Source organism: Perna viridis, chromosome 5, assembly GCF_037379345.1.
Source record: "Perna viridis isolate PV_CMFRI_1.1 ecotype Kerala chromosome 5, ASM3737934v1, whole genome shotgun sequence".
NCBI lineage: Eukaryota > Metazoa > Mollusca > Bivalvia > Mytilida > Mytilidae > Perna > Perna viridis.
In genome coordinates this window covers 46,389,596-46,609,803 of record NC_142449.1, presented here as the reverse complement: position 1 = coordinate 46,609,803, position 220,208 = coordinate 46,389,596, and the positions used below count along the sequence as shown (strand labels likewise).

The 220,208-nt window shown below is 33.6% G+C and overlaps 10 protein-coding genes, 1 long non-coding RNA gene, 1 other non-coding gene and 1 pseudogene across 20 annotated transcripts; 5 read left to right on the top strand and 8 right to left on the bottom strand.

The window, feature by feature from the left end:
• The first annotated feature begins 9,848 nt into the window (after nucleotides 1-9,848).
• LOC148617966 (TAR DNA-binding protein 43-like) lies at nucleotides 9,849-17,828 on the top strand. The gene is made up of 4 exons (XM_088585661.1): nucleotides 9,849-10,195; nucleotides 13,152-13,315; nucleotides 14,156-14,299; nucleotides 15,358-17,828. Exons 1-4 carry the CDS (start codon nucleotides 9,958-9,960, stop codon nucleotides 16,111-16,113), a joined length of 1,302 nt encoding a protein of 433 aa, XP_088441787.1. The 5' UTR covers nucleotides 9,849-9,957; the 3' UTR covers nucleotides 16,114-17,828.
• A 10,251-nt stretch (nucleotides 17,829-28,079) lies between these two features.
• LOC148617965 (uncharacterized) lies at nucleotides 28,080-29,562 on the bottom strand. Its single transcript, XR_015922576.1, has 3 exons — nucleotides 29,410-29,562; nucleotides 28,915-29,040; nucleotides 28,080-28,266 (listed from the first exon to the last, which is right to left on the bottom strand). It is a non-coding gene; the product is annotated as an uncharacterized LOC148617965 (long non-coding RNA).
• Nucleotides 29,563-30,711: 1,149 nt separating this feature from the next.
• Nucleotides 30,712-30,784, bottom strand: Trnaf-aaa (transfer RNA phenylalanine (anticodon AAA)). The gene has a single exon. It is a non-coding gene; the product is annotated as a tRNA-Phe (tRNA).
• A 1,142-nt stretch (nucleotides 30,785-31,926) lies between these two features.
• LOC148617963 (uncharacterized) lies at nucleotides 31,927-59,433 on the bottom strand. 3 transcript variants are annotated; one of them, XM_088585658.1, is made up of 23 exons: nucleotides 59,287-59,433; nucleotides 52,195-52,287; nucleotides 51,632-51,724; nucleotides 49,159-49,254; nucleotides 48,708-48,749; nucleotides 48,106-48,228; nucleotides 47,514-47,606; nucleotides 46,847-47,002; nucleotides 46,391-46,546; nucleotides 46,002-46,145; nucleotides 45,600-45,752; nucleotides 44,962-45,039; nucleotides 44,045-44,086; nucleotides 43,616-43,738; nucleotides 43,222-43,314; nucleotides 42,820-42,975; nucleotides 42,529-42,585; nucleotides 41,604-41,663; nucleotides 38,686-38,782; nucleotides 37,555-38,341; nucleotides 36,719-36,763; nucleotides 35,260-35,298; nucleotides 31,927-34,917 (listed from the first exon to the last, which is right to left on the bottom strand). In XM_088585658.1, the coding sequence occupies exons 2-23, from the start codon at nucleotides 52,268-52,270 to the stop codon at nucleotides 34,726-34,728; spliced, it is 2,901 nt and encodes a 966-aa protein (XP_088441784.1). In that variant the 5' UTR covers nucleotides 52,271-52,287; nucleotides 59,287-59,433; the 3' UTR covers nucleotides 31,927-34,725. The 3 variants fall into 3 exon arrangements, with proteins under 3 accessions (XP_088441784.1, XP_088441785.1, XP_088441786.1); XM_088585659.1 differs by having other exon boundaries at nucleotides 43,222-43,311; XM_088585660.1 differs by lacking the exon at nucleotides 51,632-51,724.
• Nucleotides 59,434-62,987: 3,554 nt separating this feature from the next.
• Nucleotides 62,988-80,304, top strand: LOC148617962 (protein arginine N-methyltransferase 7-like). The gene is made up of 14 exons (XM_088585653.1): nucleotides 62,988-63,193; nucleotides 64,511-64,547; nucleotides 65,312-65,461; nucleotides 65,930-66,038; nucleotides 66,959-67,071; nucleotides 68,705-68,937; nucleotides 69,276-69,459; nucleotides 70,328-70,452; nucleotides 71,665-71,791; nucleotides 74,223-74,306; nucleotides 74,717-74,854; nucleotides 76,109-76,345; nucleotides 76,894-77,051; nucleotides 80,022-80,304. Exons 1-14 carry the CDS (start codon nucleotides 63,033-63,035, stop codon nucleotides 80,287-80,289), a joined length of 2,124 nt encoding a protein of 707 aa, XP_088441779.1. The 5' UTR covers nucleotides 62,988-63,032; the 3' UTR covers nucleotides 80,290-80,304.
• Nucleotides 80,305-85,403: 5,099 nt separating this feature from the next.
• On the bottom strand, nucleotides 85,404-133,449 carry LOC148617961 (breast cancer anti-estrogen resistance protein 1-like). 5 transcript variants are annotated; one of them, XM_088585650.1, is made up of 3 exons: nucleotides 133,101-133,449; nucleotides 106,617-106,877; nucleotides 85,404-90,830 (listed from the first exon to the last, which is right to left on the bottom strand). In XM_088585650.1, exons 1-3 carry the CDS (start codon nucleotides 133,116-133,118, stop codon nucleotides 88,299-88,301), a joined length of 2,811 nt encoding a protein of 936 aa, XP_088441776.1. In that variant the 5' UTR covers nucleotides 133,119-133,449; the 3' UTR covers nucleotides 85,404-88,298. The 5 variants fall into 5 exon arrangements, with proteins under 5 accessions (XP_088441776.1, XP_088441773.1, XP_088441775.1 ...); XM_088585647.1 differs by lacking the exon at nucleotides 133,101-133,449 and adding an exon at nucleotides 123,631-123,775; XM_088585649.1 differs by lacking the exon at nucleotides 133,101-133,449 and adding an exon at nucleotides 118,739-119,163.
• A 131-nt stretch (nucleotides 133,450-133,580) lies between these two features.
• LOC148617960 (N-acetylgalactosamine-6-sulfatase-like) lies at nucleotides 133,581-147,390 on the top strand. Of its 3 annotated transcripts, none has more exons than XM_088585655.1 (14): nucleotides 133,581-133,730; nucleotides 136,119-136,242; nucleotides 136,495-136,569; nucleotides 137,183-137,285; nucleotides 137,865-138,008; nucleotides 138,659-138,725; nucleotides 139,077-139,204; nucleotides 140,040-140,176; nucleotides 140,853-140,956; nucleotides 142,570-142,706; nucleotides 143,878-143,980; nucleotides 144,449-144,570; nucleotides 146,020-146,137; nucleotides 146,927-147,390. In XM_088585655.1, exons 1-14 carry the CDS (start codon nucleotides 133,614-133,616, stop codon nucleotides 147,008-147,010), a joined length of 1,563 nt encoding a protein of 520 aa, XP_088441781.1. In that variant the 5' UTR covers nucleotides 133,581-133,613; the 3' UTR covers nucleotides 147,011-147,390. The 3 variants fall into 3 exon arrangements, with proteins under 3 accessions (XP_088441781.1, XP_088441782.1, XP_088441780.1); XM_088585656.1 differs by lacking the exon at nucleotides 140,853-140,956 and adding an exon at nucleotides 140,426-140,529 and having other exon boundaries at nucleotides 143,896-143,980; XM_088585654.1 differs by lacking the exon at nucleotides 140,853-140,956 and adding an exon at nucleotides 140,426-140,529.
• Nucleotides 147,391-151,041: 3,651 nt separating this feature from the next.
• LOC148617959 (uncharacterized) lies at nucleotides 151,042-155,515 on the top strand. The gene has a single exon (XM_088585645.1). The coding sequence runs from the start codon at nucleotides 151,132-151,134 to the stop codon at nucleotides 152,428-152,430; it is 1,299 nt and encodes a 432-aa protein (XP_088441771.1). The 5' UTR covers nucleotides 151,042-151,131; the 3' UTR covers nucleotides 152,431-155,515.
• Nucleotides 155,516-157,471: 1,956 nt separating this feature from the next.
• On the bottom strand, nucleotides 157,472-163,180 carry LOC148617958 (peptide methionine sulfoxide reductase-like). The gene is made up of 5 exons (XM_088585646.1): nucleotides 163,074-163,180; nucleotides 160,101-160,267; nucleotides 159,524-159,775; nucleotides 158,273-158,417; nucleotides 157,472-157,748 (listed from the first exon to the last, which is right to left on the bottom strand). Exons 3-5 carry the CDS (start codon nucleotides 159,580-159,582, stop codon nucleotides 157,677-157,679), a joined length of 276 nt encoding a protein of 91 aa, XP_088441772.1. The 5' UTR covers nucleotides 159,583-159,775; nucleotides 160,101-160,267; nucleotides 163,074-163,180; the 3' UTR covers nucleotides 157,472-157,676.
• A 175-nt stretch (nucleotides 163,181-163,355) lies between these two features.
• On the top strand, nucleotides 163,356-179,613 carry LOC148617957 (CCR4-NOT transcription complex subunit 10-like). The gene is made up of 17 exons (XM_088585644.1): nucleotides 163,356-163,419; nucleotides 163,835-164,145; nucleotides 165,916-166,066; nucleotides 166,529-166,590; nucleotides 168,001-168,138; nucleotides 168,720-168,803; nucleotides 169,478-169,739; nucleotides 170,508-170,710; nucleotides 171,211-171,326; nucleotides 172,208-172,336; nucleotides 172,892-172,969; nucleotides 174,970-175,083; nucleotides 176,330-176,460; nucleotides 176,803-176,865; nucleotides 177,467-177,588; nucleotides 178,129-178,201; nucleotides 179,279-179,613. The coding sequence occupies exons 2-17, from the start codon at nucleotides 163,867-163,869 to the stop codon at nucleotides 179,395-179,397; spliced, it is 2,124 nt and encodes a 707-aa protein (XP_088441770.1). The 5' UTR covers nucleotides 163,356-163,419; nucleotides 163,835-163,866; the 3' UTR covers nucleotides 179,398-179,613.
• Nucleotides 179,614-188,404: 8,791 nt separating this feature from the next.
• Nucleotides 188,405-189,241, bottom strand: LOC148617956 (uncharacterized; annotated as a pseudogene).
• Nucleotides 189,242-195,583: 6,342 nt separating this feature from the next.
• LOC148617955 (E3 ubiquitin-protein ligase TRIM71-like) lies at nucleotides 195,584-205,597 on the bottom strand. Its single transcript, XM_088585643.1, has one exon. The coding sequence runs from the start codon at nucleotides 205,137-205,139 to the stop codon at nucleotides 202,821-202,823; it is 2,319 nt and encodes a 772-aa protein (XP_088441769.1). The 5' UTR covers nucleotides 205,140-205,597; the 3' UTR covers nucleotides 195,584-202,820.
• An 8,611-nt stretch (nucleotides 205,598-214,208) lies between these two features.
• Nucleotides 214,209-219,736, bottom strand: LOC148617954 (glucose-fructose oxidoreductase domain-containing protein 1-like). Its single transcript, XM_088585642.1, has 2 exons — nucleotides 219,310-219,736; nucleotides 214,209-217,431 (listed from the first exon to the last, which is right to left on the bottom strand). Exons 1-2 carry the CDS (start codon nucleotides 219,569-219,571, stop codon nucleotides 216,497-216,499), a joined length of 1,197 nt encoding a protein of 398 aa, XP_088441768.1. The 5' UTR covers nucleotides 219,572-219,736; the 3' UTR covers nucleotides 214,209-216,496.
• Nucleotides 219,737-220,208: the final 472 nt, after the last annotated feature.

The following is a 220,208-nucleotide window of genomic DNA, read 5'->3' as shown; positions in this document are numbered from 1 at the left end:
ATCTATGCAGAAACATAGAACTAATAACGATGAAGATAAAACACTAGACTACGGGCTTCTGGACAGGCACGTAAAGTATGTGGCGGGGTTAAACATATTCGTGAGCACTCAACCCCTACTTTACCTGGGATTGCTATGGGAAAATACAACAATAAAACGAACTATAAAAATCTGTCGAATTCGGATTTGATTCTTGAGATCGAGGAGGGTTATGTATTACTACAAGATTGAAGTTCTTACTACAGATGTTTTATGGTCATCATCATAAACTCGTGGATCTTTAAGGTTTATCCATCTGCACCATGAGAACCGGTTTGTGTCATAGGTTTCCTTTCTTCTTTCGTCTATCCTGGACATACTCCCAGTTTTCAGTGGAGTTTGTTTCTTTGTATGTATTATTTTGGTTATTTTATATTCTTTGTTGTTGTCTGTTTTCCGTGTCTGGTCTTTGTCCCTGGATAACCTTCTTTTGATTTCCGCTATAATCTTGGTTTCCTTGACCACTCCTTAACAAATCAGACAAAAGACAAGTTGTACCTACCTCGCTGCTTTTTTGGGTTTTTTTTTTTTGTTAGCTAGATTAAACCCATAAGCAACTGTTATACACACCTAGTTTACTCACACAAAAGTATCAATAAAAACACGCCCAACGGGATTAAGTGAGAACATATACAGCATCTAAGAAAAACAAGGTCTTCGTGCAAATGCCACGACCAAGACTATTGGTAAGAAGTAGGATGAAATGTAATGAAGTAACTGTTATTCAATATACATGTATTAACAAGAGAATCAATATTAAAATCGATAAAAAACAATTCAAAGATTTAATAAAGATACGATGAAGATAACACTTACGACTAACTTACGACAAGTACAACCAAACTTTTGCATCAAAGCTTTATATTTACGAAAGAAATTAGTTAAAGTCTTAAGGAATTAATGATGACGAAAACCTTTACTTAAAAATTTACCGGTAGTGCAGAGATTTCGTTCATTAAAGATCGAACTAGTTGAGACATATATACACCGTATGTAGAAGCCAAAGGAACGTCCCCTTCAAGGAAAGGCAAATTAACAATTGGAAACGAGAAATAGTTCCTCTTGTCGTAAATTTTAGTTGCTTAGCATAGTTGCTTCCCTGCTTCCACTATTTCCAAGTTATCCACTACTTTTACAACATTATACTTTGTAAAGAATGTATTATTTCGCTCCAATGACTATGGTGTTTGACACGTGTCGCGGAACTGCATTGTTGTTGGTAGATTATTACCGATTTATATTCACATGCAATATGGCGGTGCTGCTGGCGGACATGCTTACCTTCCTGGGGCACATGATGTCAATCCCGGTTTTTTTTTGGGGGGGAGTACATATTGCTAGTGCTTTAGTTTTGTTGTGTGTGACGTCTTGTTTTCCTTATCTTCACGTTTTTATGTGTAAACTTTTTTATTTGGATCGTTATATTGTGTATGTAGATCGTCTCTGTTTCATGTGTTCAAGTGAAGGTCGTGTTTTTTGTTTTTTGGGTTTCTTTTTTTCTTTGTGGGGGGGGGGGGGATTTTCACTTTATTTGAGTCATCCCACTACTGACGCTTCGGTATTTTTTATCGATATTTAAGGTTTCACTCTTTTTATGACATTTTTGGAAATAAAGCTTCATTGAGACACTCAAACAAGCAAATGCCACAACTTTTCCCGTTAAAAAGTATATATTTTTTTCAAATCCTTACATTATGGATGAAAATGATTGATACTGTCTTATATTTTGTCATAAAAATCTGTAGCTATGGGGAAATAATATCAGTTTAAATGACAAATATTGGATGTTTTCTCAAAATTAGTTGTCAAAAGACAGGTTTTCTAATAAAATATACGGCACTTTAAAACTGCAAGGAAATCAGGCATGGTTTTGTGTAAAAAAAAAGATATATACCTGTTCTGCTCATTTGTTCGTGATTTTAATCCTTAAAGTTCGTGCGAATTTTTTTCATTTTTTGAAAAAAAAAACAGCCAGCTGGTCCAGAGGAGAGAACTCACAGTGGCAAGGACCTAAATATTTCCGGATGGTTTTAAATATGCATTTCACACCTCTTTATCTTCATAAGTATTGCATCTATTAATGTACGAATGCTCAATATTTCCACCAAGTTTCACCTTTTACATTTTTACTGAATTACACCGGGTAAGTTTTGTATACAAAACAGTGCAACCCAATAAAAATAAGCATGTATGCTAGACAATATGATTTGTAGACAATAATTTTCATTGTAAATGCCATAAAGGCATTATGTTTAGTTTTTACATGCTATAAACGATATTTTTTGTTCATAAAAATGCATATGAAGTGGTACCTTTCTTTCAATAAAATGGTCTTGAAAATTCAAGTGTTCATTATTTTGGCTCATTCGAAAGGTAAGATGCTATAAAAATGTTTTATAACGTACAAAAGCTTGTTTGAATTACATTTCTTTCGAGAGAAAAAGATTACAGGTGAAATGGAAAAAATCTGAAATTCCCAAATTCCCTTTTTTTTAAATGAGCTTATTATTGTCACCTTAAAACTGAAAATTGAGCGCGTAGAATAAGCTGATATGTTGGACACATCAATAACTTAAACAACAGTGCCCTAAATGTCTTTTTTTTTTAATACTGTTTATAAATTGCTAAAACTGGCATTTTGGTTCACGTTGTTGTGAATTTTCCAGTGGTAGGGGTGGTAATTTTTCGCCTAAAATGAGTTGAAATAGTTCAAAAGTTTATTACTTGGGCTGATTTGAAAGCTAAGGCACTATATAAAGGTACTGTATCAAATAAATGCCTTTTTTGAACTACAGTACTGTAACAAAATGACCAATAGAGATGAAAAGAAGGAACTCTGAAATACTGAAATACTTTTTTACAATTATATAATAATCGTAACCCCAAAAAGAAAAAACTAAGCGCCGACATTGAGCAGATATACTGGATAAATCGTTAGTACTTTGATTTTAAAAGCCAAAAATGTCGGTACGTTGTGAATGAGCACTTTATTTCAAACTAAAACCTGTTTTCTTTGGGTATGGGGTAATATTTTGAATTTTCTAGGAAAATTCATTGAAGAAAATAAGCTTTCCATGGTTTCATGAATGTAACAAAATTTGAGATGTTTTCGTCGTCCAATAATCTGTAGAGTCGAATTCATAGGACTTTTATGGAAAAATTGAAAATCCCATCAAGTTTCTAGAAATTTTGATAATTCTGACTGTGAATATCGCCAAAATTCAAAAGAACCTGAGAAGTATCAATTATGATAATACTAAACAGAAAATACTAAATAAGGCATTCTTTCTAATTGAAACATGAATACTCTGGGGGTTTTGAATTGAACAAATATGCCAATTTAAGCGATTATTCGGAGGGGTAGGGGTACATATATTGCATATAACTTTATAAGCGTAGGCGTTACCGCAAGTTGTTTTTGGTTTCATTGGGAAGCTTGGACACTAGACTGCCTGATGAACTCATATATCTAATATTACTTCTGTCAGCCAAAGAAAGTTGAAGAATCATTGAAAAATCAAGAAACAAAAACATGGGTTTCTTCCTAAACGGTGTATTAAAAGTGGCAAAAAAAAAACCCCAACTTTTTATTTATTGACGATAAAGTGATTCGCAAATGGTATGTACCTGAAAACCAGTTGGAAGTTAATGAGTGGAGGTGTCCTCAGCTCACGTACTAAAATCGTTGTAGACTAGTTCTCAGTTGGTTGAGTCCCCGTGCAGGTCCCGGTGTTAAAAGAATAGGCCTGCAGCAGCGCTAAGCTTGTCGTAAAAGGCGACTAAATAGTGCTCATAGCCGGGAGCTAGGGCGCTTTGCCCACAGAGCAACTGGGATGTGTGCCCCAGGTGGTGGAATGGGGTACCCCTGGCGTGTTACATGCTGGGGTTGTCAGGCTATAATATGGAAAACCTGACCGCAAACCATAGTGGTGCACCGTGTTGGGAAAGATGCCACGTTCCTCGCACGTTAAAGAATCCTACTGTGGTATTCTCCCGGAGTAGGAATCATAGGGCTCCGCCACAGGAGGCTAAATTGCCCGACCCTACCCACCTCTCCCTATTTCCAGTGGCAATCAAAATTTGTCGACCCCATTGTCCTTGTGTCCCATCCCTTTTTCATTTTATCATCATTTCATGTTCATTTTATCATCAATTTCATGTTCATCGTCTGAATATAGCTGAAATATTGCTGCTTGGACGTTAAACCTCAACAAACAAACAAATAAACTCAGTTGGTTGAGTATATTTATATTGGTTTCAGTCTTGCATTAATATTCCCATAGACTTCAATAGTGTCTGTGAAGTGCATATTTTAGGATTTTTTTTGAAAAATGTGTAAATTTATTCAATAAAACTTTAACTAATGTAGCATTTCTATGGACATGCGAAAAATTAATTTCCCGCAAAAAGAATAGGGTGAGTTCACGAAGATCAGAGTGAAAGGTAGTCTTGAACTTTAAATAGCCATTTTCTCTACTTTCACTTTCGTTTTGCACTCATCAAACCAACTTTTTCAGAGAAACATTTTTATCTTATAATGTTAAATATTCTTCACAAAAAGTTTGTCATCTTACAGTTTATAAGGCACTGTTCATATATTTTGATAAAACATTAGTTTGTAAAGATGTACACCCGCTCAGAAATATGCAATGCAAAAATTGTACCTATTTCCCGCTCGCTCCTCACACACAATACCGACAGAAGAAATATGGTTATCTCTCTTTGAACACTAATATAACGAGAATATGAACGGTGACAACCCTACTGGGATGAAAATGTCAGCCCAAGGCCATCCATTGGTCTTCAATGAACGACGAGAAAATCCTCGTACAACAGAACAGGCCCCAGCCAAGACATCATTATACACAGATACAGTGAAGAGTTGCCTTATATACTCAAGTAACATAAAAAAGTAACCTTATGGTGAAAACGAAACAAGAGATACAGAAGCCAGAAATTTCTGACCTGGGGCCAACGCAAACATGTGGCGGGGTTAAAATACCTTGGCGTGATCATAATCCTCCCCTTTAAAATCTGGCCACTGCGAAATAATATTACACAATTAAACACACCTACAAATCAGTTCAAAAAGGTATGAGTCCTTTGTTATAACAAAATAAAGAAATGTAAATTACACTATGGTACACACTAAGGACTACTAGCAGTTAATTGACATGCAAGCACCAGAGCAGTTTAAACCTACAAAAGGTTATGACCCAATAGTACAGTTTAATTTCATGAATATAAGCAGGAGGTCCTGATTCTGGGAGAAAAATTGTATTGAGGCTCTAGAAATAGCTATCTACAAGTTTTAATAAAAATTTACCTACGCGAACCAGAAAACTAAATATAAAAATAAAGACTTTAAGTTCTTAGAACGATCGAGCAGTTCCTCGAAATACATGTACTTTTCGCAAAGTAAAAGGGAAAAATGAATGACAATGATCGATTCACGATGTTATTCTTTCCTTGAACAAAATCTACTTAAACTATGATAAAATTATTGATAAAATAAAAAAAAATGATTTAGAGGAATCATCCTTGATATGGGTGATACTGAGATACTTAGAACACTTAAAAACGCCCTGCTGTTATATCTGGGTCATGCTCCCAGGTTCCTATATACTCCACTGATACGTCTGGTTCATGCTCTCAGATTTCTATATACTCCACTGATACATCTGGTTCATGCTGTCAGGTTCCTACATATCCCACTGATACATCTGGTTTATTCTCTCAGATTCCTATATATCCCACTGATACACCTGGGTCAAGCTTTTTTAACGTTAGGACACATCTGGATCATGCTCCCAGATTCTTATATCCTACTGTTACACCTGATTCCTGCTCCCGTATTTCTATACGCTACTGTTACATACGGTTCACGCTACCACAGGGCCGGATTCAGAAAAGAATAAGTACCAGGCGAGGTTCGTCAGAAAAAGGGGGTGCTAAGACATTATTTGCCATTTTTTTGTCAATTTTACACATAAAAATGATATTTTCCGATAAAAAGTGGGTGCCAACCCCCTGCATCCCCATTGGATCCACCACTGTCCCATATTCCTTCCCGCTACTGTTACATCTGATTCATGTTTCCATATTTCTCTCACTCTACTACTCCCTTTACAAAACAAGCATTGACACTCCTGTTTCTGAACCTACCTCATCATTGTCCAGACTTGTTGCCATCATTTTGGATATTGGTTTCCACACTCTTCAAACCATTTTGTGTAAAAGGTCAAGATGAAGAAAAACGATAATTTCTTCCGATACCGTTTGTCAACAAAGGTATAGATGCAATTAATTTGGCTAACATCTTCGATTCACAAAAACTTAACCAACCCCCCCCTTTTTGTCAAGGACAAATCAATACCAATTATTTCACATTCCTATACTTCACCTATTGCATCCAAAATTTTAACTATAAAAGGCTATTGCAGAACCTCGAGATTGAGGACTTCAAGGCTAAACCACCTGACTGTTCTTGCAAAAAAACTCTTCATTCAAATATGGTCCTTCCGGTCACGTCGTTACGGGAGATTTAAGAATCCTCGAAAACGAATCTCTGCGGAAGGTTTCTAAAGGTTTCTAAACACCTTTCTAAAAGTCACACGTACCGTGAAACACGCTCCATAAATTGGAATTATAACTTTAAAGTTTTTATGGATGCCGTGGAGAACTACGCAAGAAAATGGATCAAATGAGAACAAGAAGACATTGATTCTCTGAGAGGGTAAAGACCGTGAGGTCTTTAATTTTGAAAATAATGAAAGTTTTAAGTATATTAGTGAGTGTCAATGCTACATCAGTTTCCAAATACCCCGATGTGGCAAAAACATTGTCTACTATACATGACAAATATGTAGTCGTACTAGCACACAAAGCCCAAAACAACATTGTTTTTTTTGTCTGCAAAACGTATTACATCCAATGTTTATTGTCAGAGGTTGGCGTAGAAAATAATAGCAGTGATACGACCTAAACTGCCTCTACACTTTCCAAAGAAGGGATAGTTGAAACCCATAAATCCTGAACAATTCGAAAGATCTTCTGGAATTAATTCAAAATTATTATCAGAAAACAATAGCATTCAAACCTGTGATTTTTCAACTCTTCATACTTCTATTCCCCATACTCAGTTAAAATCCCGACTCAAAAACATTATACAAAGTTGTTACATGTACTCCAAAAAAAAAAAAAAAAACAAATATGTAGTACATCGACTTTGAAACGGTTTTTGGTAGTATACATAGAGAGTCTCTTTAGAGCGTCCTTAAACATTATATGATTGACAGAGAATTGAATCAGTTGGGGTGAAAAGGAAAGAAAGGCAAAAGACAGAGCTGGATGGAGGACCCTGGTAGACGCCTTATTTGTTGCATAACACTAATACATGTAGGATATGATGATGACGATATTATGGCCCTTCATGGGTAGGGGTGGAAATTTTTCACCTAACTTTACTTACAAAAGTTAAAATATTTATTATTTAGGCTCATTTTGAAGCTAAGACCCTATATTATTGTACCTTATCACACAAATGTTTGTTTAAACTACGATTTTCTGGAGAAAAAAAAGACAATATCGTGTGATCTAGAAGATAATTTAGAAATTCTCTCTTATCATACGGTGTCGGTATGCCGTGAATGAGAATTCTGTTTGACACTGATACCAGTTTTCTAGGGGTAGGGGTAATATTTTTTACATTTTTTTTTTGGAAATCCTTTTTTGAAAATTAGTTTTTCGTGGTTTATTTATGTAGAAAATCAAATTATCTATCGAATTATACCAAATTTGAGACGTTTTAGTTGAATAATAAATTGTAGATTCGAATTTATGTGACTTTTGACCGAAAAATCGAAAAACCCATTTTTTGATAATTCTGACTACGAAAATCGCCAAAATTCAGCAAAAGATCTAAAACCCCAGAAGTACAAATTGAGATAATACTAAACAGAAAATACCAAATAAGCCATTTTTTACTGAAGCATTGATACTCTAGGGGTTTTGACATTTGAAAAATATGTCAATTTAAGAGATTTTTCGGCGGGGTAGGGGTAATTTTTGTCATTTTACCGCAAAACCTTAAGTGTTACCGCAACTTTCTTAGTACCAGTGTAAAGCTGAGACATAGGGCTACACGATGATACCTAGATGTGTTTAGTTTGTTCACACATGATATCCCAGGCAGGCTTAGGTTAGACGCTAAAACAACTGAGTCACAAAAATCTTGGCTTTTTGGCCCAGTGGGGCACAAATATAGGCTTATACAGAAAAAGAACCCGAAAATATTCTTTGGCGACAAAATGATTCAGTAATGGGAGTATAAAGGTACCTAAAATCACCATGAAGTTGAGGAGTAGGCTGGGATGCACGGTGGACCCTCCCAGCCCATGGACTATTATGTCCGGGCCATGTCCGTAAAGTTTGGAAATAAAAAAATGACGAAAAATAGATATAGAAATAAAACAATGAAACGTCTTATTGACGGTCCCAATGTATTTTTTATTGACTTTTTTTGTAAAAACTGTTATCAAAGTAAAAAAATTACCGACATACTCTGATAGGACACCCTTCCGGTCAAGGTTGTGGTTTTCACCAATGAATTTGTAAAATATATTTTTACCACCAGATAGAAAATAGAATGGTTTTTTTCTGAATATGTAAATGGTAATTGGCGCCGGCTTTCAAATTTGTAAATTGAGATTTAAGTAGAAATTTTGCCGACGCCATACTCTGAGAAGACACACTTCCGGTCAAGATTGTGTTTTTCACCAGAGAGTGTATATTAGAGGAAGAAGTCACTCAAGTTGTTATAATCTACCAAACAGAACACTACCGTTGATATTTGGCTGTTTATTAGCCAATTTTCTCATTTTTTTCTGTTGAAAATAGGGTAACTTTGCTAAGGGTGTTTGTAAAACCACTGGATGGATTATGACGAGTGGTGTCCAAACTAAAAGATAAAAGATTGTAGAATGGCAACATTCTACTTTTTATTTATTTAAAATAAGAGGAATATAAATATTTTCAATTTCAAAATTAGGTCTTTTTAGACAAATAAGCAAAAAAAAATCCCTTGTTTAAAGATTCATTAAGTAAGATTTGTCATTAAAAGTTTATGAAAACTATTGCATTTATTAAAATGAAATTAAAATCAAATGAAAGAGAAAAATCTGCTGAATTGCAATGACTATTTTCTTATAAGTGTGTATTGAATGATAATTAAATGATGACTAAATAAATGTACCTATGTCTTGAGAAAAAAATACAAAAAATTTCATTTTTTTCTAAACTATACCCAGTAAGCTGTTAATCATTGTGTCTTTCTGTTTGTCTATATGACTTTACTACAGTGATTTACTACCAATTAAAAGATAGAACATTCTAATACTGAGGTATGTTCTGTTCCCAAAACACTAATTGTAATAAAAAATAATGATTACTTATTATTTTTCAGTAATTGTCACACGGAAAATTGATGAAATGGGCCAACTTCTAACTATTAATTAAGTATTTAAAACTCATTATCATGTGATAAAAATAAATCATTTTAAAGGAATTTTCAAAGTTGAAATTTTGTACCCCACTCGAGTGAATTTCAAACCATTCCAGTCTCTTTTTTAGTACCTTGATAATATTATTTTCTATACTCGTATAATAGTTTTCACAAAAGAAGACAGACATTATCTGTTCCTTTCAGAATCTGTTTAGATTTTGATTCTAGATATTATATACTTTAAAGATATGACCTTTGAAAATGTCAAAAACCTTCCGCGTTTTAGACCCTCCCGATATGATCAAATACCGAAAAGTTTCCGCAATGTAATTAATCTTTGTTATGACGTTACCATCCCCATAATAAAATACCACCGAGCGTTGTTATTTTTTTTCTTGAAAAGAAAGTAAAGAACTATGACGCAGTATCTTCAAGTAAGCGAGGATGAAAACGACGAACCTATTGAAATTCCTAGTGAAGAGGATGGAACACTATTGCTATCAACGTTGTCAGCCCAGTTTCCTGGTGCATGTGGCCTGAAATATAGGAACCCATCATCAGGAAATTTTCGTGGAGTTCGCCTGCACGAAGGATTGCTTTATCCTCCAGATAAATGTTGGGATAGTCATGTTTACATTGTTGTTTTTCCAAAAGGTAATTCTACTATCAATATGTTCTAGACCTCACCTGCTCACTTCATATCGATATGTTTTGTCCAAATAATTATGCCGTCTTGGGGGCTAATTTTTTTCTTGCGTGATTGCCTCCCTTTGCATCAACAGATTTTTAAAAATGCTTCAGTAAACGTCATGATTATCTGGACTACAATATGGTTGTTTTTTAAAAATAAGAAGTTTTCACAATTATAGTAAGCACTGCACAGCAAATCAGTGTGAGCCCTACAGTTATTATGAATCTCGGTCAGTTTGTTCTGATTCATGTTCCCCCTATTACTTTTTCGCTGTTGAGTCTGTTCTCCCTATATAGTTAGTCTATTATTTAAGTACCGTTTATAAGAATGGCAAATTAAAAGGTTTATACACGAATATTTTTATGTTACATGTGATTCTATGTAAAATGATATAGGAGAGTTCGCCAATCTCATTAGTGATGTCATATTCACTAATTTACATATCATTAAGTGTCAGATTGGTTGGCAAATAAACAACTAAATAAACAATTGACAATTTCATGATTAGAATCCCAATTTTCAAAACTTAATAATTTTGTTATTTTATATCCAATTTTGGTTCTGTAAAATGTTCCATTTAGATAAAATAATTCATATTACATGTATGTATAATGTGAATTTATAACTGTTTTACTTGAAAAAATAAATTTGTAGTGATATTTATATGTAAACCTCTATTTTTGTATAAAATTATAATTAAAATCTTATGTGCATATAGTCTAATTACTGAATGTTTATATAAAAATTCCGTGGATAAAAAGAATTTTATTTGCAATGTTGGGAACCAAAAGAATTTTTCAGTTATCTTTAAAAATGAAAAAGTTCTGATGATTTAAAGTTGATCCCCTATGCCACTCAATGGATTTTTTGCCAACCAAAACCAAATCACAGGTAAGTGATGACATCATGAAGAACTCTCCTATTAATTTATGCGGTTGTGGTAACTCCATGTGTATGAAAATGAAAATCTGTTGAATACTGTATGCAAGTCCTTATCACTTTTACATATATGTTTAACATTATAACTTTATAACAAGTTATAATTTCACTCATATATGAGTGTATGACACTTTTATGAATTTTTTTTCTCAAAAATTGAAAGTGTGTGTCTAAAAATAAGTTTTGAGAAAAGACCATAGAGACCAATTAAAAGTTAACTGTCCTAAAGTTAAGTTAATTACCAATTATTAAAGACAACTGTCAGTTTTTGTGTCATATAATTTTGTTTAATTTCGCAGGTGCGGTAATGGAATTAAAATTGAATACCCATTGCAGAATATCTTCAAGATAATTAATTTTTTATGCAGCAACTGATGTTTTGTCAAATTTGTGTAATTATTAACCTTTTTTAATATTATACATGTATATTGGGCATACAGACTCTAGAGGCAAACAAACCCAATACCATTTGTTACATTATCTTAATTTCCCTTTATGTAATGCCAGTGAAAAACAGTCATGTCCTGGATGTAACACACAGTGACTCTCCTTATGGAAAAAAAATTAACATTTCCTACAGCCAAACAAATAAAAATGTGTGATAAGAGATCACATCTCAGTAAAAATAAGTTAATCGTTTCTGATAGTCTTGAGGTCTTTTCTATTTTATTTTTTTTTCTAATTAAAAGAAATGAATATGGTTTAAAAATTTTTCCTGGTAGATACATGTATATATAATGTATGTACATTGTACATATCTTTCTCTCCTGTTCAGTTTTCTGGTTGTTTAAGAACCAACCCGCCCCAGAAGAAATATACAATGTGGCTTTGATCATATTATCCAAATTGAAGCATAGCTAAGGTACTTGTATTCAGTAACAAATGTACAGCATATTGAAATTTGCAATATATATAAAGAGAATAGGTATCGTGTTTATGTCAAAGAGACAACAACCCCACCAGGATAAAAAATGTCAGCTCACAGCCACTTGTTGGTCTTAAATGAACGACGAGGAAACCTACAGAGCAGGTTACAGTTGGCCTAAAACATTAATATACACAGGTAAAGGACGGCTGAGTAACTTCAGGCACATTTATGCATCAACAGAAAAACTGATAGGATATGATCTTCCTGGAATTTCCTTCTTCCTTATTAGAAGTGTGGTAATTGCTGTTACCACAGTCCTTTTGTCACTTGTGATGTTATGTACTTTCAATGCATAGATCTAGGTGCAGTGAGTTTTTGGTACTTTGAAGAGGAATGGCCATTTAACCAGGATATGGTAAGTGAGATCTTGGGAAGTTAAACTTGAAGCACAATTTATGCACATGATGTAGTATTAATAGGATTTTAGGCCTTGCCTATGAGGGACTGAGCTACTTTTTGTATTTGTACTCAAATGTCAAGTGACAATGTTATTGGTAATTTCTTAACTGCTGAGACTTCCTTGAGCAACCACACTCTTGCTGCATTCAAAGTTCATGCCTTAACTTCCATTGTTACAGTGTATTCATCTGCACCATGAAAACTGATTTGTTCAATGTGTCATAGTTTTCCTTTCCTCTTTTGTCTATCCTGGATTTGACTTTTTTTGAGCAACTTGGTGGGTGTTTCTATAAAAGCAGAGGACACTTACCCTCCCGGTGCACCTGTTCCAAGCACCCAGTTTTTAGTGGAGTCCAAGTTGCTCATTTACTTTCATTACTTTGTATGTATTATTTTAGTTAGTTAGTTGATGTTCTTTGTTGTGTTTGTCTGCTTTCCATGTCTGGTCTTTGTCCCTGGATTACATTCTTTTGATTTCTGCTAGAATCTTTGTTCCCTTGATTACTCTTAAATTACATATGTCATTTCTGGCAGGATGATTTTGAGTTATTTTTCATTCCCCTACACATACATGTCATCTACATGTATCTGATGTCGCTGATGCTCTGTCCTTTTTAAGGTATTGTTGCTATAATTATAATTCTGCTTTTCAGATAACAAAAGAAAAGGAGAAGAACAGACAGAAAATCCATCTGCAAAGACAAAGAAACTGGAAAAGAAATGTAGTGATTTAATAGTTTTGGGATTACCATACAAAAGTACAGAAGATGACATAAAAGCTTATTTCTCCAAATTTGGGGATTTAGTACTTGCCCAGGTTAGCTTTTATTTTATTTTATTTACTAGTATTTATTATTATTATTATTTTCAATCTTTTACTTGAAATCTGTACTTAAGTTAGTAAAAAACATCAAGTACTGGTACCTTATCCTGGCCTTGTTAACATTATATTTAAATTATCCTTATAAATTTTGTTGTTAGTTTAGTTAGTACATTTCAGATAAATAGACTACCGATATATAAATCTTAAAATTTGTCTTTCAATCTATATATGACATGATAATTTTTTTCAAAGGACAATATTAGACAAATAGATCTTTTGTCAATAGCAAATTAAGGAGTACTACCCTCCTCCTTAAAGGTAATTGAAATCCAATCCAGTATGATTTTTCTTTTGGTGTGTCATGTTACGTTTTGTAGCAACACATTATGAATAATTGTTAGTTTTTATTGAAATACATGTACAAAAGTTTATTTTGGTTTTGTGTAACATGTGTTGAAAAAAAAAAATAAGTAAAAAAAAAATTGTATTATGATACAATAAATATTTTTAATCTATGAAAGATGATGCTTAACTTTAAGGACACGATTACATCTGTTGGAAAAACCTTTGAAATCCTAAGTGCTTTAAAGATATGTTCATCTGGTACTATTTAATGAGATAGACCTATTGAATCATTGAAATATTTGTATCATATTCAGTTTCAGCAAAGCATCTCAAGCTGTCATTTAAAACAGAATGAAATCAGTCTAAGTTACCAGCAGTACTTTAATGCTTACATGAGATTGTTGTAAAATGCTGAATACAAACATTCCAATGATTTGTACGAGTTGTATCAGTTACTCTAGGTCTACCTCCTTAATGTAATTTTAACAGGTCAAAGTTGATCCCTGGACTCAGAAGTCAAAAGGTTTTGGTTTCATTAGATTTAATGATATTGAAGCACAACAAAAATGCCTAGCACAACAGAGACACATGATAGATGGTAGATGGTGTGAAGTCAATATACCAAATTCAAATGTAAGATGTACATTTTTATAGGTAGTCTGTTCTTTGTTTCCTATGATCTTTTTGGTTGATATCTCTCTTTAAATGACAATATACCTGAAAATATTTTGTCAAAGCATTGGGAGTGATTGTGACATATTTTGCTCAACTTCTTCAGGTTTTAGAATGAAAATGATGTCACACTCAAAACAGTGTGTAGTCCCAAATATTAATATACATTAAAATGTACAAAAATACCTCTAGAAATTGAATTACCAGTGTGTTTAAGAATACTTTTATTCCGAAAGCTATACAGCTTATATGTACAAACAGATTCAATAGCATACACCTTTCTAATAAAAAAAAGATTAACAGAATAATAATAATAATACCGGTAATTATAGACTAGATAATTACATTGGATATTTCCACTTGTGCTATCACACTTGTTGAGATATGCCACATGATATTGATTAGTTTTCCCAAAATTACAGACTTGACAAAAGATATTTTGTTGGTGATTAAAGGATAAAAAAGGCTCTTAGAATATAAGATTTTCTTCTTATTTAAGTAGGAATTCTTTGTCTAAAATTTTAGGATAAAAAATTACAGATTTTTGTATGAACAAAAAACATTGTTTTTTTTATCAACCTTACCCATGTAATTGCTTTTTTTCCCTCATTTTCCAACTTTTTTTTTACCATGAGCATAATCATATTCATCAAGCCCGAATAAATTTCATTGGCAAATCCATTTTTTTTTCATGAAGGCTAGTTGCCTTCTCATTTTCTTTACACAGTTTGAAATATTAACAGTATTTCTTTCTAATGAGCCATAAATAAAAAAAAAAGAAATGAAAAGAAATAAGATGTTGTTACTTGGAGCTAACATGACTGGTGGCTTTATTACACCACAATTATGTTTTTTTTCACTACACATCCTATCAATTGTAAGTACCCTTAGTTACACAAAATACTTCTAATAAAAGTTAAAGTATTTCAGAATCACACATAGATAGTGAGCCAATCTTGTTTTTAAAAGCTGAAACATCTTGTCAATTAGATTTTGACTTTGAATGACTTTTTTTTCAGGAGCAAGGTCAGCAGTTGCAGTCAAGAAAGATTTTTGTGGCTAGAATATCAGAGGGCATCACTACTGATGACTTAGACCAGTACTTTTCAAAGTTTGGCCCAGTCGTCGATACCTTCATTCCAAAGCCTTTCCGTGCTTTTGGTTTTGTAACCTTTGGGGAACCTGATATTGCCACCTCTCTGTGTGGAGAAGATCATATAATTAAGGGCTGCAGTGTCCATGTCAGTATTGCTGATCCCAAAACGCCATCAAAGGACAGAGATCGTGACCGTGAGGATTACAGAAGAGACAGGGGAGATCACAGGGATAGGGGGAGGGATTATAGGCGGGATGATAGGGACCGTGACAGGGAAAGATATGATAGAAGGGATAGAGATGGACGGAGCAGCAGGAAGGGTAGAGACGAACACCGGGATCAACCTATGACTGGAATCAACGAGTCCATGCAAGTGAATGGAATGAATTTCCTGAACTCAGCTATGCTTGCTGCAGCACAGGCTGTTCTACAGGGCCAGGCCCAGAGTGGTTGGGGTGGTATGCCATCACAGAACAGTGGAGGCAGTGCAGATCTTGGCCCAGGTTATGGTGGAACACTAGGATCCAAGTCTGATAGCAACAGATCTTATAGTGGATGGGGTTCATATGATTCTGGTAGTACTAGCCAGGGTGGTTATAGTGGGGGTAGCACAAGTCAGGGGGGCTATAGTGGTTGGGGAGGTGGGAGTAGCAGTAGTCGCAGCAGTGGATGGAATTAAGTCTTTCACATTCTTTACATAATCATTTTCATTCAAAATTATCTTCATCAAGGAACATTTTTATTTTTCTCTCTAATTCAATACTTAAAAAAGGGAAATTTCAGTTTTCTTTCTTTTCCCACCTTCCCATTTTACTACATATTTTCATTTAAGGCATTGTAAATATATACATATATAACATTCAGGTTAACTGTGAAATTATAATTGTTTCTTGGATACCTATTTGGGGTTTTGTGGGTCTGTTTCACTAAAAAATGTTTAAATGAAAATTCCATTAACCAGTAGTAGTTTAAAAGCTACAACAAGTACAGCTAGTCTTGTCTTCACTTCATGTTGAAATTTTATTTGATCAGCATAGCTATTTGGAAGTGTTTTAATGATAAAAAGGATGAAAACAGATGTTTAAAACATTACTAGATTACTTGTATCTTAGGGTTCAGTTTACTCATGTTTCACTGTACAAATGCATGTAGCCAGGATAATTTTAGACTGCAGCCCTGGTCTGTTGAAAAGATTTGTTGGTTGGCCAAAAAATTTCAGTTACTAGTGTACATTGTTTCATAAGAAATATTTTTATATAGGAAAACCATGTTCAGGTTAGAAGTCTCCTTTTTTCATTTGGAGGGTGTTTTTTTTGTGAAAAAGTTAACAATTTTGAATCGTATAAAGTAAAATCAGATTTTTTTTATTACATTTCATAGCAATTAAGTTCATGTCAGAAATGTTTATTTTCTATTTAGACATGTTCTCTTCATAGTGGTCAGTTTGATTTTTTTCGTAATGAATTGACGTTTGTTTTTCTCAATTCCAATTTTATCCAATGCTTTGTTTTTTCTCTCATATTCTACTTGTGACCAGCGTAATTTATATATGAACACATTTCGTTAAATAATCGGATGTGCCAGGAAAAGGATAATATGTTTATAACAGTTTACAACAATTTGTCCAGAAAACAGAGTATTAGGAGAAATTGAGATACACAGGTCTGGATGCCTCTGTTCGAATAATTGCAAGTGAAGGTGAACGATTACAATTCGTAGGAAAGTGGAGTTGATTAGAAATTGTATTCAAAAAGAGGAGTTGAAATGTACTTGAAAGTGAAGTTGAAATGATAAAGGAACATGGAAATTGTAGTTGAACGGTTTTATGCATACAGGTAAAAATAGCAGCAATTCGGGAAAGAGGAGTTGAAAGGTTTAACAAAATCAGGAAAAAGTAGTTGTAAGGTCAAACAGTGATGAAATTGGGTGACGGGTTCCTATACTTTTTTGTAGGAATGATCTGAAACAATACGAGATTCAATGGTGGGCAAGGAAGTTGCATGTGTCTAGATTGACTAGAATTTTCGAAAAGTAACAATATTTGTGAAGTCGTGGAAAAGTTGAATCAGTACCGTGCGAAGAAATAGAAATGCTTAAGAGTTCTAATACCAATGGATGCCATTTAGAAAAATAGTCGAGCTGATAATGGGCGTTAAGGATAGTTGAGTTACTAGGATGCTCAGTGGCTGACAGTAAATTTTGTTACGAAAGGTCACATTGCTAATGCAATCATTCAATGGAGACTACTGACTATGAACTAGATAACCTTTTGAAACATTTGATTAGAATGAAGTTGAAACTTGAAGCAAATTATGAACAAGTCGAGAAACTGTTGTGTACGTGGTGTATTGTTATTGTCTTGTGTTAGTGACTATTAAAATCATAGATGTTTCATCGATGTGTGAGCGTTTCTGTATACGTGTAGTCCAAGCGAGTCTGGATATATATAATGTATTTATTGTGGCTGTATGTAGGTACATGTACATGTAGCGTCGAGTGGACTTGAAATATTTGGTAATAGCATAGATTTGCTGAGGGGGCTCGAGGATTTTTTTTTTACCTCAATAATGTAGTATTATAATGGTATGCTGTTGTCGTTAATAGATAGTACTGAACATCAGTATATTAAGTGTACCACAATGTGCTATATTACTAGGATTTGGGGTGTGATTTGAACTGTTTATGAAGGGACGTGAAGCAAGTTTTTCTCGATGTCCGGATAATAACCAGTATAACAGTGTGTGGATATTTTTTTTTTGAAACCATACCACAAGAGAGGGCTCGGATTGATTATGGGGTTTGTGACAAAAATGAGAGGAATGATTATGAAGGGCTAGAAACAAGTACTTTTATTATGTTCTGACAATAACCTGAGTACAAGTATTGTACTACAAAGTGTCGTACCACAATAGGATGGTTGAGATTGATTTTTTGGGGCTTTTTACTTGAACAGTATACCAATTTGGTGGGTAAAAAGGGACAGAATGTCAGGATAATGCCTTGAGTAGAATGTTAAATTTTAACACTTTAATTCTGGTTAAATTCTTATGTGTCCAACCTATGATTGAAATTCTGAGCTGTATCTAACAAACTTGAATGACGTGCCTATTACTTCCCAAAATAGTGAGGGTCGTATCAAGCTGCGCCCTGCGAAGCATTTTATTTCTGTAATAATTATTTCAAAAGTCCAGAACGGGTTATCGAGACCATACAATAGATGGTTGAAACTTGGCGCCATTCGTATGGGAAATGGAATATCGACAGTTGTATCAAATGTAGTATGAGAGAGAACTGTCAAATATGACGTTTGTTCATTATGCTCGAGGTCTAATATTGGTTTCGATTTATCGCTTGTAGATTAGAGTGACAGATGCATGGTCGATAACTTAAACTCAATATACCTTGAATATAAAAGTGAATCAATCTTAAATGTTAAAAGGAGAGGAAGCTCTCGGTGAGGAAACGTGCATCTTACTCAAGAAATGTGCTTTCTGCATTACTTATTGTGATGGTTCATCTTCGTGTGTCAAGCTGTCTTGATCTGTGCGGAATGAATCTTGTTGGATGAATCATATAAGTGAAAGGGGTAACATTGTTGACCGGTTTATATTAATCTACGTAAATTTATGATCGTAGATGAAAAGGCGAATTCCCAGGGTGTGAAAACAGGCGCGTAGCTGAGGCTAAATTGAAGTGTAGGAAAAATTACGGCAGGGGGTCTTGGGGCCGCTTAAGGCCCCCAGCAGGTCCAGAGGGGGGCTTAGAAGCTCCGCGGAGATAGCGTTTTAGAGCATCATTTATGCGTCTCCTGGATGTATTTTATCTCGGAAAAAATGGCAAAATTAAGTGCAGGCAAAAGCATTTTTGCCTAACGGCTGCTACGCGCATGGAAAATGAAGAGAATGGCGATGGTTTTAGCAAGTTATTTGTTTTTTTTTTCATTTCAGGGACCGATTTAATGACCAGATAGGGATGCTTCATATCTCCGAAACAATAGTGGTCGACATCTGATACATAAAATATAATTTTTCCACGATCACACGAAAACACCCGAAGGACGATAGCATTCCCTAATCGGACAGTCACCCTAATAGTTTCATTTTAGAAAAAAAATAACACATACATGCTTGTTTGAGCATGAAGACACTCGCACCATACTAGCTTCAAATCGGGACAATTTTGTATTCTTCTCAAACGGGCTAATGTGTTACTTTGCCGGATTTTAAACAGCAAAGAATCATGTCGATCACAAAAAGCACTTGACAACCATGCAAGTTGTCAAATTTTACATTTTATTTTTCTTGTATCCATCACCCGAGGAGGGATTCAAAAGATGTCTACCTAAACACTGACTGTGATACTGCAAAAAAAAAATATTCGGATAAACGACCCTCTGCATAATTGTCACATTAGCAATAACAAATTACTTTTATGTTAAGCTTTCCCTACACTTCCGGCATGTCTTGAGGGGTTTTTTTTATATGACCGTTCTGTGGGCGTCTGTAAACATTTTGTATCCGGACAATAATTTGAATTTAAGTGAAGGTTCTACGAAGTTAATTACAATATGCCATACTACAAAAAGAAGGCTGCATTTGGCTTAAGATGTCGGGGCTTTAAATGATTAGGATTTTCGACTGAAAGGGACGAGTAGCAAGCATTTTCTGAAGAGTGGAGTTCATGGAGCAGATAACAAACCCCACCCATCCTAGGCTTATATAGGTTATTAAATAATTACATCAGAAAATACAAATGTTAATATAAATAGCATCAAATTAAAGCTAAGATATACCTCTTAAATATCAGATATAAAAAAATGTTGCTAACCCTTTTATACGACCGCAAAACAAATTTATATCGTATAATATTATTACCCTGCCGTCGTCGTTGGCGTCCGTTAACTTTAGTTAATTTACGAAAACTTTGGTAAAACTTCCCCATTTTGTTTTGTTTCAAGAGGCATGGCGGGGGGCTCTTTAGTTTTTGGAGGTTTTTGCGCCACCCCTTTTGGAAATAAGGGACTAAAAGGGGGAAATAGGTGTTATTACAATTGATAGAAAACAGCTTATTGTTGATCAGATTTTTATACAACCACTAAAACCTTGCGGTCGTATATTGGTATGGCGCTGTCGTCGTCGTCCGCAGACACTTTGTTTTGCGAGAATTTAAGTATTTATAAGTATTGATTTTGGGGGTTATGACCTAACCGTTTTAGAATAAAGGGCCTTAACAAACATTTCATTGAATTCAACTCTATGACTCAATATAGTTAAACTATAGAAATGGTCATGATACTGAGCTACAATATTCTATACCATGGTGGTCAGACTTGGATTGATTTTTGGGTTATAGACGAACTTATAAGAAAATAGGGGTTAGAAACCTGCATTTTTCTTATGTCCTGACAATAATTTTACTACAAGTGAATGAATCCGTCCGTTCGAAATTGTATTACAAGGTGCTATGACTGGGAGTAATTTCTGGACGATAATTTGGATTAAGGGGAATGGATCGTTTTGAAATTGTACAAGGTGCGATATCCCCACAGGAATTTATTTTGCAGGTATTGTCTGGAATTATTTAGAAATAAGTAAAAAAGTGACCTCTTTCGGTTCTGGGCAAATTTTTATTCTGTGTCAAATGTCTAATAACTATCAAAATCAAGTTGGAATGGTGTGTCCATTCTTGCTCACACTGTTCGGAGTTCGAATACTGCGGTCGTATCAAACTGCGCACTGCGAAGCATTTTATTATGATTCAGATGCCATTCTGTCATTTACGATTCTATATTTAGATTTTTTCCACAGGGAAGGCGTATATTTAACTGCTTGAGAGTTAAATGAGTACAAAATTGGGCTACGCCAAAAGATCTACTTAGCTATTGCCGTCTTGGCGTCCGTCGTCGTTAACATTTTCAAAACTATTCTCCTCCGACACTACCCGACCAATTGGAACCAAACTTGGTACGAATGTTCTTTTGGGTAATCTGCATAGAACTAACGTGAGGATTTTTTTATCTGTCGCAAAACATGGCTGCCGTTACTAAAAATAGAACATGGTCACAGACAGTAGTTGTTTTAGCATCTATTACCAAAACCGTTAGGGTTAGCCAAAATCTGAAATGGATAGAAGTGTTCAGCATGATGAGACCTATCTGTCGTGAAAGTTTTCGTTTTAATCTGTGAAGGCATGTTGGAGTAATTGCCATTTTTCGACGTTTTTTCTTTTGCTATTTTTTATGTTATTTCTTTCAAAAATCTTCTCTTACACAACTTGACCAATTGGAACCAAACTTGGTATGAATGTTCCTTGGGGTATCGTGCATAGAATTGGTGTGAGGATTTTTGATCCGTCAAAAACATGGCTGACGTTACTAAAAATAGAACATAGTAGTCAGACAGTAGTTTTTTAGCATGTATCGCCAAAACCGTTAGGTGCAGCCAAATTTTGATATAGGATTAATGTGTTCAGCACAATGAGATCTATCCGCTTTAAAATTTTCGTTTTAATCTGTTGGTCATGTTGGATTTGTTGCCCTTTTTCAACGTTTTTTTTTTGTTGCTATTTTTTTATGTTATTTCCTTCAAAAATCTTCTCTTCTTACACTGACATATATCTGCAAAACCGTTAGGTTAAGCGAAATTCTTTCAATTGCTGAAACAATACTTATAAGGCCCACAAAGTCTCCAAGGGATCAAAGTTTTCTAACGACTCCATGTAAGAGTTATTACCCCTGAAAGGTGAAAAAATGATGTTTTTTAATTGTTTTCAGCCAATATCTTGAAAACAAAAATGGATTAAATGAAACTTTCAGTTGATGAAATGATTCTTACGATAAGGCCTAAAGATGTTTGTGGGTATCACAGTTTTCGGACAACTTTTTGTTAGAGTTATCTCCCTTGAAAGGCAAAATATGTTATTAGCAGTTTTCACCCAATGTCTTGAAATAAATAAAACGAAATTTTCCATTGATGAAATGATCCTTATAATAAGTCCTACCAAAGTCTTGAGCCAAATTTCCGGACAACTCTTTGTTAGAGTTATTGCCCTTGAAAGGTAAAAATTTAACCAGGTGAGCGATTCAGGCTCCTGGGGCATCTTGTTTATCTTTTGTCCTATTTCGAAATTTTTTTATTCGATTCCTGATGAAAATCAATGCATGCGGTTTTTTTTTCAACCAGATTTCAGATATCTCTAACCGTTTTCCAGTTATAAAGAGTCAAAGGGGGACACCCCAGAATCGGTATATTTTATTTTAGGTCCGAATTTGAATTTCTTTTTTTATTGGATTCCGCATGAAAATCCCTGTCTGCAGTTTTCAATCTCTTACGGTTTTTGAGGTTACGGGTTAAAAGGGGTTGAAAAAGCCACACACACCAAAAACCACATGTTTTCATAACACCACGTTTCAAAAGAGTATCATTACTGTCCTTATCCGTGAAATCTGGACGCTGACATTCTAAGGGAATGTTCGGGTGTACCTAGTTTAACACGTCGTTTTTTATGAGTTACTGAATCGATCCCGTTGCTACATATACAGTCAAATAAGCATTCCTATGCGACTTCAAAGGCGTATTAATTATATAGAAAAGTGATGAATAAATAGCAGAAACTTACCATTTTCAGACAACATGTTCGGGTATGTTTTGTTTTTGTTCAACCGTGTTAGCGATATGTACCGTGTTAACGATATCGCTTTAATCCGGGTGCACTAGAGAGATTGGTGAAAAAAGCACGCGACTTTTTCACCATCGGGAGGTGATTAAATTTCTGCGAGAGTTACCTGCCATTTTTTTTTTACATTTCCGCTCCCGAGACTGACGGAGAATCCATCTCACCCACGGGTTGAGACAGAACACAGGCAAATTGGCATTATTGATTAAAGAGTTTATGAACGATCAAATTCTATCAATAACGAATACATGTGTTTGAAAATTCTTCGGCTATTGTATCGAGAATAGCCGGTGATAGATTATTTCTTGCAGTTTTTTTTACACGTCACTGGCGAGATATATGTTTAAAAATGCAGGCCATTTTCATAGACCTGTAATTAATTATAGGTCTCTGCCATTTCAATTCAAATATTTAATCGGAAAACTTACTCGAAGTGAAGAAAAAGAATCAAACTCCCGCTTTTTTTTTCATGCAAGATTGGGAAATTTCCAAAACCGTTGGGTGAGATGTAATAGTTCGTCAAGTCGGCGGACCCTCGTTATATTAGAGAACGATTAAATCTTACCATCGGGTCTCTACGATTTCCATATCTTGCAGTCGTTCATGTATTACTCCAGTTTACTTCAGTTTGTGTTTAGATATACTAGAGTTTTGCACAATATTCATTTTGGGGGAAGATAATCGTAAACTTGTTGGGTTTCCTTCATTGAACTGAGCCGAAGACTAAAGTCGTGATTTTCAAAACGAATTTTTACTCAACTAGTATTTAGATAAAAGTAAATCAAATATTTCATGTGGCATCAGGATACCCCCCCCCCCCCTTTTACCATACGCGAATCAAGTGTCGAAGTTTTCAAGGGCCTATTTCACAACATGATAATTATTGTCCTCTCCTCAAACCCTGACATGAGAGTCCTGAATTGACAAACGCAATATTCAAGTATACCTCTCCATAGGCGGATGTAAGAGGACTGGATTTGATGCCCTGTAATAGATGAATATAATATTGGGCCATCCGTGCGAGACCCGACAGGGTAGTCAAGGACAAACAAACCCTCGCTCACTCGCTGCCCCTGGCTTGATTTATCATATGGAAGTCACGAGAGGTTACTGGGACCGCTACTTTAGCGATACTTAAGAACCGACCATTGGGCCGGGGTACACATATAAGGGGCGGCTTTGAACTTTTTGAAAAAGAATAAATGTTCCAAAATTTGGAGAGAAAAAATACTCATTAGTATTCGTTTGCTGCTGAAATATATACATAAAAAAATTCTTATCCGACATCAAATCCCTCCCCGCCAAGGATATAGTCTGTTTCCAAAATACTTTATGATAGACATTTTGTTAGATATGCAATTACCGACTCTCTCGATCACATAACATTTACTTCTCTAATGTGCATGTTTATTTCTGATTTCATTAATATTTCGTGTCTAGTCAACGCATAAAAGAATGCAAATTATTTAAATTTATTTAAATAAGTGTTTCGTTAAATGATTTATATACATCGTAGCAGTAAGCACATCGTATTCTTTATTAACAACATTAATCGATTAGCTGGCTTAGTCATGTGGATACATCGTCCTATTAGTCTAGTGGTTATGACCTAAGAATCTCATTCTTGTATCGTGGGTTCGAATCCCACATAGGAACTTCTATACATGTCCAATGACGCCATCCAGTTTTTCCCACTTTTCGATAGTTGCTTAGGTTTTATTATTTGATAAAGTAATCCTGTTTTTCCAGAAGTTGTCGATGTGTAAAATCGGAACATTCATTCACAAAACAAATTAGAAGGAAGGATTATTATGATTCATATAATTCCAATCCCTAACTATCTGAAACATATTAATAGTTTTTTTTTCTTGTAGACTATCATTCAGTGAAATTAACACCTAAAATTGACATTGCAAAAGGCGGCATTCAACGGACAACGTGACAAGGTTGTCATTTTTCTCGTATGCATATTTGAAAGAAGGGAATGAACCATAAGACATTAGCCCCTTTTTTGGATGCTTTGTTTTCGTGTATTATATTAAATCTTAAAATGTTAGGATGTCAATTCAGTCTTATGACTTTATCCCTCTCCCGCTAACATGTACAGCGATTTTGGAAAAGGATCCAGAAAAAAAGAGGAGTTCCAAACTACTTTTTGCTCATTTTGTTCGACATTCCCCAACCAAAAATGGGGTACGCCACTGACCTCTACCCTCTGAGAATATTCGTAAGTTTAAACCGTATAAGATTGAAAGCACACATTTCAGTTGACAAAAACTGGACTGCACCAGTAGATATGGCTTTGGAAGCAAAGCTGGTGGTAGTATCCAATGTGTGAGTCGAACTCGCGAACTTCTTTGTTCTACCAATTGAGGGTTGGCAATGGGAGTCCGATCCAGAAATTTGTTTATAAAAAGGAGGGTTCAAGGCTACCATTTTCTCTGTTTTACGCAAAATTAACAGAATTTTACTATAAAAGGGGGGGGGGGGTTATACACTGCTGTTATGTACAATATATTGTGTTAGTATACTAGTAGTTATAAACATGTGTTGTGTACTTGGTTAACAGATTAATCACAAATTCTGGTTACCAGGTCAACATTTGTTTCATAAATACTTTACATAAATTAACACAGTGCTATACTTGAAACATGCAATTGTAATTTCCCCTGACTAGAAAAAGTTTGATCAGAGCCAGTCACCGCTGCCTCAACAAGAGGCCATATGGTCGAAGTACAAACGAAGTCGTCAAGCTAAATAAAAGCTCAATAGAGCTTGTGTTTGTATATTTGTTCTTAACCATGCCTACTCTAAATAAAACTTATCTATTTATTTATTTTATCTTTTTATTTATAATACGAAGTTTCATGTCTGAAATCAATAATCCCACAATACATATCTAAAGCTTATGTCAAAATACCAAGTAGCTAAATATGATGTACATATTTTATAATTGCAGAGCAAACTATACACCCTATTGATGAAGTCAATGTTTTGGATCAGGAAATCCCAAAAATCATTGAGATTGAAATGCAAAATAGGGGTGCGTACCACGGCATTATCTGGTGAACAAAATCCCAAAAGTCATTGAGATTGAAAAGCAAAGTAGGGGTGCGAACAACGGCATTATCTGATGAAGAAAATCCCAAAAGTCATTGAGATTGAAAAGCAAAGTAGGGGTGCGAACAACTGCATATCTGATGAAGAATCTATTATCCATCTACTCATTCAGCGGTTCAGAAGAGTTACAAATTAGATTGAGATGGCACCCTTTATCAACGATTAAGTGATTTTCGTCCATTTGCAAAATCTCGACGCAGTATCGGTGTTGGAACACTGGATAATTAATCAGGACACATTTACCGACCGTGGCCCTGTGCTCCAATCTGGATTCGAAACTGATACCATAAGCAAGAAATTAAGGCAATGGTTTCCCGTCGTATATCACGTAATCATTTGATTTTTTAAGGGGGGTGGGGTGGAGGTGGGGGTGGGGCTAGCATCATAAACAGGACGATGATGAATGTTTTAGAAAAATCCTGGATGAACAAAAAAAAAAAAAACAGCAACAACAGGAAAACTCAGTACTCGCCAGGGTAAACACGTGCCTTCCAAAGCGGTGCTTATCGCAAATACAGTTGATAAACAAGTTTAAAATAGATCTGAAGTTAGTGAACAAAATTGTTGCATTTGAATTAAAGGGAAAAGTATGAATTATTGGGTTGCATCATTAATCAGTTTAAAGGCAAAAGTTCAATTTCCAATAGTTGAATATATACCCCATGTTGATAAGACGCGTGTGTAATTCATTTTTGTCCGGCCATTATTACATCAATCTTTGTCATTTTAGACTATTTTAACATCATTCTAGATAAACGTATTCGAACGCAATATTTTCATGGGTGAACGTATCTAGTGTGATAGTTGATACATGTATGTCAGTTATTTATGAATAATTTCTGTTTTTAGAGGAAATTCGACTTTTTTGGATGAAGTGGTGTTGCTTTTATACATGTAGTGGTTGAATTAAAATTGCGTGCTCGTATGATACAGTTGATGATATCGTCAATATAAAATATACTTTATGTTCGATGACAAATATGGAAAAATTTTAAACCAGAGAATCTTTTTTTAGTCCATATTACTTGAACGAAACATATATAATTCAAGATCAAAATAATTTTCGAATAATTTCACGAATAACCTAAATGTGTAATGCATGTGTAGGTCACTATTTTGTTTTGTTTTGTTTTTCGGGTTTTTTTTGCGAATTACAAGATATTAAACTCACTTACATGCACGTGTCGATGCTCGTGGAGATTTCTATGAAAATGCTTATATATCTAAGACCTTATATATAAGTCTATAGACTATACAAGTCTGAAGAATTGTACAACGATAAAAATGTTATAAGAGAATATAAACGAGCAAAATTTTCAGTCAAATTATCACCTTATTCATATTTGTGAAAAATTCAGATGAAAAAGGGAAATTTGTTACTTTTAAATAGATTTTTCGTCAATCTACAAGGATTACTTCAATATTTGAATCATTTACGAATGAAATAAGCTATATAAGAGGGAATGGTGTAAGGTTTTATTGAAAAACAGTCACCATTTTTCCTTAGGAATCATTTCTGTACTCCACGTGTCCATTTTCGTGAACTTGTTTATCAACCGTAATTGCGATAAGCACCGATTTGGAAAGAACGAGTTTATCTGGGTGGTACTAGAGTACTTGATTAGTCTTTAAAAAAAACAGCTAGCCGACAGTACAAATGAATTTCACTGTGTTCTGACTATTTTTATAGTGAAAGCATAATGTTTACCAAAGAAGACCATGAACATGATCGAAGTCGTAGACTTGAGACGAAGAAGAAATTACGGACTTTCACAGCGCTAATAAACCAATCCAACCATATTTCAACCCAATATATAGAACACTAGAGTAGTACAATTTGAAAAAAAAGTGTATATGACAGGTTGCTTTATTGTAATGTACGCTTGAAGAAATTGTCCATCTTCTTTATTCAATCGTTAGGTTTAATCGTCGATAACATCATCCTTCAAACATAAACACATGCCATCCAAACAGTGTTGGTGTTTGTGGTGGTCAGAACAAGACCCCGCGGCCGTGCAGTCAGAAACAGTGTTGCAAGCTTTAATAAAAACAAAATTAAGTCAGCCTGTAAACCCCATCGGATTGTCGGGGAGCTATATTTCTGTAGCTAGACTCTTACAGGATATGTTTTTTTTCTCATTTGCAATATTATGGGTAGCAGTGGCGGAGCAGAATATGCTTACCCTTTCGGAGCACCTTTATTGGAGTTCACATTACAAGTCCTTCTGCTTGATATTTTAACATATTCTTCCTGAGATGAATTGCCCTATTTTTTTATGCTTCGGTCTTTTATTATTTTTTTTTGCCGTTATTAACAAAGATGGTTTTACGGTGAAACGATCTATGGTTATGTTTTTTTTTTTTGCATCAGGCTAAATTTAAGAAGTAGACTAGTCTAACTATTTTCATTTGTAACTTTTTGCTGACCTCAGTCTTTTCGCCTTTTACGTTGCACATTCTCTTTCGATTCCAAAATCACGACACGTCTTTTTCAGGGTGAACATAACAGAAATATGTAGACACAAACACGTTTTATAATAAATGACTGATGATTCGACTCGGGTAATGTGTACAATATAACTTATGATAAAACAGTTACGTGATTAGATTTATTGTAAATGAAAAGAAAGAAAAGAAGAACTCTTCTATAAATCAAAGGGTAAATTTTGTTTTAACTTATACTTACGTAAATGATTGACACATGTGCATAAGTCATGTTTGCAGACCACATGAGAGGAAGTTGTATTTAAACATTGGGTATTTCCGCAGTCGGAGTAATGGTCGCAATCTTCCGATAACACAAGAACTGCACCTGTATTAAGAGGGTTTTTTTGATTCGTTGATTAACAAAAAATATATGAAAGTAGAAGAAATCTTGTACCTTGGACACATTTCAATATCATTGTTAGGGTGAGTCATGTACAAAGTCGACCATCAATCATATAAGTAGAAACACTGCCATATACACATGTACCTTTTTCAGAAACCCACAGGTGACTACGCTTCGTACCTTCCACAGAGGTACAAAGCGAAGTCAACTGTGCACATGCACATACAAGAGTTTGTATATAGATTTCCTATTGCCATGATTTATTGTACGATGAAAATGAATTGTTTCCAGCTCGGGATTATAATGTCTAAGTATAAGAGAATATTTGAACAAGATACACAGTATACATACCGACAAAAACAAAAGCAGCCAAAACCAAAAGTTTATACATCTTTGTATCACAAATTCCAGATAAGAAACTGAAATCCCTGACCGTATTTTGATTTCACGCAAAGATAAAACTTTGTCACGATTTGTGCATTATTATGTCAGTTAAATATACTTTCTTTAGACCACGTTTCTATGGTGGCACATTTTGGCCTACTCCTACTACATAAAAGGTTGGAATCCCTTTCCTCCATAGACCCGTTTGTGCTAATGTTGGGGTAGTCGGTGAGCATGCGTAGAGCATGCTCAATATACACTTCCGCGAAGAAAATTCTTATGTTCTACCCAAGCTCTACCTCGCGGAAGTGTATATTGAGCATGCTCACCAACTTACCACAAAAGGGTCTATACCCCAATGATGCCCGGGCAAGGTTGGCATTAAGGTTGTAATTAGCTTTCCAGACAGTCTCAAATTATCGACTTAAATGTTGGAATTTCCGACTTATTATCAAACCTTAACTTGGATTTTTCGACTCTATTATCGGAATTGTCGAATAAATCAGAAGTATTTCATTCTTTACTTTGATTACTGCGATAACCTTGGTTCCCTTGATTACTCTTGGATGATGCGGAGCAAAATGATTTTTAAGTTGTGATGCATTTTTGCGCTCTGTGATTAAAACACAGTTTCTGACCGTAAAAGAATGTTCATAATGTGCTGTTTGGTGAAAATGTAACCATTTTGTTAAAAGTACCAAACATTTCAACAGTATATATAGCTCATTAAGACCTAAATCTAGTGTAGTCGGATTACAATGTGCGGTAAAGTGTTTTCAGTTCGACCCCGAAGCAGGCTTATTTTTTATTTTGTGTTTTTTGGTAAAAAAAAAATGTCATTTATTAATTTCGGTAACTGTTTTCTCCTATTTCGTCAAAGGTCAGTTCGCATTTTCTTTGATTTCATGTTATGACACCTATTGTCATGGATTCCTCAGTCATTTTAGTTACTTTATGTTCTTTGTTGTGTATGTCTGGTCTTTGTCCCTGGATTGCATTTTTTTGATTACCGCTATAACCTTGGTCCCCTTGATTACTCGGTCAAATATAATCGATTGATGAAATATAGTACATTTTTTAACATGTGAGTGCAGTCATAAGAAAGTTGGCCCCATGTCGTTTGAAAGAGACCATAGGTTGAAATCGGACCCTACCTTTACTGATTTCTAGATCCAACCCTTTACGTCTGGTCCCAGTGGTAATTCAAGTCAGTCAGTCAAAAAAAAAACAAAAACAAAACAAACACTGGACTGCGTCGGTAGATTGAGGTTTCCAATGTGGGAGTCGAACCCACGACCTTAAGTTCTTTAGACTTATGTTCTACCAACTGAACTAACAGGACAAAGAATCTACCTGACTAAGCCAGTCCTGATACGTGATTTAATAATCTATATATATCCAGGAACTAGAAGTTGCAGAGTTTTATTATAAATCATTGTAAAACTTTTAATACCACACTGAGAAAAATGGCAGGTTATCTGCCATTTTGCATTATTAGGCGGGGTCCAAGCTCAATTGACTGGTAATGAAGAAAATTTTAAAGTTTTTTTTTAAAAGGCATGTACATGTATATCATGTAGGATTAAGAAATCACATGAATGATGTCAATGAAATGCACAAAAAGAATTGTTTTCTCGACAGAAAGTTTACTATTAAGTTATGTCAAATGCTTGTATTTTTTTGAACAAGGGCAAATTAAAAGCAACCATTGGTGCAATTAGATAAAAATGTTCTGTATATCATTGTGAGTGTACCCGGTACATTTGTACATAGTTTGGCAACTTCAAACTAAGCCACTTGTTTATGTGTATAATTACTACTAATCTATGAGAAGCCGTTTGATTCTTGTAAATAAATTGGTAACATGGTAGAAGAATGAATATCATCTGAATTTCTCTGTCCTTTGAGAGCCTGTTTATCTACAGTAAAACAAAACTTTTTTTTAAAGCAATATAGTTTTATTGTATAATCAATAACCTGCCTGAATTTTGTAAATATTGTAAATAACTACTTACAATATTTACAAAATTCAGGCAGGTTATTGATTATACAATAAAACTATATTGCTTTAAAAAAAAGTTTTGTTTTACAAAGATATGTATAAAAGAATTAGGTACTTTTTCTATTGATAAAAACTAAACCAACATGCTACTTTGGCACTTATAAACAATAGTAAACTTTACTTAAGAATAGTTACAAACAAAAAATCTTACATGTGTTACAAACCACAAAAGGTGGGAAATCTGGGGATAAAGCAAAACATGACAAAGAATAACAAAACATCAAACAATAAGAACAACCATCATACAACAAATATTCATTTCTTTCTTTATTACATTTTTGTTCTTTCTTTACTAAGCATACATCATATAACTTAAATATTTATAAAAAATCACAATAATAAAAAAAAATACCATTCATCAACATCATACAACAAGCATTCTTTTATTATTTTTTTGGGGTACTTTTAGTTTTTTTTAGTAATTTTTTTTTTTTTTTTGAATTTACATTTTAATTTTTTTTCTTACATTTTTTTTTTTTCAATTTTTTATTATTTTTTTTTATCATGCATACACCATATAACATAAAATGTGTCAAATATTAAAAACGCCAAGTATCAAAAACAAATAACAACAACCACCCTTCAACTCAATAAAGCAAGCTTTCAATTATATATTTTTTTTGTAGTTTTATGTTTTTTTTGTTTTTTTTTTTAAATTTTTTTTCTCCATCTTTCTTTTTTAAATTTTTTTCTTATGTTTTTATTTTTTAATATTTTTTTTAATTTTTAAATCATGCATACATCATACAACTTATATAACATAACAAATAATAAATATCATAAACAAAAACGGCAAGGTGGTAAAAACATACAATTAAAACAATCATTCGTCAACTAACATCCTTTTATTTTTTTTATGTAGTTTTATTATGTTTTATGTTTTTTTTTTTTTTCAATTTATACTTTTAATTTTTTTCTTACATTTTTTTTTCATATTCATATTTTAAAATTTTTTCTTACATTTTTTTTTCTTTTTTTTCTTTCTTTTTTTTTTTTTTTTTTATCATGCATACAACACATTACATAAACATATAAAAATTGATAATTAATAAAAAAAAAAACAATCATTCCACAACATCATACAACAAGCATTCAATTATAATTTTTTTGGCAGTTTTATTTTTATAAATATTTTTTTGGTACTTTTTCTCTTTACAGTTTTTATGTTTTTTCTTACAGGTTTTTTATTTTTAATTTTTTTTGTTTTTTTTTTTTATCATTCACAAACATCTAAACTTAATTTATCTAATACTAAAAAGTAACAAACAACATATAATTAAGAGAGCACATACAATAATACATTAATCCATATTTTTTTTTTATATACATTTTATATTTACATTTCTTCTTTAGCACATAGTGTTTTGACAACCCTTTCTGCTATGTGGAGCACAAATGAACAAAAACTTAACAAATAACATATTGAAATCACAACAACTCATCATAATTATTTCATTCTATCACTTAGTACCATTTGCCCTACAATACTTAATAATTTCCAACCCCAATTCTTAAAAACAAATACCAATAAGATTACCTTACAAATTTTAACAGAATAAAAAACAGCAAATTTCATTACAGGTACAGTCCTCTGTTATGACTATTGAACTTCCTAACTATCACCTATAAAGCAGAAATGATTTACATTATATCATCAATTGTATCCGGCATAATGAAAGTATGAAGTAACTTAATAGCCAGTTATACACTAAAAAATAGAATCAAAATAAGGGGCGAATGACCTACATTGACCCATATGCGTTACGGCTTACCATAATTACATCCAAATCCATACCTCCCACAGAATCCTTGGCTTATTCTTTGGGCATCACAGCAATGTAGCTAGCTATTGCATGCAGCATATAAATGAATAATTGAAAACTTTCACAAACTGACACTGATGCTTTAACTAATTTTTTTTTATAGTTCTAAAGACAAACTGATCACCTAATTATTGAAAATTTAAAGAATTATGTTAAGCTGTAACTATTTTGTTCCTATTTACCAAATTCTTAACAAAAAATATTAAGGTAGGAGGCACCTTGAATGGGTTAATAATTGAACTGAAAGTTATTATGGATTGCATTCCAACACAAGGCAAGTAACATGTTTGTCTACCCAGAGAACAGCCTAGGTTTATTACTTTTATTATCCAATTTTTACATTTCGAAAGAATGACCAGAAACTTTTTTTAACCTTAATAAAGTAATTCTTTTTTAACTGATTTATCATTTTCCGAAAAAAAAAAAAAAGAAAAGAAAGAAAAAGAAAAAAAAAAGGGACAACTTACCAAAAACATTCTTTTCTTCTAAAATGTTCTTTTTTTTCCTAAATAACATAACTTTTCTGCTCACATACTGACTTTTTTAATTCACAAAATACCTCACAAAAATTTATTTCAACTTATTTGAACTATAGGTTTTGGTAAAATTAAAATTGCAAAGATGGCAAATACAAGCATCAACAATAATTATCAATTATAGAGGAAAAATAGAAGGGACAAAATAAATCTATTGACCTCTAAGATAGGTCACCATATGTTTCTTTCAGTTTGAGCACATTTTCTCTAAGTTGTTTTTTGATATTTTTAGCACATAGAGTTTTGATAACTATTTTGTTATGTTGGAACATTTTTTTTAATTATCATATGTTTATTATGAATATAAAGATTTGTATTAGGTAAGTTATGACATTAGCTGTAGAGTGATCAAGTCACTGCCTTTTTGTCACTTTTTTTCTAGAAGATTTATTGACTGAGTATTTTTTTGTGTAAATGAAAAGAAAACTTTTAGGAATACAATATAGTTTGTAAAATAGTTAACTTCATGGAATATAAATAGTCCCCTTTGATTGAATGACCATCACCTGATGAAATGTTTTAGGTAGTTAATTGGACAATTAGATGACTAATTAAAAAGAAAAGTTTTTTTTTGGATAAAATGGAAAATCTTTTACAAAGGAAGTGAAGGTTTTAAGTTTATGTGTTAAAATAAAAACAAAATTGTCAAAAAAGACAAATGGTACATGTTCTAGTAACAAAATGTGGATTATGTGTTGTTTTGGAAGGTAAATAAAAAAATATAAATTTAAAATCAATATTTAGGAAGAGAAAAGAAAGTATCAAGCTTTCATGAGATTGATGTAAGTAGAAGAAACATTTAAACAAAAATATATATAAAAAAAAACATAATGTGCATTTATTTTCTGATCACTTTGCCTCTTTACAGCCATGGGGCTCTGGTTTTGTTTGGCTGGCTTTTCTTTTGCCTCTTGTTGCCAGCAGATTCAACCTGTTTAGGAACTATTTTTGATTTATCCATCAGCTGAGACCCTTTGACAATATCAGGAAACCTGGACTTTGTCTGTTGCTCTTCAGGTTTTCTGTTAGACAGGACAAGTGGTGGCTGGCGTGGCTAAAGTGTAACAATAATCTTGATGTGCTCTTAATAAAGTAGTTTTAAAAATAATGGATTTAAATTTAATTGTCACCGTCACATTGGTGAGGACTTGTTAAAACATCAATGTTCAAGGTTCAGTTCTTATTAAACAAGACTAAATTAAAAAAAAATTATGACAGGTGCATTGAAATTCCTTCAATATGCAACAATTGTTTTAATAAGGTTTTCAAAATAAATACTAGGACTTTTTTAAAATTCTGATCCACTTCAACCATAGGGTTGTCAATTAAACCCAAGAACCATTTTAAACCACCATGAAATATAACAAAGGCTTATAGATTAAATATGATTTCTTACCCGATTCTGAGTCCTCTGTTGTGGCTCAGGTCTTTGTTGCTAAAATATAAAAGAAAAGTAAAAAAAAAATCAAAAAAAATTCAAAAGCTCATAAGGATTTTGAAGTGATCTTAATAATGTCCTGTATAACAAGCAGATAGTAAATTATGACAGGTTAAAGTACAGTTGTACTTACAAGAAATGCATCCAGATGAACAATCATCAAAATTGACATGTAAAAAAACACCAACTATAAGATACTTTTTTTGAAACCAACTTTATAATGAGTTTTAAAATAGTTTAAATTTCTCTGAAGACCTTACTTGATATATCTCTGGTAAAGAGTTGAGCTTATGAGGAAAAACCTAAAAAGGATAATTTCCCTTTGGAGTTCTCGACAATAATCTACAAATAATATCAAGCCTTCCATTAATATTTCAACAAAATCCCTTGAGAAGTTTAGGTAGAGTTGCACAAGAAATGCAGCCAGATGAACAGACTATTTTTCTGAGAGGGAAGGATAGGGTGTATGAAAAAAGAGGCTCCCAGGAGCCTGAATCACTCACCTGGTTGAATTTTGCCTTTCAAAGGCAACAAATTTAACAAGAAGTTGTCCAACAATTTTGTCTCAAGAAGACTTAATTAGGACTTATCATAAGGATCATTTTAACAATTGACAGTTTCTTTAAATAATTCATAGTTTTCAAGACATTGACTGAAAACTGTAAAAAAGTAATTTTTCCCCTTTTAAGGGCAATAACTCTTACAAGAAATCATCAGACAACTTTTTGTCCCTGAAGACTTTTGTAGTCCTAATAATAATAATCATTTCAGCTATAGAAAGAATTTGGCAAGACCTAATGGTTTTGGAGATACAGGTATATGTGAAAAACTACTGTTTGAGTGCTATGTTCTATTTTTCGTAACAGCAGCCATGTTTTTTGACAGATCAAAAATCCCCACAGTTCTATGCAGGATACCCCAAGAAACATTAAATACCAAGTTTGGTTTAAAATGGTCAAGTAGTGTCAGAGGAGAAGATTTTTTTGAAGAAATTACATTAAAAATGGCGAAAAAATTGTTGAAAAAGGGCAATAACTCCAACATGGCTTAACAGATTTAAATGAATATTTGACCACAAACAGATCTCATCATGCTGAACACTTGTATCCCAAGTCAGAATTTAGTTAAACCTAACGATTTTGGAGATATATGCAAAAAAATACTGTCTGACCCTATGTTCTATTTTTAGTAACAGCGACCATGTTTTTCAACAATTCAAAAATCCCCACATCAGCTCTATGCAGGATACCCCAAGGAACATTCATATTAAGTTTGGTTCTAATTAGTCAAGTAGTTTCAGAGGAGAAGTTTTGTATAATTGTTGATGGACACCAAGTGATTGCAATAACTCACATAGCCTTTGTCGAGGTAAACTAAAAATGACCATGATTTCATGAAATAAATTATGATTTCTTACCCTGTTAGGATTTCTTACAGGTTGCCTAGGCCCAGACTGGCGTTCCTAAAATATACAGTAATAAAAGAATACAATTAAGATTTTCATATGGTAATATTACATAAATATAACTATTAAGGTGTGTAAAAAGTGACTCAACTAGAATATGAAGTTGCACATGTCTTGCTAGGTATACTCCCATTCATACAACAATCCTACTACTGTTGATATTGAACAGCAACCATAATTCCTTACATCATAGTTACCCCCCTTTCCACCCCAGTGAATAAATATAAAGTGAAATACATGCTAAATGCAAGTTGAGAACCGATTTTGCTAGTATAATTTATTTCCCCTTCGTTAAATTTGCTTGTGGAATTCTATATGTAGTTGAAGTTCAGAAATATCTCAAGAAACTTAGATTTAGCGAGTTCAAATTTTCTGTACTTGCTTAATGCAGCTAGAGGTCAACATCTACATAAAGCCATGTATCAAATTTGAAATCAATTCATCCAACAAAGTTTTTTTTAGACAAAAATCGATCCATAAGTTGGGATTGGAGATAATTGCAACAAAATTTGGACAGATGGATATAGTGATTCTAATACTGTTGAGTGGGTGTATAATAATCTTATCTATATTCCCAGTAAAACAGAAGGATACATAAAATATCTGAAATATTATAACTTACTTGAATAGATATCACACTGGGCAGGGCCTTTAACTACTTTCAACTAAAATGTACATTTTTCAAAACTTTTAATTCTGTCCCTATTTTATTTACCTTAGATTTTATCAAGATTAAAAGAACTTATAAACAATCATGAAATACAATTTGAAAGATTTTATTCTCTTACCCTGTTCAGCAATCTCTCTGGTTGATGGTTTCCATAAACCTTATTGGCATTGTGGCCTTTATGTCTGGCCTTTTCATGGGTGGCCTTGGCATCAGCTAATATCAGCTCATAGTTCTGGATACTTGGTGTGCTGTTTGACATCTTGAGTGTGTTCTTGTATCCAGTATTGAAACTGGTGAAATTCTTTTCTGCCACAGATGTTGTGTTCACTCCTTTTCTTGGGGCCTTTGGTCCAGAATTCTTTATTGGTGGCAAAATAATTTGATTATTAAGCTGAGCTAAATCCAAACCTGGAACTTGGGGTAACTCATCCTGGGATGTGAATGGTTTGCCAGTTGGTTGCCATATCTTAGGTTCTGTTGCTTCTGTATGGCCAGGTTTTTGCTTCTTTTCATTAGCCTGATCTGGTGTTTCCAGCTTAGAAATGATGAGAAATAGCTCACTTTCAATCATTGCCACATGTTTCCTGAGCATTTTTTCTTTCTGATCAAGTTTCTGGAACTCATCAACTAGCTGCTGAACTTCTTTGATCTTTCTTTTGTTTTTACCGATGCATTCTTTCTTTGCTATGTTCAGCTGCTGTTGCAAATAGACCTTTTCATCCTGTAGTGTTTTGTGATCAGTCTTAACTCGCTCCAGTATATCCTGACTTTTGACCTTTTGAGAGTTAAGGTGTTCCACATCTCGCTCCATACTGGCAAGCATGATATGAGCTTCTTCAATATCTTTCTGAAGTTTTTGCACGTCTGAATAATTTTTGGAGGCATTCTTGAGACTGTTTACAACTCTTAAAAAAGAAAAGAAACAGCATGAACTGATAACAATATCCCTGTAAACCAATGTCTTTTTATTTGAATGTTTATTATATTTGTAGAATTTCGAAGGTAGTAATTTGAACTCTTTCGCATTAACAATAAATACAGGCAAAAATGAGATGGAAGACACAAGACTATTTTCACAATTAGATACTACAAAGAAGCCAACAAAGCCATCAGATAGTACTAAATTTGTTAAAAATTTGGGTAAATAGCATCCCATCTCCAGGCACAAGGATTATTTCATAACTCCATATTCTGACTATTAGTACAAATATAAATTAGGTTATTGGAAAAAGCAAAGACTTTGACTTACTCTTGATCTTTTCTCCTTAAAAGTTCAAAGGCATCAATTGCATGTCTGTTAGCATTACTCTCATTTCCAGAGAGAGGGTAACTAGTACCAGTAACATCTGAAATAAAATCTCAATCTTCAAGTTATGATTGAAACTGTGGATTTTTTCTTAAATGTTCTAAACACATTGTTTTGTTTTGTTTTTAAACTTTTGAGAATTTTCTTCAGAGGTGTAATTCATCCTGAAAACCAAACTAGCCTAGTCTGTAAACAATAATTTATCTTCCATATTAAAATATCTTTTTAATCTTCAGTCTTTTTTTCTAGAAGTAAAACCAATTAATACAAATGAATCTATATGAAACTTGTTGGACTATAAGCCATTTCTGGTAGAATGTTCTCTGGTCCAGAAAGACTGCTTAAACATCTGAACAAAATATACTTTTGAATTTAGTAGTACTACCGTATAGTACAGAGTAGCAAAACCTTATTTGATCAAATGTCAAGAAAGTTTGTTATGGGCAAGACTGAAAAGACTGAAAAGCTGAAACCATAAAACTAAAGATTAACTCAAGTAAATGATTTACACATAACATCACAAACACGAAGATGAGTGGATCGAGATTTCTCCCATTTGAGACCAGTGACTTGACGCACCTGAATTAGTAACCACTGGGCAGTTATTAAATTCCTCTTGCCATTTTGCATTTTCCAAGGTTTCTACAGATTTTACTGGAAAATACTATTCTCCTTAAGCCTATTCTTGCTGTAATTATTTCTCCATTCTCTATGGTAAAATAATGATTTTAACATGTCATCTAAAGCTTGCATGTTGAAAATTACAATTTTACCATCTAAGTGTAGAAATAATTTAAACCACTTACTGAAGGAGAATCCATATAACCTAATTTTTTATAGCCCATACAATGATGTTTTTCAGGGGATAGAATTGGTCTAGTTTTAATCAAATGAAAATTACCAAAGGAATTTCCTAAATAGGTAGTTAACTGGACAAAGAGATACACATTTTCTATCACACATATATTCAAATACCAATAAAATGAAAAAAAAAAAAAAAACGAAAACAACAAAAATTAACAAAAAAACAACAATGAATAACTTTAAAATCTCCATCTCATTTGATCATCATGTGATTAGCATTTAATGAAGAGAAGACCAACTATCTCATGAACATCATAATGGTATGGGCTGTAATAGATTCTTAACAAAAATTTCAAAAAGCTTTCAGACTAAAAATTACTTCTTTTTTTCATATACCAGTATATTTTAATATACTGACCGTATGTTATATCAAAGAGAAATCTAGATCCAGGGTCATATAAAACTACTGAAAAAAATTAACATTAGAAGGAAGTGAAGCAATTTTTCCTCTCCTACATTGAAGCATGTATGAATGGTAGGGAACAAATACATGAATACCAAATTTTCTTCATATTTTCGATTTCAGAACATTCTTTTGAAACATGCAAAACTTGAAATGACTTTTGATTTCTTAAAAAGAGTTCTTTCTAAATACATGAAATAGTACAATCCTAAGTTGGATGAATATGAGAATAACTGTGATGCTCCAATTACAAAATATTGAGGAAGATTATGAAAAAGGCAAGATACTAGCTAACATACATGCAAATTATTCAGCAAAATTGATACACAGATGAAAATACATCTGTAGACTACTTCGTAAATTAATTACTGTGAAAATACTTATATTTTCGTTATTTAGGGGAAAAGCACGTTTGTCAATTCTTGAATTTGTAGTTTTGATGATTTAAAGTAAATAATCCTTTTTGTTGGGAATCAAAATTTGTGGTTTACTTTACCCAGGAAATCCATGAAAATTGGAACACAACGAACAATAGTATTTCCACAGTAGATGTAACTAGGAAGATGAGCTTAATAGTGTGAATAATCATATCAAACAGTAGCTAAATGATATGGTATCACAGCAAAAATAAATAAAGTGCTGAGAACAGAAGTGCAAAGGTTAGAATGATATATATTAACAAACAAGCAAGCCAACACCATACAAAAGTTTATACCTCATTTGTAATCTCGTCCATGATAAAAATCTGTTATAAATGTTTGTATAATTATGTTAAATAATTGAATACAATAAGTAAAAAAACTTTGTGGGGATATTATAAAAGAGTTCATGTGACCAGTGTTTTAGGATTTTTGATAGTTCCATTTTTCCATGGTAAATGAAAATTGACTTGCAAACAATCAATATTTGCTTTCCAAACTTATCAAACCCTTTGAGTTTAAGTTTCCTACTAACCAATTGAAAAGTGGAACACAATGAACAACTTTCCCTACCCAATTTTTTTTATTTGAGTGATGTAAAATAGGAATCCTAAAACATTGAGGTATGACAAACATTTGAAAAAAAATCAGCACTAAAACTGGATGGTTTAATATAGTTATTTGTTATAAAGTCATGAAGTTGCACATGTTGTTGTGCTTGGTATACCCCCACAAGTACAGGAAGTTGAAATTAGAAAGCAACAAATATCACTAACAACATATGCACCATCTAGATAAACCAAATCTGAAATCAATTTCATCAAGAGGGAGACATTTTTGTCACAAAAATTTTCTCTATTATTCAATATAGATGAAAAATGGAAAATCCAACAACACAAGATGTTGATATTAGGTAGCATCCAAAATTGCTTACAATGTATAGTCACATACAAAATTTGAAATAAATCTGTCCAATGGGAGTCTAGATTTTTGTGATGAAAATTTGGATAGACAATGTGAGTGAGGGTAAAAAAATTTATAGTCAATAGAATACAGATAAGACTTTTGAAATGAAACTTACAATTAAAAAAGGGTATCAAGGAATTCAAAATTTAATTAAAATTAAGACTGAAAATAATTTCCCATAACAATCAGTACTCAATAAAATAACATACCAAGATTGTATTTTTCCTGGAGATAGTTGACAAAGCGTCTGTATTTGGTTTCACCCTCATCTGAAAAAAAAAAAATGCAGTTTTAAGAAACTACATTTATTATATAGCTGCCAAAAATGAAAAATAAAAAGGTTCTGATTAGCAAAGTGCAGGATGTCATAGAAACAAGTTGTCCAAATATGGACTTGAGATTAACGTTTGTGACAGTACAAAAGACCCCGAATTCAATGAAACAGAAAATATTTCGTAAAATAAGAAACCATTCAACTTGATTCAAACTAGAAATACTGTTAGCATGGTCACAAATGATATCCTTTGCATTGACTGAACATGTTTAAAAAAGACCTAACATGTAAATATCTCATTTTTATTAAATAAATAGTCATCTAAATTAATGTACAATGCCCCCAAAAATGAAAATTTAAAATTTCATCAAAATTCATTGAGTTTCCCTTACAAGATACATGAACAGTCCAACATGATAATTTCAAAATACCATTCACCCCCAATACTAGGAAAATAGTTTAAATTTTTCACCAACAGGCCTTAACCATAGTTTGGAGGATTTTGTATAGATATCACTAGCCTGTAAGAGGATTTTTTTTAAACAGGCCCTAAACATTCTTCATAGCCTTGAACTGTGGACAACTGGTTTATCATGAAGACCGGGACAGAAAGATGGACGAACACTTAACTATATTCAGTCTTTGCCATACAAATTTCTGACAAGCCTAACTAAAAAATTATATATATATATATAGTAATCATTAGCATGCTAGCCAAATTCTGCAACCCCACCAGCATTTTTATCAGCCATGACTGTCAGGCTGGTGGTCAATTTCAGAGACTGCTATATCGCTGCAACTTAATTTGCAAGAGGATAATTTAGTTGTGGTACTTCATGTATTATGTATTCATGTATTACCTTTAGACTGAACCCTTGACCTTGCTCGGCTATTTTTTCCTGCTTCTGAATCCACACCTGAAATTTTCAATGTATTTATCAGATACAGTTCAGATAAATTAAGTAGAACAGTTAGCAAACTCAGAAATAGAACACTCCCTATACTCCTCCTACCTAAATCAATCTTATTTAGAAACAATTTGAACATTAGACTTTACTGTTGGAGTTAATATCCTGCCAGCTGAAACAAGGGGTTAGGGGTTTCACTATACATGTACCTGTTTCTTTAATCCTATTAATATAACAACTTACCTCTGGATAAAGAACGTGTTCTCCTTGGGGTTGATTCTTGAGGAGTTGAGAGAGCTGGAGTATCTGGATCATAGGCTACTGGTGTTTCCAGCAATGGTGATTCTGGTCTTGTTGGGCAAGACTTGCGCTCAGCCTCAGCTTCAATTACATTGCCATCTGAATAACAAATATGAAATAGATAACTTTTTTTGAAAATACACACCAGCATGCCCTTTATTATAACATAGCAAATATAAAACAGCATCAAATATAGCAAATGCCTTGATCCCTTTTTATGTTAAGTTTGATTGAATTTCTTAAGTGTGTAGAACTGGCAGTTAAAAAGTCTAATTTCATCTAAATGTGTTATACATATCTTCTGTACAATATATAATTAAAAAAATAACTTCATACATTTCTTACCTAACATAAGTTCTTTTTCAACTTCTTTAGACTCATCACCCAGTGTAAGATCAGAAGCTGCAGTAAGTGGTCTCATCATTTCACCACCACCTTCTAAACAATAATTAATAGAACAGTTGGGCACATCGAAATTCAAAGACTTAAATCTGCTTAAGAAAATAAATGAAAATTATTCATTAATTTTCAGGAAAAACAATATAAAACTAAAATTATCCTGTTCATTCCAAAAAGTAGGGTTCTCATTTTTTAGCTGACCAAAAGGGTAGGTACTTCTATTTAAATCAGCAATGCATACAAACTCTGCCTCCTGAAGCTTTGGTTTGGCAAAAAAAAAATATAACTAAGACAAGAACATTTTTTAGAGCAGAAAATATATGTATCAGCTTTGGTTTACCTTCTACTTCCTTTGGATTATCCTCAGGTGTTTGATCAGAAGTGACTGAGACTGGTCTGATCAATACACTGGTGGCAGGAAGGGCTGGGCTAGAGATATGCTTCTCCTCTGTTCTTGAACCAGCTACAGATATAATAGTATTTACAGGTCTCTGTTACACATGTACAATAACTACATGTAGTATCTTATAAAAAAAGTAATTGTCTAAACTCATCATTATGTTACATTGAAATGATGATATCAATCTCTATATCCATTCAGCTTGGATCAATCTTCAAAATTTTGATATCACAAAAACTGAAAATTGAAAACTTAAAATACATGTATATATGCAATAAAAAAAATAAGTGTAAGGTTATGTACTAAACACCAAGATATAGGTAAGGTCTTATACTTTTAAAACTAGAGAATTTTCAAAAAGGTCTTTACCTCTAGTTGGAGCTTTGGATCTTGCTCTTGGTGATCTAGTACCTGAAATTATTCCATGAAAAATGTACAAATGAAAAAATATGAGAAGGAAACAAGAACAACGAAGAAAAAGAGATGCTCTGCATGAAAGCAAAACAATAATACTCACACTGAGTGCCTCAGAAACTCGTTTGTGTCTAGAAGACAGGAATGATGCCCTAACACATAATACAACATCCTTTATCAAAAATAGGGCATTAACATTGTAGAGAAAAAAAGTAATAACTAAAAATCATGCCATGAACCCTAAATAATACTAAAATTGACATATGTTGAACTATTTCTTATTTTAGCAATATTTTATGAACATAATAATCCTTTGTCTCTGCACATAATCCCCTTAACATGTATAAACATTTTACAAAATTTCAAAGCTGCAGCTCAAAAACTTAAGTTGGATATAGCCGAACAAGCCATGTCACATTATACTCCTTAGGAATATTGGAATTGACAAGTACAACTATCTCTAATCTAAGGAACATTTTATAAAAATCATTATCCTTTGGCTCTGCACATTTCAGAGTTAGAAATAGTAGCCTGCCCGCCAGCCCGAGACTGGCTATTTTTTGGCAGGGCTGGCTAATTTTAGCAAAAATTTATATAGCCATATAGTAAATATATTGAACAATTGTATTCAGGACTGGTTAGAATTTGAGTGAGTTTCCTACCCTGGAATATTTCCTTTACATGTTTAAACATTCTACAAAATTTCAAAGCTATAGCTCATATATTGGGGAGGGGACAGCCTGATTAATCATGTACTAATCATCTACCTATCTAGGCATAAAAATTTGAGGACCAACATTTTCAGTAGCCTAGGTTACAGGGTCCCTACCAAACTAATTCTTTGCAAAAATGTAAAAGGAATAGAAATTTACCTTTAGAGGCAGGTCTTGTCATCCTAGGTGAGGGAGATTTTTTATCCTCTGCCACAGGTGTCTCAGGTTTGACATCACCTATAATTAAAACATGAAAAATATCATTTTTGAAAAAAAAAAGAAAAAAAGACAACAGCTTTTATGCCACTCTGAACATATTTTTCTAATACCAAAATGTAAGGGATTAATGAGATTTCATTTTACCAGTATCTTGGATGGATTTAAGTAGCAGTCTTCCTAAAATTCAGACAGAAGGTGATTCATGCATGTCAAAAACTCACAGAATTCAGATTTATTTCTTGTTCAGAAACTGTTTAAAATCACATAAGCAGTCTTAGTTTTTTTTTATATTTTGGGGGTTGTACTTTTTAAATAAAATTTGTATAGATTGTACATGAAATTAGCACTTTTCAAGAGTTATCGTTCTTGATTTGGTTTGATTTGGTTGATTTTAGTGGGAGGTTAAAGTGTAGTTTTCTCATAAGTACAGGTCTAAATACAGAAATAACTATTGTCACATAAAAATATAGCATATGTAGACCGAAAAAACATTGTCTGATCCATGGGTTTTTCTACACCTCATAGGTAGTGTCTGAATCTTAAATGGACTGGTACTTAATAAAAAGTAAACAACTTACCATTGGCAACAGACTGTATTCTCCTTGGGGTTGATTCTTGAGTTGAGGGAGCTGGAGTAGCTGGATCAAATACAACTGGTGTTTCTAGCAATGGTGTTTCTGGTCTTGTAAGGCCAGACTTGCACTCAGCTTCAGCTTCAATTACATCACCATCTGAATAACAAAATACCAAAATTAGAAATCTTTTTTAACACATCAACATAGCCTAAACTAAATTTAAAACACACACAGTATCACTTAAAAGTAGTTTCTTTATGTTAAGTTTGATAGAACAGTGGATTCATTTTCATTGCATTTCTTTAAGATGCAACAACTAGTGTCTTATAAACTGTGTGAAACTGACAGACGAAAAACAAAAAAAAACAACAAAAAACACCCAACAGGTACAGTCTTACAAAATACCTTTGCAAACTGAATTTGGTCTCCTTGGGGTTGATTCTTGAGCTGGAGTAGCTGGATCATAGGCTACTGGTGTTTCAAGCAATGGAGATTCTGGTCTTGTTGGGCCAGACTTGCAGTCAGCCTCAGTTTGAACTACATTACCATCTGAATAATGAAATACCAAATTAAGTAATGTATTTGCTTTATTAAAATATGGCAAATATATATATATAAATAGATTAAAAAATAGAAATAATAGAACAGTGTCACTAAATTGTTAAGTTTGATTAAGTTACTTTAGTTTACTATGAATTTTTTAAAATTGTATTTCTTAAAGATGCAACAGATAGTGTCGTATCAAATGTGTGAAAATGCCTGTTGAAAGAAAAACGAGTAATCTTACAATTTACCTTTGCAAATGGAATTTGGTCTCCTTTGGGTTGATTGTTCAGGAGTTGAGAAAGCTGGAGTAGCTAGATCAATTGCGCCTGGTGTTTCAAGCAATGGTGATTCTGGTCTTGTTGGGCCAGACTTGCACTCAGAATCAGCATCAACTACATTGCCATCTGAACAACAAAAATACTGATTTTAGATTCTTTTGGAATACATCAACATACTTAAACTCAAAATATGGCAAAAAAAAGGAAACCTAAAAACTAGCAAGCTCACAAATAGAACACCCCCGCTTTAAATGTAAAACACTTAAATTGAATTATCTCCCTTTGAAGTCCTCTGACAGATATTAAATAATTAAAAAGTATCACTTAAAGTGATTCCTTCATGTTTAGTTTAACAAAATTTCGTCAATTTACAATGATTTTTTTGTATTTCCTTAAATTGCAACAGATAGTGTTTCTTAAACTTGCCTTTGGCAACAGATTTTGGTCTCCTTGGGGTTGATTCTTGAGGAGTTGAAAGAGCTGGAGTAGCTTGATCAAATGCTACTGGTGTTTCTAACAATGGTGCTTCTGGTCTTGTTAGGCCAGACTTGCACTCAGCCTCTGCTTCAACTACATCACCATCTGAATTACAAATATGGACAATGGATAAATATCTTTTTAAAAAAAAGCACACTAAATACCTTAAATTGTAACATTGCTAATAAAATCTTAAAGTAAACAGTATTTGCCACATAAATTTCTTATATTAAGCCAGAGCAAAATTTTTAATGACCTTATATAGTAATCATTGGCATGTTAGCCAAATTCTTCAAGCCCACAAACAGCATTTTTACCAGCCGTGGCTGTTGGGCTGGTGTCAATTTCAAAAACTGCTTAAAATTATAAAACTGTATCATTTAAGCATATCAATGTGTAGTAGTTCATTATGTTAAGTTTAATTTCCCTTAATTTACAAGGATTTCTCTTTTATTATATTTCCTAAAAAAGCAAGAAGTAGTTTCTTATTTACTGTGTAAAATTTGTATTTAAAAAAAAAAAAACCAACTTACAGTCTATTTCAATTTAAATCTATTTTGCATATAATCTAATGTGCATCCTATATTCAAAAAAACAAGTTTCATACATTTCTTACCTAACATAAGTTCTTTTTCAACTTCTTTAGACTCATCACCCAGTGTAAGATCAGAAGATGCAGAAAGTGGTCGCATCATTTCATTACTGCCTTCTAAACAAACAAAGAACAGTTGGGGACATTCAAAGTTGAAAAAAACTAAAAGTTAAGCCTGCTGAAATAGGATCATAAAGTATGAACACAATTCATTCATTTTCAGTAAAACAGTTCATATACAACTTAAATCTGATGTAGCTAAGAACCAGTTATGATTTGAAATTCCAAGTCATTCAAAGGACTGTTTCATTAAAAGAGATGAGGTACCTACAGAAGGCACTTTTTTCACTAGGGGAGTCACCAATGTTTTGTATTAATCTCTATATTTTGTCTAGAGACTGAACATATACAAAAAAGGTGCCTTCCCCATGTCCCTCATATGTTTATCTGAAACAGCCTCATTAAAAGGTTCCCAGCTGCCAAAAAGGTTAGGTACACCCATTTCAATCAGCAATGCGTAACAAACTTGGGCTGGGCAAAAAAAAAAAAAACATATCTTAGACAAGAACATTTTTAGATAAGATGATATATTTATCAACTTTGGCTCATTACTAACCTTCGTCTTCCTTTGGATTATCCTCAGGTGTTTGATCAGAAGTGTCAGAGACTGGTCTGATCAATTCACTGGTGACAGGAAGGGCTGGGCTAGAGACTGGGGTCTCTTCTGTTCTTGAATCAGCTAAAAAGGAAATAGAAGTAAATGTACATGTACATCAATAACATCTATAATGAACTTGTCAAAATCAGACATCTTGTAAAATCTGTATAAACTGAACAACTACTCAAACAGCAAATCATTCAGTCCAAATAAGGTTAAGTTGTTACTGTATTCCTCCATTTCAATCTCTTAAAACATCTAGTGTATAAATTCAGCAATATGTTCCATTAACTATGTTTCATTGATATGACATGGGATATTTAAAAACAAATCTTATTCTTTTTTTTATAATGTAACAATTTACTTAAAATAACTATGTATTGAAAAAAGAAATAAAAAAATACATGTACATGTTCACATTTCAAATTCAGAAATTTAAAAAGTTTAAAAGGTGAGACAGGATTCTGTACTTAATGAAAGACACTGGTACAATGCAAGTCCTTGCATTGCTATATTTGCTTCAACTTTTAAAAATTAAGGAATTTGAAATATGTCTTTACCTCTGGATGGAGCTTTAGATCTTGCTCTTGGAGACCTCATACCTAAAATATCAACATGTATTTAACACAAAATGTACAAGTTAAAAAGAAAGTGGGAAAAAAATCAGCAACAAAATTTTTCCCATTGCCATGTGACACAAATCATATTTCTCTATCAAATGCTATAAAAAATGCAGGTCACTTTTGGCATAAGACTGTGGTTTGATTTTAGTTGTTCATATCCTGTAACAACTTAATATGATTAAAACATATACTAAAATCTTAATGAAACTAATGTATATTTTTAACTTTGTAAGCCAAGCATGCAAACAGTAACTTTTCTGTTCTTACAAAATGATACTTTTAAAAAAATTAAGGGCACAAACCACACAACACAAATTTTCACTAGTATTGGCTTAAAGGCCCAGCTGAGATAATTCTCAGCAAAGATCTGAAATGAACTAAAATTTACCTTTGTAAGCAGATCTGGTTATCCTAGCTGACCTGGGAGAAGGGGATTCTGCAGGTGGAGTAGGGGAAAACGGCATAGCTGGTATGACTTCGGCTGCTATTTTAACATGAAAAATATCATTTCTTAGTAAAAAAATGAAAAAAATAGGGTTTAGTTTAGCAGATTCACAAAAAGGACCAAATATCTTCTTCCATTAGGACTCTATTATGCTAGTTGTTAACCCTTGTCGTGCTGCGCATTTCAGAATGAAAGTCTAGATTTTGATATTTTCTAAACTTATGCAAATTATATGCAAATTAGTTGCACAATGGTACTGATCCTGATTGTTATATATAAATTAAAGAAGGGTGATCACGGGGTGGGGTGCATGGGGTGAGGAGGTGGTGGGAGGGTGCGTGGGCCAACGCGTGAAAATAGACATTTTTGTCCATTTCTGGTCATTATTTGCTACCAGTGGGGTTCAAGGGGAACAAATGAGGAACCAAAGCACATTCATCCTATAGCCTGAAGAACGTGAAGGCTACTGAAGCCAAATAAAGTGTGTTACAGTCACGAGTGGGGGTAAGGAGTCCCCTGAAGGTTCATTCGGGTGAAAAAAATGAGGATTTTTTCCCAATTTTTGGCCTCTGTTTGTCCATAAACCGGAAGTAGTCAATACAAGGGGTTTTCATCGAAATGGTGGTAACAGAAATCATTTTTATTTAATTTCCAGGCAAAATAAGAGTACTAAAGATTAATTCTGCTCAGGCGAGGGTCTGAGAAATGAACCCTTCTCCCCAAAAAATCTATTTTTTTTCGACAGCAGAAGCTTGTGACCTCTTCTTTTAGCTTTCAAGTCATTATTTATTAACAAACTCTATATCAGATAGCCTCATTTTAAAGCATAGTCAAGCTGCTTGCAGCTGGACACAGATTGTGCTTTCCTAAACTCAGATGTACACTGCCAGAATGGATAAAGTGGAACACGGTCCAATCCCAAACAGGTACGGACGTAGCACGACAAAGGTTAAGATTCAAATTTCCTCTTTAAAGCACTGGCAAATAGTAAGTTAAATGCACATTCATTTTCATGTTTACTTGATTTACAGGACATTGTGAAACTCAGAATTTTATCAACATTCAATAAACTGTAGTTCTGTTCAGATTTATATACGATAGCTTAAGATGATGCTCTAAAGCAAGCCCTGCACATGGAGAGAAGAGAAGATGATCTGATAAAAGACAATGAGCAAGACAACTTGTACAACAAAGAACATAAAACAATAAAATTAATATGTAAAAAGTAACAAAATTAAATGAGACTCCTCTAAAACTGGGAGCATGGATCAGGTACACTGGTAGTGTAAGCAATGAATTTGATAATCAAAACTGTACTTGGAAACAAAAACATGTATTTAGACTTTTAAAAGAAACTGGTTTCTGAAATGTGCTGTCTTACAAAAATAGTTAGAGCGATTTAATAGGTACCAGTATCGTATTGCATATCCCTGAGCGGGTGTACGTCAAAACAAGGATGCTATAAAAATATAGTGCATTTTCTTTTTGCCTCTCTACAAACTAATGTTTTGTCAAAAGACATGAACAATGACTTAAAAAATAGAGCAAACATAACACTGTAAGATGAAGAACTTTTTTAAAAGAAAATCTAACATAATATCATAAAAATGTTCCACTGAAAAGGTTGGTTTGGTGAGTGCAAAATGAAAGTGAAAGTAGGGAAAATGGCTATTTATAGTTCAAGACTACTTTTCTGTCCAATCTTTGTGGACTCACCCTATTTTCTTTGTGGGAAATTATTTTTTCACATGTCCTTAGAAATGCTACATAAGTGAAAGTTTTATTGAATCAATTTACATATTTTTTAAAAAATCCTAAAAATATGCACTTCACTATAGAAGTCTATGGGAAAATTAATACCATACTGAGACCAATAAGCAACCAGTCTAACCAAGAAAATGAAAGAGTGTCACTGTTTGATGACAAAATACATAAAAATTTCACAGAGGATATTGCACTTTGACATTTAATGCCACATTTCAGACAATCAAGGATCCATGAAATACAAGGTAACTTTGACAGCATTGCATTTGAAGAATAATTGTGGGATACTGCTCCTCAGAAATATACCTGCAAGGGTGACAAAAATGTAATGATGAGACCAATGCCAACTGAAGTTAGATTCAAAAGAAGGTATCGTTTTGGATTCTGCACTTATGAGGTCAAAGATACACTTCTTCAGTGCAAAAAAAAAAAAAAAAAATTAAAACACATACTAAAATCTAAGAGAAGCAACTAATGTACATCATAAATTTTAGGTTTGTAAGTACACCATGCAACTTTTTGGTTTTTACAAACTGATACTTCCTTTAAAAAAAATAGGGGCACAACACAATTAGCAGTAGCAATGGCTACATGTACAATGCCCTGCTGAGATAACTATCTGCAAAAATCTAAAATGAATTAAAAAATATACCTCTGTAAGCAGATCTGGTTTTCCTAGCTGACCTAGGAGCAGGAGATTCTGCAGGTGGAGTAGGGGAAAATGGCATAGCAGGTTTGACTTCAGCTGTTAAATTAACATGATAAATATAATTTTTGAAGAAAAAAAAACAAAAAACAAACAAGAAATTTATGAGCCAATGTTCATTGTGATTCCAACTGCTTTCAATCAGCAAATTAAGAAAATAAACAAAGTCCATGGTAAACAGGAAGTTGTCAATTTTTTAAGAAAATGGATCCCACCATATGGCATACCTACAGAAAGAATGTGTTAAAATTTTAAGCGGCTATAATGAGTAGTTGTCCAGTAAACTGACAGACAAGCCGTGAAGGGTAAAACAGTATACCCCCTCTCCTTCAGATTGTGGGTACAATAACTAGAGCTTTTAACTGACTCAAAAAAGGATTCCACCTTGTAAGCTGGTTTTTAAAAAGTGACACTTTTCTTTAAAAACAATAAGACTGGCACAACAGCATTGGTAATATGGCCCTGCTGAGATAATTCCCTGCAAAGATATGAAATGAATTAAAATTTACCTTTGTAAGCAGATCTGGTTTTCCTAGCTGACCTGGGAGAAGGGGGTTCCGCAGGTGGAGTTGGGGAAAACGGCATAGCTGTTTTGACTTCAGCTGTTATAACAACATGAAAATATTATTAAAAAAAAAAAAAAAAACAACAACAACAACAAAAAGTCGACATCTTTTAACAGTGTTCTAGGATTCCACTTTCCTGTCAATTTAGGTGGGGGAAAGTTGTTTAAAGTGTTCCACTTTCCACTTGGCAAGTAGAAAATTTCAATTTTTGAAAGGATTTGTTAGATCATTTGATAACTTCAAGTGCGGAAAAGTGAATCTTCATATATATGTTCCCACAGAAACCTGAAATTTTTTAAAATCCTAGAACACTGATTTTAGCACTCACAAAATGGACCAAATGGACCAAATATATCCTTCCATTTAGACTTCAAACATTTAAGCTAGTTCGTCTTTAAAGTCATTGGCCAATAATAATTTTTTAATAATGTTAAATGCAAATGTCATCTATAGGCATTCAACTATATATATATCAGAACGATTACCTCCCTTTGTCAGACCCCCGAAAACAATTGAACTGACAGCCCTGAGGCAGACTGATGAAATTTTATTATTTGGGTTTTAGGCAACACATGTTTTACTTATGCAAGTTCCTGTACAATGAAATAACTGTTTCAATAAGGAGTTAGTAAGTAGATTACAAAAGAAACCTGGCAGTTTAGGACATGGACAGAGGAGAAAATTCAGCCCATGACAGAGAAATGTCGAGAGGACTTATCCAGGACCCAAATCCCCTGACTGAGAAAAAGAAATTCAGTCAAGTAAGTCAAGTAGAGGATAAAGGTGCAAAAAATGTACTGATGAAACCAATATCAGCAATAACTATACCTGTATGTTAAAACTGTGGATGAAGGACCTAAAGCTGAGAATATGCTGGGCGAGGATCTTAAAGATGGAGATGCAGAACTAAACCTGATACAGAGGATCCTAAAGTTGAAGATTTAAAAGGAAGTAGGTTTTTGAATTTTGCACTTATGAGGTCAAGGATATTCTTCAATGGAAAAACCATTTCTTTAATGAAAGTTTCCTGAATCCAGATGCTGGTTTTAGAAAAAGAAAAAGTTCACTCTCATTTTGGGGAAGGGGTACTTTTGTATTTACATGTAGGAATCACTATCTGCTGTGTTTGTCTGTCCTCACACAGCTTAACACCATCTTGACAACCAAAAACAATTTTATGGATTAATTAAGTACCACAGGTTATGCATAAGACAGTCGATCTGTCATTTTTTGGACTGTGAGGCTAAAGTTCTGTCAGCCAGTATGCTGTAGAGAATTTACCAATAAAAAACTTCTGTAAAGCCTCTCCCTCCTTGAGTTAAGTACAAAAGTAGAAAAAAAAAACAAAAAAAAAACACACACACACACAAATTTAAGAAAATTTAGACTGATGCCCTGTAAACAGACTGTAGATTTGCAACCAAACAAAAAGTCAGCCTATGTACAACATGGTTCACTGAAGGTACTTACCAATCTGTAACTTACATGATACTCCTTCCTATGATTTTTTTAAGTTTTAGCTGACCAGGTATGGAATTTAAAGGGAAATACTTGCTAAATATATTGTGCAAGTTAAAATTCAATTTTGCTTGTTACGAAATTATTTTCACTTGCTAAAATTTATATCATTCATCTAAGTTTCAGTTGCAAGTGTGAATTGTCAATACACGCTAAATTTAACTGAAAAATGATTTCAAATTCAATCCTGGTGACAATAAACCATGGAATAGACACCATGATCTACATACATGTATAAAAACCGTGAAAGTTAATGAAAGGCTCAAAATTCTCTCCAGAAATAAACGTTTAATTTTGTTTAAATAATAATGAGAAATTATAAAAGTATTAGTAAGGACCATGATGTAACTACATGCATAATGTACACATATAAAAGATTAAATACTTGTTTCTTACTCTTTTTCGTCCCTAAATTCATAATTCAAGTCATAACCCTCAAAATCAATCCAAGCTACCATTTTGTGGTTACTGGTACATTTTCATAGTGATCCATTATGCTTAAATACTTGAGTTATATAGTTAAATCTCATGAAATGCTTGTTTTTGGTTCCTTTCAGATCCCTACTTCCAAAACAGTTGACAGGTTCTATCTTAATGGTATTGTGGTTATTGGCTAATAACTGCATAAAAATGCCATTTTTCACATTTCCATGGCAACTTCTGTACAAATGTACATGAAACTCTAACAAGATGTTATCCATCATCTGAGATCTACAGTAGACTTTTGTAGGCTTTATCATAGATAACATATCAACAACTGAAAAAGTTATCAAGGGAACAAATGTTACAGCAGAAACCAAAAGAGTACATTCCAAGGATAAGAACTAGACAGGAAAATAGATACTGAGTAACACACAACAAAGATCATGAAATCATAAATCCCCAAAAAATAAATGATAACATGTATAGAGAAACAAATATAAATGATTGAGCAATCCAGACTACTAAGACCTGGCTTGAGCACCCTTTACTTTTCAAAAAACTCCTGTCAAGTTGCTAAAAAAATGTCACTTCCTAAGTAAATGAAAGACGAAAGGAAAACTATGACAAGGTGAACAAAAAATTGTTTAGTGTGATGCAAAATTCTTCAAGCTGTGGCATAATGTACATGTATGAGTTGTAATATGAAAACTCCATATGCAGGGGATGTTGCCACTGGTTAAAAAGCAAAGGAATAGATCAGGGAGTAGCAGAGCACAATTTGTTCCAATTGAAGTGCTGACCCTCTATTGAAAAAAGAACACTTCAAACACACTGGACGAATATGTTGTAGATAAAAAATTACAACATTTTAGCATCTTCTCCAGTATATAGATGATCAAGAAAATGATTTGTAGTTTTATTTTACTAAGAATGGAGAATCACTGCCACCAAGTACTACAAATTCCACATTAAATGTATACCACTACAGTCACATGTGACATATACAATATTTGTACATGTAGTTTGGGACATGGGGCTAGTGGCTATAGTCACAGACTGCAAAAATCCATACAATCGATGCTTCATAGCAGGATCTTCCAAATGTACTACCAAGCCTCTTTCGAAACTACATGTATTGATTTCCACACTTATAGCTGTCAAAAAGGGTCTTCAGTCTATGTCTAGGTAGATTTCAATTTTGGGGACCTATATGACAATACCCCATTGGTAGCCAACACAATATCCTTTGATTTTCCAACAAAGGCTCTTTACATAATACTTGTACAACTGAAGACTGGCTACTGCAGCCTAAATGAGACAGAGGATCCAAACTACGATTGTGGGGAAAAGAAACAGTTAATCATTTCCTTCTTGAATGCTCATTAACAGAAAATGAAAGTGAAACTATGCTGAAAAAACTAGCAGAAGAATGTGGAATCAGGAATATCAATATTGGAAACATCTCAAGTCACATTCAGGGAGAACAACGCGAACAGACCAAACACAAACTCAATGTAGTTACTAACTATTCTAGGGGAAAGAACAAGTCAAAAGCCTCAAGCTATCACCCAATTAGCCTAACAAGCAGTTGTTACAAATTAATGGAGCGTATAATCAACAAACGCCTACAGACATATTTGGAATCGGAGAACATTCTTGGTCATGAACAAGCTGGTTTTAGACAGTACAAGAGCACAGAAGATCAGACAACACATCTATCTCAAGTAGTCGAGGATACATTTCAATCAAAGAAAGTAATGCTAGCTGTCTTCTTAGATCTTCAGAGAGCATTTGACAAAGTTTGGAAAAATTGCCTTCTTGTGAAATTTCTTAAGATTTGGAGTAAGTGGAAGAATGTACTAATGGACCAACTTAAATCTGTACAACAGAAGGGCAAGAGTACTCGTAGATGGGAAACATGCAGTGTTCTAGGATTCCTATTTCCATGTGAAATTTGGGTCAGGTACTTAGTTACACTTTCCTGTGGCAAGTTGAAAACTTTATATACTATAAGGATTTGTTTTGTTAGGAAAGCAGTCATTGACTGTGGGAAAGTTGATTTTATATGGATTTTTCCCAAGGAAACCTCAATTTCTGAAAAATCCTAAAACACTGACATGGCAGAAAAATACTTCTAAAACAGGGTGTACCACAGGGAGGAGTATTGCCTCCAACACTCTTCACACTCTATATGAATGACCTAGTTTCAGAGCTACCAAATGGTGTTCAATCAGCACTCTACGTAGATGATCTTGTCCTCTGGTACTCTGAAGAGTATGCAACTACTGTAAGGTACAGATACAAACAGCATTAGATATGGTAGTCAAATGGGCCAATGAGTGGTGTGTTACCATCAATAGAGGGAAAACATCTGCAACCACTTTACACTCTCACCTAAAACCCAATCTGTCAAGCTGACCATGGATGACATCCATATCACAATGGAAGATCAGCAAACATACCTTGGTGTAACCTTCGATAAAAGACTTACATGGAAACAGCATATAATGACAACAGAAGCCAAAGCCAGACGAAAACTAAACATCATGAGAAAACTTTTTGGTACATACTGGGGTGCTAATGAGAAAGTTTTGAAATCTGTCTGTGAAGGAAATGTACGCACACATCTAGAATATGGCTCTAGTGCTTGGATGACAGCAGCTAAGTCTTACCATTAGACTCTAGATAAAGTCCAGATTCAGGCACTCTGTATCATCACAGGAGCCATGAAATCAACACCTATTGCTAGTATGAGGGAAATTACTAACATACCACCATTAAGTAAGAGAAGAGAATGTAAAGCTGTGATACATATCACCATTAAGTAAGAGACGAGAATCTAAAGCTATGATACAGGCCACGAAATATCAATGTTTACTGAACCACCCAATGAATGAGCGACTAAAACTATCCTCAGGCAGACTCAAAAGATCTAGCTTCAGTCTAGAAACAAGAGCATTGCAAAGAAAACACCAAGAACATCTACCTAAGCATGTCAAACCTATAGATTTTAAAATGAATGACAATCTATGGGCAGAGAAAAAGGACAATGTAACCATTCAGACAACAGTTCTGTTACTCAGTGCCAAAGATGAACAATCAAACATCGTCAGAAAGACCGTAAAAATGGGCATGCTGGAAGAAGAGTATCAGAATTGTGGGCTAGAGTTTACAGACGGTTCAGCCACAAATGCGACAACAAAAGGAGGGCTGGTATCTACATAGAATACCCAAATGGAGAACAACAGTCAATGGCAATACCAACAGGACTACATTGCTCCAACTACAAGGCTGAAGAAGAAGCACTCATCCATGCGGTAAATTACATCAAAGAAAATGCAGAAAATATGCAAGTACTATTCCTAACAGACGCCCTCTCCATATACAAGCACGGACCAACAACAAACTACCACAACTTAAAAGAGCTATTTATTCCATCAAGAGCCTTAAATCTGCCATACTGTGGGTACCTTCACATTGTGGAATCATCGGAAATGAAAAAGCAGATAAGCTAGCAAAGGAAGGCGCTTAACAACAGCATGATGAAAATCCTGTCAGCTACACAGAGATGAAGACCATCATCCAGTCTCTGCACAATACCCCTCAGAAGCAAGATAGCTACCATCATCTAAAAAGATCTGAGCAAACTACAATCTTCAGGCTCAGGACACAACAGACTAAACCAACATCTGTACAGAGTTTAGAAGGTCATACCATCACCTATGTGTACCTGTGGAGAAGCAAAGCAGAATACAGAACTTTCTGCAGACGTGCAAGGTACACCAGACACAGAGAGAGAAGATGTGGGATAAACCAACCCCCATTAGAGAGAAACTGTATGAAACTGTATGGACCTGTGGAAGACCTACACAAGACAGCCAGATTTGTTGAGGAGACTGGCATTCAAGTGTAATGGCGAACGACAAGAAGACTAACTATTCTAGCACCGTGAAAGAAATGAGCAGTACGGACTGAGTCTATGTAAAATCAAGCAGGTCTCTGATGAAATGGACTCAACTTGCTTTAAAAAATGTACAGTGCTGTCTATGTAAAATTATGATGGGTCTATGTTGACAAAAAATTCAGTTTTTAATACTGCTAGCATCAAGTAAATTCCAATGCCTAATAGAAGCTATTGATGGATGCCATCAGTCAGAGGACTCTGAATCAGTGATACCAAATTTTCCTTAATCCTAATCTCAATTTAACACATGTGGTCATTAAACTAAAAGAAAATTACTGGTATTTTCGGCTGTTACAGTACCTTAAGTGGATTCAACACCTTATGGTTATTTGTGCCACAGGCCAGAGATTGAGGACTAAGGATAGTAATTTTCTATTGCTACTGGTCAGATTTGACTACTTGAAAAAAAATATGCACCTCCTTTTTTTTTCTTTTTCCTTATGTCATCTTTGGGGGACAGAATAGGCCATATATATTGTAAACAAACAACTGCAGTCTTGTCTATTAAATAGAATTATCAACCTTTTCCTGACAAGTAAATCAGTTCTGTAGAGGCTGAAGAGGATAAAAAAGATTCAAGGTTTTCAACTACATGTACATATACCTCTTCTTTGGAATGTGTGGTAGAAGCATACATATGAGTCTTATTACTACTAGTAATTTCTTCATTCACATCTGATAAAAAATATTGGATGTAATGCATTTTGCAAACAAAAAGTATTGTTTTGGGCTTTGTCGACTGGTACATGTATAACATACTTATCCTGTACAGTAAACAATTGTTTGGCTACAATGGGATCTTTGAAAATATGAGTTATGACAGCAATAATTACTTCATGACAACTACTATTTCTTGATTACAATTTACATGCACAGTAAAGTATTTCTCTGGAAACACTAGAAAAAAGTATCTACGCATTTTGGATAAAATACAAAATATTACGGTTTGAAGAAATAAGTTTAAATGCCAACATACAATTGCTCTTCCGGGCTATTAAAACACTTTACTGTGCTTGCAGTGCCATAACATAGGTCATATCTTCACAGAAATAAATGGTATATTTACAAAAAAAATGAAATATCGAAGAACGAGTTTTACCAAAATTGGAGTAAAAGAATATATTACTGACCTGAGATTGTATCTTCAGAACAATTTCTCTTCTTAAGATGAAGAACTTCAGTAAAATCCTTCTAGCTAAAGGGAGAGCTTCCACAAGCGTTGCCGTCCTATGGAAGAATGACGAAAATTCTGATCACTTCTGCTGTGACGTCAATATTTCGACCGATGCGTACTGAGAACTCATTACTACTGATGTTCTTCCATACTTCGTTACGAAGTAGTGCCTTAGTAACCATTTCCAGTGTCTATATGTCTTGACAAAATTTCTTTTGCTTAAGTGTTTACAATGGATACCCGTAAGGCCCCACCCATTGCATACCTTTCACGACGGCAATTATTAACTTTAAATTTTCCCGCGGCGAGTAGTTATTTCATTGGAATCCTGGTGTATTCGCCCTAAATTATTTCGTACCAAGAAAGATGCAAATTGTCACTTATCATGTCCTGACTCTTTGTATTGTTTTAAATTGCTTATGTATTACCTCCAGACGCGTAACAGCCCAAAAATTGATTGATACGGCAGAACGAGTAAAGCATCATGTTTGTACAGTTTGTTTTCGGAAATTTTAGGTACTGCATGCCGTGCCAACGAAAATGCAGTACTAGGCGTTAAGCCATGACCTCAGGGAGTGCGTATGGAAAGAAGTAGGAGGAGAAGAAGAAGAAGAACTTTTTTTAATATCAGTATGAATGTATATCATACGTCGCTGATTACCTCAAGATTGCGTAAATGTTTTATATGCATGTTAAATTATAATTGCATTGTAAGTTACCCGGCCCACGAGAGCCCATTATTGTAATTGTGTTTGATCCAATAAATATTTAGTATTAGTGTTACAAATAAAAAAGAATGATAGAAAGAGAGAAAATTATATATAATTATCTATTTAGATCGTCACCAGAGCCTTTGGATTTGTAAACCCTGTTAGCATTTGCAATTCTCTTACACTACCGCAGCCGGAAAATAGTCCCAAAGGCAGACCCCATTAAAGCCAAGTTGCTTTTTGTAATACTAGTAATCATTCTATTTGGCCATGTGTTATTATGATAGAGCTGTAGGTGCTTCAGGGCCTGAAAATGCATGGCTAGTGTTTTCAGCATCAGATATAATCATTGAAATTTTATTCTAAGACTTTGGCGTTTATGTTATTGTACGTGTCTCTGGAACTGGATACCCAGAAACTAAGCGCTTTTAAATGACACATAGGTGTCTACGTGTGGTAATACGTCGAACTAAAGTAGCGAATACTGAAAACTCCAAATGACTTCAATGAACGTTTATTGCCATCTTACTTCCGCCCAAGCCGACGTCATTGTAACGGCAACGTCGATAATGGGAATGTACAAAAATGTGGCCGTTATTTTCCGTGATAATTACAACAAATCATAATTACAAGAATCTGGATACTATGCAATAACTTGCAAGACTTGAGGGATGTTGATAATGTAGCTAGAATAATCAAGGGAACCAAGGTTATAGCGGTAATCAAAAGAATGTAATTCTGGGACAAAGACCAAACATGGAAAACAGACATACACTACAAAGAACATTAAGTAACTAAAATTATACATACAAAGTAACGAAAGCAAATGAGCAACTCAGACTCCACTCAAAACTGGGAGCATGGACCAGGTGCACCGGTAGGTTAAGCGTCCTCTGCTTTTCTTGAAAAATCCACCGAGTCCGGGGTAGACGAAAGAGGAAAGGAAAACCATGACACGTTGAACAAATCAGTTTTCATGGCGCAGATAGATACACCGTAACAATCCACGAGTTCATGATGACGACCATAAAATTTCTGAAGTGACGACTTAAATCTTACAAGAAGCCTAACCCTGATCTGGAAGCCTATTTGTAAGAATTCTAGCGCTATACAAAAAGTCTGCGTAGTTTCGGCGCGCTCTGGCATAACGTATAATTTGTGATAATAACACTCCATACGCAGGTGCTAAAGGGATGTTGCCACAGATGAAAGTTGACAATTCTGAATGAAAAGTCATCACGTTTGTGGTAAAGGTAGGTCAATAGTTTCCCTTTCTCATCAATTTCTAACTGTAGGTCAAGATATGAGGCAGACTTCACAGTGTCTGTAGTATCCTTTATCTCAAGTTGTTTTGGGTAGATGCGATGTATCAAATCCCCGACATTAGGATTGCTTAAAGATCATACGTCATGATTTATTTCAATGATTGTGGCTTAAGTTTGATGAATGATTTGACAGACAGTTTCGACATGGAGGTCGATAAATTGAATATCGACCTGAAAATTTAGAAACTGGGACTTCTGGGCAGCTGGTAGTTTGAAGTTCAATTATGCAGTTTTTCGGAGAGTTCCGTGTTCATTCATTTAGGTGTTCCATGTAAACCGACATCGAACCTGAATATTATATCATGCAAACAGGCGTACTGTTACATTTTGTACGATGCAATTTGATGCCGTGTGTGTGTTCTTTAATGTCTTTCGTAGTCAGATCGGTAAATTACAACAATAAGTTGCGCTTAGATACATTCGAATTCGATCCCTGTTCTTTGTTTTCATCTAATAATTTTGCAATTTGACGATTATTTGTATATATATATAGATATGTAGTGACTTTCTTCATAAAAACTGGATTCAGTTCTATTTCCTTCCAGTAATCCAGGTTAATATATCTGCCACAATTCGACAAACCATTTTTTTGTTTTTAAAATAAAACCAACTGATATATTCTTCACATTTATAATAAAGCTATTAGATACATTGGTCAGTGCAATGGAGTTGAACTTATACTGGATTGCACTATATCTTGTTGCATATTACACCTGGTTTTTAAGCAGTTTAATATATATTCTAAACCAGGTCCTTATATTACTATAGTCTCTGTTCTAAAGTTATATTTGATTTTCATATTTTTTGTGAAATCTTTGATATCACTGCTTTTAAATATATTTTACAGGTAAATTGTCGCAATTAGCGCAATTCAACTAAGGGAAAAATAATTTTGGCGCAATTAGTCCCTTATCTACAAAGACAAAGATCAATTACATGATTAAAATCCCAAATTTTAAATCTGCATAACTTTGTTATTTCAAAATAGATTTTGGTTCTGTAAGAGTGACCAAGGGAACCAAGATTCTAGAGGAAATCGAAAGAATGTAATCCAGGTAAAAGTGTATTCAAAAGATAAATTTATTTATATTTTTATATTATATAAATGTTCATATTTGCGACTGGTAAACTTAAATTTAATGCCGAAATTTGTAATTTTGTAAAAGGATCTTAATATTGCACACCAAAAATACAGCCGGAATATTTGTATACAACTTCAAACCCTAGAACATGGTTTGTTTCCATTTTTTTAATCATAAGGATTTGTTTTAGTTATCTTTTAATAAGAAAAAAGATGCGACAATCTAAAATAGTCTATGCATGTCGGAAGTACCCGACCTTTTCCTCTACACGAAAAATAACTTGGTGTAACGAGAAAGTCTGAGAATTTCCGATCGAGATCGATATCTGTTCGAAACCTTTTCAGATTTACCCTTCCAATAAAACAAAAAAAAATCAATCTTCCACAATTATTTTTTGAGAACATAAACTCAACATGTTTTTATGAAAACTTATTATTGACAACTTTTGCTATCTCATTCTGATAGTTTCCCTTAAGCTTTTGAACCCTGATCTTAATATGCACATGAAAATATCAAAATTACCTTAGTTCGAAAAATTCCACAGCTTAGCTTGATCCAAGATGTCAGCCTCTAGCATTTTACCACATGAATTCTTTTATCATCATTCTTAACGATTCTTTCCCAAATTTCAGGAAACATTTTATAAGGAAAATGGGTACATTTGTATCGGACATCAATCCTGTTACTGGGAAGTCGTCTTGGGTTGTGAGAGACGAAAATTATGATTACCACCAAGAAATTGCAAGGTAATTTACAGTTACATGTACATGTATTTCATGCAATCATGAACAACAAATACGATATTCAATAATTCATGTAGATGTAAATCTGCAATTTTTAATATAGTTTGCCTTCCTTTTTAGGGTTTTTAAGTTATAAGAATTAAGATATAAATCAACATCAGTTACTTAAACATTAGTTTACCTCTATCTCTATTTTTTGTATTTTAAAAATTACAAGCTAGCAAGTAAACAATTTATATTTCTATTTCTACCCCATGAAAATGTAGATGACATCACAGAACTTACAAGACCGTTTGGGATACTATCCCTCATGTGGTGTTCTTAACCTACATTATAAAAATATACTTCAAACACTGTATATATTCTCAGTTTGAAATATTTGTTAACTTTCTAATGTTATAATGGATGTAAAACACCCCTATTTGAGTGTTAGCACTCCCAACCTGTTTACAATATCAACATAGGCATTTTACAAAAGATGTAAGCATTGGTGTTACTGAAATGATCTGGATGAATTGTAATGTATGGCATTATGAAAAATTGTATTCTGTTAAAATCTAATTATAATTTTACATCAATTGTACCAATTAAGATATCTGGCATACATGTACATTTGTACTTAACATTGTTCAATCTTGAATGTGTCATTGTGCCATTCCATGGATTCATGGCACAAATGAAACCAGGGTAAGAAAGGCACCATGTAATGATGTAATTTCACCTTTTGATGCTGCCCGTTATAAAATCTAGAAAGTAAATTGTGTCGTGATATGCTTGATTTTAGGAAAGACTCTTGATAGTTTACTTCAGTAAAGTGAATTTCACTGTTAGTGTCAATATAACTTACAGTTTACAATGAATTTTGTAATAAGTGGGAGTCATGATTACTAATGAATATTCAAAGGAAAAGTGTATGCAGCATCATACAAAACCAATGTTTCAAGTTTTTGAGTTGTTTTGCTCACATTTTGTTGACTTCGTAACAAAGCAGTGTTGAAGATTGAAAAATCAAAAACTTTTTTCAAGATTTCAAGATTAATTGAAATAGGTTTTCATTTGTCTTCTCTGGCTTTTTACTTTGTCCTTATACAGGTTACACCAGCCTGTTATAATCTTAGTACATGTATAATATCCTAGATTTAAATACATTTTGATATGTTAGTCATGGCATGGATTTACATGTGCATATACAACTTGTATAATTTTTGTTAATTGTATTAAAATGTACCATATGCATTTACAAATGTATGACCTGATGGATAGAACAGAATAACTGCATATTTCCAACATTGTATCACATTTTCTTATCTTATCTTAAAGGTCTGCATATGCTGATATGTTACATGATACAGAAAGAGTAAGTTTTTCAATTATAGACTAAAATGGATGAAAGCTATAGTTCAGTTCTGATTTATCCCGCTTTAAACTTTCAAAAGTTGCTGAAGAATCTGTATTTTGCTAAAGACTGTGATTGTCTCCCTTCAAGAAATGAACATCTGTGACTTTTAATGTAGAAGTTCCACGTGTTAAAAATTTGTGAACAGATTGAACAAAATATATATATATATATATTTTTTTTTGTGATAGTGGTATACTGTTTTACCCTTATCTGTGACATATTTCAACTTTCTGTTTACAGAGGATTTTGTTTATTTTTTTTATATTGACTTAATATTTTTGAAAGTTGAAATTTTCCTCACATTTTTCTCAGCAACTACTTGTCACAGTGGCTTTAAATTTAAACACATTCTTTCAGTAGGTATGCCATATGGTCAGATCAATTTTTAGAAAAATTGGACAGGAATTTCTTGTTTACTGAGGACTTTGTTTATGATCCTGTTATTGTGATTGAAAGCGGAGTTTCACTAGTGAGCCATTGCTCACAGATTTCTTGTTTTTTTATGAAACTGTGTAGTTAAATCTGTCTAAGCTTACTTAAGATCTGGATGTTTTGTTTTATTTTTGAAAGAGTTTGGTTTAGACAGATTCAAAATGGTTAGAAAATTATTTAAAGGGACCCTTTAAGACAAGTTCTAAGGTTATATGACTGTGGCTTTTGACAGGTTTTGTTGTGTTTTTATTTTTTTTTGTATATATTTTCCTCATCAATATATTTTGTAGAATAAAAAGTATTATCTTGGGTTAGAGAGAGCAATAAAATTGAAAAGAAAGGCTGGAGAAAGAGTAAACGTACTGGATATTGGTACAGGAACTGGTCTCTTGTCTATGATGGCAGCCAAGCTTGGTGCAGACACTGTAATTGCTTGTGAGGCAAGATAAAATTTGTATAATTTCAAAGGTGTCAATATTCGAAAATTACTGAATATGTTAGATCTGACATAATTGTTTTCATGACAATTTTTGCTTTTCTTTCAATCTACTAATTGAGAGTTACTTGAACAAAAGTAGTATCAACCAGTTGACATTTTCTTACCCTCTGCTACATGTATTTTGGTATTAATCATTTGAAAATAATTTATAGCTATTTTCAACCATTGGAAAGTAAACATTCATAAGTAATACTCTTTAATTGAAACATATATCTATGCACAACTTCTCAGTTTTCAGACTTGGAAGATCAAACAGCATTGTTTTTTTTTTTGTTTTTTTTATATATGAATGATTGACTAATTGCCCTACCTACCTACCTACCTACCCTTACTTAGCTTATTAGGGTCAGTGTTGGGTAAATAAATGATAAATCAATGTGGCATAATGCCATATTAATTTCATTTTCAGGCTTTTACTCCCATGGCTGACTGTGCTAGAAGAATCATTCAACAGAATGGATTTGCAGATAAGATTAAACTGATACCAAAACGTTCAACAGATGTCATAGTTGGAATTGGTATTAATTTTATACATTCTTTAGTGAAAATATTAGTGTTAGCAAATGTACTTAAAAAAAAACTCATTTCAGGTTTAATTCCCAAGACTGAAAACTGAATTGGGATGTGATAAATTACAGGAGTCATTTGTTTGCTTGATAAATAAAAATCTACATCATAGCTTGTAAGTATTTAAAAATTTCATGCCCAGGCTATTTTTTTACATTACTATTATAACCCATCTGTTTGAGGGAGCAATACTTTAGTTTACCTGCACCATCATTTAGTTGTTTTTCTCAGTTTTTATTACACAAAATATGATCTCATATTTTAATATGTAGCTTAGACATTGTGAGTTTTGCATTTTTTTAATTCAGTTAACATACACTTCCTGCTTAATTAAGATGATAGGATGTTGTAGGCTGTCCTTAGGAAGGTACAAAACTTATTATCCTTCCAATACATTTAGTCCAATTTATTTGTTGTGTCTGGGTTTTTATAGTTGCTCAATGTGTATTATAGTTTAATGTTTGCTTTTCATTGTTTGTTAATTGTAATTGTTGTTTTCGTCTCATTTTGTGATCACCTTAAGTTATAATCTTTGGATTTTCGTTTCCTGTGGGTTGTTACCTTTGGATTTGCTTACTTTTGTGTTATAATCTTACTATTTTTCTATTCTTTTGGATTTTTCTTACTTTTTCTGTTATAATCTTTCTATTTTTTCTACTCTTTTGGATTTTGCTCGAGCAAGTTTACCCTAAATTTCACTTAAAACAAATTCAACAGCAGGACATACATTGTATGCCTGGACTACATTCGACTTCAGTTGTCTAAGTTACCTATCTAGTTCTATTTTAAGTAAAGTTTTAGTGTAGAAAATGTTTCTAATGATATGCAGCAGCATGCAAAAACTAAGGACATGGATTGACCTGTTTTTCAGATGCTGACATGCCCCAGAGAGCTAATATTTTAGTCACAGAAGTATTTGATACTGAGTTGATAGGAGAAGGAGCAATTTGTACATACACTGATGCACACAATAGATTGCTGGAGGTAGTACTATCAAGCAAGACTTTGTCTTAGTGTTTATAAATTAAAAATAAATAATTAAACCGAAAACAATCTTTCTGAGCTAGAATACTTGCAGTGCACCTGGTCCATGCTCTCTGTTTTAAGTGGAGACGAGTCTTTGTATTTCTTTGTACATGTTATTTTGGTTATTTCATGTTCTTTGTTGTGTGTGTCTGTTTTTTCTGTCTAGTCTTTATTCTTGTATCATTAAGATGATAATATGTTGTTGGTGTCTTTAGGAAGGTAGAGAACTTATTATCCTTCCAATACTTTTAGTCAAATTTTTTATCTTGATTCCCTTGATAACTCTTCAAGAAAATGAATTCTTAGACCAAGAAACAAAAGGCTACTACATGTACATAAAAATGTATATTTATCTTACCTGAAATGTTTGAAGTGGACACTTTCAATTTGGGTTCTTAAGACTTACCATAATTGTTATCTTTTCCATTCTTTTGCTCCTCTTCTTTTATTTAGCTCACATGGACTAAAGGTCCATGTGAACTTATGCGATCACTTGGCAATCGTCATCATTTGTTATTGTCATAAACTCTGAAAGATATCGTCCCCTCTGAAACCAATCAGTGGAATGTCGTCAAATCTTTCATCACTTTTGATTTTTAGATTGTTATGCTATGCCTGCAATGAGCTGTCCTTTTCAACTCAATACATTTGAATTCTGTATTACTGATATTTTTTATTTAGTTGGTGTCGGGGATTGTTCAAAAGATGTTCTAGACCCGCTATGCCTGCTCCCTGTAACGTTAAGTCACATTGTTTGATTGTTTTTGTGATGATTTATGCTGTTCAGTTTCAATATAAATATCAAAGCAAGCTGAAGCTCTGTTTTACTTAGCCCAATAGTGTCTGATTCCAACCACTCTTTGATATTAGTGCCGTCACCAGGATGACATCCAAGCTACTTTAAATATGTGCAGACCATAGAATTGTTATTTCCAGACTTTTGAAGAAATTCGAGGAAATTTGTGATGACAGAAAGCGGGCCTAGAATGTCTCTTGAACAATCCCCATCAATTGGGAAACACTGTTGGCACTTGTAATATTTTTAAAAGGATCAAGGATGATGAGTGTTCAACATCAGTTAGCATTGACAAGAGAAGTGTTATGTGTCAGATTAGAAGAAACTTCCCTATGAGATCAGTTCTTTTTAAACCAAACACTGTAAACCAGAAAATGTTCCTGCCATCTTTTTTGTGACATCTGTGATAAATCTATTTTTACACAGTTTCAAATTCACGATCAATCTTAAAATTGGGTTATAATGTTATTTACAGATAATATTCATGACAGTTTATTTTTTGTGTTACAGGATTAACCTCAAATGTAGCAAAATTAAACTGCTATGAAAATTTCATGGTTTACATTATTATTATTATTATTATTATTTATATACCTAGTTAATTTCATTGATAGAGTCATTGCTCTAGAACTCCATTTTTCGTTACCCATTGCAAATTAAGTTTTGCCCAGAGAAAGTAAAATCAGCCAATTTTGCATTTTGATTTTCATGAAAATTTTTGATTTTTTGAAAAAAAATGATAAAATTTGATTGCACTGCTTAAGTTGTGTAGCATTGAAAGAATTTGTTTTCCAGAGAGACTGCATTGTAGTGCCAACCTCTTCAAACATGTTTGTTCAAGTTGTGTCCTCAGAGTTCATTCATAGATGGAGAGAACTTCAACCAACACAAATAACAGATTCATCAGTTATTAAGCCACCGTCAGAAATGTCAACTTGTAGTGGGGCCATTTCTCTGCACGATTTACAGCTTCAGCAGTTACCAAGGAAACAGTTTACCTGTTTGTCTGAACCAATTAATGTTTTTCAGTAGGTGTTTTGTGTCAAAGACAAGTTTTGAATATTAGTTATACCATATCAGTGTCCAAGCTAGCCTAAGAGGCACAGGATTTGTCCTTTTTTATGTCATTGTCTTGTCCTCAGAATGACATAAAATTTATATTAGCCATTTATGTCTTTTTATCTAAAATCTATGTTTAAATGAAAAAAAAAATACTTGTAGTCAAATTCACATAGCAATTTATCATGGTTTTTTCCAGAATTGTGTCCTAACGATTATGGTTAAGAACCTTGTCTTTTCCAAGACTATGTTCTCTAGCAGGATCATTGTTTTTAATTGATATTTGATATTTCTTTCTTATTTTTAGTTTTGACTTTAGTGGAAAGGTTCCATTGGTAAGAGACAGGAGATCAGAATGTTCATTTACTTCCCTGGCTCCTGGTCGAACAGATGGAGTCCTGATGTGGTGGGATTTAAAGATGGACACTAAAGGGGAAATAAATCTTAGTTGTGCTCCTGACTGGGCACATCCTTATCCTGAAGAATTACAGGTAAAAACCACTGCTGTGTTTCTCCTGATTGGGAGCAAACTAACCCTTAAGAATTTCAGGTTAAACCCACTGCTGTGTTTTACCTGACTAAGTGCATCCCATTCCCTAAGAATATCAGGTAAAAATCACTGCAAAGTTTCTCCTGGTTGAGGGCATCATATTCCTTAAGAGTTACAGGTGATATCTCCTGATTGGGTGCTTTATATCCCTTGAGAATTACTTACAAGTAAAATCTCCTGATTGGGTGCATCTTATCCCTAAAAAAATACAGGAAAAAATCACTGTTGTGTTAAAGTATGTTTCTCCTCACTGAGTGCATCCTATCCGTAAAGAATTACAGGTAAAAATCACTGCTGTGTTTCATCCTATCCATACAAAATTTCAGGTACAGTAAATAGTTGTTGTGTTTTAAAAACACTGAATTTGCTTTAAGTCATACAAATCTCAAATTTTGAATGTGTGCTGTATTATCAGAAAAATCAGAACACAGTGAAAATCAAAGTATTCATGTACTGAGTCAATTAATATTGTAGGTAAAACTTATACTTTGATATCACAGTAGCATTTGAATAATGAAAATGTATTTGAAAAATGCTAGTTAGGTAGCAAGAAGAATAGAATGAATTGGAATTCATTGGCTCAACTGTTCATTTCTTTTCAATTATGCTATACTGTTACTATGGCAACTGTACATTTCTGAAAAGATAGAACCAAAGAATGATAGACAGAAGATAGCTCCATGTCACCATACTCTCAGTTATAATCAAAAACTGAATAGGGTAATTGCAGCTAACTAAGTGGCATCACAACTTATACTATAATTTTTCAAATTACAATCTCCTGATTTTTTATTTAATTTCCTTTTTAGTGGCGAGATCATTGGATGCAAGCAGTTTACTATCCTAGTAAAGTTATTGAAGTTCGAAATGGGGATGAGGTCAAGGTTGTTAGTAACCATAGTGAATACAACCTATGGTTTGATGTGATTAAAAGGTACAATGTGAATAATTTTATTTCATCTAATATGTTTAAAATTCTCCTTACATTAATAAATCAAAGACTGAAGTCTTCAAAGATGGCTTACTTTTAATATCTGAAATTGCATGGATGTGATATGCTCAAAAATCTGGTGACTTCCGCTAGAATCTTGGTTTCCTTGATATGATTACTCTTTCACAAATGTGATGACCTGAATGTTTTCAATCAAAACAACTGGTTACCTGCAACTAGATTAAACAACTGGCAATGGCTATATCTAGATATCAGGGTTCCAATAATGTATATGACCTATATAGTCAACTGTAACAAGCCCCTGAATCAGAAACTTTAATAAATTCAATGCTAACCAATCATTTCATCTTTTAATGTCTGTATACTTTCCATTCTAATACAAGCGAAAAAACACACATGTATGATATTTTTTAAAAGAGGTACATTTTAGCAATCTTTGGGTCACTTATTGACCAGGGAGCCAGATTAGGAACCAGATTAAACAACTGGCAATAAATATTCACAGATATCAGGGCCCTGCTAATGTATATGACATATATAGCCTTGTAATGAGCTCCTGTGCCTGAATTGGAAACTTGGCTATGATCACTGCTAACCAATCATTTCATGTAAACTTCCCGCTCTCATACGAGCAAGAGACACATGTAGACAAGTGTTTGAAATTTAAGAGCCACATTTTTATCTCATATGAAGCTAGAACTATGATGCTATTGTGGTAAACATAGCACAGATCTGCAGCATAATGTGGAGTATAAATATATAATAATGCAAATCTTATGCAAATATCAAGTACTGAAGTTACGAGTGCAAGAAGTCGCTAACAATATTAGTGACATAAAAGGAATAAATATTAGTCTTGAAGACTATAATGAAAGAACTGTCTAAATTTGTCTATAATGAAATGAGCTATCATGGCCTTGCTTGTTAAAAAAAGAAAAATCTTGTTTTAATAAATTATGATCAGCTTCCAAAAAATTCTGAAGAAAAACAAAAATGATTTAGAGAAAAAAAATTGAAGGTAAACTAATGCAACTACATGTACCAACAAAAATCTTGAAAGCTTAATTGAATTTTAGATTTGCTTACTGGTCCTAGCCAGTGAAGTGAAAGTGGGATATATTTGGGCAACTTTCTCTCCCTCTGTTAGTCCTTTTGTAAGAATAATCATAAAATTTCTATTAATGTTTTAATCAGTACTTGTGATGCTGTAGCCAGGAGTCCAGATTGTACATGTGGTATACATACAGCTATCAGTAGGACAAGAATTGGAATGATGAATGATCCAGTCCGTCAAGGCATCTATGTAGACCTACTAAAACAGGTAATTTTGAAATATTCCAATAAATTCAAGTAAAACATCTGAACCTGAGATAAGGAGTTACCTGTCTTTTTTGCCATGGTCTATTAACTATTTTAATACAGTAAAAGTAACCTGTCTAAATTGATCTCCAATGTTAAAAATGCAGTAGAACTTCACTCGCTCGAACTCGGATGGCTCAAACACCCGGGATTTCTCAAACACAATTCAAAGTCCCAAACTTTTCTCCTATACAGTCAAACCTCGGTAGCTCGAACTCCAAGGGACCGTTGAAATGTGTTCGAGTTATCGGGAGTTTGAGAAATTGAACTTCGAATATTTCTGGATTTTTTTTCGTTGCCGACCCGAGTTCAACTTTATCGTTAGAGATTGCTTACTTCTTATGAAGTTGTGTTAGTTTGTGGATCCTTTTCATTTGCTTTCGGAAGATTTTGTTGATTTGTGGACATTAAAAATGCTGTGTTCGTTTTTAAAAATGTTCAGAGTTCGAATTCCTTGGTCAATAATTTGTTTTTATCTGATTTTCTTTCATGCTTTTATTATACCGACTTCTGAAAACTATCGAACTTTAATCAGTACTATGTTAAGATCAAAACTATCTAATTAGTGATGACTTCAGTATTACCTGTAATTAACTAAAATGACATTGACTAATGACAGGGTTTCAATTTTTCACACCTTTTATTGTCCAAGCTGACAAAATGGCTGACGAGTTCGAGTTAGTGATGGTTATTCTCTAAGATTTACTACCGAACAGACCGACTAGTCAGTTCGAGTGTTCGAGAAATCGAAGTTTGAGAAATCCATGGTTATTTATATTGATTATATAGGAGAAAATTTTGGTACTTTGAATTGTGTTTGAGAAATCCCGGGTGTTCGAGCCATCCGAGTTCGAGAAAGTGAAGTTCGACTGTATAATTAACATAAATAACCTTGGATTTCTCAAATTTCTGTGTTTCGAACACTCCAACTGACTAGTCAGTCTGTTCGGTAATGAATCTTAAGAGAATAACCCTCACTAACTCGTCAGCCATTTTTTCAGCTTGGGTAATAACAGGTGTGAAAAACTGAAACCCTATCATTAATCAAAGTGTCATTTTAGTTAATTACAGGTAATATTTAAGTCATCACTAATTAGATATTTTTAATCTATCATAGTACTGATTGAAGTTCGAGAAGTCGGCATGATGAAAACATGATAGAAAATTTAATGTCTACAAATTATTAACCATGGAACTTGAACTCTGAAAGTTTTTTAAAAGCAAGCACAGCATTTCTAATGTCATCAAATCAAAATAACCTTCTGAAAGTGAATGAAAAAAATATCATAGAACTAACAACGCTTCATTAAGTAAGCAATTTCTCACGATAAAGTTGAACTCAGACCAGCAACGAAAAATATCCAAAGTTTTACCAACTGCAATTTCTCAAACTCCTGATAACTTGAACACACTCCAGTGGTCCCTTGGAGTTCGAGCTACTGAGGTTTGACTGTACATTAAAATTGATAGAAAAGGACCTTAATGTGTGTCTGGTTTTGACAGGTTTTTGGTTTATAGATGAGTCTGTTAAGCCAGGTTTCTCTGTTTAAATAATTTCAATTACAATTAAATTTATCACTTATTTGAGTGGTGTATAGTACAATATTGTTCTTTCAGTGAGCACAAAGTTGTATTTCTGAAGTATAAGTATTTTTTTATGTGATATCATGCTGTTGTCAACGTATTCGTCCATAGACACTTTCAATTCTATTCAATAACTTGAGTATAGGTGTATAAATCTTTATGAAATTTAATCATGAGGTGCCATACCACAAAAGGAAGCCTGGAGTTGGTTTTTGGGGTTGTGACTTGAAGGAATAAGGGGACGTAAGGGGACATAAGGGGCCGGAAACAGGCATTTTCATGATATCTTGGCAGTAACTCGAGTAAATGTGAATAGAACTCTTTGAAATTGTACCACAAGGTGTCATAACACAAAAGGAAAGCTGGTATTGATCTTGGTGGTTCACTGATATGATGATATGATCATAATATCAAAGATTTGTTTTATGTGGTCTTACATAAATGAAACTATTGGTGGTCTTTGACTTGTTTAATTTTTTTAGTTATGGATATTGGGTGAAATTAAGGAAATGTTTAAATGGAAAATCAAGTTCTTTGAACAATTTGATTCTAGGTCAAAGATTTATAATCGCAATCCTAATTCTGAACTGTATTAAACTTGAATATTATGTCAATATTTGCCCCAACTTTTTAGAGTTCGACCACTGCGGTCATATCAAATGGCACCCTGCATTTTATTAAAAGGATGGTGTGCTAAAATCCTCCTGAAGTGTTGGGTGAGTTGTATTTTTTATCCTGATCTGGACATCACTTGTCCATATTATCAAAACAATATTTGCTTTTACTGAAATTACTGAATTTATTTCTAGAATGTAAATGATGAAACCATCTGTATGTGTATCAGTGATGGGAGTATTCTTCCTTTGATGGCTGCTAAGCTTGGTGCAAAACAGGTGAGTAACAGGTTTACTGTGTTTCTTGTCTACATTTATATCTTTATTAAACTAGCACTGATTTGCCTTTAAAACACTGACATGTAGATTAATAGGAATTTTACATACAATTTGTACTGTGAAGATATTATTTTGTTGGGTTCTTCCAGTCATAAAAATTTCTAATGGAAATTTTACCTTTCATTGGAAATTTTAATTCATTGTTGACTAAACCTAAAAATAATTAGAACCTAGCCAAAAGAAAATCACTTCTGTTTATATGATAAACAAACTTTATTTCTAACTTTTAACTGTTAAAACTAATTTAATTTGGAAGCAGGAAAGCAGAAATACAAAATTCATATGAGCAACAATAAAAAAGTGTTTTATTTTTGAAATTGATGGCTTAGACTTGCTGTTTTGTGCTTTAGGTCTATGTCATAGAAACAAATCCAATGTGCAGGAGAATAACAGAAAGCTTAATCTGTGAGAATAATCTACAGGATAAAATTCAAATTATTGACAAACATCCAGAAGACATTAAAGAGAATGATCTCTTAGGTGTAAAGGTAATATCCTTCTGATTATCTATTCAGGTAGATCATACCTAATCAGAGATGGGTTAATTGTAATTGTAATTGTTAAACAGCTGTAATTGATTACATGTCTTCAAGTAATCATTGTAATCATTGATCAGCCAAAAATCTGATTACATGTAATTTAATTTAATCAATTACTTTTCAAAATACCCTGTAATTCTGATTACTTGATGATTACATTATGATTACAATAACAATGAAATATTAAAGCCTCAAATGGTATCTATGGATAATGCATTATGTCAACAACATTGCTATTAAAAAAAACTGGTATATAATTTTTTTTAAAAGTTTGTAAAAAGAACACCTATCTGACATTTTCTCATATTTCAAAGTGAAATTTTGAAGTCACCAAACTTTTTTTCTTGTAATATTAAAAAAAAACCTGTAATACCCATTTCATTTCTTTAGAACATTTTCCTGCCAATTATCTCCCCCTTGAATTTTATCATATATATATATATATATATATATATATATATATATATATATATATATATATATATATATATATATATATATATATATATATATATAGGTTTATGCCAAAAAATCCTTTTGAATAATTTAAAGACAGTGTTTTACATCATTTCAAACACTATTTTCTCATTGAATATGCATACTTCTGTATGATTTTGAGAGGTGACAGAAAAGAATGCTCAGTTTAATTGGTTTGATCTACCTTAAATTAACCACAATTAGTTAGATCATATGCAGCTATAAATAAAAAAAATTCAGTTTCATTCTTTTCAGGCCCTCCTTTGTGACTGTTTAGAATACATATTAACCTATTTTATCACCATATCATTAATTTAGAAAATTAAAAGCACCTTTGTATATAAACTACATGTATATATAAAGCCATCTGATAACTGTTAAGTTAACCAGAAATCTATTATTGTGGTCTGAGAACAAGGAAATCACCTTTGAATGGCCTAAAATGAGTAATTTTTAATTTCTTGTAAACTTCGTTGTGCAGTATTCTTTCTGCATTTTGTCCATGTCATTTGATTGGTCCATTGTTAATGCAAAATCATTTTGATAAAACTATTGTATTTATGATAACCAGACAAAAACAAAACAAAACATAAGCATACAGTGCATGACTTCAAGAACTTATGATGTACTTTTTTCAACCTATCACCATATCTGAAATTTAGAAATTGACCATTCATGTCTTCCTTGAACAAATTTTGATCCTTTAATATTTCCTTTTTCCCTCAGATCAACCTAACAGTAGGAGAGCCATTTTTCCAGACATCAATATTACCTTGGCATAACATTCAGTTTTGGAATTCTGTGAACTACTTATCTAAGTTTTCAACACCAAAGGCAAAAGTGTTACCATGTAAAATGTCTGTCAAGGCAGTAGCTGTGGATTTCCTGGATTTATGGAAAATTCGGGCACCTGTTGGAAACTGTGAGGGGTTTGATATAGGTTTATTTGATGAGTTAATTGAGGTAATTAATTTTTTGGTTAAAATTTTGTAGAAATATGTGGGACACATCGAAGTAGTAAGACATATAATTTTAGATAATTTGCTTTATTACTATGATTTTTTAAATTAAAAAGGAAAAAAGCTGTTAGTTTCTTTATCTTTTTGGAATAAAAGTTTTGATAGTAGATTGATCAGTTAATTGATACTTTCAGGTAAAGGAAAGTTGTCATCCAAAGACACTAGTCTGAAAAATCACAGGGTCTTTATTTATAATGCTTGAAGCCAGAAAATTTAGCATAGCTCTTTGTTTTTCTGAAAACAAAAACAAATCTGCAAGGTGTTATTTTTGCAATTTGGCAGATCAAACATTTTCAGTGGATGTAAATTTTGCAGCTATTTTTTTTTAAAGTTTAAAAACATAGAAATTATCTTCTTGGGTTTATTTTCGTAAATATCTTATTACCATAAATGTTGTGAAATTTCCATATTTACAGTATTAGTATAACTAAATTCTTTTTTCAAACAAACAAATGTTTTGTATTTAATACTGACAAAATGTTTATATTGTAGAAGTCATCAGACACTGCAGATGAGATTATAGAACCCCAACCCCTTTGGGAGTATCCCTGCATTGCTAGGAGTGATATAGAAGAAGTGTTTGTGTTCAGTTACCCAGATGACCTGGAATCATCTTCATGTAACAAAGAAATTGAACTAAGAATAAAAAGGTATAATTCTGTCGATTGCAGTAAAATACCATGGCATCTTTTTGCTTTGATTGAATTAGTAAAATAATTTTGTTGTACTCATATTATTCTCAAACTAGTATCAAATGTATTATGTTATGCACTATACTTATTCAAGAATCCGATCATATTGACCAAGAGATTGATTTTCACAAAAGGTTATAATAGATGTACAAGAGACAACAAACATAAGGGAAGCAACTCCAACCAAATAAAAAATTATACACAAAAAACAAACAAAATTTATTTTTCGTTTTGAAATGTTTAGAGAGGGTAAATAAAACCTCCTGAATAATAGTATATTGACAATAATTATATTTTAAATTTATTGGATATATTATGTTAAAAAAAAAACAGTGTATTATAAGCCTCAAAAGTTGGTAAAATTGCATGTTATAATGATGTTCACACATATATTTGTATATTTGCATGATATGATAATTGTGGTATCTGAAATTATTGTGATTTTTTTTCCAAATTGCATTTAAATTGAATAAACAATATCTGTACATTGTAACCTGTCTTAACCATTTAGACTTTAAAAAAAATTTATTTGGTTAAGACAGGATTTGGTATACCAAAGTTTGGGATTGTAAAATTTAGTTGGTGTAGACAGTGTTTGGTTTACCAAGGTTCAGGACTGTAAAATTTGTTTTGTGTAGACAGGTCTTTGGTTTACCAAGGTTCAGGACTGTAAAATTTATTTGGTTTAGACAGGTCTTTGGTTTACCAAGGTTTGGGACTCTAAAATTTGTTTGGTTTAGACAGGTCTTTTGTTTTCCAAGATTCAGGACTGTAAAATTTATTTAGTTTAGACAGGGTTTGGTTTACCAAGGTTAGGGACTGTAAAATTTATTTGGTTTAGACAGGTCTTGGTTTACCAAGGTTAGGGACTGTAAACTTTGTTTGGTGTAGACTGGTCTTTTGTTTACCAAAGTTAAGGACTGTAAAATTTGTTTGGTGTAGACAGGTCCTTTGTTTACCAAGGTTCAGGACTGTAAAATTTATTTGGTTTAGACAGGTCTTTGGTTTACCAAGGTATGGCACTGTCAAATTTGTTTTGTGTAGACAGGTCTTTTGTTTACCAAGGTTCGGCACTGTAAAATTTGTTTGGTGTAGACAGGTCTTTTGTTTACCAAGGTTCAGGACTGTAAAATTTGTTTGGTTTAGACAGGTCTTGGTTTACCAAGGTTAGGGACTGTAAAATTTGTTTGGTGTAGACAGGTCTTTTGTTTACCAAGGTTCAAGACTGAAAAATTTGTATGGTGTAGACAGGTCCTTTGTTTACCAAGGTTCAGGACTGTAAAATTTGTTTGGTTTAGACAGGTCTTGGTTTACCAAGGTTAGGGACTGTAAAATTTGTTTGGTGTAGACCGGTCTTTTGTTGACCAAGGTTCAGGACTGTAAAATTTGTTTGGTGTAGACCGGTCTTTTGTTGACCAAGGTTCAGGACTGTAAAATTTGTTTGGTGTAGACAGGTCTTTTGTTGACCAAGGTTCAGGACTGTAAAATTTGTTTTGTGTAGACAGGTCTTTTGTTGACCAAGGTTCAGGACTGTAAAATTTATTTGGTTTAGACAGGTCTTTGGTTTACCAAGGTTCGGCACTGTCAAATTTGTTTTGTGTAGACAGGTCTTTTGTTTACCAAGGTTCGGCACTGTAAAATTTGTTTGGTGTAGACAGGTCTTTTGTTTACCAAGGTTCAGGACTGTAAAATTTGTTTGGTTTAGACAGGTCTTGGTTTACCAAGGTTAGGGACTGTAAAATTTGTTTGGTGTAGACAGGTCTTTTGTTTACCAAGGTTCAAGACTGAAAAATTTGTATGGTGTAGACAGGTCCTTTGTTTACCAAGGTTCAGGACTGTAAAATTTGTTTGGTTTAGACAGGTCTTGGTTTACCAAGGTTAGGGACTGTAAAATTTATTTGGTGTAGACCGGTCTTTTGTTGACCAAGGTTCAGGACTGTAAAATTTGTTTGGTGTAGACCGGTCTTTTGTTGACCAAGGTTCAGGACTGTAAAATTTGTTTGGTGTAGACAGGTCTTTTGTTGACCAAGGTTCAGGACTGTAAAATTTGTTTGGTGTAGACAGGTCTTTTGTTGACCAAGGTTCAGGACTGTAAAATTTATTTGGTTTAGACAGGTCTTTGGTTTACCAAGGTTCGGCACTGTCAAATTTGTTTTGTGTAGACAGGTCTTTTGTTTACCAAGGTTCGGCACTGTCAAATTTGTATTGTGTAGACAGGTCTTTTGTTTACCAAGGTTCGGCACTGTAAAATTTGTTTAGTGTAGACAGGTCTTTTGTTTACCAAGGTTCAGGACTGTAAAGTTTGTATGGTGTAGACAGGTTCTTGGTTTACCAAGGTTCAGGACTGTAAAATTTATTTGGCTTAGACAGTTCTTGGTTTACCAAGGTTCAGGACTGTAAAATTTATTTGGTTTAGGCAGGTCTTGGTTTACCAAGGTTCAGGACTGTAAAATTTATTTGGTTTAGGCAGGTCTTGGTTTACCAAGGTTAGGGACTGTCAAATTTGTTTGGTGTAGACAAGTCTTTTGTTTACCAAGGTTCAGGACTGTAAAATTTGTTTGGTGTAGACAGGTCCTTTGTTTACCAAGGTTCAGGAGTGTAAAATTTATTTGGTTTAGACAGGTCTTGGTTTACCAAGGTAAGGGACTATAAAATTTGTTTTGGTTAAGACAGGGGTTTGGTTTACCCTTGGTTCTCTATACATTAAAATATGGTGTAAACAGACTCTGAAGAGTTTTGTTTAGGCAGGTATTTGGACTATTCATGGTTTGGTTTAGACAGATTTCATTGTAGAAGTGAAATACCCTGTACATAAGTTCGATGTACATGTACAGGTGTAAGATTGCCTAATTATAAATTAACATAAACATATCATTGTTTTGTACAAATGTTGACTTTTTTCAACTTGAACAAATTATTTTGTTGTAGTTGTGGCAGTTGTAATGGTGTTGCCCTCTGGGCTGATTTTTATTTCAATGAAGGAAGAGTGATATCTACTGGACCAAGGGAGACAACTGTGATAGGGCAGAAAATAGAGTGGGACTATTACTGCAGACAGGGTGTGCATTTATTAAAAGGACCAATTAACACTGACAGTGGGAATAAGACATGTGCAATAAAAATTAAAACTGACTTTATACCATTTGAAAGTGAAGATATAACATTTTCATTTGTAGTGTCTCAAAATGAACAGTAAAATATATTCATCATGTTTTTGTTTCTTTGTTAGTGTGAGGATATCATGAAGAACATTATCTTAAATTTGTAATTGCATTGGAAGTGATGAAATAATGCTTTAGTATAGATACAACTATTAACAGTTAATGGCAGATTGCATAAAAACATCTAAATAACGGACCGTCTTTGTTTGAGTATAAATTACTTGTCTAATTGATTTTTGAAATTGGGGTAACTTAAGTCTATTTACAGCTTAAATACAGTCTTAAGACAGTTTTTTTTATAGTTATGCCACTGACTCTATAAGACATTTAGACAAAAGGTTAACACCATCCCTGATTTTACAGAGTACCACAAGCATCCATGTCTTACAGATTGCCAACCAACACAAATATTTGTTTAATTTCATTTTAATTGAAACAGAAGCTATTGCAGGTGTACTACATACTCACTATCTTCTTTAATTAAACTGACAGGACATGCAGAATTTATCACTAACTAACATGCCTCATTTACAGCATATTTATAGGCTTTCACTCGATTACTTTGGCTTATATCATTTATTTCGATTAAATTTGCATTTAGAATACTTTCAGACACTAAGTAATAGTATATGCACATTGACATTTATCCAGCTTCTTGAGTGGGCTTAAAGGTTAATGTTTATTAAAGTACCAGTACATCTCAACATTAAGATCATGCAAATTAAGGGTAGGATCAGTAGTCCTCAGTTGCTCATTTACTTTTATTACTTTGTATGTATTATTTTAGTTACTTTATGTTCTTTGTTGTGTTTGTCTGTTTTCCATGTCTTATTTTTGTCCCTGTATTAAAATCTTTTGATTTCCGTTGGAACCTTGGTTCCCTTGATTACTTATCCAGTGCCCGGTTTCATAAAAAAATATCAAATCTTTCCTCAAGTCAAACTTAAACCAATCAGTTTCATAAAAAAATTCAAACTAAGATTTTCTTCAAATCCTTCTTCAACTCAAATTTGACCAATCGGATCCCTTGAATTTGAAGATTTGAGAGAACTAAAAATGTGAATTTTATTAAAATTTGCATGTTTCTAAAAAGGACTAGTAATTTAAATAACATCTGTTATCTGTTTGCTTGTCACTTCTTTTGAATAATTACTTATTTGCTCATTATGTACTTATTTTCTCATTAAGATGAATGCAAAATTTCTTTTGTTTTAATAATATTTCAATAAAACAAAAACAGAAATTATTTTTTTCAAAATATTACTTTGAGAAACATTTTAATAACTTATTTATGTTTATAGTTAAGTGTAACCCACTACAGGCTAGCCAGACTTAGTATAGTCTGTACAAAAGACTGTCCTCCAGAAATGTATTTTTTCTTGTTCAGTTATTACAAAATCAGAATCTGTCTGCAACAGGCAATAATTTTTGTTTCCCTTCACTGGGCCCTAGCTCCTGGCTTTGGGCAGAGGGGCTTGCACCCACTATCAAATATGCAGTCCAACTTTTATATAAACATGAACTTTTGGTGTTTGTATACTTGTTGGGCTGCATAATTGATAGTGGGAGTAAGCTCTTCTGCTTTGGGTAGGTAGGTAGGGAAAATATTTTGGTTCCCCAAATTTCATGTGATTCTGTAAAAACAATAATCAGAGTAGTGAAAAATGTTGCCTTGAAAATTAAAGAAAAAATGTTGTCAGAGAATGGCAATAAAATTCTTTGGGTAGGACCAATTTTCATGGGCAGGTAGGGTAAGGGAAAACAAACTTAATATTAATTTTGGCCTAATTTATCATAAACTTTATATGCTACTTACTGTAAGACCTGTGAAACAGTTAGGCTTAGGCAAGCTTACAGGTTTTATTTCATACCCTACAGCAGAAAAAAGTATCTTTTTAATTTTTATCTTTATATAACATAACTGAAATGATAATTTCAAAAATTTTAAAATAATATCAACCATATCTTAGCGACACTTGTATTCAACAATAACTTGTCTTAAAATACTATGATTAAAATTTATCTTTGTACACATAGTGTATTCAATGTAAAATTAAATACCTGTCTTGTGTGGCCATGAATTTGCTTTCATTTGGAGGGTCACTTCAAGACACATCTAAAAGTATGTCAATAAGAAGTTTGACTGTGCCCACTCCTCCATTTTGGATTTTTGATCCTTTAGGATCAAATTACCTTATGTCACTGGTTCATGCCTGGAACTTCCCTACTGTTTCTGAACACTACACAAAAATATAGTCCAAATATAATTCCTTTTATATCATTCAATAGACCTTTTGTAACCTGTAAATATGTTTATGGCAATAATGTTCTATTATTTTTGCAAATAAAATAAAGATCTAGTATTCAAATGAATTGAAGATTTGAGGGGCTCCTTCAACCTTTGAAAGATGTTTAGTAATAAATAAACATTTAGGGAATGGAGTTCTTGCAGTAATGAAGAAGCATGATTAAATGTGCTAAGCATGTTCCATTTACCATAATACAATTATCAGTCAAAATCCCCATCCTATCATTAATATTTTATGATTAATAAACAGGAAGTGGAGAGCAGTGATTTTGACCAAGTAAAATTCTAATTGATAAAAACTGTCTAGTTTTGAAATTCTAGTATTGATCAAGGAAATTATTTTCTTAAGCTGAAATTGGTTCCATTTGAGTATAATTACAGTGCTCTGTTGAAATACTTTTGAATGTGATTGGAATTTAACTTTTGAACAGGTTTTAAAAAATGAGAACAATTTTCACAAGAATCAAAAACCCCAGTGCTAACAGCAATTTGATTTATTCTTGACATTATACCAATACATATGATTCATGATCTTACAGGACTTGTGTGGTTAAAGTAGGTGTTTGATTTACACAGATTCTGTTGAGACTAAAGATAATGCCTGATTTAGACAGGTTTCCAGTTACTCAGTATCAAGTTTTAACTGGTTTTGCTGAAATAAGGATCCTACTCATCTGAGAATATTTTCTATGCACAAAAATATCCTCTATCTACTAAATGTAGATATTGTTCTTTGGGGAGGAATTCAATCTGCACTTGCATCGTGATACAAGTACATGTAGTTACATGCACTAATTTTTTCATTCCACAAATAATGAGAAAACAGTAGGAATCCTACTTATTCTAATGAGAATAAAAATATACACTGTGCTTAAATATGAACTCGGAAGAAATGCAATTACATAATATGCTTCATCAATTAAATGATTGGTAGATGGACGAGTTGTAATTAGCGGTACATTATACATCAATATGTACTATTTAGCATACTTATTGTGCACAGTTAAGATTTTTGTCAAGATGAAAAACATAAAATGGTCAAGTATTACTATAGTACAATATATAACAAGTTTGTTGTTGTAAAAGTGAAAAGTACTTTTATGAACTAGAAACATTAAGCAAGAATTTGTAAGCCATATTTAATTCCACTACAAAAAAACTTGGTAATTATATAATGCTATGGCACTGTTGTTGTATGTAGAGTTGTAAACAATATCTTGGGTATGAGTGTATGTATTCCTTGGAAATTGCACCATAAGGTTAATACTACAAAAAGAAGACTGGCATTGTTTTTTGGGCATTTAGGAATTAGAAGCTAAAAAGCGGCTAGAAACAAGCATTTTCCTGATGTCTGGACAAGAATTTATTTAAGTAAAAATATTCTATCACAATCCAAATTCAGAGCTGTATCAGGTTTGAATATTATGTCCATACCATACTTTTCCCAACAGTTCAGGGGTCCATCTCTGCAGTAGTATTATGCTGTGCCCTTGTTATTTATGTACTGCCATCTTAATTGTGTACAATTTTTCTTGATTGATAATTTTTTTTCTTGATGCTCAATGGCAGGTTGCCTTATTTTTACTGTAGATTGGTATATGTAATGATGAAACTTGTTACCACTGTATATATTAGCATAATGACTTAAACAACATTGGACATGTAGATATTAAATGGTTCATTGGGAGTCAACAGTATCTATTTTGTACATGTTCAGAACATTTTTAGAACATTTTTAGAAACTTCAGAAAGCCTGAAAATTTTGAGAGGAAATTATTTTTTGAATTAAATCTCTTAACGCGGCCAAACTGAAATTTTTCATTGCATATATGCCCTAGATGTACAACATAAGGTTTATTTAGCTGATACAAAATTCTGTGTAGACTCTAGTAAAATATAGTTTTTTTTCTAAACGTTCCAATTTTTTCAGCACCTTGTGCAGTTCTCCCCAATATTCAGGATGTCACATGATAAACAAATAGTTTGGTGTAAACAATAAGTATGAATATGTTTGATTGTCAACTCATCCTTCTACAATGGTAAAATATGAATTTATTTTGGTCCTGGACCAGATAAATGACCTTTATGTGATGAGACTTGACTGATACCAAACCCAGGTGCCTGGTTTGTGTTCTTTTCTACATACAGCTGTGGTGCTCATTTTTGTTTGTTTGATACGTGTATCACTGCCTGTCTTTCTATCAACAGGTTTGTTTGATACGTGTATCACTGCCTGTCTTTCTATCAACAGGTTTGTTTGATACGTGTATCACTGCCTGTCTTTCTATCAACAGGTTTGTTTGATTCGTGTATCACTGCCTGTCTTTCTATCAACAGGTTTGTTTGATATGTGTATCACTGCCTGTCTTTCTATCAACAGGTTTGTTTGATACGTGTATCACTGCCTGTCTTTCTATCAACAGGTTTGTTTGATACGTGTATCACTGCCTGTCTTTCTATCAACAGGTTTGTTTGATACGTGTATCACTGCCTGTCTTTCTATCAACAGGTTGAGAATTCTGTTGGCTGTTGGATGACCTTTCAGGGTTATAGAACTTCCAAAATTAAGATAACATGATTCAGCTGTATATTTTACAAACCAACAAAATGTCTGGACCTGCATTACCATTATATAAATATCTTCAATATGTATATCAACACTAAGCAAGTTGAAAGCTTGCACTGTGTGTGTTACAAATTTACTCCCTTAGCTTAGTAAGACAGATTGATTGAATCAAATGGCTACTACAACTGCCTTCACAGCTGGTGACGGAGGTAAAAATGCTGTATCAATCCTTTACATTATGTTGCAATATAATTGTATTCAAAAACATACACAAATTAAAGTTAATATAATTTATTTCTGTATGTATATGTATGTATAGTTGTCACAGAACAGAAACAAAACATCAATTCTAAACCAAGGCACTTCAGTTAATTTAAAACATGTATGCAGTTTGAGCCGTCAGAAAAAAATCACAATCATCTCATTCAATGTTTTATGTATGATGTTGTGATTTGAATCCAAGGCGGTTGTGAGAAAATTGAGGCATTTAGTTAAAATATTTAAGAGGGAATTCAAACATGTACTTCAGAAAGATAGAGAAGTATTAAAGCATTAAACAGGCTTCTTAAGAGGGGAGAAAATGTAGATTACTACAAACAAAATCAAAATTTCTTACAGACATCAAGCTGTGGTAAAAGGAGGCTTTTAACACTGCTCTTTATGAAATAGGTTTGTATATAAAATATTGTTTTAAGACATTTGGAAGTTGAGTTATCTCCCTTGCAAGAATGTTCATTACAGGATTTTCTCCTAAAATTGACAAGTAAAATTATATCAAGTTTGTTAAAAAAAAAAAGAAAAAAAAGAGGAATAATTGTGAACCTGTAGTAATTAAAATGATCAAATGATTCAAAATCATGACTTTCACCTCATATACAAGGATGTTAGTATGTGAATTTATCTGCAGGAGAGATTTTTATCCAACATTGCTCAGACAAAAAAACAGCTGAAATAGTTTGCTTGTTAAATCTTGAGTATTGCAAGTTAATTTCATTTTCAAATATGATTCATGGTAAGTGACACCACAAGAATCTGGCTGGTGTAATGAGAAATTATTATGATAAAGATATAGATATTGAAACATTACTTCGTTATACAGAAACCTTTTGTGGATTAAAATGTGATGAAAATATTGATATCAAAATGCTTTTGTTTTAAAAACAGAAATGTTATGAATCATATTATAGTGCTTACAATAATGATGTTCAGGAGATAAAATTGGTCTTTCCTTGATGAAGTAACTACCACCTGATGAACTGCCTTTGGTAGTTACATGTATAACCAGACAAAAAGCTTTAATTTTGTATTATTTCAAAGATACTTAAATCTGTGTCTGATTGTCAACTGTTTAGTTCACTACCAAAGGAAGTTCAGATGATTGTTATTTAGATAAAGGAAAACCAATTCTATCACTGAACATTATCTTTGTAAATGCTGTAATTTTAAAATACTGTTATTAGTCCCTGATTTTTTGCATAGGCTTTTGTAAGAGGCACTTTATCATAAAGAAATCTTTATATTTCATTTAAACATTAATGAACAAGTCTTTTGGCTGACTCAATAAAAATGTTATTGACATATATTTGAAAAAATAAGCCTTGATTTCAATAGGTTACAGGTATGTATAATGTACAACCTAAAACAATGGAAAAAATCTTAGTGATAAAAATCAGAGCCATGGCATTACAACCATATATAGTTTCAACTAGACATTTTTACTGACTTTCTAGAATAATGAATATACACACATACAGTTTAGTATTTATAATGAGCTGAAATCACAGCATGTCATAAGTTAATTAGAATTTATACAGTCCTTCTAAACTATCATGGTGTTAGAAATATTTCTTGTTGGCAAGTTCAATAGAGGATGTGTTTAACTAAACAACTTTATCGAAAAAGTATCATAAATGTGGAATTGTAAATTATTTAGTAACAAACATGGCCAATAAATATGATAAGTAATCAGAAAAACTTAGGCCTATCCTTATTTCATCATTCAGACTCATAATTCATTGCAATTCAAGAAAATTCTTCTTTTCTGGGAAATTTTAATTTCTTTTAAACTAAATTTAACAAGAATCAAAATAAATTAAGATAAGAAACTCACAAAAATCTCTTTAACATTACAACAATGAACCAATCAACAAGAATTATTTCTGTTCTAACATATTTACAATATCCATTGGACTATTTCTACCAATTGTTTCTTAGAATAAAAATTTATCATCAATAAATAGTATTCTATAATATAGCACTTTCATGATGAAACACTACAAAAGCTAATTTTTACATAATAAATCTGTAAACTCATTTATTTTTTAGTGGACTAAAAAAAAAAGAAATGTATACTGAAAGCAATAATGTCATTCTTTCATACATTTAGCTGCAGCCGGCCCTGTCCTGTGAGGGTTTCCTTGTTCATTGTAGACCCATGGGTGGCCTTGAGCTGACATTTTTTATCCAGGTGTGTTGTTTTCTCTTGGACATTTCCACCATATCCATTCTCGTCACAGTTAATAGCACTATACCATTGTCATTTTTTTTTTATACTGATCAAGAGATTTTTATTGAGTTATCTCTCTTAAGCATTATATACTAAAATCAAGGAAAATAAGGAGAATGGATGTAGTGAATATGTCAAAGAGACAACAACCCCACCCGTTGGTCTTATATGAACAAGGAGGAAACCCGCCAACCACTGATCAGGCTGCTGAAAACATACGACTAAGTTTCAACTGTTACAAACTAAATCTGAATCAATTTCTTGTCCTGGAAAAATAAATGAGTTAACAGTACACAATGATAAGAATTTGAGATCATTCGATATAAATGCCTTTTTACTGGTCCTTATAATTTTTTAGAGGTATATTTCCACTCTTGATTGTTCTGGTCAGAATAGAGCACCATTTCTAAATTATATAATTTACAAAATATAATTCTCACAAATAGAGTGATATGTTCTGTATGAAATATTTGAATTCAGTTGTAAAAAAAAAATCAATTGAAATTCTCAAAAACTTTTCAAATAAAATTTATCAAAACAGTATTAAATAATCAAAACATCCATTTTCCAAAGTTTTAAAAAATCAAACTTTCAAAGTTACAAAAAAAGATTCAAAACAGTTTGTAAGGCATTGAGTTATAAAAGAATACAGTAACATATAGCACTATAATGCAGAAGCCTGTCCTATCACAAGTTTAAGTTCATAAGCAGCATGCGAAACATCTACCACTCTATCTACCATTTCCTGAACGGCAGGTACAGATGGATATTGCAATGCTGCAGTTTTTGTCGTGGACACTGTCAGTTTCAGTATATCACATAAATGATTCGCACAGTGCATAATTTTATTTCTCACATCAACATTGATCAAGTTTCTATGAAGCGTATCACCAATATAGACTAGTTTGTGAGCAGAAACGACCACAAATTTACTGTTTGAAATGAACACTTTAGGTCCTTGGCCACATTCTATACATGAGAAGAATGCATCAACAGCATTAGTCAATAGAGTAGAATGAGTTTCCAATTGTCCTGAATAATAACACAGCACTTGCTTATCATTAGGGTCTAGTTTCAAATTCAACGGAAGTGAATTTGGTGTCGTAAGTTTGAAGTTCCTGTCAACAGGTGTTTTTACAGTCAATGGTTCAGACGATTCTTTCACCGATAATATATCGTCCATGCTATTGGATTTTTTCATGAAGTCTTTTGCAGGTGATCTCTCCCTCGATGGAGAAGAAGACCTGCTAAGATTTTTAGGTGGAGTTAACTCTCTCATGGGTAATGTTTCCTTCACTGGTTTATCATCCAAGTCAGTGTGAATATTTGGCTTTGTGGGATGTTGGAACTTTTTAGTTTTGTTAACATCATCGGGTGAGTCTAAATGAACATAGTCATATTCCTCAACAGCACTGTCATCGTCCTGAAGCTTGTTATGAACTCTTGACGAGTCAATAGACATTTGTTTGAATTCTTCAGACAATCGTCTGAATTCTCCAGAATCACGTTTGAATTCACCAGACACTCTTTTTGCATCAAAGCTCATTGATTTTTTCTCTGTTGGCGTGGGTGGCAAGGGTCGTGGTGGCATGGGTAATGGCCTGCCCTGAACACTGGATAAAGTTGGTCTTGGAAGAGTGGCAGGTTTCTGGGCAACTGGTGGCTTCGCTGGAGTTGAAGTTTGATTTGGTTCCTGAGCACGCTTGAATAATAAAGTTGAGTTTCCATGAATTAAGGAAACCATTTTTTTGACATCATCAATGAGATCCTTAGAAATGTTGGCAACTTTGCCCAAGTCATCCTCCTTAGATGCATCTCTTGTGACAAGACTGGAAAGTTGCCAATTGTTTAAGTCTAAATTCTTTAAACTTGCTTTGATTTGGTCTAGATTTTGTTGTAATGGGTTCAACTGTTTCATAAGTTTACTTATCAGTTTCTTTTCTGGTAATTTAGCCGAGTTAGCAATTGTTCCTTGAGCAAAGTCAAGAAAATCTTCCAGAGTAGACCTTACTCTCCCACAGGCAGACTTGATGTCATACAAAGTGGGTTCTAATACCTCCTTCTTTCGCCAATTACTGCTGATAAAGTTACATAACTTCGTGGTTGCAGTTTGGACGTCTTGTTGAAGTTTGACCATAAGGTCCATAGCTGCATCAAGTTCATATGGCAGTTCAGCATAGTCTGGAATGTATGATCCTCTTGAGTCATTACTACATGTAGAAAGTCTATAGCCTTCATCCGCGCTTTCAGATGAATCTGATTTAGCAGATAATACTGAATCTCTTGTGACTTGTGGGGGAATATCATAAACACCACCACATCTCTCACCTCGTGTTAGGGTTCTCTCTCCTGATTTTTCTCGTTTCCTAGGCTTATCAATGTCCTCTGATAAAAAGTTCTTTTCACTCTTACGTACTAAAGTATTACTTTTTGGTACATCATATATATCATCGATGTCATGTTCCATGGCTGAGTGATCATCAGCCATGTCATATACATTTAAAGTACCTTTACCAGGCATTGTAAATGAATCAGCATCAGATTTAGTGAGTGTATTTGCCTTTAATGTACTTTCATCAAACGAATCCATGTGCGATTTTGGGACATCATAGTCTGCCTTAGGAACATCATAGTCTTCCATGCTCTCGTTGATCGATTTTTGTTTTTGTGGAGAATCATACATGTCAAGACCAGAATCAGCAGACGGTTGTTTGTGATGGTGAAATTGCATTGGTTGAAGTCGTGCAGGCGGAACATCATAGAAATCATGAGGTGAAATGTCCATGCTTGAACGAGCAGAATCAGTGAAACTTGAACCTTGGTTTCGACCACTGCTTTTATTGGAAGCGCTACTTGATGAGAATGATTCATTTGATAAATGTGACAGGTGGGACAGATTTGACATAATACTGGAACGATTAGATAGTGACGTAGGAACATCATAAAACTCGGTTGGAAACAAATTTTGTTGAACCATTTGATTGTGTTCCTGGTTATGCTGGAAACTTTTCTGAGTTGGTGGTGTATCATAATCAAGTTGCTCAAAGCTATTGTCTCTGTTAAGTTTTGGTGGTGTATCATAATTTTCTTGCCCCTCGACTATCCGAGGATGAGAAGTTGGGACGTCATAGTCTTGAGTTGGCATTCCTGGTGACTGGTCAATAAACTGTTGATTTGATGATTTGGCTGGAGTTACCTGCAAAAGAAAAAACAAATATCAAACATCATGGTCCAATCACTGACATGGTGTCAAGTAGCAAACAAGCATTGTAACAAAATATGCCTCTTTGTCTGGACTCAATTTTTGGTTTCAAAGCACTTGACAGATTACTATACCGTCTACAATTGACTTCTAACATTGCAAACTCATCAGTTTTTCTTCTTTTATTTCTTGATGATGTAATATTTTGTTTTCTTTATTTTGGTTTTTCAAACTTAAAGCAATTTTTTTTCAGACTTCAAAAAGACAGACCTTCTGTTGTAAATCTGCATAATATAAATTCCTAATGTTGCTGCTTGATTGACTTATACAGCTTATCACCCTCCCAAGGAGATGTTATGTAATTCTCATTAAAAAATGAAGTAGAAAAAAAAACAGTAGCTGATTTGAATTGGCACAACTAATTGTAAATCCAGCTTTATTAACAATTGATTATCTGTTAATTACTACTATCAATTTTATGGCTGAGTTTCAATGAAAACATTACAGTAATCTAGAGTTTAAGTTAAGAAAACCTAATTTGACTGATTCAGATGAAATGCTCACAAAGGAATGTTTGTCAACAGTTTAAATTAACAGTTGTAGCTTCAATTTCATACAATGGTAAAGTCTATCAAACAAATTTTGTAGTTCTTGCATGCTCAGACTGATAAATGCTGACATTTTTGGCACAAATGAGAAGTTGATTTGTCGTTTTTTGAAATTGCTTAAGTCTTTATGGAACAGACTGTGTCAAAAATAACCACAAGATATGCATCAATAAGTAAATATAGATAATACTTGAAAGTCAGCCAAATTGTTATCTTGATATATGTTGTTGATAAAATTAAGTGCAAAGTTTCATAGGTAAAAGTGACTTGCATTGCTTTAGTCATTTTAGAATTCATTTGCGATTTTCTGTTTTTGTAAATTTTACATAGGTTAACATTAAAATAATTTAAAACAAAAAAACAAAAACGACCGGATATAAAGTTGGAGTTATCTCCCTTAGACCTTCTGGTACAGTAAACACATCAAAACTACATGAAATACCCAAAATAGAAAAAAAATTGTTGACAATTTATTATTTAGCTGACTGACTCACAAAAACCAAAAACAAGTCAATCAAAAACACTGTGGCAAAAACAAGTTGATTGATAAATAATGAGGAGGGCTATTTGGTACAACTGGTCCATTATATATACAATGTACTTGATAAATATAATAGCTCCATTAGTTGTTTGTCATACAAAGAAAAATACAATGAATTTCCAGACATATATATCAAGTTTTTCTTTTTGAGTCAATAACTTTTTATTGGACCAATTTAATACTTTTTTTTCTTTTCAAATTTTCAGTTCCATTAAAAAAAGAAATTTCACTGAAAATCTTTCCATTCATTCATTTACAAAAGAGAAAAAAACATTTAACTGTCAAACTGATTATATTGAATTTTTTTCAATATAAAAATTAACTTAGTCACCAATATTCAAGATATTTTCCTATGTTCACTCTGAAAACAAACATTGAACAATGAAGGACAAATTACACAGTCAAAGTGCAACTTTTATTAGTCATTAATTTGCACTAAACTTGAAAGTATATACTGTACAGTGCAGAAATACGGCTTGTATAAAAATGTGGTCTTTATCTCATAATAACACTCAACCAATTATGTTCTGTGTTTGTACTGATAACCTTAAATAGAAATAAATCATGTAGAAATATCGACAGTTATCTCCCCTTAGAAATCCACTTTATAAAAAGACAAGAAGAATTTAATCAAGATTTAAAATCTACATTGCCTATTATGTTCATTATATAAACAATACCGACCAGTCATGAAGTATTTGTCTAGCATGGTTGAGTATAAATGTCACGAACATCGATTTTTAACACCTATCAGTACTTATTAACATATACATAAGTGATAATTTTGATACTGTATCATACAAAATATAAAATGAAGAAAAAGACCTATAGATCTCAGGTTTCATACTTTTATAACACCTAATTTAAATATATAAACTGCATAATAAACACTAGCCACACCTTGTATAAAAGTTGTTTCTTCCTGTTTTTCATATATTTGATCTATAAATCTCAAGTGTCAACATCTATAGGTTTTACAACAAGCATTGAATTACCTACTGGTAAACTAAACCAATATTTACAGCAGTGAGAACTCAGATATTCAATTTCTATGCACTGGGACATGACTCTTTTACCAAAATGTTGACAAACAGAATAAACCTCAAGAGATATTAAAATCATACCATTTACCAAAAAAGTAGCACTCCAGCTAAAAATCATGAAAATATGATTCATTGTTGGAAAGCCTACATATTTATATTTTTGATCTTTTGTTTAAAAAATAAACAGAAATTAACATATGTGTTTTTCATATAACCCCTGTTCATAAGAGATATAAATTATATAGAATTCAAAAATAAAGGGAGATAAATAAACTCTGTAGATGACACTTAAATACAGTAGAAACCATTGGATTTTCAATGTGAATTATATCCTAAGAGTAGACAGATTGGAATGTATGATTAAACCTTTCATCATATAGACATACAAAGCAACTTCATAACAAAAATAAAAATATGTAGCCTTTTTTTGGGGTGTATCACATATTACATACTTCTTACAAAGACTACTACTTCAGACCAAAATGGCTCAATTTTTTCCAAAGTCAAAAACTTTTAATGCCTTATTTGATAATAAAATTTCTCTAACTGTTTGGTACATCGATCACAATGTTTTTTTTAAGTCTTTATAATCATTTAACTGGTGCAATGCCTTTTTTATTCTCTCTCTTCCTAAAAAATGAAGATAATCTGCACATTACAATAATCTTAAGACATGTCGTATACTCATACATTTCACTCCATATCAATGCAAATGAAATAGACACCTGTAATTACAAGTCTTTGTCACTTTAAATTTGCCTTTTGCCTTCTAATTACAATGGAAAATGTTACCATTTACTTGATAAATGGTCAAACAATTTCGTTTCTTTTGTTACTGAGTACCTTTTCATTATACTCTTCACAGCATTATTCTAATTTAATTATCTGTCACATTATCAAATCAATTGATGCTATTCTTCCCATGGTAGAACAATAACAGAAACAACCCTTGCTGCATTATGAAAGTTCTCAATCTATGGGCCATTACTCTATTGAATTTCACTAAGGATTCTAATCTAAAGCATGTCACAGAATAAGAGCACTTGATAACAATGAGAAGAAGATAAATTTCAATTATGACAAGAATTCCGACAGAAATTCTTAATTTTCTCAGGTTTAGGAACAAGTGAAATACAGACAGAAATAATCGCTATTGTTTGTAAAATGTAGAAATTTGTTTAATATCCTCTTTGAAGTTACAAAAAGTTCCTCTTAAAATATCAGACAGAGGCGATATTAGCTTGTGGTCTGAGAAACGCCATCTGTCAGAAGTTAGTTTCCTGCTAACTAGATAGCTTAAGCAGCCATCATTGACAGTCTGGGATAAAATCATATCTTTTCCTGTTGCTGGTTAGCATAACAGGGTAGAAAATAACATTTATTGTGTCTTATTAACTAATTACTGTAGATGAATGACAACCCAAAACTCCCCAATATCATACAGAAAGAATAAGCTGCTAATGTTTCCTCCTGCACACCAACCTTCTCATCTGTTTACTATAAGTATTGTAGAACAAATTAAGCCTGATGCTGTATTACTGAAATGTCATTTAATGCAAGTGACATTTACATCACATAATGCTAAAGTGGACAGATTTAAAAAAAAATATGAAAGCAAAGACCTCTAAATGATATTAAAGTGTTGCTGATTTTATCATCATCATGCACTTCTATTTTGAGCTAGGATAATTCCACAGATTTACTAACAGCCAATTTGATTATACTCCTTCAAGCATCAAAGCTTGAATCCATATCAAAATATAGCCGTGCTTTCAGCAAACATGAGAAAGCAAAGATGAGCTCTCGTTCAGCTTTAACTTGGGAAGATACTGTGGTGCAGCCACTGAGGTGTTGCCACTTAGGTGTAGCCACTAAGAAGCAGCCATTTAAGTGCAGATACTGAAGTACAACCACTGAGATACAGCCAATGATGTACCACCACTGAGGTGTAGCCACTGACATACAGCCACAGAGGTGTAGCCACTGACATACAGCCACTGAGGCATAGCTAATGAGGTGTGGCCACTGAAGTACAGCCACAGAGGTGTAGCCACTGATGTACAGACACTGAGGTGTAGCCACTGAGTGTGCCACTGATGTGCAGCCACTGAGGTGTAGTCCATGAGGTTTTGCTATTGAGGTGCAGCAACTGTGGTGCAGCCTGTGACTGAAACAACTAAAATCACCACAAAACAAAGTGTGTATGTCATAGTATCAATGTTTGAAACAACATCAACCATGACTCATTTGGACAAATGACAAATATGTGACACTAAACTATGTAATCAGTTTGTATCTAGTTTATTCATATTTATTATTAACAACCTGGGTTACGCAATCAGCAGTTATTTAATCACATAAAACTTCAAAGGTGGTATATTGTTATTAATTACTAAGAATTAATTAAATCTGGGCCTTGACCCATAGACATACTAGTAAATTAAGAATAGCAAACTAAGGAGGTATACCAAATAGATTACTGTAAGGGTCTGTGGATGCCCTCTACACAATATAATTATTACGTAAGACCCGGTAAAATATTGCTCACAAGGAAAAGACATGTAATCTTGTTAAATGTAAATTGATATTTATATCAAAGGAAAATCAGATGTTTCCTAACTTGTAAAACATCACCAAACTGACAAAAGAGGTCATTATGTACGACCTTTAAACAGTGCAGTTATGATATATTTGTCTGCAATATGATACATGCATGTACTTTGAAAATTCAGAATCTTAGTATTAGTTTGAGTTCACATGCATCGACAAAGATGGCTTTTTAAAAAAATATACTCGTTTTATATAACTTATAAATACAACAATTAATGTTTTGCTCCATAAAATGATAGGATTTGTCAGTAAAACTTTATTTTTGAAATACAAACTCTTTTCCTTACGGCACCACCCGCCAAGCCGCCATAGTCTAGCATGCCAACCATGAAGAATTTAGTAAAATAAATGGACGTCTAGACCTTTACCATGGTGTGTGGTAGGATAGAATTGGTAGTAGAATGGAGTTGACTAAATGATTAGAGTCCAGTAGAATAGAGTAAGACCTCTAGACAAACACTTGGTGCAGTTTTTTTCATTAGAAGAGTGATTCACATTCGATACATGACTTTATTCCATAATCCATATCAATTTTTATAAATTGCAATCCACAAGGAATAAAGGTTCCATTGACATCTGCATCAGGAACTTACTGATACCCTCATGGTAATAAAACTTCTCGGTAAATCTCTTAAAAAATTCAATCTCAAAATTACGTAATGGTTTAATGCATTGTCTGCAAAAATAGCAAGCATCTGCGAAAGCTGTCGGTCGAGTTTCAAAACATGACGTTTTTGATTATCATCAAGCCACATGAAATAGATTAGTTGCATAATAAATAAATCAATATCAGAACTTAAAACATTCAAACTTTGTTTGTTTTACAACATTTAGGAAGTTACATGTTCTTAAACTGATACCTAATAAACAAATACGTATCATACAATTTCATGACATGTAAACTTATTGTAACCCCTACCTGCCTTATCATGCTGTATGTAGGCCATCGAAATCCTATGAAATGGAAATTCCATAAAAAAGGCTGTATTCAATACTTATACATTTGATAATGTATGAATTTCAAATGGGGTTTTGAGGTCTGATTTGCATACAAATTATCATAACTTGATGATCATATACCTTTGGCATTTAAGTTTGACTGTGTAATTTGCCCTTTAGGACAATAGCTTATAGATGTTTGATATTTCCTCTTTAATGTGTAGTTTTAAGTTTTAAGAGTTATGCCATTTTGGTCAGTCCCCTTTCTCAGGGCCTAATCTAGAAAGAGAAATGAGCAAAAACTTCTCATTGTTTGTGCCCACTTCTCCCATTTGTCTCTGACAGGGAGAAGTTTTTGTAATAGATTACAAAGACAAAAATGTCAATATTGTCATTTTTCAAACAGAATTGACTAATATTTCTCCAGGTTTCCAATGTCTAGATTTGGCCCTGCTTATTGTGCTATTTTGCAGGGGGAAAGAAAGCCTTCAGTATAAATTTTTTTTAAGCTCCAAAAAATTTCTGTAACTAACTGTAGTAGCAAAATATCCTTTTCTTCAGATGCAATCAAATCTGATTCAAGTAAAAAATGAACAACTAATGCTGAAGGAGATGGGCAAAAAATATGAATTTCCTTAAGTACAACAAAAGCACAGATTCTAACTCAACAATGAAAACCTCATCTTAACCCAAGTAACAATAAATATTAAGGAACATGAAGGCACAGATTTGATTAATTATTTTCACACCCTTCTGTATTTAATTCATCCAATATGCACCATTTTACACTAATTTCAGATTTATTTACCAGCTTTTCAATCAACTGACTGCTCTAATATAAACTTAGAAGGTTAGTCTGTACTGTCAGATTTATAGCAGTTTACATGTGTTTATATTACACCTACAAGATCAATGCTGAAATTCATTGTAAAATTATACATTGAAAACCTGCTGAAACTCAGAGGTACAATCATACATTGTGATACAATGTACAAAAAATGTTAAAAATGAACAAAAATAACTTCAAGCTGACAGCATACAGGTATTACAGAAACCATCTGACAGCATACATGTATAACAGAAACCATCTTGCATTGAAAAACCACTATTACAGTTTCAAGAATAGTTGAAGATATAATGATTCCACAGAAAAGGTCCATTGATAAATCCATACAATCAATGTCTGCTTTTTCCTAAACAAAACTTTTGGGAAATTTCAATTTTGTTTCTGCCAAAGGGAAAGTAGAACATAGTAGATAATATTTCACTAGTCCTAAGTGACAGGAAATGGGAAATTCAGAACACAACCAGTAGGAAATGAAATAAAGCCGGCTGAAAAGTTCTGTCCACTATTAAATCAGAAAGTACAAAACCTCAAATTAGCATGACACAGTAATAGTAAATAAGGATACAACAGTATTAGACTGGATTTAAATACCAGGGAATGAATACTGTTGTATTCTCCTAACCCAAAAAACATGATATTCCTCTACCAAAAGGTTCTTGCTGGACCTGGGGACATGGCTTTGCAATGTACATTTTGCACCTCAAAACTAGAGACATTCTCGCTAAAATAAAATTTCTAAAATTCTAAATTATCAAACCATGTTATTCAAGTCTAGGTTTTTGACAAAGAAAAAGACCATTTTAATTCAAACTCAGCATGACCCTATACAGACCAGTCCAAACCATGCTGAGCATCAAATTAAATTTCTGACCACAAAAAGCCCATAACTTTACAAAATAAAAGGCCTGCTAGACTCCAGGTCACAATGAGGGTGTCATAAATACATTTAAATTTGTAAAGGTTGCAATTTAGATGACCTGTCTAATCAAAGCGGGAGTGAAAAATGTGTTTAATTCAGGTTAGAAACAATATCTTTTGTGGATGGTTAAAACAGGGTTTCTGGTTTTGTTCAAGATTTAGGTAACACAGATTTTGCATGAAAAATTTTTGTAAAAAAGAAAACATTAAATGTTTAAAGGTGGAGTAACCAAGGAGTCAAGCCCCATCTTTACTTTTTATTCATGATCAAAACATTTGTATAACTGTCTGATAAGTAACAGCCTTGGGTGAGAAGGTGACAAACAAAACTTGTCAACCTGGCCAGAAAATTTTTAGTTCATTATGTCAAATAATGTCTGCGTAAGTGGGTCAGGATCAAAAGGGCTACTGCTCAACTCCTCAGGTATTTTCAAAAGTGTCACTCAATTAATTCAAAGCATGCCAAACCTACCTGAAGGGTTAAGTCTCAATAACACTGTCAGTGTGTACTTCTATTAAATGCCATGATGCAGAATAAGCCAAAATTTTCCCTACAGCCCCAGATTACAATGGCTACAAGATTTGTCTAGAATCATGTTACAAATCAGACACGTTTGGGTCGATATTATCAAGATGTTCCCCCAGCAATAGTATTACAATGCAAAATATAAAAGCACCAGATGTGGCATCATACTAAATAACATTCATATCAAAAATTTGTACTGAATTATCAATGTAATAAGAACCTCAATAGAACTCAAATGAAAAAGCAACCTTCTTAGCATTAAACCAAAACTATATTAGATATCAAGTCAAAACCAAAAAACTTAGAAAGCCACAGAATCAGAGATATATTGAACTAATGGTTGTATCTCCATGCAGACATCTTGTATGATACACTTTGGGCACTAATTTCTAACAATGAGCAGCTTTTTCCTGTTTATGGTCAATTTTTCCACTTTCAGCCATGAACAAGTTTTTCAGCATTCACTGACCAAATTTGCTTTGCTTGTACTCTAGCTTAATTTAAAGACTGAGATAAAGGTTTTGTTTCCATTTCCTTTTGCCTTGCTCTGCAAAGAATCAGAAAAGCATAACAATTTTCTCAATAGCGCCCAAGTCTGGAATGCATTTATCACAGCTTCTAAATAGTTTCATGCTCATCATCAAACAAAAAAATCAGAATTAAGTTGAAAATGAACATCTCCACCCATCTTAAAACACAAAGAAAACCTTCTTATTCCCTGATAGAATAAAATAGTTCATGCAATGTTGCCAAAATTCATTTTGCAGACATAAGCAGGTTATATTTAAAACAAAAACCACCCCTTGAGAGACTTTAATGATCCGATAATGATGTGATGTTGTTGAATTAACTCATCTAACTTGACAGAACACCAGTGGTTTTCACTTTCTTCAAGGTTTTTTGTCACATTCCATAAATGTTTGTTGGCCTTCACAAGTTTCCTACTACAAATATGAGTTAAACAACAATCTTATGGCCAGTGGCTAGACAAGAGGGTAGAAAAGGGCAATGTACCAAAGAGACAACAAACAGACGATGGACCTCCATGCCTGATTTTGAATCAATGGTTTGAAGCTACTGTAAATTCTAGGACAGTGTGTGTCAAGGTTTCCAGGGGCTTACTGTAAGGATTTCACCAGTAGAATTTGACTTTAATCTCTGGCAAAGATATTACACCAAAGATGGGCAACATTTAGATTGTAAAGTATCAAAATTAAATGAAACTAATGATTGTTGATTAAAGACCTCTTTTAAGTCTCTTTCTTCAGTTTTAAAATTATTGAAAAAATCTACAATGATGTGAAGGTGAAAAACACTCATTAAGTGCAATATCAAAAATTTAAAGACAAAAGAACAGTTAAGAAAATTGAGATTGCAAACATAAAGTGAAATTATGTAAGTGCCTACTATGTTTACAGAAAAATACACTGTTAGTGAATGAGCAACTAATAACTCCTTCAAAAATTTGATGGATAGACTGGAGTTCAAGTAGTTTAAGTTATCTGCAATAACTAAACAATAACAGGCACTTACAACCAAAAATTAAATACATGTTCACTGTACTCATGACAAAAACAATATTGAAATGAATTACCTTGTGATGTCTTTAAAAAGTGATGGTTTCTGAAACTAAACATCTATATCTACTTGCCCTAGTAACCAAGTTGAGAGTTTTGTCATCTGAGTACATATTACTCATAGAATCCAGAACTTCTTGGTCTCCCTGATTGCATAATAATATACTCTTTCCACAACATGGAATCCCTCAAAACTAATAAAATCTTACCAGTGACGAGGAAAACAGAATTCTGACGATTTTCTGACACAATATTTGTGATTCAGTGCTGGGGCAATCAATTTTTTCTTTGTTTATTAGTCATAACTCTTCAAGATATGTAACTGCAAGATCAAACAGCGCAAATTATTTTTTGAAGATTAATGTTGATTTAAACAAACTCTGCAACAATAGATTTTTCACTCAAGGGATATTTGTTATACTATTAAGCACCTAGCTAGGCAATTGTGTAATTCTTATTGATAAAAATTGAGGACGTAAACTGCAAGCCTGCAGTCACAGGTTTATACAGATCTTGTTCTATACTTTCCTGTGAGAATGTAGGGTTTTTCCCACTAATTCAATTGTAATGTTAGCCAGTGAAACTAATGTTTTGATCACAGCGTTATCTCCAGGCTTTATGAAGATGCATGTCGACATAGAGTGATGTAGATCAATGGAAAGGGATGTACTGCCAGCAATATGTATTTCTAAAGATCAAAGTTTGCAATAAAACAGCAACAAACATGTGCTAAATGCAATTTGTTTCTTTTACCCTGAATATCATTGATCAAAATAAAGCTATTCTTGAAACATTTCCTATCATTACAATATCTGTTTTTTTGACTTTTTGTTCTAATAACACTTGTGCAAATGATGCAATAGATTTCAAATTTTATTCAAAACAAAAAATCTAGAATCCACCAGAACATCATTTCACAAATTCAAAGAAGTACAAAAGTTGATGATTGATCCAAAATAGGCTACATTTTCCAAAAAAAATTCAAGCACCAATATCAATTTTTTTATGATCATCTAAAAATCTAGGGAGAAACATGGAGAAAGAAAGTCATAATTTTCCAAAAGATCATGACACCATCACTGATGTTCAGGCTGTTTCTGTTCATTTCCTGACAAAATTATCAATCATAGCTATGTGATTTTTACAACCACTGAGCAAGAAGTCAATGATTGATAATTGAGCATTTTATCAAACAATTAGATTTATTTCATGGCAGCTACCCTGTCATTATCATAATTACTGCCATTTACAAATGGACAGAGTGATTCATGCCATTTTTATAATCTTTATTCAACTTTTAAAATCTATACAGATAATATGTGGTCTTTTATGCAAGAGACTGAAGGCAGTATCCTGCAATGATAGAGGCTTTTCTGACTTGGTGCCATTGAGGTTTGGATGAATAGAAGTGATAAGTTGCATTAGGCTTGTTCCAATCTTGTTACCGTTTTGATCAGCAAATACATGTATTTATATTTTTTAGTTCAACTTCAAATCTGAATATAACAAGCTTTTTTTTTAAATTAAAAGACTTCAATCTTCATATGACTGCCATTTCTAAAAATAAACATTTAGGTTTGAGTGAAAAAGAAACCAAACTAATAAAAATTGATTTACATAGAAGCTTTCTAAAATACTAAAAATCACTGTAACTATCAGATGTGTGGACTGGTACACAGAAATTAGACAGCTTTTATAACAATTTGTTGGGTGCTTCTGTCTTCACCAATTGTTGAAACCCTTCAAGGTAAAACACACCACTGCACATCAACTTTTCATGTGCAGTAAAGAGGAACTGATTTCACGGTTAAGAAAACAACTTCTTTAAAGGTGACTTTCATGACTCAATAAAATAAATTACCTGAAACCGTTTTTATGGGAAGACAAGATAATTCCGTGTCATAATCCTACCCAAGTAGGAAGAAAAATATTATGATATGGCGAGAAAATTTCAAAAATGTCAGTATAGGCTTTTCAGTTCTTTTCTTCTTCACGCCCTTGAGCAATTAAAAACACTACTTTTCAACAGAAATCGACCATGAGTGTATACAAAAGTCTGGATTAAGTCTATCCTTTTTCTATATGTATACAGGCGGTCAACCGATTTTATGGTTCATATATTCATAATTCATAATCTGCCTTCTACAAAACGTTTATATAAATGCTTTCTGATAAAGGTATGCATAATTTCACACCTTGATAAACAGGAACGAAAAAATTTAAAAACAAACATTTTCTCAGTCCATCCTTCACTGTGAGGTGTCATAAGACATCCTATTACTTTTATTAATGACTTTTTTGGTTTTATGGTAGAATGTTGAATATTTTGATTTCTAGCTATTACCAAGTAATACCACTTTACAACCTGCCCTATTTCTTAAAACACAGAATTTGCTAATGGGTCCATTCCATTTATTTCTACATTAGAAGACCACAAACAGCCACATCAAAGACTACAGGACCACCAGGAATGAGGACAAACATTTTAGCCTATCTTTTTATTACAGAATCTTGTGCAATCAGTTGACACCCCTTTTCAGGTCAGAGGGCTGTTTGGAAGGCCACAAGTAAATTACATTAGGTCTTGGCATGACTGATAAAAAATACTGAGCTTATTAAACAAACAGTCAGGCATCATCAGCTATTGCTTGTCAATTATAACAATTCCAACCACTGGGTCTTTAAGTGATTGACTTGGTATTACTAAGATTCTAATCACTAAGCCTGAAATGGTTGGCCAGGCATTACTATTAAAACTCTACTAAGCTCTACAGTACAAGTTTCCAATCACCCAAAACCCTAAAAATGTTAAGTTTTCCCAAACTTTATAGCAAAAAGATCAGAAACAACACACTAACAAATGTATAAATTTCCTATTATACCTAATTGTACTGTTAATTCTCTCAGTGAAATCTTTGACAATTCTTTACTTCTAGTTCTTAAAATGTTCCAAGTGTAAAATGGTATATTATTCAGACATTGATACACAACTGATACATTGACTTCACCTTTCTGAGTACAATGATGACGTACCTGTCTATTGTGTATTGTTCAAGGTGCATCTTTCATAAGCCATGAATGAATATGACGTCGGACTTCACCTGTCTGTTCCTTTTTATTTTGCTCTTTGCAAGCAAGTCAAAGTTCTTAGAAAGTTGAATAAAATTTGTGTAATCATAACTTTACATGATTTATACCTTATATTATGTCACATAATAAAAAGGCCATCTTTATCATTTATAACAACACCTGGTGTGTACTGAAAATATGATATAAGAAATTAATACCATAACTCTGACCTAGATTTTTCTCCTTTTTCTTGAATGTTAATACATGAACTGAAAAAAACTTTATATGTATATGCACAACAAAATGTTACACAAATTATGCTGAGTCATTAACTTCTAACCTAACCAAGTCCAAAAGTTGAGCATTGGCTTAACATAATAACACCTGTATAAATTAACAGTGACTTCACTAGAAACCAGACCCTAGCAAACATAAAGGAATGAAGTCCATTGATATGAAAGTAAATGCAATGTAACCGTCTCTGAACCAGGCTTGTTTTTGTTTTAACATGTTGGACTGAATAGAGGTCAAGAAGAAATACACAGAATCATGTATTACCTTTGATCCAAAAATACAATCTTACTTCAACTCTCTTGGATCTTCTAAAAGTAAGTCTCCCCTGTAACTTAGCAAAAGTAAGTCTCCCCTGTAACAGCACAAGTAAGTCTCCCATGTAGCTTAGCATCAACAATTGTGATCTGATACCAGCCCACCCAACAACCCAGTTACCCTTAGTCATGAAATAATGTTAAAATATACTCTCTTAACAGCTTATCCCTGGTTTAAAAGACTAATGCCTTCCACTATTCGGATATTAGAAGCTGCTATATTATACACCAAATACTTTAATTCAATGGGTTTTGAATGATTTCTTCCTTACCTGGACATCTTCAAAAGCATTAAAATGATATTCAATAGCATTCAAAGTCATCAAAAGTAAACGGCTCATCTATTCAAATTTAACTTCACAGGGGGTAAAGAGGTTTCCATGATAAGGAAGCCTAATAAGGCATTTTATCGTAAATGTACTTCTTAAAAGTTTGTAAAGCAGTTTTTTTCTATAGGTTTATTTGATACAGATGTTGTGTTTTAAAAATATGATGTTCAAGGAAATTTGGACAAAATAAATATTCCTTGTTCCCTATTGCCTATACATGTAGCTAAAAAAAAAGATTTTTTTGCTGAGAGAAAAACTACATTTACAGGAAATTATATGGAAATCGTAATCAAGGGAACCAAGATTCAAGCGGAAATCAAAAGAATGTAATCCATGGACAGAGACCAGATATGGAAAACAGACAAACACAACAAAGAATATAATGTTACTAAAATCATACATACAAAGTAACAAAAGCAGATGAGCAACTCAGACTCCACTAAAAACTTGGATCATGGACCAGGTGCACCGGCAGGGTAAGCTTCCTTACAAACTCAAGTCAATCATTCATTACAAAAATGGAAAAGAGTAATTTTGGTTGATTCAAATTAAGCAGATAAAAACCTTTAAGCAAAGCCATATTTTCCAGAACAAATGTTAGAGATTAATGGGAGGACATTTTCTGAAACATGGAAGATAACATTTTCAATAATCATTTACATTCAGAGACATTACACTTCATCATAGTTATGTAATTATCAATTTATCAGATTTTCTTCTAAATTATCACAAATGGGCCAATTCTTTTTCTCTTTTTTAACAAAATAACCCATTTTACCATATTCGGTAACTAATCATCATTTGGATAAACCCATTTATCACAAGACTGACCTACAAAACAATTAATCAAAGCACCCTTATCACCCATAATCCAACTGTGAAAATGACAGAACAATGGCTGAACCCATAAGGCTGTGTCTTTCCCTGGTATGCTCATTACCCTATTAAAAGCATGAGATCTAAGATAATTTATACAACAGACTCTTCAACAATATCTCAAATGGTGCAAGCTATTTTCTTATGGATGGGAAATCTGTCAGGAGAAATTAATTTAATCTTGAGTCAAAAGTTCAAGAAAAAGAATCATAAGGGAAAAATCTGTTCAAGAGATAAAAAATTAACTGGAATTTGTTTATCGATATTATATCACCTTGTTACTAAAGTTTCTTCCTGTAAGCTACCTAGCTTAATGACTTTGTAGGAGTTAGCAGCTTGGTTATTGAAATCTTCCAAAACTTTGCTTTATGCTTTGCCAAATTTTGCATGAAGATCAATGAGTTTGCACTAAACCATCAAGAATTACATTTTAAATGTGGTTCAAAATAATTGTAATCATTCAAGTACGCAGATGAGCATTCATGCTAATAACCAGATAGCCAAAAACATCGTTCTCTAATTTACCCCAAGGAAACAAACACCAAAGATTCATATGTAAATTGTGCAACTTCTGACATACCAAATTAATTATACTGAAAATTGTGCAATGAACCGACCATGTGGGCATCATATATTAGGGAAAAACATTTTTTACAAGTATTTGCCCCAAGCAGTATAAGATTTTGTTGTAACTGGCATACATGTATTAGATACTCTTTGTCAGGTGAAAGTGACATCCTAAATATTGACTTATCCCTCCTTTACATTGTATGTTTTGGGTATGTCTCCAAAAAGAAAATATTGAAGTAGTCTGTCACCTTATTAGCTACCTGCATGAAAACTTGTTTAAATATTGTAGACAATAATCTTCGTCAATAATCATCCCTATATCAAAGTACATTTAACTGATTATAACTTACTAAGCTATTTGTTTGGAATACCATCAACTAATAAACAGAAAACTTGTCGAACTCAAACATCTTCTGAATTCCTTGTATGTAAATTTTAATGCATTTTAATCTGTCTAAACAGAACAAAACGTTGCATTCAAAGAAAGTTTAGTTTAGACAGGTTTCACAGTGTAACTGTTGTTTGAGATTTTTTTTTGGTTTTAATATGGAACACTTCTACATAAGTTAGTACTTTCTGTATTGGTAAGTACTGTCTCTTTAACTAGTACTTGGGCGAGCTTGCATTTTAGTTTATCAAAGAGATTATAGTTGTGCATACATTTATGATTTAATGTACTGTTATGTTTTCAGTAATTATGCAATGTATATCTCAATTACCTTATTTGGAGTGATATCCCAGCTACGCCTGTTCAGCTGTTTCTGCGTCATTGGCGACTGGTAATCTGACTCGTTCATTCCTGTCATTAACTTTAGCCTGTTACCAGGTGCAATGCCTTGTTTGCCCCTGAAAGAGCAGAGCCACCAGCCTTCCAAACCACCAGTATCTTGTTCAATAACAGCCAAGACATCTCCCCTCCTGAATGCTAATTCATCTGGGGTTTCAGCCGGATTGTCATACACGGCTTTCGCCAGGATTGTCTGTAAAAGAAAAATGAAGGTTTTGAATAATATCAAGCAATCACCAATTATTTTATGTCCAGCTAGCATTCATTAAACATACAAAAAAAAAGTGGAAACAGGGAATATGTGAAAGAGACAACCCTGGAATCGGAACATTTTTCTAGAAGTACTCTGGAATCCTCCCCCATTTTAAATTTTCTATATCCGCCCCTGCCAATCAGTGAAAAAGAAAATAAGACTTCAAAGCTTTACTTCTCCTTCATATAAAACAAGTAAGAGGGAATTCCTACATAGTGAAAAGAATAAAGCTAGTTAAAAGTCTGTCAGACTAAAAACAGCAGCTTTACAAACACCAAGAAGATGTTTATAATAAGCAGTATCATTTTTATCACAAACCCAGACAGAAAATCGTAAATATCAATTGAGTTCCTTTTCCTCTTAACCAATATATTATATGGGTCCTTACAATGTGCAGATCCTGTAAAGCTCTTAAAAACCTCAGCAAATCTTCTTCCATTTCTATCTTTTCCATCTGTTACTCATTAAATGTTAATTGAACAATTACATTTTCAGAACAGATGATAATCTTATCATTTTGATGAGCATGCAGAAATGGTATTAAGAATAGCCAATTCATTCAAGAGTACATAAAGGAGATTCCTATAAATTAATTTGTAGACAGTAAAACCCAATATGTGCACATGTACTCGATTGTAGTACTTTTAGTAGTAGGAGGGCTGTAACACCAGACAATTTGAATTGAAATTGAAAACCACAGGATGATGTCCAAATATTTAATCTGAAAGATCTATTACAGAGGCTGATCCAAAAGGGGCCCCCCTTGTCAATTTGTTAAAATTAAAATAGCATATTTTTGTGTGTAAATGTGTGCATTAAAATGTGTTATCAAGAATTCTCTTGGGCCCCTGGTACCCCCTCACCCCACCCCACTCCCACATAGCTGGTTATCTGGATCCACCACTGTACTACACCTAAAGTACATGTATATTTACATGTAATGAAGTATATGTATACCTAAAAATTTGAATTACCTAACCCCATTGTACATGTGTATTTGTGCAATAAATGTAATGTATTTATCTCGTTTTGTACTGATGTAAAGTTCTTAAGCAGATGCACTTTTCTAAGTGTCTGCAACAACAAAACTGTTGCCAAAGAAAACCCATAAAAGATGTAAATATAGCTAAAAGTTTTTTGCTCAATTTCAAGCCAGATATCTTGATACTCTTGTAAAGAGTCTTTTATTTCCCTATCTCATCTCTTTCACTTGATAGGAAACAAAAATATCTTATAACTTCAAATATTACAGAATGAACACATCTTTTGAAGTGAATCAGCCATCTTATCTATTTACATGTATCAATTTCATATTAGGTTTTTCACTTAAGTACTAAATGGAATGTGAAAAACGACCTTCAATACCAAACCCAATACACCTAAACACATACTTTTGGTTTCTTTAGTAGGCATGGTGTACATCTTGGAGATAATTCATTTTGTTTCACATTTTTTATGGTGACAAACAATAACCAGATAACATTTTCCATTCATCCCAGCCATAAACAAATAATGCCTCTATTGTATATACAAACTGATTGTTAAGCTGTTCAAAGATTAACATGTATCATAAAATAATACATGTACAAGTATAGACTAAACATTGACCTAGACAACAATGAGGTGAAAGGAGGGGGTGGTAGGACAATTACCTACTACATGTATTTAACATTATGTCTACAGGCCATTTGAACATTCTTTCTCCACAAAACCTCTCATTAAAGAAAGGATGAGAAAAGTCAATCTAAGATAGTACAGATGCAAGTTATTGTTAAAGTAAATTTATTCGTGGATTTGAATGTTTTCAGTGTACACATCAATGGGAATCACCTTTTTGTTGGAAACCAAATTTTTGTGGTTAGGCCTTCCAACGAAAACAACAAAAATTGGTACCCCACAAACAATAGTACTTTCACAGTAATTGATAGATCAGGGGCAACACATTTCATCAAAGGGCTGAAAAATGGGAAATAATGCTCATCCTCAAATTTCCCAATAAAACAAAAGAGGGTAAGATCAACCATAAAAAAAAACTGGCTGTGTTTATCTGTACAAAACTAATGAAATTAAATTTGACACACAATAATGAATGATTTATGGGCCAACTTGGCATAAACCCTGCACCAAAGTTCAATACCTTCAAAATGACACCATTAATCAGTGTATTGGCAAGGAGACAGAAAAACCTAAATGAATTCCCTGTCCATTATACTAGGTGTACACCCTGGTGATGTATTTCCCAGCACTAGATGACATCAAATAAAAAAAAATAAGTTAGGAGTGAGTGGAGCCTAAATGAATTCCCTGTCCATGGTATTAGGTGTACACCCTGGTGATGTATTTCCAAACACAAGGTGACATCAAATAAAAAAAAAGTTTGGAGAAACAGGAGCCTAAATGAATTCCCTGTCCATGGTATTGGGTACACACCCTTGTGATCTATTTCCCAGCACTTAGTGACATCAAATCAAAAGAGGTTTGACATCCTAATTTATACTGGGTAGTTATAAGTTAATTGATTAATTCAGTTAGTATGTCAATACCTCTTTTATGATCCCTGAAGTCAATAACACTATTATTAACCCCTGAAGTCCAACAAATTGTCTTTTCCATCAAACTGCACTTTTGTGTTGGAAATTGAGCAAACAAACTTGTAAGATTTTTTACACAGATGTATTTGTTCTGCATTCAATAATGATGTATTATATTGTAATATTTTATCGAATTTTCACATCAAATTGGATTGTTATTTACTCTAACGTATTTATATTACATTTATTATACTGAAGCCAATTGATTTGTACAACAAATTTGCCTAATATGGCCATAACAATTCTAGATTTGGATTCAGAGTGGTGGAAATTTCACATAAGATCTAGGCTATTTTGAATAATAACAGATTTGTTGGTTGTTCCAGCCTTCAAATATCAATGGGATTTTCCCATACTTGTAAATCACCAATATGTTCATGAATTTACTACAGGACAAATAATTTGATATTTATACATGATAAGGTTTAAAATGTAGAAAATTTTTATGTCAACAGTTGGTATGATATATTTCAGTGTTCCTGATAAAGTAGTCCACCATCAGGGTACACAGTGTACATATGACTAGGCAATAATACATTGTAGTTTCCATGTTCTACTTGTTAGACTGCAAACAATTTTGGAGTTTATTGCAAGAAATGATACTAGATTTAAACACTTTTGAGGCATGATAAATGCACACATTCATTTCTATATAATATATGTTCATAAATCACTGAATTTGTGCATTAAAAATTCTTGCATTATTACAAATAAGTTTACCATTATTACTACCCCAGCAATGCTAGAGGTTGTCTGGCAAGTTATTTTCTGACTCGGTGCCATCTGGGATATGGAGGAACAGAATCCCAACCTCTTACATTGTAGGTGTATGCAATACCATGTGATTGCATGCAGTATTTTTGTGGTTGTTGCCTTAGCAAAATGAAATTAAACATTATAATTCTAGTGGACATACATAAAATCAGAACCCATAAAAGAAACCTACCCTGAATATCATGATGCTACTACTCCATCAAACACTCTATACAAAACTACCATTAAGACTACCAATTTACAAATGACCATGAATTCTCTGAAGACCAACTGGTCAACATAACCCAATAAAAATCATTTGTCCAGGGGGCAACACCAGCCATCATCACCTATAGAGATCCAAGGAGTAATGAATAATCTGTATTGTTACTTAACAGGACACCAGGCTTAACTCACCAGGGAGTCTTTACTCATACAACAGAACAAACAGATTATTTGATTAATCATTGATTAATCATTAATTATCCATGCCGATCACAATTTTGATTAGAAGATATGGGATGGATACATGTAAATTTCATGTATCATTGAATTGTCCACTTGTACACTTCCTTATCAGCAGGAAATATCTGCATAATTAGATGCAATCTATGGATAAAAATAAGAATAATTTGATTGCTACAAAGATGACTCCAGCAAATGAAAAATAACCAAAAACATGACAGTCAAATATTGATTGCACTGCATGTACATGTAATTGTAGTCAGATGAGATTTGTGTAGTTAAGTAGCATGGAACCCAATGTTTCCAGTATGACTGAAACACCTGACCACTTGCATGTTCAATGGTCATGGAACCCATTGCTTACAGTGTGTTTTAAAAACCTGGCCACTTGCATGTATAGTAGCAACAGAACCCATGGTTTTCAGCCTGATGACCACTAATCTTTCTTGGCTAGCATCATTTGGTATTGTTTTCCAACATGATTGGCATGTTATTGTTGATTAACTACATGCCATCTACAAGACAATCCTACCAAATTGTTTTTCTTGTACTATGACACCTTACATACAGCTGGCCATTACTTTCCCTCTTCTAAAAATACATATACTGTTTTCTTACATGCATGCTTAGCGATAACCAATTTTTGCTTTTCACTGTGGTTTCAGGCCTTCAACATGTAAATTAAAGGTCTAAGCTTTCTAAACCATTTCTAAATCTCATGTATGTCTTACTGACTCATTTGTCTCTACTTCATGCAACCTGTCAGCATTTTTCTCTTTTCTAAATATACATGTACACATACTGACTTCATGATCCTGCAGCCTTGCATTTTTTGTACTTAAAACTTTCCATCAGAAACAGATCAACCTCAGCACCTACCTTATCAGTAAAGCAGAAAGTACTGTTATCATATGTCAAAATGTAAACTAACCCTGGTCAGAATCTAAGCCATCCTAACCATCTCTAAATCACTTGTTTATGTTTTAAATTTAGATTTTTTTATCTTGTTTCTCCATTCATCCAAGCATCAGTCAGAGCCTTCAGAATACATAACACACCTGTCTCCCCTGACAAGATACAGCCACCAAATGAACCCCATCATCTTACCATCTTCATCATAAAAATCTTCAAAAAAACAGCTGCAGCGATCATCAGAATAGATAAATATTTATTTTTATATAATCATTACTTGTACTTCCTGTACATCTTCAATTAAGTTATGAGTGTCTATTGCCAGCCTCCTCAATGAGGTAAGACAAGTGCCTCTAATCGCTCTAAATAAACAAGAGGTTCAAATATATATTTCATTGCCTAGCCCTGCATGTAGCAACCTCTGATCTTTAGTAAATCATAAATGTATCAGTTTATATCTACATTCATTCATAATTTCCTGTGAATCAGGTAGGAGTTCCAAGATAAGGCCAATAATTTATACAAAGTAGAGTATCTTGAGGCCACTGTCTGGAGAAAGGAATAATCTTTGAACTTACTATCCTAAATCAGTTGTCTGAAACTGAATATACCTTAAAATGACTCTTTTAGAAGCTGGCTGAGCTTAACTATTTGCTTCATTTCTTTGCCGAGGCCATTGCCTAGAGAGTAATCAAGGGAAAAGCTGGGCAAGCCATAAGTTGACTGTGTCCCTCAATTAAGGGTACTGCAACTGTCTTGCAGTCTTTATAGACCTTACAGCATTGTGAATTCAAATTCAATAACTTGTAACATTAATATTGTTAAGACACATATGAATTTAACAACCCATTTTGCCAATACAATGCATTGAATATGAAACACCAGGAGACTAGCTATCTGTCATAGAAAATTAATCAATCAAGAAAAAAATACCAGTACATTAGTTCTTTTCCACAACAACTGTTATCAAAATATCAAAAATTCTACTTAAAAACATAACATTGATTCCTTATTACTGGTTTAATGAACATTTGCTCTATCAATTTTACCAGAACCCACCAGCACTCTAAATTATAACTTGACACTATACAATATCAGGTAGGAGAACCATATGGTCAAAGCCCTCGAGGGTAAGATACTCCATAGAGGTACACAATGTTAATTACACACAGAGGTGTTAGCATGGTTACATATTTCCTACATAATGATTGTATAATTACAGTCAGATGGGATCTGTTGGGTCAATATTAAAGAAGGGACAAAACTTATGTATTCCTCATCCATTCACACATTCTGGGGATAAGGAGACACTTCAGTTTTTGAAGTTGAGATCCCTGGTTTTTCATGTCTAATTGAAAACTTAGGAAACAAATGTAATATTTTGAAATAATTTGGATTCGCAGCATGGTAGTTAAAACAGTAATTGAAGACATTATAAAGGAGCTAAACAGTATTGCATAAAGTCATTACTGCTTTATTTTTGGAGGAAATAGAAAAAACAATTGTGCAAAGACAAATCTGGTTTTGGTGGTAGTCAAATTTCTAGCTGTATACTTTATTTTTTTTTAAATTCAGGTTCTATTCTAAGATTTGAGTCATATAACAAATATATCAAGTATTTCTATATTTATGATTCTTTTTATGATTTCCATTATTTTAGAAACAAGTCATAAGCAAGCTATTACCTATTGCAAATGATGCAAGAATGGATTCATTCAATGCTACATGAAAGAAAACTGTGCATGTAGCATTAAGTTATTTCTGTTTCAAAATTAATGTGATATGCACCATTACTGAGTGTTAAAGATGATAGATTTCAACAAGCTCTAAACAACTTTTTTGGAGGAAACAGCAACACATTTTCTTCTTAGCATAAAAATAACCTGTAATTCCCTAATTGATTTTAATTTTTCTTGTTCAAGCACCAGATTTTAATCAGATGAGTACCTGACGGCATCTTAAAATAAGAAATGAAGCATAAAACAGATTCAAAGATGAGTCCTCCTAAGATGGTTAGCAAATCAAACGCACCATTTGTCTGGCAGATACAAAAATGTGGACAGCATTTGTTCTTTTTATTTCCAAACCTTTTTAAGGTTAAAATACTAACTTGACTTTAAATTTCACATGAAAATATGCACCAAAGAGCATCATAAAATAATTACAAGAGAAGGTAGGGTGGTTATCATGGTTGGTTCTATTTCAATACATTTGTACTTGTGAGACAGAGAATGGAAAACTACTCCACCAAACAACTTTTACAAGATTTTTCAACAACAATGAAGTTGTTTGTCATAAGTGGCACACAAAACAAGTTGAAGCATAAAGATCACTACAGAACACTACACAATAATACATCCCTTATTTTAGTACATGCCTTTAGATTCTTCTGTTCAATCTATCCAAATTTACATCAAAAGAAATTAAAATTATAGCAGTAATCATAGAATCAAATGCTGCTTCTCCTGAACAGTAGAATGAAATATACATAAGTCCTGTCTATCAACCTTACCATAACTGCACATCACATAAATCACATGGTCATTGAATAGAGAGCTGTAATGGTAGATAGGTTATGTCCATCAAGTGATCTAGAACCTTTCAAAGTTTTGTTATAATCTATCAGAGAATCTATTAACTTGTTAGGCATAAAGAGTCTGCCTAATAGGATATGGATAATGAACAAAGTGAGTTTCTAAGATTGAAAATACAGTCAAGACACCTAATTGTTGTAACAGCTGGCAAAAAAAATGTTACTCACATATAACCATGATTTAGACGACTAAAAGTATTCATTAAAACATTTTTGACATAAAATTGTACACTGACTTATATAACATTACAAGGAATTACAGTACAATTATTCTGGTCATTAGGTGCTTACTGCATCATAGGTGTGACAGAGTAAATAGGTTCGCTGCATGTGCATAGCTGTGACTATGTAAGTTATAAGGTTTCCTCTTTGGTTGTTACCTTCTGATTAGGCTTGTTTCATGATTAGGCTTGTTTTAAAGCTGTGACTATGTGAATAGGCTGTTTCATGGCTGTGACTATGTGAATAGGCTTGTTTCAAGGCTGTGACTGTGAAGAGGCTTGCTACATGGCTGGTTCAAAGGCTGTGACTATGTAAATAGGCTTGTTTCATTGCTGTGACTGTGTGAATAGGCTTGTTTCAAGGCTGTGACCATGTGAATAAGCTTTTGTCATGGCTCTATGTGAATAGACTTGCTTCATGTTTGTGACCCGGTGAATAAGCTTGCTGCATGGTTGTGACCATATGAATAAGCTTGCTGCAAGGCTGTGACCATGTAAATATGCTTACTGCATGGATGTCACCATGTGAATATGCTTGCTACATGTTTACTTACTGGCAGATGTCTTTTTAGTGTTTCATATTTCATGCTTTCTATTTAACTTTATTTCATTTCCTTTTTTACCTCATATTATTGAAGATAAAAGTCAAAATGGGTGGCTTAATCTTAACCTAACATTGCCAAGGGTGGCCTTATTGTTAACTTCACCAGACAACTTTATCAGAAAGCTTTGTTAAAAACTGAGATCAAAGAATTGTAAAAATTATATCAGAAGTAGAAATCTTATCATGAAAGCTTATGTCTGTACTAAAAACGATTTATTGAAGCCCTTCCAACTGACTTCACCAACACAATCCATTAAAATATCACCATAATCTCAAACCAAATATGAGAATCTATGTCATAAATTTCCAACAAACAGTCAGTCTTATTTAAGTCATAACATTACCCCATAAAAGATAACATTGTTCTGAATGTTTTCAAATAGGACAACTTTGAATGGTACCAGTAAAAGTAGAATTTGTTTGTTAAAACTGGCAGTAAACAAGCATTTATCACTATTTCTTTTTTATTCTTTAGAAAACATGTAAAGCCAGATGAAGTGAAGATCATAGATATAAATAAAGCAAAATTAGCCTTAACATGATCATATTAAAAGGAAAATTAAAGTACAGTTACTAATCTATACTCAATATTTCTGTTGAATGTACCAAATAACACATCAGAATAAAAATATAACATAAAATATCAATTTTAAGAGTGAAAAAAAGTCTTGTCTTCTCCCAGTATAAAAGTATTTATGGAGGGAACATGTGCCTTGCATAAGTATATCCACAAAAACATTTGTAAGGAACATAAAATGCCATTACAATGTCATAAAGATCACACCAAAACTGTCAACACAGTGATTCATACAAAAGCATTAGTTTATAAGACACAATGTTTACATCTGCCAAAGAACATTTCTGAAGGGGACTGACTCATTTTAACCATTGTTACTGACAAAAAACTCTAGCGGCTAATGACCAGAGTTTAATGACATTAAAATTTTGAGATCATATTTGTCAAGATGTTTAAAAACTACTTCAAGCCATGTCAGTGTACTCATTCAGTAGATGTGGTATAAAAGTGCAATAATTGAATCGAAAAATATCGGTTACGGAAAAAATTGTACTTTCCCTGTGGTGTGCCATTAAGAACCCTGTGTGCCACATAACAAATGAAAAAGATGAAGGTTATTCATAACAGTCTTAATAACCAAATTCAACTATCCATTTTAGTAAAATACAAGTGCAATGTTAATAAAAAAGTTTTTCTTTGTATTAATCAAAGGAACCCACAAGTCAACTTGAATATTCCTATCAACTACCGTTAGCCTTAAGACTCTAGGACACAACCTAAAACTTTGATTTTCCAAAAGGAAATCCTAACAAGGTAACCAATACACTAGATGGCCTTTGGTCAGTAAATCCTGATCAAATATTGATCACCTGTAATTACCTTGTTTATAATGGTAAAATCAAAAGTTAATTGGTTCGACAGGTTAATGTACACAGGTTTGTTTGGGCAGGTGAGAAGTCAGAGGTAGTAAACATACACGATATCCATGTCGAGTGACGCAAAAATTTGGTCTGCGGGTGTAAATCATTTCTATGTCACCACTAGACATAAATTATTTACACAGGTAAGGTAAACCACTGAACCAACATGAACACCCTTAAAGGTTATACAAACAGAAATTTTATGATGAAGAAACTTGCACCTTTGTTTGTAACTAGGCCGGAGTAATAACCTCACACGACTGCCCCTGTCTTGCCTACAATGCCGTGTGCGCTGGGTAACGTTAGACTTTCGCAGATGGGCGAGACTATTTTAGTTTGATCTATTTATGGGCATATAAGAGTATAAGAATCCAATCTTAATGACATCCTTTCACTGGCATTTAATTCTATCTGACATGATAATATTACCTATATCAGTCAATTTTGTGCTTCGGTGAAGAAATTACGTAAAACTAACACCTTCCTTACGTGTCTGACCTTAAGATGTGTTTTGTGGAGCCAGGTTGACGTGCCAATAAATTTAAACTTTCTGTCAAACTTGTAATAGTGGTTTGATGAACCTGTTTCTTACATGAAATGTTTTGAAATGGTGCTATTAAAGTCAATTGGGCTTAAAGACAAACAAGTAGTTACTCTTTTACAACTAAAGACATGCAAAAAAATATTGTCTGAATTCATATAATATGTGTATTTTTAAAATGACAAAAATAATCAAAATACAGCAAATTAATCTTAGATCTAAATGCTAGAGTCACCTTCATAAATAAAGGTAGGGAAACAGACCAAAGAATTATCAATATAAATAAATTTCACAAACAACAGTACAAGTTTCATCAGGACTTAACAAGCCACTTTGAGGTGAAGTATTTATAATCTCTATATACATAACTTATTCATGATTACAAAAGATTATTAAATATAAATAGTCATTATAATCAATATCGAAATTCAAGGAACAAACAATTTTTAAACTTATGACCAGGTATTTTACTCTGAAGGACAAAGCTTTTACTGTGTATACCAGAATAATACAACAATAAACCATAAAGGGAAAAAATGAACAGGTTACTTAAGTTTTTTTTTTTCTAGCTGCACTTTTACATTTTACATTAATGGCTTTTTTAATTATCTATTTTGCTGTATTTTTTTATTTTTTGTAGGTGTTGTCATGTTAATGTTGATATTTCCTTCCTGAAAGTTGCACCACCTTAAAAATTATTGTGGGGGAGGACTAAAAAATGAATTCAGGATTTTAATGATTAAAGCATTTCATTCCCTGGCCTCACCAGTTCTCTATCCTTCCAATATAAATAAAAAGTTATGATTAAATGCTAGTTTCTCTTTTATCTAAAAACTTGCAGAAAGTACAGTAAACTGGCATTAATCCTTTTGATATTCAACACTACATCAAACTAATATTGTTTTGAATTTCTACAATGAAGTAAAATGTTCTTCCCTTACCATAACTTATTTGGTCGGTGGTTAATTATCTGCAGTGAAATACATGTATACCATGCATTGGTACTTGAACCTTAAAAACTCTGTCCTTAAAGAACTTTTTGAAATAGAATAGCATTTGAATTAATGCCATATAACGTAAGAATATGTATGCATTATGAACCAAGACAATGGAGTAAATCAAACAGAGTATCAAACAGGAGTGTCTTCTTTACACCAAAGCAGACACCATTTAGTCTTCAAACATGTAAAATGGATAGAAATTAGACCAAGGCTGACAAACCATGGACTGAAGAGCTCTTGAAAATTTAAAATTAGGGTGTATTCAAAATTAGCACAGCAGTAACATATTAAAACGCCTGACAAGATTTCAACATCAACTTTAAATCATGACGCACCTGTAAAACACAGGTGGGTTGATATATACAAATATCATTGGGTACTAACAAAAATAGCATTCTCAACAGCTAATTTTAATGTCAAAATCCTATTTTCTATTTTCAGTAAGTTTCTGTTATCCTAGAACTTAAGTCTATAGTAACATTTGCGAGTATAAGTACTTGCATGAATGCGAATAAAATGTACATGTGTAAGGAAAATCCTTTCTAAGTTCATGAAGCATATAAAGCACAAGTGCTTAAAACTTGTTGATCATGAAGCCAATATTTTTTTATAAAGTTACTAGAATTAAACAGTATTGAAAACACTAACTTTCTATCCTTAATAAAGAAAAAAATTCAACAAACCTGTACTTGAGAAGATTCCTCATTTAGTTGGTTTGTAGGACTATGTGATCTACACCTATCCTTCATTATGGTATAATAGATATTCTTCCTTTTTTAATACACAACTGACATTTCAAAAAATATCAAATAAATTTCTGTTTGTCTACCTGGTAAGTATTTACATTAAAACTATACCAGGTATGTCACTGGTAGGTAGAAATATCCTAAGTTAGAAACTTTATCCGTTCAAGAAAAAAAACCAACTTTTTTTCTGCCAAGATTACTCAATCACATAATTGCATAGATGATCAATTTTCTTGCAAAAAATTACAAATAATCCTTCACAATAAAATCACTAATTGGTCCAATTTACAAAACGTTCCCAACGATTTTTTGACAAGTGATTCGACTGCACTGGTGTCTACCTTAGTTAAAGAGCCAAGAAAACAATTTTACATGTGAGTGACTAACTCTGACAACACTGGGGCTATAAATAAACCAGCCTACACATCAACAGTAAAGTGTACCATAATATTCTACTTAAAATTCTCAATTAATGACCAGAAATGTGGATTTAGTAAAGATTTAACATGATCTTCAACAATATTTATTTCAGATCAATAAACATTCTACTATTTCACCAATTTAATTATTTGTTTTCCTCCTGAACCAATTGTTTCACAAAATAACTATTATTAATAAAAAAATCTTCTTCTTTAAAATCACTATGTCAAAAACTTTACAAAACAAAAAGGAGCATTAGTGGACAAGCACCAACAAAGTCTAAATCTGACTGACAATCTTCTGGGTATATTAGCTGGAAGTCAAAAAAAGGTCTAAATTTTCTGGGTCTACTGATGGATCAAAGTAAAGCCTTAAGGAGGTTGACCTAGAATAAGGGACATAACTCTTACAAATCATTGGAACATTTGTATTCAGCATTTGACATCAACCTTATGTAAGCATCAAAGAAACTCAGATAGATTTTATTCTGTTTCAAAAGAAAGATTGAAAGGCTTTGGTGAAATTGAATATGATATAAACATATCACTGATTTTAAGAGTGATTTCCCTTACATATCTACTGTATATGCTATAAGCTAAATAAAATAATTGTTTCAGAACCCCTGTTTAATAATAATGTTTTTGAATGTCAGTCCCTGTAAGATTCAAGCAGTAGGTGAAACATGGTATGAAAAAAAAAATCATTTTGATAGGGTGATTTGACTATTTGCACAATCAGATTGAAGGAAAACAGACAAGATTTTCAATATCATGCTGGACCATTGAGTTACAATTTCATTGAAATGCATTGAAGAACATTTCAAGGGCAAATAACTGTCAAAAACCTAATTTTTTCAAGATTCTATTGAAAAAAAATTCTAAGCAAAGCCACTGATGCAGACATCAAATAATGGTCTTTTCAAATAGAGAAAGTATCGTTGAGTGATATTACATTGTCAGATTGCTGGGGTTATGACATGCACGTTTCTGATTTTTCCAATTTTGCCTGATTCTTACAAACACTTACATTTAACACATTTAATTCTCTTTTTGTCAATAGATGAGACAAAGGAGCAGAAATTAGGGAGTTTTTCATTTGGTGAGTATCATTACAGTACCATGAGGGTTTGTTGTGAAATTGAACAGATTAAGTTTCATCAGTCTAAAAAACCAACTTAATGCCAAATTGGTCAGCAAAACAGAATTAATGTCAAATACTGAAGGTCTGCAAAAGAGACTTCATATCAAATTAGACTGAAAAACAGACCTCAGGTCAAAAGGGTCTGCAAAAGACTTCATGTCAAAAAGTATGTAGAAAAGACTTCATCTTAAAAAGGTCTGAAAAACAGACTTCATGTCAAAAAGGTCTGCAAAACAGATTTCAAAGGAAAAATACAGTAAGGGGTAGCAACAGTCACAATGTGTACATTCTCATGTAGGTAGTAATCAAATTTAAGAGGAGATACTTGCTTAGTGCCACTTAAAATTCAATTTATTAAGTAGAAATTATTTCCACTTGCTAAAATTTGCTTGTTGGATTCTGAAAATTGTACAAGTACAGTACAGAAATAACTAAAGGAACTGTGATTTGGCAAGCAGAATATTTTGAGACTTTCTAAAATATTTCTTAAACTCAATCCCTGATAGGCAAAAAATGTGCAGAAAATATGAAGCAATTTATGCACTAATGGCATGAAGGTATGTAACTTTCCTTCCTTCATCAGAAATTCTAGATTTGCACCTGTAAAGAGTGATGATCTGAAACTTGCAGGTATGTGCAATATACAGTTTAAAAAAGTCAACCTCTACACGAGTAAACACATCTACTAACTTCAGCAGCCATATCGGAAGTGTGCTGTAATCATAACTATTAAACCAGCGCCTGTCAGGAAATTGTCGTTTAACTTTCGGAAAATGTCACTAGGACGGATTATATTAGTAAATAAATATGAATGAATAAATCAGGCGTGGGAAAATCTCAAGTACACTAAAGTACAAGTATTTATACTTTCTACTTATACATGAAATCAACAATAGGTGCACCTTCATCCTGAGAAAGCAATGACCACATGTATTTCATTGCTTGCTGTTGTTTTCTTGGCAGGTTAAGGTATGTCTGGAATGAGTGTGGTATGACCATAGTCAATTAAGTCATTATTGTGTAATGTACAACAAGTGCAGACAATCAAGTTGAAACTAGAAAAAAGGAAGAAATATGTCACGAAAACCTAGTTGTACATGTAGTAGAAACTCAGTCACTGAAGATGTGAAAAAATTAGGCCAGAGGATACTACGGTAGAGCTTATAACCATAGGTGGTACTTTGATATGACATAGAATCAGGTCTACAATGGGCAATGAAACTATTATAAGTGTACCAAGTCATTGTGAAACCCTTAGGACTGTCTGAAATGTTTGTAGGTTTAAACTGGACTGGAGCTGACATGTCAATTAACTGCTAGTAGTTCTTCGTTTGTACATTTGTGTAATTTATATTCACTTTCTTTGGTTCTGTTGTAACAAAGGACTCGTACCTTTTTGAACTGATTTTAGGTATGTTCAACTGTGAAATATTTTTTCCACAATGGCCAGATTTTAAAGGGGGAGGGTTGTGATCACTTTAACCCTGCCACATTTTTTGTGCCTGCCCCTAGTCTGGAGTTTCTGGCCTCTGTATGTCTAGTTTTGTTCTCAGCTTAGTTTATTTTTATGTAACTTGATTATATAGGGGCAACTCTTTGGCTGTACCTTGTATAATGATGTTTTGGGGTCAGCTGCAGCCTGTCCTGTGGTGTGAGAGTTTCCTCTATGTTCATTGAAGAACTATGGGTGACCTTGGGCTGACATTTTCATCCTGGTGGAGTTGTTGTCTTTTTGACACATTTACCATGCCTATTCTACTTATATTTCCATTTAACAGTCACAAGTACTTTTTTTTAATTTTGACTTGTGAAAGGGGAAAAAAATTGTCAACATTGAGCTTTGATCTAACACTCCCCAAAATATTTAGTTATATTCTTATTTTACGATTTTATCTTTGGCAAGGAAGTCCTAAAATTTATGCTTCCATGGCAACATAGATATAGGGGAAATTAGAGCAGGGAAAACAACTAGCTTTAAAGTAGGCTGAATTACACTTTTAAAATGTACCATTTCAAAATGGACAGTAATGAACACAACAAATACTTAACTACTAAATTATCATTTATATGGTTATTACACTTAATGGACTTGCCATGTCAAAAATCAAAATTAATGAGGAAAAAATTGCCATAAATTTAAATAAGATTTATTTAAATGGGAAGTCATTAGATATTTAAATTATCCAAAAGCAAAAGAAAAAATCATCACAATAGTACTCAATCTAGACAAGTAATGAACCAATCAAAGAGATAACGAAATGTAAAGCCTCAAAGACGAAAAAAGTGGTCACTGACCACTGGGTAGAAATGGCCATCTGTCATCGGAGCTAGATAACATCAAATAGTGCTTAAATTAATCTTCCCTTATCCTAGGGGGTATTTTTACTGCCAATGACCTATCATTTAATGGAATTAATGTTCATTATAATTCATATTGATTTATGTTGAAAGAATATCCCTCCCCTATACAAAATAGAATTTAATAGATTAGGTGACAAACAAAACATTGAGATGGCACTATGAGGAATTGGTCAGATAAAATACCAGAAAATTTGTGAAAATTTTACACAAGGGTGAAGAAAAAGCTATAAATTCTTGTGTCTTGAGAGAGATATTGTTTTGTCTTCTCTGGAAATCTCTGACATTAAAAAGGTTTATAGTGGGGGAAAAAGCAATGATTTGTTCATTGAAGCATCTTCATTTCCTCTGCAATGAGGTCATTAATTTTCCATGAGGACCTATTTTATCAGTTCTAAGAATCTGATTCAGCTGATCCATGATAAAAATCAAGAACAGCTTTAACTTGAACAAAAATATTATATTTATGCTTCTTACATCTAAGAAAATAGAAGAGAAAATTGGTGCATTTTTTCTATAGTTTTGGCTATTTCAGTGTTGATGTGATATATTTTCTGTGAGGTATACAAAACGTTGCATTAACAAAAGGGACAGTTACACCCAATGCACAAATTAGTGGAGGTAAAAGCGAGGAGACCATGATTAGAATGACGAACAGGATATTGAAAATGCAGGAGACAAACACTATAAATTTACACAGACATTGAAGAAAAAATGGGCAACCTTGACTCCAATTTTTTTTGCTGACAATGATATATTGTATAGAAAAATCCAAGGAGGATTTCAATATTTAGCATTGCATTCTAAACACATGTAAATATAATGCATATTCTTTCACATTTTCTTGTGGAAAAATTTGGGCCCCTTTTTGTAAATCTCTCCACCTGCCACTTTATTAGAATATTCCTTACCTTATAAAATAAAGCATATGCATACACCATTGGGATTTTTGTTTCTCCAATACCCATGTCCATGATGCACATATAAACAACTCAAGGATAAAAGCACATTAGGTCAAAGTATGACGTAACTCTAACCCTCATTAAAATGTTTCTACAGTTTGAAAATGTCAGATGTGAAATTTAGCTCTCCCCTAAAATGGCAACCTTGTACATAATATAATCAGAGTCAAAATCTGTTATGTTTTATAGGTGGGCAATTGAATATTAATCTGATAAAACTAAAGAAGTATAAAAGAGAGCTCCAAGTGTTTGTGACGATCTTGTCTATCAAAATGTGCTCTTTCTGACATATTGAAGAAAAACATTAGATATAGACTTACGAACACGTCCTTTCAACAAGGTTTCTATAAGACTTGTTAAAAATAAATCATAAATTTATCAATACATCTCAAATCTTTCTTTAAATATTATATTTGTCACCCTTTACTTGTTTTCTATACCATAACAGATGATTTCAAATAAATTTAACAGATAAAATAATAAAATCTGCAAGGTATGTGAACCAATTTAGAAATGTTAAACAGACAACCCAATATTTTTCCTTCTTATCTTTTGAACAATGATCCTACATTAAATATCCATTTTGGTAACTGGATAAGTTGACCTAAATATCCCATTTATTTTGAACAAAGAACTGTTTTATCGGAAGGCATTACAAATCAATCGGACTGAAATTGTAGTCCAGTTTTATCCTTTTATGTAATATCTCTCTTTTCAAAAAAGTTGACAGCACAAGAAATTCACTTTGACATCAGAGTATATATGCCTTACCACGCCTTCACCTTTGGGTAATGGTATAATTATTCAAGTCAGCGCTATTTTCATGCTTGTGAACTATGAAAACAAGTGAAGTTATCTCCAATCTAGAAAAGGAATGGCCTGCTTGAGTGCAAAGATAAAAAAGGTACGACTGTTACTTAACACGTAGACCTTAAACTGTGTGGTATTGACCTTAAAATTTAACAGTCCATTCAGATATTGAAGGTGTGAGCAGCATCCTCAATCAGACTAGAAATACAGCAACATATTCATAAACAATTTTAAACTATAAGAAACCAAATCATTGCTTCACACAGCCAAAAGTTCCCAAATTTCAAAATGCACAAAAAATCAGAGTCCCATAACTCCATTGGATAACTTTAGTGTAATCTATACACATTATTTAATGGATAAATATATATCCTGTGGTTTGTTGAACAGGTTGGCCTTGCTGTCTAACCATACTACAAAATTTAAGCAAAATCTGATTGCTGCATACACAAACTAAAAGTACTGTGTCTAAAAATAGATTCAGATCACTACTGAAGTTTCTTCTTTTAATTGCAGTTGGGGGTAAATAACCAAATAATTCATTCACTTTAAGAAAACCTTAAAGAATTTTGAAGTGCATGGAGCTGTTTACAACAAATCCTTTTTGTGCATGAAGGCAGTAGTCTCATCATTAAAAATTTAAAAGGCTTGTACGAGAAATAAAATAATACTAGGCGATATTACTGTCATTTTACTAAGGATCGTATCATCTTACCAAGCTTATATATACATGTAACATGTTTCAAAACTTTTTCAACTTCAACCTAACACCTACTTGTCTGTGGGGATAAGGATATTTGGTTGACTATAAACAAGTTCATACCATGTTCGTGTTTAAGAATTTAAGCCAACCCTGAACTATATTTGACTCTCAGACAAGCTCAACATTGCATTAGGCCAAATAATTTAAAGAAAAAATAACATTTCAAGTTGTCCATTGATATCATTCAAACAATTTGCCTTACCACCAAACCTCTACCAGAAATTGCCGGTAGACAACACCCAACAAAGATATATTTAACTATGGCCTAAGGATTATTTCTAAACAAACTGTAACAAATTTACTTTCATTGCTGATCAAAACACTGGAATGGATTAAATAATTATCTATAATCCTTAATCATTTTATTGGTAGGAAATTAATCACATAATCCACCAATGACCACAGAACAAAATGTCAATCTTTTCCTTCTATAAAATAACATTTGTGTAAAGTGTCATAATATTATGACAACTTACATCACTTCATAATGGACATTACATATGAAAATTAAAATATTTCCTGATAAGCATCAAGTCGACATGATTTTTATCTGCTAATGGTATTTAGATAGACCACTTGTAAAAATTAACTTTTCATAAAAGAATAGGTACTTATACATATAACAAGCAAGCTATCAGACATTGTAATTGTTAAATATATAATTTTAATCAATTCAGCTTTAACCATATCATTTGCATATAACAGGATTATAACTGTGGTTGATTAGTTTGATAAGATAGCAGTTTTTCAGATAAAAGAGTTTGTTGGCTTTTTACACTTTGATCAAAGCCATTTATTTCTCTTTGTTTCAATTATTCACAAAGACCAGCAACATTCATGTATCAGGACTAGAGTCTGAGGAGGATATAAATATCAAGTGATCATGGAATCATCACATTTGTTTCGAATTATTTTCACACAACCTTCTGAAAGCCTGCTATAATATTTTACCAGTCAGAATTTCTAAAGAAACCAAATGATAGTTATGATAAATGCACTTGAATTTTGCTTTGTTCTTGTAAAAATATCTTGTTTGACCAATTATATATAAGACTTAAAGATGATTTTCCAGTTTTTAGTGGGTTTCATAGTTTTTTTCTGTGTGTACTTTTTGGTCCCTTTTTTTTTGCATGTATTATTCTTCATGTTCTAATTCTGGTGTTCCAGCTACAGGGGCAGATCCAGAAACTATGAAAATGAGGGGTGCCAGCAGAGGTTTCTTAGGAAAATGAGGATGATAGGACATTATTTGCTATTTTTTTTGTCAATTTTACAAATACAAATGACAAACTTTCAAATAAAAAAGGGGTGCCAACTCCCTGCACCCTTCTCCTGGATCTGTCACTGAGCTGCTTTCTTGTCAATATATTTGTTATTACTACATCAACATTAAATAGAAACTACATTTTGCACAGTTTTCAAATATTAACATTTTTACAAAAAAAAATAAAACACTCTGCCTACCTACCCAAAATTTACAGAACATAGTAGCCTCAACACTAGTGCTGTAGAAACTGCACATGCTGCTATATGCTGCCGTAAACTGATAACCACTGGCTGACCAACAATAACAGATGCACTTATCAAAACTGACATGGACATACATGTACGTAGTGGAAATAGGTAAAGTACATGCACAAATGCATCTTCAATTTATTTATAGGAAGAATTGATCGACTACTGTTAAAATTAATCAAAGAAGACACATGAAGATTGAAGAGAATAGATACATTGTAGTATAGGTTAGTTCAAGGATTTGGCACATACTTCGTATAAGTTACATGAGAAAAGTAAACATTGAACTTGCTCTTCCATTTTTTGTGCAAAAATTATGTGTTTGTATGAAGACAAGAACTTAGTTTATAAATCATTTAAACTTTGACACAAAAGTCAAAATAAAATATAGCAGGTCAAATTCCACTCTTGACTTCAACCGTAAGTTCCTAAAACAAAAACAGTGCAAATTTTTGTTTCTGCCTATGAAATAGGAACTAAAATGCCTCTAAGAATGAACTGAAAGGTTTGATGGGTTATCTGTAAGCTGAAATTTCTATCAATACCTTAACCTGTACATGTATATTCATGCACATACAACTCTGGCCCGAACGCCACACAACAGAAATATTATTCTTACTGCTTAAATGTGATATAAAGTGATCTCAAAGTTATCGGTTTATAGTTTTGTAACACAAGGGCTTAAAATAGACTACCGGTACTGTAATATTTTGATTCATGTAAATGCTTCCAACCGCTCCAAAAAACACCTCTTGTTAACCCTTGTCCTCATACAGACTTTTGTATGAATAGGGATGTATAGAAATTGCCAAAATTTCATGAGAAAGTGATAAAAACTTGGAAATGACAATAATAAGAATACTACAGATAAAAAGATCATCACTTGCCCATCAGAACATTACTTATTGCCAATCAATGAACAGTAGTTATCAGTGTTTATAAACAACAATAGACTTATTCTTTACTTATCAATAAACTTATTGTTTCTGTCAGAAGAAAGAGACATAAAATGAGTGAAGATAAAAACTGCACTGTGGGGCATGAGTTCCAAGCATTAGACTGGAAATGACTAGGTCAGACATCATTTTCGGTTTGAACACTGCTAATGTCAAGGTTTCTAAGGATCTACTATACACTGTATCTCATGGATTTTAAACTATGGTACTACAGATTGATGAACATCACACAACCATAAGGATAGTGTGAAGCTTTAAGTACAGATAAGAGACATGCAGATCATAAGTCATTTAATGCTAATAAAGAAACAGGTTATAATCATGTTCAATGCAGCTTAAATTGAAAAGGGCAGTTAAATCCAGGTTAAAAAAGAAGAGTCTAGCATGTTACAAACAAAGTCGAAGGCACACAATGCAAGCATTATGAATACTTAGGAAAAATTGACAAAAAAGGGCAAGGTGCTAAAGGGCAGTGTATCTGTGGGGCACATTATCTCAGTCAATTTTTTACAACTGAAAAGTACATGTATCTCCTGCCAGAATTTGTCCACATCAGATATATTCATTCCAAAACGTACAATTCCTTCCAAAAATATACTTAGAAATACATGTAATGATAAAACTTGGCTTCCAGTAAATGTATCATTAAACATTTAATCTGTGCTACATGTAGATTATTCTATTATACAGAAGTCAGATTAAAAGTGACCAAATCAATGCAACAAGTCCCATCAAGGGAGATTATTACATAATTTATGGCCACTTTCAGATAAATTCCCTTAAAAGCTACTACAAGCTCATATTCTCAATCTATCAACACAAAGAAATGGAAAACAATTTCCGATCATAATAGGCTAAAATGAATCTACTTTCAATTAATACTGGAAAATCTATTTGGTGAATTACATTACCCCCAATGTCAGAACATATTTGTCTTTATATGCCTTTAACTATTGTATTGATTGTCTATCAAATGAGTGGCCATAAAATAAACAAGATATCTTCATTATTTGTCCAATAATTCTTTCACTTGTTCCTGAGGCTTTAGAATAATTGTCTTTTTATTGACTTTGTGTACTAACATAGACCTTGTAAAGACCTCATGAAACCTTTATAGGTGAAAAAAGGCTATCTTTAGGTGAACCATGTAAGATATAAAGATGTCCCTCAGTAACACATGAACAGATAGAAAATAGTGTATCATTTTATTGATAGCCTAATATTAGGTAGAGGTAAACCATACATGTACATTTTTTGTACATGTATCCAATAGGTATTTTTTTAACTTCATGTGTATGTCTATATTTTGTACTTAAAAAATCCTTCATTCAAAGTACATATGTATAATGTAGATGTCACGTAAAACACACGTTCATGTATAGAGACTGAATCTCATACAGTCAAACTGACACATGAGGTTACCTCAATTAAACAGTCACCTTTAGGACAAGTTTCAGACCTGCCTGTTTTTCTCCCCCATACATGTACATGTATGGGGCATTTGTAATTGAAACCTTAAATCAAAGGAAAAGCATGTCACACTGTGTTTACTAGAGTCACAATGTTACAATGAAGTACAGGAAAAAATCTGCAGTTAAAGTATTTTTATATTGAGACTTCAAATTACTGTTCATTTAGAATTTTTTATACATGCATAATCATCAGTTTCAATGACTCTTCTAAAACATTTAAAAACAAATGACTGTATTTATTAAACCAAAAAACACTTGTTTATCATGGTCTTGATGATAGCAAGAAAAGGTTTTTATAAAATCTAAAGAATAATATTTCCTAAGTGGCTGAAGCAAAATCCAAAATGAAATCAACAAAGAAAAAGGTAATTTACACAAAATATACCATTAAAACATAAGAAGATCAAAACAAAGCCCATTTTATTTTCTTCTAGTAAAGTTTTGCATCTTATGAAATAAACTCCCATTCTTACATTTGTATATCTTTATGGCTCAATAGAACATATATTTTAGTGTTGTACATTGTGTGATTTTTTTTTCTTCAAATTCTTTACTAATGACTCTACATACATGTACATGTACAATGTACTATACAGTAAATTCTATTTAAGGTAAATTACAGTTTACTGTAAGTACATAGAAGTACTGGTATGACACCATCTTACAAATCTTATTAACCCTATTATAGTGCTAAGTTAATTTGATACCACCCATCTGTGAAAATTAACTACTGGTAAGTAAGTGTATTCAAACAATATAAATTGTTGAGCTTGATTGATATGAAAAAAGGGATCCAGGGCCGCTGAGTTATCAACTACATTTGTACATGTACATGTACATTCATTTATACAGAACTAGTATAGATAAGTATTACATTCTTTTTTCATACATACATGTACATGTACAATGTACTATACAAAAAAACTATCAAAACTTCGAAATAATGAATCTGATACAAATTGCATATAGTTTGTTAACTATAAATTTTAGAATTACAGTGAAATTTAAATTGAATACCCTTTTTCACTGTAAAGTTTGTTCACTTTAGACAGGTATTTGGTTCATATTAATTATCCAGGTTCAAAATACATTTACCAGTAAACTGATATTCATGAAGGAACTTTAAAAAGTGTCCAGTTGAGTCAGGTTTTTGGTTTACTTTATTCAGGGTTCAGTTCAGACAGGATTTAATGTTTGTACAATGTACCTATACTGCAAACAAGGAGCTTACAAAAGTACTCGGACTCCACTAAAAACTGGGAGCATGGACCAGGTGCACCAGTATGGTAAGCATCCTCTGCTTTTCTAGAAACACCAGCCGAGTTGCTCATAAAAAGTCAAGTCCGGGGTAAACAAACAAGGAAAGGAAAACTATGACCTGTTGAATAAATCAGTTTTCATGGTGCAGATGGATACACCATTATGATCCACGAGTTCATGATGACGACCATAAAACTTCTGTAGTGATGACTTCAATCTGGTGGCAACATAATCCTGTTCCAGAAGCCTATTTGTTAAGAGTTCTAGCACGATACAAAAAGTCTGTGTAGTTTTGGCAAGCTCTGGCATAATGTATGAGTTGTGATATGAACACTCCATACGCAGGTGCTGAAGGGATGTTGCCACAGATGAAAGGAAAGTTGACAATTCTGAAAGAAAAGTTATCACGTTTGTCGTAAAGTTTGGTCAATAGTTTTCCTTTACCATCGATTTCTAAGTGTAGGTCAAGATATGAGGCTGACTTCGCAGTGTCTGTAGTATGCTTTATCTGAAGTTCTTTGGGGTAGATGCGATGTATCAAATCCCCGAAATTAGGATTGTTTAAAGATAATTTGTCATCTACATAGCGGAAACTGAGATGAAAGGATCTAGCCAAACGATATTCTTTCTTTCGGATCAGATCAGCTATAAAGTCAGCCTTATAAGAGTGAAGGAATAGGTCAGCAAGTAAAGGAGCAGAATTTGTTCCCATTGGAATGCCGACCGTTTGTTGAAAAACACGTCCACCACACTGGGCAAACATGTTGTACATTTGGAAGATTATTTTGAATTATTTCTTACAAAGTATGAGGAATCCCTACCAAGAACTATCTATTTGTATCTAGGTGTACCATCTTCTTTGGAAAAACAACGATGTATAATGTTTTTAAGTCAAGATTTTAACTGAGTATAGGGAATAGAAGTATACAGTGTTGAAATATCATAGGTTTTAATGCTATTATATTCAGACAATAGTCAAAGTGTGAAATATCTTCTACTTGTAACAGTGTATATATGTATCAATGGTCTGAGAAAATAAGATTTTGTTCAACCTGTCTAACTTTCCAATTTAAAATTTAATCAAATAATTTTTATGTTTTAAAGATTCCTGTGCATAATTATTGTTTTGACATTAGAAACCACAAATTAACAATAGAAGGATAATACCTACCATGTAAACACTGATACTGATATTGACACTTACATGTACATGTACTTAATTAATGACTCATTGACACTATAACTTTACAATTTACCACAAAATGTAATTGCTAAAAGTACTTCAATTGCATAACGTTTCTTGACATAATCAAAGTGTTAAAATTGTCTATTATGAATAACCATGTTTACATTTTGTGGTATAAAGGATGTATACCTGGGGTAAAATAACTTTTCATTGGTGATAAATTAACATGACATCACAGATATGTCCTGTTATTTTTCATTTATGAAATTTAAAACCTTTTTAATATTAGGAGTAAAAATAACTCATTAACAATAGCAAATTATTAATTGATTATAATCTGTCACAAGCAGTGAAATTGTAAAGAGCAAGTATGTGTACATTTGTATACAATAGTCATTCAGTGATGTTGACATACTGTACATGTACACTGTACCATACACTGTACCTGCATATGTACTTACATGTACATAAAAAAGTACAAATCTTTATGGTCTACAAATTTTGATGGAAAATTTCAAGTATTCACACCTGTTTGTAATATCAATACAAAAATGAGGCTCTTGTTGGACTGTGAACATTTAAAAACAGTACATTAGTAATAACTATAAGTATTATAGGAATCATGCACACATTTGTAATGAAAATTTGGAATAGCAAAAAAAAAATTTCCATAAGGAATTTAATTTCACTTCATGGGTTGGAATTAAATTTTCCACTTGCCCTCAGATTAACATAAAAAAAATTTTGCTGATCTCCTGACACTTCACATAACATCCACAGTTACATAGAATATTTACAAACAGTAGTTTCAAAATGTGAAAAATTTTATATTGGCAAAATCCTTTGAGCTTTAACTTTACTATGTCAAAAGATTAATGTTTTGCATATTCATATTCCAAATCCATGATAAATATGGTGCTGTATATAATCACCAAACAAGTACCCTTGTTTGAGTTTATTCTTCATGGCAAAGTATACAAGTACATGTATGCCAGATCAATTTATAGGATATGATATCAATACAACTTCTACCAGGGATTTACAAGTGTATTTCTTTTTAGGGATGAGGTGACATAAACTAAGGTCAATATCCTATTAAAATTCATGGTAATACATGTATATATAAGGGGTATATAATAGAATGTCAATATTTTAGATTAAATATTGTTGAATTTCTTATTTATAAAAATCCAAATTGCATGCACTTGCTCCTCTCAAATTGTGCACAGCGAATCAGGCATTCATTTCATTTCAAATCCCACAGTAAGGTCCAAATTCATGTATATATAAGTATTCCAGAACCAACTCACCAATAATACATGTATGTAAAATATTGAAAGTGTTGCATGAAATACTTCTTAACACCTGCCATTTTCAAATCCACCTTAAAAAAAATATCCACCTGCAAAAGACATGCCACTGTTTACATATCATATAGTCTGACCTAAAAATATTACCTTTTGGAATGGCAACATGATTTACATGTATCTGAAGTTAGTTGACACCACTTTTACAAATTCCTTGCATACCTGGCAAATGCCAGGTGGGATGAATAAACAGTTTTTGCAACAACTTTACATATCAAACTTCACAAGAATTTCACTTGACTTTGGCTTTTAAGTCTTGTAATCCAAAGTGTTCATGACATCATCCATGTACAAAGAAGAAACGACACAGCTGTTCTTTGCTTTGGTCACCGGAGTTGTTGGGACAGGTGCACGGAACTTCCGGAACGGTACCGGACGATATTTTTTCCGTACTTCCTCGTTCAAACAGAAAATTTTAGTAATAGTTGGTCGACACAAAAGCTTAATAAAACCAAAATTTGAACCAACGAAAAATTTGGACTTTTGAAGAAAACCTGAACTAATTTTAATTTTAGTTTTGAGGCTTTATGTAATCTAAGAGAGAAAACTCTATTCAAAATTTTAGAATTCACGTGATATATTGATCTATCACATGACAAACGAATGGCGGCCAACACGAAAACCTTTGCAAGCAGTTTTCTACAATTTCTGTTTTTCTTTTTTAACAGTATTTCACATTCTGATGGGAAACCAAATTTTGTTATTTTACTTATGGATGATGTAAGTTTTTATGTGAAACTTGCTTTTGAGCTTGTGAAATTTTTTCATAGAATCTTCTCCAAGGCCCAGGGAGTGTAACATTCAGTTCTCTGTATCTGTATCTATATATATGTATGTATATAAGGAATAATCCAAATCTGGCTTTTACTTGACAGGGAGAGAGAAGAAGTGGTTTAGTGGTCACCGGTGAGAGCAGATTTGAAGCCGGGGGAGTTTATTGTGATGTTATCTTAGTTATCTAGTTGATTCCACTGAAACGATTGATTGTTGGTGTTTAACGTCCAAGCAGCAATATTTCTGGCCATGAACATGTATTGATGATAAAATTAAAAATGTGATGGGACATGAAGATAATATAGGGTCGACATGTTTCAATTGCCATTGAAAATTTGGAGAGGTGGGTAGGATCGGGCAGTTTAGCCTCCTGTGGCAAAGCCAAGGCTCTCTCTCTCTCCTCTCAAATACCACATCAGGGTTCTTTAATGTGTTAGGAACATGGCATTGTGGGTTTGAAAGCCACTATATATCTTAGATCTTATGAACCATTTTTGTCAGACTGGTTTCAGGTGTCCTTTTGCTTCAATGGCTGGTACCAATCCCTCAACCACCTTGCACAAGAAAATGATTCTGTGGCTTATGCGTCATTCTTTCAGTTCATTTTGTTGGAGTCTGACTAGCATGCTAGTGACCTTCCTTTGTCTCTGGATTTGAAGTCACCTATGATGAACCAGACTGCTTGTCTCTGCACTTGCTCTAGTTTGTTTTATCCCTGATTGTACATGGGTCCCACACGATAGCTCTGTATTCCATCATTGATCTTACAAGTAAGATTTACAAGTAGATGAGTGTTTTTTGCAGTTTTGTGATTCCAACGTAAAAACCAAGTGGTATTGGCTTTCTTAGTCACTTTTGCTATGTGAGTAGACCACATTAGGTCATCAGATATTTGCAAGTTATAGTTAATTTAAGTTTGTTATGTATTGGGTTACATGTACTTATGAGTCAGTAAATGGTAATTAGCTAGATCAAGATTAAGATTATTGTTGTACATATTGTATGCACAGACTTACTCTGTACCATCTGTTGATTGATCCAAGCATCACATAACAATTTATGACATTGTCCCCTCTTGAACATTACACTGATTTAATTAAATGCTTTCGACAAGTAAATATTTTGGTTTGATTGAACTTTAGGAAGTACATTTGAAAGCAATTGGTCAGAGTTAATATTTTTAGTGTTTTATTTATAAAAGGCAATAGGGCTAAATACCGGAAAAGTTAGTTGATTCATTAGTGACTCCTGTTCTTTTATTATGAAAGCGATGTTTCTGGAGTGGACTCTACTTTCAGATCCATACAAAATCTACACATTAAATATATAAAAGAAATACTAGGAGTTCACTGTGAAGCATCAAACGATGGATTCCATGCTGAGTTCAGGGATTATCCTGGGATGGGCCCTTTCAATTTTAAGGGAAAATGTGTTGAAATAGAGTTAAACTGTTCATTTATTTGGCTGGACCCCTTAATAAGGCACCAAAATAAACTGTTTATTTGTCCCTTATGACAGTATTAAAAGATTTCTGGCCCATTGAAATTTTGCATTGAAATCCCAAATATTTCCATAGGTTCCTAAATAAAATGGGCCCTTTGTCCATCTTATGGGCCCATATTTGTCTAAAGCCAGGAAAACCCATGTGAATTAAATAGAATTCCACTTACGGTAAAAGTGAAATATTATACTCTATGTTTAATTTTCTGAATCATTGATTCTGACAATTCTTAACTGAAGGATATATATTATATATTTTAAAGAAATAAAAAGAAAGTAAGCAAAATACTAAATGTCAATGACCTTGGTCTGTCATATTTACTAGTAATGAATAATATTTACCCTATCATTAATCTATGCCAAATTAGACAAACAATTTCTGATTAATGTTTACAAACTCAAAATGCAAAGATATCTGATTCTCCAAATTTTTCCAGAGTGCTTACAAAATGGATCAAAGACCTCCATGATGCTGATATTTAAAAAATAGAGAAGATCAAGTTTTATTCTATTAAAATATGAATTAGTGCTAATTTATTGATAAGTGAACGAGTTAAGACATTAAATATACCTAGAAAAGAAAGATACTGCCCCTATAAAACTCAAATGAATTAGAAAATGAAAAGCGTTTTCTTCTCAATTGCAAATCATTTGATGATCAAAGAGTTAATTTTAATGAGAAAATATCGAACATAATTGTAATAGATAAAAAAAACCAAAAAAAAACAGTCAACGTCTTTTTTTTTATTAAACCATAATTCATATAAAGCTTTCAGATTGTTTAGTGACTGATGAAAAATTAATGACAAAATCAGAACTTTTTTTATATTCCAGATGGGATGGGGTGATCTGGGAGTATTTGGAGAGTCAAATAAAGAAACACCCTATTTAGATAAGATGGCTACAGAGGGAATGCTGTTTCCTGACTTTTACTCTGCAAATCCTCTGTGCTCCCCTTGTAAGTATTATAATAAACAACTATTTTTTAGTATTGAAATGCAATTGACAACAAATTCTATACTTTAAAAAAAGAGTTAAAAGACAACAATTATTTATTTTATACAATGTATGAGCAAGACAATACTTCATACAATTGTGTTACCACAGCTATGGTGGATTACTCCATCTTCCTGCACTGGTAATTTATGTTTTCATAAAATTATTGAAAATATGTGTCAGTTTAATTTTTGTAAGCTTTTTCTTTTTTCAGCAAGGGCTGCCCTTATGTCAGGAAGATTACCAATTAGAAATGGATTCTACACAACTAATGCACATGCAAGAAATGGTAACTTGATTGAAGAATTAACAAAATTCCTTAACAAATCAATGAAGTTGACTATATTAGATTCCTACTAGTCAGATCATTTGAAGAGTTATCAAGGGAACCAAGATTCTAGTGGAAATCTGAAGAATGTAATCCAGGGAAAAAAGACCAGACATGGAAAACAGACAAACACAACAAAGAACATAAAGTAACTAAAATAATACATACGAAGTAACAAAAGTGAATGACGAACTTGGACTCAACTAAAAACTGGAAGCATGGACCAGGTGATTATTTATCATTTATCAATAAATGATAAATAATCTTGTGTTTTGCTAAACATAAGTAACCAAAGGTGTGTAAATGTATGAATCTTATTGTGTGTAAGCAAAGATGTCAAATTTGATATACCTTGTGTGTCTAAAAATCTTTTTGCCTGTAATGTGATTCAGTGAACATATAAAAACTTCCATTTCTTGAAGTATTTTTGGGCACAGAGTTCTATCAATAAAATGAAAGCCAATAGTGTTGAAACCCATTATAAAAAAAGGCTGACCAGAAAAACAAAAAGATAATTTCTAGAGTGTCCCCATGTCCTATACAATGTATGTAGTATTTTTTTTTTGTATTACAGCTTACACCCCACAGATAATAACTGGAGGAATACCTGACAGTGAGATACTACTTCCCGAGGTTCTTAAAAAACAGGGATATAGAAACAAGATAGTTGGAAAATGGTACTAAATAGTTTTTATTTTTTTTTGATACTCACTCTGTTGCAAACTTTGTGTACAGGAATACCCATTTTTTAATGAACATGTCTCAATATCTGGTAAGTGCAACTCTTCCTGAAAGGAAAATGAAATTTTATGTAAATATGGAAGACTGGTAACACAGATAATACACCAGAGATGCTCATTAATGATGATTGTATTTATAGGACCATTCTTATAAGGGGAAATAATCCCGGTAAATAATCTTACATAATAAACACTTTCATTTTTCAGGCGTTTTGTATTTCTAGTTTTATTGATAAAGAGATTTATTATTGATCATATAAAAATGATAGATCTTCCAAATAGGGTAAAATTGGCTTTTACAGTAATCAAGACAAAACTCTTTTTAATTGGGAATAATTGATTTTTACTTTATACAGTTCTCTTTACAGGTCAAAGACTATGTTTTATATAATTTTTTTTTTCATAAAAAAATATAAGACATTTATGTAAAATGAAAAACTTTTCAATAGATGTTGATATTGGGGTTTGCATTGTTTACAGCATTGATAATACAATGTTTTTTTTCTTATACTACAGGCATTTAGGTCATAGACCACAGTATCACCCACTAAAGCATGGATTTGATGAATGGTTCGGAGCACCAAACTGTCATTTTGGACCGTACAATGATAAGGATATGCCTAATATACCTGTATATAAGGATGCTGAAATGGCAGGAAGGTTAATTTCAAAGTGTGATTTTTTTAAATATTACAATGATTTAAGTTTGCAATATGAAATGTAACTTTTAAAACTGCCTTTACTAACGTGAGATTTAATCTCTGTATCACAATATGATACACTTAATGTTAGCTCCAAAATATTAAAATTGCAAGTATATGCAATAAATAATTCCCTGAGAAATCGGATTTTTCAGAATAATCATGTGTGCCAAAGGTCACCTGAATATAGCTGAAATATTGCTGCTCGGACGTTAAACCCCAACAAACAAAACAAACAAGTGTGCTAAAGGCATAAGCCTTTAACTTAGAATCTAGAAATTTTAAGGCAGCCTTAATTCTTCTTCCCTCTGTGGAATTTTGTATGAAGAATAAAGAAATCATAGGCAACTACTCGGTCTTGGGATTATTAGGTAAACGCGAGCCTTTAATTCGAAAGAATTCAGCAATCCCTCACTCTGCTTATTTCTTGTTGAAAATAAATAACAATGGAACCTAAATTTGTTGTTTTACATTGATTGCATTTTTGTATATGAACATGTACATGTATACCTATGGCTTAAGCTTTCAGTTAAAAATAGAGAAATATTAAGGCATTCTAAATTCTTCCGCCCTTTATGAGTTCGTATATTGGTTATTTTGCATTGGCAGGTATTATGAGGAATTTCCTATCAATAGAAAGACAGGAGAATCAAACCTTACAGCACTGTATTTAAATGTAAGCTTCTACTGTCAGTAACATTTTGAACATCACATGTCATAGTAGAAAAATAAAACTTGTATGGAAAATCAGTTCGTAAATTTGAAAGTAGCTAAAAATAGATGTTGATTTATTGTATACCATTTGTTTTCCATGAATATTTTTTTTTTAATGTATGATATTTTTTAAGCCAATTTTAAAAAAGATGCTGAGTTGCAATTATAGTGAGTTAGTTTAAATCTGTTAAATAGTTAGTATTTCTAATGCAGAACCAGTTACAAAATTAAAAATCTCTTTATATCTAAATAATAAAGGAGGGAAATCTAAGTATTTTTGATTATTGGTTGTCGCTCTACCTTGTCCTTTCAGGAAGCAGTCAACTTTATACAGAAACAAGCAGTAAAGAAGGAGCCATTTTTCTTGTACTGGGCTGCTGATGCCACACATGAACCACTGTATGCTTCTGCCAAGTTTCTAGGTACTAGTAGGAGAGGCCGGTAGGTCACAAGCAGATTCAAGAAGGGGGCATCTTGTTCACACCCCTAGGGGCAGTTCAAGTCACTTTGAAAAGGAAGGATGCCAGCTGGGGTTCCTGAGGAATAAGGGGTTTTACAAATTATTTGCCATTTACTGTTAATTTTACACATGAAAATGACAAATTTTCCAATCAAAAGGAACCCACCCACCCCCTGTACCCCCTTTGGATCTGCCACTGTCCCCTAAATGTCATGTTTCTCTTTTTTGTCCATCTCCTGAACATGATTTTTTGTTTACTCCCTGAAATATATTATTGCAGACACATTCACTAATAGAGAAGATTGGTTCTAAGTATCTTATATGGTATTTTATAAACTACCAAACAAAAAGATCTTATATACTGTAAACCTTCAAGCTTTCAAGTTGTCATTTTTATTGTGTTTTGTGCATCTTTAAAAATGATGTCATCTGTAAAATTGTATAACAATTTTCTTTTATAAAAGTATTCAGTGCAGCTTTAATTATATGTTACAATTCTTACTCTAAAATAGTGGCATTAGGTAAGCTTCATATCAGAAGAATTTCTTTATCAATGAGCAGACATGATTTTACCAAAAAAAAGAAAAATAGGAGAAATTGTAAGTAAATTTACTGAAAATGAAACTGTGATGAAAATTTCCAAATGATTTGATATATGGCCTTTTCATAGTCAGAAGTATGGGGTATGTTATATCTCATATCTCATATTCTTTTATTGAACATAAGAGGTTAAGAGCATTTCCTGGGTAATTTAGCCTATGACCTCACATGAATGATTTTTTTTCCTGTACATACACTTTACACTATGTATAACAGGTATGGAGATGCTGTGAGAGAGTTGGATTATTCAGTTGGACAGATTCTACAGTCACTGAAGGATAATGGTGTAGATAAGAATACTCTGGTTTTTTTTACCTCTGATAATGGTGCTGCTACTTATGCTAAAACTAGTGGTAGGTGCAAATTAACTAAAAAAATACAATCTCTTTTTAGGTAAATGTTTATTTGCAATGTTAAGTCAGTTAATGGGGAATTCTATTCAATATTTATCAGTAAATGGTCAGTTTTGTTGTTCTTTATCTCAGATTGTTATCTCATTCAAAGTACTGGAATTCTGAATCTCAGCTTTCCAATGAAAACTGCCTTCAGTTTTTTGAAAGTAACTTCTCAAAATACAAAATAGTGATTTATTAACAATTAAGGTGGAAGCAATGGTCCATTTTTGTGTGGGAAACAAACAACATTTGAAGGTGGTATGAGAGAGCCTACTATAGCCTGGTGGCCAGGAGTTATCAAGTCTGGACAGGTTCGTCTTGGCATGTCTGAATTCTAAATTGCACAGTTGATTTCTGTGAATTCAGAAAATTTTGTGAATAAAATTCAGTTTCTGTTGTCAAGCCATATTTTCCTACTTTTAATTGAATGAAAGTCAATTTTTGGTTGACATTTTGGGTAAATTGCTTATTAAATAAAATCGGGATAGTTTACTTTCTGAATTCTCAGAACTTCTGACTGTAATAACATGTATGTATGAGCCCTTACATATATCTTATACAGAAGCATTTTAAAAGTTTTAGAACTTAGTATGTTTTTTCCATAGCCATGTAAAAATTTAGTGTCTTTTAAAAGGTGGTAGCAATGGTCCATTTCTATGTGGTAAAGAAACCACATATGAAGGTGGAATGAGGGAACCTACTATTGCATGGTGGCCTGGTACCATTCTCCCTGGACAGGTCTGTAATCATGATATTTTGAAATGATTTTACTAACCACTAAAGGAAGGTTCATATTTAATTTGGACTATGTGTCCCCTACTGTTTTAGAAAAAGGGTAAAAATAGGTGTTTTATTACAACCCATTTAGAAAGTGTTTTTTCCTTCTAATTTTAACTATTTTTTGCATTTTATTCTGGTAAACACATGTGACAGCAGATTTTAAGTGTTATGGACCATTATCAATTTATAGGGGGTCAAAGTTAGGCAACACCTAAAAAAATAACTTTTTAATTTTTGGATTCCTCATATAAATTCCTGCCTACCCATTTATTGTGTCCATAATAAATTGTAAGTCCTTGTGCTTAAGTGTGTCAAAAACTAATATTGGGTCCACACTTGCCCAAACTGTTCAGGATTCGACCACGGTAGTGGTATCATGCTGCACTCATCAATGCTTTTCATTTTCATTTTTTTTGGGAGCACAGGTTTGCCTTTACTTTCACTAAATCATTGGTTTCTGAGTGTTTTTTCATGCACATGTTAGCAACATTTTGTATGATACATTTATAACTATTTTTGTGGTTACCATATTGCTGGCTGGCTTCTGTTAACAACTAGGTTGACCATAGGCATTGAAGAATGCAGAAATGCTGTGTTGTTGCAAATGCCAGAAAGACTATGATAAAATATACTTTAATATTTAACCAGAAAGTACCCATTTTTATTTTTTTATGTTAAGATAGCAGATAAAATGGCATAGGGTCAGAAGAAAAATGGTCTCAGTTGGGTAACTGTAAACAGATATATTTCTTTCTTGGCCTAATGAGTATAGTAAAGGCAAAATTAAAATTTTGGCAAAACATGGATTACCTATGGACACTCAAAGCAGAATGGAAATGTAGGGAGCCCTTGAAATTAATCATTCCTTTGTTTGTGTTCCAGACGGTCGTATATGTCTTTATTTTAGGTGGTTTTCATTTGTTCAGACTAGCAAGATGACAAGCACACAATTAGAGGAAAAAAATTAGACTGTATTTTGAGATTTTACCATTACACTCTTTTCAACTCATACATTTAATGAGAATTGATACTACATTTGTCTTAGTTACAATCTTTAGTAACAAACTTGTACAAAAAACAATGTAGTACTACTGTCTGTTATTCAATATCATATGATATACTTTAAAATCAAGTGCTTCTCTGGGTTTTTCTAAATGTGGTACATTATTATCATTCTGTAAATCTTGAAATCTTTAATTTAGAAGTTAAGGTAATTTGCCAAGTTAGAGGATAGCATGCTTTGTCTTCTCTTGTTCTTTTTTATTAATATTGACAAAAAATTAGGTTGAAAAAAGAGACAAATACATAGCAGTAAAAACATCTTGTTTCTAATTTAATTTTATTGTGATTATAAATGATAAAGTGTGAACATTTCATCTCTTTCTTAACAGAAATGACTTCAACACAGCATGGATTGGACTTTGTTTTTTTTTTTTTTGTTAAGGTTTTTTTGTGTGAAATTTTTAATAATGTTAGATCCAGTTTCTTGTTCACCATGGACAACTGAAAAAAAAGTAACAAAAAGCCTGCAACAGCTGTAATGTAGGCCATATTATTGTGGGTATTTCCAGGTATCTCACCAAATAGGTTCATTGATGGATTTCTATAGCACTTTTATTGAGCTAGCTGGAGGGGTGGTACCATCAGATAGACTGATTGATGGAGTAAGTCTTAAAAGTACTCTCCTTAACAACACAGAATTTGAAAGGTTTGTATTCATATCAAAGGTTGGGTGATCATTATAACACATGCATATCAATTATTTAAGAAATAATTTTCGGAAACTCCATTTTACCATTGTTTACCACAACTATTTATGTTGCACTGTTTTACTACCAGCGATAGGGGTTAAATAATGACATAATTGGTCAGGCCATGGTAAAACAATGATAAAATGGAGTTTCTGTGATTTATTTCCATTGTAATAGGACTAGTTTCGTCATATTTTTGAATAGATACAGCCTATGTGTGCACAAAATGTTGGTCATGTGTTTATCACTTTCTTACCTTGGCTGTGGTCTAAATAGTTTTAAAACACGTCATATTAGAATTGTTCCTCCACAATACAATGCAGTAACTTAGAAAATCAAGAGGTTCATCTATCAAACCTTGAAGTATTCATTTATCTCAATGACTGGCTAATATTGTGAGAGTTACCCTAGTTGGAAATTTAATTTCTTCTTAATATGTTCAAAAATTAATTTCAAACTGATTAATACCAAATGTTACAATAATGAATCTATTTGATGATTTTGGTGAGGAATATAGAAAACTGTTCTTTCATAATACCCTGTGAGTAAGAGAGATATTGGATGAATGTCTTGTCCTTCCTGTCCATCACTCTTTTGGTTTTAAGGATGATAATTCAAAAAATGCTCTATTAAATTGTATTTAAATATAACAGTGATTTGGACCCTAAAATATAGGAATAATATGCTGGAGGTATACATGTATATTTCATTTATTATTCTGGCGTTATAGCCCTTTTTCACTTGAAATAAAAACAAAAAACAAAAAACAAAAACAACAGATTAAATAAAATCCCTCCTATACTACAGTCACCTTTGCCATCCTTTTTTCCATGTGTACATCTAACAATAACTTTGGTACCTTCCATTGATTTCACGTTTTGTATATGACTTTGACATGATGAATTGTTGCATTCCACATGAAGTTTTGTATTATGTTAAAGCAAGGAAAGTTGCTAATACATGTTAATAGGTTTTAATCTTGTATAAAATTCAGACATTGCAAAATTCCTTTTAAACATAGTTTTTTTTCTATTTTACCATCAGTAATATATTTCAAATTTACTGAATAAGACCTTACACTAAGTGTTTGTTGATGTTGCTAACTGAGAAAAACTTCTTGTTTTTTAGACCCCTATATTATTACAGAGGTAATGAGCTGATGGCTGTCAGAGTTGGGGAATATAAAGCACATCTATGGACTTGGACTAATTCTGTTGAGGAATTTAATCAAGTGAGTTTTTAGAAATGAAATGAATTTCATAAATATATAAGTTATAAAAATCTCTTTAGATGATCAACAAGACCATACTTTTTAGGAACCAGAATTTAGAATTGTTGTACAGAAGAATTGGAAAATGTAGTCGAAGAAAAGCACATGTACTGGTAGTTGTAAAAGATTCTAAATATTATTGAAAATGAATCCTCATAATTATATAGTAAGTAAGAACGAAAGGTACTGTAATTTTTTTAGGATGCTAATTGTAGTGAACTTAAGTAATCTGTCTTAAAACAGCAAAATGAATTCTGCAAAATGTTTAGTCTTGGCTTAAGTTCTTACATAGCATTGGCCAAAATTAGAAACTTCAAAATTTTTTGTATACCTTTTTGCCTCAAAATCTCAAAATTTTACAATGCCAAAATAACCAACCATATAGAAAGTCACTAAGTTTAGCATGGTAAAACAAGAATTATTTTTCAGGGTATAAATTTTTGTCCTGGAGAAGAGATAGAAGGTGTAACAACACATCAACAGACCAACTATACGCAGCAGCCTTTGTTATTTCATATAGGCAGAGATCCTGGGGAGAAATACATTATACAGTAAGTAGGCAGTGATCTGTGGGAGAAATATATTGTACAGTAAGTAGAATTCATGTAGGCAGAGATCCAGGGGAGAAATACATTATATAGTATCGGTAAGTAGAATTCATGCAGGCAGAGATCCTGGGGAGAAATACATTATACAATGAGTAGAATTCATGTAGGCAGAGATCCTGGGGAGAAATACATTATACAATGAGTAGAATTCATGCAGGCAGAGATCCTGGGGAGAAATACATTATACAATGAGTAGAATTCATGTAGGCAGAGATCCTGGGGAGAAATACATTATATAGTATCGGTAAGTAGAATTCATGCAGGCAGAGAACCTGGGGAGAAATACAATATACAGTGAGTAGAATTCATGCAGGCAGAGATCCTGGGGAGAAATACATTATACAATGAGTAGAATTCATGCAGGCAGAGATCCTGGGGAGAAATACAATATACAGTGAGTAGAATTCATGTAGGCAGAGATCCTGGGGAGAAATACATTATACAATGAGTAGAATTCATGTAGGCAGAGATCCTGGGGAGAAATATGTCATCCAATGAGTAGAATTCATGTAGGCAGAGATCCTGGGGAGAAATACATTATACAATGAGTAGAATTCATGTAGGCAGAGATCCTGGGGAGAAATACATTATACAATGAGTAGAATTCATGTAGGCAGAGATCCTGGGGAGAAATACATTATACAATGAGTAGAATTCATGTAGGCAGAGATCCTGGGGAGAAATATATTATACAACGAGTAGAATTCATGTAGGCAGAGATCCTGGGGAGAAATACATTATACAACGAGTAGAATTCATGTAGGCAGAGATCCTGGGGAGAAATACATTATACAACGAGTAGAATTCATGCAGGCAGAGATCCTGGGGAGAAATACATTATACAACGAGTAGAATTCATGCAGGCAGAGATCCTGGGGAGAAATACATTATACAATGAGTAGAATTCATGCAGGCAGAGATCCTGGGGAGAAATATGTCATCCAATTAGTAGAATTAATAGACAGCAACTGATTTGCTGTGCAAAACATGTAGTGCAAATATGGAAAATTAAAATTTGGGACAACTGGGCTCCCTAACAATTTGTACAATGTCTCCAATGACCTAGATTGCCAACCAACTTCTGATAAGTGACAAATATATCCATATGGCCTTCATATCATGGTTATTTTTTCATAGAATGCACTTTATAAAGATGATTTACTCATTGTCTTTTTAAAACAATTGTTGAATACGGGTGGTAGTTAAGACTGGTTTGACTATAGTTTCACATACGCATGGCCTAAAATATAGTGATTTTCAAATTTTTAATGGGTTAATACCATTATTTTATAGTACATTTTATTCATTTCATGTGGCATATAAGAACTTCATTTATCAAAACATGGTTAGCTATGATAATTGTACAGATGATTTTTGATTGAAATGTTTTAGTCCATCAACGTATGAATACAGATCTGTGATACCATGGATCATGTTGTATGTGACTGATCATAAGAAGAACTTGATTCCAGGCAAACCACAACTGAATATCTGTGATAAATCTGTTATGGTAAATACATGTGCATGAATTTATAATACCATCTTGATGATATATTTTTAAACTTAAAAGCCTAGTTTTTGGTTACTAATAGTGTAATAACAATATTAACAAACAAACCAATTGATAGTTTTGGTTTTGAGTACTTCTTGTATACAATATTTTTTTTGGATTGAGATCTTCCTAATGATGTTTGATTCTAATGCTGCTGAACAGAGGTTACTCCTTGACAAACTAGTAGTACAGCATATCGAAATTTGCAAAATATATGATTGGTATTTTTGTATTTTTTCTAGGCAATAATAATAAAACTTTGAACCAGGAAATTAGCCTTTGAAAGTCCTAATTATATAATTATTTTGAATTTTTAATCATTATTTATTTAAGAAATGTGTCTAACTTTTAACTGGTTATACTAAATAATCTGGTTTGTGTCAGTTAAGTGTAAACTGATCCAAATCAGGTTATTTCATATAATCTGTTAAAACATTAGAAACATTCATTGTAATTTAATTTCTAATGGACTGCAGTCCTAATATTGATTATTGATTAATAATCAAATTTAAATTTGCCTAGAATTATTTGAATCACAGTGTGTGGACATTAATAACGTCACAGTACTGAGTTTGCTCAAAGAGAACCAACCAGTCAGAAAGTTTAGGAATTGAATTAAATTATAACCCTGTGATTTTCTGGTTTTTGATTCTTCAGGATCAAAATACCTTATGTCAACAGTCCATCACTAGAACTTCCCTACTATTTCTGAACACTACACAAACATATAATCTAATTTTTCTATAGAATTGGTCTCCACCTGGTTGTGAGAAATTTAAATGTCTCCAAGGACCTCCTCCAAAACCATATGATTGTACTTGGCCACACTGACCTGTGAAATAGGACCAACACTGAACCTGTCTATTGGAACCAAAGAACCAACATGTATACATTCCAGTTTGGTTCTCTGTAGGACATGTTAATTAGTGCAATATACAAACATTGTGATATATAGGACTTTCCAATATATAATTTTATTATTAATATTTTGTTGAGATTGGACAGTAAATTGGGATATTTTATTTTTCTGGTTATTTTGGCAGTTTTCTCTCAAAATGTGCATGTTTAATGTTTGGAGTGTTCAATTTTGTTGTATTCAGAATGATAAGTGTTTTATTTTTGCATTATCTTCATTGTGGAATCAAACTATCCTTTATTATCCTAAAAAGAATCTATCACTACCAGTGTCATATTCATTACTATGTTTTGTCTGGGTCATTTAATTGCTATGCAGACATATTTTACCATATTAACCTTGTTTTTGTCCACACCTATCATTAGTACTTAGCTAATCTGATCATTTCTGTAGTGCCTGGTGTACAACTTTACATGTGTTATTTTATTGCGTTTAATATTGTTTTGCTAAATAGAAACCAAAAAGGGATATTAAGAACAATAACTTGGAAGCACAAATTGGATTGGAATAAGTGTAAATTCACAAAATGGTGGAAGAATCCCTAGCATTTAATGATAACGATAGACATAAGATTTTTTTTTTACTGATTTTCTTATTACTATCTTTTTTATTTTATTTTTCATTGTTTTATATGCATTTTTAAATTTTTTTTTTTTTTATTTCTTACTATACTCGGCGTCACATAAATAACATACGGTTAAAATTTGAATAAAAATATTTTCAACGACTTTATTGACACCTACCGTCGTTTAAATTGTCTCAAATGACTTGCTCATTCGTTTAGCCAAACGGCTTCTCCCTAAACATTGAATCGTTAAATTCATGTCCGATTTTAATTTTCGGTGCCAATATTTACATTGTAAAAAGTCGGCCATGTTTACAGTGATCGGATTGCTAGGAGATGTTGTTTACGTTTAAATGGTTTGTCCAAAAACCGAAGAACCCAGAATACATTTCGGCGTTAGTTCGGAAATTTCGGATTTAGTCTACGCAAACAACGTACAATGCCGAGAAGTTGATCAAGCAGACGAACTCCAGTTTTTATTATCCAAACTGAGAAGAATATCATAGTGTGAGAAAATGGTTAATAGGAGGAGAAATTTTGAGGTAGAGAATCTCCAAATTAATACAATATTGATGATATTCCGGTAACAGAGTGACTGGCAATACAGCGTTTCCAAATCAAGCACAAATCAAAACAATGTCAATGAATCAAAACAGAGAGCCTTATCAGACAACTTGGTCTTAAGAATCACAGGCATTAATATCAAATCAATATGCAAATTCCCCCCTTTTTAAATAAGACTGTTAAATATTGACAATACAAGTACACACATTGCAGAACTTGTCATATTTTAAAAGACAGACCTGTATGAAATCTTTTCAAACAAGTTACAACACATTGTATAGCCTGAAAATGATATTTCATTATCATGTATGTATCATGTCACTAAATCTATAAAGTACAACTTCTAGTACAGTAAGGAGAAAACTATTTTATTCTGAGTTGGGGGGGGGGGGTGCAGTTTTTTATTTTATTCTGAGTTGGGGGGGGGGTGCAGTTTTTGGAAATGAAAATTATGGCCCTTAGATGGAAATAAATATTCTGGCCTAAAACCTCCTATGCTGAAAATAAATATATTTTATGACCTCAGTCAAGTTAGTTCATATACAGAAAAGGTATTAAATAATTCATTGCACAATATGGCAGAAAATGACCTGCAAAATTTCAAGAATAAATATTCTGTGTCCACAAAATTCGCAAGCGCCCTCAGAAGCAAATGATCACCCCATAACCCATTAAGTAAGTATTGATACATACCTGTAACTCATAATGCTATGCAGTGATTGAATCTTAGCTTGCAAATATCATTCTAATAACTAACCTTTATGTTTTGTCCAATCATCAGATAGATAATAAATTAAGAGCAAGCATAGGTTTAAAAGAGAATCTGATAAGCATGCCCTATATCATAAATGCTGCTCATGTCAAATATTGAGCCAGGCACTTTCTTTTTGTTTGGAATATGAGTTCTTATATTAGTTATTATAACTTTACATACTCCCGTAATGATAGAGTGTAGCCACTCATTTTATGTTTCTTCTTTGCATAATAAAATTTCCAATGGATATTAATATAAACTGTACCTAGTTTCAATTTTAATTCTAATTCTTAAATGTCAGACCCCTTATACTAGAAAAGTCATGTTAACTAAAAATGGTGAAAATCACTCAACTCCCACCCCAGGTCAGCCAACATACACCATTTTTCTTGATCAACCATGGTTAATTTGTAAAGCAACAATCCACAGAAATACAAAAGTCTAAATATAAATTTCTTGCAACGTCATAAACATGTTTGAATTTCTCACTAACAGTCAAATTTCACCACCAAATATCTTCATTATACATGTGTAACATACATAATAAAAACCTCAAACTGTGGGTCTATAATGAACATTTCAATCTTTACTCTATGTGGTGAATATAGAAACAATCATTTCATATTTTAATCAAAGAAACCCATATAAATCCTTGAAGAGAGGTTTCACATAGTGCAGTTTGATTTATCCACATACATGTAGTAACAATTCAATTCAAATTTGGCCAAGATCGAATTTTCTATCTTGTCTTTTTTTTTTTTGTAGAAAACTATATGTCTTGCTCTAAAAAATATGAATACAAACATATATACAAGATATAGTAAGACAATGATAGATACTACCTCCTTATTTCTTGCAAACTTAAATTCTGCTTTTTCATTTCAAATTTTATCCTTACTGCCCTCTTTTATAAACTAAGATGTATAAAATGTACTTCTTATTCATACCTTTTTGAAAAGCCAAGGGAAGGCCAGGATTTATAATTATTATTCTTTAATTACTATATCATGTCCTATAGGGGTGGTGAATTGACCTATATTGGGAATAAAAGGCCAGAGAAGATGCTACACCACTAAGGGAACAACAATTTGAAATTTATGGGAGGAGTGGACTTTGAAAACTTTTTCTACTTTTTTTGGTAACTATCTGTTATAAAATCTTGGTGAAAATATGTTGACCCGTATTGGAGTTATTGACTTTTTTTAGACATTTTTGCTGTTGTTTTATATTTTTTTTTGAAAAATCTTTTCCTTAAAAGATACAATACAGAATTCAAAAAAAGTTTGTATTTTTGTTTTTTAGGGTATCCTAAACAAAATTACTATTTGAATTTTTGATTGTTAAAAAACATTCACATAATTACTAAAAAAAGAACAGAAGGGTTGGACAGGCAAAAATTTGGTCAGGTGAGCAATTGATGCTCCTGGGAGCCTGTTGTTTTTCTTGCTACTTCAATCCTGACTTTTTCTTTGAAATCTGTTCCTAGCCCCACCCCCATTAAATACAAATACTTTATTGGCAACAGTCACAAAAGAAATATGGTTATGACCCAGTTACAACATATACATGTATGAAATAAAAACATTAATAACATTTTTTTTTACAAATGGACATGAAAAAACATGTTAAATCAAATATAAATTGGTATTTCTCTTAAGGATTGATTTCATGTATTCTGTCTCATGAAACAGTTTTAGAATATGGGGTTGAAAGGTGTCATTTTGAATCTGGTCAAATATGTACCTTAAGGGATAAAAAATTGCAATTGCACAGTCGCCTATACCTGCTAGATTTTGAGATGGGTTACCCAATTTTTATGAATTATATTAAGCCTGAATATATAGAATTCATACTTGACTTAATTATTCAATGTTTGAACTTTGTGGTTGTGTCAAGCTGTGCCCTGCAAAGCATTTCAATCCCTACAAAAATGAAGTACATGTACATGTACAATGTATTTATAACCAAGTTTGTCATTTAGTTGATCATAATGCATGATCCAAAGATAAAATCTGTATATGAAATAGTACTTTGCAAGATTTGTAGTTCTTGATCTTTTTTAAAAATAAAAAGGGGGGGTTCAAGGCTTTTATTTTCTCATTCTTTTTTGGGCAAGGTTTTGCACAGATGTAAAAATTTTTCAATGTTTAATCATGGCAAGTTATACATGTACTTATCAAAATTTTATTTTCTTTGTCAGGTTCTACAAGAATGCATCTGAACGGAGATTCATTACAGAGCGTCCTGACATTGTGCAGTGGCGTCATACATACCTTCGCAAGATACGTAAGTTTAGGCAACAAGGCCGCAATATCGTATACTTGGATGAGTCTTGGCTGAATACAAATCATGTGATCAAGGGAGATTGGCTGGATGTTCCCAGTACCTCTATGTCAGTTTTTGAGCCACACTGTAAAGGCAGTTCTCGTAAAATACCTACGGGGAAAGGTACCAGATTGATAATACTTGATGCTGGTTACAAAGGTCAAGGCCTCATCCCTGGGTGTGGTCTGAACTTTGAATCTAAAACCAATAGTCAGGATTATCATGACGAGATGAATAAGGAGCACTTTACAGAGTGGTTCAAAGACACCCTCCTCCCAAGATTGCCCCCTCAGTCTGTGGTCGTAATGGACAATGCTCCGTATCACAGCCACTTGGATCCTGAATTTAGGGTGCCAACAAAAAGTGCCAAAAAGTCAGACATCTCGGCATGGCTGGAAAAGAACAATGTCCGTTACGATAAGAAAATGAACAAGGCTGAGTTAAGTGATCTTGTAAGTCAAAACAAGCCTCGTCCAAAGTATGTGATTGACGGCATTGCATCAGCTCATGGCCATGAGGTTTTAAGATTACCTCCTTATCATTGTGAGCTCAATCCAATCGAAATGGTTTGGTCTAACTTGAAAGGCTTTGTAGCTAGTAGAAATACTACCTGCAAAAAATCAGATTGTATAAAGCTTTTCAAGGAGGCCAAGTCCCATTTTGATGGTCAGACCTGGGACAGATATGAGAGTCACGTGATAAGGGAGTATGAGGAAAAGCTCTGGCAGATGGATGGACTCAGAGATGAGGACGTGCCACGCGTGGCTTTTACTGTTACGGACGATTCTGACACTGATGACAGCCAGAGGACTATTCCTTACTGTGTTTCAGAGGGGGAGGGCGATGACTTAGAAAATGACGATGACCTAGACGATATCTCTGATTTCATTGATCCAGCTGGTGAGGTTTTGTGCAACACCTGTGGCAATGCCGAGCCACCTAAGTCCATTCGGAAGGACAAACACATTGACTGGTTTCATTGTGATATGTGTGATCGGTGGGTGCATAACAGATGTAGCACAAAACCTGCCCTTGCAAGGAATGTATGTCTTCGGTGCTTCTCCATTCTTAACCACCGGGACCTCAGTCAACCACTGATTTTGCCACCAGAAGATATGGAACAATAATATCTTTCTTAAATTCAATAACCATGTTTTGTAAATGTACAAGATTATTTAGATTTAATTTATCAATTGATCAAAATACTTATTTTCATATCTTAAGCAATCTAAAAATAGCAATTTTTTATTCTATTTATTGCTTGAAAATAACAGTAATAATTTGGCACTAAGATAATCATGAATTAAAACTTTTTTTACATGTACATGTATGTATGACATGTGTTATTAAACCTCAAAGGCTCTTGTAGAGTGGACATGCTTGCAACTTTTGATTTGTGTACAACTCAACATGATTTTCCTCAGCACACATTTGTCTAATCTTCGGCTACTGCTTGAAAAGGGAAGATTTTTGGACAGTTGGTTTGATGAATACATTAGCCCATCTTGCACATAAGATTGAATTGTGATAAAAGCAAAATCTGTGATACAATTTCAACATCTGTGATAACTTTTCCTGTTAATAATTGAAATCGTGTTATTTGTTATAATTTAAATTTATTATATATACTATCATGTTTCATTGAATATATTGATAACCCTAATGTTTACAATGTTGTTTGATTCCTTGATAGTTTAAGGTACTACAGTTGATATAGATTTTATATTTACTAGAGGATTAATATATACATTTGTATGATAGCATTGAATTTGATTTGTTTACAATGCACAATTACTTAATATTGTTATTGGAATGAACTTGTACATGAACCTTATCATGCTGATATTGGAATTGTTAAATTATATTATAGTTGTTACATGTTGTGAAACTTATAATATACTATTTTTTTCTCTCCATGTCTTGACTCTTTGATTGAAAATTTGCAAGGTGTCCGCGAATAAAATAATGAATTAGATGTGTACAAAACTCAGGTGAATTTTAGTAAGCCTCATACTAAAATTGCATGTAAACCCTTTTTCTCAACCTACTTGTTTGTACCCAACAAAATGTCTCTACCCTCCTCTCCAAAGAAAAACAAAACTGATCTTTCTGCAATTGTTTTTGTCTGTTGAACACATATATTTGAAAACTTGAAATTGTGAAATGTGTAATACATATTTCCTATCTAAATAACAACAACAAAATGAGTCAAGGACAGTCACAACCGCACAAGAATAACAAGTATTACTTTGTCAAGGACTGGTATAATTAAATCAAACATTCAGAAATGTTAATTTGTAGACTTAAGCTGACAGAATAATGTGGCCATATTTTACTATTATATGTACTTGTAGAAAATGTGGAGTCAAATATTTGTCAATATTGTGTTTAATGGAGTTGCAAAATTATACATGTATGCATTAACAATGTACCATTTAATACACATCAATTCTCTACAGCACATAGTAGTGAATTTAGAATTCATACTGACAGAAGTAATTACATACAAGTCCAAGATCTGGTTTCTTACAACACAAAAAGTTCTATTTACCGAATTATCAAAGTACTTAAAAGCATTCTGATTTATCACAATATAGTTAGAAACTTGGTTAAAAAGTACACCAGTGAAAAGAAAATATGGACAGACTGTTGCAGTGAGTTTTGGTATATCTCGACAGTTCTATATTGAATCAAACACATATTAACTAACTTGAATAGAGTTGCTGTTGGGAATACACCTGTGTACCGAGATGGTGTACATTTTGTACTTCTATATAGTCCAATCCAAGGAAGATTACTGTGTAATAAATTTACATTTCCATGACCTTTTCAGTTGTCAATTCATTACACAATACAATACAGTGATAATGACAATAATGCGAGAGATTACTCAACGTCTCCTTAAGATTAAAATCCCTCAAAGTGCCTGTGTCCCTACAAATTCAAAGTGCCCTGATAAGGATTGTTATGAAGTATTCAGGGACTCTATATTGCTATCAGTATTGTACATGTATGTACATGCACATTGTATATACATTTATTGTCCCTGTCACATGTAAACATGTTTTTATATATTTTTTTTCTATCGTGGAAGCTTTTGCAAGGAATGCCATGTGTCATATACAAATTCCGCACTGTAAACTGTAAACTCTCCGGCTCTCGTGCTTAATGATCGAGTAATAACTCGATCACAATGTTTTAAATCCGACAAAAATACGTTGCATGTGAGTTGGTAACAAAAGAAAAATGTCTGAACCCAGGAGTCCTGGCTGTCTTACTTTAAATCCAGTTTAAAATTGCCTTAAATCGTAAATGATGCACAGAAACAATGTAAACTGACATGTCTAACTACTTAAAACCAGAACAGCATTGTGTAAAAGTGTCCAGCATATCAGCTTTTGTTTACATACAAAATGGCGGGAATTAATACGATTGTCACCGGAGATCTACGGGAACTTACGAACTTCCGTTGTAAACAATTCGTCCCGTAGAAACCAACATGGCGGATATTAGTATAGGATTTCCCCGTAAGGATTTGTTACGCATGATTAAGCTAATAAGCGACTTGTTTAGGGAGAAGCCGTTTGGCTAAACGAATGAGCAAGTCATTTAAGACAATTTAAACGACGGTAGGTGTCAATAAAGTCGTAGAAAATATTTTTATTCAAATTTTAACCGTATGTTATTTATGTGACGCCGAGTATAAAATAAATCTATATAGGTAAAATTGTTTGAATTTATTTTGCCTATAAAATGATAGAAACTTTTCATATTTTTTTTAACACAGGGTCCTTAAAAAGGCAGTTATATTTGTAGATAGGTATGAAGAAAATATATTTATGCTGGAATTGTTCTATTAGAGTAACCAAAATGCATTGACGGTATATTTATATTGACATACAGTCATAGACATTATATAACGCTTGGGATCTGCCTACTTTCCTACTCATGCATGAACTACCATTTTATGGTAGCTTTACTATACAGTTAGTAGTGGCAACGAAATGAAATAAACACATAGTATAAAAATTCAACTTGATTTAAAAAATGACTAGGATTGCAGTATAAAAACAATAACAATGCTCAGATGCATTTCACCCTGAATCTCAGCCTCATCTGTATATTGTTTTTATTTCAAGTCAATACACAGTTATTGTCTATTTAACTGAGAGGCAAAAGAATGAAAATAATAAAATATTTTGTTTTCTTCTATTTTTGTTTTTACCCACAACAGGGAGGACTTAAGAGTCTAATGAGTTCAGACAAAAGATTTTTATGTTGTTTTGACAATTTGTTATCATATAATTCTTCATGAATATTCGGCAGTATCTAGGATTTCTTTTCATGTGTTTATATTTTCGTCATGGCAAAAGAATTAAGACATTGTTACTTTCTGTTCAGTCAATTTATAATGGTTAATTACTTCATAAAACACAATTAAATAAGACTCATATTATTAAGAAATAAGATTTTTCTTCTCCATGTAGACTGCATTTATACCCTACACAACTATAAAGATGTAGAGAATACATATAGAATAATAGTTACTACAAGAATATCTTAGACAACCCTAAACAAGTTATTTTTTAGTATTTTTTTAAAAAGTTTTTGTAGTTATTTTAAACATTTATTTTACATTTCCTGGTTTGTGTACATTGGAGTTTGACATTAATTAAATAATCAAATAGTCCACACCTGAAGTACGCCAAAATTTTGATAAATGATTTTCATTGGACAATCAAATCAACAGGATTCTTGCACATTTATGTCAAATTGTTTTGCCTTACATTTTTGTAATACAATCAGTAACAAAGATATAAAAAATATCAGGTAGAAGCATCAAAGGAAGAGTCATCAAGGGAACCAAGGTTATAGCGGTAATCAAAAGAATGCAATCCAGGGACAAAGACCAGACATGGAAAACAGGCATACACAATAAAGAACATAAAGTAACTAAAATCATACATACAAAGTAACAAAAGCAAACGAGCAACTCGGACTCCACTAAAAACTGGGAGCATGGACCAGGTGTACCGATAGGGTAAGTGTCCTCTGCTTTTCTAAAAACACCCACCGAGTTGCTCATAAAAAGTCCAGGGTAGACAAACGAGGAAAAGAAAACTATGACCCATTGATTAAATCAGTTCTTATGGTGCAGATGGATACACCATAACGATCCATGAGTTCATAATGACGACCATAAACTTCTGTAGTGATGACTTCAATCTTGTAGCAACATAATCCTGTTCCAGAAGCCTATTGTTCTAGCACGATACAAAAAGTCTGCATAGTTTCGGCAAGCTCTGGCAGAACGTTTCAGTTGTGATATGAACACTCCATATGCAGGTGCTGAAGGGATGTTGCCACAGATGAAAGGAAAGTTGACAATTCTGAATGAAAAGTCGCCACGTTTGTCGTAAAGTTTGGTCAATAGTTTTCCTTTACCATCGATTTCTAAGTGTAGGTCAAGATATGAGGCTGACTTCACAGTGTCTGTAGTATCCTTTATCTCAAGTTCTTTGGGGTAGATGCGATGTATCAAATCCCCGAAATTAGGATTGTTTAAAGAAAATACATCAACTATATAGCAGAAACTGAGATTAAAGGATCTAGTCGAACGATATCCTTTCTTTCGGATCAGATCAGCTATAAAGTCAGCCTCATAAGAGTGAAGGAAAACTGGATAAATTGCCAATAAAATGTTTCTGACAAGTTCAACTATCGGTTATCTTTTTGTCATTGTAATTCCTTTCAAACTACTGAATAGAATTTCACAAAACTCGGTATGTTTTCATACAAAACAAGAACAATACTGCATACTTAAACTTGTCTAAACCAAACTTGAATAAATCAGACATGAAAAATGTCTGGTTTATTATTGTTACAGACTAGTGAACCAGTTTAAACTTTAGACCTGCCTTCTCCTAACTAACCTTCATGTCCTTAAGTGGTTTGGTTTAAAACATTTTAATATGTACACATGTAAAGTAAAACTGAAGTATGAAAATGAGAAAACAGTAAATTTCTGATTAAAAACACATATTATAACAAGAATGAAAATGATGAACATGTCAAAATGACCATAACCCCATATGGATGAAAAATGTCTGGTCAAGGCCATCCATGGTGTAAACATCTAAGCAACATGACACAAAGTAAACAAAGTAATGTTAGTTAATTACTTTTTTAATACATAACACAGGATAACATAACAAATATCACAGAATAAATAACATGATTTCTTGTACATGTACGTCTAGTGCTTCAAATCATAAACACAGTTTAATTTATGGTTTTCATAATTGACATATAAGTACAGAAAACATATGAATGTTATATGCTTAGGTTATAATGTTGGTTACAAATTTGTGATTTACAGTCTATGAAAGAGTTGCTTTTGAACAATTGATTTGATTTTTTGTGGAAGTTTGAGGTCTTCACAAACCTGAAATAAAAGAAAGACATAAATTATAACTTTTTCTCCCATTTAGGAAAAATAACCTTAGAAACAGCTGAATTTCAGTAAGATGGTCATAAAAAAAGTCACACAAATTTACAGTCATCTAAAAAAGGAAAACGACATGAAATAATGTAGTAGTGTAAGAAAGATATAATCTAATAACAGTTACAAGTGTGCTTTAGTCAAGAAACTTAAATACCATTTTTATACATACACAGTTAAGCAGTTTTATTTATCAGTTTCTAAAAAATTGAAGAACCAATGCCTGGTTTCATTAAGAGTCTCAACTGAAGGATTTTCTCAAATCTTCCAGTTTTCCTCCTAGCTTAAAATTTTAAGTAATCTGATTCACAAAAACTTGTGGAAAAATACGAGGAAATATCTAAGAAATTTTCTTGTTCATTGATTGTAAATTTGGGTTTTAATGCAACTTGTTATTCCTGGATAATCCATGGAATATCAAGGTCACCTAGTGCATCAATGTCAAGTCATGATCTATAAGTACATACCTCTTCAAAAGCTTGTTTGTCACCATAGCCTCCTAAATATCCATTTAATTTTGATGCCAAAGGGGAGGTAATTAGATCGTGGTTTGTTAAATTCAAACTGTCCAGTATATCAGTATATCTCCTCAGCATGAACTTCTGGTGATAACTGAAATAAAATTTAGTACAATTTACTATTCAGTGGTAAAAGAGAAAAAATAATCAAAGCTGACAAAGCAAAGCAAAAGTGCCATTTAACAGTGAAAAGTGTTTTCACAGGCAAAGGAACATGTCATAAATATATGATGTAAACTGTAGATACTGGTACACATATAGCAAGGAATGCTACTATTACATTAAACAACAGCATGTTTCCTCATTTTCAATTTATAATTCATAAGTAATCAATGGATTTTTTATATACAAATACAGATACTCTTGCTTTTATCATGTATTTAGTAGCAGAACTACAATGTGGGTCAAGAAAATGATACTTTTTGTGTATGGGTCATTCAAACATATTTTTAAATTTTGTCATTTTAGAACATGTGATTTTAACAGATCCAATTTGAGAAAGAGCCCATTATATTTATATATTTATTAAATATACAGTAAAACCTGTCTAAACCAGACACTTTTCAAACCTGGGTACAGCAAACACCTGTTTAAAGCAGACAAATTATACAGTTCAGTTTAGACAGGTTTCACAGTATATGTATAAAAATGTTGAACATCTGACTTGTCTACAGTGTTCTAGGATTCCTATTTCCCATTACCCAGGGCAAGTGAAATTTGGGTCAAGGAAAGTTAGGTACTTAGTTACACTTTCCCGTGGCAAGTTGAAAACTTCATAAGCTGTAAAGCTTTATTTTGTTAGGAACACAGTCATTGACTGTGGAAAAGTTGATTTTACATGGATTTTTTCTGAGGAAACCTCAATTTCTGAAAATCCTAGAACACTGGTCTATAGAAATTTGAATTACAAGATAGTCACATTTTTTCTCAATAATAAAAAATTATGTTGATGGTTCTGCTCATTGAAACTTTGAAAAAGTCAAATTACTAAGCATCTATTCATTATTTAAGATAAAATGTATAAACATTGCCATTGTGACTGGTATAGCATTCTCTTTCCAAAAATTATAATGCCCTATCCTAATTTTCTAGTTTGATCACTGAGGACTATCAGTATAATTTGGAAGATGCAAAATTTTTTTGGAGTGGTGTATATTAAAAATATAACTCTTCTGGAGTGGCAACTAAATCCATACTAACTCTTCTGCATTATAGAACACATCAGCTTTCTTTATATCTGTAAGGATGGGTTGAACCATTGTCTTTTGATGTTCCTTTTTCGACTCTTCTGCTTCAACCTTTTGTTTGGTGTTATGATAGAATATTGCAGATTTGTATTGTGTATTGTGAGGCACAGTAGGATTGTGAAACTTCCAGAATTTGTTCAGTAGATCCCTGTAGCTAACTTTATCTGAGTCATACTCAAGGCAAACAGATTCGGTATGATCACCACTACAATGAAGTTAAGATCATTTATATCAATAAGAGGAAATGAATCTTTACAGGATATAAATACTAACAAGTTTGTATTTCCTTCAAAAACACATTAGAACAAGCTTTACCCTCATATGTAGTTAAAGTATACTAAACGCTATATCATTATACAATTAAAGTTTGCATTAAATCAGTTAGATTTATACATAGATTTGACAATTCCTAACTAATAAATGATGTGAATAAATATTCATGAAAGGAGGGCAAATTTTATAACAGGCAGACCAACGACAATTTGTACTTATGGGAAGTTGGTGGAACTAAACACTGTTGTCATACATACATGTTGTGATAAGTTGCATTTTTTGTGGTTCCACCAGTGAACCCAACTTTTGTCGTCACAACACCAGGCAGACATCCAAACTGTGCCTCTGGGGTCCAAAATCAGCTCAAGGCAAAAGTGGCCTTGCAAAGGCTTCCATTTTCATTTGGCATATCTGTATGCTTTAACTTTTAAAGATAAATTAAAATCATTGTAATACCTTAACTCAGGCATGTAAATGTACACTGTATACTGGTTTAACTTTAACCACACTCCAGTGGTCAAAATGTTAAGCCTTAAAAAAAATTCAAAAACTATAGACAAAAGGTCATCAGTCACCATTTTTGTTTTCGGTAAACCTGGTTTCAGTTCAAAGGTGAATCATCTTTTGTCTTTTTTTTGCATTTTAATATCAGACAATAAATCAAATAACAGTGTTCTAGGATTTTTCAGAAATTGAGGTTTCCTCAGGAAAAATCCATATAAAATCAACTTTCCTACAGTCAATGACTGCTTTCATAACAAAACAAATCCTTACAGCATACGAAATTTTCAACTTGCCATGGGAAAGTGTAACTAAGTACCTAACTTTCCCTGACCCAAATTTCACTTGCTTCGGGTAACGGGAAATAGGAATCCTAGAACACTGAATTATGGCTATATTATTGTAGGTTAAATATCAATACTTAATTTAATTTGGATTGCATGTACGTTTTTTTAAGATTGTACAGTAAATCACAATGGTGTAGGAAATGAAGACCAGTATTGCATACATGTACATGTATGTAGTAAACACCTCTTGACCTGAACTTAACGATGTATGATCCAGACCAGCATGCATCTGTTCTATGATACATATTGCCATTATACCGGAATAAGGTAATGTATACACCGGAAAAGGCAGAAAGTAGTATTCTCATTTTTGGTGAAACTTCACTTTAAATTTGATTGGTCAACAGAAGGAATTTAAATTGACCTGAAGCCATTTGGAACTACCAAGTTCATCTGCTGAGAAGGAAAAATCATTATTTTACAATCATAAATATCTTTGAATATAGAAATTGATATTTAAAATGCTCTGGATTATCTTTTCAAAAGATCTTTTAAAAGAAGATTTTTTGCTGATAAAGAAGATAGCTTCTACAGATTTGGAAATAGCTTTAGGGGTTCTACCAAAGGCATCTACATGTATGTAGCTTCATGTTACACCTCCTAGATCTCAAATTGTCCAGATGTCTGGAAAAAGTGAATACCTCCAAATCAGGAGACAACTAACACATTTACTCCTACTTATAAGAAAAACAAAATTAAAAAAAAAAAATAGCAAGCGCTGCGAAAAAAAAAGTCATGTCCCTGAAGTAACATTAAGTGACTGTCCTTAGAGAGAAAGTTCATCATTTCCTTCAATCAAACAAATAAAAAAATATAGGTTAAGATTACGTTTCAGTAAAAATAGATTCATCTTTTCTGATACTTTTCAAGTCTTTTTCTAATTTGTTTTACTTATTTAAAGAAGTGAATGTTATGTCTATAAAAATTTTGGGAATCACATGGATGTATGTTCGTGTATCTCCGCTGTTCCACTGTTGCTGTTATCAAGAATCTAACCTGCTTGAAAAAAAAAACATACAACTCCGATTATATTATCAAAATCGAAGCATAGCTTTTCTAAGATAGGAAAGGCAATCATTTTCTTGTTTGGAATTTGCAGCTGTCGTCTGAATTTTGTTTACGTCACATGATATGTGTAAAATATTCCCACCATCCGTGGAGAACTGTAATATTTACAGTATCTGTACAGATTGATCTGACAGGCCAAAACTGAAATGAATGTTGTTAGAGATGCCCTTAAGGGATAAAATGTAAAGTATTACAAAGTGCTATAATGTTATTGACCATTTTGAAAGGGAGGGGAAAGGGGGTATGCTTATGGGGTTGGAATTTTAGGGGGGAAAATTGTTCAAGTTATTCATTTATTAAAAAAAAACTCCCCCATTAATTAACAAGAACGATTTTCAAATAAAAATATTGATTTGCTTGCTGCCTAAATATAAATAAAAATATTGCAATTGCGAAGCAAAAATTTTCATCTGGATCAACCCCCCCTCTTTGTAATGTCCTTTATTTTTATGAGTCTCGCACAGAAGGTACATGTATGGTAAAGCTCACAGTGCTCGCTGATACAGGCAATGCCTACCCCATATTTTTAGATTTGTACTGCACATACCAAAATTCAATTAATTATTTGCAGTTTAAATAATAAGTAAACACAAGATATAGCTATATTATATATTCTATTATTCACTAAATACATGTATAAAAGTGGCTACATAGTATACAGTATCCCACTAACATATACATGTAGCACCTGTTCTGACATTATAAAAATTCACTTTTAAATATATCTTGTAAATATCCTTTATAATCATATCTAACCTAGTCTTTCTAAAATTTATATCAATTCCTTTTTATATCTCCCAGACTGCACATGCTTCTACAATTCAAAATAATGAATATGCACGAGCAGTTAGGGTGTGGCAAAACTACCATGTTTATCATGAAATGATAAGCCAATCTGAACTGATTTGCTTTCACTAACCAGTATCAATTACACAAATATAACAATATAAAAAACATTCACAACACAAAATTCTATTGGAACAAAAAAGCAAATCAGTTTCACAAAAATCATAAGTGCAGAATTTGTTGTAAGTTATGACATTAACCCCTTTTGGGATTTGATGTGTTTAATATTTTTTGTTTCGATCACTTTAGTTATGACTTCAGTACATACGACTCATTTTACACTTAAGATTGTTTGTTGAAATAGGGGCTTCTACACTCCATGCCATGGTTGAAAGGACTGCAGTCTTACGGCTACGCAACTCCTCTCCCTTTTTTCTGTGGGGGGGGGGGTGAGCACATAAATTCGAGGCAATGGCAAAAATCGTTGTAGTGCTAACTACTAAGTAGCAACTTAGATTTAAAACCTACTTCTGTTGAACTGCGATCAGCTGGTTAAATAATGTACTGATCCTTCCACAATGAAAACTGAACAGGGAACCAAGAATCAAAAAATTAACCTAAAGAGTGGAACAAATTTTCTTTATTTATAAATAAAATCAGTATGATAGGTATTAACTTGATTTTAAAAAAATCATAGTTTAAGCTTTCCAAGCATGTTTTCTTGTAAAGACAAAGAAAAACCCATTTAATAGACCAGTTTGAAGTTGAAAATTGATTTAAGATAAATCGGAAACAACAGCCTGAAATTGTACTTTTCACAAGTGAGAGTCGGTGAACAGCGAAGATGAAATAGCAATATCTACCTTATTTGATGGTAAAACGTCACATTATATATGTCTTTTACAGTATATTCATATTTGAAACATGCTTTATACCCATCAAATATCTAGACACACCGTATTTCTAAGAAATACTAAAAATTTAGTATGTTCTGTCTTCTGTCTGAAGTATTGTCATGATTGTGTCATGGATTTTTCCAGTATACAAAAATGTATCAACTATTGGACTTAAAAAAATTGTTGGTTTAGTGTAGTATGTTGTGTATGTCATGTATGATTTTAGGCTGAAGTTTCAGTAATTAGTCAGCCCAGGTCATTAAATAATAAAACTGCATTTATAATCTGGTGACAACTTTTGACTTGTTTGTCCAACCAAAAAATTATGTACTATGGACAAACCTTGAGACTGTTATGTCCTTTGAACATAAGTCTACTATATCTTTTTTACAGGTAACATCATTTGATATTAATGGTTTCTAGATATGGCATCGACTGAAACTAGAGATGACTCTCAAGAGTCATCAGATGCACCACCTCCAATTCCACCAGTAACTGAGCCACAAAAACAAATAGCTGCCCAGGCTCTACAGGAGTTTGAAAAGAAAAATTATGGAGCTTGCTGTAATCTCATTCACAAGCTGTTCACTGAAAGATGTACTGATCCCAAAGTCGTTCACAATAAGGCAGTGGCAGAGTTCTATCAGAGTGGTTTTCTTACTACTGATGAATTTAGGCAGAGTTTAGATAGGGTTTGTCAGATGGTAAGCAGCTAGTCCTAATGATTCATGTCTTTTAATGTTCTCTCAGTGGGCCTTGGTGCTTTATTTAAACCCTGGTACTAAGTATAAAGGCTATGTGCTGAACTTTCAAGAAACTAGTGTGCTGCAATATCTGCCGAAAGTATTGTCTGTTTGATCATATTTAAGTCTTAGAACATGTGGCTTCATTCACCAAAATTCCTGTTTTAAAAACATTTTTTACATAATGCATGTTAAGGTATATATGTGTACATATGTTTACACGACTTTTTTACAAAATGTATATAAAAAAAAAAACAGTTGACTGAGTTACATTTCCCACAATATAGATGATACATGTAATGCAATTTGTATAGCTTTAAAGCAGGGATTGGAATCCCACGCAATTTTATATAGTACGATAATTAATACGTTAAGTGGGGCAATATACAATAAGATTACCCATGATGCATTTCGTTGATGCTGAGCATGCCCTGTTAGTGGCGGTCGATTTCCATAGCTTCAACATTTCATCATGATAAATGTAGGTATTCTCACCCATATGGTTTGAAAAAAAAATTAAAATAGCCCACCTCAAGTTGCCTCCAGACTTTTTCAGTGTTTTGTTTTGATCAATACATTGATTCAAGACCTTAATCTCTTATCAAATTATCAACCTGGTCCCACCTTCAAAGGCAGTCTTCTCTTCTCATTTAAAATTCAAACTCCTTTTTCCAAACCGGATTAATGGTCATAAAATTCATTTGAAATTTATCAGAAATGGTATGAGGGTGTATATAAGGAGATTTAAACCTGTAGCTTTCCCCGTGTTCATAATATCAACTTTTTATATGCCTTGGTTTTGACTCCTTACTGTGTAGCCCTGCCTTTGAGGGCAGTTTCCCCTCCTCATTTAAAATTCAAACTCCTTTAAAACCCATACTATCATCATAAAATTTGTTTCAAATTGAACAAAAATAGTCTGAGGGTGTATATAAGAAATTTTATAGCTGTTGCCTCCCATTCTTTCATGATATCAACGTTTTTTTTTTTGGACATACTTTTGACTTTTTCAAAAATGGCAGCTGGAGTCACTCCCTCGAGGACAGTTTTCCCTTCTCATTTAAAATCCAAACTCCTTCTTCAAAACCCAAATGATCGTCATAAAATTTGTTTTAAATTGAACAAATATATTCTGAGGGGGTACATAAGAAATTTTATAGCTGTTGCCCCCTATTCTTTCATGATATCAACGTTTTTATTAGACCAACTGTTGATATAATAAAATGGCTGGAGTCATCCCTCGAGAAAGGTATTTCCTCTAAAGTAAAATTCTAACTCCTTTTTCAAAACCCAAATGATCATCATTCAACTTGTTTTAAATTGATAAAAGATGGTCTGAGGGTGTATATAACGATGTTTATAGTTGTAGCTTTCCCTGTTTTTGTGATATCAATGTTTTATATGACATAATTATTTTAACTTAAATAGCAGTATAGGCGACAAGTAGCTGTGACGAGTATACTGAAACCTCGCCATGCGAGATATTGTGATAAATTTCGAGATGTGAGTCCTTCTATATTTAAATACTTGAGCAAAGGTACATGAGGAAAGTATACCAATCAGAAATTGAATTCAAATAGAGAGAAGGCACTGAATTTAAATATAGTTTACAAGACTCTCACAAAATGACAACATTGTTACATGTATATGTAGCTCCTGAAATTGTTTGCTATATGTACTATACAAGGAAAAAATACTTTTTATTTTTAATTTCTTCTTCTTTCCTATCAGGCCAATATCAACATGGATGTTAGTGATAGCTTAGAAGATGTTGATCACAGTGTGTTGTATTATAACCAAGCAGTGATTTTGTACCATCTTAGACAATATAAAGCTGCTACAAAAGTGCTGGACAAACTGTTCCAGTTTATTGAACCATTAGGTATGTGTATATATACACAGATTGAAAACATTTACAAGGCCAGAACTAGTGAAATCAGTCAGAGGTGTCTGTTCGAATACCCCAGCCAGAAATTTATATTCCATGATGTATTGTTACATGTCTATCTAAAAGACAAGAGGGGAAGGTGGCAGGGTATCCAGCCTTCTAAAATTGCCTGTGGGAAACCCTAATTCAGGCTCTAAATTGCTTAAACTGATATAAAGGAATTCTATGACAAAATATTTTTAGGAAGGTAACAAAGTTATTCAAGTTGTAGCATAAGAAAGGTTTCCCTTAAAAAAAAACACAATTAAAAAAAAAATAACCAATACACTTACATATGTAAGAAAAAATTCAAAGAAGAAATTCTCAATTAAATAAAATTGCCAGTCGTTTCCACTTACACAGAGCATCTGGAGATGTAGGATGAACAGTATTGAATAATATTGTTTGCAATTTCAGAGGAAAATCTTGCAAAGAAGGCATTAATTTTATTGGTAGAGTTATACCTCTGCACCTTTCAGGTAAGTTGATTATACATTTAAAGAGTATATCTTCTTTATGATACATATAGTTCTTGTTGCATTTTTTTTTGGCTGTTTGAATGTACTAATTTTCTTCATGTGCTTTCTGTTTTTTTTCTAATTTAATATATTAGTATGACTTGCCAACAGCATTTTTTATAGTATCCCCTCACAGACATAGACATAGACAAGCTTTATTTAAAGTCAGCAAGACATAAAAACAATAAACATAGGCTCTTATGAGCTTTTGAACAGACAAACATACAGTCATACATAATCATGCAGGAAAGTAAAACAAGACATACATATACACACAGAAGACATTTAGACAAACATAAAAAACACATAATTATATCAGTCAGTACATTGTACTATGATACGAGAATATAAGCAGTTGAAGCATACAAACATGATTTTTTGCATACAAGACCAGTACATTCTTTACCATTCCAGAAAGATAATTGACTTTTGAACTGATTAAAATTTGAAATTTGCCTGAAAGATTCTGGCAATGAATTCCAAAGAACAGGTGCAGCATACCTGAAAGATCTCTTACCATAGCTAGTAGTTTTCACACTTGGAATCTGCAATAAATTTGTGTATCTAAAATTATACAAAGGTCTTTCTTTTCAACAAGATTTGATAAGACAGGAGGTGCTAAATTATTAAGTATTTTAAATATTTCTATTGTTGTTGTTCTTTTTATATACATTGTTGGCATTTTTGCCTTGATTAAAAGATCTTCATATGTTGAAATATAGTCTTCATAAACAAATCATAGAGCCCTTTCCTGTATTTTTTTCAATTTTCCGAGTATCACCTTCTGAACAAAAAGCCATGATAGAGGGCAAAAGTTAAAATTTGACTGTATAAATGTGTGAAATATCGTTAGTCGATTTCATTTGCTCAAGTTTTTACCTATTCTTTTTAAAATATTTAACTGTTGCACAGCCTTTTTACACAAATTCTGTAATGGAAATTAAAATTTAGTTTAAAGTCTATGTCTACTCCTAATAATTTTACAGTTTCATCACAGCTTATTTTGGCAGATCCAATATCAAAAGTGGGTGTTTTATCAAAAGTCTTTTTGCCAACAGCTATGGCCTGAAACTTTTCAGGATTGGCCTGCATACAATTAAAGTGAAACCAGTTTATCAAAATAGTACTTTCTGATTGTAGTACATCTATTACTTCATTAAAATTTGGCGAATGAAAAGATAATGTGTTGTCATCATCATAGTGTATAAATCTCCTTTTTGAATAAAATAGAAAATGTCATTTATAAACACATTGTGAATGGGACTTTTCCTTTACTGAATATTGGAAATTTATCTTGTACATGCCTAATGTTTGAAACTTATGTCTTGTAAAATATTTTGTTGTATAAATATGCCATTTTTTTCCTTATAGCCAGAGAAAGCCATGGGTATGTTAAGTTATGCTGAGAAGAATGTGTTCAATACAACAAAATCTGGTGACAAAGGAGGAGAGGGGAAAGATAAAGATGAGAATTCAGCTGAAGATCCTTTAAAAACTAAATTAAGTCTGGTATGTTTACCGTTGGCATAAATATAGTGCATTACTGGTGTAATGCTCCTATGGGTTAGATCGGTTAAATGCATTTTAAATGCTAAGAAAGGATTATTGTTCATGGGATGCCAACTGTCATGCTTTTTATCAGTTTGAAAAACCATGAAATTTGATTTCAAATGAAAAGAAAATTTTTCTTTCATTTGTATGATATATGATTTCATGTATCCATGTTTTACAATTTTTATAAACCACAAACATTTGTTTAAAAACAAATTTAAAAATAAAAGTATTTATACAATATAAATGGTCTGGCATTGTTTTGAGAGGCAAAAAATATCATTTAATTTTTTTTCAATGAGGTATTGACAAATGTTTCATTGGTTAACTGCAGACTTCAAATGAATTTTATAAATATGTGATTTACTTAAATCTTGAAATAACTAATATCATCAGCAGGAATACTTTGTACTCATATTGTGTCACATTTTTATAATTTCTCAGAAGATCTTATATGTCACCCTTCAATGTACCATTTCCTAATGATATATCCTAAAAATTTCTGTAACTTTTTGAGAATGAAACATTCTTTATTTTAGTATAAGACAAGGTGTCTGTTAATGATGAAGTCTATGAAGTCAAGTAAAAGGGAAATAAAAGCATTAATGACTTCTCATCCTATGGTAAGATAGCATGTTAAATATCAAGTTACTCAGAGTTTAAGTAGCTGTCTTTGTAAGAATCATGCAAAATCTGAAAAATGTGATACACCTGAAAAAAGGCTACATATTTTTATTTTTGTAATTAAGTTGTTTTATGGGTCTATACTATGAAACGAGTAATTATTCATTCAAATCTGCCTGCTCTTAGGAAATAATCAACATTGAAAATCCAGTAGATTCTATTGTATTTGAGCGTCATTTACAGAGTTATTTCTTTTAATTTTGAAATCTACAGTGCATTCTATATAATTTTTTATCTCCTAAGAGCATGGGTTATATGGAAAACCACATGTTATTTCCTGTTTACTATGACATTTCAAACAAAATATATTTCCTGGTATTGATAGATCTTTTCACACAGTGAATTGAATTTGAGGTGGTTTTGTAAAAAAAAAGTCCAAAATAAAACTTAATTTCATTTACTTGGGTTTACTTTATTTTCCTTTCAAGAATGAAGTCTATTAACATACATGTATATGTCACAATATAAACAAATTAAGATGTTTGGTGTGATAAAGTTTAAGAGTGATAACTAAAAAGGCATTTTACAAGTGAAGTACCAAAATGTAGTTTATTAGAACACCTTGATTTAAAACCACTATCTAAAAAAATAACATGATTTCGTTTCATTTCAGAACTTGTCAGTCTTGTATCTAAAGGCAAACTTTGAGTACATGAGAGGCAACCATAAGAAGGCCATAAAAATGATGGGTCTGGCTCCATCGTCGTCAACTTTGTTTACTGAGTCAGGAGAGTGTTTACCAGTCATGTACCATAACAATATGGGATGTATTCACTTCTATCTACGTAAACATCATCTTGGTGCCTTCTACTTCAGAAAGGCTATACAGGAAAATGAGAATGCTTTGAGAGATATTACTAGGGGTGCTGAACATAGTAAGTTTTAAAGACAGACATTGCTACTGTCTAGAAAACATTCTGGGGTTGAAGATTTTTGGTGGTCACTTTTTGGGGAGTGGATGGGATTTAAGAATGCTTAGCAAATTGTCATAATACAGTGTTATACTTAAACAAATGTTATTTTAATTATGTAAAACATGCCAATTTTGTAGATGACTCAAAGTTGTGAATTTCATTTCAGTGAAAGTATACACATGTACTGTGCCCTTTACCAAATTGATTTACTCTAAGTATGATTATTGGTAATCTGTATTTTTTTCCTTTGACAGATGTTTTTCTTTCTTTCATACATGACCAGATATTCAAAAATATCTGTCAAATATTGGGGTTGATTGTGACTACTATGTTTGTAAAAGTACATTAAAATGATTAAAAAAAATACAATAATTAGATTCTGATAAACAGAATAATAGTTACTTTTGATTTTGATACTGACATTATCATGTGGAATGTTTTGATACTGACAATATCATGTGGAATGTTTTGATACTGACATTATCATGTGGAATGTTTTGATACTGACAATATCACGTAGAATGTCTTGATACTGACAATATCACATGGAATGTTTTGATACTGACAATATCATGTGTCAATGTCTTGACAAGTGTGTGATTTTTATGGACAAAATAGTGCCTGTAATACTTCTCTAACACAACGAAACATCTTCATTAAATACTATTGACTTAAATTCACAGAAACTACAGTACCAACTTTCTTCCAGTATAACATTTTTTGATTCAGGCAAGAATCTCTCTGGCAAACCTCTACATAGTATTGGGATGAGTAGACACTATGAGTTATTATATAACATGGGTATACAGATGTTACACTGTGGGAAACCTGTGGCTGCATTTGATTGTTTGGTAGAAGCTGTTCAGGTCTTCAGAACAAATCCCAGGTTATGGTTGAGATTAGCAGAATGTTGTATAATGACAAATAGAGAGGTAATAATGGATTTGGTTGCATTTGTTAAAAATTGTATGACCTTCTTAGTGTTTCTTGATTTTCTAATAGAGGATTGGTTCTAACTAAAACATAACTGACATTTAACTTAAAAGCTTAGCTTAAATGTATGGGTTTATAGTAAGAATAGATATCACATTTTAGACTTTTCAAGTATCTAAATTTATTATTGCTGCAGTTATTGCAAGGTATGTGTTGAAGCTGTTTTTCTTGAATACTCATGCACAAATATGATAAAAACTTTTAAAAATATAATATTATGGTTCCAACTCAAAATGCTAAGTTAAAGACACATTTTCTTTTTTTGCTACTGTTTAGACAAGCTGCATCAACATATTTCACCATTTTTAACAGAATCTTCAGGATCATTATATTTTTGTATTAAAGAGTTTCTCTGGTATAATATGTTAAAACTAAGTTTCAATATAAACAAAAATTACAAATTACTTTGTTAAAAACATGACTGCAATTTTTTTGTCAGAACAATGATGATGACAGAAAACTTGAGAAGAGACTAGAGGTCATTCAGGGGTCAGATGGATCAGGAATTCATCGTAAACTAAGATTAGGACCTGGATTGAGAAATGACAGAGTGAGGTAAAGGATTTGATTATTTACAGACAGTGTCAAAGTTACAGTTTTGAATGCCACAGTGTTTTATTGTGTCAAGTTATTTTAGTGTAAAGGAATATGGTTTTATAAAGTTGCCTGGCATAGAATTAATACAGTGAAACCTGTCAAAACCAAACCCTAAATTAACTGAAAACCTGCCTAAACCAAACCCTGAATTAACCTGCCTACACCAGACAATTTTTGATCATTGTGTCAGTTTAAATGTATTTTGAACCTGGATAAACCATACCCCTGTCCAAACCAACACCTGCCCACACCAGACAACTTTTGATGTCACAAGGTGTCCGTTTAAATGTATTTTGAACCTGGATAAACCGTACAACCTGTCCTTACCAACTGAATTCTACAGTCCAAAAGGGGTTTTGTTTAGTGAGGTTTTACTGTATTAAGTTAAATATGAGGCAATACAAATAGTTGATCATGTTTTTAAAGAGACTTTACTAGGTTTTCAATATGTTTTTGAATCTTCATTTCTTCATTATTTACCCAGTACTAAACATTTATGACCAGCAAAGATATGGTTAACTCTTTTTGTATACCCACTTATACCCTGAAATACGAAGTGGCAAGGTTTTACATGAATGTAATACCCTCTGAAAAGTTGCATCTCAGTTGGCCTTCTGTCTGTATCCTCAGTCAGTTTGAATTTCATTTTGATCTGATTATTTACACAAAAGTTATGGTCATTTTGAGTTGTTTTTTACCCGACAAAATGATTTCCAATATGGCAGGGTATAATCTAATTTCCAACTAGATGCTTTATTATTATTTTTATCCACTATTTTATCTATGTTTATGACAGACAAGGTGGTTGAAAATATTCTAGTTTCTTTGTGTTTTTACAGTCCTGGTACTCCAGCCATCCCAGCTTCAACATACGAGTTTGCAGCTCTATGTCTGAGGAATGCCCTTATGTTATTACCAGAGGAAAATACCAAGACTGATACATCTAATAATGATGATCAAGATGGCATGTAAGTTAAACAGAAAATTCAGGAAGTAAAATTATAATTTACTTAGCTTTGAATACCTTTCCAAGAAAGTTTTCTGTAAAATATCTTTAATTGAATTTTGCATTTCAATTTTATGTATGAATTTGGCTTCACATCATCATAAATTATGGTAGGTCAAAATATTTTCATGATATCATTCTTACTTAAATGTGATCAGTGTCATTCAAGGGAATTCCTTTTTCAAATAAAATGGCTTTGGTTTTTTTTTTATCATTGATATGAAAATATTTGATTTCAAACTCATTCTAATTTAAAATCTATAATTTGGTTTTGCCAATTTAGTTGTGAAAAATGTGAAAAGGTGAAGATAATACTATATAATTTGTTTATTCTGGGTAAATTCTATTTTATTGTCAGAACATATAAAACTCAGTTACATTTAAAAAGGAAATGTAAGAGAACTGTCAAAGATAACAAGAATAACCTTAAAAGCACAAAAAGTAATTGCACTTTTCATTTTTTGTACAAAAGAATGTTGCTGAGATAAATTACTTGAGTTACTCTTCCTTATTCTAGGAAACAAAATCCTGAGGCATTGTTAGTCCCCGCTCCTCCTGGAAATCCCATGAAAAGTGGTGAAGTTGCTAATCTCAGGTAATTTTTAAGGATATAGACTTAGGCTAAGGGACGTAACTCTTGAAATTAGCGATGTGATTATATTACATTCAATTTTATCAAATCCTCTCAAGCACTTATCTTAAACAGTAAGGAATCAATCTAAGTTAGATTTATTTAAAATGGTTTACACAAAGTACCAATGATTTGTAAGAGTTATACCTAAAATAAAAATATGCTTAGTCAAAACTATTTATGCCTAGGCAAAAATAAGGTTATGCCTAGCCTAAAGTAGTTTAGCCAAGCCATAAGTAATTTTGCATATGCTAAATAAATTTTGCTGAGCCAGTCACCTGCCTTGTAACAAAGGGTTACATAATATTCCACGAAGCCTGGATGTTAATCATGTTCTGATTGGTCAATTAATACAATAGTGTCTAGGCATAATTATTTTAGGCTAGGCATAACCTTATTTTTGCCTAGGCATAAATAGGTTGGCTAGGCAGAACTTTTTATTTTGACGCTAATACCGCACCATATATACCCCTTAATTTAGGGTTACCACCAAGGATCCGGAAATTTTGACAGCCCATGCCAGACATTTTATCAAACTTCAGCTGACGTTTTTGTCAGTCTTTTACATACTCAGATCGAAAATAAACTTAAAAAAAACGTTTATATGTAGTTATTTTAAGATAGATATTGGAAAGTGTCTTATACAAAATATCAGAGTGAGTGAACGAGTTCGGTTACGACCACATGTGGAAACATGTAAATGAAACATCATATCTCTCAGACTTTTTCATCACATAGGCAAACAGCCAAAAACTTCCGAGTGGTAAAGAAATGTTGATTATTTATAAAAGAAAATCGCGAACACATTTTGTATATTGATTTAAATGGTCTGTTGACTACTGTGTTAAAAGGATTCAATCAATGAATTAATAATTACAAACTATATGTACGACTGATTCATAGTTCCAGTTCCACGTGCTTTCGTTACCTCTGAAAGATCGGTGGGAAAATGGTGGACTTGTCAATCTTTTTTCTTAATTAATAAATGTATGCAGATTCTCCGAGTTACTTCAATTAATTTGTATAGGCAATGGGGCTGCACGTGTTCAGTTAATTCAATTATGCAATCAACTAATCAGTTACAGGTAAATCACAGTCACAGGTGGCTGCACGTCAGCTAAAATTGACACACATCTGTCAATTAATTTCTAATAATCAATTACGAGACTGGTAGACAGGATGTTCATACACTAATAAAACCAGGCAGACTGTAATTTATAAGGGTTAACAATTTTTTTATGTCCGATATTGGAAAATTGTCGTCGTTCATTTGCAAAATTTGTCGGTCAATGACCGGCATTAATGACCGTTTCCAGATCCATGGTTACCACATAGGGTGTTAATTTGAGAATATTTTAGCACAGGTACAAGAAGATCAAAAATAAATTTTACATAAATTTTCTTCTCAAATTGGTTGAAATTTTGGTCCTACTAGTCCCACTGAAACAACAGAATATTTTACTTGCTTGTAAAAAAAATCTTCCTGCATGGTAAGTACACCCTGTTTACATAATGACCAAATGCCAAAAGTGCCTCACATGTGAAACATATGGTATTATGATTATCATATGTATCCAGCTATAAGAAAATAATATTTTAAAGTTCACAAGTATTATCACATGATTATTTGTTTCCTAGACAAAATTTACATTGAGAATCATATAATTATCATATGAATGGAGCAAAATATGATTATCAAATGAATGGAGCAACATATGATTATCATATGTAGCACATTTGGCTGTGTAGGTATTAGGTATAATACATCCTGATTATATATATTAATACTAGATGACTTAGTCAACAAATAAAAACATTACATGAAATTCTCATTAATTGTGGTAATTTGAAAATTACAATGATCGTTAAATAATTACATAAATATTACTGATGTATGCTCCATTATGTCCATAAATATGTATATATATTTGTAAATGAATTCTTCATGTTTGCTCTGTTTACAGATGTTCAGTATTAGCTGCAGCATCGTATGTAGCCATCTGTCTGAATGACTATATTCTAGCTTTACAACATGCTGAAAATCTTCTAAAACAACCAAGACTGTCTGGTGCTCAAAGGTGGGTATATTATATGATGATGAGCTACTATATATGGTAGATTCAATCTTATTCAAATTGGACACATCAATTGTTCCATCCTGTCACTGCAAGTAGGATCTAACAACACTCCATTCTACTTTCTATACAAATGACCTTTTCAGAATCATTGGGTTTTTCCCTTTGAATAATCCTTTCAAAATCATGACTGATGAATTCTGATTGACTGATCATAACACACTGAGGTGTCATTCCTTGTATTAAGAAAGTAGCTACATTAATGTAGGAGTTATCAGAATTTGGTATGATATTTTTGGATTTGGATATCTCTTGTATATTTGGTAGGATATTTTTATTGGTTTTGGGTACCTCTTGTATATTTGGTAGGATATTATTGGTTTTGGGTACCTCATGTATATTTGGTAGGATATTTTTGGTTTTGGGTACATCTTGTATATTTGGTAGGATATTTTTGGTTTTGAGTACCTCTTGTATATTTGGTAGGATATTTTTATTGGTTTTGGGTACCTCTTGTATATTTGGTAGGATATTATTGGTTTTGGGTACCTCATGTATATTTGGTAGGATATTTTTGGTTTTGGGTACATCTTGTATATTTGGTAGGATATTTTTGGTTTTGGGTACCTCTTGTTTATTTTTTATTCTTTAACTTTCTAAGTTTTTGTTTCCAGTTTTGCTGAAGAGATTTTATCTTTAAAAGGTGTACCGAAAATTGCAATATTTATATGATTGGTATTTTTGTATTTAGTTATCATTGTTATGTGTAGTTGAACTGAATGTGACCGTAAGTTCAGATATTACTTACAATGGCTTAAGTTTTTGTTCTTACCATTTAGACTGATAGTAAATATGAATTCATTTAGCCATGTTTTGACAGACCTTTTGTGATGCATCACTGTCTGTATTTCTGTCTGCATGTCCAGGTGTACCTGTATAACTCTACAAGAGTTTTTAGTAATAATGTGTAGTACGATTATTTGTCCCCCAGAAATACTGTCAGTCGTCCTTCTGTCCATCATACTTTGTGGAGCAAACCCCTGTGATACCGCTCAACAGATTTTGTTCGAATATTAAAGGTTGATAGCCATCATATCATAGAATGTTTTGTAAATGAGTTATGATACTTGGTGGCTGAGCATATCATGCACTGTAACTTTTCTATCAAAGTAATAAATCGATTGAAACTTACAAGACATTCCTGTTTAACTTCCATGACTGTATCAAACATTGCCTGTATTTATTTTAGATATTTAGGCCACTTATACATGGCAGAGGCTCTGGTAGCATTAGATAAAATAGCTGATGGTATACAACACCTTAATCCTGACCTGGTTACAGATATTAATACATTACCACCAGAACAGAAATCTGATCAAGGTAAGTTTATTCTGTTTACAGGTATCTATAGTCTACCTCCAGAGCAAAAAATCAGGGTAAATAAGTGGAAGAGACACTAAAAATTCTAAATGGCTCAAAATACAACTTAGAATTATTCATTAATTATTGAAAGTTTTTATTGTAAATTTGAAGACTTGAATCAATACCAAGTTGAATTTCATTAGGATCTCTGAAAATTGTCGCATTTTAATAACTAAAGAATTCGACCAAAATATAAAAATTGTATTAATTGTGTGGGCTAGTATATCGATGTTACATGCGTAGTAGTGTGCACATGTTAGGCTATAGAAAGAAGTAGCTGTTACTATCTCTCTTTTATAGATAAAAATGAGAAAGGTGAAAAAACAGAAAAAGGAGACAAAGACCAGGAAACTGAAGTTAAAGGTATTGTTAAAGCACCTTCTATAGCAATAATGTCTTCTGTGGTGGTAAATATAAAGTATCAGAACAATAAATATAAAGACAGTCTTTTCAAGTGAAAAAACAAGACTAAAATTAAAATGTTTTCAGTAAATGTATTAATGAAATATTAATTAGGCCAAAATAATTTAATTATGTGTTTCTTATTTTAACCCTAAAAAAGTAGATAGGGTAGGTAGGTAACAATAGGATAATTGATTGGCCAAGTTAAATGTTAATGTGTTCTGAGTGATTATATTTTAGTTATTCACAATAACCAATTGATTATCCTACATATTATATAGGATTCCTCCATTTTTCATTACTATTTTCAACATAAATTTTAAATACTGTGAATGGCGGATTGATATTTGTCTTGTGACGTTTTGTGACATTTTGGCGGGAGAAAACAGCTATAAGATACTTGACCAAGGAACTCAGTCAGAGCTTGTCCCATTAGCCACTGCTGTTCTATGGACAATTTAATTCTTTTCCAAGACCCACTGTCTAGGAACATTTTCTTACTCATCACCATCTTAAAAGTTGTACACCTGTTGTTATGTTACATGGATTCATCTATTTATAGGCTCATTCTACCCCTGGTCACCCAGAGATTTGACGAGAGCAAGAGCTATCATGCAGTATAATCTTGCCACAGCCCATGCCATTAGAGGAGAGTATGACAAAGCCATGGCCAATCTTGTGGAGGTATTGCTTAATCTTCCATATGATATCAGTGTTTGCATACACATTTCTAAGCACAAAATGAAAATTTGGAAAACCACGAAATTCAATAGCCTTTAAAAATAATATCTTCACAGTAGAGGTAGTCAAGAAATTTTAGAGAGTGAAATCCTTCAAATATGTGTGATATGTATCCTGTTGTAAACTTGTATTTGGGCTGAGCGGTATTGTAAAATAACCTCAAAACAAAATGCTGTAGTGACAATTCTTTTACGAAATATGATTTATTAGGTATAGTGATTAAGTTATTTTGTACATATTAACATCAACAACATATTACAGCTAACACTTATCTGTTTTCATAGTACGTCCTGTGTCCATGTCTTTGATTTCACTCACATTTCATATCTAACGTACGTTTTTTCTATGGCGGAAGTCTACATCACACACAATAATACGGGAAACAATGTTACACTAAGAAGCACTGGCGTTCCGGACTAAAGTGCTCTCTACAATCCGATACAAATACATAAAGCATACTTAAGCATTTATTTCTATTTTCAGAGTTCTAACTACATGGGTACACCCCTGCCAGCCCAAATGTACTTCCTGAAATTGTATTTAGACTTGATTGAAGGTATGTAAAATTATTTACATATCTATACTGTACATGAGACGGGAAGATCCTCATTCTTTGTCAGGAAATAATACAACTGATTATGTAATTAACATTTTCCTGTGTACTTCGAAAGAAAAGCTCAAAAATATAATCTTACAATAAATTTTAGTATTTGAATGCAAGCTATCATTATTTTCCGAAAAGAGCTGATATTTTTTCAAAATTGCCCAAAATACTATTGCGTTGTTGTGAAATTAACACACAATAATGTATGCTGATCTATTTTAAATGCATGCTTTTGGTAGAAATGTCTTCCCTAAGTGACATTAATATTGATAAACAACAAATCAAGGATCTTTTCATGGACAATCAAAAGAACCTGAAATGATGTAAACATTGAACTTAGTGGGATGCTTATATTGATATTTCCTTTACTCAAATGTTCTTTTTAATTTTTTAAAGTTATGCACAAAAATAATATTTCTGGTTATATTTTAACTTTTGCATTATGGTATCTGCTTGATTCAGTATTTACCAGAAATAAATGAAGAAATTCTATACACAGGACAATTTTCATATGTTTTTTAGAGGTGTTTACCATTAAGATTTTGCTGTAATTTTTACGAAATTTGCCTGTGAATTACTCTCCATTGACTGTGAATTACTCTCCATTGATTGTGAATTAATCACCATTGATTGTGAATCTTTCCATAATACCCATGTTAAAATTGCACATAGTTCAATGTTTTTGAATTATCTTCATAAATTATGACTAAAAGTTGGTCTTAAAGTAGCTAGCATACACAGGTCTGCTTTTACATTCTTTTGACCAATTAGTGAAGCGTATAAAAACGTGTTTAGGACAGAAGTATTGACTATGAAATTGTGTGTGGTAAACATATGCTTTCTATGTGGTTTCATATGAAAATCTTTTTTTTTTTTTCATATGAATGATTTTGGAAAACACATAATTTCTCTTTTTTTGCACATAAACATGTTTTCCATATAGTTTTATGAAAGCATATGTTGCAATTTTTCCTGTATACATAAACCACTGACCAGTACAACATTGTATTAATCAGTTTTATTTTTTAGGAAGAAGAAAGCTTGCCCAGATTGTTATAAAGGATCACTTTGGACATGTCACTCCAAATCGTGAAAATAAAATGACATATAAATCTGGTACCCCAAGACCGGATACCAGTGTCCCATGAACAGGGAACTTGTGCTTAATATGAAGGACCTACCAAAAGGGCAAGCAAAAGGCTTTATTTGGAACTGACCTTTAAAAAGACACCATGAAAGTGTGTAGTTAGTTTCAGTATCTTTAGAGCTGTAACTGAAGTATTTTTGTGCAATACTTTCATACACATTTACTTGGAGTTACTGTGATGGCCATTTATCAATCATTAAAGCTGTTTTAAATATTATTTTGTTTTCTAGTACAAATTAAGTATAAAGAGAAAAAAAAAACATGAAAAACAAAATCAAAAAATTTAATCTGAAATCCAAAGACATAAAAGAAAACAGTTCAACTACGGTTGCAATACATCACTATCCCTATCAACACATTTCTGTGACTTTTTAAAATTGTATATAAGAATTATATTGTTTGTTAACCCAGAACAAGTACATGTATACTTAAGGATTATCACTTTACTTTACTTGATCATTAATATTTGTATCTACACTTCAGCACTGTGAGTACTTTCCACTTATATCAGTTGGGAATATTACATTTAGATGGACCTAGTTACACATTACAACGAATGGAAAAGTGCATTTTTTTCATATTTCATAACGTGTGGTGTAACAGTCTTCTTTGTTCATTGGTTGTTATGGTCGCTGTAATTACTTTCAGCCAATAACTGAGGAAGTGCCATAGACAAAGCAGGAAAAAAATGAAATACATTATCTACATATGTAATATATAAATGAGGGACTTTTGCTCAATCAATACATTATATATGGACCTGTTGGATTATATTGACCTTGGACTTGGTCCACGGTCAATATAATTTGAACAGGTCCATATATAACATGAAGACTTCTTTAAAAGTCTATAATTGATAAATACATCACTTAATAATTAGACACATCATATGACTTAGAATATGGGAGGAAGAATCATTTTAGTTTAGTACTAATTTTTCATGGTTCCCCCAGATTTAGTCAAACCATACATAAAAAATCCAAACAAAATGTAATCATTTCTGTTAATACTTAGGTGCCAGTGTGAACTGTATATTGCAATTGCTTAGAATCACTCAAATTCAAGACCAATTGCTAAGTATGGGGATGACTATTTGATTTAGGGGTGGCATATTTTTTAGATATTCTGAATTAATATTTCCTGAAAAGGTTGAAAATAAATGTTCTGACCTCAATTCAGATATTTCATACAATGCAATGAAAATTAATGATCTTGCCGGATTTGTTTGAAAATAATTTTCTGCCTCACAAAATTTCAAAAATTAATATTTTAACCTCACAAAGTTTGTCCGGCCGACTCAGAATTAAGTTGTCATCCCCTAAGTCAATACACAAAGTTATATATATATAAGTACAATGTAATAATGCAGGGGCTGATCCAGAATTTTATAACCAGAATCAGTATAAAAGGAAACCAGATTATGACCTGTTTAATGAATAAATTTGATGAATTGCCATATTCAAAAATTTTTTTAGCAGAATATGATTATTTTTTCTTATGTTTTTCCACTTTGAAAAGGTGGCGGGAGCGTACGCTCATTACTAAAAACTCGGGAAATAATATAAGTAACCAAGTATGGGCAAATGTACCCTTTAAGATGATGGATTCAATAATATAGTAGGACATACCCTGACCCAAGTTCTTCGGTCAGGTATCCCGAAGGCTGGGCTCCGCCACCAACACCAGTTGGTTCTACTAACCCACTAACATCGACCGTGAGAGGTAGTTGAAAACCCCCCCCCCCTTTCCAATCATCATCGGGTTACTGCAGTGTATGGCAAGTTGAATGTGGTATTAGTGAATATGTGTTCATTATGCCATTTTCAGGGGGATTGTTTATTACACCACTTAACTGTATCAAACATTTTTTTTAATACTAACACGAAAAAGCCCAGAGGCCCAAGACTCTGCGTTTTAAAACAGAGGAGCCCCATTGCCTGTCCTATTCGCAATTGATAACATGGACATATAACATTGAATCCACTCAGTTCATATCATCATGCCATTTTCTGATCGTATTCTGGATTTCCCTTCCTTTGACCATTCCGTATTCTAAAAATATTTTTTTTTCTTACCTTTTATATGTTATCTGTTCGAAAAGGGTTCTAGCTGATCTAGAAATCTATATTAAATTAAAAAATAAATCACGGGAACTCATTTTATCATTGTATTACCACGGCTGGCCATTTTTGTCGCATTGTTTTACCCCGAGTGATGCCTCCATGATTTATTTCAATTCTAATAGGACTACTTTCTTAATTTTGAATAGACGCAGCCAGGCTCGTAGCTACCGTTAGGTAAAAAAGCTTTTGCCTGCACTTAATTTTGCCAATTTGTTTTTTTTTTGTTTTTTGTTTTTTGAGATAAAATACATCCAGGAGAAGCATAAATGATGCTCTAAAACGCTATCTCCGCGGAGCTTCGGGGGGTTGGGCTTCGCCCCCTCTGGACCTGCTGAGGGCCTTAAGCGGCTCCCAGACCCCCCTGCCGTAATTTTGCCTACACTTCAATTTGGCCTCAGCTACGCGCCTGGCAGCCTACATGTTGCATGATATGTTTGTCATGTGTTAATCATTTTTTTTACCATGGCTGTGGTCTAAAGAGCTTTGAAGCACGTCATATTAGTATATATTTTAGACTCATATTGTATAGCAGCTATACATGAATGTGGCGGATTTTACCTGAAAGGATTAAGGAATTAAACAGGATTCTTGCCCACGTATTTCGGTTACATTTAATTTTTTTTATATATTTTCTGTGCATGAGAATGTGTGTGTGTATTTTTTTTGTTTATGTTTATGTTTTTGTTTTGTTTTGTTGTTGTTGTTGTTGTTGTTTTGTTTGGGGTAATATTTGTAGGTTCTGTCGTTGATTTACTAACTTCCTTTTATGGTTTGAAAAATTTTATTTGGTGTAATAAATTACAAGTACTTGGTGATGCAGGTAAAAATAAACGTAACAGTTTGCACCGAACTGTTTTTTTTTTCAATCATAATTTGAATTTTGGAGTCGGTTTCTGGTATTCCGTTCCCATTCTTATTACATGGTTATTGCATTTGTAACTTTTCATTTTACTTCTGTTCCATGGATAGTTTCCCATACCTAACGTAATAAAATGCCGGGCACAGCTTGATACGACCGCATAGACCGAACCATGAACATGTATCCTACATTCAAGCTCAATGCAACATTGTCTGATAAAGTAATCCTAAAAAACTATAATCTAGATACACAATTATTTCCAGTTTATCGAAGAACTGTAAAATTCAGTCTTAATTGAATTCAAACAAGATTTACTTTGGGATCTTATGAACCTACTTGAATTTGAATACATGGTTACATAGCTCACCAGACACTGGCGGAACAAGATAGTGTATCTTAGGTTGGAACCCGTCCCCCTTTTGTTGTAAAATCTTGTTAATTTTTGTGCAAACTTTGGACAAAAATGAACAAATTATTGCCAGGAAAATCAACCACTTTTTTTTAAATTTCTGGATCGGAACCCTCTTTTGAAAGTTTCTGGATCCCCATCTGTCAAAGTTCAGCCCAATCGAAATGTCGTTCACTAAAAATTTGTTTTGACGCTCTGGAGTCTTACACAGACCAACTTTACACGGGACATATTATCGAATTTCTATAAAACAGTCAGATACAATGATCGAAAACCCTCTAATTTAAGCCATCTTAAAAAAATGAACCCGAAATACGGAGCCGGATCCAGACATTTTAAAAACTAGAAGTGCCAGCGGAGGTACTTCAGAAAATGGAGTGCTAGGACTTTACTTCCCTTTTTTTGTCAATTTTACACATGAAAATGACAATTTTTCCAATAAAAGGGGGTGTCAAATCCCCTGCAACCCCTCAGGACCCGCCACCGATGATTGGGTTTTTTTTACGGTCTTGACTATCCTTACCGATCTCGCACGACCGCCCCTTACAGGGGATTCTGTTAGTAAATGTCTGTTAGTAGTTAGAGGTAGCGAAGCCCAGCCTTCGGGATACCCGACCGAAGAACTCAGTCAGAGTATGTCCTACTAGCGGCTGGGCTGCTCTGTTGACGCTCTGGCCTACTCCCAGACCCCACGTGAGTCCGAGAGCATTTCCCCACTCGAACTGTTTGGGAGTACGTCAACGTGTCGAGTGATACCCGCCACTAGAAATACATGATTATTTAAATTCAGCATATTAAACAGCTACAATAATTCGATCAATAAAATGACAAGTTATAGTTTTTACCTTAACGTGGACCAAATAGAAAACAGGACACATAAATAAATAATTTCAAAACACGACAAATCAAAGAACCGCAATAATTAAGTGTCATGTACTCTAAATATATTAGAAATTATATATATATTCAGTAATCAACATATAAAAACTTGAATAATGAATCCAAATTTCAGTGGCTTTTTGTAGTTCTAAGAAAACATTAACCTTCTCAAATGTATCGGAATGTTTTTGTCAGTAGTGAGAAAATGACAGTTCTGGGCGGGAAGAGAGCGAAGAGGAGGTGAGAAAGAGGGCACAGGCTCAAAGGGAGGCCAGACGCGAGCCGATTCTAAGGTGGCGCGACCTACCTTGGGAAATATTCTAAGTGGTGCACGTCCAGGAGACGAAAAGTCAGTATGGGGAGGGTATGATTCTGACGCTGGAGAGGAAAGAGGTAAAGACCAAGGTCTGGGCGTGCAGCAGAATGATCCGGGAGACGGGTCGGATACCGCGGAAAAAGTGGCATCTCCTCAAGATCGATAACTATGGGATGAAGAAGGCAAAGAAGAGCGGGCATGACTACTTCGACTTTGAAGTGGTGATTTGAGGGGGCGTGGGAGAATCCTTTTCTGATGGGGAAACCCATCGGAAAAGATATTTAAGGTGGGAATCAGCGAGGGCCCTGGGAATGCTTGACTAGATCTTCGCTGAAAGGAGGCGAGGGCTGGCGTAACCGATCCTTTCCATCGTAGTAATTCTTCAGGCAGACTGCGGGGGCACCATCTTTACCCGGAAGCTGAGACTGATAGGACCTGGCCAAGCGGAGACTATCAAGATGCTTCTTCTTCTTCTTGGCGATTCGCTTGGCGATCAGCGAGACCACCAGTATGGCCGTAGCACTTAGGCAAGCGAGGGATCCAAGGGGGAGGGAAGCAGCAGCGCCTACTCCGGTCAAAGCAGATCCCATGGTGCCGCTGGTAAGCAGCAGACTGCTGATGGAAGCCGCGGATATGGCAATGGAGACCACTTTATCCAACCGCTTATAGATGCGCAACATGCGGGCATATTTCTGGACCTCAGACTCTAAGAAATCCTCGAGTCTATCATCTACTTCGTCACTCATTTATCTAGGGGTCTAGAGAAGCATGCCAAGGAGGGGGGCGTCCTTGAAGGGGCTATTGGGACCAAGGATCAACCCAGAGCCATCGTAGATCTTACCGCCGCGCTTCAGATATAAGCCGTCGCCCTGGACGGTCTTCGACAGTCGGGCTGGGGAGAGATATAAGCCTTTCCCGTGAGGTTCCATGCAGCAGATCTGACCACTCTTCTTGAGGTATAATCCAGACCCCAAGGCTTTATTGACTGCGACGCCACCTAGACCGCTCAAGGCACCCACTCCCAAGGCTGGAAGGACGGTCTTCGCTACCATGGGGAGGGCCCTCATCGCCAAGCCGGCGAGCATGGGGAGGAATCCACCCTCTTTCTGCATATTTTGCTTCAGCTGGGTGGTGCTCATCTCCAAGATCATACCACCTTCGCCGGTCCTCTTGAGCTTATTGATCTTCTGGATCTGCCGATTCGTGAGCAGCAACTTATCGTTGCCCGAGAGATTCTCGTGCGAGAGTCGGATACTCACGGGGCATGGCTTGCGCTTGGCTGCGAGTCTGAGCTTATCCCTCTGGCTTGAGATCAGGTTCAGACCATACTCGGAATACGTCATTTATTTATATCTCGCGAAGGTGGAAGAGCATGGTCAAGTGCTCGCCGCGGAGATCGATGGGTAGGCCGTCCTGATCCGTGATATGCGTCACCATAGAGTGGATGGTGCTCACGGTCACCGGAAGGTAGATCAGATTCTTTGGATTCTGGACGATCTTCATGCCGGGGGAGACGTTGGGAAAGAAGCTGTAGATGACGGGCTGCTGCACGCCGTCGACGTAGCTTCCGCTGACGATATCGCTATTCACCAGGATGCCATTGACGTTGATGATATTCACGAGGCTCTCGCTCTCGAAATATCAGTGGGTGTCGGCATCGTAGATATAGGTCTCCTCGTGGAATCCTAGGACGGTCCGGATGCTATTGGAGACGTCGAAATTTACTTAATAGTGCTCTCGCAGAATGAGGACGGCTCTCAAAGTCGCTCGGTTTGCTCCGATGGTGACCTTGGCACCATGGCCATTCTGACGCATGCGTCTCTGGATCTCGGCATTGATATCATCGATATCGTAAAACCTGACTTTCAGTCCGATGGAATACCAGTGCGCGCCGTCGTCGGGAGAGTAGGAGAAGACTTGATTTCTCTCGTGAATATTTGGGAAGGAGTAGTAGGTCTCCAGGTTGACCAGGGCCATCTCGTAGCTCTTGGCGGGATCCAGACGGATGGGCTGATGGAATCGCGTGGAGATACGGCCGCCCCTTCCGGAGACGACCAGGGAGAATCCAAGCTTTGGGGCCTTATTTCTCGCAATCTGCTGAAGTTCGGTCATTTATATATGTCTCTCTTCGTGGGCTCTGACGGGTGCGGATGCCCCTCCCTCCTCAGTAGACGACGCTCATCTTGCGGCCGTCTGATTCGAATTGGAGGATGCGATCGGAGATGACCAGTGCGTAGGCTTGGGTATTGGCGGCGACGTTGCGCTCGAATTGGGCTCGGATATAGACGTCGATCGTCGAGTCCTTGAGGCGCTCGCTCTGCTTGGAGACGTCGAATACGAAGAGGGGATGGAGATCGGTAAAGTCGGCGGGGGTGATGCCGGGATTGCTCACCAGGTGATCCATATTGAAGAATTTCCAGCGGAAATCGGCAGCCTCCTTATAGAGCCTGGAGATCTTTTGGTTGGTGAAGGAGGCATTATAATCCACGGCGGGATATCTCGGGGAATTCAGGGTGACGTGGATATTCTTCAGGCTGCAGTGATCGAAGATGGCGGGGTTGACTTCTTGATCGTTACTCTTCTCGGTCTGGAAGGCGACGATCACCCATCGGGGTCTCTCCGGGCTGCTCCGGGTGGAGAGTCGCCAGGTGAAATTATCGCTTTCGGGGACGGCGATCGAATCGCACTGCCTCATGCGGAAGCCGATATCTAGCTTCACCTTGCTCTCGATGGTCTTATAGAGCCGCAGCTACTGGTCGTCCGAGGGCATCACGTGGGGGACGAACCAGGAGAGCTTGCTGAGAACGATCTTGCCGGCATCGTTGATATTAGCATTATCTCGAAAGATCGCGTCATTATCCGATGCACGGACGAGAGTGAGCTCATGCTTGAATCCGTAGACCAGCTTATCATAGTCCTGGGCAAAGCCGAAGATATGCTTCAAGGGGATGGTGAAAGAGAAGGATCCCTTATTGGCGGGCTTGGCGATGACGTAAGCCTTGCGCGCAGCAAATTCCAGATTCTCGACGGCGGCGGTGGGGGCGGTATCCTTCATCCATAGCTGGTTGAGACCTTGGGACTTGGAGAAGTCGTTGGGATACGTGAGAAGGCCCAGCATGGTGGTCGCGACCCCGGGATCGTTTAGATGCTCGATCGTCTGCCCGGAGAGCTTGTAGGTGATGGATCTGAAGAGGTAGAGCATCGCATTATTGATGAGGGAGATGAGATCGGCATCGGCATAGGCCGTCCCATCGTTCTTCTGGATCCTCCCTTCCAGCAAAACATAGCTTTGGTGGGATGGAGAAAGAGATCCTGCGTCTCGATGCGGATCTCGGTGCCGGAGCTATTCATCTGCGTCCCGGTGATGGGCTCGTACTCATGGAATTCGTACTCCTGGATGCTTTCGTCGAAGACTAGGTCTTCACGGAGATTCATGATCTGGGTAATTTTATTTATAGGAATGCACGCGCGCGATGCCTACTCCTACGATGAGGTTATGGATATCTCCCTCATGCTTCGATAGGATGGCGGCGGCTTTCGGTGGGAGCTTGGACTTAGACTTGGAGGGGATCCTGCTCACCAGATGATCTACGGCTTTGGTGGCGCCTTTCTCCACTCCCTTGATGGCTGCATTGGTGGCGAAGACGAGTGGTCCCACTCTGGGGAAGTGGGAGATTTTTGATGCGGTATTTCTGCATATCGAGATCAACGTTCATCTGACCACCATTCGTGCAGCTGCAATCCGATCTATCCACTTTTTAGTCCAGCCTCCCCCTGAGAGCTGTGATATCGTCCTTCTCGACGGTCTTCATACGCCGCATCTCCTCCTGCAACTTGACGACTTTCGCCTTCAGCTTATCGTCAGCGGCCTCCAGCTTCTTCAGCGACTGCTTCACGAATCTCCTCGTCGCGGCATCTGTGCTCTCCCTCGGATGCTTGAGATTGACGATGCGGTTGAAATTCATATTCAGATCCTCTTCGATCTCACCCTGGCGGTCGGCCCCTCCGGTGAGGCCCACGCTAAGACCAAATTTATCGACCATGTTTTTATCTATAGCAGGGAGAAGACGACGTCCTCGAAGGACCAGCCAACCGTCAGCAGCTTCAGCACGTATAGGCAGAGATGGCCGCAGATGACCGACCCGCGGGGCTGCACTTCGTCCGTATTATGGTCGATCGGTAGGCCAAGATAGCGTCTCAGCTCGGTGGGTGGAGGGAGTCCGTAGGAGCCTACCAAGTGCCGAAGAGGTGGGATGGGCATCCACACCCATCAGAGCCTACCAAGTGCCGAAGAGGAGGGATGGGCATCCGCACCCATCAGAGCCTGCTAATTATAGATGGGGGGCAGCGAAGCGAGATTTCCCGAGGCTTACGGACCTCGAGAAATTCTGGGGTGGGAGGGGGTGGGGGTAGATCGATGCCTTAGTCGTGGACGATTTGGTAGTGACAATGTGCGAGGGTGCTGATGCCGTCGGGGAGGATGTGGCGCTTATCGTCATTGGAGGAGATGGATTTCTTGCAGGTCTCTTGGGTAAGGACCTGGTGGAGCCGGTTACAGATGATATTCATCGCGCGGTATTTATCCCTGCCCGTGTCCAGGCACTCCTTATAGTCGGCGAAGGTCAGATTGGTCTCGACCACGCTCTTCTTCACGCCCTTAGTCCTCTTGCACTCCTCGCGATCCACCTTGAAGGCATATGCTTTCGGTCGGAGTCCCACGTACTCGATCATCGGCTAGCCGGCGCACTCATCCTTGAATTTGCCTATCACCTTCTTATTCACGCCGGCCTGGCTCCCGGAGGCATGCTCTGGGGCATAGTTGGACGTATCGAAGCACTCCTGCATACTCTCCGCCATATCCTTATATACATCCGCCGTCTGGATATCGCAGATCAAGCTATCCGTATCCGTATAGCAGATGCTGAGTCGGTCGCCATACCGGGACTTGAGATGGTCGTAGACGAAGTCGGCCATCAGGGTCTTTGATAGATCAAGGATGGAGAATCCTAGGTAGATGGGTTTATCGAAGACCAGCCTGGTGCGATGCAGATGGACGGCAGCCAGATCTTCGCTGAAGACCGTCCTGCGCTTGAAGCTAGGCTTGGCCACCAGCTTCCGGGCAGCCTTCTCGCTATTGACCAGCCGGACGTCCACCCTATTGCGGATATTCTCCATGGTCTTCCCGAATACTGAGTTCACCATGAGCTTGAAGAAGTCCTTCTCGAAGGTGGTGGTCGCCGCCGCCCTGCAAGCCGTATTCTTCTCTACGTACCCCATCAACCATGGGCTCTAGGTGAATCGGATGGCGCGATGGATCTTCTTCAGCTTCAGACCCCGGGCAAGGTATTTCTTCAGATTTACGTAGTGGACCACGTATTTATGCTTATCGTGGTGGTTGGCCACTAGCTTCCTGACTCCATTGATCACCATGGATTCCGGCCGACTCATCGCCCACCTGTAGAGATTATTAGCGTCCAGATACATCAGATAGTTGATCGGCTTGCTCGGGTCGAAATCTTGCAGGTAGGGATTATTCGCCCGAGCGTATCTCTGAGACGTCATGTTCAGACCCCCGCAAATCCCCTTCTCAACCATGAGCAGCATATCGGGGTCGGTGATGAGATCCAGCATGATACCGGTGACCTTGAGCGCGGCGTCGTATGCTAGCCCTGGCGCTGTGTAGTAGTGCACAGGGTCGAGTCCATAATGCTTCATGCAGATCTCGCGGAAATTCTCGAAGACGTCGGCGAGCAAGATCACGTCAGTCTCGAGATAGAGATCGTGATAGTCGCGCTTGGTCTTGCATCCAAAGGCCCCCCAGACCCTCTGAGCGTGCGCGTAGTCTTCCTCGCTGATATGCTCCCCGGTAAGCGTGCTGAGGAAGGCCTCCTTGGGTGGGAGCTGGGTCTCCTGGAGCCTCTCGAACCTATCCATATAGTCGTAGGGGTAGACGCCTTTGCGTAGCAGCAGATCTGAGTGGTCCCCCCTCTGCCCGATCACCGCGGTGGGGATATCGTACCCTTCATCAATCTCCATGACCGTGAAGGTGATATCAGCCCCGACGACCTTCTTTCACCCTCTGAGAGCAGCCTTGGAGAATCTCGGGCAGCCTGGGGCGTGGAACCCCCTTCTTATGAATCATAAGCCCATCGAATACGAGCGCACCCACCTCGATCTCCTGCTCGGTCAGGTAGTAGAAGGCCACCATCAGAGCCTTATTTTCCAGGGAGCACATGACGTAATTCACGGTTGTTCCCTCGATATTGTAGTCCGTCCCCTTCTTCTCCTTGGATTCGCAGGCGAGCTTATGCAGGTCAGGATTCAGCTTGATCACTTCCTCCATGATCTGCCTCATCCCCCCATAGTAGTCCCGGACCCAGGTCGGAGCGTCATGCTTGAGCCTGACGATCTTCCCATTGATGATGGCGAGCAGGTAGGTTTTGGCGTCGTCCCGCTTGATTCCCTCGTAGGCCATCAGGTCCGCGATTAGCTTCTCCCGGTCGGAGATATATGCGTCGAGCCCCGTGCACGCGATGCCATTTTCATGACAATACCAGGAGAGCAGAGTCGGATGCGCATTCTTCATATCGATATTGATCGTATGATCTGCGCAGAGGGTATGCCGGATGCGGCGGCTGATATTCTGGAGGCCGATCTTCTCGCCGGTCCAATATCTCCCAATGCCGTGACGCTGGTAATATCGCATCGGGCACTCACCCAGGGCATTGGTGCGGGCCAAGTAATCCTGCAAGAGCGTCAGCTGAGCATCCTTATCCACTTTCTCCCCCTTGATATATCGACTCCCCAGCTTGTAATCTTCCGGGTGCGTCACGATATGCTTCAGCTTTTCCCGGTCGATCACTTCGCGCAAGGTGATGCTTCGCCCATTCTCCGAGTCAAGGTGCCCGGATCCATCGGCTTGGACCCAAATTCCCGCCTCATATTGGTGAATGCATCGGGCGGCGTAGATTCTACCAGCTTCTGCAGGCTTGCCCCCATGAACTTGAAACTATCGATGAATCGCAGGTGCTGAAAGAGTCTTCATCTTCCCCTTCTTATCCGTATATGAGCCGACCGCCACGCTCTTGGTGAATGATATGTAGCGCTCCTCAGTGTTGGGGATGCAGTCGATCTTGCCCTCAGTGGCCCCTAGTGCCTTGATGAAGAGATGGGCATCGTAGCCTGCCAGATTATGGAAGATGACCGGGATGAATTTCGGCGCCTGATAGTTCAGATTGTATTCATTATGCGCGGCCCCCGTAATTTGCCCGTGAAGTGGCAATGGTCCCTTACCTTATCCTCCCCAAGCTCTTGGTCGCAGATGAAGCACTTGGTGGCTTCCGCGAAGGCGATCTTATCTTCCTCCGTCATCGCCATGGGCTTCTTGAAATTGTTCTGCTGATATATATCACGGATATCCTTCGTAAGCCGGTCCACGAAGATCTGGGCCACGTCCTCCCCCTCCTGCTGCATGGTGTGGATCACCGGCTCCTTGGCGTATACCGTTTCATCGAAGCACTTGGTGTGGTAGCAGAATCCTGATGGTATCTGCTTCTGAAGGATCTTAGTGTGGGGCATCTCGATCTTCACCGCCTTCTTCTGACCGCAATACTCCATGTGCTGGTTCAGGAGATCCTGCCGGATGAAGTGGTTCAGGCATCGGCGGCAGAAGTAAGCCTCCCCGTCGTGACCGGTTACCTGCACCGTATGGAGCCGCGAGAGGTTCTTCACCCAGCAGTAGTGCCGCGTCTCATCATTAGCCACCAGCATGAGATCCACGTGCTGCGCCCCGGCATCATCCTTTTCGGATATCTTCAAGGGTCGAACCTCCCCTTCGAATCCATATACGTTAACCTTGATCCCCGCATTTAGCTTCTCGAACCTATCGATTGCCTGGAGAGAGACCGGGAAGTCGATGCCGTCGAACATCAGCTCGTCCGCCCACTTTTCGTACTGCTTGACTCGGTTGGCATGCTTCTGATCCACCGTCTCGTGATGGAGTGCCGAGAGGATCGCCCATTTGAAGCACTGCTGATCCTCATTTTGCACGTTAACTATTGCCTTCTTGGCAGCGAGCTTCTTGGGAAGTGGGATATATGAGCTTCCTTTGAGGGGCTTGTATTCATTCAGCTGAATCTCCAGCTTCTCAACGTGCCCAAGGGTCCACCCGCTCCCCACAGCCTGGAAATTTGCCTCCATCTGCGCTATCACTTCGTCCAAGTCTGCGGACTCGGTGATGACCTTCAAGGCCGACCGGAACTTTGGGTTAGCGTAGATATTCTCGCCGGTCGCCGGGCTGATCTTTACCATCTCCACGTGGAGGATTATCTCCGCTTTCAACCCCCTCTTTTCCGCCAGCCCTCCGAAATCGTGCTTCAGATGGTTCCCCAGCTCAGCTTGATGAATGTCCCCACGTCCTGCTGAGTCTTGGGCTTGGTAGTCACTGTGCGGAATGCCCCTCCCAAGGCCTCCCGCTTGTGCGTAACCTTGATCTGGTCTGCCGCCTCTTCAATGCTCTGTTTCACCTTCTCGACCAGCTGATCTTTCCTCAGGCATCTCCCCGTCGGAAAAGACCCTCCACACCCCTGATGCCTCGCCCCAAAGCACTTTTGAGCATCCTTGACTCGCTCGAGATCCATTTGCACACGGAGCCCGAAATTTTGGGGGTTTATGAAGGATTTCTGCTTGAAAATAGCCGGTGGGGCAGAACTGTCATTTTCTCACTACTTTTGTCAAATATTTTGGAGACGAGGAGACTCTCAAAGACTATTACCCATAGATGATGATATGAAATTTTTCTTTTTTTTTAATATATACTTTCATACTTCATGGAAGTTAAAACAGTACTATGTAAGTAAATATATATACTTTTTCTCTGTTATGTTTAATTATAATAGTATATAAATGTCAAATATGTCTTAAACATATTCTATTCTGTTCTATAAACAAAGTTTAAGAAAAAGCTTGACTGTTTATTTTATTTTATTTTTTATTTATTATTTTCCCCTTAATGCCCAAAGGTTAAGATCATAACCCAAAAAACTCATTCGAAACCTCAAATGCACCGTGTGTTTTTAGAAAAGCAGAGGACGCTTGTCCTACCAGTGCACCTGGTCCATGCTCCCAGTTTATAGTGGAGTCCGAGTTGCTCATTCGATTTTGTTACTTTGTATGTATTATTTTAGTTATTTTATGGTCTTCGTTGTGTATGTCTATTTTCCATGTCTGGTCTTTGTCCCTGGATTACATTCTTTTGATTACCACTAGAACCTTGGTTCCCTTGATTACTCTTGCCATATATACACATGATCTCAAGTCATTACCTCGGAGGGATGTTGCGGGGTTTTTCCCTTTGTCAAAATTCCAAAACGGTTCAGGCCACAATCCCCAAAAGTAATACTAAGACCAGTCATATATTTTACAGTCTTGGGACGACGACTTTACATCATAATGGAGTTCTAAAATAGGGGCCAGGGTTTCGTAATAAACGCCCCGGAAAGCCATATGGTCATACTTTGTTTCTTTTTATCACTGGATAGGTTACTTCATTTCTATTTACTCTACCGAAGCAACTTGTTTTCCCCCCCACTGGTGGTAATATATTTACGTTAATGTTTCGTCAAAGTCCGTCATGTGTAGCGCCGGAATAGTTTCTCGGTAAGGTTACTGGTAAGTTACTTTCTCTCGAGTCGTGCCTTTGTATATATACGTAACAGACGACGTCTGATTATTTAAGATGAGGGTCCCGTCTCGCCATTGGTTTTGAGCCTTTCTACTTACTGTTCTCGCCATTAGTTTTTATCCTTTCTACTTACTGGTAGCTAGATGGCTAAGCAGGACAAAAGCTACTCGATATGCAGGAAAATACACTTGGTGCTGACCCTGTTGGTGCACCCGATTGGAGGTACAATACGTGTGTTTCAAATCATGGTTGCAAATGTAGTACAATTTTTAAGGTATTCCTTTTCACCAAGGTGTCACTACATTTTATGTAAGAGCTGGCCATTACGAGACTTTTTTTTGTTATGTTGTTAATCTAAATCGGGATTGTAGAGGTCGTTGCCTAAGTAACATTTGATGTATAGTGAGATAATCCTAAAATTTCTAATATATGTATTTCCCGCCATGATTTTAATTATGTTTACACTGTGCTTTTCTGTTGAGTGTATGCCTGGTCAATAACTCCCGTCTTTTAATTTGAAGTCAATTACAACAAACCTCTCCCCCCCCACAAAATTAATGGATGCTTCATCTTATAGGTGGATGTCTCCACTTTTCCTAATCAGTTTATGTTATGTTTCCAATTATATAAAGAGTCTCCCTGTCATCGCCTCACTGAAAACATTTTGAATCATTGTATTATTGAAGTTCCGATAATTTTCCAGGAGAGACCCTGTTTTGCTGACATTTTGAACTGTAATAGAGAGTAGGCGCAGCTTGTTACCTTTGGAACGGAACGGAGCAGAAACGATTTTTAAAACCGGAATCTAACAGAATATTTCAAAATTCCCCTGAAAAATTGCGTGTCCGCTACCCTTCCGTTCCGGTTGAAGGACGATACTCCGCGGTACCGCTAAATCTCAAACTTTTTGTATGGCACATCGTTCTGACCCCAATCCGACATATCAATATCCAAATAAAAAAGAAGAGGGTTGCAGGGTCAGAGGAAATTCGGACTAGCTATTTATGAACAACTTGGTGTGAGTTTCTAGAAAAGCAGAAGATGCTTACCCTTCCGGTACACCTGATCCATGCTACCAGTTATTAATGGAGTCCGAGTTGCTCATTTACTTTAATTACTTTGTACATGTATGTATTATTTTGGTTAATATGGCAAGGCAAAGTGGACAAAAATGAGCATTTTCTAATATTAAAAAAATGATTTTTAATATTACAAATTCATTTTCTAATATTACAAATTCAATTTGTAACATTACAAAATGTGTGATATTTTATAATATTACTAAATCAGGAATTTGTAATATTAGAAAATGAATTTGTAATATTAGAAAATATAAGTGTTTTCTAAAATTAAAAAATGATTTTTTTAATATTACAAATTTATTTTCTAATATCACAAAACACTTTTTTAATATTAAAAATTCAATTGAATTTCTAACATTAAAAATGATTTTTTAATATAAGAAATTGATTTTCTAATATTAGAAAATGGATTTGCCGTATTCAGTTGCGATTTTTTAATATTTGAAAATCATTTTGTAATATAAAAAAAATGTGACTGATTATAAAAAGATTTTTTAATATTAGAAATTCATTTTTTAATATTACAAAATATGTGATATTTTATATTACTAAATCAGGAATCTGTAATCTTAGAAAATGAATTTCTAATATTAAAAAATCTTTTCTAATATTAAAAAAAATGATTTTGTAATATTAAAAATTCATTTTCTAATATTACAAAATATTCATTTTTGTCACTTTGGCTTGCCATAGGTTAATTTATGTTCTTTGTTGTGTTTGCCTGTTTACCATATCTGGTCTTTGTTGCGGGATTACATTCTTTTGATTTCCGCTATGATCTTGGTTCCCTTGATTACTCTATCAAATGTTTAAACATGGCAATAAAATCAACAATCATTTAGATACAACTAACTTTAATGTGGCAATTGCACTGGTTGACAAAACACGGTACTGGCACAAGAAAAGAAAAATAATTGGTGTATAACCAAGCACAAGGTTTAAAGACGATACAAAGAATCTAGCATTTTTTTTCCTTTTCAGAACTGAAGTATGCAGACAAACTGGCAGATTTCTATCATGAGGTATTTAGGAAGTTTTTTTTTACATATTTTGTGTACCAAAAATAGATATACCTATACTATTTAAAATCTGAAAATATCTTTTTCCTTACATTAGGCTAAGTTATTTTTTACATGTATTTTAGTAATCCAGTTTTTTTGTTAATACACTCAAATAGCTTAAAATTTGTATGAATGTTAATAAAAGGAAGGTATCACTAAAATCACACATAGATTATTCTATAAAATAAGACTAATCAAATTTCAGTAAAACTAATTTTTTAAATTTGATATTTTAATTTCAATTTAAAGACATCACCTTATACAACTTCTGTGAGGTATCAATGTTAAGTTTATCAACACACATGCAATCAATGATATCAGCAATATTCACATTAGTAAAACACCGTAGAAACTTACAATTTGCATTAATGAGAAAATTCGCAAAATAATTCTAATGCCTTGCTAATTCTAGATATCACAGCTCTCCAACAATGACTGCAAAAGCAGGAACATATCCTGGAATTTATAAAAAGGGGTTCCAAGATTTCATTCCCCCCCCCTAAATTTTGCACAAATATACCAACATTTTCCAGCAAAAGGGAAAGAATTTCACCTGCTTTTCAAGTCATGGTTAACTTGCTGACAGCCAATACCAGGGTATTCGGGGGATACTTTTCTTAATTTGCCTTTAGTTGAACTAGATTTACAAAATTTTTAAAAAATGCTGCATTCCAAAAAATGCCCCGACTATTTGCAGATTATCAAGTCTCTCACTTTATATGGAGTCCCATTACTTTAAATGAGCATTGTTTTTTGTAGAGGGAAATTGCAATTTTTGTCAACCAATGTGAAGATTATTGACTTAAGGGTACAGAAAGTTTTCAAAAACAAATTTATCTACATTACATCACATACACTGTATATAAACAATTAGCATAAAGCAAGCACTCAAGTTAAATGTTTTTTTTTTCATTAAATGAACTGTTCGAATACATACGGGGGAACAACTCATTCAAAAGAAATGTTTTGTTCCGTCCAAAATAAACATATAAGACTGCTAGTTTAACAATTCTGTGCATCATATGCAAAAATATAATCCAGCACAAATTGATATATAACTGAGAAAAAATACTATTTTTTCTTCAAGTTTTAATGTAACACAGAAAAAATAAAGAAAATCTATGACAATGAAAACAGCCTTTGATAACCATGGTAACATAAAAACTAACTACATACACAGCCAAACCATTACAAAATTAGTTGGTTCCCACCAAAAATTCTTAAGATCTAAGATATTCTTATTTTTAAGCTAGTAACAGCCATTTGTTTTAAAAGCCCAATCACAGTTGTAAACACTTCCTGGTCTTTTCCTCAAAACATTAATTATGTTGGATAATCAGTGGTGGATCCAAAGTAGGTCCAGGGCTTGGAAACTCCCTGTTTTTTTGAAAGACAAATTTTATTATTTTCATGGAAATTTTTGGCAAAAATTATACAAAGAATAGCTGTAAATCCTGCTTTTTTCAAAACCTGTGTATATTTGAAAATGATGAAATTGAATTCTAAAATTGGGCAATTTTCTTTTCTAGAAAAACGAAAGAAATTTGGAGGAGAACCATACCAAAAGCAGCTTTTGAATATGAGGTATTCTATCAATGGTACATGTATAAGCTGAGGCAATGTAATATGGTACTATTCCTGAGAAAGCAACATGAGGTAATATGCTCCTGAAATCTAGTAAAAAGGTAGGTGTCATATAAAATCATTCAAAACAAAACATAAGCAGTTCAAATACTATCCATGCAAAGAAACAATGTATATTGCTGGTGAAGTTAAATTCTAACGAACACAAAGTTATTTTAATACCGGTATCAAGTATAGCTGAAAATTTTCTTCTTTTTTTTTGCTCTCAACAAAAGTAATTAAATTACTGGATGGTTTTATCTTAGTCTTCACCTAATGTACATTATTGAGGTAGATTCTTACTCGGAAAAAAAGCTAATTTTATGTTGGAAAAAAAAATTAAAGAAAAGAACAAATTTGACTTTCTTCCCCATATATAATTAAATGGTTGTATTTATGGTATTTGTAGGTACATGTACCTATAAAGTTTAATATTCAATTTCATTTTGTTAGCTATCAAAACTGGCCTTGGCATCTTCACTGACATAGCATTTCATTTCATTTATATTTTTTCTTAGTAATATTGATAAAATGATTAGTTTTCTTCATGATGTAATTTTAATCTTTTAAGGTGTTAGATGATAAAAAGTTGAATTGTGATAATGACTTAAAAAAAACAAAAAACAAAAAACAAAAGTTTAATAAAATAATATGGCTGTCTTCAAAAGCATAGTTTTTCCCTTTCGCTTAAAGCGAATTTAATACAAAAGTTTGGAACAAGCAGTTTAGTAAAGTCTCTCAGACAATGACCTACTGTTACATATCGTATGTCCTGAAAAAATAACATCAAAATATGTGTAACTGTGTTACTATATGTATATTGCCTGTGGTGTTATACATTAAGAACATTGTTTGCTAGGCAAAATCTATGAAAATGATATGCTGCCTGAGAAATTAACAAAACATGGATTTACATACATTAACATTAAGTAAAATAAACAAAACTTAGTCTACATTAGATAAAAGAACAAAGAAGCCCATAAAATTTGCTTTTCAAGTCAACACAAAACAAAATTTTTAATTTTCTCATGGCCTTAAAGTCAAAAATTTATAGAAACATCTTATCAAACAAAATCTAAGTATACATTCTATGTAGATTTTCTTTAACCTTGAAATAAAACTTTCGAGAAAAGACCAAAAACAAATTTTTAATAGGCTTATATTTAATATAAACAATATCCGCTAATAATATTATATGTACAATATATACTTAATGTGAGGTAATAAGGTTTTTAAATCCAGCTCGTAAGCGTACCTGCCTAATAAGCTAATGACAATACCCGTACTTTCCTTAAATGGAGACAAATTTAAACAGTATACAAGCATAACACACAAACACATATGCAGTGCACATGACTAAATATCCAGTAATTAAATGTTATAAATATTCAAGGTTCAAAACACACTACACATTCACTGCACTATCAAAATTCTATCATTTTAGTATTGGTTTTTTTTTTTGAATATCATGGTACATATTTAAGTTAAATTTCATGCATTTATATTTTTTCAACTTGTACTTCATTCAAATTGATGAAGTTTAGAAAGAAGATATACATGTACATGTACCACTCCCATAATTATTAATATTGAATTCCTTCTTTTGTTTCATGATAAAAATGCTCAACTACCAAATAGCACTTCACTATACACAAATTACAGATATGTGCAATTTTCATACACATGTTCATACATGACCAGCACATTAAAAATTTCAGCTTTAACAATCGAACATTATTTTAGCAAATCTTTCATTTTGCATCAGTTTTACTAGACAAAACAGACAATAAATTTTCAACAATCTTTGTAACGAGTCACCTTTGAGGGAATTGAGTTTTACATGATATCAGAGTTTTTGGAAAACTCAGAAGCATATGAGTAACAAAGTATGAAAGTTTGAGTATCTGATACTCTTTTGGAACAATTAAATTGAAATATCTTTTTCATCACAATGTATTACTCAATATACTCAAAGATGCCAACAAAAGGTAAAATATACAAGCACAAAATTTTAACAAGCACCGGAAAAGCATTTTTGAAATAATAAAAAACAAACTTGTAAATTCTAATCTAAAAGCTAAGTTTAATATATACATTTAGCTAAAACTTATAAGGCATATATATTTATATCAAGATAAATCACATTCTCCTCACACATTCCTAATTAAGAGAAAAATATATGTACCTTCGTCAACAACTAAAAATGTAAAAGACCTAAAAATCAACTAGAATACTAGAGCATGCAGTTAAAATCAAAATGTGAAAAATTTGCAGTTCTGAATTATTTAAAATTATTTATCCCAACATTTGCTTTTACAGAACTATTAACAAGTTCTTAAAATCTAAGTGGAAAAAGGGAAAAAAAATTAATCTAAAAAGGAAGAAATTTTGTATAATTACATTGTACTACAACTTCCTTAAATATGCTCACAAGTTTTGTTTTAAATTTGTAACATGTTAATGTTCTTTATTTAAAACAGTACAATTTATGTTGTTAACAATCTACCTGTAACCTTTCAAATGAAGAAAGTAAAAGTTCGCTTGGTTTTCCTATTTCAATATAATTGTAGTACATTGACCTAGGATACAAAGACCCCACAAAGTATTATGCAATCAAAATTGCCAGGTTTAGTATTGGGTCAATAGAAATTTAATCTGATCAGCTCACTGTGGTCAATACTTGTAAACAAAGTAGTTAACCTGGATGACTTCACCACTGAGCTCCATCATGTGTGTATTTTATGGCCAATGAATAACAACATGGAGGCCCAGAATGACCTATCACCTGGGAATTTGACCAGTCAATCATATGCATGTCCATTGTAGCCCAAGGGTAACACATTGATGTTATGTCAAAAATTTCCAAGCATGTAAGAGATAATGTACAATTCACAGGATATCTACATTACCATGGGAGATTAATTAATCTAAAGCTAAAGTTACTTTGGGGCTACTTAGGGGATATTTTTAAAAGGTAATAGAAAAAATGCTGGAGGATACAGATGTCAAAAAACTTTCTTCTTTTTCAAAACTAATAAATGGAGTTATGAAAATATCCAGAAGAACCCTTGATGAGTCCTTAATCTATTTCAATTTCCCAATATCCTTAGAGGCACCTCATTTGTAAGAGTTGCAATGTACTAAACTACATATCAAATTTTCTTCCTTTCAAGATGACCATCCCAATGTCCTAGTAATTGTTGCTACTCCCCAATATCCTATACTTAAAATTAAGGATTGTTAGTCATACAATAAATTGAACTTGCACAATTAAGACATTACAAAAATGTAAAAGTAAAAAGAAAGAACCCTTCTCACTCAACACGAAAATGTCATCAATATTCAATATTATGTGCTTAAACAAATACATGCATTTATTCAAGCACACCCAAAACCATTTCACAAAAATAATAATTGCATGCAAGTCAAAAATAATCATAATATTACATACACACAGTAAACCCATCAGAGAATGACCATTTTACTTCGAGGTAGAGTTGACAATTTAATAAACTATTTTACTGTGTTGAATACTTGCACTGCAATATCATGGTTATCCATTTTTGAAAGTATAAGTGTGAAATGTTTTCCCTATAGGGAAGTAGGCCAGGATGAAAATCGAAGTAAAAGGCAGGATATTTTATTCTCGTATTATTCAACAGTTCAAACAGTATTTTAAAAAAATTCAATACTTTGTGCCAAAGAAAGGAGGCCAGACTTATCTTTTCTTAAAGTAAATGTATAAATTTCATCCAAACCACCTTCTGCATGGACAACACCAGGAAAAAAATGATTACTCTCTTTGTTTGAATGATGTTTTCATCACCTCTATCATTTATGTTAAATTGTCATTCCAAAGTCTTAATTCAAGGTGATTAGTTTAGAAGTATGGACACATATTGCAGAAAACGGATGCAAGAAGCGTACATAATACATGACTTAATTTTATATTCCTTGTGACAAATTGAAAACTTGTGAAGTTAAATTAATGTAATATACCAAGAAGCACAAAAAAATATATAAAATATTGTCCCCCAAATACAGTATCTTAAGATTCTTGATTCAAATTAAACCTTCTGATTTTTTTTCTTCAACAGCAAGAATTTTAAAACTCTCATTTAGAAAACACACATGTATAAGTGTACATGTAAGTACAATGTAACTGACCACTCCTCTACATGTACCTTAAAATAAATTTCCTGAAATTTCTAACATAAATATATTATAAATATAGAACTTGATGTTCCCAAAAAACATTACTAATGAATTAGCTCATTACTGAAATTTCAATTGCATAATTTCTACCAAAAGGAGTCGCTTGTGAACACTAAAATATATACATGTACATCCATCATTAAATGCCAGATAAATTTAGCTAGTGTATATAAATATTGTTATATCACTTTTATTTACTGGTCATATTCCTAGCCTGGTTAAAGAATAAATATTTGTTCTACATAAGTGTATGGTTGTAAACAGATTTCCCATGGCAACTAACATAAACAAGGTCAATCTAATACAGAAACACATCAATACAGTACTAGCTTAATTTCATGTTTTCTACACAACAAATCCCATACATCTATTGTCACCTTTTTTAGTGTCTTCAACCCCCTTCTAAATATGTATTAACTTGTACTGAAAATATATTGAACTGAAGATTCTACTTTTTTGTTAAGATAAAAAAAAAACTTTCCTAAAGGAACCTTTACAATGTTCAAACTGTCAATCAGAAATTGAATGAGAGTCTTTCACATTTATTTTTTTCCAACATTAAAAAGCTTAAAAACCAAACTGCATGAGCAAATGACCTTTGCAGATACTAAGAACATTAACTTGGGTTTTGAGATAATCTAAAGTGTTTTTTATAAGCCATAATCTCTCAATAAAAATAACATACGTACATAAATGCTGAAAACATAACTGATTCCCTGAGCTAAACGTGCCTTTGGCATAGGAAAATAAACCTGAGTCTATCACTTTTAGCGACAATAATGTTAGACAAAAAAAGGAAAAAAACAGCTTTGCTTTGAGTACAACAATCAAGTTCAAGGCTACATTGTGAAGTAAGTAGCATTTTTAATGTGATGTGAATTTTTGAACATTTCACTTTTAGGTACACAACATCAAAAACATGCTTTCAGCACTGATTAAAAAAATTAAACACACATTCCTGACATGATTGAATCACTAGTTATCAAGAAAGTACACATTTAACTTTGACACAAAATAAAGCTTTGTTGTAAGCACAACTGATAAGCTCTCGATTACACACACTTGCAATTTTAAAAACTGCAGTACCCTGAACTTGATTGTCAAATAACTCGTATTTCTTTACACTGACTGATGCCTACCCTTACAGGGAAAAAGCAAGCAAGAGAGAAAGACATTTAAAATATCTGTACACGATTGTTACCAAAGTCAACAACAACAAGGAGACCCTCTGGGGTCAAACAAATACCTGAAGGTCTGTCCATCTGTCCTGGACCTGTTCCAGGAGCTCCAAATTTACACAAAAAGTTACCATTAGGCTGAAATACTTGAATGCGGTGATTTCTTGAATCTGTAACTATAATGTTACCCTCCTGATCAACAACTACTCCCTGAGGTCTCAAAAACTGACCATTTGCACTTCCTTCTGTACCAAGAAATCTTGCATTTTGAAAGTCTGGATGAATTACCAACAAGCGATGGTTGTTGAAATCAGTTACAACCATATGTCCCTCATTGTTGAAGCAAACGCCTCGAGGGGAATCAAAATGTTTCCATAAGGATCCTTCAAACCCATATTTATTCAGGAATTGACCATCTTGATTAAAAAGCTGAACTCTGTGATTTCTAGTATCAGACACTAGTATTCTGCCCTCTGAATTAATAGCAACATCCCAAGGATAATTAAACTGACCATTTTTATTTCCTTTCTCACCGAATTTTAAGATGAAGTTTCCATCTAATGTAAACTTCTGAACTCTGTGGTTATCTTTATCTGCTACTATAACATTTCCTTGCGCATCACATGCTACACCTGCAGGTCGATCAAATTGTCCTGGTCTAGTTCCTGAGGATCCAAATTTATGGTGAAATGATCCGTCGGGGTTGAATACCTGAATTCTGTTGTTACTACGATCAGCTATTATGATATAGTTGTCTTTGTGACAGCATACACCCCAAGGACGACAAAACTTTCCATCTTCTTCTCCTTCACTTCCAAACTGCATAAGCAGGGGTCCAACTGTGGCATAGTTGCGACCACTTCTTACTTGAACAGTAAATGGACTCTCTGCAATATGCTTACCACGAATTGTCACTGAAATGATATGTTTCCCTTCCATTTGAGGACGATACGATATTGTATATGTTCCATTCTGACGATCTAGAACATCAGTTCTGTACAAAGCACCCTCTGGACTTTGAATGATACATTCAACTGGATCTCCTCCTATCATTCGTGGTTCACTATGGTGGTCTTTAGCATGTATCATGCACACAGCTACTTTTCCTTTAAGAGCCTTTTTCAAGCCATCGCCAGTGGCTATACAATTAGGAGCATAGGCACTACTACTTACTATTCCCATTTTACTGATAGCATTATATAAAGCTGCATCAGGAGGTGTGAACATAATATTTTCATCCTCATGAGGTTGTAAGTGTCCTCGTAGCTTTCTAACATTTTGCATCTCTGACATGATTATTTCTCTTGCACTCAAAGAATCCATTTCATTACCCGTATTCAGCATGCTTTCAACATGATCTACTGTTTGCATAAGAGATGAAAGACCTTGCTTTAAATCATCTATTTGTAAATGTATAGATTTTCCTTTCACCTGACGAACTTTTTCCACACGTCTTAATAAATCCCGCTCCCTTTCCTCCAAAGCAATCATGTGGCGTCTTGTTGTTGCACGTACTTCATTTGCCACAGCTTGAGACCTTACTTCAACATGCTCAGCCATGTTTTGAGATTGTTGTATACCTTCTTCCAATGCTTTGATACTAATTTTTGCATCAGTTATAAGTCTTAAAGTAATAGCTTTAGAGTTTTCAATTGCTTCAAAGAGGTCATAACGGTTATGTCCAATATGCTCTACCATAGTGCATTCACGACATATTGCAGTAGAGCAAGTATCACAGAAAAAGCGAAGAGTTTCATGTTCATGTTTAGGACAATTATTTGCACCGGTATCTGGAAGATGGACATTGTGTGGAAGTGAAGGTGAACCAAGGGGAGCTGCTAGTGGAGTATACTGAGGTCTGCTACGACTCATTACCAGGCGCTCTATGTAGTGATCTTTCGTCAATCGTACCCGCTGATGGGCCATAACGCAGTTATCACACAGGTATTCATTGCAGTTCTTACATACTGATGTTGCTTTACTTCCTTCATCACACGAGCTACACCACCGAGTACCAGTGATGGGTCTCTCACCATTATCATAATCTTCATGCTGTTGTACCATTGCCTCAAATAAATTCGAAACAAATAAGTTAGAAGGAAGATCATCTATACCTTCAGGTCCAAGAGCAACACTTTGTTGACAAGTAGGACAGTGGAGAACAGTCCTCTCTTTCTCGTGGTCCCTGCTTATGGCCTGTTCTAAACATCTTCTACAGAACGAATGGAGACAAGGTAAAATTCGTGGATCGTCTATTCGATTTAGGCATATAGGGCAAGCCAACTGCTCCCCGACGGACTCGGAATAAGCGGCCATGGGCGAGGTAGTTCATGAGGTAGATTGGTTTCAGTAAACCTTGATGTGTTCCTACATGGCGATTATGTTTAGCCTACAAAACGAGGTCGACCATCGTCAGCGCTTGGTAACCTTCCAAATGTGTGTTTCCTCAAACATCCATTATTATCCTTGCTTTCTTGTTGTTATATTATCGGAAAAAGTCAGTGTTTAAAAATATTGTTTTTAATTGTAACTTACACTCTATCAGTAATCAGTTGCTTACGCACTAACTTCGAATTTTGTGAAATCCTCATTCGCCCAGTGTAAGACGCCATTTTCCTGATCATCAATAGGGGGCGTGGCTTCTCGAATTTTTCTGCGGTCAGTGTGCCATTGCTGACCAATCAGAAGTATTGCTACGCGTAAGGAACTATTCCATTCATACATTTTCTACAACCGTACGATGATGAACTCTAATTCTCGGTTAACGTGACACACACACAACAAAAAAATTACTTTAAAAATACAGAAAACAAAATAGTATTTTTATTGTAAACTATCGCAATTGTCAAAACATAATCGAATACGATTAAGTTTAAATTATTTTCACGCACACTGCTGTAAAAAAAGCTTCATAATTGTCTTTTTCGTGCATATTTAATCTATTGTTGAACAACAATTTAATTAAATATTCAATTTGAAATGTGATATAAATATTTGCACTTGATATGTCAAAACCTGCAATTTACTATTATCAAAACGCAGTTTGTATTAAATCAGGTAGTGAATAGAAACTGGTCCCTGGTGAAGATGGAAGCTCTTGACAAAAAGTTATCGATAACAACATTTCCTCAATTACAAGAAATATGTGGGATTAAATATAACTAATTATTAGTCCCAGGGAATACCAACAAAATTGAGCCGTGTAGGAAAAAATGTAGTTGTATAGATATTAAATAAAATTAAAGTCCCGATCTTAGCTTGAAAACATAATTACTTCAAAAATCAACATGGAAATACAATTCATACAAAAAGTTATTTTTAACATTATCATCGTTTTGATCGTATCAAAAGTTAAGAGTTAAGATGTTAGAATAACAGTAATTCTCGATAGTTTTCTTTGGCTTTCAAGGGAGGTTTAATTCCGCGAAATCACTAGACAGCTGATCGCATTTTTCCTTCCCATTGAACTCATATTCACTAACTAACATGAACTTTTTTTATAATCCAACATTGTTTGTATATTCTTCTATTATTAATGTTAGTATAGAAAGATTGAAAAAAAAAACAAATGAATAATTAAAAGCATTTATGCATTAATTTCAAACTGTGAAAATCATTAGTTCTGACGAACCGTTTCATTTTAGAATGAAAGAAAAGAAGTACATGTACACACTTACATTTGCCAATGAAATGCGTGTCAAATCAAGTGAAAATATGAAGGATGGACACCAAGATGTTTCGGTTGAAGAAAACAGTTGATCAGTACGAAATTTTGATGTTGGAATATCTGGCTATGAAAACATATAATTATACGAAAAAGATCATCGATTCTTTTGTCTCATATTTCACTATAATATTTATGAAACAGTGAGTAACTTAAATAAAATGGAAATTTTAATTAGGACCCTATTGTACTATCAGATGAGAAAAAAAATCGTCGACGAAATCATGAGAAAATTTAAGATAAGAATTTAAAGTAATTGGGCTTAAAAATACTTGCTTTACACATCATGTCTATATTATTTTTTAAATGCAAAAATCGACTCAATATATTAATGCGGATCATGATTTAAAACAATCAGTGACATAAAAGGAACATTTCTGGGAGTCGCGTCCATCCTCTTGTTTGTCTGCTGAGTAACATCCCAATTGATATATTTGTCTACAAGAAAACGGGTATTGGCCGGCGAAATATACATTAAAGGTATATAGGTTTTACCCTGTCTGTCAGTCTGTATTTCTGCCCATCTGCCATAAATATTTTCTAAGCAGCTTGCAGCATTGTTATGAAACTTTGTGGAATGTAATATAATAACATGGAGATGTGCATACTATCAGGAATTTGTGTTTGGACAAAAAATGTAGTAATAACGACCATTGGACCTAAAGCATTTTTCAACAAATTTTGATCTGATGTGTTGTCCACATCCCCTCCTTATTGAAATGTTAGATGTGTATATTGGTCTGAAATTGATGTTTCGACAAAAATTCTACAAATGACGGCTGCTTGACTTAAACGGTGTTTAATATGGATCGTTATGGTGTATCCATCTGCGCCATGAAAACTGATTTATTCAACGTGTCATAGTTTTCCTTTCCTCGTTTGTCTACCCGGACTTGACTTTTTATGAGGAACTCGGCGGGTGTTTCTAGAAAGGCAGAGGACGCCTAACCTACCAGTGCACCTGGTCCATGCTCCCAGTTTTTAGTGGAGTCCGACTTGCTCATTTGCTTTTGTTACTTTGTTACTTTGTATGTATGATTTTAGTTACTTTATGTTCTTTGTTGTGTATGTCTGTTTTCCATGTCTGGTCTTTGTCCGTGGATTACATTCTTTTAATTACCGCTATAACCGTGGTTCCCTTGATTATTCTTAGCCAAACTTGGTCCCATGCATTGTCCGCAACACCTCCTCAACGACTTGCAGGGTAGTTATGAAACTTAATTGTTCTTGACATGGCATGCAGATTAAGTACCAAATGATATGGCGTGCACGTGAAATGAAATGACATTAATTTTATAAAGAGCTACCATATATATGTAACAGAACTGGTAATTGGGAGTGCGCAAGGTTATCCCACATGCTCTCGGAGGATGAAATCATTGGCGTACTAGATACCTAAACTCAGAGACAATATACACTCCCTGATAAACTGTATCAACTTAAAAATGCAATATCCTCTTGAGACAAATAACCGCTTCAAGAATTCCTTCGTATCACTGGTAGGCTATAGACTTTGCCATGAATACTTCTCTTAAAATAATTACGCAGAGAGTCTTTCTTTTCTTTTTGCTACCATTGCAGTCGAAAAAGAGATTGTGTACACTCTTTATTAACAAGGCGTTTCGACAGACAATAGACACCCGACGGATACAGAAAGTGGCAAGGTATTAGGGTTTCCAGATTTTAACTTTAGAATGGACCAATGATTTTTTCTAACTTCGCAAAGTTGTTTAGTGCCATAAAATGCAGGTTAAGATAAATTTTCATCAAATTCTAAAATGCAGTTTCGAGTTAGGTCATTTTGAACATTTTGTCCCCCCTTTTCACCATTACTTGGTGGGGTATCACTTAATGTTCCATTAATGCGCTATTTTTATTTCAAGCGATTTGTATTTATATAGTCTCACTTTTGAAAATGTCTGTAGGCGTTTTTTTTTTTTCAGTTTCCTGAAATTTTTGTCTACCCCAACGCTGATACTACCGCATTCTTGTTTGCAGTCATAATAAAATGCTTAATAGGTCACTGCATAATACGACCATTGAGGCCAAATCGAGAAAAATTGGGGCATGTATGGGCAACTTTCAAACTGTACACATCGCTCCGGAGTGTTTGCAGTCATAATAAAATGCTTGACAGGACACAGCATACAACCATAGCGGCCAAACCGAGAAAAGTTTGTGCATGTATTGGCAACATTCAAGCTTGATATAGCTCTGAAATAGATTGTAAGTGTAGAAGCAAACGCTTATAGAGACGAAGATAAGTATAACCTATTAAACAAGTATTTCTCATCGATATCAAAAATTGGTGATGATAACATAAATCTTCCTGATTTCCCAATTAAAACTCATGATAGACTTGATATACCAACAGCAACTTTACAGGACATTGTCGACGTCATTCAAACTCTCAGGCTAAATAAGGCATCAGGACCAGACCTGATAAGTCATAGGATGTGAAACATATGCCCCAAAATTATTGCTAAGCCACTAGAATTAATATTCAATAGATCCTTACAGAACGGTATATTTCCCTCGCAGTGGAAACTTTCAAACGTGATTCCAATTTTCAAGAAAGGTGATACTTCATTACACTCTAATTACAGACCCATTTCTCTAATAAGCTGTGTTGGGAAAGTAATGGAAAGGGTTGTTTATAAGTACATTTACAACCACCTTCATGCAAACAATTTAATATATAAGTTTCAATCGGGACTTCTAACAGAACGATCCACAGTTCACCAGTTAATTGAAATGTATAACAATGTGCTCTGTTCATTGGAAAAGAAAGGAATGTCATGTTATGTATTTTGCGATTTCTCAAAGGCCTTTGATAAAGTATGGCATCGGGGGTTATTGCATAAAATCAAATCATATGGCATACAAGGTAAACTTTTGGATTGGTTTCATAGCTATCTTAAAGATAGGAAACAACATATAGTCAAAATGACTTCTTCGTCAGATCTCTGCAATACGTCGGCCGGGGTGCCGCAAGGCTCAGTATTAGGTCCCTTTTATTCATAATTTATATAAATGACATAGCTGATAGTCTATTTTCCCTCTGTAGGATTTTTTGCTGATGATACATCTTTCGGCTACTCAAGCAACAACATAACAGAAATAAAAAATGTTATTGATCACGATCTTTTATCGTTGGACAAATGGTCAAAAACGTGGTTAATGGACTTTAACCCAAATGAAACAGAAATTGTGATGTTTTCAAAATCGATCTTCCAACTATAAATTTCAGTCTGAACGGAAAAGACATTCCGCTTAACACAACTCATATATGGGAGTTACTTTTAGTGACGACGACGCAAAATGGAACGAACACATAGAAAATCTAGCTACCTCGATTAAAAAGCATCGTAGTAATCTTCGAAAATTAAAATTTAAACTTTCTCAGAATCACTTAGAAAAACTATTCACAGTGTATATCCGACCTTTATTTGAATATGCATCAGAAGTCTGGGATAATAGTGGGATAGTAAACACTCAAAAGCTAGAAGCTTTACAACTCGAAGCTGCTAGAATAATAACACGCTTACCGATATTCACCAAATCGGAGCAAGTATATCGAGAAATTGGATGTGAAAAACTAGAAGATCGAAGAAAACGTAAAAAATTAAATTTATTTCATAAAATATATAATAAAATGGCTCCGGATTATTGACAAGATCTAATGCCACCGAAGATTCAATCTACTACAGTATATACGCTTCGGAATGGTGAAGATATTATTGTTCCCTTTTGTAGGCTGTCGGTGACTCGTGAATCTTTTTTTCCATCAACAATAGTTGAATGGAATAAACTAGATAGAACATTAAGGGAGATTCAGACACCCAAACAATTCAAATCGTGTTTACTGAACACCAGTGACAAACACTTCTGCTACGGCCCACGAAATTTAAATATTCTGATCACTCAACTTCGTAATTCTTCATCCTTCTCTATGATTTGTATAGAGTCTATATTATACTAAGTCCACCGTGTCATTGTGGTCATACGTACGAGACTGCTCACCATTACTTTTTTGTATGCCCTCTTTATAGCAATGCAAGAACCAAACTAATGAGCGACCTACAGTTGGTTCTTGAATTTTGCAATATAGACCTACATCTACTTGTTGGTCTTGCAGAAAATCTATCAGAAAAAAAACAATATCAGGTTGTGTTGGACTGTGTATATTCCTTCGTTAAATGCACGAAAAGATTCCTTATTGCTTGAGCTGAATTAGTACACATCACATCACATCACATCACATCTCACCACATCACCTAAAATTATATTTTTACCGTCTCGTCTTAACTTTGTAAAACATAAATAACACTATTGAATTTGTATGCTTATACTTTATTGTAATTATTACTATTTCAGGAGAAGACTTCACAAGTATGTTATTTTACTTGTGTCTGATCCATTTTGTTTATTACAAATAAAATATGTTTAAATTAAATTATTGTAATTAAATATATGCCATACCATAAGATTCTGACGGAAATTAGAGTGGTTAAAGGACTTATCAATGAGAGATTCACAATTCGAAACATAAATACAGGGGTAAATATGACTTAAGAACAACTATTTGATTTTTTGTTGATTTTGTATTTTTTAATTTAATCTTAGCCCAAAAGGGTTCATGGTATTATTCTTTGTGATATGGAACAGTGAAGTACGTACAACTATACAAGATTCCATACATTAAATAACAATATCAAAGAGATCCGTACACTTGAACTCAAGTTACTGCACAAACAATCAGGGCGGGATCCAGAGATTTTGAAAAGGAGGGGGTGCCAGCCAAGGTTCCTCAGAAAAAGGCGGGGTGCTAGGACATTATTGCCTTTTTTGTCAATTGTACACATGAAAATGACAAATTTGCAATAAAGGGTGCCAACCTCATGCACCCCATCTGGATCTGGACGATTTTTAAGAGATCCATGTACTTATACTTAAGTTATTGCTCAGCAGGGGCAGATCCAGACACTTTGAAAAGAAGTGGTAACTGCCGGGGTTCCTCAGAAAAACAGGGTAATAGGACATGACAAATTTTTCAATTTTAAGGAGGGGTGCCAAACCTCTGCACCCCTTTGATTCCCCACTGCGCAGACAATTTCAGAGATCCAAACACTTGGATTTTTTTGGGTAAAAAATTAGAAAATAATAGCCTGGAACTTCCTTTCAGAATATCAGGACTATAAAACTTCCTCATAATGATGTTGCACAAACTGTGAATTAAAATTTTATTTAAATATTTTAGGAAAACAGAAAAGTAACATAAAACAAAATAATAATGATTACTACAGCACAGGTCAAGTTGATTTTTGTCTTTTTCACTTTGCATGGTATTCAAGAGCAGATGATGAGCATGGCATACACTGCTCCAGGTAACACAATGGGAACAAGCATGGTAAGTGAAGGTAATTGTATGAAATAAACAAAATGGTCATACAACCACTGATCTGGCACTATATTCTCAATAAAGAAATCTTTATTTTTGAATGCTCATTATTTGATCCCTGAAAAAATTTTGATTTTTTTATTAGCTTAGTAGAAAATTGTGTTTTTTGACCAAGTTAGCTGCCCGTTTTTTTTTTTTAATGGATTACAAAGAAATGACTCACTATAATGAAATGAGATGATGAGCTACAAATATACTAAAAACACATGATTTCTATATTTGTTAAAGTTACCTTTGTCTTGAAAACTATAAAAATAAGGTGGTAGATATATAATGTAAATTTTACATAAAAGGTACTGGGAACATGTATTGTTTTATAATTTGGGGTATTTTTTGTCTCTAACAATATAGACGTAAGAACAGCATAATTTAGCCAAAAATTGAATTCTAATTTTCATTTTTCGTTTACATGCAATATAAACGCAGACCCTCCTTTTTGTGTTCAAAGTCCAATAACACATAACCAAAAACAAAAAAATCAGAAAAAAAATGACAACTTCAGAGACCTTCCTTCAAGAAAAAAGGACAAAAAATTGTACTAATCATTGTTAGTACCTATAAAAGCATTGTGAGTTATTATAGGCCATGTGGAAAGACAAGCAGACTGACAGACAGATACTTCTACAACATGATAGGTTGAAATTACATTTTTCCATACTCTAATGTTAGGATGGCACCAGATCAGAAAATAACATGCCAGACAACTTCTAGCATTGCTTGAGTAACAAACAGACAGACAGATGAAATGATTGCAGTACATTAAAATGGTGAAGGAAAAAGACTAAGGTACAAAAACCAACCCAAGCTGTACTGTAGTTAACTACCGATATACATATTGACTACAAAGATGAAAATATCCTGCCATATATTTGTCATGAGTACATTAATCTATAAGAACAAATTTAGACTATTCCTAATTCAACATGTATGTTTGAAACATCCTTTTCAATTTGTGTCAAGAAAAACAGTTTGAATTGAAAATTTTAATTTAATAAGAAAGAAAATATTTTTGAATTAAAAAAAAATATCAATTTAAACTCTATACAGTTTTAACACCTCAATGTTGCATCTTTAATAAAAAAACATGGGGCATAAAATCTAATGGAATGATTTGCTAGTTATTGAAAATATTTTTTTTTATTTGAGGAGGGATCAAATACCTGGTACGTAATTTCTTAACCGGAAAAAGTATATACATGTTCTATGAAGTAGCCTAAAGTTATTTCCACATAGCTCAGATCTACAAATAAACATCAATAAATAAATTGATACATTTACAATGTAATAAATATCTAGTGGTTAATTACAATATACAAATACAAACACGCACAGTAAACAACAGGCTTCTATCAACTGATTGGCTCTTTATTTTATTGCAACCACTTACATGAAAATTCATTTTGCTCGAATTTTAGATGTACACATATCAATTTTTCTTGATAGGTTTACATACACAGTGGCAATCCAGAGAGAGGATTTCTTGGGTTGAAACTTCCTTTTTAGGAGGAAAATTTCGTAATTTTTTTTTTTATTTCCCCCTACTTAATGTTTACCTTTACTAATAATAAATTAACCCAATGTAATATTCTTATCTATAATTGGACTAATGCTGAAAATTGCGTAGTGCAATATGTCACATCAGACAATTCAATGAGCATATGATTCTTGTAAGGTACAAAAAAAAAAATGCAACATGACCTTAATGGTCACCCTGTGTTAAAATCATTTGTAATTATGAAATATTATTGCATAATATGAATAATGACATAAAGGAAACATTCAGAATTTGAAATCTTACGGACCAGTTTCTACAAAAATCAGGCAGTAGCTGTAGAAAATAACACTACCGTGATAGTGTTATTTGACTATCTGACATACCAGAGGCAGGTAGGTAGAGATGACATGATGTTCAATATTACAAATGGTCCCTTTAAGATTGTAACTGTTGTTTGATTAGTGGATTTTAGACATTCATATCTTAGATTATTGATTTTTGCCTGATTCTTACAAGGACATGTGCTTAAAGTTTACCTGAACTGAGGTTATATTCTTCTCATTCTTACAACCAAAGGTCTATTAATAACCATTATGTATTTCACCTGTAACTAATACAAAATTTAGTATAAATTCAAAACTACATGTATGTCACTTTTGGTTCAAGATACAATAGTTGCCTTTGTCAATATGATACCAGCAACAGTTATGTTAGATGATGCAGTAATCCATTTCATGTGAGGGCTTGGATTTTTTGTGTTTTTTGTTGAATGATTTTTTGCTTTCAAAGGTCATAAAATACTAGAAGAATTATAGGTACATGTATAACATGAAACTTAAAACCTTTATGTACAAGGATGCACAGTACAATTAATTTTATGAAAATGCAGTCAATTTTTTAGGAGAAACTACGAAATTTATGATTCAAGTCAACGCTTGGGAAACACTTCTTAGTTGATAAGTTAATGTGCTAAATATAAAATGCATGTTTACATGTACAGGAAAAAAATTGTCAAATTTGTTCATATACTGGTACTATGAATTTAGAAAAATTGCAGTTTTTTTTTTGTTATTATTGATAAAATATGTGACTTACTTAGAATCAAAATAATAAAAGCACACAATATAGAACATTTATCATTTTGTTGTAAAAATCTCCTCAAAATTGAAAAAAATTGAAATCATATTTTTTTACTAAAATGACAAAATCGCAATAGTTAATGCATGCAGTAATTTCTAAGTTTACGTGTTATAGAAAAATATTTCATGTGATATAATTTGACCTCTTTTGGAAATCAGTGATTGCTTTGATGTGGTTTGTAAAATAGTTTTCAGTGCATGTTGTGATTATAATGTTAGAATTTGTGCATCTGAAGTTTATGATCAAATAAAGTATTGTCTACAGTACATGTATATGTACCCAGTATATGAAATATCATCTCTTGAGTTAAATATAATTCTAAAGAATGATATGGTCACTAATCAGTGTGATTGTCAAATACCTAAATTGTAAGAGTAATATCATAAAGTACATCTACAGGCCCAGAGACAAAATAATACCTGTGATTCTGCTTATCAAACAATAATTTTTTGGACTGGCCTTGAAAATTACAATGAAAACTTTTGACATACATTGAAAAATTATTGTATAATTAAAAAAGCTTGTTTTGTCTGCCTCACAGTTCCTGCAAATCCTAACTTAAATGTACATTAGTAGAACACACAGGTATATGTTTTGGCCTAATAAACAATTCATATCATTTATATTTTGATTTTTCAAACATTCCACCCATTTTATAGAGTGTAGCATTAGAAATGTAATGTGCTTTTTTCACAATCGCTTCTAGCTCATACATGTATTTCTTTTGAATTCAAAAAGGTTATCTCTGTTTACATATCTTAATTCTTTTTCCCATTTGTTAAGTTACTTCTAACCAGTATCAATTCTCTATGAGAAATTTATTTGTTCACCGAGTTTCAGATATGAGATTTTTATTTGATCTTCTTCCATGTTTTCAATTCAAAATTAGTATTTCATAGGCAATTTACATGTAGTTAGAAGGGTTATATTTTGGAAACCTCAAACAATATTTCTCTTTCAGTGTTAATATCAACATTAACGGGCCCAAATTTGCAGTTAAGTGTAGAAGGTCTTGAATTTTTTTTTCAAGTTTCAAATCAATGATCCACTAGAGTAAAATCACAAGTCCTCATGTAAGTGAATAAAGCTGAAGGTCCAAGACCTGGGTAAATGAAATTTGACAGGTCCTAAGTCAGAAATTGAGGATCCCAGACCTCGGACCACTGACAATTTAAATCTCTTCATAAATTTTAACAAAAGTTTTATATTATTACTTAGAATTAATTTGTATATAAAATCACCTACATGTATCTTATGTGACCATAAATTCATTCTCACTTTTGGAGGTCATACAGAAAGATTTGGCCTAAGTTTATCCACTGGTTCACTTAACATGTACATGTATATTTAAATCTAATAATACATATTGAAAAATACACTTAATAAAATGTTTACAAGAAGGGCTTGAATATTATAAATGTAAATGCAGACATACATTTTGAGAATATCTAAATATTGCTTGAATTTTGTATATAAGTAAAATTACCCATAATACATGACTATTACATATTACATGTATTTTACTTGATTGCTGTATACAATGTAAAAATGTAATAAGCCTAGCCTTATATAATTAAAAGTCAATGCATTCTTCTTACTGCTGAAATTTTGTAATAGTTCTGCTCAGTCCAGCTGTAATCAGTTTAAGCTTGGTCAACATCAGAATCCAAAACTGCAAAAATTAACCAGGAAAGTAAAAACTTAACAAAATAACAGAAAATTACTATCTTCAAAAAAGAAGAACAATACTTATCATACGTATATGTACACACACAGTACATGTACATTTTACAAAACTAAAAAAAAAAAAGACTTCTTGAGGACTACCCATTTGAATACAAAGGAGAACATCATTACTTTTTGGTACTATATGACACTGTGTTCTTCTTGTGTGCAGGAGACAAGAAAGGATTTGGATCAGGTTCCTCCTTAGGAATCTCAATTTTTACCCATTCTTTTGATTTGTTAGATTTCCTTATTGCATCAACAACAGTTTGAACATAAAGTGAATCTTCAAAGTTTGCAGCAACTTTAACTGGTTCTTGGCTGTAGCTTTGTCTCTCTTCTTCCTTATCAAATGCATCTCTCACTGATTCTATTAGTTTAATAATTCCCTTCAAATATGGTGTAGGAATTTCATGCCTTGTCTTCTCAGAAACACCATAGCGTTGTTCTTCTTTGAAGTTGATAGGGTCAAAATGAAGAAGCTCTTCTTTTATGGAATCATTTTTCTGACCATATAGATCAGCCCCTCTTATGCTTAGTCTACCTTTGTTGCCGACTATCATGATTTCTTGCCTGAAAGGTCCATGGATATGACTGTTAATTGTCATGGTAACACAGGAGCCATTTTCTAACTCTAATTGGGCAGAACAGAAGTCATCACTTGTGATTTCTCGGATACCTTTGATTTTATCTGTCTGCTTTGTGTATGTTTTGAGCATGCCATGAGCTTTAACAGCCTTTTGCCCAGTTAAGTAGGTGACTATATCAATGATATTACTGCCAACAGTATTCAAAACACCTCCACCCATTGTTTCATCACAGCTCCAATCAAAGTGGTCCTTTGGTCTCATCTCATAGTGAATGCTTACTTCACACATAGAAAAATCACCAATATAGTCTTTCTCTATATACTGCTTTGTTTTGGTAATAGTTGGAAGAAATCTAAGTCCAAAAACTACAAGTGAGAGAAGTTTGGGGTAATAACTAGCTGCATTTACCATTTTTAAAGCATCAATTTGACTAGGGCCTGCAGGAGCACCACATAAAACATGTTTTCCAATACCTAAGATAAAAGAAAGAAAATACTTTAATATTTTATGACTAGGACTATAAGAACAAGTGTACAAATATATGTTTGGAATAGAATCTGATTAATTGAACTTGACATTAACATGATTCATTCATTTTTCTGCTCAGCAGATTTTTTTACCCCTGCTACTTTCAACAGGAGTTAGTGAACTTCATGTACAAACTGGTACATATACATGTATAGCCATCCTCATATTTAACAGTCTGTCACTATCTAAATGAACTACTCAACTAAATCTTTTATAATTTGAAAAAATCTTTAGACTATAAAACAATATTAAGTTACATAATGATGGATATTCATTGCCCATTTAAGGGTTATCAGATCAACTTTATCTAGTGTCTAAGAGTCTATGGTAGTAAATGATGGTCATCTTAAACATGTAATTTATCAGATTAAAACTGCATTTATTGATCATGTTACTAAATATACATGGATGTACATTGTATAATCAAATATATGTTCCTAAAGGATGGTAAATAATGATAAATAAAAATTAAGAAATGATTCCTGGACGCCGCGCTTTATGCTTAATTTAACATGGGTAGGCACTATATATATGTATTTCACATTATTTTTCTTCGAGCATTAGCCAGGTGTAAAATCTTGACAAATTTAGAGCCTACACATGTTAAAAAATGCAATCCAGGAATTATTTCTTTCTGACATGACAAAAAAGTCATTTTTGTTAGCAAAGCACTCGTTAGGAAAACGAAATATTTGGCTAACCATATTTTTTTAACAATAAAGTACTTCAACTGTTTCAACAATAACATTTTAAATACACATATTAAATTTATACTAAGAAGTAACCTTCATAATAAGAAACAAAAATTTAACCACATTTACAAATAAACAAACCGATGAAATCGTGTCATGATGTCACATCAAATTATGTAGATATACAGGTACATGTAGGTCATTCATTCATGGTGGAAATAAATGCTAGGTCACTAAGGTTGGTCTAATAAAATACCAACAAATCATGGTCCTCTGATGAAATACATTTCAGTTTTTTTTTAATTGCATTTCAATGTTGATTTGCTAGCATGATCATGTTCTTTCTTAAGAGGTGTTATTGACTTTGCTGCTTTTATATTTCGTGAATGATTAAAATCGATGAATACAATCAAAAGTGACCCATTCATTACAATGATTGCGCAAGTGCGAGCAGGGTTTTATGCTATTTACAGACCTCCTTTGTTTACAAAGTAACCCATCATGCCATGTTAGAAGGACCTGATATACTGTGGGTAAAAAGTATTCTGCAAGGTGGCAGAAAAGGGTTGACAGCTCTTGAACTTAATTTTTAAAATGAAACTGGTGTTGAAAGCGACACTGTGTCTTTATCACAAGAATAGATTTGGTGAATACATGTATGTCAGAGACAACTACCCCATCTGGATGAAAAATGTCAGCTTAAGGCCACCCATGGGTCTTCAATGGATGACAAGGAAACCCTCACACCGCAGGGCAGGCTGCAGCCGGCCCTAAAACAACATTATACACAGGTACTTCTAGATGTCAGTATTCTTGGAATTTATATGGTACATGGCAGGTTAACAGTAAAATCTGAAACCATCCCAAATAAACACAAGTTCATATTCCTAATTATTTCCGGAGCTGATCAAATTATAGTCCAAATTTTCACTTGTTTTGTTGTGATAAAATGAAACTACAAGAATCAGAGTAAGTTCACAACTCGTAAACCCCTTTTATGCCACCTTGTATGATTCTTTTAACCCATAATATATCAGATCCTTAATTTTCATTTCAAGCCTCCCTGGGTAATAATTAAGTCCTCTAAGATGTGACACCTGCTTCATATTAAAAATTTATCATGAGTCATACCTAGGGCTTTTACAGTTATTGCAGACTGTTGATGAGGAGGACAGCTAACAACAATCACATCCACATTTCTATTCAACAAAAGTTCATCAACTTTAATAACATAAGATGGAATTTCAAGCTCAGCTGCAAGTTCAACAGCTTCTTCTTTCGTCCTACCCCATAAAGCAACAACTTTGAACCCACAAGACTTCAAAAGAGGAACATATGCACGAACAGATGAAGGAGTTCCAATGACGCCTATGCCTGGTAGCATTTTCCTCATGTCTGCTTAAATGCAAGACTACCATCGGATGCAAATTTTGAAGTTTTACGTTTCCATCAATCTGTTTTAAATTAGAATTGAACTGATCTACTACAACTTAAGATTTGATCATGATTGACATCAGGAAATCCGTCGAAATTCGTCAAAATTTTTTCTCGCTGTCATATCATTTCTTTACCCGATAAGTAAAAAAGATTTCTTTTAAACGCATATGTGACTTCAATAAAATTGTAATTTTAACATAAACATCGGATTTTAATCCGGAAAATCTTATTTTGGTTTTCTATTTTTCTACTTCTGTATACCATATACCTGTCATTAATTGCAAGTCTATATAAGTTCGAAAATACTTGTAGCTTGTTAGTTCAAAATTTTAATAAATGATTAAAGTGATTATATGTACAGTCACGAGGGGTAACTTAACTGGTAAATTAAAAAGGGTACAGGTGCTCGGCCCAAAAATTTTTTACCCACCCCATTCATATATATGTAGTGCATTTATGTAACCTATTCATATATAAAAATGCATGGTGTTAATCAGTTTAATTGTGTTTTTTTTATGTTTGTCTAAATGTCTTCTGAGTGTATATGTTTTCTTGTTTTACTTACATGCATGATTATGTATGACTGTAAATAT

What these genes read in the sequence shown, in the direction of transcription:
- LOC148617961 (XM_088585647.1), bottom strand. Translation starts at nt 123,702, where the DNA reads ATGTGCATCATGGACATGGGTATTGGAGAAACAAAAATCCCAATGGTG. An exon ending in CATATGCTTTATTTTATAAG is followed by an intron (nt 106,878 to 123,630) that starts GTAAGGAATATT and finishes TTTCTTTTACAG; the next exon opens with ACAATCCTGGCGAAAGCCGT. An exon ending in GGGATATCACTCCAAATAAG is followed by an intron (nt 90,831 to 106,616) that starts GTAATTGAGATA and finishes TTTCTTTTGCAG; the next exon opens with GTAACTCCAGCCAAATCATC.
- LOC148617966 (XM_088585661.1), top strand. Translation starts at nt 9,958, where the DNA reads ATGACGCAGTATCTTCAAGTAAGCGAGGATGAAAACGACGAACCTATT. An exon ending in CATTGTTGTTTTTCCAAAAG is followed by an intron (nt 10,196 to 13,151) that starts GTAATTCTACTA and finishes TCTGCTTTTCAG; the next exon opens with ATAACAAAAGAAAAGGAGAA. An exon ending in GGGATTTAGTACTTGCCCAG is followed by an intron (nt 13,316 to 14,155) that starts GTTAGCTTTTAT and finishes TAATTTTAACAG; the next exon opens with GTCAAAGTTGATCCCTGGAC.
- LOC148617958 (XM_088585646.1), bottom strand. Translation starts at nt 159,582, where the DNA reads ATGGTTCAACCCATCCTTACAGATATAAAGAAAGCTGATGTGTTCTAT. An exon ending in GTGTTCTATAATGCAGAAGA is followed by an intron (nt 158,418 to 159,523) that starts GTTAGTATGGAT and finishes ATTTTATTTCAG; the next exon opens with TTATCACCAGAAGTTCATGC. An exon ending in ACAAACAAGCTTTTGAAGAG is followed by an intron (nt 157,749 to 158,272) that starts GTATGTACTTAT and finishes CTTTTATTTCAG; the next exon opens with GTTTGTGAAGACCTCAAACT.
- LOC148617959 (XM_088585645.1), top strand. Translation starts at nt 151,132, where the DNA reads ATGGCAAGTTATACATGTACTTATCAAAATTTTATTTTCTTTGTCAGG.
- LOC148617957 (XM_088585644.1), top strand. Translation starts at nt 163,867, where the DNA reads ATGGCATCGACTGAAACTAGAGATGACTCTCAAGAGTCATCAGATGCA. An exon ending in GTATAATGACAAATAGAGAG is followed by an intron (nt 170,711 to 171,210) that starts GTAATAATGGAT and finishes TTTTTTTGTCAG; the next exon opens with AACAATGATGATGACAGAAA. An exon ending in AGAACAGAAATCTGATCAAG is followed by an intron (nt 176,461 to 176,802) that starts GTAAGTTTATTC and finishes TCTCTTTTATAG; the next exon opens with ATAAAAATGAGAAAGGTGAA.
- LOC148617954 (XM_088585642.1), bottom strand. Translation starts at nt 219,571, where the DNA reads ATGAGGAAAATGCTACCAGGCATAGGCGTCATTGGAACTCCTTCATCT. An exon ending in AATAACTGTAAAAGCCCTAG is followed by an intron (nt 217,432 to 219,309) that starts GTATGACTCATG and finishes CTTTTATCTTAG; the next exon opens with GTATTGGAAAACATGTTTTA.
- LOC148617963 (XM_088585658.1), bottom strand. Translation starts at nt 52,270, where the DNA reads ATGCCGTTTTCCCCAACTCCACCTGCGGAACCCCCTTCTCCCAGGTCA. An exon ending in AACCAGATCTGCTTACAAAG is followed by an intron (nt 48,750 to 49,158) that starts GTAAATTTTAGT and finishes TTGATATTTTAG; the next exon opens with GTATGAGGTCTCCAAGAGCA. An exon ending in ACCAAATTCCATTTGCAAAG is followed by an intron (nt 46,146 to 46,390) that starts GTAAATTGTAAG and finishes TTCATTATTCAG; the next exon opens with ATGGTAATGTAGTTCAAACT.
- LOC148617960 (XM_088585655.1), top strand. Translation starts at nt 133,614, where the DNA reads ATGGCGGCCAACACGAAAACCTTTGCAAGCAGTTTTCTACAATTTCTG. An exon ending in GATGCTGAAATGGCAGGAAG is followed by an intron (nt 138,009 to 138,658) that starts GTTAATTTCAAA and finishes TTGCATTGGCAG; the next exon opens with GTATTATGAGGAATTTCCTA. An exon ending in CTGTTGAGGAATTTAATCAA is followed by an intron (nt 143,981 to 144,448) that starts GTGAGTTTTTAG and finishes ATTATTTTTCAG; the next exon opens with GGTATAAATTTTTGTCCTGG.
- LOC148617962 (XM_088585653.1), top strand. Translation starts at nt 63,033, where the DNA reads ATGAATTCTTTTATCATCATTCTTAACGATTCTTTCCCAAATTTCAGG. An exon ending in CTAAGCTTGGTGCAAAACAG is followed by an intron (nt 74,307 to 74,716) that starts GTGAGTAACAGG and finishes TTTGTGCTTTAG; the next exon opens with GTCTATGTCATAGAAACAAA. An exon ending in TATTTGATGAGTTAATTGAG is followed by an intron (nt 76,346 to 76,893) that starts GTAATTAATTTT and finishes TTTATATTGTAG; the next exon opens with AAGTCATCAGACACTGCAGA.
- LOC148617955 (XM_088585643.1), bottom strand. Translation starts at nt 205,139, where the DNA reads ATGGCCGCTTATTCCGAGTCCGTCGGGGAGCAGTTGGCTTGCCCTATA.